The 288,358-nt window shown below is 45.3% G+C and overlaps 2 protein-coding genes and 1 long non-coding RNA gene across 4 annotated transcripts; 2 read left to right on the top strand and 1 right to left on the bottom strand.

The window, feature by feature from the left end:
* The first annotated feature begins 7,646 nt into the window (after window positions 1–7,646).
* Window positions 7,647–10,808, top strand: LOC135913895 (uncharacterized). Its single transcript, XR_010568146.2, has 2 exons — window positions 7,647–8,000; window positions 10,680–10,808. It is a non-coding gene; the product is annotated as an uncharacterized lncRNA (long non-coding RNA).
* A 5,878-nt stretch (window positions 10,809–16,686) lies between these two features.
* Window positions 16,687–17,352, bottom strand: LOC139052954 (uncharacterized). Its single transcript, XM_070530100.1, has one exon. The coding sequence runs from the start codon at window positions 17,350–17,352 to the stop codon at window positions 16,687–16,689; it is 666 nt and encodes a 221-aa protein (XP_070386201.1).
* A 48,478-nt stretch (window positions 17,353–65,830) lies between these two features.
* On the top strand, window positions 65,831–267,457 carry LOC135913909 (protein zer-1 homolog). 2 transcript variants are annotated; one of them, XM_065446596.1, is made up of 20 exons: window positions 65,831–66,124; window positions 86,029–86,299; window positions 107,855–108,128; window positions 126,666–126,929; window positions 127,756–127,926; window positions 130,167–130,287; window positions 139,161–139,363; window positions 147,185–147,247; window positions 152,568–152,622; window positions 155,697–155,750; window positions 156,867–157,028; window positions 161,505–161,595; window positions 163,969–164,039; window positions 184,955–185,002; window positions 213,916–213,983; window positions 217,140–217,337; window positions 237,089–237,186; window positions 239,649–239,775; window positions 260,741–260,804; window positions 267,313–267,457. In XM_065446596.1, exons 2-20 carry the CDS (start codon window positions 86,113–86,115, stop codon window positions 267,322–267,324), a joined length of 2,331 nt encoding a protein of 776 aa, XP_065302668.1. In that variant the 5' UTR covers window positions 65,831–66,124; window positions 86,029–86,112; the 3' UTR covers window positions 267,325–267,457. The 2 variants fall into 2 exon arrangements, with proteins under 2 accessions (XP_065302668.1, XP_065302669.1); XM_065446597.1 differs by lacking the exon at window positions 260,741–260,804.
* Window positions 267,458–288,358: the final 20,901 nt, after the last annotated feature.

The raw sequence follows: 288,358 nt of genomic DNA, 5'->3' as shown, positions 1-288,358 counted from the left end.
CATCATCACCATCATCATCAGCCTGTTTTCTGTCCACTGCAGGACGAAGGCCTCTCCCTGCGATCTCCAATTACCCCTGTGCTGCGCCAACCGATTCCAACTAGCGCCCGCGAATTTCCTAATTTCATCGCTCCACCTAGTGTTTTGTCATCCTCGATTGCGTTTCCCTTCTCTTGGTACCCATTCTGTAACCCTAATGGTCCAACGGTTATCTAACCGGCGCATTACATGACCTGCCCAGCTACATTTTTTCCTCTTGATGTCAATTAGAGTATCGTCTATACCCGTTCGCTCTCTGATCCAAACCGCTCTCTTTCTCTCTTAACGTCATGCCTAGCAATCTTCGTTTCATCGCTCTTTGCGCGGTCCTCAACTTGCTCTCAAGTCTCTGCCCCGTATACACTGGCAAAATGCACTGGGAAATGCACTGGCAAATGCACTGGCACTGCACATTTTGCACTGGCAAAATGCACTGATTGCACACTTTACTTCTCAAAAATAATGGTAAGCTTCCAGTCAGGATAGGATAGGAATAAACTTTATTTGTCAGGAGCTGGCAATGTCTGCCGTATGCGATCCAAGCTATTTTTATTCTTCTGTGAATTTCCTTCTCTGATCAGGGTTTCCTGTGATCAATTGACCTAGGTAAACGTATTACTTCACAGTCTATAGTGGCCGACTGGCGATCCTGATCTCTTGTTCCTTTGCCCGGCTATTTATCATTATCTTAATCTTCTGCATTATAATATTCAACCCCACTCTTACACTGGCTCTGTTAAGGTCTCCAATCATTTGTTGTAACTCGTCTGCATTGTTGTTGAATAAAACAATGTCATCGGCAAACCGAAGGTTGCTGAGATATTTGCCCTCGATCTTTACTCCTAAGCCTTCCCTGTTTAATAGCTTGAATTCTCCTAAGCACGCAGTGAATAGCTTTGGAGAAATTGTGTCTCCCTGTCTGACCCCTTTCCCTATAGGTATCTCCCTGCTTTTCTTGTGTAGAATTAAGCTAGGTGTAGAACCTCTGTAGATATCCTTACGCGAAGGACGAGTCAGTAAGACGAGAAACTATTTACAGATTATATTTACAACAACGGTTGCAGCGCTGACCGGTTAGATTCACAGCACGAGCCCAGTTCGTTCTTCCTCCTCTTTTCTGGAGTGATGGCGCCTACGGGCCTCGTTCAAACAAATACCACACGCATGTAGCAATATTTTCCAAGCTTTTTACGTAAGCTTTCTGTACTCCTTGATTACGTAGTGCCTCTATGATTGCTGGTATCTCTACTGAATCAAATGCCTTTTCGTAATCTATATAAGCCACATAGAGAGGCTTATTGTACTCTGCAGATTTCGCGATAACCTGATTGACGACATGGGTGTGATCCACTGTAAAGTATCTCTTCCTGAAGCCAGCCTGTCCCCTTGGTTGACAAAATCCAGTGTTGCCCTCATTCTATTGGAGATTATTTTGGTAAATATTTTATATAATACTGGGAGCAAGCTAATGGTCCCATAATTTTTCAATTCTTTAACGTCTCCCTTTTTGTGGATTAGTATAATGTCTGCATTCTTCCAGTTTTCTGGGACCCTTGGATTCGATAGAGACTTCGTATAAAGAGCCGCCAGTTTTCCAAGCATTATGTCTCCTCCATCTTTGATTAAATCGACTGTTATTCCACCTTATCCTCCCGCTCTTCATCGTTTCATGTCTTGCAGGGCCCTTCTGACCTCATCGTTAGGTATAGGAGGAGTTTCAGCATCCTGTTCATTACTGTTTCTAAGTGAACTATCGTGACTCCTCTGGGTACTGTATACAGGTCAGCTTAGAATTTTTCCGATTATTTTACTATATCTTCAAGATTGCTGATGATATTATCCTTCTTATCTTTTAGTGCATACATCATGGTTTGTCCTATGCCAGGTTTCTTTTCTACTGATTTCAGGCTGCGTTCATTTTTTACGGCTTGTTCACTCTTTCTCATGTTATAGTTTCGAATATCAGTTATTTTCGCCTTGTTGATCAGTTTTGACAGTTCCGCGAATTGCGTAACGCTGTGCGGCCGCCAGTCCCATAGAACCGCGTAGAGCGCAGGACTCTGCGATTCTAGACGTAGTGCGCTCACTGCGAAAGGTTAGAAAAACACGCACATAAGCACAGCAGTGAAGTGGCTACGTGAGGCGGTTCGACCGATAACTGTAGAAGCGTCATTCAAAACAAGTAATTGTTCTCCACTTCCGGCGGCGTTTTCTCTACTTCCTTTTTAAATAAAAAGATGTTGGTCGATAAATATTCTCATAAACAACGGTTAACTTTTTTATTATTCGCTTTTGCTTGCAGTTTGGTTGTTGCCTTGGCTCTCTCCCTTAGTAGATCGCTTAATTTCTCAACTCCTTGCGATTTTTGTTTCCAGTTGCCAATTTTGCACGAAAAGTGCTATACAGTTAGGAAAAAACAGACGAGGTAACGGGCGACAGTCATCTTGCTTAAGGGTTTAAGGGTTATTGCAGGGTTTCATGATGGACGCTCTTTCACATTATTTTATTTCCGCCCTTATCTAACCCATATCACGTGTATATTGTTCCGGGCATCTGCCAGCGTCGCGGCGAGCCGTAACTCAAGGAAATAATGAAGCAAAGGGATAACTTAAACGCAACTGGCGTTTTCTCCGGCCACAACTCGTTCCATGAGAGTACAGACCAGCTGAGTAACAGCCGCATCCCTCTCCTTGTCCCAGGATCAGCCTAAACAAAGAAGGTTGAACTAACAAAAGCAACAACAAAAGCAACGGCTATGCGCGTGACGGTTGAATAGATGGTGACAACTGAACGCATTTCGAGTTAATCGCGCGGGTGCGGAATCTATGAGACAACTGTCCTTCACATTACAAGAGATGCCGATAACTACCGCCATCTAAAAGGAGTGAAAAAGGCAGCATAATGCTGACCGATGAACAGCTGCTAATCTCAACATTGATCTGGAGGCGCTTTAGGAATGGGTCAGGAGGGGTGGCGTGGGTGGGGAGGGGGGGGGGGTATGCCGCTTGATTTCGGGGGGGGGGGGGGGGCGGGCACCCCCCTGGGTACGTGCCTGGCATAATCATTGATCGGGACATCTGCTAGAGTCCTCATGTGGCCTACCTAAAGAAGCGCCTGACGGATGTTGCTAATGTGTTTAAGTTTCTTGGACGAAAAGTCTGGGGTACGTCAGTACGTGGAATGATGCAACTATACAGTACGCTCTTTCTTGGGTACTTGCGATACAGCTTGCCTGTGCTGACCAACATCTGCAGAAGCAATATCCGTACACTCGAAAGCGTCCAGGCCCAGGCACTTAGAGCGGGTCTTGGATTGCCGCGGTGCTCGTCAACAGCTAAAACAATTGCCATTGCACACGATTCCCCAGCCAAAGCCCATATAGTCATAGAAGCTAGCACTCAGAGCACACGTAAGACACTTTGCCCGAGCCACCACCCATCATCTAGCATCACTGCCAGAGGAGCGACCACGTGCCTCCTTTTGTGAAACAGTCCTGCCCTATCGTGCATACCTTCCATCAGGTTACACAGCTCCAGCGAAAGTTCCGTTTCCCCCATGGTGCTTGGCTCAAGCAAAGATTCTACTAATGGTACCAGGAATACGAACAAAAGCTCTCGTCTCCAGCACTCAAGCAGCTTTCACTGCTCTTGCTGTACGACACATACAACGAGCATCACCATATATTGACACGTGTACTTATCTTTATCGGGCGACCACGTTTCGCCGCTTAACTGTTATCGCACAGCGCGGGACGCGCCTGCATGCATCCGACGTTTCTGGAAAGTTATCGATGCTTCTACCCGGCTGTCTGTTGTCGCTGAACCTTGTGTTATCTGATTTTATCGCGTAACGCGAATGGTGTAGAACTTCGTGGAAGGCACGCGGGTCCGAACGATTAGTCTGGAACATTCGACGAATGCTTTATAAAAGCCGACGCGCTTGACCCGCTGATCAGATTTTCGACGATCGCCGACCGTGTTCGCCGCTATCGTTGTGCTATAAGTGTAGCCTGTTTTGTGGGCACAGGTTCGCCCAATAAAAGTTAGTTTTCTTGTTCACAGTATTGCTACTGTGTTCTTAACGTCACCACCACGTGACATCTGGTGGAGGTGCTTTGCGTTCATGCACCGGACGCCCCCCCAAAGCCGTGACCCAAGCCCTCACTCGGAAGACACCAACGTCGACAAGAACCAGCGAGGTAGCCGCAGGCTGCAAGGACTGCCCCCGGAACACGGACTTTTGCCCGAGACGACTAGAAGGATGGCCACCAAGTCCACCCCAATGGCAGCACCAGCGTCACCCGTCGTGCTGCAGCAGCCTAGGGAGCCTCCGACGTTCCGCGGTTCAACTTTCGAGGACCCGGAAAGCTGGCTTGAGACGTACGAAAGAGTCGCTACCTTTAACAACCGGAACAGCGACGACAAACTGCGATATGTGTTCTTCGCTTTGGAAGACGCGGCCAGGACGTGGTTCGAAAACCGAGAAGCCACCTTAACAACCTGGGAACTTTTCCGAAGCGGCTTCCTGAAGACATTCGCAAGCGTCGTACGCCGAGAACGAGCCCAAGCGCTACTAGAAACCCGGGTGCAGCTACCTAATGAGACGACCGCGATCTACACGGAAGAAATGAGCCGTCTCTTCCGCCACGCCGACCCTGAAATGCCCGAGGAGAAGAAAGTCTGCCTGCTGATGTGTGGTGTGAAGGAGGAACTTTTTGGCGGAATGGTACGAAGCCCACCGAAGACCGTCGACGAGTTTCTTCACGAGGCCACCAGCATCGAGAAGACACTCGAGATGCGAAACCGGCAATTCGACCGCCGCACGACCTCGACAAACTACGTCGGAGTTCAGTCACTGGCCGCCGACGACCTACGCGAGACTATCCGAGCTGTCGTGCGGGAGGAGCTACAAAAGCTGTTCCCATCATCACAGCCTCAAGTGGCTTCGATTGCCGACGCCGTGCATGAGGAACTCCAACAACAACTTGGAGTAGCCCCCGGCGGCGTAGGTCACCGCAAGCGATGACCTACGCCGCCGTCGCACGCCGTCAAGGACCCCCTCCGCGACCACGCCAGGGCCCTGTCACGCCACAGTTTCGTCGTCCGCCGCCGCCGCCGCCAGCACGACCACCCGTCGCCCAGCGCACCTACGCGAAGAAGACGGACATCTGGCGTGCTCCTGACCACCGCCCGCTCTGCTACCACTGCGGAGAAGCGGGTCACGTCTACCGACGATGTCCGTACCGGGAGATGGGACTGCGAGGTTTCGCCGTCAACGCGCCGCGTCCACAGCTTGGCGAGCGCCCACGTGACATCGCCGATTACCTCGCCGCTACTCAGTGGAGCCCTCGACGGCCGTCCCGTTCGCCATCACCAGGCCGCTACCTGTCGCCGCAGCGCCGACCATACACTGGCCCAGCCCGGGGCCGGTCAGCGAGCCCATATCCGGAAAACTAAAAGCAGCAACCGATGGAGGTGCGGTTGCTGTTCGTCGAACTGACGACGACAAAACGATCTCGACGACATAACAACGACACGCCGCCGTCCCGACGAAGTCAGGAAGGCAAGACTACACCGACGAACGACGACTTGACGACGCGACGTTCCAACTTCAGTTCAACACGACGCAGCCGTGATCCGACGCCAAGACCCAACTGCAACGCCAGACAAAGAACCACCGACCTCGACGTACTTCTCGACGGCCACGCAGTCACTGCCTTAGTCGACACAGAGGCCGATTACTCCGTAATGAGTGGACACATCGCCGCCCAGTTGAAGAAGGTTAAGACTGCATGGGAGGGCCCCCAAATTCGGACCGCTGGAGGACACCTGATTACGCCGACAGGGATCTGCACGGCAAGAATTACCGTTCATGACCGGACTTACCCTGCCACCTTCGTTGTCCTCCAACAGTGTTCACGAGACGTCATTCTCGGCATGGACTTCTTGAATCAGTATGGCGCAGTCATCGACCTGAAGTCGAAATCGATAACGCTGTCACAAGATCAAGCGATACCACCGGAGACCTATCGTAGTCAACACGCCTTGAGTGTGCTCGAAGATCAAGTGAGCATCCCGCCGCGTTCCAGCATTATTATTTCCGTCGGCACTGAAACACCCGCTGACGTGGAAGGCGTAATCGAGGGTGACCAACATCTACTGCTCGACCGTGAAATTTGCGTCGCAAGAGGGATCGCTCGACTCCACGCAGGGCAAGTGGAAGTTATGCTAACCAACTTCAGCCAAGAGTTCAAGCACATCAACAAGGGCACGACAATCGCATACATCGAGGAAACTGTGGAAACCAGCAATGCCTTTGTCCTCTCGGATTCAGCCGTATCTACCCCGATGAGCATTATCCCCAAACCAGACTTCAACGTGAATCCAAGTCTTCCTATGAGTAAGCAGCAACAGATCAGAACTCTTCTCCGACGATACAAAGACTGCTTTTCGACGTCATCGAGGATTCGACAAACACCAGTTGCAAAGCATCGCATAATAACCGAAGAGAGCGCTCGACCACTCCGCCAGAGCCCTTACCGAGTTTCGACGCGAGAACGTGAAGCTATTAGGCAACAAGTCGACGAAATGCTGCGCGACGACATCATCCAGCCGTCGAAAAGCCCGTGGGCCTCTCCTGTAGTCCTGGTAAAGAAAAAGGACGGAACCCTACGCTTCTGCGTCGATTATCGTCGACTGAACAAGATCACGAAGAAGGATGTGTACCCCCTTCCACGGATAGACGACGCATTGGACCGGCTCTGCAACGCTAAATACTTCTCTTCGATGGACCTCAAGTCTGGCTACTGGCAAATAGAAGTCGACGAGAGAGATCGCGAAAAGACTGCCTTCATCACGCCAGACGGCCTGTACGAGTTCAAGGTCATGCCATTCGGACTGTGCTCGGCGCCTGCAACGTTTCAGCGCGTCATGGACACGGTGTTAGCCGGACTGAAGTGGCAGACGTGCCTTGTTTACCTGGATGACGTCGTTGTCTTCGCCGGGAATTTCGACGATCACCTTAGACGGCTTGCGACCGTGTTAGAAGCGTCATCAGGGCTCACTCATCAGGGCTCACTCAGGGCTCACTCTGAAGCCGGAAAAGTGCCGTTTCGCTTACGATGAGCTTTTGTTCCTAGGCCACGTGATCAGCAAATCAGGAGTACGCCCCGACCCACAGAAGACAGCTGCCATCGCAAAGTTCCCGCAGCCAACCGACAAGAAGGCAGTGCGCAGATTCCTTGGCATGTGTGCCTACTATAGGCGCTTTGTCAAGGACTTTTCACGCATCGCGGAGCCGCTAACACATCTAACCAAATGTGATGTCGCGTTCAAGTGGGAAACGCCTCAGGCCAAGGCATTTCAAGAACTCAAACGACGCATGCAGTCGCCGCCGGTACTTGCGCACTTCGACGAGGACGCCGATACCGAAATCCACACTGACGCCAGTAGCCTAGGCCTCGGTGCCGTCCTAGTCCAGAGGAAAGAAGGACTTAAAAGGGTGATATCATAGAGAAAGGGATTGAACAAGAGCGGACACTCGGCGAAAATTGGAAACAGGAAACACGTCACGCTGTACTTTTAACATCGACGAATTGGGGTCGCGAGCATCGAGAAAAAAAAGAATGTGAAATGAGATTAACAGAAATTGTTTTATTTTTTTTATTCTTTCCCGGAAAAATTAAAAATATCTGCGTATAAATTAAGTTAAACTTTGCGGCTTACTTTCGTTGCCTAGCGACAGGCGAACTGGCGAATGACGAGCCAAATGTTTACGTCATTCGTCAGACTCACCGCCGAAGCGAGAGCGACCGACCGCGCGTCCGAGCGTTGGCCTGTTTGGTCACCCGTCTGACTGTTTTTCTATTTTGGGATTTAGCCTGGTTTGGTGGCCTCCCGGCGAATTATTGCGTTCATTCGGAACTTCGACAAGGCAGCACTGCACTATTGGACTACGGCAAGGTGAGAAACTTTGTTCGACAGTCTGCGACGCACTTCAAGCAATTAGGCTTACTGCCCGGCAACTAGGTTAGACTTGTGACGCAGTTAACGAAAAACAGCGTGGCCGTCGTGGAGCAGTTAATTTGAATTAAAGAATCGCACTGGAAGATGTTTGCGACGCTTCCTGTAAGCCCCAATATTGTTTTAACTAATTTCGGTAGTTTTTGGGCACGTTAGTCGCACAGGGTGCTGTGACGCAGTTTCGCATGTACTGAATTTTACTGCGAGAAGTTTTGGCGCTTTCTCTGACTGCCAACATTATTGAAACTAATTTCATTACTTTTTGGGCCACCTTTCGAGCACAGTGGGTGCGCCTGGCGCTGTGACTCGGTTAGCGAAAATCAGCTCGGCCGTGGTGCGCGGTTTCGCGCTTTAATGCACTGACAAGTTCATGACGCTGTTCTTTCTCTGACGCTAAACATTGTTGAAAATTATTTTCGACACTTTTATGTTATGAGGCCCGCTCGCCGCGCCTGTTGTGACGCAGCGAAAAGCAGCTCGGTCGTGGTGACAGTTATGCCATCTTCGACTGGTCGTTTCTGAGCGCTCTGGAGCGCTCTCGCGAGCGGCGTTGTCTTCGGCTGGTTGAGAGAGGGACGACGAACGCTCGTCCCGCCGGCGCGTCCGCCGGTTTTCCTGGCAGCGCCGGGAGCTTTCGATAAGCGAAACATCGGACGTTGGTAGTAGTCACGTGGTTTAGCATCTGCCATTGCCTCCTCCTAGAGCGACTCGCACGTTTGGCTTGCGCGCTCGTCCTCTACCTCTGAGCTCGGGGAACGCCGGATCTGCCCGACTCTGCTTCGGGGGATGGAAGCGACCAGCCGAAGATAGCATTAGTTTGGCGCGTACTGAATCTTACTCCGACAAATTTGTCGCAATTTTTATGTCCCCGCAACAATTTAAGCCTTCTTTCGGTACCCACGCTTGTCGAAAACGCGACGAGCAATCGTCAAGAGTGATAACACGGGAGTGCGTTGCTTGCGCCTTTCAGAACGCAGAAGTGATAAGCCAAGGAGCTCAAACGCCAGGAACTAGGGGTGTGCGAATACTGAAATTTTCGAATACGAATCGAATACGAATAAGGCGAAAAACTGTCTTCGAATATCGAATCGAATATCGAATATGTGTGCAGTGTTAAAAAATTGCAAAGCGAGGTAACAATAGCTTTATTATCCTTTTAAATATAATATTGCATTTTACAAGGCTGCTTCAGGTTAAAGAGGTACTCATTATAGATAATGGACCCGGGTAATGCTCTCAGTCAGGTAAAACGCTTGTTGCAGATTGTCGTGATGAAAATTAACTGCTCAATATGGCCAGAAAGTAAACGCTCTCTATGCACTGTCACATTCACACCGGTAGAAAAGACTCTTTCACTAGAAACTGAGGTGGCAGGGATCGCCAAATACTTCCGGGGAGTGCACTTAAAAGCGGGTACCTGAAGCGGCAGATGGACTGCCACCATTCACAAGGATTCATGCCCCATTCCAGAAGAGGCTTTTCGGCGTAGTCTGTAACTTCCCTCTCGGGGGCAGATGCCAAATGTGTCTTCTCCTTGTTCATCACTAGGTCGTCAAAAGCATTCCATACACTCAATACCACCACTAAACACGATGTTGACGCTGGCACGGCAGTGTCCCCACTGAGTTCCATGACAGCTGCCTGAAGCTCTGTTGTCACAAAATCTTTCAGCCAGATCATCTGACCAGATGCCTGATGAACTTTGGCTTTAAAGCGCCGATCAAGAAACATGCCAAGGCTGGCCACTCCATCAAATTCGCACTGCGGACAACGAGTCTTGATACATTTTGCAACAATGTTAGCAAACCCTGAGTTGCCTTTGCGACCTTCAAGGCAATGGTGCATTCAAAAAGTAATTGAAATTATAAAGGTTGGTAAAAAGAAACCGAAGCTGATCATGTCTCAAGGGCCTGAAGCAGATAGACTGAAACAGAGCATACAGATAATGAGCGGATCGTGCGAAGTTCTCAGCTAATAAACATGTTCTTAGGAGAATGCGGAGCAAGCATGCAATTCGTTAATCGCTCAATTATTCACAGTCGGTCCAAATATTCGCCGTTTCCACCGTTATTCGGCCGTCCTCGAATATTCGGGAACTTCCGAATATGCATTTCTCGAATCGAATACGCTTCGAATAAGGAAAATATTTGATTCGTATTCGAAATTTCGAATATTCGCACACCCCTACCAGGAACTAGTAACTCGAAAATTCTGTCCTCTGAACGGCGCCCACGCATTTTGTCTTGAGTGCGAGTAGAAGGAATTCTGCGAGCGTCCAGCATGCTCTGGTTGAGAGCCTCTGTTGTGGCCACCTCTGTGTATTCGTAGCGTACTATCGCGTCGGTTGTAGCCAAGTTCGCGAAACGCGCCGTTGCCCGCGCATTCGTGCCATTAAAGTGCAGGAAATAAGTATTGGGAAGAGGGGAATGTTTGGAATTAGAATGTGTTTGTGGTATGTATGATATTGCTTGGGATGAGTCGGGTATTTTCTACGCCGTGTGTGTAAATACGAACTGCTTTTGTTTGTAATGCCACCCACTCACCACTTTCGCACGCTTCGCCTCTACAGGCATTATTCTTAGATGTTAATACCAAAATAACGCTTGTAATTTTTTTCAGCTCACGTCGTCTGGTGGAGCTTCCTGCGGAAACTACTGCTGCTTACCTGGTGCCACAACGCTGGATGAATGCACAAAAAGCCCGCGACGAGCATTTACAAAGAATAAAATAAACGTTAATTTTTCCACATTTCACAAGGTGTCTTGCGTCGTTATGAAATTGCACGTGGCACATATTCAATGGAGGCTTGTGAAGATCGCGATCAATTTTACTTTATAAAATAATTTGCACATAAATATTTAATAAATAAAAAATAAATATGTAAATAAATATTTGCTGCAAAAGCAAAAAAAAAATAGAACGGAGCCGGCGTGACGCGCACCAGCTAGAATTCAAAACGCGCGCGCACAAAACCGAAACCGGAAGTGTGCTTCAGGTTTTAACATCGACGGCTTGGTGCGCTGCAGTCAATTCGGCCGCTGGGCTCTATGGCAGTGTCCCCTCTTATTGTATTCCTTTCTCTATGGTGATATCGTATGCTAGCCGGTCGCTGTCAAAAGCGGAAAGCAACTATTCTATGACTGAAAAGGAATGCCTCGCCATCATTTGGGCTACAGCTAAATTCCGCCCTTACCTCTATGGCAGGCCATTCAAAGTCGTCAGTGACCATCACGCATTGTGTTGACTAGCTAACTTAAAGGACCCTTCAGGACGGCTGGCGCGGTGGAGCCTCAGACTACAAGAATACGACGTCACGGTAATATACAAGTCCGGAAGAAAACACTCCGACGCCGACTGCTTATCGCGCGCCCCCATCGATCCCCCGCCGCAAGACGACGAGGACGACGACGCCTTCCTTGGGATAATAAGCGCGGAAGACTTCACTAAACAGCAACGAGCCGACCCGGAGCTAAAAGGTCTCGTCGAGTATTTGGAAGGGAACACCGACGTTGTCCCTAGGGCATTTAGGCGCGTGTTGTCTTCATTCACGCTACAGAACAACCTGCTCGTGAAGAAGAACTTCTCGCCAGTCCGCACCAGCTACCTTCTTGTTGTACCGTCAGCGCTGCGTCCAGAAATACTGCACGCCCTACACGACGATCCAACCGCTGGGCACCTCGGATTCTCCCGGACGCTGTCGAGAATACAGGAAAGGTATTACTGGCCACGTCTGACCGCCGACGTCGCCCGTTACGTCAAGACATGCCGAGACTGTCAACGACGCAAGACACCACCGACAAGGCCAGCAGGATTACTACAGCCGATCGAACCCCCTCGCCGACCATTCCAGCAGATTGGGATGGATTTGTTGGGACCGTTTCCGATATCAACATCCGGGAATAAGTGGATTGTCGTGGCGACGGACTATCTCACCCGTTTTGCTGAAACTAAAGCTCTACCAAAAGGCAGCGCAGCCGAAGTGGCGAAATTTTTCGTGGACAACATCCTGCTGCGATATGGTGCCCCAGAAGTCCTCATCACCGACAGAGGAACGGCTTTTACAGCAGAGCTCACCCAAGCCATTCTGCAGTACAGCCAGACAAGCCACAGGAGGACAACTGCCTACCATCCGCAGACGAATGGTCTCACGGAGCGCCTGAACAAGACGCTTGCCGACATGCTAGCGATGTACGTCGACGTCGAACACAAGACGTGGGACGCGGTCCTGCCGTACGTAACCTTTGCGTACAACACGGCGGTGCAAGAAACAACACAGATCACGCCGTTCAAGTTGGTTTACGGCAGGAACCCGACGACGACGCTCGACGCCATGTTGCCGCACGTCACTGACGAAGAGAATCTTGACGTCGCTACCTATCTCCAGCGCGCCGAAGAAGCCCGACAGCTCGCCCGCCTACGGATCAAGACCCAGCAGCGTACCGACAGCCAACACTACAACCTCCGACGACGCTTCGTCGAGTACCAGCCCGGCGACCGTGTTTGGGTATGGACCCCGATACGCCGGCGAGGACTCAGTGAGAAGCTGCTGCGACGCTATTTCGGACCCTACAAGGTCATCCGACGTATTGGCGCACTAGACTATGAGGTCGTGCCAGACGGCATTTCGCACTCACAGCGGCGCCGCGCACGATCTGAAGTGGTCCACGTGGTGCGCCTTAAACCATTTTACGGGCGCTGATGAACTTCCTTAGTTTGTTGTTTTCTTTGCTACGAGTGCTTTTCTTTGTTACTTTCGTTTGTTTGCAGCATCGGGTCGATGCTTTTTAAGAGGGGGGTATTGACACGTGTACTTATCTTTATCGGGCGACCACGTTTCGCCGCTTAACTGTTATCGCACAGCGCGGGACGCGCCTGCATGCATCCGACGTTTCTGGAAAGTTATCGATGCTTCTACCCGGCTGTCTGCTGTCGCTGAACCTTGTGTTATCTGATTTTATCGCGTAACGCGAATGGTGTAGAACTTCGTGGAAGGCACGCGGGTCCGAACGATTAGTCTGGAACATTCGACGAATGCTCTATAAAAGCCGACGCGCTTGACCCGCTGATCAGATTTTCGACGATCGCCGACCGTGTTCGCCGCTATCGTTGTGCTATAAGTGTAGCCTGTTTTGTGGGCACAGGTTCGCCCAATAAAAGTTAGTTTTCTTGTTCACAGTATTGCTACTGTGTTCTTAACGTCACCACCACGTGACAATATATACTGACGCTTAAACCACGGTGAATGGGTCTGAAGGATCGGTGATCTTTCCTGTAAAACCCTCCACCATAAAGATTAGACTATCTCACCAGACTACATCGACTGCCGCGGAGCTTGCGGCTATTCGTTGTGCACTTCATGTAATTTCTGATGAACTACCCAAGAAATGGAGCGTGTTCAGTGACTCCAAGGCTGCTCTTCATTGTTTGGTTTCTGCGTTACACCGAGGACCCCACGAACAACTTGTTCTAGAAATCAGACTGCTGTTTCATCACCTCGGCTATCAAGGACACGACATCACGTTACAGTGGATTCCAAGCCGCTGTGGCATAATGAGCAATGAACATGCCGATGCAGCAGCACGATCTACACATGAGGAGGGCTTGCAAGACTCCATTCCATTCTCAAGAACAGACGCTGCAATGAAAATTCGTGTGCTTGCAAATGAAGCCATCAGAATTTTCGCCTTCCGAAGATCTTTCACCTTCTGTATCGGTATGGACGAGAGCGCGGCTAGCAGTCACTGCGGTGGCGAGGAGACTATCGAACATGTACTTTGCCACTGTCCTCAATACAGCGCGCACCGGCTGTCACTAGCGACCACGTTGGCACGCCTTGACGACATGCCACTTTCAAGACAGTCAATTGGAATGCCGACATGAACTGTCGTCGCAGCGAAAGCCGGTCAAGGCATCGTTGCCCTTTTTACGTGACGGTGGCCTATTAGAAAGACGATATAATGATCCCATTCTGTCCATTTTCATACTTTTTTCACGCTTTTGTTTTTGTCACGCTCTTCTTTCTGTCTTTACTTCCCCTTTCCCTTCCCTTAGTGCAGGGTAGCAAACCGGAGGTTTTAACAGGCTGGTTAACCTCTCTGCCTTTCTCTCATATTTGCATCTCTCTCTTCCTCTGCCAGAGCTGCGATCCAGCGCAGAAAGTTTCTATTCAAACATTGTTTTCGTCACCTTTTTAGCAGCTTACGCCTGCTTTCCCACAGGCTCAGGAGGTGGCTGTCCACCGTCCGTGTAATCTCTTTCGATGTCTGCCCGTGTGCTGCTTTAATGAAAGCGGACCATTCCCCCATCTCCGGTTCGGCATTGGGTAGAAGGTTGTGCAGTCGGAACTTTCTCCAGTTTGTCAGCGTCGTTTCCCCCGCCACCCGGCGTAGTTTCGGAGTCGATAAGGAAATGCTGATGAGGAAGTGATCAGTTCCTAGATTTTCATCTAGGGTTGGTCCAGGTGGCGTCCCTGATGTAGCGTGTGCAAGTGAGGTCCGGGAACGTGTCTGTATACTCACGCTGTTGCCCATCTTGGTGGGCATGGTGTGGATCGTGATCAGGCTCAGCCCTGGATGCAGCGTGTTCGAGAGGCGTTCCTTTGGGTGTATCTTTTGGGCAGCCCCATGCAGTGTTGGGAGCGTTGAAATCTCCCAGCACCACGAGATGGTCCTTGGTACTCGAGATTTTAAGTGCCTCCGCAAGGAGTTCGATAAAATCTTCATTCCTAGCTGTTTTGGGGGGGGACTGTACAAATTTATTATTACAGTTTTTGCCTTGCCTCTTTTTAGAAGGAATAAGTATATTATTTGGTGATTGATATCTGACGATTTTCTATCTGCTCTAGTTTGGCCGCGATAGTCCTGCCCACCAGGGTGGTAACGCGGGGATAAATTGTATTTTGCAGGATGTAATATCATTGCACCTTGACCGCTTTGGGGCCAATTTCCTGCAGGCATACTACATCTGGTCGGATTGGTGTACCGTTTATATAATTTTGGAGTGCGGCTGCACGCTTGTGAAAAGTGCGGCAATTCCATTGCGAAATCTCTAATTGTTCCGCACATTCAATTAAGTTTGAGCCATTATGTACGAGAGCCTCCGTGTCGTTCCGACACGCCTTTGATGCTTCATGGGTGATTGGGGTAGCAAGAGGACGCTTATTAATTGCTCCCTGCAAGTCTCCCACAGCCTCGTTTACATATTGTTTCTGGATTGTTAATTCCTCGCCTATGGGTGATTTTATATCTGACACGAAATTTGTTAAAAGTTAGCGGAGATTTGCAATGCTACTCCTATTTTCTTGGACTTGGTTTTGGATCTGTTTTATAATGTTGTGAGTGTGCATGGGGATGCCAAGCAGTTCCTCATCTCTTCCCTCGCCTATTTCCATTTCCCTTTCTTGGGCGGGATGTATTTGCGTCTCGTGCCCGTTAGGGTTGACCGCCGGGCCAGAGGCCTGCGGCGTTTTAATTGTGTTTTCGAACTTCTTTGCAATGAGGAGATTGCCAATTGAATTCTTTGCGCTCTGCCTCCATTTCGATCTTAAGCTGTTTAATTTCTTGCGTTAGTTTTTTTTTCCATCTATGATTTTTCTGTATTGCTGATTGTCTGTTATTGGAGCACAGGGAGACACCACCCCCGCCAAGCTCACCTGATTGGTCGGTTGGCAGCTGCTCCTTCTGCTCCGATTCCGGTCAGGGGGGTTTCTTCCTGTCGTTTTTTGGCCGAAGTGTTCTTGAGGTTCAGTTTCCAAGGGGTCTCCTCGGATTTGTTGGCTTTGGCGTGGCGTGCCCTCGATGGTGGTCTTGATTGTGATCTTGAGCGGGACTTCCTTTAGCTCATCAATTCCTCCCGTTCCGAGCTGACCCATCGCGGGGGTCTTTGTTGCTTGATTTCGGAGAAGTCTTTTTTTTTTTCGAAATAATCCATTCCGATTTCCATGGAGGCTGCTAGATTCGAGAAGTTCGGGCGGCGATGTACTTTAGCTTCTTCCTGCATGAGCTGTCGCCCGTCGCGTCTTCGTTGTCACAGATGGCGCATTTTGGCGAGCATGCACTCGTACGTGTCCCTGATTGAGTTCTGTTGCGCCACATTTGGAACACACGCATGACATCGGGTGTTGGGCACACATCGGTACGATGACCCGTTGACCGCCATATTTTGCAAACCTGGATTGTGAGTTTGTGTGGGTAGCAGATCGCTTCCGCTCCCATAAATTGCACACACCTTGGAAGCACCTTTCCGGTGAAAGTCACTATCGCTGATTTTGACGAGCCCAGCATGTGGGCTCTTTCAGTGTTCGCACTTTGAGTGCGTGCGGATCCGCAGATTCTCCATTAGTTCCGCCTGAAGTGTTCAGGGTGGTAAGCCGTGAACATATTGGCACGCGCGAGGAAAGCAGAGACGAGGCGTGGGGCTTGGAGTCTCGGTGCCAACTGATCTTTATTCTTTGTGCGCCGGCCCTCTATCGGCGGCCGGCTGGCTACACGGTCGACTGCGGTGGGCTCTGTTCCGCGCTGGCAGCACCGCGGCTTATCCGCGGCAGTTTTGCGTTCACTACAGCACTCCCCCCCCCCCCCCCTAGTGAGAACACGAACGGAACCAACACGACAAAACACTCGTGTGATTAGAGGTTGAGGCGATTTGGCGCATTTCGACGTCTGCCACTGCGCGTGTGGTAGGTGCGAGTATCAGGCGTGGCTGCGTTGTCCGCCCTGGTGGAAACCGCTGCCCTGGGACGAGGCACTTTTGTATGGGTTCCAGGCGACGGGGTGGAGGTGGGTGTCATAGACTGCGTTTCCATGTACGCAGGTTTAAGTCTGCCCAACAAGACAACTTCCCGCCGCCCCCGCATTTCGATAGTGAACGTCTTCCGCCCACGACGGAGAACCTCGAATGGCCCATCGTACGGTGCTTGTAGCGGTCGTCGTACAGCGTCGTTCCGCAGAAAGACGTGACTACATGACTCAAGCTCGTTGCTCACGTGTGTCCTCCTCTCTGTGGGCTGTCGCGGAGGTGTAGCTCGAAGCTTGTTCATGATGTCACGGAGGCGAGATGCGTAGTCGCTGGCGGAAATGCGAGCTTGCTGTTGGCCAGATGCGAAGAAATCCCCGGGCAGACGTAGCGTCGTGCCGTAGACAAGTTCCGCAGCGCTGCAGCCGATATCTGCCTTGCACGCTGTGCGTATGCCCAAGAGCACGACAGGCAATGCTTCCACCCAAGAGTCATGTTCACTTGCCATAAGTGCTGCTTTCAGCTGCCGGTGAAACCTCTCGACCATTCCATTGCTCATCGGGTGGTAGGCCGTAGTCCTGATGCGTGAGGCGCCGATGAGTTTCGTCAGACTGGCGAACAACGCAGGCTCAAATTGGCTTCCTCTGTCCGTTGTAATGGAGGAAGGTGCACCAAAACGACATAGCCAGTGGTTGACAAAAGCGCGAGCAACAGTTTAGGCTGTGATGTCGGGAATCGGGATAGCTTCTGCCAACCGCGTGAAACGGTCGACCAAAGTGAGCAAGTACGTTTGGCCCTGGCAAGGTGTCAATGGTCCGACTATGTCCATATGGATGTGGTCGAATCGAGCATCTGGCCCTGGAAAAGTCTCAAACGGTGTCACCGTGTGACGCTGAGCCTTGGACCGTTGACACCTAAGAAACTCGCGAGTCCACTGTCGGGAATCGCGGTTGATGCCAGGCCATACGAAACGTGCCGTGAGCAGCTTCTGGGTCGCCCGAATTCCTGGGTGTGAAAGCTCATCTAACGAAGCGTATACCTCCCGACGGAGGCAAGCAGGCACGAATGGTCGAGGGCTACTTGTAGATGTATCGCAACAAATGTCTCCTGCTCCGGGTAAAGGAAACCACTGTAGGATGAGTGACGTCGATGTTTTCTGCAAGCGGCGCAGTTCGTCATCGTCGCGTTGAGCGGCCGCAACTTTTGCGAGGTTTATTCCCGTGTGAGTGATGGCATTTACTGGGTTGCGCGACAGAGCATCGGCGACAGCGTTGTCTACTCCTTTTATGTGGCGAATGTCCGTGGTGAATTCCGATATGTAGGACATCTGCCGCAGCTCGCGGGCTGTGCGCATGCCTCCATCAGATTTGAGGGAGCGTAAGGCGTAAGTGAGAGGCTTGTGATCAGTCATTACAAAGAATTCCGTCCCTTCTAAGTAATGACGAAAGTGCCGGATTGCTGCGTAGACGGCCAACAGCTCACGTCCGAAAGTGCTGTAACGCTGCTCGGTGGGTGTCAATTTCCGAGAAAAGAAAGCGATCGGTTGCCATACTCCTTTGTTGAGTTGTTGAAGGACAGCACCCACAGCTGCGTCCGAGGCGTCGACCATGACGCCCTGTGGGACTCCCGGTTGCGGGTAGGCGAGAAGTGTGGCGTCGGCAAGGTGTCTCTTGATCTCTTGAAAAGCCGCTTCGGCGTCGTCCGCCCACAGCAGCTACCTAGCAGCACCTTCGTGTGTCGACAGCAGGAGGTGGAGAGGGTGTAGAACGGCCGCGCACCGAGGTACGAAGCGTCGGTAGTAATTTACAAGGCCAAGGAACTCGCGGAGCTGGCGTTTAGTGGTGGGTCGTGTAAACTTCTCGACAGCTTTAACCTTGTCAGGATGAGGTTGCATGCCAGAGCTTGAAACAACATGGCCAAGAAAAGTCAGCTTCTCGGCACCCAGCTCGCACTTGTCCGTGTCCACCAGGATGCCATGCTCCACCAGGCGCTGAAACACGGATCGCAGGGGCGCCTCATGCTCGTCCGGTGAAGTGCTTGCGATGAGTAGGTCGTCGAGGTATGCATGGCAGAAGTCGACGCCATGCAAAACGCCGTTGATAAAACGCTGGAATGTCTGTCCGGAGTTTCGCAGGCCGAACGGCATGCGTAGGAACTCGAACAGGCCGAAGGGCGTGGTTACCGCCGTCTTCGATACATCCTCTGGAGCCACGGGGACCTGATGGTACGCCCGCACGAGGTCGACCTTGGAGAAAATCGCCGTACCATGTAGGCTGGACGTGACATCATGAATGTGAGGTACCGGATAGCGGTTGGGCACGGTTGCTTGGTTGAGGGCTCGATAGTCGCCACAGGGTCGCCAGTCTCCTGGTGCAGACTTCGGCACCATGTGCAGTGGAGAAGACGCCCACGGACTAGCGGACGGGCGGATTATGCCGACCTCGAGCATGTGGTCGAATTCCTGTCGAGCTGCTTGCAGCTTTTGCGGAGACAGGCGACGTGGGCGTGCGTAAACTGGTGGACCTGTGGTGACAAATACCTACGAAACATGCAAGCAGCTATTTGATGTCTAAAAGAAGTCTTGAACGGCTAATTCAAAAGCCTAGTAGCTGTCTTGATCAAGACATTTTGTAGCCATGGACGTCTAGAAATACTTCAGTAAGCCCTGCTAACGTTACGCTAAAAGTTGGCTAATGGACAGCTTGAGAAGAACAACTGAAGACTTTTATTAGACATTCCCTCAAATTTTTGCAGCAGCTGTTACAGTAACCCGACGTTCGCCCACAATTACAATTTATTTTAAACGAGGCATGGACATCAGAAAAAAAATTTATATTGTCGGATAGAGTGATGCACAGGTAATTTTTCCAGATGTGAACCATGGGAATAGTGTAGTACAGCCTCATTGGTCAATTAGTGCTTTTTAATTAGACCAATTAATTGGATGCCACCTGTCAGTATTTTGGAAATAAAAGATCTGTATTGTATGCTATCATTCCAATGTTCGCCCATTGACCTAAACAAGAACATCTCTGCATGAAACGCGTCATTATTGACAAAACTTCACCCTGCTGGGTCTCCACCAAATTGAAATAGTTTCTAGCAAAGAAAAATGTGAGTGATGGTGCAGTTCAGGCAAGAATTACACTGTTTTCAGCTAGAGGGGGCACAATAGCCTTACAGCAGTATACGAAACAGAACGCTGTGCTGCAATGAGTTAAGAAATAAAGGATAGTACACATCTGGAAAAACACTCTGCGAACCACTCAAACTACCAATATAAATATATTTTTTCTGATGTCCATGCTTCATTTAAAAGTAAATTGTAACTTACTTTGTGGGTGTCTCTTGTAAGGTAACGCCACATGCTTGCACAGCATCATGCAGAAATAATGGCCAGTTCTTCGGCATATCGTCCATTAGTGAATTCCTTGTACATTGCACTTAACCAGAACTGAAAGATAAATCATAATGTGCTGTTATTTTTTTTCATAAACTGTACGATGAGCTTTTCATGCATAAAAGATGACTGCAAGCGAAAATGCAGCAAGACAACTTCACACCACGTCACATACTCATACTTTATTACCTAATAAATGAGAAAAGATGCAGAAAGTAATTAACAAGAATGACAAACAGCAGCAAAGCTGATCATGGATAAATATTGAAGATGATTGCCGCCGCTGCCAGAGCAGGCCAGCCTTCGTAGGAGAGCACTTGCTGCCCACAAAAGCTTGCTGTCACAGGCCACGCTTGATGGTTCTTGTAGACATAGGCAAGCAATACCTGCACAGAAGAGGGGAAAAAAGGCGAGGGAGGAAATGGGAATATTGAAATTGGAAATTGAATTAGCAATATGTGCTAAGTAAGAAGTTTGCCACACATTAAAAATAAATTTAAGCACTGCTTTCTCTTAAATTAGGGGTATCTTAAGGTATGTACGCGATGATGTTTAAAATGACTAGTATATTTCCTGGCATATAGTCATTAAATTGCATAGCAGAGTCAAAGTGAGCCTTTAAATTAATATATGGTGTTTTGTGGCTAAAAAGCCACTTATCAACCTGTCAAACAAGTCTGAGAAGCTTCCTGCAATATATAATCAATTTAAAACAGTAATCCACTCTGCAGGTAAATGATGTACTAGCTTAATTAAAAAGTTAAACAGCATTTTATATTGTTGAACTAAAAGCAAGTTTGGCATTTTGCACTGCCTAGCTGTTGCCTTTCTTTCAAACTTAAACATGACGCAGTACAGAGTAAGCAGGTAGCATGCAAAGGAGGACTGGTGATACAGTAGTGTTCCAAAGCAACACTCCTAGCTAGATCAAACACTTTTGTTGATATATTTTAATGTGACCCTAATTAGCTTAGGGCAATACCTCACACAAATGATGCGTCATACAAAATTGAAAGTATCTCATGATGTGATCAAACGATAACATTGTCCACTGTCTTGGAAGTGTTAACATGCTGTTTGCGCAAGAAAGTGCAAAGTGCTTCGTATAGGTAGCAAATTCATCAGTGCATCTATAGCCTGAGGTAATTCTGAGCATCTATGTTGACCCGCAATTGAGAAGCCACTGCACACAAAAAGGTGTATTCAAGTAATGGTCCATGCTGAATAATTGCCCACCTAGTAAAAAGTCAAATGTGGCAGGCTAATGGGCCAGGGCAAATAAATTGCTAAATTCTGACACCTCAAATTATATTATTGAAACAGGTGACAAAAAACAGCACAGGTAAAATTGTAGTTATGAGAAAATTTTGAAAGCACCTCTGCCAACTGCTGGTACCCTCAGCATCATGCCTGTTCTACACGCACATCTGTTGCAGCACCATCTATATCTCAGACGCAGGCGCCTCCACACATCACTTTGTGATCTGCGCACAATAAGGTTAAAAAACAGTCAGGTACAAGCTACCTGATGTGATTCATTTTGCAAGCACGAGCCAAGTGCTGACGGTGGTTGAGCGAAATTGAAGTTTGTCCTTGTATGGAAGCCTCGGCCCATGTTTTATCAATTCTAGCGGCAAAGCACACCTTTTACAGCACACATAAATCTTAAAGTAGACTGCTTGCTGATGCTGTACAGTAAATTCTTGTAAAGAAACTAAATCACACAGAAAACATTTAGAACACCAAACTAATCAAATACTGGCTTGAATACATTTATGCATTAGGGAAGCAAGGTGTAATGTACACTGTTGTAGCAAATTTTTACTCATGTATGGAATACTTGTATGACACAACATAGTTAATTTGCGAGTTCTTACATAGCACTGACTACCTACAGTTAAATTTTGTAAGGCTTAGGGGGGTAACTAATTAATAGTAGAACTGTGTATGTGCACTAGCACTGAGAAATCGGTTATAATAGTGGGAACCTATAAAGGACCAGTGGAAAAAATGCCCGTTTTGAGACACCAACTAGCTATTTTAACACGAAGCGCTCCCTGGCCTTAACCCATATAAAAAGCACTGGGAGGACCAGAGAGGGTACAGTACATTGGCTTACACTGATCACGATGAGGTCCCGTCATCGAGCTAGCGCCAAGGTACAAGAAGGATGTCCAGCCGTCTATAGAGTGAAAGGAACAAAATATGAGAGCATCATGCCCACCTGCTATGGTCCCTGATGGGACTGGCAGTATTGAAGATAAAAAAAACGCGAATATGCCTTCTTGGCTTTGTCATGCCTTGGAGATGGCAGCTGTGCTGCAGAAGACAAAGTACAGCACTGTACACAGTAGCATGCAAGTGTTCAATCAGTACCTGCAGTTGCACGAAGGGCTTATAGCTCTTCAAATTTAGTTGATGAGTTGGTGACGGAGAGGGTTCTGGGGCAAGGACTGGAGCTCAGCAGTGAAATCTGTTTGCTTTGTTCTCACCTCTCCTTTTATGTCTTTTATTTGAACCTGTGTGAAATATGTCTGCACACTTCAGGGAGTGTATTGGTGACTTCTGACTTTCAGGTGTAATCATTGCAGGTGTTTCATTTTGATAAAAAGTTTACCTCGACTTTTAAACTCTACTGTTCTGAGTAGGTACATTGGATTTATCTTCTCTCCAGAGTCTTCATCATGTGGGGTATTCATTTCACTAAAGTGTTTCTGATCGCAACATCAAAATGTCAACAGGCAACCCACACATTCTAATTCTACAAAATTCTCGTACTGTGCCCTTGTGCCATGTGAAGACGTCTGGCTCCAAGTCAAAGTGTCATTGTTCCATAAAATTTGGGACGCATGGATTTGCGTAGCAAGCGGGCAGTATTTGGGCTCCAGTGTATATTTCCTTTCTCCTTCCTTCCTTGTGTGGCTTGCCTCTTACAGCAGAATAAATTCAGTGCTTGCTACGTAACTGTAACAGATGATGACGTACTACGATTTTTTTGACACTAGGTTTCTGCAGCTGACTGTTCAATGCATGGAGTTTGATTTTTCCTTTCTTCAGCCTGAAGGCTTCCGACTGTTTTTTTCTTTTTTTCTTATCCACCCAGGTGCATTGGTCCCATGTACTAGATGTCACCCTGTTCTCAGTAGTGCCTGTGCCTGGCGAAGATTTGAAGATGCAAGTTGCTGCTTTTTTTCTTTTTTTTGAAAAACTAATTTGTGGATCTAAGAAAGGTTGTCAACTCTTGTTTTTAGACTCACTGTTGATCGAATAAAGCTGTGTAACCTTCACAAGCTATTTTGACGCATCACTTGCCTGAAATAGCCACAGGCTACATGCCCGCTAATATATCAGCAGTCACAGCCAATTATATCCATTGTAATGAAGAAGTAAGCAGTGCTCGAGCACTCTTGTTGCTAGGGTGTGAGTGTTGATTGTGAGCTTTTGATCGCCAAAACTGTTGTTGCTTTACCAACTATTCACCTACCACTTGGCGATAAATCCCCTTTACAAATTGTAGAAGTGCGGAGTCAGTAATTTCAAGGCTGGACGTTGCCCATTGGTGACCATGCCTGACAATGCCACCCATTGCAATACAGCCCAGTCTTCATGTCCAGTGTGCTGCTCCTGTCTGATACTGCCATGTGCAGTGACATCAATGACCATGACAAGGAAGATTGATTGTTATCATTTGAAAGAGGGATACAACACCAATTACACATGTACATATTGAACCTGCGATCTGATGTTGGTGTTGAATCCCAACAATGCTGCAATGAAGGCCTGACTAGATCCTTCATAGGACATTCTCTGGCATTTTGCTAGGAACATTTTCCAAATCATTCTAGCACATCATTAGAATGCTCTCAATGTCCTTGCAAAGTCATCCACCAAACAACCCTATGATTCATCTTGAAATGGCACAAAATAAGGACATTCTCTGGAATTTTGCTAGGAACATTTTCCAAATCATTCTAGCACATCATTAGAATGCCCTCAATGTCCTTGCAAGGTCATCCACCAAACAACCCTATGATTCATCTTGAAATGGCACAAAATAAGATTATACATAACAGTATACGACAGGACAGGCACCCTTCTTATGTTGTTTGACGTCTTCTGTCTTCTTTTGTGACATTTCTTCTAAGTTAAACCTGTACCGACTAGGTCGACAAGAAGTCCCATCCTTAAGATGTTTGTGCATTGTGACCTATTTCTATTAATGACTCTGAAACTGTTGATCATTTACTTTTTTCCTACCACTGAATCTCCTCCCTCTGCAAAATGTTTCTCGTATTTCTGACTACTCGTATAGGTTTAACTATGTTATTTGGTGCATGTCAGGTGATGGCCACAAGTTCATAATAACAGTTCTCAATAAGTTTATTGGCGCGCTGGAAAGTTGCACAGCTTGGCTTGCTGATCATGGTGCAATTTTTTTTTCTGCATGAAGTACAGCCTTTCAAAAAAATTGTGCTGTTATTGAGTAATCTAATGCTTTTTTGTTTTTCTTTCATTCATCATTGTTGGTGTCAAGTTTTCATCACTTTCCATGTAGCCAATCCCCCTCGTACGTGTGAGCCTGAACCACATCAAACGACATTTGCATTGAGTTAGGAACAATCAGATCTCTGACGAAAGGAACATTATGGACATATGTAGCTAAGTGTCCATGTTCTAATGATACATGGCCAGCCAGCCATGTATAATTTATTGTCTCCCAGCTAGCTAAGAAAGTTTATAGTTGTATGCCTCGAAACAGAAGCCAAGCCAATTGACCATTTGCAAGAATGTTGCTGTGCATGCATGAGAAAGGCATTTTTCCAACGAAATAATGTCAACCATATGCTAGCAGAACAAGGTGTTGTTTTCATTCAACAATTTTGCCTTTACCACTGCCAAACTTTGCCCACGCCTCTACTCTGTCAGAGTTTCCCATTGAATGGCATGCATGTACGTCCCCCGGTGACCAGGTGTAGGGCGTTGAGTAATTATGAGGATGTGGAATTTTCGTACTTATTTCTGAAAAGCTTTCGTGCTCGCACGTCCTTCCTGGAGCAACAGGGAGGACTGCACTTAAAGGGAGAAATGCAGTCTGCGAACAAGAGTGCTCGGTTGAAAAACACCCTTGCAGCAGCCGATTAACTCAAGTAGAAAGATACCTATAAAGAAAGGGGTCAGGCAAGGAGACACAATCTCTCCACTGCTATTCACTGCATGCTTGGAAGAAGTATTTAATCTATTGAATGGGAAGGCTTAGGAGTGAGGATCAATGGTGAATATCTCAGCAACCTTTGGTTTGCAGATTACATTGTCCTGTTCAGCAACACTGGGGATGAATTGCAACAAGTGATTGAGGACCTTAACAGAGAAAGTGTTAGAGTGGGTTTTAAGATTAATATGATGAAGACAAACATAATGCTCGATAGCCTGGAAAAGGAACAAAAGTGCAGGATCGCCAGTCAGCCTCTAGAGTCTGTGAAGGAGTACATTTACCTAGGTCAATTGATTGCAGGGAACCTTGATCATGAGAAGGAGCTTTAGGGAAGGATAAAAAAGGGTTGGAGCGCATTTGGCCGACATTGTCAGATCCTGACTGGAAGCTTACCATTATCATTAAAAAGAAAGGTGTGCAATAAATGCAGTCTACCGGTGCTGACATATGGGGCAGAAACTTGGAGATTGACAAAGAAGTTTGAAAACAAGTTAAGGACCGCACAAAGAGCTATGGAATGAAGGATTTCAGGCGTAACATTAAGAGAGCAAACAGGGATAGCCGATATACTAATTGACATTAAGAGGAAGAAATGGAGCTGGGTAAGTCATGTAATATGTAGGTTAGATAACCGGTGAACCATTAGGGTTAAAGAATCGGTGTCAAGAGAAGGGAAGTGAAGTCAAGGACAGGAGAAAACTAGATGGGGTGACGAAATTAGGAAATTCGCGGGCACTAGTTGGAATCGGTTGGTGTAGGACGGGTAATTGGAGATCACAGGGAGAGGCCTCCGTCCTGCAGTAGACATAAAATAGGCTTATGGTGATGATGAGATATTCTGGAGCCAAGATGTGTAGAACTGGTCTATTACATGCATTTGACAAAGTGGCTGAACTATTGTGCTGTTGGTGATACGCTCGTTAGTTGGCTGCAGTTGAGTTAGCTGCAACTGAGATTGTGGTTTGAGCTTCGCAGTATACTCTAGCGCCTTTTCTTCGTTACTGCTAAATGTGAATGGCGATTCAGACGTACGTTTTACTTAGCAGCAGGCCCACATTTAAAATTACCCTTCTGAAGACCAATCTCCAGATTATGACAGGGACAAGCAAAATAATTCAGTGCATGTCTTGTGTTCTTTTGCTTTTCCCTGTTTGAAGTGGTGCTGTTGAAAATGTATGCAATCCTTGTGAAGACACTGCACAATATATGCATTCCTGTGGTGAACATTGTCCCTCGATCGTTCAGTGGTTAATATACGCTAATAAAAAAATCAAAGGGCACTTGGTTATACCTACATGGATGAATGTGAAAGCATTGCGACCACAGCACGCGATGCTTAGACATGCCACAACTCAAGGTCGCGAGTTCGACTACCACCTAAGGTCGAGCGTTTCGCTCTCAACAAAGGTAGTGGGTTTGAGTGCCTTAAGTGTACCTCAATTAACTATGCCTTAACACCAAAGGCCGTGATTTCAACTCCCATCAATGGTCGTGAGTTCGAGTGCCCAATTTAACTGTGCCTTAATTAACTATGCCTTAACACCAAAGGTCATGAGTTCGACTCTCACCGAATGTCTGACTGGTCGTGGGTTCGACTCCCACCAAAGGTCGAGGGTTTGATGAGTTTTGGACAATCGGCGGTCACGCCAACGCCGACAACTACGCCGGGTTTTTCGCCTCATGAGCCAATAATGCTTTCGCATTAATTTGGCAGTGGCACTATTCTACGAAGAATAACTGGATTCATAGAATGAACTAAGCACAAGCGGCGAAATACAGCAAGGCCACCGCGCGTTCCATGCAGACGTCGCAATAACGCTCCAATTTATTACGACGCATATGGGTAATCCAGTTTCTGGTCTGCGTCGAAGCGCATTCCACCTCGTTTCTTATTTTTACTGTATTTTCACCATCGAAGCTGAACATGTATGTTTTATTTGTTGCAGCTTGGTCGCCTCTACGTTCTTAGCGCGTAAAAATGGGTGCTCGCATTTATAGCGTTCTCGATCACCCGCACCCATGGAGGAAGGAAACTAAGGAGAGGCCCTACCCCCTCCGCGCGCTAGGAGAGAAGTGTGGCGGAAATGACGTATAGGTTCTCATTCTTTTTGCTGCTTTTTTATTTTTTTTGCTGCATGGCCACGCCTTTTGGGCCACAATGGCGGCGTTGTTCAGATTTTTTGAGCGCTCACACGTGTTGCTCTGGTAGGTTTCGTGCCGTGGCAAAGGCGCTGGGTGGGTGGGTTTGCGTTAGTCACCGTGTATTGTTGCGCTGTGTTACCTGCACCGAGCTCTGCCGGATGTTGCGCGAGCGCGCGCGCTCCGCGCGCGAAACCACGCGCAGCGCGGCGTGGTTTCGCGAAAGATGTAAACAAGAGAGGAGGGTGGCACAAAAGGCGGAGCATCGCCATGAGCAACACCAACTTCCGGCTTCACTTTTGCTACACAAAGAGTGACGTCAGGGCCTCTCCTTAGTTTCCTTCCTCCGTGCCCGCACCGGTGCGCACTGACCAACCTCGATCACCGGAAGCGCACCCTATTAGCCCCAAGAACGAACACGAGCGGCGCTGCGAGCGCCGCTCGCGTGACGTCAGGGCACGGACTCGCGCCTGTCGTCTGCTACAGTTCGGGCGTTGTCCGGGCGCTTTCTGCGGTGTTTTCGTTTGTTCGCCCTCGTTCTCTCTGCTTGTATACTTATGGTGGTCGTCTCAAATATATTTTTACGACGTCTTCCTTTGCGAACATTTATTCAAAGAGCTAATTTCTTAGACAACAATGCAGCTCTCGAAGGCAACGCTACAGTGCCAGCCGAAGCGACGCAGACCAGCCCATTGCGGGTTTTTCATACGCGGATAGACAATCGCAAGAGCATAGCCTATAGGAATCCAGTTATGGTACCATACCTGCCGCGGTGCAAAAAGTATGTCACAAAGCTGGCTATATATGACTTCTACAGCAGTTACGTTGATTTTATTCCGCTAAAACAGGTTTGCTCACGACGAGTAGTTCATGGTATAATATCGAATTTTTGCATTTCCTCACAGAAACGCTCGGCAGTAGCACGGGGACTTAACTAATACTGGAGCTTAGATTCTACACGCCTCACTTGCTTCTTTAACTGCTTGTCAACATTAGGCGGTTCTTCACGTGTTCATTTTTTTTAAGCGGTGGAAACTTGAAGTAATGTTAATGAAGGCTTACAGCTATTTACAGAGTACAAATAGGAATGTACCAATATATATTCCCTTTTCCGTGCTACACGTTCAACTCACCTCTTTAGAGCGCGTTTGTTAATGATTAATAATGTATGTTATGTTCCTCTTTTTTTTGTCTATGTTACCTAGTGTATATCATTTATTTATTTCAATGCCGCAGTGTGTTTTGCATTGTTATTGTGGAAATATTTCACTGTTCTTTCATATATTGTATAACTGCAATGTTTTATGGCCACTATATAAATGTAATTTATATGGCGCTTGATGTGTTCAGCCATATTGTACCTAAGGGGGTGAGGTTACCTCAAGCCGCGTCTGTGCGACTTTTTTCCCTCATCCACCTCCACTTACCACTCCTCTGTACATGTGTGTGTGTAAATGGAAATTATTAAATCAAATCAAGCTCACTTGAGAAATTTACTGGTGCTTGCTGCTTGAGGAATATACATGACGAATCTGTTTGGCGAACTGACACAGGCTGCTCGGCCCAATTGTTTTAGTTAAGTATGCCTGCTGGACCGCATCGCTGCAGCCAGAAAGAAGTCGAAGCGTCAATGATTAGTAGTATGGGACATATTGAAGATATCTAAATTCCCCCGGTGGAGGGTCAGAAATCAAGTGAAAGTATATGCAAGGCTTGTGGTGCTTTCTTTATGAACGTTTGCGATTGGATTGGAGCAAACTTAATTTGCCTGCAAGGTTCTCTTTTATGTACCGACGAAGCGAATAGTTATCCGTTTGTATAATTGAATAACGCTGGATCGAGACATGGTGAGACAGAAGGTGCTTGAATTTTCCTTTTGTATACAGGAAATCTAAGCTGCGGTGTAGTAGCTCGAGAATACTTTAGCCATTCCAGTTGGCGCTGTAAAAAACATGCTTTATGGTTTTAATTCGAAGTTGTAGTGAACTGATGGGTTTCGCGAACATAGCGTGCCTCGCCATACAGACAGTCGATTGCTACCGTTACGTGATCAGGTGTGTGCCATATTGTCGATAAAGGCTACTGAGGGCCACTATGAAACATTTCATCACTTTCAATAGAGTGGCTCTCGATCTTAACAACGAAACTTTTCTCTCAGGTGATTGCTACTATGGTGTTTGTGAATGAACTATGTAAATACTCTACATGACGCGCCGTCGTGTTAGCAGCCATGAGCAATTCGTTTTTTGGAGGCCTGTTTCAGAGGGGGATGAAAGCAGCAGCAAACTTTTTCATAAGAAATGCGCGCCTATTTTTTTACGCATTAATGAATGGCCATATTTGAATAGAACAACACACCAGAGTAATAGGAATCATGATGAGAGCTTCGCTGCGCAGTGTCTTTCTAACATCTGATAACATGTTTACGCCAATTACCAAATTTTTCTTCCACGTAAAATGCAATGCCTCTCATAGCTAAATACTAAAGGAATGTTAAATGTTTAGCGAAGCATCATACACAACTTCGCGCGTTGAATTTGCAGATATTTTTTTTTAGTCAAAATTTACCGATAGACACGGCGCATATATGCATTGCAATACCTAGTAGACCCCTTTAACGCTACTTAGCTTGCGATATGCAAGCCGCAAAGTTTCTCGACTCACACGCTTTTGAAGAAGAAACTGTGGTTAAGGTATGGCAGCTGAAAGAAGCCGACGTATTCTTCAATACGTACGGCTCGAGCCACCCATAACCCAAGCATACACGAAGGGAACGAGCGCGCGCGGCAGCCGAGCGAGCCGGAGCGAGCGGCGTCCTGGCCGTGACGTCACTCGCGAGAGGGTGCCACTCACGCGGCGTGCACGCCGATGGCCGCGCCACTGGTGGCGGCCTTGCGCAGAACGCACGGGAGAGGAGCGAGCCGCGCGCCGTAGCACGCCGTAGTTTGCGGCGTCGCTGATAGTGCTTCTCCGTCTTATTTGTGTTTTCAGAGCAAAATAGGCAACACCCTTCGCATGTGTGGGATGGCCAAAGCTTCCGAAGAATGTCGAAGAAGAATTGATGCAGGGTGGGGGGCTCAAATACGGCGAAAACGTGCCGGCGATACGGTTCTAATTATTCCCCGCAAAGCCTCATCAGCAGGAGCAACGGTGGCAATGGATCGTCGCTTCGGCGCGAAATTTCTTGTTCTCATCTTTTCCATTGTCGCTTCGGTGTTTTTTTTCTTTTTTATTATTATTTTTTACTCGATTGTAGTTAGACGCGTAAGCGACGAAGTTCGTCTGCAGTGCAACATGCGATTTAAAGGCATTTCGCTAAAGTTCGGAATGCCGTTTGCCGCTTATATTGTTTTCCGCTTCTTTACCGCGTTGGGCTAGCTAGGCAGCACGACTGCATGAGCGCATTGTGTTGTATGTTAAAGCTACAGAAGTTTGCAAGAACTGAAATTGTTAGTTTTATGTGGCCCGTTAAATCCTCGCACCAGCTGTCGCGCACTTCATGTTTTTACATCTATTTTATGCGTGGCTTCGCACGTGTTTAACTGTTGCTAGTTGCTTCATGCATAACCCTTGTCGATTCTTTTGAGCTGCGAGGTTTTCACCCTGCCTCGTTTGTAAAGGGTATAAATCACGCTGTGTCTTATCGGAATGTCACCAAGCAAGTGCTTCTTTAACAGCTTTATTCATTTCGCCCGAGGGCATCTTAGATATTGTGTTTTTTTGGGGGAAATGTGTTTAAAAAATAGGTAGCTCAGGGTGAGAATTGCTAATAGTTGCTGCATATGGTATTTTTTGTTCCATTTTTTTTCGCTGATCCATTTTTCGCTGAATAGTTCGCGTCACGTTTGGTAAGTCATCACACCTTGATGCTGTCTGAGCAGACTTAACACGCCGAGTGATTTGTTTGTTTCACTACGTAGTCGCTTTTTGCAAGTGAATTTTGTACACAACTGAATTATTTCTTATTATGCTTACGCCGCATAGGACTAAACCCGGCCTTGCCGCCAGCGCTAGATCTGATTTGACTGGCGTTGCTCTGCCTTTAAATATATCATGTAGCACCTCTCTCTAGTAACATTTTAAAAAAGTACTGCAAAGTTACTCAGACTATAGCTTTGTACGTTTCCAAGCAGCTCCCTTAGGGAATTTAAAATTGCAAAAACTGCAGCGCGAACGGCAGTTCATCGGCGGTATAGCACTAACACGCGCTTTTATTAACCCGTGCGTTTGGTGGCTTCGTTGACTATAGTGTACGCGTTTCTACCAATACATTCGCAATTATTCTTCTTCAGGCGACTTTCACTACACTTATTCGGCGGCGTCACATGTATTCATCGGCAGAAAAAATCACAACGGCATATGCAGACATCGCACCGTGCGGATTTGTTATCTAAGTCTGTACTAACGACGGGTGCTTATTACTGAGGTACAGAAGCAGGATTACGGCAAGGGTAGAATTTAAAAAAAAACACGGTCGAGACATCGCATTAGTCAACAAAATTTGTCGGCTAGTTTACGTGAGCTCCACTTCATGTAAATGGTCTTCATGGTGTTTGTCTGCGGGACACACCTGGCGCGTATGTGGACCATGTTGCCCCAAACACCGGTAACATCTTGTTCATACCCGCTCCCACAGAGGTCTGCGTCTTCCCTACAGCTGTCACCGCAGAAGAAGCAGTCTGGCGCCCGAACAAAGGACAAATCGCAGCGGCGAACTTCAGTCACCCTTGCTGCAAAGCGTTGTCGTCTGCTAATGCCCCCGCGCGTATTGTTGGAAGCGCCCGCTAGGTGGCTATCAGTGGCGCCTCTATAGGCGGTGCACGCGGCCTATACCCTATTGGCAATGCCTATTGGAGCGGTTTTTCCTGGGTTACCTGGGTTTTCTGTTGCCCCGTCTCGCACCGAGAAAATCGGCGGTGCGTCGGGGTGCAATCCCAGCAAGCACTGCGGGACGCGTGCGTAAAGCCCCCTGGGCTTTACGCGCGCGCGGACTACCGACTGCAGAACCGCGGACGCTCTGGCCCGATAGCTGCGGTTGCAACGGAGTTGATGGAGTTAAGCTAGTGGAGTTGTCGGCAATGAGAAATGACGCGCTGCTAGTTGCCGCAATCGATGAGCTTTCTTCAAGTTCGTCTGACAGCGGAGACGACATGCTGCTCGGCCTCGTCCAAAAACCATGTGGTGAAGAGCGGCCGAAAGTGGACAGGTTCGTTGAACGGGTCGTCAGGATTAATTATAAATTCCATTGGTGTTTGCTTGCAACCAGGTATGTCGGAGCACGCAGTTTGACAAGGTTCGAGCGCTTGCCGCAGATGCTCAGCACCTGCAAACAATAAAATGTGGGCGCGCACGTTTTTCGCGCCAGGGGCAAAGTAGCGCTGCATGCAAGCAACCTGCACGGGGTGCAGTTTTGTCCTCGATGTTGATCCTCCGCAGTGCGCCACCATATGGCGGTGCAAAGCGCACCATGTTGGTTTCGGGGCAACCCCGGGGCAAGGTGATCGAGACCACGACCTACTGGAACTCCAGACCTGCACATATATCCGGCTTCTATGGGAGCAGCGTGCGCCCACTTTCGTTCAACCGACGGCCGTAGGTGGCGCTTTTATAACCTGTTCTTCTGATCGTTGACCATTACATCGGTAATATACAGGCTAGCAATGCAGGCAATCAAATTAAAGCTTCAAGCATGGACAGAGAATAATGGCATTTTGGGAGAGCTTCAGAATGGCTTCAGAATAGGTAGGCGGTTGGATGACAACTTGTTTGTTCTTACTCAGTGTATTGAAATATCAAAAGCAGAAAGCAGACCGTTGTATGTGGCCTTTTTAGACATTACAGGAGCCTACGACAACGTGCATGGACCGCAACATATTGTGGGATATCCTGGAAGGGGAAGGCTTAGGTAACGATTGTATACAGCTTTTGAGAGAGATTTACCTAGAAAATACCGTCTGCGTTGAATGGGAAGGGATGAGGAGCGAGGAGAAAGTTCATATCAACAAGGGACTGAGGCAGGGGTGCCCTTTATCCCCGCTGCTGTTTATGATGTACATGGTGAGGATGGAGAGGGCGCTAGAGGGAAGCAATATCGGGTTTAATCTCTCATACAAACAGGCAGGTACAGTAATAGAGCAGCAACTCCCAGGTTTATTTTATGCGGACGACATTGTGTTGCTCGCACACAAGCAAAGTGATTTGCAACGTCTGGCTAATATCTGTGGACAGGAAGGCAACAATTTAGGTTTGAAGTTTAGTGTTAGAAAATCAGGTGTTATGGTATTGAATTGAAACCATGAACAGACACTGGGGATACAGGGTAAGGAAATACCTCGGGTAACAGAATATAAATACCTTGGTATATGGATAAACGAAGGCAATGGATATATGGAAACACAGGACAAAACCATAACAGTAAAGGGGAAGAGAAATGCAGCCATAATGAAGCACAGAGCGCTATGGGGATACAATAGGTAGAGGTCCTCCGAGGTATGTGGAAAGGTGTAATGGTTCCAGGACTTACTTTTGGAAATGCGGTTGTTTGCTATAAATCAGGGGTACAATCAGGACTCGACGGGAACCAAAGTTCAGTGGGTCGCCTCGCATTGGGCGCTCACGGGAAGACTACAAATGAAGCTGTGCAGGGTGATATGGGCTGGACTAGTTTTGAAGTGAGGGAAGCTCGCAATAAATTTGAGTATGAAGAACGGCTGAGAAATATGGAAGAAAGTAAATGGGCTGGGAGAGTGTTCAGGTATCTGTACAGGAAAAACATTGATTCACAGTGGAGGAAAAGAACTAGGAAGCTTACCAGCAAGTATGCGGCCTGTAGGGTGGACAACACAACAACAAAGGTCAAGCGGAAAGTCAGAGAAGCTGAATTAATCTCATGGGTGGCGGCAATCGAAAAGAAACCTGCCATGAGTAACTACTTAAGAGGAAAAAACGAAATCAGGAAAGAAACCATTTATGATAACTCAAAGGGAAGCTCATTACTTTTCGAAGCGAGATCAGGATGCCTTAGAACACGCACCTATAAAGCGAGATATAAGAAGGAAGAAGAAGCATGTGCTTGCTGTGGTAAAGCTAGGGAAACTACGGAGCATGTTTTATTAGAATGTGAAGACGTCTACCCAGCGGTCGATTTAGGCACCACTAGCCTCCTTGAAGCCCTTGGGTTCAGAGGGAGCAGTGGTAAAGCAAACATGTCCGCAATAGACATTAGTGAGAGGCGACTGGAGGATTGGTGGAAGAAAAGTAGGGAAACGACAAAAGACGGAGACGTACAAAAGCACAGTTCACAATAGGGGATCGGAAAATTTGGGCGTGGTAGTTCATAGTTTTTTTGTCTTTTTTTATTGTTTAACCTAGGTAGAATATTAGGCAGTATAGTAGCAAGAGCTTGGTGGCGCAACCCACCGCCCCGTTCCAAAGGGGACGCTCATAACATCCATCCATCCATCGTCTGCTACGCGGTGGGCGGCTGTGCGGTATTGTAATTAGTACGGGAGCTGTTGTGTTGTGACGAACTGCTCCTCTAGTTGATGATTTTTGCTAACACAGTGGCAGTGATGTCACAAGGCTTTGATCGGTCACTTGGCTCCAAAAGTTGACTGCCCGAACCTAAAAAATGTCGGAGCGTCTAGTCCGCTGCTCTCTAATAGCGTCCTCGATCACGTTGCCCCGGGGTTGCCCCGAAACCAGAATGGTGCGCCTTGCACCGCTGTGGTGGCGCACTGCGGAGGGTCAACATCGAGGACAAAACTGCACCCCTTGCAGGGTGCTTGCATGCAGCGCTACTTTGCCCCTGGCGCGCAAGACGTGCGCGAACACGCGCGCGCGCACATTTTGTTGTTTGCAGGTGCTGAGCATCTGCGGCAAGCGCTCGAACCTTGTCAAACTGCGTGCTCCGACATACCTGGTTGCAAGCAAACACCAATGGATCTTATAATTAATCCTGACGACCCTTTCAACGAACCTGTCCCTGTGCACTTTCGGCCGCTCTTCACCACATTGTTTTTGGAAGAGGTCGATAAGCATGCCGTCTTCGCTGTCAGACGAACTTGAAAAAAGCTCATCGATTGCGGCAATTAGTAGTGCTTCCTTTCTCATTGCCGACATCTCCACTGGCTAACTCCGTCAACTCCGTTGCAACCGCAGCTATCGGGCCAGAGCATCCAGGGTTCTGCAGTCGGCAGTGCGCGCGCGCGTCCCGCAGTGCTTGCTGGGATGGCACCCCGGCGCACCGCCGATTTTCTCGGTGCGAGACGGGGCAATGAAAAACCGCTCCAACAGAGTGCGCTTCCGGTGATCGAGGATGGTCGGTGCGCACCGGTGCGGTTGATCGAGGACATAGCGTTAGATAGCCGCGTTCCTATTGACTTTTTCAAGCAGATTATTATAAATCACATTGTGTATAGAGTTCGCAACGTACACAACAGTTTCATTGTACACATTGTAAAATTCGCGTCTGCATTTTTTAGAAACTAGAAGCTACCGTAACGTTGGACGACAGAACCACGGAGGAAGGAAACTAAGGAGGGGCCCTGACGTCACTCTTTGTGAAGCAAAAGTGAAGCCGGAAGTTGGCGTTGCTCATGGCGATGCTCCGCCTTTTGTGCCACCCTCCTCCCTTGTTGGCAAAGACTGCTGCAACGCGGTGCTCCCTAGACGACCCCACACAGAATCGACTCCTGCAACGCACGGAAGTGACGTCACTAAATGTCAACGTCACATGCACGCGTATTTCCGTTTTTTCGAGGGCGCGCGGTTTGATTATTTGTTCGCACGTGACATTCAGTACGCATCCCGTCAGCCGCGCTTGCGGGTCGTGCTTTTCTGCTGCCGCTGGTGCTGGACCTAAGGCCTGGTTCTGCTGCATTCACGCAAGCCTTTGACATCATCCTTTTATATGCGCGAAAGCTGCTTTGCAGGGTTATTTTATATTTGCTAGCGTTATTTATATCTATTCTAATAAGTATTTTGATGGTATTTTTATTGTGTTAGTCGCGTATTTGCCGATCTTGCTGTCCTTGTTCGCGACCGCTTGCTTTGTTCAACCCTAGTGCGGATTTCCCGGATTCAACGTATATATAGTGCTGACTAGAAGGTAGCCTCCTTTCGTTTGTGAAAAAGCTCAGATTTATTTTCTCGCAGTCTTTTTTTTCTTCTAGGTGTCATTTTAGATTGCACTGCTTGCAACATGACACGTGTTTTGGTTGCCGGTGACTCGATGGTGAAATACGCGGACCAGTATTTCCCATCGCGTCGTAGTTTGTCAGTCAGTGTTGCCGCGCATAGAGGAGTAAGGATTGAGCATTTGCTGTCAATGATTGCTGACAAGCTAGCTGGTTTTGATGTTGTCATTGTGCACGTTGGCACTAACAACACTGTTGACAGTGTCAGCGTGTGCATGGACAAGTATCGCCAGCTTGCTCAGGGGATCATTGAGAGAAATCCCATGGTGCATGTAGCTTTTTCTACCATTCTTCCTCGGGGGCAGAATCAGTACAGCTCATGGGAAGCTCAGTCTTCATGGTTGCATGACATGAATGGTAACTACAAAAAGATTAACAGTGCCCTGATGCAGTACTGCCACGAGTGCGGCTACACATTCCTGGGTGGTCTCGTGGACAACTGGCCCAGTTGCCTGAGCAGAGATGGTGTCCACCCGAGCCGCTTTGGTAACAAGGTGCTGGCAGACTTCCTGTACCAGGGGGCCTGCACCCTGTCCATCCATCTCGAGAGAAGCCGCATCCAGCAGTCCTACAAGGAGACCCAGGCACCTTCTTCATGGACCAGTTGGACTCGGCAGGACAGCATCCCTGCCATCTCCGAGGCTGACTTTCCCCCGCTTGGTTTGCATACTTTAATTTCTTCGCATGCAGCAAGTGGACCTTCCACAGCACCAGCTCCTGTCTGGAAAGCCAGCACTGCTCCCTTGCAGAGGCACGGCACCAACCAGCCTACCAGAACCCTTCAAGGTGCTGGATTTTCACTTGTTGGCGGTGTCCGTGTCCGCTGCAAGGGAAGCAAGGCTTGGTTCACCTGGGACAGCCTGCCTTCCCCCACTTTCCATGGCACAAGTGTACCAAGTAGGGGAAAAGCCGAGGGGAGGTCTGCTGAGCCAATGATCCCTGGTCGAGGTGCAAGCACCACTTGTGTCTGGAAAACTAGGAGAGCCACACAAAAGCATGAGAGTGCTCCTGTTGTGTGCTCACCTGTGGGGGAAGGAGAGGCCAGTGCTCAAGAAGCAGCTGTGCCGGAGGCTGTCCCCCTCTGTGGCGACGGGGAGTGGAAAGTGGTAGTATCGAGGAGGAGGCGGAAGGCTGCAGCACTGCACAAGCAAGAATGGAGCTGTGACCTGGCTGCAGACAGGAAAGGCAAAGTTCTTGCTGTGACAGCTGCCAAGTTCTTGAAGTTCGCTTCACCTTTGAAAGCAGTTGTAAGCCAGAAACAGACATGCATTGACAGTTTAAAGTCTGAGTCTGCTCCTTCTGCTGTCTCTGGTAGCAAGCTTGAAGGACAAGCCAGTGCCCCTCATGACGCCATTTGTGATAGTTTTGGCAAGGTGCAGCATGTGGCTAGCAGGCAGAATAAAGACTGCTTGGTAGTTGCTATGGCTGAGTGCAGACCTGTCATAAATGGTGTTCCAAATGAGGTCATTGTCTGCAAATGCTGTAGGTCGGAAACAATGCAAGATGGAGGGCAGATGACGAGCAATCCTGGCACAGAGGCTGGTGACCTTGACAAAGCTGCGTGCATTGCTCCTACGCGACGTAGGTGTTGTGAGGCTGCTTTGACATCCAGCTGCAGGCCTGCCAGCTCTGATGCCCAGGCTGTTTGTGAAGGAGCTGGTGCTAACACAACCAGAGTTCCTAACACTGTCACTTTATTGCATGGTGGAGGCAGCAAAGTTTATTTAAATGCAGCATTTGATAATTTTATTTCTCTTAGGCAAAGCTTTGATGAATGGTGCAGGGAGGGCAAGCACATAGTCACAATAAGTAGGTCTCATAGAAGTCCATTTGCAACAGAATCTAAAGAGTTTGAGTATATTAGGATTTCATATAGCTGTGTTCATGGTCGTGCTATAAAACCAAGAGGCACAGGAAAGCGACCCAAGCAAGCATACAATGGTACTGGTTGTGAAATGGCAGTTTCAGTAAGCCTGTGCAAATCGCCTACTCTTCACTACAAAATAACGAAGCTGCAAGCTAAGCATAATCACGCCACGAAGTATTATGACTTGTATCCTCAAAGCAGGCTTCTAAACGATGCAGAGAAGGTAGAATTCTTTGATTTTGCCAAATGTAATATTGGCCCAAAGTATTTTAAAAGTTTGGTCGAACAGAAAACGGGCAAGAAATTAACTACAAAAGATGTTAACAATTACAAGCAAAGGTTTTCTATTCCTATTCGCAATGAGCAGGCTCACGGAGAAATGGTCTTGGAAAAAATAGACACCTTGTTAGCAAATAATCCAAACTGGGTCATTCACTATGAAAAGAATCAAAGTAATAACCTGCAATTTGTGCTACTTCAGACAACGCACATGCGTGAGATTTTGGAAAAGTACCCAGAGATTTTATTTATTGATGGAACATATAAAGTAAACATTGAAGGCTATATCTTGTACTCTATATTGGTTGAAGATGGTGGAGGCCGCGGGAGACCTGTGTGTTATGCCTTTTTGCGGAATGAAACGACTGAAATTGTGCAGGCTATGTTTGCCAAGTTTGCAGAGTTTAACCCATTCATTGTATCTGCTTGCAGAGTAGTCATGATAGATAAAGACATGAACGAGCTACGCATTTTGACTAAGATTCTTCCTAATTCTGAAATTTTGTTGTGTACATGGCATGTGCTGCAATGCTTTCAGCAAAAAGTCAATGAGAAAGCTACACTTCAGCGTGATCAGTTACTCCCTCTGTTAAAAAATAATGTTTATTCCTTCACTGTGCAGGACTACTTAGACAGGCTTGCTGAGCTCGAAGCTATGGCGTCTAAAGATTTTATTTCTTATTACATGCAGAACTGGCACTCCTGTAAAGAAATGTGGGTACATGCATATCGGCAGAAACTTCCTACATTGGGTAATAACACGAATAATCGCATTGAGTGTCACAATCAAAAGATTAAAAGTTATCTCACTTCAAGCATGCATTTGGTTCAAGCCATAGAAGCATTAGTAAGTTATATTGAGAAGGATTTCTTATCTCTAAAATTTTCCAAGTTTAAGGAAATGAAGCTGAACTTAAATGTAAATGATGTCAGTGAGCCATTTCAACTAGACTTGGCCCGTAATTGCACTTCTGAGGCCACAAGTAAAGTACTTGAGCAGTATAAACGGTTTAAAGAAGTAGGTTATTTGGTTACTTCCACTGCTAATTCTTATGTAGTGGCTTCAGCAAGTTCTGAGCACAGTGTTTCATTATGCCTGACGCGTTGCATGTGTGCTTTTTATAATCAGTACAGTTTGCCTTGTGCACACATTATAGCAGCTCGCCATTTTGCCCAGCAAGACCTTTTTGACAAAGCATGCATACCGGACAGGTGGTGTTAGGATCATTTCCTGAGTGACAGCTGCATGGTCTCAAGTGCCACACCAGTGGTGACAAGCAGCATTCAGCTGCTGCCATCTGTGAAGCTCGACACTGCTCAAGAAAAGTATTCTTACACCTACAAGAGGCTTTGTGAAATGTCCAAGACTGTGGCTAATGTATTATCTAATTGTGGTGAGAAGGAGCTAATGGAAAAACTTGCATCATGCGAGGCATTCTTCAGAAACTTAACCACCTTTTCTAGTAATCAAATTACAGTTAGCTTACAAGGGACACCAGCTCCATTACCCCAATCGACTGCTACAAGCAGTTGCAGGCATTCGAATAGTACAAAACTTGTTGTACCTTTGGTAAAAGCAAGAAGAGGACGGCCAAAGAAAGTCAAAGCTGTTAAGCGTAAGTTTTTGCCATCGCAAAAGCAAATGGTAAGCCTTGTAATGGTGACAGCAGACATGTTAAATGTCTGCACACGCTACTCTCTTTCAGATGCCGACTTAAATGCCTTAGTACAGGGCACCTCAATATCAGACAGCGTGATTAACGTAGCACAATACTTGATTCATGAAAAGTTTCCTCACTGGGATGGCTTTCAAGATGTGCTACTTGGCCATCGTTTACTATTTACTAAAGTAGAAAGCCTTTTTATTCCAATCTTGCATGTCCGAAATCCCGATCACTGGCTTACGGTAACCAATGTTGAGGCTGATGAAAACACAGTCTTTGTATATGACTCAATTGACCAAGGTACTCCTTCTGATGCCGTCAGGCAAATCTGTCACATGCTAAAATTGCAGTCACCAACGCTGACCATTTGCACTAAAGGGGCACAAAACCAGTGCAACACGCTTGACTGTGGCTTGTTTGCAATTGCAAATATGTATTATTTAGCATCAGATAGGAGACCAGAAAATTTAAACCTTAGTCAGAGTATGCTGCGCAGACATTTGCTGAAATGCATACAAAAAGGCAACATGGAAGATTTTCCACTCACAAGCTCCCCCACTACTCGTGTGCGGCCAAAATATTGTATTTATGAGTTGCATTGTGTATGCAGGCAACCGCTGTATGGCAGAAAAGTACTGGACATTTCTTGTGCATACTGTTCAAAAACCTTTCACAGGGAATGCCTTCGCCTTTTACCAGATAATATGGATAAAAAAAATAATTGTGTGCTCTAACTCATGTTTGGCTAGTGCCAAGGAAAAAATCCACACTTGTAGTACGTAGCATTTTTCTCTTTATACGGCTTTAGCCAAACCTGGCTATAACAAACCAGCATAAAGTGAATTATCCTGTATATTGCACACACAAAACTTCCTGACTGATACTCATGCAAAACACTCACTTGTAACAGAAGCCTTTTTTTTCGTACTTTTTTTTTAAATAGTGCCTAAATGTTAGAATACTTGGAAACATACCAGCAGTGTACTTCAAGCAAGCTCATATCGAGTCTCTATTTTGAGTGACTGGCAAGCTGTTTAAGGCTAAAGATTGCTGTCTACTATGCATGGTTTTGTTTACAAAAATGCAGGTAACTCTGACTTAATTTTTCCACTGAGGACAACAAATTCATATCGGACAAACACAATACAAAAGTTTGTTTCCTTTCGTTATAGGCGCATTTGGATTTAAAGAATTACCTGATATAATGAACCTATTTTTAGTGCATAGGCCAGTTTGTTATTATCGGGTTTCAGTGTATCTACAAGCTACCAGTAAACACTGACACAAACCGGTGATGTGAAACTTTTGTTGTTCCAGAGCCCCGTTAGCAACATGCCTGTATACTTTGATGCTGTTAAGAGGTTTATTTGTTCATTATCAATGCATTAACTTAGATCCATTAGCAGCTGTGCAACTGCTTTATGGTTACCTGCGGCATCAGGATTGCTTAGGCCCAACCACAAGGAACAAGTTTACAACATATTTTTGGCCGGCTATTTGATTTGACGTGGGCACAATTCAGCATCTAGAGCATCAACCCCAGCATCTCATCGTTCTTGACGATGGCAGCTGGCGTCAACAATGTGTTTCTTGTGGTTGAAGCTTTAATGTGGGCAGGTTCACTTTGTATTATTCAATTTGAAAACCTGATCAATCTGCTTCTAAGTAGTAGCAAGTATTTTGGATATTCAACTGTGTTACAAAATTTGCTTGCCATCGGTCTGGTACTGCTTTAGCAACCGAAATCTGTACTGACATTGCCCCATTACCTTCCCGTTGCCGCAAGTCTCTCGGCGGAGCCTGACCGCTACAGAGCGCGTTCTCGGGTGGTGGATAGAGAAAACTCTTGTCAGGAAGCTGCGCTAAGCAGCTTCATGCAAGACAGGCACTTGTGCCCGCGGACCAACAGGATAAGAAATTCCTCAACAGCAGCACTCAGGTTGTCACAGTGACATGTTCATCTGAGAGTGCAAGTTGCAGATTCTTTTTAATCCTTTGTACTTCACCTGCGTTTTTTTCCCTCTTGTACAGGTCCACTGATGTACCAGCTGCATGCATTCACACTACCATCAAGTCATCAGGAGCGTCTGTACCTCTATCTAAATATTACACTATTGTCCAAGGTGGAAAATCAGACTTGTATATTTTGCTGAAATGGTTCTGCCAATAAAAGATTGATTATAGATATTTATTTTCTTGCAAAGCTGGCATTGTGTATGTAACAGGCCAGTGCAGCATATAAGCTATAACTTTTTTTTGCAGATGCATAACACTCACCTGCTATGAAACCAACTTGCACTGCATAGTTAATATGAAACACAGAAGATGATTGTGCACCATCTTGAGTGCCTTCGCATTTATTTAGTAGTATTTTGGATCAGCTATGCAGCACAACATGGCTTCCATGTTGAACAACAAACTAGCCTACACACAAGTTTCTTTTTGCACTAACTACGTTAAGTAAATGCCAATTAATTCCTAGGCGAGTCTTTTTAAATACTGCTCCTTGATCAAGTGCTTGTCACTGTCAAAATTGAGGCAAGGTATAGCTTTGTCTACAATTTTTATTGGTTATGAACACAAATGAACAGAGACAGCATTTAAAAAATTCATGCTAAAGGGCAGCACTCTATAACAACCCAACACTCAAGTCCAGATTACACTGTTTTGCAATAAACTCGAAAAGCACAACACACATTTACTGTTCGATTGTCTTTCACTGTTGCATGGGTGATCAAGTATTGGGCCCCTGCACCTAATCTGAGCATACTTTAAATAGTAACACAATTCAGTCATCCAAATTACATTTATGCGTGCACTATGCGTACATTTTTTTTTCTAGAACATTTTCTGGGTATCCCATAGACATTTCGCTGCAAGACATGTGCATATTACGTGGATGTTCAGTGAACGTCTAGAAAAGGGCATTTTGAATGTTACCTGAAAACAGCCTCAATATTAATTCAAAGTTATTCTTAGTTTGTTTGACTGAAAGAATACAGCACATTTTTATGGTGTACGACAGTGTAGCCCATCTAAATGTTACTTTAATGTAGCAGAGAAATCTGCGCTGATTAAAAGAGCTATGTAAAGGTAACCTGCTTCACTACATGAAATGGGTATGAAAAGGTGACATATCTGAGGGATAAAAATAATTTCAAGTTCACAATTGGTATAACTTGGTGTAGAGCACTCACCTAAATAAACCTTCCCATTCTTTGTTCACATACTGACTTCCACTACACTATAACACTGTTGAGCATGCAATTAATTTTCAATTATATAAGTAGCAAAGTGAAAGCTCATTTGTATTAAACATCTAGAGGAAAAGCTACAAAAAAATGTGGTGTGGAGAAAACACGTAAACATGCACAACTCAAGCATTTCGTGATTAAGCGACTATAAATTTATGGCTTTTTATTATTTCACTGCAGGCTAAGCTAACCAATAAAAACTAAGACTTACACAGCATGCTTTGCCACATTGAAATTCATATCACCCTGTTGTTTGGATACTTCAGGTCACGTGTAGGTGTTCTAGGTACTCTAAGGCTTCCACCATAAAGTGAACCCGTATGGCTTAAAGTGCCTCTTCTCTGCACCAAGAAAGAAATGTAAATAATCATGTGAAAGTTACTACACACTTCTTTCCTTGGCATTTCAGAGTTGGTAGAGCACACTTAACATACACGTAGCGCAAAAATTTATTCGTTGACTGCCCCACTAAACATCCCACCATGCTGCGGTGAAACTATGCACTTGACCCACCCCCTTTCCCCCGTGCCTAACCCCATAGGTCATGTGCAGAGTATCACAGAATTCTGTTTCGAGGATTCTTTGCATGTGCTAATGTTTCTCCAGCCATTGAGCGTAAGCAAATTAAAAAAAGCTAGACTAAAACATAGCACTGCTAACTGTCTAAGTATGCAATAGGTTGTGATGATTGTGACATTTCTATGCATGTGTAATCTTGCACATACTCATTTATCAAAGTGACCTTCCTATAACTTGTACCTCCTCACAAATTTGTGATTTCATGCACACTGTGACACAATCGTACACATTCAACCCACCTCCAAAGTGGGTGATGTATATCCATAGGGCTATAAAGGAGTGTGTGACTGTTGGTGGGATTGAATCCTTCTAGCAAACGGCCCAATGTTCTAGCCATCATCATCATCATCAGCCTGGTTACGCCCACTGCAGGGCAAAGGCCTCTCCCATACTTCTCCAACAACCCTGGTCATGTACTAATTGTGGCCATGTCGTCCCTGCAAACTTCTTAATCTCATCCGCCCACCTAACTTTCTACCGCCCCCTTATACGCTTCCCTTCCCTTGGAATCCAGTCCGTAGCCCTTAGTGACCATCGGTTATCTTCCCTCCTCATAACGTGTCCTGCCCATGCCCATTTCTTTTTCTTGATTTCTACTAAGATGTCATTAACTCGCGTTTGTTCCCTCACCCAATCTGCTCTTTTCTTAACCCTTAACGTTACACCCATTATTCTTCTTTCCATAGCTCGTTGCGTCGTTCTCAATTTGAGTAGCACCCTTTTTGTAAGCCTGCAGGTTTCTGCCCCGTAGGTGAGTAGTGGTAAGACAGCTATTATATACTTTTCTCTTGAGGGATAATGGCAACCTGCTGTTGATGATCTGAGAATGCCTGCCAAACGCACCCCGGCCCATTCTTATTCTTCTGATTATTTCCGTCTCATGATCCGGATCCGCCGTCACTACCTGCCCTAAGTAGCTGTATTCCCTTACGACTTCCAGTGCCTCACTGCCTATTGTAAATTGCTGTTCTCTTCCGAGACTGTTAAACATTAGTTTAGTTTTCTGCAGATTAATTTTGAGACCCACTCTTCTGCTTTGCCTCTCCAGGTCAGTGAGCATGCATTGCAACTGGTCCCCTGAGTTACTAAGCAAGGCAATATCATCAGCGAATCGCAAGTTACTAAGGTATTCCCCATTAACTTTTATCCCCAATGCTTCCCAATCCAGATCTCTGAATACCTCCTGTAAACACACTGTGAATAGCATTGGAGAGATCGTATCTCCCTGCCTGACGCCTTTCTTTATTGGGATTTTGTTGCTTTCTTTATGGAGGACTACGGTGGCTGTGGAGCCGCTATAGATATCTTTCAGTATTTTCACATATGGCTCGCCTACACCCTGATTCCGTAATGCCTCCATGACTGCTGAGGTTTCGACAGAATCAAACGCTTTCTCGTAATCAATGAAAGCTATATATAAGGGTTGGTTATATTCCGCACATTTCTCTATCACCTGAATGATAGTGTGAATATGGTCTATTGTTGAGTACCCTTTACGGAATCCTGCCTGGTCCTTTGGTTGACAGAAGTCTAAGGTGTTCCTGATTCTGTTTGCGATTACCTTAGTAAATACTTTGTAGGCAACGGACAGTAAGCTGATCTGTCTATAATTTTTCAAGTCTTTGGCATCCCCTTTCTTATGGATTAGGATTATGTTAGTGTTCTTCCAAGATTCCGGTACGTTCGAGGTCATGAGGCATTGTGGATATAGGGCAGCCAATCTTTCTAGGACAGTGTTCCCAACATCCTTCAACTAATCTGCTGTTACCTGATCCTCCCCAGCTGCCTTCCCCCTTTGCATAGCTCCTATATAAGGCTTTCTTGACTTCTTCCGGCGTTACCTGTGGGATTTCAAATTCCTCTAGACTATTTTCTCTTCCATTATCGTCGTAGGTGCCAGTGGTACTGTATTAATCTCTATAGAACTCTTCAGCCACTTGAACTATCTCATCCATATTAGTAATGATATTGCCGGCTTTTTCTCTTAACGCATACATCTGATTCTTGCCAATTCCTAGTTTCTTCTTCACTGCTTTTAGGCTTCCTCCATTCTTGAGAGCATGTTCAATTCTATCCATATTTTACTTCCTGTGTTCTAACCGTTAACACATCATTGCACATACACTTCTCTTGTGCCAAAGTCACTCTTTGAAACATCTGGTGCGTGCAAAACGTGCCAGTTTCTCGCATTCTTCCCTCTTGACAGCTGGTACTTTGAGATGATGTGTTAGACTGCACTGCCTTTGGGATCAGGCTACATTTTATGCTAGATCCTTCAAAGCGGTTGAAGTTCACCTACAGTGATATCACATTCAAAGTAATAAACTAACATTGTCCCAGTAAAATCCCATTAGTGGGTCCTTGCAGCTGTTTATATTATGCATTAATGTGTCATGCACATAATATGTCATGCTATCTCTTAATGTGTCAAGCACCTAGATGTGACACCACTGTTTTTTAAGTCCAACCTTTCACCTGTCTGCCACTCATGTATGTCGGCATTATGAGCAGAGAAGAAATCATGCTCACTCGACTGGCACACCCAGCTTAGCCTGCTCAAGCTTAGTGGAGCAAGGTCTTGTTAATTCATCAATGTATTAAAAACTCCATCAAAATGTGTTCACACTAAATCAGGTGTCACACTTTCAGAATGGATGGCAGGGTGCGAAGTGGAAGAATGGTGGTAGAACAGTCACGATACCACTTTGCTGGAGCAAAGTTTCAGTAGAGCTAAAACCGAGTTCAAGCATGCGTAGTGCATCAATTAATGCAGCTTTCACTAGGAAAGACACCCAGGTGAAAATGTTTTTACTTCCAGCTGGATTATGGAACTGGAAATTTCACCCAGCTGGATACTTTTCTAGCTGGGAAGGCAGCTGGAAAAAATCCAGCTGGGTGAAATTTCCGGTTCCATAATCCAGCTGGAATATGTCCCAACTGGAAGGCCTTTCAGCTGGATCAGCTGGATCCAGCTGGCATTTCTTCCAGCTGGATCCAGCTGCAAGAAATGCCAGCTGTAATTCAGCTGGAAGAGGTTCCAGCTAGAATCTCCAGCCCGGACTGTGGGTCTACAGACCCACAGACCGGGCTGGCACACAGCACCGGTCGCCATGGTGTTGAGCCTTGGCGACAACACCATGGTGTTGAGCCATGCTTAGGTGAAATCCCAGGGTGTAAGCTCGCATCAAGCAGGATACAAACTGGCCATGAACTCGCATGGATCTTAGCTTGCTGTCCCAAGTCACAGTTAGTTCCTAATGTGACTAGCCGCAAGACCAACTGGTCCGGTGAAAATACATGCAGCCAAAACAGCACGGTGCTGAAACTTGCAACCATTTATTTGAACACTTGCAGCAAGGATTGCAGAAGCATATCTTGCATCTCCCTCAAGATGTGGAATACACTTGCACTTCTCCTTGTACCCCATCTGAAAAAAATATTTAGACATAGTGAGTGAACTTTAAAACAATCATCACTTTAATCCACTCAGTTCTAGTAAACAGTGACCTTTACCAAAATCACGTGGATTGTATCAACAGCCTTTGGACAGTACCACAGTTTACCTTCATCACAGACCCTTCTACAGTTTATGTGGCGTAAGGCCTCAACCTGAGCTCTCAAGAGGCTCTCAACTTGAGCTGCAGAAGCTATGCAATGATTGTTAAATTGTTTAGTGCCATTGACTGTGGCTTTAGTGCAAATAGAATTCAAATGAGCTCATTTGTATTTTGAACTAGGCGTGTGATGTAACTCAACAGCCTCCCAAGAAGCATTTCTCTGCTGAATAACACAGGAGCTTGAGGGCCAATCTTTTTATGTTATTGTTTTTTTGCACCAATTCAAATACCTGCCATTCGAGGCAACGTGTTTGCGAGCACGCACTTGCAGTGAAAGCACGCCATAAATGTGCTTCTCTTGCGTTGGGCAGATTGACATATACACACTAGTATTTAATAGATGTACGTATGTGCAACATATTGGGCACAAACACTGCACGGCAATATATTCAAGTGGGCTATTGGAGACAAAAGGGGCTTACGCAAACTGGCAAGCACTTCACATATGCTGCGTGATAATTTAAAGTTTTATGCAATTTTTAACAAATCGCCTGTTGAAGATACCGTAATTCTAGTCCTTGAGCTGGATCCTTCAGAGGAGGAGATTACTTGCACGAAAAATCGGAACACATATTGAACTAATTTTAAAAAATTCAATAATGAACTTCCAATAATTTATTACATTACGGCACATATCGCAATCTACGAATTGTAGCCATTGAGATTGCCAGGCGTATCCACTTGGACTTACTTTCCAGAATGACACCAGTTAGAAATATGTGTCATCAAACTCGCCATAAAAGTGCACTGTTGGTCTACATACTTCTTTAACAAAACGCTCTTTTATGGATTGGAGCACAAAATTAACTGGAACGCCCACTTATTCGTCTCACACTTTAGAAAATAATATATCGAAACTGATGTAATTCTGGAAATTCATTTAAGGTGGATCCATCTTGCAAACTCACAGGCTACAATTCGTACATTGTAATATGTGCAGCAAGGTAATAAGTTAACTAGTCAATTTTCGCTAATTACTTGAAGATGTCTTTCGATTTCGCATGCTAATAATGTCCACCTCTTCGAATAATTCCGCTCTGCGACAAGAATTATGATATCTGCCACAGGCCATTTCTACCAAATTCCGCAAAACATAAAAATGATCAACCTGTATACGAACATCACGTACAGCAGGGACCTATGATATCATGCTCAAGTGTGCCAACATACAGGATAAAAATAAACATTAACTTACGCTCAAAACATAAGCAAGTGAAATAATTACCTCCAAATTGTAGAATCAGGGCTGGAGAAAACGGTGCTCTTCGATCTGCACTGGTGAATCACAAGCCGCTTGCCTGTACTTGTAACACCGTCCAGAGAAGGAACTGTCCAAAAATAATTACTTCATGCGCAAGATCATGCAGGTTCCTCACAAAAACTTGATCACACGCACACCCGAGAGACTCTCGTTGTCTCGCAAAATTGCCTCGCCGTGACAGTTTCCGCCATGTGCTGTACGAAACTAGGGCCCCTGCGGCGTCGTCACATTTTTTATATTCGGCCTGCCTTTGTAATGCTGCTGTTTGCTGTGAATAAAAACCCGAGCTTTTCTGAGAAATACTGATATTGCAATAACACGCTATTATATTATTATTAGTGTCAAAAGAGCAGATCAAGACAAGATACGAGACTAAAGCTTCTAAGTATTCAACAAATATGGCGGCGATTGTAGTGGCGTAGTGCAGACAGGAAAAAAGTAGGAGCAGCGGTCATTGCAGCCTGAACTGCTGAAGGTGCCACGTGTTAAGGCTCTTTTTTGTTAGAGAAGGAATCGCTATGCTGTAAACACTAGCCGTTTGCGCAACGGCTCATCATGACCAATCGGGCAAGCTCCTCGCTAGACGACGTCGACAATGTAGCAAGATAACACAGTGTCGACCAAGAGCGCGTCACTTTTGTTTACTACAAGCAAGGTTCAATAAAAGTGGCAGTTTTTCCTGGAGATATTTTTTTTTGGCAACTCGATCACACAGGACACTTTAGATTGCTATCGATCCCGATCGGGATCAAAGGTACGCGGAGTGACGAGCATTTCCATGCAGTTCATGCAATTACGATTGTTGTCATAGCACGAACGAATAAAAATAATTTTTTTTTTTGCTGCTCTAAGAGTAAAAGCTCTTCGTTCTTATACAAACACCACCTAGGGTTAAATATGGGCATGTTGCAGATACAAAAAATGTTTTAATGCAAGTGGGAATTAAGCTCCACTTTCCAGTCGATAGATTCTACTTCCGGCTGGAAAATGCTCCATCCAGTTGTTTCCAGTTGGAAGCGCTGTTTCCAGCTAAAAAATGCTGTATCCAGTTGTTTCCAGCTGAAGCTGGAAAACTTCCAGCTGGCAGTGCTGCTTCTAGCTGAAAAACCAGCTGAGATGGATCCCACTTCAAGCTGGAAAGTGCCATTTCCAGCTGGCTCTGGAAAATTTCTAGCTGGAAGGGCTGATTCCAGTTGGAAACCTGGCTGGAAAGACCATTTCCAGCTAGAAATTCAGAGCCCATTTTCGTGTGGGCATGACAGGGTGCTGAGTGCAAGCAGGACAGAGAAATGAGTTGCTGCATCATGCTGTATGAAATGGTGCCACTGTGGGCAGGAGGAAGTGGCTTGATACAGAAGAAAACGGTTCAACGAAGGATTACTCGTTTGCATGGCGATGGAGCAAAAACAGCGGCCGAGTGCACCCGCGTCTAGGGCAAGCTGCCTCGGTGTTCTCCAGTTACGGATACTAGAACTGAACACGTTGCACCATCTGGGGCGGTATGCCCCATGCTATGAAAGAACTCAGCCATCAGCAAGAGCATGGAGTTTCCTACTAAACTGAGTACAGGGACTTCCCTTGCACCACACATCGGCACACATTTCAGTGCGAACACCCAAAGCGCGTAAATTCGATGTTAGTTTGCAGTGGCGGCGCTGTGGACTCATTGTTTAGGAGCAGCAATAACTATTCGCTACTACATAATAAGTGCAAATTTTCTCGGACGCAGTACCTAATCCCGCACTAGAAATGCTGTTTGCAAAACGCGCTACTTGTCCATCCAGACGAGGAACAGTTATAGCAAGCCGAAAGCAGACGCACTTGTTTAGATACAAATATTGTAAAACTTGTAACCGCATTGTAAAACTCACCGTCAGACTCATCATTGTGGAAAAGCATTAAGAAGCGACTCCCACGCTTCAAATTTAAACAACGCGCATAAGAGACGCGAACTCACGAACACTACGATTCGCTAGGACATAAGAGGATTGGATTGACTTGCAATGCTTGCCCGGATCTCTTTCGTACCTGAACAATGTGGGTGTTACCGCTAGTTTCAGCATTTCATTTGTTTATTATTACGCGCCGGTTCTGCTAGAAGCGGTGTCAAGCGAAAGTTCTGCGACATCGCTACCCGCTTTGCATATCCAATGCTCGGTCAGCTACGTACGATGCACAGCGCCAATGCGTACAATACGTTACGTTCCCTCTAGGTCAGTCATTGTTTACGGCTTCTCAACGCACAAGCCTCCTAAACGCTTTTCCTGTGAGAGGATCACACTCAAGTCTTATGTGAAGCATAAACTCGAACGTACAGGCTCAATTTACAGAAGCATAATAAAACATTCGAAAAAGCGCCGGCTATGGCTGATGACTGCTGCTGCACGCTTCACAGCATGATTACCATTCATTCTCTAAAGAGCACTTATTCATTCATCAAAAGAAACCTGCACAGCATTATCATTGATCTAAAAAATAGCCTGTGAAGCTGCGAGCGCAGTATGAAGTTTCATTGCCTCTCCACACATAATTAAACGCTTTAGTGCATGAAATTCTATCAGACCATGCCCTGTTATTAGAATTTATGAAGCTTCACAGCCCTACACAAGCGTTGAGGCAAAGCCCTCGGCAGACGCAAACACATCGTGGAATCGAACGAGTGACTCCACAGTGCGCTTGTGCTTAAGGTGAATGTAACCATTTGCTGGCCCTCCGCTCAAGATGCCGTCTCAAAGCGTGAAATTCGGTCATATCGTGCGACATAATTACAAACTTGTCGAACTTCACCGCACTGCCCAAGCGTTGAGGTAAAGCCCTCGGCAGACACAAACACATCGTGGAATCGAACGAGTAACTGCACAGTGCGCTTGCGCTTAAGGTGAATGTAACCATTTGCTGGCCCTCCTCTCAAGATGCCGTCTCAAAGCGTGAAATTCGGTCATATCGTGCGACATAATAACAAACTTGTCGAACTTCACCGCACCGCCCAAGCGTTGAGGTAAAGCCCTCGGCAGACGCAAACACATCGTGGAATCGAACGAGTGACTCCACAGTGCGCTTGTGCTTAAAAGGTGAATGTAACCATTTGCTGGCCCTCCGCTCAAGATGCCGTCTCAAAGCGTGAAATTCGGTCATATCGTGCGACATAATTACAAACTTGTCGAACTTCACCGCACTGCCCAAGCGTTGAGGTAAAGCCCTCGGCAGACGCAAACATATCGTGGAATCGAACGAGTAACTCCACAGTGCGCTTGTGCTTAAGGTGAATGTAACCATTTGCTGGCCCTCCGCTCAAGATGCCGTCTCAAAGCGTGAAATTCGGTCATATCGTGCGACATAATTACAAACTTGTCGAACTTCACCGCACTGCAAGCGTTGCGGTAAAACCCGCGGCAGAAGTAGGGCTGCATGAAATGCCATGAAAGCACAGGTGGCGCTTTTGCGCGTGATGTGAAGTGAAAACATTTTGTGCCACTGTGCACAAGTTTGCATCTCAATGTGTCTTTTTCAGGCAGACCAGGTGATGTCGTTACAGCTCCGTCAAGCTTAACAAGACTACACAAGCGTTGCCATAAATCTTGCAGCAGAAGTAGCTAAGGTATTGGTAAACTTAATTAATACATGGGCAACGCTGAGCGCCGACGGTAAATGCAAACATTCATTCTGTCATTGCACGCATGTCTGTGCATAGCTGCTTGAAACGAAGGAAGTGCTGTGCAATGCAATATTAGTTATATCAACATTTATGCACGTCACTGCAAAACGTAAGGATTCTACGGCTTGTATGCTTAGTCAAAATACAAATATAGTGAATCAATAAAAAGTCGTTTTATTCATAAGATGAACGAAAACATTCCATGCCTAATTTTTGCACACAAATCACAGCATGTATAAAAAAACTGAAAATCTCAAGGAACTCCTAGTAGATATGTGCAACTTTCAGATAATAGCATGTATGCCAAGATAGCATCAGCTGTCAAAATTAAGAAGTATCTTTCAACTCCTCACAGTCTGTCATTCCCTTTGTGCAAAGCACTGTGAGCTCTCTCTGCTGCAGCCTTCTTGGCGCAGCGCTCCTATGTCACTTCGTCAGAGCCACTGAGGAGAAAAAAATAAGACAAAACCAATTTTATACCTGAGCTGGCTGCCAGCCATCACTATCATTTAGGGGCCCTCAACGCTTGACATGATGTCAAGCAAGATTCACTTTTCAGCTGTCCCCTGCCTCCAAGCAATCTTTTTGCGCCTTTCTTGCTTATAATATAAGCGGCGAAGTTATGCACACAGTACGTAAGCCACAACATTCAGCAATTATAAGTGACATTATTCTCATGCACTGAAACCTAAGCATTTTATTGTTGCAGCTTTAATATTGAATAGGCATGCTTGGATAGTGAAATTTTCTGATTGAATCGATAGCAATATTCAGGAAAATTACCTCTGAATATCGAATCAAATATTGAATATTCCCAATTTCTAAAATAACGAAATGAAAAATGCGGTAGGGTCTGTTAAGGAAAAACAGACTTGCTGGCCTTTTTGGATGCGTATAGTGCCATTAACAACTAGATGTCAAGTCAACTAGGAAGCTTGTAAATGAGAAGCAAAGGAAAGCACAATCCTATCTGGTGCACAATGACCATGACACAAATAAAAGAAAATGAACAGCATGTCCCAGACACATATAGTAGAGTATAGTAGAGTATACAGCTCAGTGAAGGAGTTAAGGGCAATACTGCAGCCCTGCATATCATTTTGAAGGAATCGAAGCATATGGAGAGATTGACCAAACAATAAATTGCTTTGTCTAATTAGACAGAGCAAATGCAAAGTCTTCCTAAGGCACGACATGCTTACTCAACTATATATAGTATGTAAATGACCTCCTCCATATCTTTGTTTAGAAACTGGATCATCTGCGCAACAATCACAGTTGTCCTGCACTATAACCATTCAACGATTCTTCATTTATATCAGTCTTCCTCCTTGTAGACTGCAAGAAGTGTTGTTGTCTTTTACAGTGTTCGAACAAAACAAATGTACTATTCGACAACTTCAAATAGTGAATTCTCGAATCAAATACGAATTGAATAGCAAAGACTATTTGATTCATATCCGAAATTTTGAATATTTGCACACTCCTATTATGAAATTGCAAGATTGGCTTGTAATCGCAATACATGTGGCAAATTTTCTATTAAAAAAATGTGGGTTAGCCCCCGCATGCGCCTAATTTCACAGCCAATCAACCATCACTTAATTTCCTTGCATTGCTGCTGTTCACTCTGTCTTTTATACATTGCCACATTTGCACTGATAATACTTGCTACTGGACATATAAATTTTATCTGCAGCGTGATGTATAATATCCTATATATTAACAAGGAATAGATGATACTAGAAATTATCAGTTATCATATATAATATACAAGACAGTTAACTGATAGTCTATAAGAGTACCAAAATTGGTGCTAGAGGAAAGGAGGGCAGCAATGTGCAGCAGAGGATTGGGAGGTGTAATTCGAGATAGCATAACTCACTGGCCTAGAATGGAGTCAGCTAATGCAAGGCAAGGATATGACTGAAGCTTTCAATCCTGAAGCAGACATAAATTGGTTAATGAAGTTAATGATGGCCATGTATGCACCTTGAAAAACATGGGAGCTTGAATATAAAAATTAAATGTACCCAGCAGCACAGATTGGATTCAGATTGTACTTAGGCACAGAGGATGGCCTGTCTCTCCTGTCAGATGGTGTCCTGCTTGTCTCCCCTCACAGCCACTAGTTGTGGACGGTGATGGCAACTGATACAACCAATGCATGCAATAATGCAGAACATATATAATTTAGGTATAATTTTTGAAACATGGAAGACTTTTGTCTACCAAAGCAGGTAACAAAAGTGGTACTCATATTTTTGAGTCTGAGAAGAATTAGTGTGCATGTAAATTGTTTTCATATTGGATCCTAGCTGTGCTTCAAACCACAGTGTGCCACATGGCTCTGTTCTGGCCCCCTTGCTGTTCATCATTTGTCCTGCATGGAGGCTTCAAGACATCACAAGCATTTAGTTCTTTATTTATGCTGATGACATGACGATTTGATCAACGTATGGGAATCTTGATATGCAATTTAACAGCTGAAAAATGCTTTTGACATAATCACTGAATATGCAGAGAGTGTTGGTCCCCAACTATATATAAGAAAGTCCTGCTGCATTCATGTTACTAACAATTAAGATAAGGAGAAGTAACGTCAGTCTTCAAAACTGACTTTGAGGTAGGAATCAACCCATCAGTCATTCTAACAATTAATGAGCTACCTCTCCTTAGCCTTGGAATTCATCTTTCTGGTTCAGGCTCGAACTAGCCTAGGCCAGTCTGGAAGTCATCGATCTTGATTTTGGACTTAGTACACGGAATTCAACCAAGTGCTGGTAGAGCTCACTCTGAGGTGACACACCAACTTGCAAGTTTTTTTTTAAATTTCACCATGTATCACCTATCAAGCACAGTTTCGTTGACCGAGTGCTCAGCGGTGAGCTATACTAGATTTCACCATCTGAGAAGTGAGGGCAATAATGGTACTGAATCAAGTCTTATCTCAATCCAAATGCGTAAATTGCATGCCCAGCTTAGCACAATTATGGAACTTGTCATTTTGTGCAAGCATGTAAGACAGCTACGATAACTGATCTCTCTATTAGTTGCAACTTTCTCTTCTCATTTATACAGAGATCCTCCCATGATAATGACATTTTCTGACCTCCTGCTGTATGGCACTGTACTTATATTAGCACTAATACAAGAATAATGTTTAGTAGAAGTAATTATGCAGCTATTTCTTACGTGAGATATCAGGATGCCTAGAGGACACTGTGCAATTTACCCAGGCTATGATTTTCAGGGCAACGTAGGATGGATCGCCGTCATCATCCCATTTACAGCATTAAAAATTATTTTTCTTTTATATGCACACACCTGTTTAATTGACATGAAGGAAAGGCTTATTGCAAGACTGTGAGACACTAATTATGCATGCTCTCAGATCCTGCCCCACTAAATCATCTAGGAAAGTTGGCGATGATTCTAGACAGCATCGAAGAGAAGAAAAATTGAGGCCTGGAAACTACGGGCAGGCTAATGTGTACTTTTGTGCTCTCATTTATTACTATGAGAATATTCGAGGTTCATATGTGATAGCTTTGTGATGAGAAAAGAAAGAAGTTAGGCAAGGATGTCAGCTGCTATGAGATGTGCTTTATTAGAAAGTATAGGCTGCATTAGTACCTGTGTGGGTAAACCAGCATGTTCCCTGAACAAGTGAAGCTATTTTAGCCTACAAAAGCTGTCTTGAGGCTACTTGTTTTGCTTCAATTGTTGGCAAAAGGTATCTTGCTCTCTTAAAACAGTTTTCACAGGAAAGTGCTGCATACTTATAAGATGCACATCATATCTAAGGCAACATGTAAAGCTTTATTTCGATAGCTAGTAAAGCCTTGGCCATCACTAATGTCTATGCTGTGTACTGATGTGGCAGCACCGCGCTTACACATTTAGACATCTTTTGCAGTCAAGCATGCAGGAATGCAGACAACTTTGAAAACCTGTCTCACGTATGATGTTTAAATTGTGTCAGTTTCCATCGTCTCCATGCTGCGTGATCACACGAGAGGTCAACATGGGTCAAAAAATTTATATTTTAGATTCGATAGAATATTTTATATTTTATGCACATAGTATCAATCAGTAGCATGAAAGTGAACATGAATTCTATGCCAAATGAATATTTAGGAGGAAAAAAAATGGGGAAATTCCTCAGTGCGGAGGCACCTATTTCATGCACAAGGCATTCTTGGAAATTCGCAACAATGTGAAATAGAATATATTACAGCTACAAAGAATATATTTTTGTCTGTAAAACATAGACTTAAAGAAGGGCTAGCTAGCTGTGCAAAACAGAAGTGTTTTAGCATAACTGCTTAATTTGCTACAATTTTCAAAAGTTGCTAATCTACGGTTTTTTATCAACTATACCAATCCATGGAGCCTGTTGAAATTTGGTAGACTCTGAGACCTTAACCTATTCAACAACTTTGCACAATATTGTTCTTGTATCACAAATTATCAGTTTTACAATTCACTTCAAATGTCAAGTTTTGACGAAAATGAATGCGATATAAAAATCAAAATAAAGAAAGAACATTGTAAATTAAAAACAAGTTGCATTATTTTGTTTGTAAGGACAATACTACAGGTGGTAGAAATGAAAGCTTCACCAGAACATAGCAGTGTGCTAAGAAAAAGGGACATCGGGGTAAAAAGAACATGCAAAGGCTCTGACTTGCCTAAACTTGACTATGATTGTGACAGAAAGGCAGTTTTGGCCTTATGGTTAATATACCTATACATAAAAGTCCGTTCACTGCAATCATTATTCGCTTTACTGGGAATAAAGAAGCATCAATATAACCTTTACGTGACTCTTATTTAACAGCATATGTGCGCAGCTTAGGGCATAGATAATTTTTAACGAAAGTTTGTATTTCTTTGCGTGCTAGAATTGACTGTTAGTTCTCTGTGAATGTGCACAGGTAACACAATGTACGGCAGGTGAATGCCTCTAAAAATGTCACACTGGTCATTATATAAACGTCGTTATATAACTAAGATGCAGTGGTGGGAGTGGGAATGGTGCTGGTTAAAGCAGTGTTAGCTGGTGCATAGTTCCAGCTGCCAGGTGCCTAAAACTGCCAAAACTACCTTTCTGTAGCAATCATGGTCAAGTTTAGGCAAGTCAGAGCCTTATGCATATTCTTTTTATGCTGATGTCTCTTTTTGTCTGATTATGTCTGATGTTTAATAGTACGAGGACCTGGAATGACTAAAGAATGCCATGAATGTTGCATGGTACATTTAACACTTAAAAATGGATTGCTATAAATAATTAATATTGGCTGTATACAGGCTTAAAATTACTTGCTGTATAGGAGTGTAAAATATATCTGCTGTTAAAATTACAAGCCTATAAGTGATGTTTGTCTTTGCTAAAATGCATGAGGAGATGAGAAGATAAAGCATTTGAACTGGTGTGGTCTTTTACCAAGCACTCTGTGCCTTTCCAGAGCCCTTACGCACAATGGTTTGGAAGCTGGCACTCCATGTGCACTGCAGCATTGCAGCTTAAGCCTTCAACTGGAGGCAATGCTATGATTTAAGACTTTGAAGACACTGTATATATATCCAGCATATCTACACCACTGAGAAAAGTACCTGACAGTTTTGTTATTGAAAAGTAGATTGTTGCCAAGGAAAAGGGCTGTACTGAAAGGTAAGCAGGTGCACATTATATCACACTTCATGTCACAGCCTATACAAGGCTGATAGTATTTGCCAAATAAATAAATTAAAAAATATAATGTAATAATAAATTGTTGTTATGCTGTTTTATGGATAGGCCTATTTTGTAGACATGTTTTATGGCTAGACTACCTGTTCTCCATAAAGACATGGAGAACAGGTGGACCCTCCAAACTTGTTGCATGTTGATGACTGGCTGCTCATCAAAAGGTAAGAATGTGTACATGCCATCCGTTTTTATTCTCCACATTCCAAATTCCAGCCACCTTGCTTGTCTTTCCATTGGGATCAGGCTGCACGAAGTGTAAAATGTAAAAACAGAAAAAGCAAAATCTGATTGCCAAACAAAACATGCGTCCAAGTGTGTATGCTGCTCCCTAGACTTGGTATACCTGATCCCGTTATCTTGTGATGAGGTGTAACACGAGAGTGCAGAAGCACCACCATCCATTCACTTCGTCTTGACTGCCTTACTATTTGGCCAGTTATACCGTCACTCATGTGGATGTAACCCCATGCTCAATGACACACTTATGCTTTCCCATCATTGTAACAAATTAATGAGCGAAATAATTGAAACATTATGTATCAACAAATTACGAGACAAATGTATTAGCCAGGCTTAAATTGTGACCCTTGTGACCAAGAAATGCAATTATCTAGATGTGTGTCCTGAGTGAAATGAATTATTGTTACGTTTTTATTTTTGTACATGTCTACCATTCTCTAACATTGTTTTGTGATCACGTGGCTTTGTGAATCTACTTTTGCAGTTTATTTTTCTCGTTGTGTATACTGTTGCTTCAGGACATATGTATATCTATGTATATATTAGCATTTTCCTTAAACAAATATTTTTCTTGTGTATACAGTGCCAAGTCTTTACTTTCTTCACCTCTCTTCTTTTGTCTGAGTTACATCGTGCTGCCAAGCAAGACATCGCTATAAATCTACACCCCCTTGCCCATCTTTCAGTTATCCTGCACTGTGTGTAATTCATTACTGACCTTTATATATTCCATGTATCTTGCAAATTGCTTCTGAAAATTTTACGCAAGAAAAGCTTTAGGTCCGTGAATGAAACGTGAGCTCCACTTTCAGGGCCTCTATAAGTGATGGATGCTTCTTCCTAATCTGTGAGCCAGAGATGTATCCTAGGCAGCCTCTACAGGGGGCCCAAGTCAAAATTTGCGAAAGAGAAGGGGGACCTCACTGCACACTATGAGCGCTAAAATTCCAGCATTCTCAGGGGAAGCCTGGGCTCTCAGGACTCGTACTCTGCCGGTGCTGCAAGCTCATTTCATTCTAAGCCACGGCGATCAGGCACCATATGCAATTAGGCCATGCACAGATACTTGTGTAATTAGCTTAGGACCACGTTTTTGTGGTTTTTATATGTTTTTATTACTTTCACTGTGCTAAGGCAGTCAATGTGTAGTAATATAGCTTTATGAATGCTTGTGCCTATAATATGGGGAAAATAACTGTTAGTGCTTTGCTTGTAAGGATGCTTGTTTGCAGATTAACAGCCTCACATGCAATAAAAGAAGGTCCCAGTGCTACAAACAATACTCTTGCTTGTGATTTTTAAGCATCAGTGATGAACTCTGAGCATGTATACTTCTATTTCAGTTATAAGTATTGCAGTTGCATTTATGCACACCTAGCACATGCTTGGAAGCTTAAGGAATGAGATGTCGCACTCTTTGCATTGTTACTGTTAAGGTGGCAAATGCTTAGCATGGGTCATTAAACGATTTCCAAGGATCGATCTGTCCAAGATCTGGCAACAATGCTCTTAACATGCATTGTGAATGGCAGTCTGCATGTTGGCCATGTAAATAGCTCAGAGTATTTGACATGCCATATACTACAGTGTGGCAACAGTGTTCAGAATCTGAGTGAATGTTAGCATGAGGCTACTAAGTGGCGCACTTGACTCGGGATGCAGAGGTTGAGGGAGTAGAAGGGAGGTGGGGCGGGGTCGGGGCTTTGCCAGCCACATACAGACATCTTGGGGAAGGGGGGATGTGTCCTTCGTGCCCCCCCCCCCCCCCTCTGTATATGCCACTGGCGTTGCTACAGGAGTTGAGCACTTGGGGCACATTTCTTAGTCAGCTTTAGGTGATCCCTAAGCCCAAGCGATGGATTGTCTAAGGGCTGCTCCAGGACAAAATCTCTGAAGAGATATCTCCTGTGTCCGGGTAAGGTCACAGGCAAGGAGCAGACTTATCGGGGAAGTAAGGCACATATATACGTGTCCCTCCAGAGGCAAGATTCCAGTGCGTGGTGAAGAGCATGGGGATTACAGTTAGGTTAGGTGGAGGAATACAGTTAGGTGTCACAAATGAGGCAGTTGATTGAGCCAATTGGTCTGCCCAAATGGTTGAACTAATTCCATCTGTGCCCTTGTACTCAGTGCACCTCAATACTGAGATGTAAGGAAGTGTAGAGTCTGAATTTATTGACAGATTTGTAGCATTCTTAACTGTAACTTGTTTGAGCTGCTTCACTGCAGTAAGTGACTGAATCTTTTATCGTAAGTGATAGAGAGGGACTTGCACTATTATGATGTGGGGTGCTAGATTGACTAGATGGCATCATGAGAGGCTTTCAATGCAATTCAAGTAGTATGGTGAGTTGGGCGTTTCTGCCTTGTACGTGACGAAAAAACCAATAGCGGGGTGAGATGGGCTCACATAGTTTTGTTATGCTCAGCATGTCACAGATGCTTATTTGTAAGCCTCACAAGATTCCATAGCACCATGTTGTGTAACAAGATTTTATTTTATCTGGAAATATGTCGTTAGAAAGAACCTGATGGGCTCAGTGTATACCGATTGTCATTGATCGTCAACTTGCCCTCCCTAAAGCCGCATTGATACGGCTTATTTAGCTTTCTAGAAAGTGTAGGAGATGATGCGATCTATCATTTTGCATAGACAGCTACAGTAAGTATCACAGACCTGTTGCTAGCTGCCATAGATGGATCCTAATCTTGCTCCATGAGAAGAGGAATTACAATGGCTTTCTTTTTATGCAGAACAAAGATGCCTGAAATGACAGATTTTGTTTTATAATTTAAAGAATCATTAGTGTTTCAGGATGCAAGTGTTTTAATATCTTGTGTATCTACAATTCCATCAAGTGCCAGGGGCAGACTTATTACAGAAATTTAAGGAGGCTTTAAGCTCAGAATGATAATAGCTATAATGTGGAGCATATTTGAAGTTTACTTGTTTTCGTTCAGCAATTTCACATAAAAGAATCTTAATAATATGCATCGCTATAGGAAATAGGTTCAAAATGTGAAGCTCCCACCCTCCCCAGGTGCATTCTTTGCCTGACCTCGTAATGTGTTCCCTTAATTGATAATTGGCCAATGGCAATTGCATGGGTTTGCTTCTGTTTAAGCCTTCCAAACTCAACAAGCAATTCCACGACTGGGTCACCGTACGTACCTTTCATTATACATTATCTTGAATACATATTCAAGGTCTTCGGGACCGGCCCAGTTTACTATTACTCTTTCAAGGATCCGCTCAACTTACTCGAGGATAAGCACGAGGACGCGGCTAATCCCGGGAACGCAAGAAAAGAAAGCTTCTGTTTATAATCGAGCACAATTGAGGCGGCCACATCGGTTTCTCCGCGATCCGCGTCAGTAATATTTGCGCAGCTATGATGACATTAAGACGCACGGCGCTGCAGGAAAAGGGGTGTCAAAACTGGTTCACTGGTTGCTTCGATCTCGAAAACGAATCGTAGTGACCGACTTTTGTGGTAGACAGCTAGCAAAGAACTCGTATGGGCCCGACCCTTTGAGGAAACGTTCGAGTGACAGTGCGAAGACTGCAGTTTCACGCATCTGTCACACTGTATATAAATCCATATTGCGGCGTTCGGAGATTGCTGTAAACACAGCGTGTGGCGACGTAAACGTGGGCATGTACGCTTGCAGCGCTTGTCGTCTGCTGCTCCAGAGAGGAAGCGGGGGAGAAGCGTGCGTGTGCTTGTGGCCCCACCACATTCCTCGGGCTCTCGGGTGACGCACGAGACGCTCAAAAAAATTGCTTTCCATCTCTGCAGGCACCTGATAGATAGCATAATATTTTTCTGCCTTGTAATATTGAACGCTGACTATTATTATAGCGAAACGCATGACAGTATAGTTGAAATAATTTTGCGTTGATGTCTTTAATCAAAATGTGTACACTAATGAACGCATAAGACAATTTTCTTTCATATATTTGCAATTTAAACGCATTGTTTAGTAAGATTTGATATATTTCAATTGTTTTTAGTTTAATTTAATAAAGTGACGTCACTTCCGTGCGTTGCAGGAGTCGATTGTGCGTGGAGTCGTCTGGGGAGCACCGCGTTACACGAGTCGCTGCCTCTCTTGTTTACATCTTTCGCGAAACCACGCCGGGCTGCGCGTGGTTTCGCGCAACATCCGGCAGAGCACGGTGCAGGGGCTCTATTCTGGACACGCATGGCGGCTGTACGGCCGCCATTATCCGCCATGTTTACTCTCTGATTGGCTGTCGAGAGGTCACGTGTTTTAAAATTTGTGCCGGGAAGCGGAAGTATTGCAAAATGCAATTTTGCGTTTTCATCAAGATGACGAAACGTGACGTGGAGCTGCAAATTTTATGGACTAATACATTTTTGTGGTCCTTGGCAGATATATTGTGATGTTAGCGCTTCAAAAAGAATGTGAGCGGTAGCGTGCAGAATATGTGGTGGCGATCCAAGATATGTGCCATGCCAGCTCGCTGATTGGCTGAAGGAATATCTCGTGAGGAGCGTCACAGGAAGGGCTGTTTCGTAATCGTCATTTTGACGATGCGTGACGTTGCGCTGGGCCGCCATTGCTGAGATTTTCCGCCATAATTTTTACTGCGACGAGCCGCGCGAATTATGCTAATGGGCAGCCATATGCAATGGCAGCCGAGAGGAATGCGTATCGCCACATTTTCCCCGTCGTTTGGCGCCACGAAAATCTTTTGTTCATAACGCGTGCTCATAGTATTCGCATCGCTCTCGGGTGGTGTTGGCATTTGTGTTTGGGGCCATCGTTTTTTAAAAGAACGCGTTTATACGAAATAATATTGGTTGAATATAGCAAACTTTCAGCAATGTTGTCCACTTTTCACTGCTGCATCTGCATTGTAATCGAGATTAATGCCTTTTCGCACAATCAGACGTTATGACAACGGCCTCTTTCTAATTTTTAAAAAGAAATGTACGCAAGGCGGCGCCTTGAAGTTTCCTCCCGCGGTGCGAGAAACCAGCGAAATGAACAAGAGATGGCAGCGCCGGCGCTTGCGTCGCTCTAGTGGATATCTCTGGCGCGCGCAACGCTATCGGTGATATTCGGCCGTTTCTTAGCCAGCTGAGTCGGGCTGAGTCACTTGCGTTTCACGAAATAGCGATAACGTGGCCTAGAACGTGCGCGCATCACCACTGGTAGGTCGCGTGTGTTGTCTCAAGAAAGAAAACAAGCGCGTTGGCGCCAACATGCGATGACTCATTCCATTTTCCAGGGACACGCATCCTAGCTATTGAAGCAGACGACGGCTTGTACGCAGCAGACGACGGAAGCGAGAAGCGTTTTCGACGGAATAATCATACGCTTTGAGATAGCTGCTTTATTTTTACTGCGGAGGAAAACTGTTTTGCTTTACCGATAACGCTACATTCAGTGTCTTCATTTCAGTTTCTTAGGCGAAACGTCAAGTTGGCGTCACGTTATGTAAGCAAAACTGGGCCACCAGCGCCATTTTGTTTGCGTCGCGCCTACGTCACGCACCGAAGAAAATGGCGGAATGTCCAGAATAGCGCCCCAGGTAACACAGCGCAACAAGACACGGTGACTAACGCAAATCCGCCCACACAGCGCCTTTGCCACGGCACGAAACCTACCAGAGCAACACGTGTGAGCGCTCAAAATCAAAACAACGCCGCCATTGTGGCCCAAAAGGCGTGGCCATACAACAAAAAAATAAAAAAGCAGCAAAAAAATGAGAACCTACTACGTCATTTCTGCCATACTTTTCTCCTAGCGCGCGGAGGGGGTAGGGCCTCTCCTTAGTTTCCTTCCTCCGTGACAGAACGATTACCACTCATTTGAACTCTTAAAAGTTGTCCGTGAATGCGTCGCGAGTTCAAAAAGTGAATTACGCACACAGCTTCACTGCGTACGTATCTTAGGCACCACCGTTATGCTGCCGCCGTACCACGCAGAAAAGTTAGCTTTACAGTTTGAAAATAGTTCCGTGACACGATTTTTAAGGCCTGCAGAGCTGCACGTTTTAAAGCACTGGGATCGCTTAATTTTTTGCAAGCTTTCTACTGAGCTAGACATCCGACGATATTAAAAACAAGATATGCTCACCTTCCCTTGAAACAGAATCGATCAGCCTATTGCACTTATCGGGCGGAGGACTTACTCGTGAATACTTTTACTATACTTTTACCAGATCATCTTCCTTTCACTACGGCACACAGCAGTAAATCCTAATGTCATCTACGACATTAGGCTGTCTGTAATCAACTAAAAAAAAGCTAGATTATCCTATGAATCTTCTTAAACAATTTTTCCAGTCTCTTAAGGAGGCTAGGAAAGGGAAATTTGCGCCGTCGATCTAGCATTGCAGCAGCCACCTATGCCCGTTGTTTACATTTCTTGCACCACTCATCCTCTTCTAGTTTCACTGTTCAAACGCAAAGCATTCGCAAATATGTCTTCTTTTGTATATTTGTGAATTTATTCATTTACCGCCAATACAAGCGCTTTGTGCCTGTCGAAATGGCAAGACAAGCGCTGAACAGATCGCAGAAGCAGACGACAGCGAACAGGTTATAACCAGCGCCATTTTGCTCGTATGTTCTTTCCCTAGCGGCAAAAGGGGCGAACTAGACCAGCCGTGCTGGAGGAGGGAGATCTGTGCAGCTAGGTCTGGAGTTCAGTAGGTCGTGATCGAGACGCAAGTCCAACTCCGTGACGGTCGTCTGCTACTTGACACGAAAGTTCTTTTTCAGAACGTAAAACCTGATATAACTTTCGACTTCATAGCTGCTGGACACTTGAGGCGACATAAAATTTGGCTTGCAAAGGTTCATAAGCACTGAAATCTGCAAATGCCAGCTTGGCGCTTTCTTTAACGCGGCAGATCATAGCGCGGCTGGCCACACTGGTGTTGTGGTTAGTGGTGGTGGTGGAGCCCTGTGGTGGAGCTAGCCAGCTGCGACTGAAAGCAGTGGAGGATCTCGCGACGCTAGCGAACATCGACAAAGAAGAGACAGTTTCGTGGCTCGTGCTGGGCTGCAGCGCCGAATACCAGCCAGGACCTCGCAGTATTATTCGCATGGCGTCTGGCAGGTGCTGAGCGTCGCTGACGAGGTCCGAGAGGCATCAGCGCAGTCGTCTGGACACCCCCTGCCTCTCATCGAAAGTCGAGATCTGCAGGCATCCTCCGCATTCGCACCAGCTGGGGTATTGCGCTTTGCAGTCGCTTTCTCGCTGTCAAAACTTCGTATATTTTGGCGCTGAGGATCAGAGAAGCTGATGCGTGATCACCGCGCGCCCTTATAACCTGTTTGTCAGAGCGTCTGTTAATGGGTAGTAGGGTTGGGCGAACGGAACAGGGAGCGCATTAGGGATCAGTCTAATACGGCCTTTTTCTAAGTTCGCGTGCTTTCTGCTGCGAGGTTCCAGAGTCCCGGCGTTTGTTGCAGAGGCCGCGTTCGAATCATCCTTAGTGTTCCGGTCATGCACTTAACTAGTGCGCTTGGTTGCTAACGTACGGCTCTCGCTGCAACCCAAAATGATATATGTGAGATTAATTATATCGGCTGGTTGTTGCGCGAATTGGAAAACTGGTGCACTGCGTTTGATTAGACTGCAGTGTGCCAAATATTAACTGGCCGTTTGCATCTAGCCGTCGAGCTCTGTTGTAGTACTTACCAACATGCTAAAGGTGCTATTGGGTTTATTCGGTTGACCTTTACAGCAGAAAAGCTGATTCCCGCCTAGAATTTTTTGAACGTCACTGCAGAGCATTGGCTTCCAACTGAGACCAACTTACACACTGTCGGTCCCGGTTTGAACCAGCTGCAAATCAAGTGCACATTGTCACCTCTGGCAGGCGTCTTATGCCGGTGTCACCCGGTCACTCTCAATAGCGATCGCGTACGTTTAGCATTGAGCCCAATCCAGATCAAATGGTGCTACACGGTCACTTTCGATCGCAATCTTGTACGATCTGGATCACACTCGTCGTGGTTGCTCAGTGGCTATGGTGTTGGGCTGCTGAGCACGAAGTCGCGGGATCGAATCCCGGCCACGGCGGCCGCATTTCGATGGAGGCGAAAGCACCCGTGTGCTTAGATTTAGGTGCATGTTAAAGAACTCCAGGTTGTCAAGGTCAAAATTTCCGGAGGCCTCCACTACGGCGTGCCTCATAATCAGAAAGTGGTTTTGGCACGTAATGCCTCATAATTTTTTTTTTTTTTTTTTTTACGATCTAGATCCAGACACTCGCGATACTTGATCGCGATTGTCTTGATCGTGAACGTAGGCTGATGACCATGTAATTCTGAGAGTTGCAGACGATAATATCCTTACCCACAATGACAAATGAAATATTTTCTTGAAAAGATAAGTGTGTAGGGGAGGTGTGTGTGTTTTAAAACAAAATTATGTACAAATTTGACAAGTGCTTCGAAATTTATGGTTAAAAAGTTAATTGGTCTGATTTGTCTAATTGATAGATTGGGTCATTTTCAAATGTACGTGTCTGTCATAAAAGCAACCTAGGGGAAATAATCTCATCTTTCCTATTCCTAAGACATTTTTTCTTTGCATTTTGTGAAACACCCTGAATATAAAAAGGAGGCCAAGTTGTAGAAAAAGCAGGTTTATATCCTTAAAACATTGATTTATCATCATTTTAGAGTGAGAAGAATTTGGGGGATCACTTGATTGGGCCACAGGTAATACCCAAGCCAGACGGACAGATTTAGTGACACTTCGACCGAGTGCACATTGCCTCACCAAGTGTCACTTCAATGGCATTATGGCGGCGTGGCTAAAGGGCAAAACGAAGTGTTATTAGGGATTGATGACAATGGCGATTTAGAATTGTAGAGCCATTGGTAGAACTTGATATTATTGACATCATTTTGAGTTTTAAAAGCGGTTTAGAAGCCAAAAGCCTAATGAAAGAAAAAAGGGTGCACGGCACGCTGTATCCTAAGTGTCATTGCCTGCCAAGGGTGAATGGGAGACAAAACTAATGAGACACATGGTGATGGCACCGGTGTGCTTGCTGAACATACTTGGAGCAGAAACGCAAGGAGAGAATTCTGCGTCCAGGTGAAATGCCGGGATGGGTGGGAATGGTTTAAACGAAAGGGCAGTTAATTTAGAGGCTTACTGACATCGTCAAGCGTTCGTACGAAGCAAAACCGGCTTCCCTCTAGCAGAGAGCATGGACGCTCCTACGCCGTGACGAAGTGTAACCCACGTGATGCAAGCTGGGTGCAATCGTCATAAGCCAAGGCAAGACATCATCGCATCCAAGCAAAGGCACTTCATTGCAGCCAAGTGAGCTTGGTGAACGCAGTAGCTGGCAAGTGCACTCCGTAGCAAGTGTCACTAGACCTTTCCGTCTTGACAGCCTGCGAGTGACACTAAATGTGAAGTGCACTCGCTCAAAGTGTCACTAAATTTGCTCATCTGACTGGGGTATAAGTCAGCAAGAAGTGACAGGTCACTGCAACATTAATGCTCTTGAACATTACAATGATAAAGCAAAGGAAGCGAATACAACTTAATGCTTGCAGAAAGTAAGGGTGGTTATGTGCTAACACAGAATGGAGATAGCTGTTCACATATGCTAGAGAAGTAGACTGTAACTGCACACTGGTGCCTCTAGTAGTTGTAATTGAACATGGAAAGCACTGTGAAGGTTGTTTGTAAAGGGGAGAATGTTGTAAAGGCTAACTGCAACATATTTTTTAAATTTTATTCATTCAAACATTTTTTTCAGTTTTATAATTTTTTTGTATGAAGAGCATTTAAATAGCACCTAAGCAGATAATGTGTGTACCTGCTGGTTAGTGGATAGACAATAATCCCAGACCATGCCTTCTGAGATATTCATCACTTTCTGGGTGCTGCCTAATCTGAGAGTCGCGCAGAGGAGCCAAGCTGGTTCTTAACATTCTGGGATTTGTGTCATTTCCAGCGAGTGACATGGTGCCATCTGTTGGTATCAAAACTGCCTATTTTTGCAAGCTTTTCATGACAAGAGTTACTCATACTATAAGCTAACATTTTGTACAGAGGCTTCTCCATATCCATCATCATCATCATCAGCCTGGTTACACCCACTGCAGGGCAAAGGCCTCTCCCATACATCTCCAAAAACCCCGGTCATGTACTAATTGTGGCCATGCCGTTCCTGCAAACTTCTTAATCTCATCCGCCCACCTAACTTTCTGCCACCCCCTGCTATGCTTCCCTTCCCTTGGAATCCAGTCCGTAACCCTTAATGACCATCGGTTATCTTCCCTCCTCATTACATGTCCTGCCCATGCCCATTTCTTTTTCTTGATTTCAACTAAGATGTCATTAACTCGCCTTTGTTCCCTCACCCAATCTGCTCTTTTCTTATCCCTTAACGTTACACCTATAATTCTTCTTTCCATGGCTCATTGCGTCGTCCTCAATTTGAGTAGAACCCTTTTCGTAAGCCTCCAGGTTTCTGCCCCGTAGGTAAATACTGGTAAGACACAGCTATCATACACTTTTCTCTTGAGGGATAATGGCAACCTGCTGTTCATGATCTGAGAATGCCTGCCAAACGCACCTCAGCCCATTCTTATTCTTCTGATTATTTCCGTCTCATGATCCAGATCTATGGTCACTAACTGCCCTAAGTAGATGTATTCCCTTACCACTTCCAGTGCCTCGCTACCTATTGTAAATTGCTGTTCTCTTCCAAGACTGTTGAACATTACTTTAGTTTTCTACAGAATAACTTTTAAACCCACTCTTCTGCTTTGCCTCTCCAGGTCAGTGAGCATGCATTGCAATTGGTCCCCTGAGTTACTAAGCAAGGCCATATCGTCAGCGAATCGCAAGTTACTAAGGTATTCTCCATTAACTTTTATCCCCGATTCTTCCTGATCCAGGTCTCTGAATACCTCCTGTACACGCTGTGAATAGCATTGGAGAGATCGTATCTCCCTGCCTTTCTTTATTGGGATTTTGTTGCTTTCTTTATGGAGGACTATGGTGGCTGTGGAGGCGCTATAGATATCTTTCAGTATTTTTACATACGGCTCGTCTACACCCCGATTCTGTAATGCCTCCATGACTGCTGAGGTTTCGACAGAATCAAACGCTTTCTCGTAATCAATGAAAGCTATATATAAGGGTTGGTTATATTCTGCACATTTCTCTATCACCTGATTGATTGTGTGAATATGGTCTATGGTTGAGTAGCTTTACGGAATCCTGCCTGGTCCTTTGCTTGACAGAAGTCTAAGGTATTCCTGATTCTATTTGCGATTCCCTTAGTAAATACTTTGTAGGCAACGGACAGTAAGCTGATCGGTCTATAATTTTTCAAGCCTTTGGCGTCCCCTTTCTTATGGATTAGGATTATGTTAGCGTTCTTCCAAGATTCCGGTACACTCGAGGTCATGAGGCATTGCGTATACAGGGTGGCCAGTTTCTCTAGAACAATCTGCCCACCATCCTTCAACAAATCTGCTGTTACCTGATCCTCCCCAGCTGCCTTCCCCCTTTGTATAGCTCCTAAGGCTTTTTTTACTTCTTCCGGCGTTACTCGTGGGATTTCAAATTCCTCTAGACTATTCTCTCTTTCATTATCGTCGTGGGTGCCACTGGTACTGTATAAATCTCTATAGAACTCCTCAACTCCTCAGCCATTTGAACGATCTCATATGTATTAGTAATGATATTGCCGGCTTTGTCTCTTAACGCATACATCTGATTCTTGCCTATTCCTAGTTTCTCCTTCACTGCTCTTAGGCTTCCTCCGTTCCTGAGAGCATGTTCAATTCTATCCATATTATACTTATGTCAGCTGTCTTACGCTTGTTGATTAACTTGGAAAGTTCTGCCAGTTCTATTCTAGCTGTAGGGTTAGAGGCTTTCATACATTGGCATTTCTTAATCAGATCTTTCGTCTACTGCGATAGCTTACCAGCATCCTGTCTAACGGAGTTACCACAGTCTTGTATTGCACACACCTTAATGATGCCCATAAGATTGTCGTTCATTGCTTCAACACTAAGGTCTTCTTTCAAGTTAAAGCCGAATACCTGTTCTGTAGCTTGATCCGGAATTCCTCTATTTTCCATGTTACCGCTAACTCATTGATCGGCCTCTTATGTACCAGTTTCTTCCGTTCCCTCTGCAAGTCTATGCTAATTCGAGTTCTTACCATCCTATGGTCACTGCAGCGCACCTGGTCGAGCACGTCTACATTTTGTATGATGCCAGGGTTAGCGTAGAGTATGAGGTCTATTTCATTTCTAGTCTCGCTGTTCGAGCTCCTCCACGTCCACTTTCGGCTATCTTGCTTGCGGAAGAAGGTATTCGTTATCTGCATATTATGCTGTTCCACAAGCTCTACTAATAACTCTCCCCTGCTATTCCTAGTGCCTATGCCATATTCCCCCACTGCCTTGTCTGCAGCCTGCTTCTTGCCTACCTTGGTATTGAAGTCGCCATTAGTATAGTGTATTTAGTTTTCACTCTACCCATCGCCGATTCCACGTCTTCATAGAAGCTTTCGACTTCCTGGTCTTCATGACTGGAAGTAGGGGCATAGACTTGTACCACCTTCAATTTGTACCCCTTATTAAGTTTCACAACAAGACCTGCTACCCTCTCGTTATTGCTATAGAATTCCTGTATGTTACCAGCTATTTCCTTATTAATCAGGAATCCGACTCCTAGTTCTCGTCTCTCAGCTAAGCCCCGGTAGCACAGTATGTGCCCGCCTTTTAGCACTGTATATGCTTCTTTTGTCCTCCTAACCTCACTGAGCCCTATTATATCCCATTTACTGCCCTCTAATTCCTCCAATAGCCCTGCTAGACTCGCCTCACTAGATAACGTTCTAGCATTGAACGTTGCCAGGTTCATATTCCTATGGCGGCCTGTCCGGAGCCAGAGATTCTTAGCACCCTCTGCTGCATCGCAGGTCTGACCGCCGCCGTGGTCAGTTGCTTCGCAGCTGCTGGGGACTGAGGGCCGGGGTTTGATTGTTGTGTTCATATAGGAGGTTGTGGCCAAGTACTGCACCAGGGTGGCCAATCCTGCTCTGTTGAGGGAGTGCGTTACCGGTTCTGGTCACTGGGATCAGGCCACACTCCAGGCCTGTTAATGCAGTTTTATCAACACGTGGATTTCTTTTTTTTTTTTTAAATCCGGTGGAAAATTGCTGGCACCGGGATTTGAACCACGGACCTCTTGCACGCGAGGCGGGTGTTCTACCTCTACGCCACCGCTGCACTTGATAGCTTGATAATAAGAGGAATAAAAGAAGACGGGAGAGAAACTGAAGATATTTTGATCAACAAAGGTGAATGATGTGTTTATTGGCATTTTGAAACTTAAAATAACTACAATTGGAAGAATATGTCACCTAGATAAAAAGACTGAAAGTAGAGACCGTGCCATCATATTAAGGGTGGCTGACTTTAGAGATAAATGAAAAAATTGTACGTCATTGTTCTATGCTTAAGGGAACGAATATAAGCGTCAGTGAGGACTATTCCAAAAGAATCGTCGAAATACGAAAATGTCTGTGGGCTTCACAGGAGGAAAGGCCAAAGGGAGCCAAGGTTAAGCTTGTACATGACAAAATCAAAGTCAACAATGTTCTTTATGCATGGAATGAACTCATGAAAGAGTGATACGAGTGTCATGTGCTCTCATATAATGACTCTGCATAAATTTGGGAAAGCGAAAGCTTTAAGATATTGAATGTGAATGTAAGAAGCACGCTAAATAAGGTTGAATATATCAAAGCAATGATTCTAGAACATGAACCGGACATTATAATGATTACTGAGACATGGCTTCATGAAGACATATTAGATAGTGAAGTAACACCTAATTCTTATCTAATGGTTAGGAAAGACCAGTATAGTAGAGGTGGCTGGGTTGTGTTATTGATTCGGGGTAATATCTATTTTACTATACTCCATGTTCCAGTTGACATTGAGGCTGTACGGGTTAAAATAATTTTAAATAGCCACGCCGTCGACATTGGTGGTGTATCATCATCATCATCAGCCTATTTTATGTCAACTGCAGGACGAAGGCCTCCCCCTGCGATCTCCAATTACCCCTGTCCTGCGCCAACCGATTCCAACTAGCACCCGCAAATTTCCTAATTTTGTCACATCATCTAGTCTTCTGCCATCCTCTACTGCGCTTCCTTTTGACCTACATGACCTGCCCAGTGCCATTTTTTTTCTCCTAATGTCTATTAGAATATTGTCTATACCTGTTTGCTCTCTGATCCAAACTGCTCTCTTTCTGTATCTTAACATTATGCTTAGCAATCTTCGTTCTATTGCTCTTCGACAAAGAAGCTTGAGAACAAGTTAAGGACCGCGCAGTCTCCAAGTCTCTGCCCCATATGTCAGCACTGGTAAAATGCACTGATTGTATACCTTCCTTTTCAATGACGACGGTAAGCTCCCAGTCCACTCACAATGTCTGCCGTATGTGATCCAACCCATTCTTGTTCTGTGAATTTCCTTCTCATGGGCAGGGTTCCCTGTGACTACATAGTTGACCAAGGTAAACGTATGCTTCACAGACTCTAGAGGCTGACTTGAAGTCTTGAACTTTTGTTCCATTGCCCAATTATTTATCATTATCTTTGTCTTCTGCATATTAATCTTCAACCCCACTCTTGCACTCCCCTGTTAATGACCTCAATCATTTGTTGTAACTTGTCCGCAGTATTGCTGAACAGGACAACATCATCTGCAAATCCAGGGTTGCTGAGGTATTCGCCGTCGATCCTTACTCCTAAACCTCCCCAGTTTAATAGCTTGAACACTTCCTCCAAGCACGCAGTGAATAACATTGGAGAGATTGTGTTTCCCTGTCTGACCCCTTTCTTTATAAGTATCCTCCAGCTTTTCTTGTGTAGAATTAAGGTAGCTGTGGAACCTCTGTAGATATTTTCCAAGGTATTCACGTAAGCATTCTGTACTCCTTGATTACATAATGCCTCTATGAATGCTGGTATCTCTGCTGAATCAAATGCTTTTTCGTAATCTATGAAAGCCATATAGAGAGGTTTGTTGTACTCTGCAGATTTCTCGATAACCTGATTAATGACATGGATGTGGTCCATTGTAGAGTATCCCTTCCTGAAGCCAGCTTGTTCCCTTGGTTGACTAACTTCCAGTGTTTACCTTATTCTGTTGGAGATTATTTTGGTAAATATTTTGTATAACACTGGGAGTAAGCTAATGGGTCTATAATTTTTCAGTTCTTTAACGTCACCCATTTTGTAGATTAGTATAATGTTTGCATTCTTCCAGTTTTCTGGGACCCTTGCAGTCGATAGACACTTTGTATAGAGAGCTGCCAATTTTCCTAGCAGTATGTCTCCTCCATCTTTAATTAAATCGACTGTTATTCCATCTTCTCCTGCCGCTTTTCCTTGTTTCATGTCTTGCAAGGCCCTTCTAACCTCATTGCTATAGTTATAGAAGGAGTCTCTGCAACCTGTGGCTCCTCTGGGTACTGTACCAGTCAGTATAGAATTCTTCCGCTGCTTTTACTATATCTTCTTGATTGCTGAGGATATTACCCTGCTTATCTTTCAGTGCATACATCTTGGTTTGTCCTATGCCAAGTTTCCTTCTCACTGGTTTCAGACTGTCCATTTTTTACGGCTTCTTCAGTCTTTCTCACGTTGTAATTTCGAATATCACTTATTTTCGCTTTGTTGATCACTTTTGACAGTTCCGCGAATTCTATCTTATCTCTTGAGTTGGACACTTTCATTCTTTGTCGTTTCTTTATTAGGTCCTTTGCTACTTGGGAGAGCTTGTCTACTGTTTGCCTTGGTGCCTTGCCTCCCACTTCAATTGCTGCTTCTGAAGCCAGACTTGTTACGGTTTCATTCATTACCTCTATGTCATCATCATCATCTCTCTGATCTAAGGCTGCATATTTAGTTTATATATAGGCCACCAAATTTACCAGTCCAAGTACTTTTAAGTCTCTGACGCTTTATGGATTGCAATATGCAACATGGTGATAATATACTTTTGGGGGACTTCAACCTACCTGGAATAAACTTGAATGATTACTCTCCTGGAGCAACAGAAATTCCAAGTTGTGAACAACTACTAGAACTTGCTTTTTGCTTTGGTTTAATCCAGGTGGTGAGCGACTATACAAGAATCAGTGCACATACTTTGTCTATCCTCGACCTTGTTTTTGTGTCTAATCAAATGTCTTTTCTAATTGATTGTAAAACGAATGATGGTATCTCAGACCATAATCTAGTAGCGCTCTCTTTGTGCCTTTCTCCTAGCACCATGTGCCTTCCCCTCATAAATGTTGTTTTAAACTATGCTGGCACTGATGATGTTGGGATACTAGAAGATTGTTACAAGACTCCTATGAGAGATTCTCTGAATTTTATCAGCATAACTAGAACCCAGATTATCTCTGGTAGTACTATTTTAATTTGGTCATGTCTTGTATACAACAGTATGTACCTAAACATATTAAGAAAACTAGTAATAGAAATCCCTAGATAACTAGAAAAATAATGCACACAAAAAGACAGCTAAAATGGAAACACAAGAACTGTAAGAATAATCCTAACACTCGGCTTCGATCCACTACTGGATGTCTCAGCAAGGAACACAAGCAACTTGTGAAGGCATCCAAACAAAAGTTATTCGGCATCACAATCCCGAGAGTTCTGAGAGAAGCAACTGACAAATTTTGGAGATATATAAGCTCATCGTCGAATGCTCACTCAGCGGCACATTCAATGAAGTATCCAGCCACTGAGAGTTTTAACAGATACTTTGCTCCTGTGTTCACAGAAGATAAGGATATTATGCTGAGCATTGAGTCTCCATCTGACAGGCTACCTATTATAGACGTCGAAATGTCTGAACAAGGTGTGCTCAACCTCTTGCTAAATTTGAACCTAAAGAAAAGCCCTGGACCCGATGGCATCCCAAATAAGTTTCTGCACTGGTACGCCGAATGGAATTCAAAATATCTCGCATAAATTTTTTGGTCTTCGCTTCATAGTGGTTCTTTCCCCAAGGTTTGGAAGTAAGCTAAAGTGGTTTCCATACTGAAAAGTGGCAGTCCAGACAATTTATCAAATTATTGCCCTGTCTCGATTACGAATACTTGCTCAAAGCTGCTTGAGCATGTTCTAATTAAACATCTTATAAGTTATACAAATGAGCACAATTCATTATCTGAGTGTCAACACTGCTTTCTACAAGGCCTGTCTATTACATCTCAGCTCATTGAATTAGTATACCATCTTTCGGAAACCATTAGCTTTCACGGACAGAGAGATATTATCTTCATAGATTTCTCAAAGGCATTCAATGAAGTGTCTCACTGAAAGTTGAGTTAATCTTTAATAATGCTACCATTACAAATTGGCTCTCATCTTAGTTTTATTCTCTCAAGCAGTATGTTGAGATTAGAGTCATGAAATATCGAGTTTCATCTGCTAAGTCAGGAGTACCCCAAGGTGGTGTTCTGGGCCCCCTTTTATTTCTTTTATTTATTGACAAGCTCCCGAATGATATAGACATTTCAATCAGGTGCTTTGCAGATGACTACATTATGTACAATAAAGTAGAAACAGTAGCTGACCAGAAAAAATTCCATGAAAACTTGCAGAAGATAAAGAAATAGTATGATGATTGGCAAATGAAGCTAAATCCACAAAAAACCGTAGTTATGACAGTCTCTCGAAAGAAAAATCCTTTAAACTACTGTTACTACATCCATAATTATGAAAAAGAGTTGAGCAGCATGAGTACCTCGGCTTGATTTTCCCAAAAAATCTTCGCTGGAATGATCACATAGATTGTTTGTGTTCTAAGGCCAACCAGTCACACTGGTGTCTCAAGCGTAATTTGCCCTTTGTGTTTAGCGTATAAAACACTAATTAGGCCAATAATTGAATATGCAAAGGTTAAGATCCTTCTTCTGCTACAAACATCAAAAATCGAAATAATCTAGCGTTTAGCAGTCAGATTTATATTCATAAATATCGCCAATCGGACTCCCCTTCCCAACTGTGTATACTTGCAGGCATACTTACATTACAGGCTAGGACTAAATCTGAAAGGTTGAAATATCTATATCTTATTATCCATAATGTTCAAATAAAATATGCTGACTAATTTGAATTTTTTCATAGTGAGACCTCTAGGCACTGCCGTTCAATGTTTATTTGTACTCCTGCCATTTGTACTGACTGTTTTAAGTATAGCTTCTTTCCAAGAGCTATTAGTGAATGGAATTCTCTGTCTAAAAAATATGTCTCATCCTCATCAGCTGATTCATTCATAAAGCACGTTGCTGACATACTGATTTGTTACTGCCAATAGTTTTTTTTTTTTTTTGCCTGTATGGTGACTTGGTGTGTTTCTTTGCTAACAATTTGCTTATGTGTTATTTGGTGCTATTAATTTGTCTCTACATTTGTTAGATTTGAATGCAAAATATATGATGGCATCGTTTTTCAGAATGCTAACTATTATACATTTCTATTCCACTTTTGTAATATCACTGTGTTAGGGCTGACAGGATCTGTAAATAAAAAAAATTAACAAAAAATAATAAATAAGTATTTCGAATAAGAGGAGTTTATTGACTACCAAAATGTTTCCCCTAAGATACCTGTGTGGCCTCCCCATCTGTTTTTGGATTCCTAGCTTAGTTCCGACTTCAGTGCCAAGCTGCTGGGGACATTCATGAACAAGCACAATTTTATGAAATTATGCAACCTGCAGAGATGTTTTGATGTGATTTTTTTTTTTGTGTAACTCTAGAGACAGTTTCCACCTCACTGGAAATGCAGCATATGTAGGTGACCTTAAAAGTATGAATTAGAATACTTTCTGACAAGAGCAGGCAATACTAGTGAAAGTGAAGTCCGACCTCAAATCGGGAAAATTGGGAACTCTGTTGGCCATGCCAAACACAATAAATCATAAAACATTGTTCTAAGAGTGCCTAGATAGCACCTTGTGCGAGGACAAAGCATTCAGGCAAGGTTGCTTCCACGTATAAGAGCTGATGAAGTCATACTGCTCTGAAAGCTGCACCACAAGGAAGGTGTTCTTAAACAGGGACAGTTTAATAACTACAGTTGCAATTCTTTATGCCATTTATGCCTGCGAATGCAAGCATTGTAAGGACACAGTAATTTTACCCAAGTTGTGAAGGATCTCAAATCCAGACTTCTCTAGTGTAAGTGTTTCATGCACAAATTATTGTGATAAGAATGTGAACGGGTGTGACGCACAGAGGAGCTTAAACCTTAGAAAAGACATCTGTGAAAATGTTTGAAGGCTTTTTAAGGCTTTAAAGCCTCAGAAATCCATTTGTCATTGATAAAGTTAATTGAATATAACTTATGCGCAGCATAAAGTGACAGGCCACACAGCCGAGATTGTTGAACCAGAGTTTCAAATATGGTTTATTTTTCTGTGCCCTTTAAAAGCTAGAAAAGTAGGTTTGGGCTTCAGACCAGGCCTAGGAGAGTGTTATAAAATAGCATATATTGCTTCTTAGAAACTCGTAATTGCAATAATAAATTTAAAAACAAAAGTTAAAAATTTTTCTTGTGCTTTATTATTTAAACAATTTCTTTAATCTCTGACTGTAGTTATTATTCAAGAATATTGAGGATATTTTTCGAAAATTCTCATAACCAAATTGCTGAAAATTGTCGTATAGCCTGTGTACTTGCATTTTACACATCCTTGTGCATGTGCATGGGAAATTTCGTTCAGATTGAGTTGCATTAAGTACAATAATTTTTTACATACAAGTAGTAAAAGCAGCACAAGATTTCGAAAAAGGTGAAATCAGGTTGAAAGTTGCTAAACGCACTTGCTACTGTTGTAGATGATAAATTTGCATAAAATTTGGCTACGGTGCACACAAGAAACTTAAAAATTTTCCTGCTGCACTCATAGTACCCTCAGAACCCTTGCAAGATTTTTCTTCCAGCAGGACTTTCTTTGCTATACTGCAAGTACAAGATTGAGCTTCTTCTGTTTCTATTGATTCTCCTGTGATCTCTCTGGTTGCTCAGAGGGATCAACTCCCGATTTCGAAGGATGCCCAACTACAGCAGAACCTTCTTGATGCCTTTGTGGCCTTTGTTGAACCACAGTATGGCTATAGAAGTGGCTGTCTCTACAACAGTGCGTGAAGCAAATCTTGTTTTCGGGCAAATCAACAAGATCTTGCTGCTGAGAGACTTGGCCACATTTTGGGGTTTGCCCTGAATACAGCTAAACAACGACTTTCACTTGTCAGCCTGTCATATGTAGGAAGCGTAGCCTTTGTCTGGGTGCTAGAATGAGCTGGTGTAGGCTTAGCCAAAGCTAGTGCTCACTTTTTGTCGTATCACGAAAGCTCACAATCTGGACAGAACTTGTGGCTGTCATCAGTAGAGCAAGAATGGAAAAATGAAGCCTCTACCATGCCTCGACTGGAATAATTTTTCGCACTCTTCTTATTGAAGAAATGGCTTGGTATTTTTACACATGAAACTTTAATGTTCAAGCGTAATTTTTTCAGTCAAAATCTGAAAAAAAAAATTTTTTTATAGAAACATGAGATTTTTTAACCCGCATATCTCAGTTGTTCCAGTGACAGCCCACACAGGCTGAGGTTGTTGAGCCAGAGTTCTTGAGTGATGCCAATTGCAAAAAAATAAAAACAAACTGCTGATAGGGCTGTACAGATGAGATGATAATGCCTACTAGATTGACGTTGCAGTACTATATAAGGCATTTTACTTAATTCTTGCTGTTCGGAGTGAACACTAAAAGTCACTAGGTTCAAGGGAATAGTGAAGAATGCTTTTCCAGCAAGGAAGCACTTGCTTGTTTGTTGCATGGCATGAGTTCAGTTGAAACTTGCAGCTGTAGCACTGACTAGCTATTACTGTTATGATCATGTGACAAATTTTGGTTGCTCAAAATGTAGATTAGTTTCCTTTTGCAGTAACCTTGATTGCATATATTTTGTGTGCGGTTGGAAAACCGTTGCTTACCAGCAGACAAGAGTGGCTACTGTATCAAGTGCACTTTGTTTGCTACAGTAAAACCTTGTTAGTATGTAGCTGCTTAATATGTAATTCTGGTTGAAATATAGTCCTGATGACTAACCCGCCCTGTCGCCATTGAACCTAATGTATTGGCTGACCACTTAACCGTAGTCACTTAACACATGCCAAACAGCTAGTGCATAGTATTTTCTCCATTTTTCAGCATGTACAAGCGTGGCATCAGGGAAATGTTGTGTGCACAGACCATAGATAATGAAATCGCAGCACAGACTGCAGTCGTCACCGATAGTGAAGTCAAAACATGGTAGCCCTGATGTGTTCCCAGCTCCCATAGCTTCTAACGCTTCCACGTCGTCATGGATGACAACGAGGATGATGGCCCTTCCCTATCTGACGTGGCTAGTGTGTTGACCATCATGAGGGCATTCGCAGAGAAGTGGATGGAGAAAGTGGCTCGCGGCCTTGCTGAGTTTCAGGATGCCATCATCACAGCCAGGCCACAATGGCGGCAAGTGAAAATTCCAGATTTTTTGCTGCCTGTACCCAAATAAAAGTTGTCTACCTGTGTGTTTGAGTGAGAATTAACACATTCCTTTGGCTAGTAAGTCTATAGCCGCCCATCTGCCATTGTTGGTTAATTAGTACATTGCTTAGTGCATACCTGATCCACATTACTCGACAACCATATATTAATGAGGTTTTACTGTATGCTATAATTGTTGGCTAACCTTGTCGCTCTGACAGCAGAACAACAAATCTCCATAGTTGTTGCACCAAACATGCCTTGCATGTATTCTACATACATTGTCTGCTTATGTGCACCGCCTACCTGCAAACTTGCCCTTTGCTGATTTGTAGTGTGGAGATGGAAGTGTTTTCTATTGCTTGATCCAAGCAGTTGTTAGCCTAAGTTGCAGCCTTGATTCCTTACTGTCACACTCACATTTCAGTAGGGAAGGAATGTGAAAATATCTTTGTGCGAAGGTTTAAGTGTACTTTAAAGAACCTCCAGGTGTCGGTATTAATCGAAAGCTTTCTGCCATGGCATCCCTCATGGCCCAGGTGTAGATGTGCAAACCTTCCATCAGTTATTAAATCACTTTTGTCTGTACAACAGGAGGTAAGTTTCAGGCTGAATACTTGTTAAGAAAACATTTGTGAGGGCTTGAGGATGAAATGTAAAATATTTCATTTCAGCTGAGTAGCTTCTACATGTGTTGTACTTTCTGAGAGGCAAGAGGTAGCTGCAATAGTAATTACACCTAAACTATTCCACTGTAGTGCAGTGGGTGCAATCCACTGCAAGTAACTGCAAGTTCAAGAGTTCGATGCCCATCTGCAGTGGTCGGATTTCGATGGAAAAGGAATTGCAAAACTTCCTGCGTAGTTCAATTTAAGGGCATGTTGCAGAGTCTTGTGTCAAACTGATCCAGAGCCCTCTGCTACTTTCGTAGCTGGAGCAAAATTTTTTGTTAATTGGGCCTCATCAATTTATTATAATTTGAAATTATAGTTGTAAAATAATCCCACCACTAAGAGCAAAGATCTCTTTGCCGCTTAGGCAAGCTGGCCATAATAGGCAATGAAGCTTGTGTGTTATGCTGGTTCATTTGGTTGGCATGCATCACAAGTCACTCAAGTGCTGTGCTGCTCTTGTGTGAAGTGTTATTGTGCTGCTCAGTCATGGATTATTGTAGATAGTGGGAGGAAATGGAGGAGATGAGTCTGTTCGCTTGCTACAGGTGACCCACACGGAAGAAGTTTTAAACTTGTATGGATATAAGGGCTTTCCAACACATTTTTGGACATGGTAAATAAACCTTCCTAGTTTCTATTTAATGGTATCATAGGTGTCTGAGCCAAATATTCCTGTACACGTGGCAGGGCACCTACAGTTTGATTCAAAATATGGCTTGCTCTTTCCTTCATTTTCATGCTCTCCCTGCCACTTTACTTTATAAAACGTGATGGCCATTGACCGAATTTTCTTAGCTGTCAAGACTAAGCAGTGCTTCTGGAAGAAGCAAAAGCATGAGAAATCTTGTCAATGATAAGGCAGTGACATAGAATAACACTGCGCTGATACCACGGCCTTTAATATAGATTGGTGTGGTGGCAGTTGTGTCGTTTGGTCTTGGAAGCCACGCTGATAGTAGAGCTGGTAGGTGGAGTATGAAAGGCATTGTTCTGCATTAGCTCCTCAGAATCAGAATGAGAGAGCTGCAAGGGTGTAGACAGGGGCAATGTTTATTTGTTGGTAACTGTGGTCATACGAGGTGCACTGAAAAAGTTTTTTTTGGTAGGTTTGTATTAAGGAAGATACCCCTTAATATGATAATGCATTTCACACTTTTCAAGAAAGGAGCTGCAAGCTTGGTTTCCAGTGTTCAAGCTGCCATTTTGTACTAGTGATGGGGCTCACGCTACGATAGTGGCAGTTTGACATGTTTTCCATACGTTCTTTATATACAAGCTTGAAATTTGAGTGGTCAGCAGTGTGTTGCTGCTGCTTCATTACAAGAAGATTATGCGGCATCATGCCTGACCCATCAGTAATTGGCTTGCCTGTTCATGTTATCCACACATGACTCTGAGGGAGTGGTTTTAAATATTTTTGAATGTTAAGAGGAAGTTTTAGCTCAGGCCAAACTCCAATGCTGGTATTAAAATACAAGTAAAATGCAGAAATAATTTTCTTAGATAGCCCTTTGACTGATTTTAATAAAACTTGTTGCATTTGAGAGAGAAAGTCAAATTCTAGTGACTGTTTAAAGGGACACTAAAGGCAAATATTAAGTCAAGCTAAAGTGATAGATTAGTGCTTGAGAATTTCTAAGGCATCAATATTATCGCAAACATTGCCTTAATAATCGAGAAACTGAGGTAAATGCAGGACATGATTAGAGACTTCCGCAGGATATTCAAGCACTTGCTTGATGATGAAAGCACTCCTCAGTGAAATTCTGTCTCTAGTACTCAACCACTCGTTGCAAAAAACATCATTGTACTACAAGACGAGATAAATGCTACTTATCCAGTTCTATTTCGTTTTTAGAAAAAACTAATTGAAATAACCCTTGACGACGACGCAGGCGGTCGAAAGGTTTAGTTTTCGTTCTAATCTGTGCCACCCACACTTTCGCACTTCAGCAGTTTCGTTATCGTGTAGTGCTGTGCTAGTTTTGCTGGCTCATGAAACTCGCAAAACTGAGCATTGCAGAGAATTCAATTTCCATGTTATGTCGTGGGATGCCTGAATGGTCTACGCCACTTGACCAAAAAGCAGCTGCAGCGGCGAATCCACTGCTCTGTCTTGGCTCGGTGCCACCATCTGCCGGCCACCGTTTTACTCGCCAATGGCAGCAAAGAGGGGTGATAGTGTATGCAACATCACCACTCCTCGGTTGGTGGCCGGAGATTTGAATTTCGAAAACGGTATTTGGACCCTTCAGATGCAATTTTCTCGTAAACAAAGTCCTTTCTTGGCACGAAACAAGTGTTGTGAGGTTTCTGGAATGATATTTAAACAGTCCACATCAACTTATTATTTGCCTTGACTGTCCCTTTAAAGCAGAATTTTGATTTATGACTTGAATAATTTTACAAAGGTTTCCGAAAAACAGATAAGTTTGAGAAAACTGGAGCAATGTTTACAAATCCGTAACTCTTCACCAGGCACAGATATTGAAGTTCTGTAAACTGCATCTGTTAGAACATCCAAAGTGGACATATTTGATGTAATAATTTATATGTTCTGTGAACTTGTTACAATGTTTACAAGGCTTTTGCAAAAGTCTTACTGACATATTAGTGGTTTACTCTTGAGCTAAAGCTTCCTCTTAACACAGGGCACTTTGGCCAGGGCATGAAAATTATGTATCTACCCGAAATGTTTAACAATTTAGCTTAAGTGGTAATAGCCTAATATGTCATACCTAATATATTTCTTACATGCATGTGTTGGATAAATGGCTGTTGGCTCTCAACAGGGAGAAATACGATGTGGACTGTCTTGGGCAAGTTAAATTGGGCTGTACAAGAGCAGCGGGCAAAGGAGTTACCGTGTGATAGAGTGCTGGATGTTTGGGGGGGAGTTTCACTCCTGATATGTGGTGGGTATTTCAACACCAATTCAGCATAAGAGTCCTGGTGATACATTCTAATGCACCACTATTGCATTTGCATTAAAGAGGTGCTATACTGTAGCATAGGTGACGTGTGTGGCCGAGAACGCGAACATGTTTTGGAGAAGAGTGTGGGTCAATGTTATGGTTTCTGAAAGGTTGCCTAGGGTGGCTTGATAATGATTCTCATCAAAAACATGTGGATGAGAGATTAGCTTGATGCGTAATGCTGCATGTCCAACTAGTGTGTTTTGGCATTTTTTTCGTAGTTATAAAGGCATCTATCATGTTAAGAATGTAAGCAGACCACCTTCTAATAAATCTATAAAACTGCTTTAATACATATGGTGCATTGCAAAAGTTCCAAGGCCGAAGTGTGTGTGGCTGCACCAGACATAACATTGTATGGCAGTACTGTATCTGGCACTGAACTGGTCTCACAGTATGTAGATATCTAGCTTTCTGTAGGCCACCATACTCATGTCAACCAGTGCCAGCAAGTACTGTTGGTGTCGAGTGTCACTACGAGCACTTTACCCGAAGAAATTTCGAAAACGGATAGTACCGCTTTAAAGGGGCACTGACACACTTTTTGAATGTGGTATGACAACATTCTCGATTTTCAGACAGTGACAATCATGTTGCATGCAGCATGCACATGTAACCTATGCAGTATTGCATAATCAATCACTTGCTCTCTCCTGCAGCATTCAAGTCCCCTGATTTTTTTTTTTTTTTGTCTGATGGGACAGACAGAAAATTGGGCATGTGCTTACACACCCTTCTGAATTTTCTAGGGAACGAAATGACTGTTTTTAATACATCCAGTCCATCCTGCTTTGACACCTTTGTTGCTCTTGGGCACCTTTCGCAGAAACCAGTCTCATAAATTTTAAGAAAGGTGCAGTAGGCACATAATTACTAGTGGCACTGCACTAGCTGAGAGGAACCGATTACTTGTGGGGAAATGGGAAAAGTAAACATTCTGTGTTTATATTGCGGACCTTTCAAAAAGTTTTTCTTAAATAGATTCCTTGAGAGGTGTAGCTCATTTCAGCATGTTGCTCAGTTTTGAAAAAAAGGTGTTCATGACCCCTTTAAACGTGTCTTCAACGGTAGGGGTCTGATTGCTCAACCTTATTTATTGATTTTCGGTGTGATGAAGCTGCAGAACCATTCTGTATGTAATTTTACTGACTAGGCGCTCTTTAATGATGCCCAGTTGTAATAGCCAATGTGCAGTGACGCACATCACGTGACAGGTGTGCCACTTGAAACAGCCACTTGCATATTAATCATGTTGAGATTTAGGTTGAAAATGTCAAATCTTTTTTCAATGCGTTGGCATTGTACTGTTCACTTGATGGCTCTTTGAAATTCAAGGGGTCCGCATATTTTGACAATCTCGGGGGCAGTGTGAAGGTGTGGTTAGGCTGATTCTGATACCAGCATGCAATGTGTCCTCCTCAGCATTTTTCAACCTTGGGCATTTGATCATGCCTTTGATTGTATTGACTGTAGTCATTATGCTGTTTCGTTACTGGTGGTGCATGCATGGCATGGCACAATAGAATACACGAACACAGCATGTTTGTTCAAGGTCAGTCATAAGCGAAAGTACAGAGTAGAAGTGAGTAGACAGACGACAGAAACAAATAGATGGAAGGTAAGCATGTTGGAAGAAAGTATGGAAGATGAGAGAAGGGGGAAGAGGAAGTCATAGAAAGGAGGAATTTAATGCAGTCATTGTGGTGCTGTCATCTATGTTAAGGAGGCGTCAATGCTAATGCGATGAAGTTGCTTAAGTGTAGCATGAGAACTCTCATGCTTTTTTTTTTTTCTTGATTAAAAAAGAAAGTGTGTGTGAATGCCACACTGAGCAAAGCTTAATTTTGCAGGTCGTCCGCATGGTGTTCATGGTGGATGTCCTGTGCCACTGAGGCTGAACTGCTCCTTGACAGCGTCGTTGGCTGAGTGCGAGCATGGAGCCTCGGTTTGCGGGCTTCCCGACTGTCTGGGAGCCATACACTGCTGACCGGTTGGTTGACCTCGCTGGTCGGCAGTGCCTCCAGCAGCTGTCTCAGCTGATGGCTGTTGGGCCAGAGCTCAGGCTTCCAGCTCCATTGTGTGAACGACTGTTGAAGCTGGCCGGAGACGATGATTACCCAGGTCTGTGGTCAGTTATTTGCTGCTCACGTCAGTAGACAACTTTCCTAATTTGCAAGTGCACTTCTCTGCACTGCACACTTGCCCAACTGATGGCGGCACTGGTTGTTAAAGACTGAAATGCTAGCTGCACATGCTGGGGCTAGTCTCTTGCGCATGGTTTCATCACTATAGCCTCATCTACATTTTTCATATCATAATACAAGCAAACTGTTCTGGTACATGCTGTTTGCAAAAATTACTATGCTGCCATTGAAGGAGAAGAAAGGTGGTATACCGAGGAGCCCGATTTTTAATAATCATATCATGAGAAGCCAACAGACGCCAATGACAACTTAGGGGAAATTACTTGTACTTACTAATTGAATAAAAGAAATGATAAATGAATGACAACGAAAGTGAATGAAGAAACAACTTGCAGCAGGTACGCGAAGATGTGGGATCATTTCCCACCTGCAGATCCAAGCATATCTGTTTGCATTTTTGCAGAATGTCTTTATCACATCTGCAGAGAAGAAGAGTAGAAATAAATCCCACGGCGTTGTAATCTGTATTGCGCTGATCCGTAGTGCTGAGCCGAGGTGTGCTACGGGTAGCCTTCTTGGCATGGACAGAAGTTTTTTTGCTGCCGATGGCAGCATATCATTACAAAGCAAAGTATGCACCTAGAACATAATCAGCAGAGCTCTCAGGTCGTGCAAAAAGATCGGCAGGTAAGCGCGTACAAAGAAAGAGACCGCTCAAGGCTGTAAAGGAAACTCGCCGGTGAACAGCTGCAGGTGCCCCGTGCTGACTCAAAACGTTGTCACCGTCAAATCCGTTTTGCTGTCATCTTTGGAATCATAACTCATGTCCTCATCACTGAATTGAAGCGCGGGTGCAGCATAGTTTCAAGCATGACACTCTTCTCATAGAGCTCTTCTCACGACGCAGCCGCGCAGTACGACACCATGGGAGCGACTTTCGATAACTGCACAGTGACACCGGCAGCACCCGCTGCCTGAATTTTACGAGAGAAGCCAAACCGAAACTCTTGAAAGCTGGTTGAAAATGCCAGGTCCACATGTTGGACATGTGGCGGACCTTCAGAAGTACACCACAGTACGGTAGTACACTGGCGGAATGAAACGACTCAGACTACGAACGAAAGTGCACTAGTGAACAGCTGGCATCATTTCTGGTTAATTACCACCACTCAGCACTGTCGCACAGCAAAGCCGGCAATATAATTTAATTCTAGACTTGCTGGGAGTCATTTGATTACAAGATCTTGATGCTAGTGCAGCGTAATCGTGAGCGGGACGCTTTTTTCTCAAGCGCCGCAGAAGGTGACAGCCACGCCTCTTTTCGCTACAACATGCACACATTAGTTTGCAAAAATATCCGTCAAAAATCACAACGTCGCCCAAGCGCAAAAATTTCAACTGATTCTGAAAGTTCAGTGCTTGTACTAACTACTAAATGTCCTTAACTCTTTCTGTATCGTGCCTATTGGGCATCGTTAGCACATTAACTATGGTTTGAAACGCTGGTTTTGAGATTTTCCGCTCCGCTTACGGATACACTGCACTCTAGGAAGGAGAAGAACTATTGTTTTGTTTCTTAAGCAGTTTGCCTTCTCCCCAGGTGGTGATTTTTTAATGCGCTTTGAAGTTTTTGTGCTCGTCAAAGTAGAAAGCAAAAACGGCCATCCGCTATCAGTGATTTGAAATACCGCTTTTGAGAGTTTCTGCGCCGCTCACGAACACTTTGCACCATAGGAGGTGAAGGAAGAGAACTATATTTTTGTTTCCTAAGTAGTTCACTTTTTCTACACAAGGCGTTAATTGTTGAACGCATTCTGAAGTTGGACGTCACACCTGAAGTTGGGCAATCGTCAAAGCAGAAAGCAAAAATGGCCACCTCTGAGAGTGGTGCACGTGCTTCGAAAAATCGCAGATCTCGTGATTCCGCTGTATTTGTGACTGACTGTATCCATGGGTCGAGCAGCAGAGAGTCTGAGCATGCTACCTTTGCGCCGGAGTTTGAGACCGATCATGGCACAAGCCAGCCCGGACGGCCGCAGCCTGGCACGCCGAACTGTAGTGCTTGCACTTAAATTTTTGTAGTGGAATACCTGTTCAATGAAAAATTTTGATTTTTTCAGAAATAATTCCAATAAATGGCAGTACACTTTGTATAGCTCATAATTTTTTTTTACATTTCTCTTTTAGTAGATACAAGCATGTCTTTTACAAACTTTGCTCAATTTTATCCCACAATCTTGATTTTGGCAATTTATATCTTTTTTATTGCATGTATCTTGTTAATAAAAATTTTATGTATGAAAAGTGCATTCATTCTGCCTTTTGCTTAATAATTACATAATATATTGAGTGCAGTAGTTCGTCCTGAAAAAAAAAAAAAATCTGCTGTAACCTGCAAAAAACACCTATTTTCCCCATGGTAGGGAAAGAGTCAAGTGGATATGAAACGGCTCTGACATGTCGAAATCGGTGATCTGAAGCATTGATCACCGATGGTCAATTTGAATAGGCATGGTAATGAAAGATTTAAGATCACGAATGATTAAGATTTTGGATTTTAAGTATTGTGCCATCTAAGCTAATTTTCTCAAGTAATCCGGAGCTACATCAGGGGGTCTATATGATGCGTGCAAAATAAACTGATGGCCCCAGTAGGCGAGCTTTATAATAAACTTAAGTCCTCAATGTCAGTAATGTCACGTAATAAGGTAAATTCAATGTTTTTTTCTAATGAGCACAGCAACACCCTCTCCTCTTAAACCCATATCTTTACAGTATACTTTGTACGCAATGGGGAAAATATTGTTACGTGTAGCTGAAGCCCAATGCTATTAGCCCCGAGAAAGAGGAATGGCGCCCTCTCGCGAGTGACGTCACGGCCAGGACGCGACTCGCTCGGCTGCCGCGCGCGCTCGTTCCCTTCGTGTATGCTTGGGGTATAGGTGGCTCGAGCCGTACGTATTGAAGAATAAGTCGGCTTCTTTCAGCTGCCATACCTTAACCACAGTTTCTTCTTCAAAAGCGTGTGAGTCGAGAAACTTTGCGGCTTGGATATCGCAAGCTAAGTAGCGTTAAAGGGGTCTACTAGTTTTTGCAATGCATATATGCGCCGTGTCTATCGGTAAATTTTGTCTAAAAAAAGAATATCTGCAAATTCAACGCGCGAAGTTGTGTATGATGCTTCGCTAAACACTTAACATTCCTTTAGTATTTAGCTATGAGAGGTATTGCATTTTACGTGGAATAAAAATTTGCTAATTGGCGTCACCATGTTATCCGATGTTAGAAAGACACTACCCAGCGAAGCTGTCATCATGATTCCTATTACTCTGGTGTGTTGTTCTATTCAAATACGGCCATTCATTAATGCGTAAAAAAATAGTTAGGCGCGCATTTCTTATGAAAATGTTTGCTGCTACTTTCATCCCCCTCTGAAACAGGCCTCCAAAAAACGAATTGCTCATGGCTGCTAACACGACGGCGCGTCATGTAGAGTATTTACATAGTTCATTCACAAACACCATAGTAGCAATCACCTGAGAGAAAAGTTTCGTTGTTTAGATCGAGAGCCACTCAATTGAAAGTGATGAAATGTATCATAGTGGCCCTCAGTAGCCTTTATCGACAATATGGCACACCCCTGATCACGTAACGGTAGCAATCGACTGTCCGTATGGCGAGGCACGCTATGTTCGCGAAACCCATCAGTTCACTTCAACTTCGAATTAAAACCATAAAGCATTTTTTACAGCGCCAACTGGAATGGCTAAAGTATTCTCGAGCTACTACTACGCAGCTTTAGATTGCCTACAAAAGGAAAATTCAAGCACCTTTTGTCTCACCATGTCTCGATCCAGCGTTATTTAATTATACAAACTTCGTCGGTACATAAAAGAGAACCTTGCAGGCTAATTTAAGTTTGCTCCAATCCAATCGCAAACATTCATAAAGAAAGCATCACAAGCCTTGCATATACTTTCACTTGATTTCTGACCCTCCACAGGGGGAATTTCGATATCTTCAATATGTCCCATACTACTAGTCATTGACGCTTCGACTGCTTTCTGGCTGCAGCTATGCGGTCCAGCAGGCATACTTCACTAAAAAAATTGGGCCGAGCAGCCTGTGTCAGTTTGCCAAACAGATTCGTCAATTTATCCTCAAGCAACAAGCACCAGTAAATTTCTCAAGTGAGTTTGATTTGATTTGATTTATTAATTTCCATTTACACACACACATGTACAGAGGAGTGGTAAATGGAGGTGGATGAGGGAAAAAAGCCGCACAGACGCGGATTGAGGTAACCTCACCCTCTTAGGCACAATATGGCTGCATGGGGTAACACATCAAGCGCCATATAAATTACATTTATATAGTGGCCATAAAACATTGCAGTTATACAATATATGAAAGCACAGTAAAATATTTCCACGATAACAATGCAAAACACACTGCGGCATTGAAATAAATAAATGATATACACTTGGTAACATAGACAAAAAAAGAGGAACACAACATGCATTATTAATCATTAACAAACGAGCTCTAAAGAGGTGAGTTGAACGTGTAGCACGGAAAAGGGAATATATATTGGTACATTCCTATTTGTACTCTGTAAATAGCTGTAAGCCTTCATTAACTTTACTTCAAATTTCCGCCGCTTAAAAAAAATAAACACGTGAAGAACCGCCTAATGTTGACAAGCAGTTAAAGAAGCAAGTGAGGCGTGTAGAATCTAAGCTCCAGTATTAGTTAAGTCACCGTGCTACTGCCGAGCGTTTCTGTGAGGAAATGCAAAAATTCGATATTATACCATGAACTACTCGTCGTGAGCAAACCTGTTTTAGCGGAATAAAATCAACGTAACTGCTGTAGAAGTCATATATAGCCAGCTTTGTGACATACTTGTTGCACCGCGGCAGGTATGGTATCATAACTGGATTCCTATAGGCTATGCTTTTGCGATTGTCGATCCGCGTATGAAAAACCCGCAATGGGCTGGTCTGCGTCGCTTCGGCTGGCACTGTAGCGTTGCCTTCGAGAGCTGCATTGTTGTCTAAGAAATTAGCTCTTTGAATAAATGTTCACAAAGGAAGACGTCGTAAAATATATTTGAGACGACCACCATAAGTATACAAGCAGAGAGAACGCGGGCGAACAAACGAAAACACCGCAGAAAGCGCCCGGACAACGCCCGAACTGTAGCAGACGACAGGCGCGAGTCCGTGCCCTGACGTCACGCGAGCGGCGCTGCGAGCGCCGCTCGCGGAAGGAAGGCCAAAATGACGCTAACGCTAACGGATAGTTTGGATACCGGGACACACGAGTGTCGAGGGCAATCTGGAGGCAGATAGGATAGCTCGAGGGTACGCAACAAACCGGGCGTCCAAGAACACTGCCGCCATAGAGGACCTAGAACCGGTTGGCCAAACATACGCTGACACGCTAAACTACTTCAGGGGCGCCAGAATGAGATACCCGGCGCCAGACAAACAACTCAACAGAGAAGAAGCCGTAATCTGGCGGCAACTACAAACGGGCACATACCCGAACTTATACATTCTAAACAAAATTTACCCTACCCAATATGAGAACACATGCCCCTGGTGCGGGGACAAGCCCACGCTATATCATATCACGTGGGCCTGCCAAAAAGCAAAAGAAATAACCATAATAGAAAACCCGAGTGCGGAACAGTGGGAGAGGATGCTTTCCAGCGACATCCTGCAAGTCCAGCAAGGGCTAGTAAGGCGTGCTCGCACGGCAGCTACCCTCAGTGGGGCCCTGGACTAGGGGCACCAACCCTGCAAATCAAGATGGAAGAAGCCATCTGAAGAACCGCTAACTCCATATGTAAATAGAGCAAATAAATGTTTTTCACCACCACCACCACCACTAACGGAAGGCCAAAATGACGACTCTATATCTAGCGGGGCCCATGTTGTCTTCCTCCTCCTCAGTGCAGCCACACTGTGGCGGCTGTTCCGTAGCATCACCCCCGGCAGTAGAAGCACCGTCCTCGTGCCTAATCTACACATCCGCGGTTAAAGGTGTGTGGTATGGCTTTAGTCTCGCCACGTGAACCATGTCACTTGCAGCCGACGATGACTCTGAGAGGTCGGCGGGGATGACTTCATACGTGACATCGGTCACTTGTCACACCACACGGTATGGGCCATTGTAGCGCGACAGCAGCTTTTCAGAAAGGCCCACACGTCGAATGGGTGACCAGAGAAGCACCAGAGAACCCGGAGAAAAGTGCACGTCGCGATGGTGGCAATCATAGAGGCGTCTCTGATGCTCCTGTGAAGCCTCGAGACGGGTATGGGCGAGCTGGCGCGCGTGTTGGGCGTGTGCGATCGCGTCGCGGGCGTATTCAGTGGCTGAACGTGTGGCCGAGGGCAGCAAAGTGTCCAAGGGCAACGCGGGTTCTCGGCCATATAGGAGATAGAATGGTGAATAGCCGGCAGTGTTGTGACGCGATGAATTATACGCGGACGTCACATATGGTAAGTGAAGATCCCAGTCGTGGTGTTCGGTTGCGACATACTTCGAAAGCATGTCGGTGATGGTCCAGTTGAGGCACTCCGTGAGGCCGTTGGTCTGTGGGTGGTAGGACATGCTAAACTTGTGCTTCATCAAGCAGGAGCGGAGGATGTCTTCGACGACTGCCGACAGAAAGCTGCGGCCACGGTCAGTGAGTAATTGGCGCGGAGCACCGTGCACTAAAATTATGTCATATAGAGCAGAAAGTCAGCAACGCAGGGTGTCTACCAACCGGGAAAACCGGGAATTCTCAGGGAATTTGAACAGTCTGGAAAAACTCGGGGAATTTGTGCTTCCATCAGGGAAAATTAGCTGTAACTTTATTGAAAGGGAACGAAAGTCGTGTTAATGCTGGCTCCAGTAACAGAGTAATCGCAACGAATCGTCATTGACGCCGTGTCATCGGCACGATGTATTGCCAGAGTAGTTAACGACCGATTTTCTAGACGCCCGATTTTTTGGACATGCCCGATAATTTGCACGGTTTTGCGGCACCACCACGTACTCCATATAGTTAATGTATACTGCCCTGACTGCAGGTCTGAAATGGCATTAATCAAAGCCGCCACCGCCGCTATTTTGATTATCTCGCCGCCTCGAACCGGCACTCTCGCAGGCAGATCCGCTGGCAGCCGTAACCACCACCGCGGCAACGTTAGGCCTAGCTGCTTCTATGTTCGCTATTAAGCTTCTTGCCGTGCGGTGCCGTATTTTTCATTGAAAGAATTCGCCACTATCACCAATGGCACCGACTCCGCCTTTGTAATCCTCGCGATTGGCTTTGAAACTCGCAGAGCACAGCGCGTTGCGTAATGCCAGTCTCCGAAAGTTAGCTTCGCCTCAGTACACTAGTGTTAGGCGGTGAAGCATAACAAGCGTGGGAAGGGGGCAATTGTCACGGGACATAGTATGTATTCCTTAATTACACATGCGTGCACCCCGTCTCCTGTCACAGTACAAGCCCTGATATGCCTAATAAGCGTACTGGCAGGCCTTCAGAGCTTTTTCAGACTTGCCTGTGGTAATCTTAGCCCTTAAAGGCAGTTAAAGACATGCATTAATTTTTTTCAGACTGCCCGGTTTTTTTTTTCGTTTTTTTTTTTTGCGGCCCCTTGGAAATCCGAAAAATCAAATGTTGACTGTACATCTGACCAAGAGGATGCTTCAGATGATCCATGTGGTGAAAGCGTGGTAGAAGGAGGATGAGAACAGAAAGGACCGACGCACTGAGGAATTAACGGGAAAGGAATTACCGGCGCCTTTTTGAAGGAGCTTGAGCTAAAATAACTAAGTGTTGCCTGACGCTGAGACACAGGTGACCCTCATCCAAACCAAAATAAATTGTTTAAGCAGTGAAACCCAACACTGAGATGTTGTGTACGGGCTGAGAGTATGTCAGGACAGTTGAGGTTGACTTTCCAGCTGCTGAGAGAGAACCTTAATAATTAGTTGTGACAAAGTTCAGGACCTCATACAGATGAGCTTGCTATCAGTTGATGGAAATAGCTGATATTAAAAAAATATTCACTTATGTATGCATCTCCTTTTCATTCGTATTTGAAAATGTTCGACTCAATTTGGAATGGGCTTTACCATTTCTTTCTCTGTGCATTTTACTAACACCTTCCTTCTGTTTTCTTTTTAAATAAAATAGATATTACTCCTTACTATTCAAACTGGATTAAGTCATTTTTTTGTTGCAGCATGCTTACTAGAGAGTGACAGCATCGGGCAATGTGATGTCAGCCTGTCTTGACATAAAACAAAGTTCTGGCTCATTCAGGGAATTTCGCAAAGGTGCTCAGGGAAAACCTGGAAAACTCAGGGAATTTGGAAATGTCAACTTGGTAGACACCCTGCAACGTCAGTAGCACAACTTGTCGGAAGGGCTCTGGTGATTGCGTACCGCGTAGCATAATCAGTAGCGACGGCGACCCATTTATTTCCGCAGCCAGAGAGAGGAAACAGTCCAAGCAGGTCTAAGCCAACACGGAAAAAGGGATCATCATACCTTGCTGGTGAAGCAGCGCACTGACACGGACACAGTGAAGACAAACAGGAAAAGACGACACTCACTTCCTGTTTGTCTTCACTGTGTCCGTGTTAGTGCGCTGCTTCACCAGCAAGGTATGATGATCACTCACCAACTAGCCCAACTTTCCACTTTACTGAACGAAAAAAGGGTTCCGGCGGGATTTCGATCGGCTGGAGACATCTAGCTGGAGGTGTGGAGGGCTTCTTCCGGCGCTGACAGGGCTCACAAGCGGCAACGTAGTGCCGCACGGAGCGGGCGAGACCCGGCCAAAAGAATCGACGTCGTACACGGTCGTATGTGCGCGAGACCCCCAAGTGTCCAGCCAAGGGAGCATCGTGAAGTTGTTGGAGGACATTCCAACGCAGGTGCGATGGAATTACCAGTAGAAGGTCAAGGCCATGTAGATCGAGATTGTGGCGGTATAATGTCCCCTCCTTAAGGAGAAACATCCGGAGAGAGGCGTCGCCAGGCGTTGACTCCAGATGGTTGATGAGGGCTTGTAATGAAGGATCGCGGCGTTGCTCGTTGCCGATTTCAAACAACTGGGACACAGAGAAAATGCAAGCGATGGCGTCCGCATCAGTTGGTTCGTCGATGGGGTAGCGGGATAAACAATCGGCATCCTGGTGCAAGCGTCCCGTCTTATATACCACGGAGAAGGTATATTCTTGCAGGCGTAACGCCCAGTGAGCGAGTCGTCCCATGGGGTCCTGAAGCGAGGATAGCCAGCAGAGCGCATGGTGATCAGTGACGACACAGAAGGGGCGTCCATACAAGTATGGACGAAACTTCGCAATGGCCCACACAAGAGCGAGGCACTCGCGCTCTGTGATTGAATAATTGCGCTCGGCGGGTGATAGAAGTCGGCTGGCATAGGCTATAACGCGATCATGTCCATGCTGGCGTTGTGCTAACACTGCTCCTATGCCGTGACCACTGGCATCAGTTCGAACTTCCGTTGAGGCAGATGGGTCAAAGTGGTCCAGAATTGGTGGCGTGGTAAGGAGAGTAGTGAGCTGTGAAAAAGATGTGGCATGGTCAAGTCCCCAAGAAAATGGGGCGTCTTTCTTCAAGAGGTCGGTAAGGGGACGTGCGATGGTCGCAAAATCCTTCACAAAGCGTCGGGAATAAGAGCATAGCCCTACGAAACTACAAACGTCCTTGGTAGACTTCGGAACAGGAAAGTTCGTGACGGCGCGAGTCTTGCCCGGATCAGGTCTCACGCCTCTGGCGTCCATGAGGTGTCCAAGGACGGTGATTTGGCGGCGAGCGAAGTGACATTTTGACGAGTTCTACTGGAGACCGGCGCAGCGGAACACATCAAGAATCGCTGAAAGACGGTCTAGATGAGTGTCAAATGAAGGCGAATAAACGATGACGTCGTCCAGATAGCACTAACAGGTGGACCACTTGAACCCCTGAAGCAAAGAGCCCATCATTCGTTAGAAGGTGGCGGGCACGTTACAGAGACCGAAAGGCATCACCTTGAACTGATAAAGGCCGTCAGGGGTAACAAATGCAGTGTTCTCTCTGTCCATGTCGTCGATGGATATCTGCCAATATCCGGACCGTAAGTCGATAGAAGAAAAATAGGTGGCACCGTACAGGTAGTCTAGAGCGTCGTCAATATGTGGCAAAGGGTACACATCCTTTTTGTGATTTTGTTCAGGTGGCGATAATCTACACAAAAACGCCACGTTCCATCCTTCTTTTTGACAAGTACGACGGGAGAAGCCCAGGGACTACAGGAAGGCTCGATAATGTCCTTTGCAAGCATCTTTTTGACTTCCTGTTGGATAACAGCTCGTTCTGACGCAGAAACACGATATGGACGTCGGTGAATAGGGTTCGCATCGCCAGTGTTTATGCGATGGGTCACGATGGACGTTTGATCTAAGGGTGGATTGTCAAAGTAAAAAATGTCGCGATAGCCTTCAAGAATGCGGCTAAGGGCTTCAGCTTGAGCAGGTGTAAGGTCAGAGGAGACCATCTTCTTAATGTCGACGTCAGTACCGTGCAATGACGTCACGGTATGGGCTGAGCTGTAACAATCTTCCACTGTGAATGGCTCGGCGTCATCATCCTGCAAAGTGCGAATTATAGCCAAGGAGATCCCCTGAGACAGAACTTGCGCGGTTAGCGTGAAATTGACAAGTGGAAGGCAGCTGCGGTTGCCAGTAATTTTCAGCACAGTCTGCGGCACAATAACACCATGTATAAGCATAACGGCCGGAATAGGTGCGGCCACGTAATTGCCGTCAGGTACTGCTGGTGAGGACAACAAGTCTACGTGTGTCATTGAGTGAGGTGGTAGGCGAATAAAATCTATGCAGCTCAGATGGCTTGCAGGTGGGTCCACAGGGTCGGCAACAAGAGGCAAGTCAAGGCGAAGTGAGCCGGCCGAACAGTCAATGAAGGCAGAATGATGGGCAAGAAAATCCAGACCGAGAATGAGTTCGTGAGGGCATTGCTCGATGACGGTGAAGAGAACGACGGTGTGTCTCTCAGCAGTGGTGAGTCGGGCAGAACACATGCCAACAATAGTGACAGTCCCTCCGTCAGTGACTTGTACAACTCGGTTCGGGGCAGGCGTCATAACTTTCTTTAGCCGACGGCGAAGAGCAGCACTCATAATGGACACATGCGCCCCGGTGTCAATCAATGCGCACACAGGAACATTGTCGACGAGAACGTCCAAAAGATTCTTGTTCGTGGGTAAGGTGAAGCGAGGATTTCGTGCCAGTGTCGTCAATGCAGCTTCACCTCCAGAAGCTGCACTGTCTAGTTTTCCGGTCGGAGGTGCGGCGAGTAGGTCGGAGAAGGAGCACGGCGAGACGGGGGCGAGCGCGATTGAAGACGGGAGGGAGAAGGTAAGCGGGAGTAGCGGGGTCGTGTCAAAGGCGTCGCAGGGTCAGATGATGGGGTGGGCATAGAAGGGGCGAAGGAAAAGGACGCGCTAGAGGAGTGAGGGTGGTAATTAGGAGAATAGCGTCTCGGGGAAGTCCAGTGGCTGCGGCAGTGGCGAGTGACATGTCCAATGCGTCGGCAGTTAAAACAGATCGGCTTGTCGTCTACGGTTCGCCATTCGGAGGGGTTGCGCTGTCCATAAAGGTACGGACACAATAGCGTCAAAACGCGCCCGGCACATCGCCGGCGGCGTGCCGCGGAACCTGCCGCGGTACCGGTTTGGTCTGCCGCGCAGAGGATGGGTCGAGGAGCCATTTTCGGCGGCTTGTCACGTGCCGCGAACTAATGAGAGTCGTCCGGGCTTTCTCCTAAGCGCCACCTCTTGGCTACTGCCGAAGTTAACTTCCAGCGGCGGCGGCGGAACCACGATCGACGACCGAGCGCTCCGAGCCAGCCGCGACAAACAGCGCTAGTGCTTCGTCTGCGTGCCTTTTGCGCGCGCCGCCGTCGCAACAGCAGAGAACACACAATGACCAAAACGCTCATCGTCGTCAGAACATCGTCGTCTGCATCTGCCATTGCAGGAATCAACGCGACCAGCGCGCTATCTGCTAACCGAGCAAGGAAAAAGTGCGCGACAACCGCGATATCGCGCCTATGCTCGCGCAGTTCGAGACAAGGCGAGATCAGCGCTGTCACGTGACTCCGCGGCGGCCGCCGCGCGCACCACCAATGTGGCCTCTCTGCCGCACGGCGTTCTTGCCACCGGCGGCGTGCCGCGCGCGTCTTGCCGCTAGTGTGTCCGTACCTTAAGAGTAAGAAGGGCGCGGTGGGGCCGTGCGTGGAGAGGGAGGTTCAGACCATACGGAACGAATGGAGTGCAGGCCGACGTTGGACAACTCTTGACGGACGACGGCCTGGATCAAGGACATTGTCACCGGAGAATGATCAGGTAGCGGGAATGAAGGGGCCGCCGGTTGTGCCGCTTCAACCTCACGACGAATGATGCGGGTCAAGTTGTCACATCGCGACGGCTGGTGGAAGAGGTCCTCACAGGATAACGTAGCAGCTGTGTTAGGAAGTCGCATGATGTGCTGGGATACCCGGCGGCTTTTAGCATGATCGTATCGATGCTGGTGACGTTGGTAAACACCAGTAAATTGAAGGCGTCGTCAGCAATGCCTTTGAGGATGTGATTAACCTTATCGATCTCAGACATGGTCGGGTCAGCCTTGGCACAAAGGGCCATGACGTCGAGAATGTACGACTTGTAGGACTCGGTCGACGTCTGTACACGTGTGGAAAGGGCTTTCTTGGCATTGACTTGGCGACCGAACGGATTGCCAAAAAGGTCGCGGAGCTTCTCTTTGAAGAGATCTCAGCTCGAGATCTCCTCTTCGTGAGTCTGGAACCATGCAAGTGGAGCTCCGTCGAGGTAAAAAAGAATGTTCGCAAGCATAATAGTCCCACCTGTGACTGGTGCTGACACGTTCGTATAAGCGGAGCTAGTCGTCAACATCAGGACTGCCGGCTCCGTTGAAAACACCAGGATCCCGAGGGGGGGAAATGGCGACGTAGGTCGGGGCTGCAGGCGGAGACGGTTCTGTAGATGATGTGCCGCCAGCAGGAGCCGAAGTTGCACTGTCGCCGTTGCGACCGCTGCGAAGTTCCATGACGGGTACGGGGAACGTCCACCTCCACCAAATTAATGTTACGTGTAGCTGAAGCCCAATGCTATATACACTATTTACAGAGACACTAACGGAAGGCCAAAATGGCGACGCTATATTAAGCAGGGCCCACATCGTCTTCCTCCTCCTCAATGCCGCCACACTGTGGCGGCTGTTCCGTAGCAATATCTTATCTATCTGATCGCGTAGCCTTGGTAATGATTGTGATATGTGGATCATGTTGAACTAAAGCAATTTCTAGCGAATCAGTTTCAGTGCTTGTACTATGTGTGTTTATGTTTATCATGCGCAGTTGCTTATTTGGTGCCAAGCATCCCTGTCATGCTTGAGATTTGCTGCGTTGAGTTCTTGTTTGCGGTCCTTTACTGTGTTTTCCTGTTTTCACACATTTACCGCTAGTCTCGTCCCACGTAAAGATTTTGCTGTCATTTAAGCTTATCATGGAGCAAAGTTGCCTTTTTTGCCCTCACCTTTTTTAGCCTTAGCAGTTTCCTTGAGTAGTTTTTGTTTGTTTAGCGTAGCTTGCGAACAATCTTTGTGAATAAATATACAAGATCCTTTCAGTTTCCTTACATTATTGAATATTTCCATTTTTTCATTGAAATCTTGCAGATAAACAATTACAGGTCGTTTACCATGCTGCCTACCGAGTCTATGAATGCGTCCAATCGATGCACAGCTCACGCTCAGTGTATCTTTAGAAATACCAGAAACAACTTTTTCCTTCAGATCAGCTTCTGTTTCATCAAGACTTTCAAGCAATCCGTGTATAATTAGGTTTGACCTTATATTTCTATCTTCTAAGTCCGTGAGTTTCATTGCTTGAAATTTCATGGAATGTTCCAATGTCTTAGGAGCAGTCTGAACCTGCTCATCTTGACTAGCAGGCGATAAAGTTAACATACTTCTTAGCTCGATTGTATTCTGAAGTTCATTAATAAGTTTCACGTTGTTGGTGACCAAAGCTTTAATTTCTGCTAATTATTTAGTGATGGCCCTTTAGCCTTCCAGCTATTCCTCAAACATCTCCTTTTGTGAAGGGCCTGGATTCTCTTCTACGTCGCCACGAAATTACGAGCTTGCACACACACACACACAAAAAAAGCAGGCCGCGGGATCAATTTCGTTGCTCCTGGCAGGGTTGAAAACGAAAGTTTACTGTACTCTTTTATAACTAATTTAGCCAAAGTGAAATTTCTTTGCTCTTGGCGTTTAAGTGAAGGTAGCGACAAGAAGTGAGAGACAGAATAGGATAGAGAAGTGAGTGTCTGACGAGTGTGTTTTTAGGTATCCATCACCCAAACGAGTTTGTACTGAGCACTGACTAAGTGGGAAGCAGAAGTCCTGGTTCTCCAAAGTAGATTATTTGGGAAGTACCATGTATGCTTTCCTCAACAAGTGCTGTGTGAAACAGTGCAAGTGTTAATTGCAGCTAATAACATGCCCACTATCGGTGTCACATTGCTTGCACTTGGGAGGAAACTGCAACTTATTTTCCCTGTCACTCACCAACAGAAATCGTTGAATAAGGTGTCAGCACGATGCCCTATCAAATGCTCAGACTATTATATGTTTACTTGGGCAGACTGTATGTGTAATATAATTTAGGCCTGTTGTTTCAGAATACCGTTTTTTAGCTGATTTTGTTTTCCTGGATCTCAAAATGTTTTCGATTTATTTACTATGGAGAGTTGTTTAACTCCTCTGCACTCTTGTAAAATGCAGCAGTTTGCTCGTGAGAATATTTGGATTTTATTTGAAAACATTGCAGATATGTCGTTTTTTTAATTTCTTGACAATTGAGAACAAAAAAAAAAGTTTGCTTTCAATTATTGTGTAATGCACATGAAAAACTCATCTTCTCAAGCTTTTTTTTTCACTTGTATGTACAGTTGAACCCCGCAATAATGAAATCCTCAGGGACAGCAATTTTTTTCATTTTTGCGAGAATTTCGTTACTGCGAAAATGAGAGAAGGCAGACAAAAAAGGTACTACATAACAGAGGACTTGCATTTTACTGAAAAAATTTGTAATCTCGGTCTGCCGTCCGCGGCCTCGGAGGAGTTTTAACACTCAATACTCACAACTCAGAATATGTTGCATGGCCACGTCTGTCATCATGCATCGCAAGGAATGACCGCACGGTGTCGAGTGCGTTGAGCACAACTCGCAGGCTCGCTTCCTTGGTCGCGGTTTCGTCGCCATCATAGCTGTCATCAATGCCACACACACTGCTATGGCATCATCCGTTCCTCGTGGATGACCAAGTAATCGTCAACAGACAGGAAGTCGTGTAGACCCAAGTCGTCCGGCACAGTTTCGTCCACAAACCGAAGCGCATCCCATGCCATGCTCAGTGTGGAAAAATCACCCGCATCAGCAGACACACTTCCACCTTCTTCTGCTGGTCACTCAGACTCTGACGATGCTGCTGACTTCTGCTGGTTATTAAAGCCTGTGTGTTTGAAGCATTTTCTACAAATACTACAGGACCAACGGCTCGGAAGAACGCAATACGCTCCCCCACACAAAGCTCTCAATAAACTCCAGGCAAGGGACTGGCGCCGCCTGCAAACTAACACATACCCACACTTGTCTCGTCTACACGCAATCTACCCAGACAGTTATACGTCCCGAACATGTCCCTGGTGTAGCAACCACACAGCGACACTCGCGCACATAACACACGAATGCACCGACCGTCCGGGCGACGCAATTTCGCCACGAGTCACAACACACACACTCACTACGTGGTCTTCGGAGGCGAGACTCTCCGAACTGGACCTGGGAAGCCAACTGGCGACCCTCGACCAGGCCCAGGGAGCCGCGATCGCCAGTGGAGCCCTGTCAGAGGGAACCACCCAGGAATAAACCGCGCAACGGTTTCTCCAATAATAAAGTTTCTCCTCCTCCTCTGATCACGCTCGCTTTCGTTGTCATCCATGCTGCAGCAACCATCTCTATGGCTATGAAAAGGTCCACCCTCCGCGTCCTGCGCTTGTACTCGATGTTCAGCAGCATCCTCTGAATAAACCTTTGACAGTAGGCACACTTCAAGCTTCTAGTGACCCCTTAGTCGAGAGGCTGAAGGACCGAGCTGCAGTTCGTTGGGAAAAATACCAGTCGGACGTTCGTAAAAGTGGCATAAACACAGTGGGCAGTGCAGTTGTCCACGAAAAGGCACACGGACCTGCCTGCTCTTTGCATGCTCACGTCGAAGGCTTCCAGCCAGGTGGCGATATATAAAAGATAGTGCGTGTCATCCACGATTTTTGCTTGGCCATGTATTCAACGGGCAGCCTACTGTGTGCCTTAAAACACCGTGGCTTTTTGCTCCTGCCAATGACGAGAAACGGACGCTTATCAGAGCCATCCATGTTCGTGTAGAGAAGAATTGTTATGCGCTTCTTACTCTGCTTGCCGCCGTGACATTTTTGGCCCTTCAAATGTAGCGTCCGTGACGGAAGTATCTCGTAAAACAATGCCGTCTCGGTGGCGTTGTATACGTCGCGTGGTTCGTACTCATCCATGATGGCGTCCTGAGTCGCTCAGATCAAGTTTACTGTGTCTGCCTTGTTAACGCTTGTGCATTCTCCAGAAATCACTTTGGTGGCGATGTTGTGTCGTGCTTTAAAACGACTCAGCCAGCCGGCACTCGCTTTGACGTCATCGTGCCCCTGAAGGCATGCAAAGTCGATGGCTTTCTGCTGCAACATTCTGCCAGACAGCAGTATGCTGTTTGCATGCTTGTCCAGAAACCACTTGTGCACAGTCTGGTCCACGTCTTCAAAAACCGGAGCAGCCACAGTCTTGTGCTCCCCACATGCTCCATTCTCCAGCACCACCAAGATGCTGTCTTTGGATTTTAAAATGGTCAACAGGGAGCTAAATTGACAGCGATATCCATCTTCTTTTTTCCGATTGCAGCTTCCGCAATGATTTGAGATTTCTCTAAGAGCGTTAGAAACTTGCATATCTTAACTAGAGGAGGCATTTCGCAAGGCTTACTGCCACACACAACGGCCAGAGTCGCAGCCGGATGCCGGAAGCAGCATCATGCGTATGGGTTGCCAGCAAAAATAAATTATGCGCCACAACTAGCCTCTAAGTGAGCAACAACAGGTGGCAGCAAGCAAGTTTCTAAAGGGATTAAAAAACATGTTTTAGCACATTTTTGATTAGGATTTCACTTTTTGATGTTACGTTGAGACCATACGAAGAAAACTTGCGACCTGCTACGGCAGAAATTTTCATTGTCGCGGTGCTGCCGGTTGAAGATTGTCGTCGGGATATGAAACACATGTACTCCTATGTACCTCTGCTGGGAACTCCGAAATATTTCGTTGTTGCGAGAATTTCGTTGTTGAGGATTTTTATTATCGTGGGGTTTAACTGTATGACTCAGAGGGCACCAAGTGTCAAAAGAAGAAAAAGGATAGCCTAAATGAGGACCTTTTAGAAGAGAATTTGTGTGGATAACGTAAAAAGGCATAATTTTTTAAACAGGTCAACAAATTGTCAACAAAAAAATTTATTTTATTTACATTTTCTGGGCACTTTTTTTGTGTATGTTTGCAGTTAAAGAGAAGGATGGCATGACCCTCCTTTTCTATAGCAGCTTCTGTCACAAAAATTTTAAAAATAGTAAAAGGGGGGAGGGGGATTCATGGTTGGCAGCAGGTGATGCTAAGCATCTGGTCAAAAAAAGATGATTGAAAGTCATATCTTGTATTAACACTTTCAGGGACACTTTTTCACTTTTGTGTGACACAAAATGTGGCTCGTTGCCTCCCTGGAACTGTTGGGCATTGTAACTGGCTTGGCCACTTGGAGTTTACCAAAAATAGAACTTTTACCCAAAAGTGGTCGACTTGGAATACAATCCTAAATGAACACTGTTGCCTGGTCAAACTGCAGCTGAATGTGCAACCGCTATAGTAAAGCCTTGACAGTTTAGGGATTTGTGGTGTTGAAATGGAAATCACTGAAATGTATATTTTCGCACTTTTCCTTTTTGAGACTTGGATTGCACCACTGTAGAGTAAACTCTAGTGTGTAGCGCGGTAGCTACACTGGTGATTGCTGGCATCACAACTTTGATGAACTACTATGCTTGACGCCCTCCGAGACCGAATTTGGGGCTGGGGATAGCTGGGTGATTCAAATTACAGTTGAACCTTGATATAATAAATGTGCATAAAATTAATTATTGAGTCATCATCATCATCATCAGCCTGGTTACCCCCACTGCAGGGCAAAGGCCTCTCCCATACTTCTCCAACTACCCCGGTCATGTACTAATTGTGGCCATGTTTTCTCTGCAAACTTCTTAATCTCATCCGCCCACCTAACTTTCTGCCACCCCCTGCTACGCTTCCCTTCCCTTGAAATTCAGTCCGTAACCCTTAATGACCATCGGTTATCTTTCCTCCTCATTACATGTCCTGCCCATGCCCATATCTTTTTCTTGATTTCAACTAAGATGTCATTTACCGGCGTTTGTTCCCTCACCGAATCTGCTCTTTTCTTATCCCTTAACGTTACACCCATCATTCTTCTTTCCATAGCTTATTGCGTCGTCCTCAATTTAAGCAGAACCCTTTTCGTAAGCCTCCAGGTTTCTGCCCCGTACGTGAGTACTGGTAAGACACAGCTGTTATACACTTTTCTCTTGAGGGATAGTGCCAACCTGCTCTTCATGAGTTGAGAATGCCTGCCAAATGCATCCCAGCCCATTCTTATTTTGTGATTATTTCCGTCTCATGATCCGGATCTGTCGTCACTACCTGCCCTAAGTAGATGTATTCCCTTACCACTTCCAATGCCTCGCTACCTATCGTAAACTGCTGTTCTCTTCCGAGACTGGTAAACATTACTTTAGTTTTCTGCAGATTAATTTTCAGACCCACCCTTCTGCTTTGCCTCTCCAGGTCAGTGAGCATGCATTGCAGTTGGTCTCCTGAGTTACTAAGCAAGGCAATATCATCAGCGAATCGCAAGTTGCTAAGGTATTCTGCATCAACTTTTATCCCGAATTCTTCCCACTCCAGGTCTCTGAATACCTCCTGTAAACTTGCTGTGAATAGCATTGGAGAGATCGTATCTCCCTGTCTGAAGCCTTTCTTTATTGGGATTTTGTTTCTTTCTTTATGGAGGACTACGGTGGCTGTGGAGCCGCTATAGATATCTCAGTATTTTTACATACGGCTCGTCTACACCCTGATTCCGTAATGCCTCCATGACAGCTGAGGTTTCGACTGAATCAAACGCTTTCTCGTAATCAATGAACGCTATATATAAGGGTTGGTTATATTCCGCACATTTCTCTATCACCTGATTGATGGTGTGAATATGGTCTATTGTTGAGTAGCCTTTACGGAATCCTGCCTGGTCCTTTGCTTGACGGAAGTCTAAGGTGTTCCTGATTCTATTTGCAATTACTTTAGTAAATACTTTGTAGGCAACGGACAGTAAGCTGATCGGTCTATAATTTTTCAAGTCTTTGGCATCCCTTTTTTTATAGATTAGGATTATGCTAGCATTCTTCCAAAATTCCGGTACACTCGAAGTCACGAGGCATTGCGTATACAGGCTGGCCAGTTTTTCTAGAACAATCTGCCCACCATCCTTCAACAAATCTGCTGTTACCTGATCCTGCCCAGCTGCCTTCCCCCTTTGTATAGCTCCCAAGGCTTTCTTTACTTCTTCCGGCGTTACTCGTGGGATTTCAAATTCCTCTAGACTATTCTCACTTCCATTATCGTCGTGGGTGCCACTAGTACTGTATAAATCTCCATAGAACTCTTCAGCTACTTGAACGATTTCATCCATATTAGTAATGATATTGCCGGCTTTGTCTCTTAATGCATACATCTGATTCTTGCCTATTCCTAGTTTGTTCTTCACTGCCCTTAGGCTTCCTCCGTTCCTGAGAGCATGTTCAATTCTATCCATATTATACTTATGTCAGCTGTCTTACGCTTGTTGATTAACTTGGAAAGTTCTGCCAGTTCTATTCTAGCTGTAGGGTTAGAGGCTTTCATACATTGGCGTTTCTTAATCAGATCTTTCGTCTACTGCGATAGCTTACTGGCATCCTATCTAACAAAGTTAACACCGACTTCGACTGCACACTCACTCCTTAATGGTGGCCGTAAGATTGTCATTCATTGTTTCAACACTAAGGTCCTCTTCCTGAGTTAAAGCGGAATACCTGTTCTGTGGCTTGATCCTAAATTCCTCTATTTTCCCTCTTACCGCTAACTCATTGATCGGCTTCTTATGTACCAGTCTCTTCAGTTCCCTCTTCAAGTCTAGGCTAATTCGAGTTCTTACCAATCTATGGTCAGTGCAGCGCACCTTGCCGAGCACGTCCACATCTTGTATGATGCCAGGGTTAGCGCAGAGTATGACGTCTATTTCATTTCTAGTCTCGCCATTTGGGCTCCTCCATGTCCACTTTCGGCTATCCCGCTTGCGGAAGAAGGTATTCATTATACGCATATTATGCTGTTCCGCAAACTCTACTAATAACTCTCCCCGGCTATTCCTAGTGCCTATGCCATATTCCCCCACTGCCTTATCTCCAGCCTGCTTCTTGCGTACCTTGGCATTGAAGTCGCCCATCAGTATAGTGTATTTTGTTTTGACTTTACCCATCGCTGATTCTACGTCTTCATAAAAGCTTTCGACTTCCTGGTCATCATGACTGGATGTAGGGGCGTAGACCTGTACTACCTTCAATTTGTACCTCTTATTATGTGTTTCACAACAAGACCTGCCACCCTCTCGTTAATGCTATAGAATTCCTGTATGTTACCAGCTATATCCTTATTAATCAGGAATCCGACTCCTAGTTCTCGTCTCTCCGCTAAGCCCCGGTAGCACAGTACGTGCCTGCTTTTTAGCACTGTATATGCTTCTTTTGTCCTCCTAGCCTCACTGAGCCCTATTTTATCCCATTTACTCCCCTCTAATTTCTCCAATAACACTGCTGGACTTGCCTCACTAGATTACGTTCTAATGTTAAACGTTGCCAGGTTCAGATTCAAATTAAAAATAAAATTTTTTTCACTGATACTATATATACATGCTTATAAGATATAATGAATACTGGCCATAATGAATGTATTTTCAGTGTTCAGTGTGACTTCTTGCAATGAGGCTCAACCATACTATAATGCACAGCATTGAAATCAGGACAAGGAAAAAGGGACGCAGACACGAGCGAATTTTATTTTCTCTTGTTTGGTTTCCACACTGTGAACTTTGATAATATGACCTCTGAGCTTGGAATAATAACAAACATGCAAAAGCAAAAAAAAAACCCACAAAATTATGCTCGAATTGCAGGCTGCACCTCTGCCTGGTGTTCACTCATTGAGCTACTGGTTATGGCACCTGATCGCACCCGCTTGGAGAGGCTGCGGGTGCCACCGAAACGGCCATTGAGCGATGATGAACTGGCAGCCCTGGCCGTGATGCACCCGGTGCGGGAGCTGGATCTCGGCAAGTGTGCGGGCCTGACTCCGCAAGTGCTTCCGCTGCTGGCGCAAGGCCTTGCAATTTCTACGGGCACGCTGCAGTCCCTCACCATGCCTCCGCACTTACTACAGCAGGATGCTGGGTAGGTGCCCATTAGGCCGATTGGGGCTGCTTCATCGTTGTCCATTTTTTACAGCAATGGTCCTCTTTCATGCATGGCGGTTAGCACTGATAACCACCATTTTATTATTTTTTTCAGGGTGTCTACCAACCGGGAAAACCGGGAAAACCGGGAATTCTCAGGGAATTTTAACAGTCTGGAAAAACTCAGGGAAAACTCAGGGAATTTGTGCTTCTATCAGGGAAAATTAGCTGTAACTTTATTGAAAGGGAACGAAAGTCGTGTTAATGCTGGCTCCAGTAACAGAGGAATCGCAACGAATCGTCATTGACGCCATGTCATCGGCACGATGTATTGCCAAAGTAGTTAAAGACCGATTTTCTAGACGCCCGATTTTTCGGACATGCCCGATAATTTGCACGGTTTTGCGGCACCACCACGTACTCCATATAGTCAATGTATATTGCTTTGACTGCAGGTCTGAAATGGCATTAATCAAAGCCGCCACCGCCGCTATTTTGATTATCTCGCCGCCTCGAACCGGCACTCTCGCGGGCAGATCCGCTGGCAGCCGTAACCACGACCGCGGCAACGTTAGGCCTAGCTGCTTCTATGTTCGCTATTAAGCTTCTTGCCGTGCGGTGCCGTGTTTTTCATTGAAATAATTCGCCGCTATCACCAATGGCACCGACTCCGCCTTTTTAAACCTCGCGATTGGCTTTGAAGCTCGCAGAGCACAGCGTGTTGCGTAATGCCAGTCTCCGAACGTTAGTTTCGCCTCAGTACACTTTTGTTAGGCGGTGAAGCATAACAAGCGTGGGAAGGGGGCAATTGTCACGGGACACAGTATGTATTCCTTAATTACACATGCGTGCACCGCATCTCCTGTCACAGTACAAGACCTGATATGCCTAATAAGCGTACTGGCAGGCCTTCAGAGCTTTTTCAGACGTGCCTGTGGTAATTTTAGCCCTTAAAGGCAGTTAAAGACATGCATTAATTTTTTTCAGACTGCCCGTTTTTTTTTTCTGTTTTTTTTGCGGCCCCTCGGAAGTCCGAAAAATGAAATGCTGACTGTACAACTGACCAAGGGGATGCTTCAGATGATCCATGTGGTGAAAGCGTGGTAGTAGGAGGATGAGAACAGAAAGAACCGACGCACTGAGGAATTAACGGGAAAGGAAGGGTGCCGCCGCCTTTTTGAAGAAGCTTGAGCTAAAAAAAACTAAGTGTTGGCTGACGCTGAGACACAGGTGTCCCTCATCCAAACCAAAATAAATTGTTTAAGCAGTGAAACCCAACACTGACATGTTGTGTACAGGCTGAGAGTATGTCAGGACAGTTGAGGTTGACTTCCCAGCTGCTGAGAGAGAACCTTAGTTGTGACAAATTTCAGGTCCTCATACAGATGAGCTTGCTATCAGTTGATAGAAATAGCTGATATTAAAAAATATTTACTTATGTATGCATCTCCTTTTCATTCGTATTTGAAAATGTTCGACTCAATTTGGAATGAGCTTTACCATTTCTTTCGCTGTGCATTTTACTAACACCTTCCTTCTGTTTTCTTTTTAAATAAAATAGATATTACTCCTTACTATTCAAACTGGATTAAGTCATTTTTTTGTTTCAGCATGCTTACTAGAGAGTGACAGCATCGGGCAATGTGATGTCAGCCTGTCTTGACATAAAACAAAGTTCTGGCTCATTCAGGGAATTTCGCAAAGGTGCTCAGGGAAAACCTGGAAAACTCAGGGAATTTGGAAATGTCAACTTGGTAGACACCCTGATTATTTTTTTCCTCTGCCTTAGGGACATCATCATTACCTTTCAGGAGGGTTCACTATTAACAAGTGTACTTCTTTATCTTTACCGGGCGATCACGTTTCACCACCTAACAAATGCTATCGCACAGCGCAGGATGCGCCTGCATGTATGTATAGGAAGTTTCTGGAATGTTACCGATGGTTCCATCCGCTGTATGTGACCGAACCTTGTGTAACCATTGCATGTATGCGCGACGCGAATAATTTAGAACTTTGTGGAAGACACACAGGTCCCACCGATTACTCTGGAACATTTGACGACTGATGTATAAAAGCTGACGCGCTTGACCCGCTGATCAGATTTTCGCCGATCGCTGACTGTGTTCAGCACTCACGCCATTCTTTGAGTATAGCGTGTTTTTTGAGGGCACAAGTTCGCCCAATAAAATGCTAGTTTCGTCTTTCCCAGTATTGCTGCTTTCCTCACTGTCACTACTATGTGACACTATTATCAAGCCTTGTGCCTCCTGTTTTCGTATAGTAGTAGCTTTGTTGCTCTTCCATGATGCTTGTGGTATGCACATATTTTGCCATAGCTCAACGAAAGCCATGGTACCTCGTATCTGAAGGCGGTGTGGAAGGTGATAAAGAAGAGAGTGATCATCATGACCAATGTCAGTGTGCAGAATTTAGTGTTTCTTTCTGTTTGAGAGAGCACGAAACTGTTTGGTTTAGTTTCATTGAGAGTTCTGGAAACTAGGTGTTACAGCAACATAGGTTGCTGTAGTTTCTGTAAAAATGTAATTATTTTATTCATTGAATTTTTCTTATCTCTTACCATATTTTCCAATATTTCTTGGCTTTGTTGTAGAAACGGGCTTCTGTGCTTATGGCTTACGGGTAGACTGCAGTGAAATTTCACTTTTGCTAAATGGGTAATAAATCAGCAGTAGTATATATATGCTACTGAAGCAATGTGGGCAAAGCTGCAGGGCTAATAACTGGTAAATTTGCTTAACTGATTCACTACCGCCCGCTGCACGTGCGTGCAGGCCATCCGTACCGCGAATTTTTTTCACCAAAAGTGCATGCACATGCCACACGCTCACCTTTCTGTGCGTCATGAGCGCCTAAGCAAAACATTTGCTGGACACTTATCAAAGTACATTCTTAGACATTTGAGAAATATTCGCACTTTACTCTGTGCACTTTTTTAAGTCACAGGCGTTTCATTGTGCGAAAAATCTTGAAGCACTCAGGCATGGGAAGGGCAGCCCCATACTTTTCGCATTCCCAGTTGCTTTCACTTTTTTTCCTTTAGCCTTACACACCTGGCATTGCCTTAAGGCTGCTCATCGCTGTTGCTGTCAAAGAGGATATCCAATATCTCATGCTCAGAGAGAGCACGCCGTTCATTAGACGCCGCCATTCCTTCTGCCGCCAGACGCCATCACAAGAAGAAAAAAAGTTAAGAAAACATAGAAAAGTGCGTTCAAATGACACAGCTCAGTACTGCCATCTACTATAGGTAATATATCCAAGCATCTTCAGATAAGGTGATAAGTGCTGCCGTCGTCTATCAACAGCTTCAGGAAACCGTAAAATCGGCAACCCGGTGATTCGCTGGCTTCAGCAACATTGCCACTGCACGTATACCCGTTGATTCGCCGGCTTTGGCAATGAATGGGTTAATAACGTCGTTTAATCCTTGTAAGGAAGAGACATATAAATACCGGAAAAAAGTGTTTACGGGCATTTTACATCTGACTACAATATACAGTGAGAATAAGCATAATCAGTGAACAGAAAAAAAAAAATTGATGGAAGGTTTTTCAGCAATAGGGGGAAACCCCAGGCAGAAAAGTAGAAGTAAGCTTCACCCCAAGGCACCTATGGCTTCGTTTGGAAATTGTACCGACAGCTCTCGTCATATGTGAACTATTGGTGTACAGTCAGTGTAGAGTGCGGGAACCGCAGCTTCCAGGGTGCTCAAGAGCCAGCCAGCGACATCGGAACAGTAGTTGCTGGACCCAAGCGTGCCCAGCAGCTAGTGTTAGACGTTGCTGGCTGCCTCTGAAGCACCCTGGAGGCCGCCGTTCCTGTGCTCTACACAAGGGTGACACCGACTGCACATTGCATTTGCTTTAGGTTACATGTCTGATGCCACTGCAGGTGGAGATCTTGCTATGGTCTGTCTCCTCCGACCGCATCTTCAAAAGAAAGCGAGTAGCATGGCAAACTTTGTTTTCCTTGTCCTGTGTTTTTTTTCTAAAGCAACAAATGATGCTTGCTGCCTGTCATTCAGTGTTGGTTGAAGACGTTTAGTCAGAAATTCCATACTCAATGCTGAAACTCAGCAACAAATATTTTTTTCTTGTGCAACACTTGTCCATAAAGGTTTATATAGCACCTGAGCAGATGATACCTACACATGGCGGTAAGTGGATCTGACATCCGTCCCAGCACATTGCTTCTGGGATTTTTTAGGACAGTGATGCCTTATCTCGGAGGGCATGCCAAGGAGCCCTGTGTTCCGAGTCGTGCATCACTTTTCGTCGAGGAATAATGACGACATTTTTTCAATTTCTGTATCAAGAATGTCTACGTTTGCAAGTCTTTAGTGAACTGCCCACTCGTATTTCAAACATAAAATTTCATACTGAGACTACTCTATATCTATGCTATTTAAAGGTAGGCTTTTTACATGGGCAAGCATTTTATTTCAGTTGGCTTATTCCCATCGATAGCTGGCTATCGGTGAGAACAAATTTTTATTTTGCCGCTTTATGAGTAACGCATGGATGGATGGATCATCTGGATGCATAGATGTAATGAGTGTCCCCTTTGAAATGTTGTGGTGGTTGCACCGCCGAACTCTTGTTCTTGCTTTGCCTAATGTCCTAACTTTAGTAAAACACACACAAACACACACATGCACACACACATGCGCAAATAATTCCCAGCATCAAACTTTCTGAACCACTATTAGAAACATTGACTTTGTATGTCTCCATTGCTTATGGTCTCCCTACTTCAAGAGCTTCAAGGAAGCCAGAGGAGCCTAAACTGACAGTTGGTTAGATATCTTCACATTCTAATAAAACATGTTCCATCGTTTTCCTAGCTTTACCACAGCAAGCACATGGTTCTTCTTTCTTGGCGCACCTCACTTTATAACTACGCGTTCTAAGGCATCCTGATCTCACTTCGGAAAGTAAGGAGCTTCCCTTTGAGTTATCAATAAATTGTCTTTCCTGATTTTGTATTTTCACTCCTGGGTTAGTTACTTATAGCAGGTTTTTTTCCATTGCCGCCACCCATGAGGTTGTCTCAACCTCTCTGACTTTGCACTTGACATTCTTTGTTGCCATGTTGCTTACTATACCGGTTGCATACTTGCTGGTAAGCTTCCTAATTCTTTTCCTCCACTGTGAGTCAATGTTTTTCCTGTAAAAATGTCTGAACAATTTTGCAGCCCATTTAGTTTCGTCCAAATCCTCAATCGTTTTTCCAAATCAACTTTACTCTGAGCTTCCCTCATTTCAAAACTTGTCCAGCCCATATCACCCTGCACAGCTTCATTTGTAGCCTTCCTGTGTGTGCCCAACGCGAGGCATCTTACTGACCTTTGGTTGCCATCTAGTCCTGATTGTAACCGTGACTTCAAGCAAACAACCACATTTCCAAATGAAAGTCCTGGAACCATTACACCTTTTTACATAGCCTGGAGCACCTTGGATCTATTGTATCCACATGGCGCTCTGTGTTTCATTATGGCCACATTTCTCTCCCTCGTTACTATTATTGTTTTTTCGTGTGTTTCCATATATCCATTGCCTTCGTTTATCCTGTGGGGATGCGCAACTCTCGCGGGTCCCCTGATATCTTGTTTTCCCATATGGCTCCTGTCTTCTGCAATGCGGCGTCGCCGCGCCCGCGGCGATCGGAGTGGTTGAGGCACAGTGCGAGAGATGGCGCGAGTGTTGCGCTGCTAGCGCCACCTCACGGAAGGGTTACTTGGGGGTGCGGGAAAGATAAGGGGCTCTCTTGGGCGGCGGGCTGGCGAACGCGGCGGACGTCCCGCGCGTGCGCCAATCCATGCTTCTGCGAGACCGTCTCGTATGGCCGCCTTCGAGCGCGCCACTGTTCGCGTGACTGTATGTGCGAACGACCAGGTGTTGGGATCCAGCATGGGGTGAACATATTCGCTCGTTATCCGGTCGCGGTGAGTCGGACTTCTAGATTTGTTGCGCGCCCATCGGCATGTTTTGTAGGTAGCAACTCGGCTAGTAGGCATTGATCTTTGAAAGGTGCAATAAATGCCCTTGTGATTGTTTGCACTAGTGTGTTGTTGTTCCTTTGTCCCAAGAGCACGGATGTGAGAACCCCACAATCCATACACCAAGGTATTTGTATTCTTTTACCCAAGGCATTTCCTGGCCCTGTACTGATACTCTCGGTTCACTGTTTTCATTGAATACCATAAAACCAGATTTTTTAATGCTAGATTTCAATCCTAAATTCTCACCATCCTGCCCACAAATATTAGCCACACGTTGCGTATCACTTTCCGTGTTAGCAAGCAACACAATGTCATCCGCATAAAACAAACCTGGAAGCTGTTGCTCTACTACTGTGCCCACCTGTTTGTATGAGAGCTTGTACGTAATATTGACTTCTTCTAGCACCCTTTCCGTCTTCACCATGTACATCATAAACAGCAGCGGTGATAAACGGCACCCCTGTCTCAGTCCCTTGGTGATAACTTTCCTCTCACTGCTCATATCTTCCCATTTAAAGGACCCCTCACCAGGTCTGGCCATTTTGAGCTGACAAGCACAGAGCATAGATTGCGTGATAATGATTGTGTCAACCAATACTGCTGCTTTTCCTGCGGGCAGGAAAGTGTTAAAAAAATCCTTTAACTCTAAAGCCCAGGCTGTAGTTTTCCTACCTGTTTGTACAAGTATTGCCAAGGACAAAAGCTACTCGTCCACACTGCCGTTTCCATTGCTTTGCTCATTGTGAATGAGGCACGTGCGTCTGCTCGTTCAACTGCCTAATGCTGAGTTTGGGCATTGCTGCTTGTTATTTTGTAGTTTACATTTGCCTAGCTGTCATGCTTTGGGAGAGTATTATTGAGTACTCTAATTTACTTTACAGCTAGAAAAACTGTCTTTCTCAAAATGTGCTTTGTTATTAAACTTTTTTTGCCGAGTGCAAGAGATAAACTGTCCGTTTAATATCTGCTTAGTGGAAAGGACACTAAGTGGGAAACGTTGACAAGTTAAAAAAAAAGTGGAATTTTGTGCAGTTTTCCAGAAAAGAAATTGAGTGAAGTATTAGGTTTGTGCACGTCTATCACCAAGTAAGCGCATTTCAAGTGTTAAAGCCATGGATAATAGAGCTTCTGACTAAGGCAAGCATGTGGAGTTTTCAGTAGATAGTCTTTGTGAACTAACTATTGGCTGGTCTAGATTTGCGTAATTGTGGAGGAGGAGAGAGCTTCATATTGGACTCGTTGGCTTGCTGAACTTCATTAATCTGAAACTTATGTGGTAGTGCTTAAGGATGGTGAAGAAAACTTTTTTAAAATCACCTGTGCCATGTGCTACTGCCTCTGCAATAGCCTTCTCAGGGAAATATTTGTTTGTTTTGTGTTTTAAATTGTTTATACATTGCTGCCACTAAACATCAGATCTGATTGGGAGAGCCGGTATGATTTTGTAAGATGCAGTAAGCATTTATGCTTTTACCTGATTGCCTGTTGCTGGGCTGTTCACTGAACTTGAACATCAGTGGCCTCCCATAGTGCTCAGACAGTCATTGGCACTTTCACAATGGCTTCTGTTAAAGGGACACTAAAGAGAAAATTACATCTAACTGTTTTAGTTAATTGCCCCTTTACAATACCAAGAAATCCTCTCTTACTTTGAGAGAAGGCTTGCTAGGCTTCCCCCCCTTCCCCCCTCCCCCCCTCGCTTCCAAGGAAAAAGAACATCTGATAAGTGCCGGTGAAGCCTTGGCAGTTTCCGCACCAGCTTACTGTGACATCATGGATTTCGACGTTTTATCAGGCCTCAGTAATTGTTTATTGGTATAGATGGTCAGCATTGTATTCTACAAGTGCCAAAGACTGAACTTGGCAAGAGATAAGTGCTTTTTCTTTGCAGCAACAGCATGAATACAAGAAAATACTTTGAAATCCATGTCACACTGACCTATTGACACTGGAGTCACATAAAATTTCACAAAAGTAAAGCTTGGCCTTCATTTTCTCTTATGGCGAAATCTCTCTACTGCAAAATTAACAAAAAGTTTTCAAAGATTGCTGTGTCAATCTGAATTTTTGTAGTTCTCTTTAGGCTTTTTTTTTTAATGCTCCTAAGTGTAAAACTGTAATAGATGTGTATGTTTATAAGGGCAGTTCATTAGATGCTGAGCTGTTGTTGTGGGATTTTATGTGTGTTGTGCTAAAGCTAAGCCTCACAACAATTTTTTTTATTTCGTATTGTGTTTTTGCTAAACTTACTCCACACGAGCAAGTTTGCACAAACAATATTGTAACACTGACAAGTGTCGTATTCCATTGCTACGCACATACGAGAATTGTGGTTCATCCATAGTTGTAGCTGTCATTGCCTAGACATTGTCACTATTCAGCTTGAACTGTAGTTTGCAAAAGCACATTTTAGGGATGGAAAATTCTGAAGATGGCTCAGTAGCACCTTTAAAGAAAGGGTGGGGAATATGTCAAGCATTAAGGAGCTTCGCCTCGTGAAACTTGTCCAATGAAAGGTGTTTGAATGAGTGGAGTCACTGGCAATCAATAGTTAACCCCTTCTGTGCCTGTGTGACATTGGACAAAGATAAGATGCTTGCACCATGTCTGCGTTTTAGGAATACATAACCAACTGCATGCTTACCACTACTTCCTCACTTTTGCAATTCACGAAGTACTTCGATAAAAAGGGCTTGACAGTAAATAAATGTTGGATGCGGGTTCAGGAATTGCACGTTGCATGCGTGCCAACTCTCCTGAATTTTCCCATGTGGATGAATTGGGGCTCGTTCTACAATTTTACAAGTGCTGCATCAAGTTATACAAAAAATGTTTTTGAAAAAGTTTGACAATATGTCGCCAGCTTCTCCACAATGTTACACTTGAACCTAGATATATTGAACAGTGCAGTGATCGCAAAATAGTTTGATAAAGTCAAAATTCGATATATGAAATCACGTAAAAAACTTGTGAAAAACTTCTGCAGATCAATCAATGAACCAAGGGCGCAATCATGGATCGCTGTTCGGAGCGCGCATTTGGTTGCACCGTGCACAATTGGCCTAGGCCGTGCTGACTTCGACTGCTGCGAGCGCGCAGTTGATTGCGTTGCGTAGGCCGTGCCTATTTCGTCAGCTGTGCAAAGTAGGTGCGGTCTAGGCCAATCACACACGGCGCAACGGAACGCGCGCACCAAACAGCGATCCCTGATTGCACCCCAATCGTGGTGCAGTAAATACTCACTTGAAGCTTCACACAAAGTATTTATTTATTTGACTGAAAGTACTGCAGCAGTGTAGCCTGCCTCTTATTGATAGCCGCGTGCTTGAACACGGAGTCCTCTACATAGTTTGAACAATCCACAAGCGGTAGGCCAGTGGCGTAGAAGGGCCAAAGCAGCTACAGCCTCAATTGTGGTCAGGAGTGGGGCAAAATCAGCACTTGCATATCAACCTCGGCAGCATCTTCGTTTGGCTACTTCTGCTGCAATCTCCACGTTCATCAGTCGAAGTATTTTGAAACACTCTCAATAATGACGTATTAAGTGGTGTCTGCCAAGGCATCTATGAGTGAGCCCAGTGAGCGCGCGCTGTCGCACGTCTTTGCGGATGCAAACTGCCTGTTCTCGTGAGGTGCAGCAGGCTCAGAGCGCGACACTGAGGAGTCAGTGCGGCAAATGCAATGCGTCGTTGACGTTGTCGAACTAGCCAAGCCACCTCATGTGTATGTTGTTACGTTCAAATGGCACCCTCGGCGTGATCGATGTGTGCAGCTATAGTGTGCAGCAGTCAGGAACGCCCATCGCGCCACCGCTATCTTCGAGGGTGTTGTGGAAAGCTCACCGTTTGTCAACAGAGCGCACGGGATCTATGATGGCGGAGTTCGATATATTCATTTTCCGTTCGACCCCGTTCGAAATAAAAAAGTAAAAATGCATGCGATTTTTCAGGTGATATAGAAAATGTTCGATATACGCAATAATTCTATACTCAATGTTTGATATATTGAGGTTTGGCTGTAATTGTTAAATGCATGAAGGATGACGAGTGGTGAAGTGATACATTTCGGCTATTTATCATTTGGCAGCCAAATGCAGATACTGTAGTCAGTTGCAATTTAACATGCACGCACGCACGTGGCAAATAAATACAAAAATCACACCACTGACACTTCAGCCCAGGGACTGTAGAAAACTGTGTTCTAACACTTCACAGATTGTCAATTAAAAGGATGATGAGAGAGTCGTACAGTTTTGCGATACCACACGAAAAACATGATACATGATCAGAGTGAAAGACACACATCTACAAAAAACTACACTTGAGCAACCTACAAAAAAGGATGACTATAGATTTTTTTGTGAAATTAAAACACACACATATGTGCATGGACACAAAATATAGAGAAGGCTTCACTGTTTATGAAAATTTGATACCATGTCACTATCTCTTAACCCTTTCAGGGTTGATTTTTTTCACCTTATGCGACTGCCCAGGGTCGATTTTTTTTATTGCAGATTCCAGTTCTTCTGAGGGACCTATTTCGAAAAAAATTTACCGTAATTTTTCTAGGGTAACCATAAAGTGAGAAACAAAATTTTTCGTTGGTATATATTTACTCTTTATTCATGAATAACAATAATAAAAAAGGAAATAAACTTATAAGAATTAAAAATTTGATTCAGTGTTATAGTTCAAGGCTTAGAACATGCGCACACGAGAATATTTTGCAAGTCTCAAATATCCTGCTCTTACAGTAATATTTACGTCCATAGCCTAAATGAAGTGCGTAGGTGAGCGCACCCAAGAAACTACTATGTGGTTGTGTGCCCGCCAAAAAGGCAAAACGTGTGACAAACATCCGCTAATCTTCATCTTATTGCCAATCAGAGGCAATTAGATATTGCGAGTCTCCCCCCCCCCCCCCCCCCCCAAAAAGAAAGGAAACGCATGCACGGTGGTGTCCTTCCTATGCTCACCCATGTGAGCACTAAACAAGTGAGAAACAGGCGGCCGCCCTTTGAGCGATTAGTAACGAGATAGCCATCAGTTTTGTGAGTGCAAGAAGCTGAAACCGGCCGTGCGTGTACCCATGCACGAGCTGTAGTATATAGACGCGCCAGAGCAAACTAGCTCTAAAACAAACCATGCGACGAAAACAGAGAGAGGGAGGCGCAAGGAAAAAATTCCCTGTATTCCCACATAGCGGCAGCACATGCCAGGAAAGAAAAAATTAGAAAATTGGCGCGCTTTTTAAATATACAGATGGTGCCGTAAATATACAGCATCGAACATTTTGAACTCATTTGCGGTGCCGTACGTTTACATCATTGACCCTGAAAGCGTTAAGAATGCTATGAAAGCCATCAAAACAGTTAATTGTGCTGATGCATTGCTCCGCGGTTCAAGAAGCCTTTGCATGGTATAACCCCGATCATCCAGTTGGTTTGGTTCTCTGGTCTCCAACCATACTTTTGTAAGTCTTCTGTTGTAGAAGGACACCAGAGGGGTGCTTGCACATTTTTTTCCAAAATGTATCAGTGAGGTTCTACTGTACACGCTATCCACCCTTACCCTCATGATGTTGTGTCCACGGGATTTTAAATAATTTTAAAGGTCACAGGTTGGCAATCATGATGTTGGGCCATTGTGTACAGTGATGAGCAAAAATTTGTCATTGAAAGGAGAAGAAAGAACCTTTCAAACCTTGATGTCTGTATACCTTATTGTTTCAGCCTGCAGTAGTCAGTGCTGGCCATTTAGCTGCCCATCGCTTGACTTTCGTTCAAATGGTGGATAGTGGACTGTTTTCACGTAGAAAGCTATTGTATAGTAACCTTTATTTGCCATCAAAATGACCTGGTACAGGGATTCCAAAACTCTGTTTTGGTAGAGCCAAGGGTCATGCTGGTAGCATTCAGATTGATTCATACATAACCCCCCTCCCCCCCACGTGGTGCAGTGCTGTAGTCAGGCTGTTGCTTTTTGCCACAACTGCATGTGCCTGTGATTAGGTGTTTTGTGAGTTGTAAGGACTGCGACATGCCCAATAATGGGGAACAACACAGTATTTATTGGTCAGAACTAAAGCATTTACGCAACCTGTGCACTTTCCTCGGTGCTCGTTGGTGTTCTCCCTCTGCCCTCCCCTGCGACTGCCAACTGATACATGAGCCACTTCGAATTCATTTCTGAAGATGGCGGTATACAGTTGTTTGCTTGCTAACATGGCCTCGAACATTTTTTAGCCCTTGCCTGTGCAGAATGTGTACAAGCATTGAAGGTGGCTCAAAGTAGCAGCTAATCCAAAGCACCTTTGAGTCATGCATTGACTCTTTTAATTAAAAAGAATATATATGCAGTAAACCCTCGTTATAACAAAATTGCTTTACTCGAAATATCAATTTATTCAAAATTTCTTTTGGTCCCGACCCAAACGCATGCATTTTTAAGCCGCATTACTCAAAGTGCATGAAGAACTTGACCCACTCAGAGTGAAGTGGCGACTTGGAGGCATCGCCACTGCCGAGCGGCGGCAACCCTTTTGTGCATGCAGTGTCACATTAATACCGCCGACGAATTAGTCTCATGCAGGCATAAGACAGGTCTCAAAAGTATCAAAAGTACCAAACCCACGACCAATGACCGACTAGTAACGGCTACCAAACGAGTGCCGAGTGCTCCCAGCTGTTTACTGCGGAGCAAACAAAAGCTGTCAAATTCCATTGTACAGCACACCTGAACTGTTAATCTCGATGGAAATCGCGTCGCTGGTGTCCCCACGTCATAGAATCCACACGAAAATAAAGTTTTTCTGACACTTTGCGATGCCAGAAACCGCGGTCTCTTAGGTGCTAAAAAGTGAGCAAAAGACCGCGGGCAGACTTGCGCCGTAGCATTCCATGGGGTGCGCTCGATGAGCAAAGTTGTACCGCTCTAAAGAGCCCTTCTGGCGCTAAAACAAACATGCTGAAAGGCACAAGGGAAGTGTCCCTCCCATTATAAGTGCTATGTTCGATGCACGGAGCTACGTTAACAAATCGGGAAGATGGCTTTGGGGTAGCCAGTCTAGAAATTGGCTTTCCCCTCGCCATAATCAGCCTGCACTGCAATAAAACACCGCCCCTAGTTTTGTTGCACTTTTGACGGTGCAAATCGGCTGATAACTTACTGAAAACATGAAAAATCCGAGCGTCGCTAGACGTGAGTCGGGCTGTCAGCATGGCAGGTCAACACAAGTTGGTGTTTCCCCAGCGATGTCCTCGAGCCAGTCATGCTCGATTTGCGCCATCTGACTTTAGACAAATGGTCTAAATGCATGGTAGGGTCATTGAATTTTGTTCCTAGACATTTGTCAATGGCATGGATGCAATGGTGTGCGAACACTGACACTTGAACCGTAGAATTAGCACAGTGTTGTTGACAGCGGTGCACCGAAAAGCTCTCGTTTTGCAAGCTTTACAGCTGCACGCCTTGGGAAAAATTACCCAGTGATCATGCAAAACCCTTACTGCAAAACTGTTCGATTTTCATGATCGCGCTGCGTGCCCACAATGAGCAGCTAATCGATTTTTGAGCACAACAAACACAACCTCAGACTCGAGCCACGGCATTTGCGGTGCTTTCCAGCACGATACTCTCGTAGTCTTTTGTGACCTACGCACCTCCCCTTATAAAAGCGGCCACTGCCTTCCCCTCCTCATTTGCTGTCCAGTCTGCAAGCCGTTTGGACGCCAGTCACTCCTCTCATTCTCCTTCATGTCAACTCCTCGCCTCCTCACTGCCAGTTTCGACGTCGCTGCTCCTGCAAAGCTGCCCTGTTCCGACCTGCCCTCCCGAGTACAATCTTCCACCAACGGGTGCCCTTCTGGGTTTCCTGCTTCTTGGTCTCCGCAACTCCGATCGCCTTTCTTCCGCTACACGTGAAGCCGATGCCAAGCCCGCCATTGCAAACATCGCCATCACAAGCGCGCACTGACAAGGAAAGCCAGATGCCCTGATGACATTTTGAAGCTTCTGCCTTTCACAGCGGGCGGACGCGTTCAGTCACTTTGGCGCCGACGGCGCATGCATTTGGATCTGTGCTGCAGGCCATGTGATTGTGTGTTATTTGGAGTGCTTCGTTAGGCATGCCTCACGTGTGCTTTTGTGGTCTACAGTGATAAATGCTTCGTCACTCTCCATGCGAAAGTGGCTAACTTTGGAGCAGAAAGTTCTGCTGATAAAAGAGGTGGAAAAAGGTGGCTGGCAGAAAACTGACATTGCGAAGGAATTTGGCTTACAGCCGTTTGCTTTATCAACTGTATTGAAAAACAAGGAAGCTGTGCTGGATGACTTTAAAAAGAGATTCTTGGCAATGAGAAAGAGAAGTCACTATTTGAAATACCCCGAAGTGGAAGGTGCACTTCTACAGTGGCTGAAGAATACCAGAAGTGCAAGCTCCCCGTACATGGACCTGTACTTACAGTCGAACTCGGTTATACCGAACTTGCAGGAAATAGTCCTGTATATTCTTCTGCTTGGGTGATTTTGCTGCCTGTGATGCACGCACATCTCCACATTGTCTAAAGAGTTGGAGCAGCTAAGGCCACAACCTTCCACATTCGCGCAGAAGCACCGGACTAGTGCGAGTGCACCAGTCACCTTGGATGATGTCGGCAAAAGATAACCGTTGCTTTCGTCATTGTGCCCACTTTCACTTGTGCTAGGTTCAATGTCGGCAATGTAGTCTTTGTTTTCGGGCTCTCCTGTAGTCGCGACACCACCATTCGCACTCACAAACTTGTCGGCCATTGATTCTTCAACGGCTTCTGGAAATTCTGACAGCTCGCTCGAGACCTCGGCAACACCAGCAATGGCTTCATCGCACTCATCAGAATTTTCAGTCACCACTGGGCACGCAGAAGCTGGCACATCTGAATCAATTTCGGATGAACCACTTGCATACAGCCGCCTCAACGTTGCCATGCGTATGTGTCAAGCACCATGGGCACTGGGTCACAAGTTTGTCCGGTTTCTTCCCCTTATTTTTTCCATCAAGATCTTGCTGAGAGTGCTCCTCGGAATCTCGCACGCTGCGTAAACACCAGACTTCTCACCGCATTCGACTCGATTCATGATTTTGAGCTTCACGGTGAAAGGCAAATTTTGCCGCTTCGCACTAGCCATCACAGTAGCACAAGCGGGAGAAGGACCACAAGGCGCAAACACACTGAACCAGAAAAGCAGCGAGTCCACTCGCACTTCCACCATCCGGCACGACGAAGGCACAAGAGCCTCTAATTGGCTGTCTGAGAAAGTGCTGCAGATGGGCCAGGAGATATATTTTTTTTGAAGGGGTGTGTCCACGGCTCGCACGATGCGGCGTGGTCACGGTAGACAGTGCGAGGGGATGGAGCCGTGCCGCCGTGTTTCCCCACCTCTACGAGGGAAAGCCAACTTCTGGGGGCACTTTAGTGTCGCTTGACGTTCAATATATCGGGAGTCGCTGCTATTTTTGTTCGATGTGAGTGTAATTTTTGCTATATATACTCATTGTAACTATACCATGTTCAGAAATGGTTCGATATACTGGATAATTCTATGTAAAAGGGTTCAATATAGTCGGGTTCAACTGTACTGCAAAAGCCAAAGCTCTCACCCTCCATGTGAGCCATAAAGATTTCAAGTGCATCAATATCTGGCTTGATTGGTTCAAGAAACGACATGGCTTGACCTTGAAGTTGATCATTGGCAAAAACACAGCTGCGAATCGTGACACTGTAGACCTATGGTGCCAACATCGCCTCCAAGCTCTACTTGAAAAGTATGAAGACAAAGACATCTACAACCTGGATGAGGCTGCATTTTTCTGCAAGATGCTACGAAATTGCACATTCAATGCCACTGGCAGATCCCCATCTGGAGGAAAACGGAGCAAGGAGCATGCCGCGGTGCTCTTTGGTGCCAATGTAACAAGCGAGGACAAGCTTCCCTTGTTTATACTGGAGAAGGCGAAGATGCCGCGGTGCTTCGGAAATGCAACTTTTCCCAAGGAATCCATCTACAGAAGTAAAAAGCAAGCATCGATGACTGATGCTGTTTTTGAAGACAATGTGCGCCTTCTGGACAGATGGTTCTGCGCAAACAATCAGCAAGTGCTTTTCATAATTGGCAATTATCCGAGCCACGGGAAGATCAACAACCTCAAGGTGATCGCTGTGGAATTTTTGCCTGCAAACACAGCTGCGGTAATGCAACCGATGGAGGAGGGCATCATCAAAACCACCTGGAAGCTGTACCGCAGGGCTCTTTTGAAGCATATGCTCACAGTGTATGACACCAGCAAATGGTACAACATTGATTTGCTTGGTGTGATCCATTTGCTGAACTTTTCATGGAAAGAACGCGCACCATTGAAGGTTGCCAACAGCTTTGCGCAGGCCAGCTTTTCCAGCGCCATTGTCAGTGACCCTGACAATGACCAGCCTGACGATGACCGGATATTTACAAGGCTATTAATAAAATTGCTGACCAAGAGGTAGAAGGCGACTTCGAGACATTCGCATTGGCTGATGCTGCTGCTCCCATGGTCGGTGCGGCGACGGATGCAGAGAGACTAATTGACACTGTTGGTGGCTCTGATGAGGACGAAGAGCCGGCGGATGAAGAGCCACGTGAAGTGTAAACTATGGTGGACACGCGGGAGTACCTACGCCTGCTGCGAAATAAGGTTGAATGCATGGGTGGTGACCACGACCTCGTGCACTGCTTGGCCAAATTAGAGCAGAGGCTGTTCGTGCCCGGTAAGAACTTGAAACAGCTAAAGCTCACTGCCTTTTTTGCACCTGTATAAAGTTTTGCTTCATTGAATGCATTGTATTTTGACTTCCTCGCAGTTGTGGTGCAATTACAGCTCGACTGCTTTAGCTTTTCTCGAGTGGTAGCTTATATCGAATTGCCGCTTATAACGAATTATTTCGCTGTCCCGCTGACTTCGTTATAATGAGGGATTACGGTAGATGCACGCACTGTACATAAATGTGTTTTTTTCATTATTAGTATAAAAACGTCTAATCATTTGATCACAGCCTTTGTTGAGTAGGTGTGAATCTGCATTTCTTATTATTGTTGTTGTTGTTGTTGTTGTTGTTGTTATTGTTGTTGTTGTTGTTGTTATTATTATTATTATTATTATTATTATTTTCATGTGTAGGCTGGAGAGCAGGAACGTCGCTGTTGCTTGGCACATTTTGAAAACTCGTTGCGGCCCCCATAGTTTAACTCTTTCCGTACCATACGAAAAATAGGTGTTTTTTGCAAATTACACCAGATATTTTTTGCTGAAGGAACTACTGTACTCAATATTTCATGTAACACATAAACAAAAAGCAGTATGAATGCACTTTTCACGCATAAAGGCTTTATTAATGAGATTTATGTCATAACAAAGATATAAATTGCTAAAATCAAGATTGTTGAATAAAACTGAACAAAGATTGTAAAGACACGCTTGTATCTACTAAGAAAAAAATGTAACAAAATTATGAGATATTCAAAATAATTACTAATAGGCACTATAACCCAAAAGATCAAAATTTTTTATGCAACAGGTTTTCCACTAGAAAAATTTAAGAGCAAGCACTACAGTTTGGTGTGCCAGGTTGCGGCTGCCGATATTCCGGGCTGGCTTGCAGTGTCGTCGCGCTCAGAGTCAAAGTCCGACGAAAAGACAGCATCCTCAGACTCGCTGTTTCGTGATCCACTGATAAAATCAGCTGCATAGCAGTGGAATCACGAGATCTGCAATCTTTCTAAGCGCGCGTGCCACTCCCCAAGGCGGCCATTTTTGCTTTCTATTTTGACGGTCGCGAAACTTCGGAGTGCATTAAAAAATTAACACATTGCGGGGAAAAGCTAACTGCTTAGAAAACAAAAATATAGTTCTCCTTCATGCCCTATGGCGCAGAGTTTCGGTGAGCGGCGCGTAAGGTCTCAAAAGCAGCGTTTAAAACCATCGATACTGGGTGGCCACTTTTGCCTGATACTTTGGTGATCTTAAAAACTTCGGAGCGCATTCAAAAATCACTGCCTGGGGAGAAAAAGCGAACTGCTTAGAAAACAAAAGAATAGTTCTCCTCCTTCATGTCTGATAGCGGGCGGCACGGAAAGTCTCGAAACCGTGCTTTAAACCATCATTAGCAGGCTAACGATGGAGATGCATTTCGCACTTCGCCTCCATCGAAACGCGTAAACACCCATGTACTTAGATTTAGGTGCATGTTAAAGATCCTCAGGTGGTTGAAATTTCCGGAGTCCTCCACTACGACGTGCCTCATAATCAGAAAGTGGTTTTGGCATGTAAAACCCCATAAATTTTTTGTAGGCTAACGATGCCCAATGGGTGCGGTATTGAAAGAGTTAAGAATTTTGGCCTGTCTGACGTAAAATTTGCCTGTAACCACGGCTAATTGATCGAGCTTACCACCGACCTTTATAAGTTAGATCACTCGTGCCGCTCCTCTGTGTGCAGCTGGACAGGCCTTTCTTGGCTGTGGTCCCAAACATCCTTGGAGCGCCTGTCACTCTCTCGAGCGGGACCACAGCTTTCAGCCAATGCCCACTGGAATCTCTTGCGGTCGCTGCGACAGCTCGACTTGTCTCACTGCAGCATACCACATGGGGAGAACCTCGCTGGGCTGGAAGCTCTCGCTCCAACTCTTGCTTGGCTCAGCTTGGCTGATGTGCCAAAGTTGCACCTCGGGCTCGAGGTTCTGTGTCAACTCAAGGCCCTCAGGTCAGCAAGCAGCCGTATCTGGCATATTCTTGAATACTGCTCTGTTGTAACCGCACCAACTGCAACCGCATTAAATACAGTCGTACCAACTTGTCCAGCTGTCAGCACCTTTGATCTGGAACAACCTTCAGTGGCATCTCCACGGTTGACCCTGTAGTGCCAGATGCAATGTTTGTACTGAATTCTTAGGTTGTCAGCTTAGTTATGTTTTTTCTTAACATTTGTTGGCTGATGTCATTCTCACTGCATGGGGAATTAGCTATTTTTCACATAATTAGTCTTGTAATAGCATAATGCTAATAATGTTAAATCCAGGGTAGCCGAGGTATATGTATGGGTGCCACGCAGTGTGACAAGCTATAAATAGCATAGTGTGCAGGTCACATATCACCTATATTGTGCTATTATTGCCCTCACATTGGCTAGTTGCGAAGATACTGGCACTGCTTGCCATTAGTTTCATCTGAGATTGGCTTTATAAAGCCTAGCCATGATGGCTGCCAACTTGCGTCACAAATTTGTTGTACTAAATAACTTCAGAAGCACACAGTTTCAAGCCTTTAAAACTGCTTTTTTTTTCTTATGAAGAGTTCATTGCTTGCTTGAAATGTAAAAGCATGAACTCACTGAACAATTTTAAAATCTTATTGAAACACGAATACAGGGGCATTTGTCCCTGTTCAAGCTTTCTTGCTTTAGCTGTGACCTTGTGCTTAGCAGTGGAATGTCATAGTTTCTTAGCCACTGTAGTGAAGGGCCTCCGTGGAATCCGATCGAGGGACACTAGGCAGGGCCTCTATACTTGAAGGGCTTTTGTTTTCTGCAGGCACCTGGATCTGTCGCAGAGCACTAATAAACAGGGGCAGGGGTTCTATCCCCAGCCAAATAGTTGGCTCTCCATGCTAGCCGAGTCGCTGCCTGAGCTCACCTCGCTTGACCTCTCGGGCACCAACTTGCCTGGCAAGGAACCGACCTATGATCAACACGAGACCCCTGGGTGAGCATAGTTCACACTATAGACATTGTTGCAACAGCAATTTTACAAACACTCCAGCCACACTCGCTGTATCATGTCTTGGAAATGTGTTTGCACATATTGTATTTATTCAATTAGAACGCGGTCGAGATTATGACGTGAGGGTGCAGTGGTGGACCTAAGAAAGTTAACTTAAGTATACACACTAATATAAGGTGATATAGAGTAGCTGACAGATTATTCAGACTCGGCGAGGATTGCCCGAAATGTTAAATTACTAACACAGCCTAAACATAAAATGGTGACCGTGAAACGGGGAAAGGGAGCTCCAGCATGCTGAATACGGGTTATATAGGAGTTTTGCCCTTATCGTTTCCGTATAATTTTAACAATGTGCTTTTGTCTGAAGTGTCTGAATACAAATATCTTGGGCTATGGATTTCAAACAATCTTAGGTGGAACAAACATATTCACTACGTGACAGCGAATGCTTATAGAAAGTTATTCTTTTTAAGAAGAACATTAACTTTGGCTACCCCTGCTGTAAGAAGATTAGCATACACATCCATTGTCCTCCCAGTCTTAGACTATGCTGCTATAATATGGGACCCCTATACAAAAGGTAATATTCTGAAACTAGAGAATGTCCAAAAGAAAGCTGTACAGTTCATTTATAACAACTTTCGACGTAGCTCAATCACTGAACTACAAGCTCGCGCTAACCTAATCCCGTTATCCGATAGAAACCGCTCATCGCGACTAAAATTTTTATATCAATTAGTTAAGGGGCACTATAAAGTCGACGTTAGCGAATGGATTACATTTTCTTCCGGTTATTCGACACGCCAAAGACATGAACTAACAATAACACCTTTTCGTTCTCATAATGATTCTTTCAAGTATTCATTTTTTCCACGAACAGTCAGAGATTGGAATAATCTCAGCAGCTGTATCGTTCAAGCAGACTCTTTGTCAACTTTCGCATCCCTTCTTGATGGCTGAAACATAATTGATTATATTATAGTGACTGTCTATATGATTCATACGTTGAGTGTTCGTCTATTTCATTTGCACATTTGATAAATGTTTTGCTTAATTTTTCTTTTATTCTTTCTTGATTGTGACCTAAGCATGTACATATATTTCGTTTGCCATTATGTTGTATTTTCTCATGTATTGTAACCCACCCTGCTAAAATCCCGGTGGGGATTGCAGTATCAATAAATAAATAAATAAATAAATAAAGTGTTGCTTCACGACAGCATGAATTTCGCCTTATAGTGTGGTTTGATGGCATTGTGGCACGGGCTGCCGTAAAGTCACACTATAAGGCAAAATTTGCACTGGTGTGAAGCCACAACTAAGGCAAAATTCGTCTTTAAGGCGGGGTTGACTTCGAGGCTAAGGATTTTAGGATAAAACCATGTCTAATGGGGTATAACCCTGTAATGCCCATATAGTTTCACAATAAAAAAAATTTGGACAACTTGTCCACCTTTATTTCTGGCCGTAGAGGGTGCATTAGTAAAAAAATAATAATAATAATAATGAAATATTAGAGTTAAAGCTCAATTAGTATAATGAAAAATAATTAATCATTCATTTGCTGAACTAGCCACTACAGAATCTCCACTCCAATGTATCAAAAACATTACTCTACGCCAGGGGTCTCCAAGCTCTGGCCCACAGCCGGTGGTGATCCTTCCCATAATGGCAGGCCTGCAGGTGGGCCATTATTCTCTTCAGAGCCTCCTCCTGAGAGCAGGGCTCCTCCACAAAATCTTTTGCTATTGCGTTTCTTCCTGGGAGCCAGCTTCACTGCAGTTAGGGATCAGGCCACTTCGTCCAAGCCAGTGCTATCGAATCAGAGCCATGCGACTATCACTTGAAGAGCACTCGACTCTCCGACTGGCATCACAATGGCATCACAACTACGAGCACATATCTAGTGGCCCAAGCTAGTCGACAACTTGTGTCACTGGGTCCGGCTATGAGGTTACATAGGTAGACTCGAAATAGTAGAAAGACTCAAAATGCCTGGTAAAGAATGCTAATTGCATTAAAATGAGAAAATTTGCAGTCCTAAGAAAGATTCAGCCGCACAAGGCAGGGACAATTGGACTTTGCTGGGAAAGGCCTTCGTCCTTCAGTGGGCATAAATTGGCTTATGATGATGATCATAAATATTGAGGACTTATTTGTATGTTGTGCATGTGCAGCCAAATTCTGGAGAGTTGCAACTTATCCCTTGGCTGTTGCAGGACTGGGATGCGGTCGTCAATTGCAGGTCTTCAGTGCCGTGTGGAGCACCCCCTGGACTTCCTTGGGCTCCTGAACACGCCGTGTGATGCTTGCTACCGCTCCAGCATCCCTGCTCTCAGGGTGAGCGCATGCTACTTGAGGACACTTGTACAGAGCACAGTAGCATTCCATGTGTACAATAGGTGTGCAGTGAACATAGAGTATCCTGGTACACAGGGAAGGATAGCAGTGGGCCTAATGTGCATTAGGTGTTTTGACATATTCCAAAATGGTAACTGGCATGACTAGTAGTGGGTGTTCAAAGGTGACGAATTGATAGAAACCAACTCATGTTTTTATTTGTCATTACGACACAAAAATCGGTAGGATTCATTATGCAAAATAGAAGTGAGGCGTGCAGACAGGACACAAGAGTAGGGAAGTGGACAACACAAACGCCGACTATCAACTGAAGAGAGCACTGAGGCGAAAAAAGAAAGAAGACACAAAACTCACCTGCGCATGCTCAAGAATGGTAACACCACGTGTCAATCGGGTACACGTGCCGGTCTACGTGAGAGAAAACTGTTAAGGCACTTAATCTCTTCCTTATGTAAAGTAATCGAAGGCTGACTCATGCACGCACTTTCACCATTATAGATATGCCATGCCTCTACCATAAGACGCGTATCTTCATTCTTATGCCTGTACAATATTGCGCATTCATCTAACTCTGGCGCGCAGTTACAATCTCGGCAATGTAGCGAAAGATTAGAAGGCGATCCGCCGGTTAACGACCTTTTATGTTCCATTAACCTCTGATTGATACACCGTCCCGTTTGCCCTACGTAGAACTGGCCACAGCTAAGGGGAATTTTATAAACCACACCCATACGACAGTCAGTAAAACTGTTGTTCTTATTGTGCTTTACTGGACAAATATCTGTTCGTTTTTTGCCTTTTACCTGCTCCTTTTTATTGTGTACGGCAGCGCATATCTTACCTAGCTTATTGGGAGCAGTGAAAGCAACATTAACATCATATCTACTAGCAACTTTTTTTTTTGCAATAGGGAAGAATTCGATTCCGCTGCTACCTCAGTAAGTGAGCAATTTAAACTTTATGGGGGAGGATTAAAGTTTACCAAGGAATTTCCTCAGCGACGCGTAATTCAGTTTCTTGACATTTCCTTGATCTTCGAACAAAATCATGTTTGTTGGCAGTACTCCCCAAGATCATCGAAGCCGTTGCTAAACTTTCAATCCAAGCATTCTAAATTAGTAAAAAACGGAATTGCCATGTCGTGCCTTAAATCTTCCCTCACCACATCCTGCATGCACAAAATGAGCGCCAGTTTTAATGCACAGGTCCGGCGCCTATTAGAAGCAGGTTATCCTAGTGTAGCGGTGGCCACTGTGGCTGAGTGCCTAAAGAAATCGGTTTTGAGAGGGACGGACATGATTACAGAAAGCAGTAATAGCAAAAGAAGAGTAGTGGCTATTCCATATATTCATTCAGTGTCGCACAGGCTTAAAAAAGTTGCTAGTAGATATGATGTTAATGTTGCTTTCACTGCTCCCAATAAGCTAGGTAAGATATCCGCTGCCGTACAGAATAAAAAGGAGCGGCTAAAAGGCAAAAAACGAACAGATATTTGTCCAGTAAAGCACAATAAGAACAACAGTTTTACTGACTGTCGTATGGGTGTGGTTTATAATATTCCCCTTAGCTGTGGCTAGTTCTACGTAGGGCAAACGGGACGGTGTATCAATCAGAGGCTAATAGAACATAAAAGGTCGTTAACCGGTAGATCGCCTTCTAATCTTTCGCTACATTGCCGAGATTGTAACTGCGCGCCAGAGTTAGATGAATGCGCAATATTGTACAGGCATAAGAATGAAGATACGCGTCTTATGGTAGAGGCATGGCATATCTATAATGGTGAAAGTGCGTGCATGAGTCAGCCTTCGATTACTTTACATAAGGAAGAGATTAAGTGCCTTAACAGTTTTCTCTCACGTAGACCGGCACGTGTACCCGATTGACACGTGGTGTTACCATTCTTGAGCATGCGCAGGTGAGTTTTGTGTCTTCTTTCTTTTTTCGCCTCAGTGCTCTCTTCAGTTGATAGTCGGCGTTTGTGTTGTCCACTTCTCTACTCTTGTGTCCTGTCTGCAAGCCTCACTTCTATTTTGCATAATGAATCCTTACCAACTAGCTCAGCTTTCTGTCGTTCTAAGGTAGGATTCAGTTGTTTGTGTGTGTCTTTGTGCATTTGCATGTGGTACGTGTTCAGCTCGTAATGAGCTGGTTATACTGAGAACATATCAGAATCACAATATCCAGTGACAACAATATAATGCGTGTTGTTAATTTCTACAGTTCAGTTGAGCTTGGCTGCAAATCTCCATTGCAACAAAGCATTTCTGATTCCTTATCACAGATTTGGAAAACAATGAAAATGGTTCATTGAGTACAAATGAGTAGAGCGCAGCCCACTTATAACAATATTCAAGTGCCAAGAAAATCCCATTGTTATAACCAACGATTCTTATAACCGGCTTGCACAAAAAAAAGAAGCAGAGACAAACATCCAAGCATTTTAATTGGCCAGAAAGAAGCAGTCGAACTGGTTCCCCTTATACCCTTGCTGGTTCTAACAACAGTGGAATTTCACAACTATGTCGGCAATGCTGACATTCTTAATTAATATGCTTTTACCATTAATAAATCTGCATCAGTTTAGCTTACTGGTTTTGTATATTCTTGTGTACATTTCTTGTTTGTTTCTCGAACCAAGCACTTTTGTTCTATTACATAATTTTTTTATCCTGTGTTTAGCTCTGTAATATGTGAAATTGTGTAAAGCTGGTAAATGTTGTAATTATAATTTTAGTCTTGTTTTGTGGAGTATGTTGTGTTTATGTTGTGTTGTGCAAATTGATGTATGTTTTGTATTTTCCCAAAAATTGCGTGGCAGCTCTGCACTGCCATGTCTTGTAACCATAAGGGGTATAGTGTTTTTCAAGCTTCTTTCCCGGCCTCGTCTAACCTGTGGGAAATAAAATAAACTTCAAACAATACTCAGATGTAACAAGGATCAGCTGCTTCACTGTGAACTTTTTTGTGTGTTCTATGGTAAAATAAGCTGCTTACTACAGTGTTCCCCTGCTACATTATTGGGTGTAACAATTAAGTCTGGCTACGGAGTGTCTGCACTGAAAAGAAAACAAACACAAAATCCAGGAAAAAAAAATGCAGGCTGCTGCAACCACCTGCGTGCCCGACACCCTCACACTTTCGCCACGCCCATGTCTGTACTGTGTAAAGTGCACACCTTCTACACATTGTGGGCCTTGTGCCCCTCTTCTCCAGTCGTCCTTCCACCCTTCCGATACACAAGTCAACCGTGCCGATGTTGGAGGGGTGGAAAGGAGAGGGGCGTGGCACGCAAGGCTTCTGATGCGTAGTGCAATGTGACGAAGGCTTGCCATGCAGAATGTGTGCAGCACGAAGGTGGGTGTGGTGGCTCGCGTTATCATTTGTTTTTTTTTTGTTTTTTTGCTAAGAATTATTTGTTCTTCCTTTCAGCGCACATGCCTGGTAGCCAAACTAAATTCTTATAACCGATAATGTGGCATGAGAGCATTGCAGTAGGCGGTTTATATCCCTGCAGAACACATACAAAAGTTGACGGTGCATTGGCTGCTCATTGCTATATCTGACATATTGTTAGAACTGGCATTATTATAAGTGGCTCCGATTGTACTACCTTTCCCTCTTGGTGGTTAGGCATCTGAAGAGAAAAGAGTGAAGGAGTACTAGAAGGGAAAAAGTTGAGAGGAAGCTTTACCTAGTGGCCAACTCTGATTTCCCTATCCAAATACATGTGAAATGCAGAAGAGCTCTCATTAGGCAACCACCAGACTGATTTGAACGAAATTTGTAGCAGTTGAGAAAGAAAGCTGAATTCACCCAACTGTAGCAAGCAGAATTTTGATTTAGGGCCTCTGATTTTTTACCAAAATCTCCAATAATCAGCAAGTTTTTATACAGAGAACTGAAGCACAAAGTTTACAAATCCATAACTTGTGCCAGGAATGATATTGCAGTTTCATAAACATCTCGAGCATCTAGAGCGGACAAATGAGATATAAATTTCTTGTAAACTGTAAACTTATGTTTACAGTTTGCATGAAATTGTTGTGATGTTTTTGAGGGTCTTTGCAAAGGTCCTACTTGTAAATTATAGCGGTATATTTCAGAGCAGTGTATAGTACATGAATTTTGTTTTAAAGGTATTGCAACTAATTTCGTGGTACCTGTTTCTTTCTTTAGTGCAATGTAAAGCTTACTGGTTAGTGTCCGCTACTGCAGTGGTAATGTGGAAAACACTGTGAAACACTTTTTTAATCACAATGTTTCAATCTGCACTCATGATCATGTTTATTAATTCATATGCTGGAAGCTTGTTGGAAACACTGATAGGTGAGTGCAATAGCCATTCTATGCTGGCATTAGTGTAAAGTGGTATTATATGCTAGTAGTGCTAATCATGCAGTGCTGGCACCCTTTTTATTACAAAATTATGCAATGGCATTTTGTATCTCACAGGGATACCAAAGAACTTGGGGTACTCACTTGCAAACTTTCACACCTACAAAACCACTGATGTACGTCACCTTGCAATGAGGCACACCACGGCTTGCCATGGTTCTGCCATTCCACTCATTACCGCGAAGGGCAGTGCTGTTTGTTTGCATGAACTTTTTTTAGATCATAATATGCATAGGATAAAGCACAAGTGCCTATATAATATAAAGACTGCGATTTTAAACAGTACATATGGTGCACTTCATAGCAGCCAACTTACGTACAATAACTTGTGGCTATGTGGTTAGCATTACACTCTAGTACTAAGGTTTCACAGTAGAGTAGTGCGGCATACCATTTTTCATGACTTTCTGTGCCAGTAAAAAATTATAATTCCTTGAAATGCGAGCAACATGCTCGGGTTCAGTGTTTATCTTTTAGTGTCCAGTTAAAGGTTAACTGCAACAAAATTTTGGGTTGCAAAAAAATAAAAAAGCCTAGTTTCAGATAGTGTAGATATAGAGCAGCCCCCATGCAAAATTTTATGTTTGAAGTAAGACTGCATGCATCACAAAAGGCTTGCAAAAGTAGAGGTTTTTGATGCCGAAACAGAAAAAACACTGCCATTACCGCTTGCCAGAAGTGACAGCATGACTCGGAACATGCGGTTCCTCGGTATGATCTTCGAGATCAGGCACTTCCTGCCGCGCGATGAAACATTGCAGAGGTGATGTGCTGGGGACTTTTGTTAGATCTGCTAACCACCAGGTGCACATGCCGTCTGCTTAGGTGCTCTTTAAAGGCTGCTAATAAGGAAATTAGGCAGTTACCAGCCCTGCAGCTTTGCCTAGATTGCTTCAGTTGCATATGGTTGATATGGTCGTGAGCCTTGTTGATATGATCTCGTTGCGCACGATTTCCTGGCGCCAACTTTTGCGATCGAGAACGCAAAAAATCACCCAATAAGTTATGCTTCATTACCGGTCCATACATTCCCTGAAAACAGGATCTTTCGACACCTACATTCAGTATATTGTCAAACTGTGATCGTACGATACGTTTCCTGGCTGCTAGATCCCGTGTAAACAAAAAAATGTGTGAAGCTCGCGTGATCGAGAGTAGAAGGCGCCCGCAATGGCAGCATCCCTGCAGTACTTGCCCGCCCATGCCACATGAAAATGTCACCACACACTCTGTTTCCTATTCTGGTACAGTCTACTTCCATTAATTCGACCCTGGTGAAATTGATGACATAGATCGAATTATTCAGTGGGTCGAATTATACAAAATGCAGAAAAAAGTCCAAAGCACGCTGCTAATTCATTTGGCAGTATTTTCCAGATTCAAAGACCCCCCGAATCAAATGCGCACTCATTTTCTATGTGTGATGTAGAAAACTAGCGTAGAAATTACATCAAATGCCCTAAGCAAATTCAAAATCTTATGCGCATACGATGTTTTAGCGAGACAAGTGGACTAGGGTTTAATATGTGTTGCACATAGGTGGCCGGTTTTATAAAGTCAGGTACCCCACAATACATTTATGTTATGTGGTAAAGCATACAAGCGCCACATGGGCATTCTTGGTATTGTGTTCGATTACACCATGTAGGGAATTTTCAGCCCAATATTCCTGCAAAAAAGAAGGGTGCACGTTAAAATTGGGTAAACATCGCCATGAGACGTTGTGAGCTCTGATTTTGCTTGAAAATCTTCTTAGGGCAGGCCAAAAATGTGCGCTTTCCACAGCAGATGTGTTCAGTGCATTGACTGTCCCTTAAGCTCTGCTTGAGGGGACAGTCAGCAAATCTCCTGTTGGGATGTCACATGTCTCCATTCACAGCTATTGCCAACCCATTGCACTAAGCGTCTTCAGCTATCTGTTTTGCAGCACCTGTGGTGCATAGTGAGGTTGAAAGCATACTTCATACCTTTAATAGGTGATAAGTTCCAGGGTGTCTACCAACCGGGAAAACCGGGAAAACCGGGAATTCTCAGGGAATTTGAACAGTCTGGAAAAACTCAGGGAAAACTCAGGGAATTCGTGCTTCTGTCAGGGAAAATTAGCTGTAACTTTATTGAAAGGGAACGAAAGTCGTGTTAATGCTGGCTCCAGTAACAGAGGAATCGCAATGAATCGTCATTGACGCCGTGTCATCGGCACGATGTATTGCCAGAGTAGTTAACGACCGATTTTCCCAGACACTTTTTCGGACATGCCCGATAATTTGCACGGCTTTGCGGCACCACCACGTACTCCATATAGTAAATGTATATTGCCCTGACTGCAGGTCTGAAATGGCATTAATCAAAGCCGCCACCGCCGCCATTTTGATTATCTCGCCGCCCCGAACTGGCGCTATCGCACGCAAATCCGCCGGCAGCCGTGGCCACCACCACGGCAACGTTAGGCCTAGCTGCTTCTACGTTCGCTGTTAAGCTTCTTGCCGTACGGTGCCGTGTTTTTCATTGAAAGAATTCGCCGCTGTCAGCAATGGCACCAACACCACGTTTGTAATCTTCGCCATTGGCTTCGAAGTTCGCAGATCACACACAGCGCGTTTCGTCATGACAGTTTCCGAAAGTTAGCTTCGCCTCATTACAGCAATGTTAGGCGGTGAAGCTTACAAGCGTGGGAAGGGGCAATTGTCACGGGACACATTATGTATTCCTTAAATATACACGCGTGCACCCTCATCTCCTGTCACAGTACGAGCACTGATATGCCTAATAAGTCTACTGGCAGGCCTTAAGAACTTTTGCGGACGTGCCTGTTCCAATTTTAGCCCTCATAGGCAGTTAGAGACATGCATTCATTTTTTTCGGACTGCCCGATTTTCGGATGTTTTTGCGGCCCCTAGGGAGTCCGAAAAATCGGACGTTGACTGTACAACTGACCAAGAGGATGCTTCAAATGATCCATGGGGTGAACGTGTGGCAGAAGGAGGATGAGAACAGGAAGGATCGACGTCCTGAGGAATTAACGGGAAATGAAGCGTCCCACCACCTCTTTGAAGGAGCTTGAGCTCAAAAAACAAAGCGTTGGCTGATGCCGAGATGCAGGTGTCCTTCATTCAAACCAAAATAAGCTATTTAAAGCAGTGAAACCCTACACTGAGATGTTTTGTACGGGCAGAGAGTATGTCATTGTCAGGACAGTTGAGATTGACTTCCCAGCTGCTGAGAGAGAATCTTAGTTGTGACAAAGTTCAGGCCTCATACCGATGAGCTTGCTATCAGTTGATAGAAATAGCTCATATTCAAAAAATATTTGCTTATGTATGCATCTCCTTACACTCGTATTTGAATATGTTCGACCCAATTTGCAATGGGTTTTATCATTTTTTTCACTGTGCATTTTACTAACACCTTCCTTCTGTTTTCTTTTTAAATAAAATAGATATTACTCCTTACTATTCAAACTGGATTAAGTCATTTTTTTTTTTGTTTCAACATGCTTACTAGAGAGTGACAGCATCGGGCAACATGGTGTCAGCCTGTCTTGACATAAAACAAAGTTCTGGCTCATTCAGGGAATTTAGCAAAAGTGCTCAGGGAAAACCTGGAAAACTCAGGGAATTTGGAAATGTCAGCTTGGTAGACACCCTGGATAACCCAAACATGCCGCCATTCCCTGCTGCAGGTGGCATGAAGGAGCATCAGGACTTATTTGGCTCTGGTGCCATTGTGGCTTCGTATTCCGGTGTTGCCCACCAGCTCAGTTTTGTTTCGGTTTTTCATTGCCGTTTTAAAGTGACAATGCACGTCTCGGGTTGCTCGGGCTCCACGAGCTCGATGCGTGTTGGCATCTCGTGCCACAACAATTCTCGCCAAGTAGACAGGTCAAATCTTACCACCAAAATGCTCTGCTTGAAGAATCTACTGACTGAGGCTGAATTCAAGAAGCACGAACATCAGCTTGCCAAAGCCGCAAAAACAGTCAGCATATCTGAATGCTTGGGCCCCACCAGATCGGCACACGTTGGCATTTCATGCCGTAATGATTCATGCAATGCTTCGCATTATGCAGATATCAACTACAGTTGAGTCTGGCAAATTTTTTAGTGATCGGGGATCTTATGTTTACCCTGTTAGTATATCTTTCTTTCATTTTTCTCCATAACATATGAGTGAGGTTCTACTGTACACTAATTTATTACCAATTCAGCCACAGTGAAATTTGGTTGCAGTTGACCTTTAAGTGTTGCAGTGCAGTCTTGGTGTGGCATCTTGGTATAATAATGCAGCGCATACTGACAGAGGCACAAGGAGGGACATTAAAACAGAGAAATGGTGCTTCTGTGCATTGATGTGCCTTGTTCTATCCTCGTTTGTATGTGCTACATTAGTATTCCAAGTGGCCTCTAAGGACAGTATGTACACACCTTTCACGGATGCACATTCTTCAACTGCCCCTGCAGGTGTCCGGGGATGCCACGGAGGAGCAGGTGCTTGTGTCAGCACAGGCATACCAGTCACGGCCCCTCATGCTGCAGAAGGTGCTTAACGACCTCTTCCATGTGTTCCGCTACGAGGCCTGTGACCACCCGCGCCTAGCGCTAGATGTTGTGCTTTCGTCCATGGCTCGGCACCCCAATGACAAGCATATTCAGATTGCTGGAAGGTGGGTATTTGTAGGGATATGTGTGGCTCTGCTGTGCACTCCAATTATCCAACACGAGCCATTTCTAGCATCAAAATAAAGGAGGTCTATAGAGACATACTGCTGTGAACTGGGGCCTTCCAATGGGGGTACATTTAAGTGAAAAATGTGGCAAGTTGGTTCTGCAGAATGCCCCAAGGTGAAGGAAGTTTCATGAAGAGGAAAAATTGCCATCCACCTGACTGCCATCAAGCTATGAAGGAAAGCCATTCGAGTTACTAAGAATGTTTTGCAGTTGAAGAAACATTTTTCTTGGTCTTCAGATTGAACCTGGGACCAGAGATTTTCCAGGTGGTCACTTTCGGAATCAAGTGTATCACAGGGCAAGGCCTGTGATCAACTCGAAGTGCAGAGACACTGAATATTGCAGATCAGTTCTGTGGAAATCCAGAGTAAGTTTCATGAAATGGAAGAATTGCCATGCTCCTGAGTTGTACGAAGATATAAGAAAGAAACCTGTAGAAGTTTCTTTCTAAAGGTATTTTTCATACCTTTGTGCTACATTTGGGTGTACAACAGTTTTTTACTTTCATGAGTGAAACATCAAATAAAGGAAACTAGTATGGGTTTCCTTTGTATCTTTGTGCTAATCTCTGGTGGATGACATATTTTGTTTCTATAAGTGACAAGGTCGAGTGTAACAAAATTTGGTTAAATGGCGTGCCACTACTGTCATCGACGAATAATTCAGACATGCTTGATTATTCAGACAGCTCCGCAGCACCACCACTAGCTCCATAGACTTAATGTATGGGACTACCTATATTTCAGACACCTTACAGTGCATTGTGCTGTAATTCGGACTCCGACTGCATGACCGTATGCTAATTTGGTCACCAAGTCCAGCATAAATAGTAGTATTTTTGTTTTAATACATCTCCAACATTATCGTTGGTCATGTCGCTGGCTCCTCCTTGTAACCAAAACTAGCAAAGCCTAGTCGATCGGTCGTCGCCAATGAGAATTTAGTCCATTGCATTAACTGTACTTTTGTCTATCCGTAGCTACAGCATGACAGTGGTCGAAATAAGGGCCATGATTTTGTTGCGACGCCTTCCGTTTGGTTTTATGCCACCTTGTCTTCCACCGTTCATGATCAGCTGATCCTTTGTATAAAGTGTGGGCAGCGTTGCTTGGACTACTGATGATGTGCAAAAAGTGAGAAAAGGAATACAGTAAAACCTCATTAATTTTACCCTCGTCAATTTGAAAAAACGGATAATTCGGACTCGTCACCTGGTCCCGACAGGCGTATGCATTATTGCGTGCGATCAAACTCTTGTTAATTTGGACGTATTTGGCAGCACATCGGTTAGTTCTGACAACACCCGGAGCTCGGAAAGCACAGAGCGCTGCAAATGTGCGACGCAAAAGAGGAAAAACGGCACTAGCCGAAACGAAGTGGCGGAGTCCCCAGTGCCATAGTTACCAGTGGATATCGTATGGGAATGGCAGCAATGCTGGAACGTTTCATCCTTATTTGTGCCTTTAAAGCTTTTATTCTTGCGTTTACTGCCAGGCATAACACCACGTCGGCCATGTGCCTTCTTAACTGCGTAGTCGTCAACCATCATAGTGTCGGTAGTGACCGCGGTTTAGTCTGCAGTGGTTGCGGCAAACGGTAGTTTCGTTTTGACTCGGTATGCGCATCTGCTGCCTGCTTTCAAAACTGCATAGTCGCCATCCATGATCGTGTAGATAGCAACCATTGTTTCATCTGCATTTGTTGCAGCTGAGAAGACGTTTAATAGCGGCTCCTTATGCAAAGGCACAGCGACTGGGAATGGTGAGGCAGCCCAAAGCACCATCCGAAAAGATGCCAGCAATCAGCAGCGCAAGCCGCGCCGAGCTGCGTGTTCGCGATGCGGCTATACCACGAGACGCGTCTTCTTCACAATCTCCCTCGGACAAAAAGAGCCATCCTGACGACTTAAGAATTGGGAGGCAGAGGGTTGTAGTAGGGCTTGAGACACGAGACGTGGGCAATGTCACGTCCACACTGGCGCAAATCGTCAGTTAGTGACAGTGGCTCAGCGAGAAACTTCAGCGGGGATGTTCGCTCCAAGACTCGCTAAGGCCCTTCGAATTTTGGGACAAGTTTGGAAGAAAGCCCCGGCGTTTGGAAAGGGACAGACAAGAGAGCCTGGAGCATAGGTGGTGTTTGGAAGCGAGTAGGTGCGGTTTTCTTTCTGGCGCTGCTGTTGCTCTGCCGTAAAGGTGCGCATGAGCTCGTGGCATTCTTCGGCTTGTCGGGCAACGTCGGACACAGGTAGACACTCGGAGGCATCAGGATGGTATGGAAGAATCGTGTCGATGGTATGTGTAGGCTCATGGCCATACAGGAGGAAGAAATGTGAAAATCCCGTAGTGGCCTGGATCATGGTGTTGTACGCGAACGTGATGAATGGGAGGATGCAGTCCCAGTTACCATGATCAGATGCCACGTAGATCGAGAGCATGTCACCAAGTGTGCAGTTAAATCGCTCTGTGAGACCATTAGTCTGGGGATGGTATAGTACTGTGCTTGTCCGATGAATAATGTGGCATTCTGAAAGCAAACCTTCGACGACTTCGGAGACGAAGGTGCGACCTCTATCGCTGAGGAGATCTCGAGGTGCGCCGTGTCGAAGGACGAATTGATGTAGGGCGAAAGAGGCTACATCCCACACTGTAGCACTTGGTAAAGCAGCAGTTTCGGCTTAGCATGTCAAATGATCAACAGCAACTACGATCTGCCGATTGCCGTCTGGTGTCAGAGGAAGCGGGCTGTATTGGTCGATGCGGACGTTATCGAAGGGTTTGGCAGGGCACGGGAGTGGCTGCAAGGCACCAAACGGGCGTAAAGGCGGTGATTTGTGGCATTGACAGTCAAGACAGCACCGAACAAGCTTTTGTACAAAATTGTACATGCCACGCCAGTAGTAGCGGGGGCAAATTCATTCGTACGTCTTGAAAACTTCAGCGTGGCCACACTGTGGATCGTTGTGGAAAGAGGCACATATTTGCGACCTTAAGCTGCAGGGAATCACCAGAAGCCACCTATGGCTTTCAGGAGCGTAATTGCGTCGGTGAAGCGGCTGGTCACGAATGGCGAAATGAACTGCATGGTGTCGGAGCGTTCGGGATACAGGGATGGTTGATGATCCAGATAGATAGTCAAAAATAGAAACGATCCACGGGTCACAACTTTGTACGGTGGCAAAGGAGTTCATGTCGGGAATTGACACGGAGTTACTCCGCAGGGCGAATCTGGAGATAAAGATGAACGGGACAGGGCATCTGCATCTGAGCGTGTGTGTTCACTGTGGTATACAACACAAATATTGTACTCCTGGATATGTAGTGCTCAACGGGCTAGGTGGCCAGTGGGATCTCTCATGTTGGCAAGCCAGCAAAGCGTGTGGTGATCTGTGACCAAGTTGAATGGGCGCACCCGTATAGGTATAGTCGGAACTTGCCAAGTGCCTATACTAAAGCCAAGCACTCTTTTTCGATCACGCTGTAATTGGCCTCAGGCTTTGTCAACTTCCGACTCGCATAGGCAACTATGTATTCGGTGTAGCCGAGCTTTTGTTGGGCGAGGAGGCGCCAAGACCGACCCCGCTGGCATCTGTATGCACCTCAGTTGCGGCCGACAGGTCGAAATGATGAAGGATAGGTGGAGAGGTAAGATGACGACGCAGCGTAGCAAATGCGGAGTCACATGCAAGGGACCAGGAGGAGAGGTCGGCGTCACTTCTTAGAAGCTAGGTCGATGGCGTCATGATTGATGCGAAATTTCGAACAAAGCGCCGGAAATATGAACATAGGCCCACAAAGCTTCAAAGTCTTTTGATGGTCTTAGGCTTCGGAAACTCAGCGACTGCTCGAAGTTTTGTAGGATCGGGTAGAACGCCTTGCTTAGACACAACGTGGCCTAAGATGGTGAGCTCTCGCTTGGTGAAGAGGCACTTTTTCAGGTTGAGTTGGAGGCTTGCATTCATTAGACAGGTCAAAACATGTCTGAGGCAGAGCAGGTGAGTCGGAAAATCAGGCGAGAAAACCACGACATTGTTGAGGTAACACAGACACATAGACCACTTGAGGCCATGCAGCATGTTGTCCATGAGTCGTTCAAACGTAGCAGGGGCGTTACAAAGCCCGAAAGGCATCGCATTAAATTCATATAAGCCGTCCAATGAATGCGGTTTTCTGGGGATCGGCCGCAGCCATCAGGACCTGCCAGTACCCTGAACGCAAGTAGAGGGATGAGAAGAGTTCTGCTCCCTGAAGACTGTCGAGGGCATCGTTGATGCATGGCAAAGGATAGACGTCTTTGCGCGTCACCTTATTGAACCGACGGTAGTCGACGCAAAAGTGATTAAACCTGCCCTTCTTGCGAATGAGAACAACAGGAGATGCCAAGGGACTGTGCGAAGGTTGAATAACATCACGGCGCAGCATATCTTCAACCTGGACGGTAGTGACATGACGCTCTTCGGCAGAGACGCGGTATGGTCGTTGACATAACGGCTGATGCGAACTGGTATCAATGTAGTGCTGCACTTTCGATGTGCGGCCCATTTAAGGTTGTGAAATGCTGAATGAACTCCTAAAGTGGTGCAGGAAGATCCAGGTCGGTGCGTTCGCCAGCTGTGAGGGTATCAGCGATGGCATTAGAGAATACATCGCTGGACGTCTCCTCAAGCATCGAAATTGCAGATGGTTGGCCAGAGTCGACATCAAAAGAGTCTTTGGGGACGTCAACCAAAGACGAAGAGTCAAGGTGTTCCATGAAGCCAAGGCATTCACCAACGAGCAATGTAATAGGCACACAGAGGGGATTGTAGAAGTATATGTTGCTGCACCTACCAGCGATGTCAAGCGTTGCAAAGGGTAGTGGTAGAGCTTTATGGGTCATGAAGACGTCGGATGATGTGAAGAGGACCATTGCATCAGTGATGACATAGCAGGATACGGGTACGAGGGCGAAGGAGCCAGGCTGAATATCTGTGTCGTCGCGCACGGCAAGTTTAGAAGGGCGATCAAGATCTTCGTGCAATGGTGCGTCACACAGAGGGGGAAAATTCAACTTTGGTGCATGCGCAGTCGATGATGGCTTTATGACGGGGTAAGAAGTCCCATTTGAGGATGACGTCATGCGAGCAGGTGGGAAGAACAATACACTTGATGATATAAACAATGCCATGAATAAGCACACGTACAGTACAAGCTGCGTGTGGAGTGATGGGCTGCGTGCTTGCCGTATGAAGCGACAGTCCAGAAAGTGGCGTGGTCATCTTGCACAGTGAATGGTACAGTTTAGCGGCTATCACAGAAACGTCTGCACCGGTATCCATAAGAGTGAATGCAGAAACACCTTCTACAGAAATTTCAACCACGTTAGCAGGACAGGCGCAAGGACACGGACAGTTCGAACGGCGCGCAGTTCTTGCCTCTTGAACTGCGACATTCAGTTTTCCTGGTTGGATGGTGCAGGTTGTCGAAGCATTGGGGAGAGTGAGAGTCGCGACGGAAATTCTCGGAGGTCAGCACGTGCAGACAGTTGGGCGAAAGGAGCGACGTATTGGCGGTAGGGCTGACTGCCATACTGGAACGGCCGAGAGGCATCACCGAACGCTTGAGGGCGACGGTGGCAATATCAGGTGACGTGTCCAGGAGTGCGGCAGGAATAACAGATGGGATGATTGTCAGGCATCCTCCAAGGATTAGCTCTCAATGCACTCCAAGATGCATGGTCGCGCTGCGAAGGAAGTCGTGAGGCGTACGCCGCTCCGAGCACTAATCAGTCACGAGATGACAAGAATTGCAGCTTCCGCACTGCTTTTGTGCAAAACATAAACATGATTTGCTGATTCATTCAGTAAATAAAAGCGTGTTGATGTAGCAAACATCTGTTTATTGTTTTCTTGATATCTCTATAATTAGACATTCGGGTAATTTGGACATTTCTTTTTGGTCCCGTGAAATCCGGATTAACAAGGTTTTACTGTAGCATAAAAAGGGATTGCAAGAAATTGTGGCCACCAAATGTCTAGGCTAAAGGCAAGCGTATGTGCTTGCAGCAACATGTTGACAAACTTGAGCTGTATTCTTGGGTGATCCATTTTGAAGATACAGTAAAACCTCGTTAACTCGTATTTAAAACCGTGAAAAATTTCTAGATAAGCGAATTTATGAAAATATAAGCCTCTGGCTGTGCATAGACCACGTAAAGCCTTTCGAAACAGGCGCCAGTAGCCGTTAAATTTTACATGGTGTAGTGTGCGGATCCACAACATAGAAACGCAGAGCATGGTGAATAAGCAAACTGAGGATGCTCTGCATACATCTGAGCATGCATGTTGCAGAGGTAACATGTACTGTCTTGTGCTTATCGTGCTTCGTCAAAGGCCAGAGCGACACTCCGCCCACATTATCAATGAGATCACAGCTGGCCATGAATGGTAAATGACAAGAGTGGCACCGAATAAGATGCAATTCGCTGCAAACTTGTGGTCCTGTCACTTTTCGGCGTCAACCTTTGGGTAGTGACTTTTTCCCCAACATCTTCGCAGTCGACATTTCAAGACATCTGGAGTGATGGTGCTGGAGCACGGCACACCTTTTTTAACCATTTGTGGAATAAAGTCGGTTATTTTGCGGTGGATTTGGTATTTCGGACTCGGTTATTTGGACGTTCTAACAGTCACCGTCATGTCTAAATTATTGGATGTCGCTATCTTCCTTATATCACTGTCGTCTACTTGTTGCAGCCGGCATATGCAAAAACCATCTCCCCTTGCCCCCTCCAACGATGGACATTTTTCTCATCAATGCCGAATTCCCGCTCTGCTTAAACGTTTGGCTGTTATTGTGGCTAGCACAACTTGTCGTTTGAAAGTGGCAGCATAGTGGCATTGCCTGTTTGGTGCCATTACAATAACGCCATGCCACAAGCCGATACGACACAGGTCAAAATGGCGATGTCGCCCTCGTGTGGTTAATTGCGGCTTCAATACTGATGTTTCTAGATGGCACTTGCTATGCACCATATTTATCAATTTCAATTATAAACTGGCACATTTTTTAGTATCCTCAAATCTAAGCTGACCCTAGCGTTTGGTATATGATCATTTGAAAAAAAAAAAACTATTGGCCTAGATTCATCTAAATATGGTATTAGTGTTATGAATACCTGCTTCTGTTTTTGTCTTGACTGTGTGTGTGATAAGGTAGAGCACCGAGTTTATAAAGAGAGGGTACAGTGGACACAGACTTTTGTTGGGATAGTTTGCGTCACACTGGTAAACATTGGGAAAAGCAGAGCAAAGCTGCTCCTGTGTGCCAACAGACAGGTTTTCACTGATTTGAAAATGTTGCACTGAACAGAATCTGGCTGTCACTGCACTGTAAAGCGTAATAATGTCCCTTGACAGGGAGACCCTGACAAACTTCTACATGAAGTGATAATTTGAATGAAGTGACATCATTGTATTGAGGACAAAGTGTGACTGGAAGAGTGTTAAGGGGAGCAGATACATGAGCAAACTGAAAACAAGGTTGAGATCTGGGCCAATTAGTACAAGATTGATAGTGAAAACCAGCAATAAACACAATGCGGACAAGCAAGGCGACGACGGAAGTCAATTGTTAGTTCCAGCCTCGTCCCGTTGTTTCCTTGCTTGTGCACCTTGTTTTTTCTTGCGGCTTTTCGCCTTTTCACCTTCAATCACGAGCATGGTAGCATGCCCACATGTGGAATAGTGTGACATGTTGTCATCTCTCTCTCTTCCTTGGCAGTGCATCACTTTTTTACCTGGTGAAAGGCGAGGAGAGGGCTAACTTTAATGTCAGCATTCGAAGGTAAGTGACTGTCCTCGGTTGTTAAGTTGATGCAGTCATTGCACTTGTTATAGCGAATAGCTGTCTGTGCAAAGGTATCTTGTTTTCTTTTTGAACATCAGACCATTGCTACACGCATAATGCCAGCTGCACGCTGGGGGAAAAAAAAATCAGGTTTGTCTATAGTGTGGAAGAGTAATGTGTTAGCCGTAGCAACATTATGTGCCGTAAGTAGTGCACTGTTGCATGCTGTATTGGCTGGAATAAACATTTGTAGGCATGCACAAGCAGCCTTCTTTCAAAAAGAAAAAAACTTTATTCGAGGATGACTCATGTCCAGTTCATCTTTGTAGAGGTGGTGTTCCAAGGAAGCGAAGTGGGAAGACATGGCTTTCTTTCTTTCTGTCTTTCTTTTTTTATTCCTTTATTCGAGTCAGGTTTACACGAAATATGCCGTAGGGGACTTGTCTAAAGGTTGCAGTTGCCTTACTAGGCCAAGTCATTGGTACAGCTGGGTGTGTTCAGATATGAGCAGTCAGACGGGGGTCCCAACAGTTTTTTTTATTTCAGCAAAATTTTTATGCGAAATAACGAAATCCCTCCACACGTTGGCGCCCAGCTTATTTTTTTCAGTGTGTGCTTTTGTTGCAGCATGAAAATAATGTTGAAACAAGGTGGAAAATCTGGCTTGTGTAGTTGCACTATGTTCCGAAATTGAAAGAGTATAAAAAATTTTAAAAAAAAAAATATTCTCTGCTTTCATACCTTTTATACCTACTTTAAACAGCTCTGCTAATGAAAATTTAATAATCTCTGCAAGTCGGCAGCATGAACAAAAAATGGCAGACTTGGCTATTGAACTAGAGGCTATAAAATGAGCTTTTTGGGACAATTTCTTGTGTATCTTGTTATTGTGAGTTTCTTTTGATGTTATTTCTATGCATGCTTTGCTACATGCTAAGCACGCTGCAATGTGTATTTAGTCTCTCTTACATACTGGTATGTTTAATTTTGGTGTCAGAATTTGAGAAATTCCGAAACATTGAAAATATTACAGTATTTGTGGGCAAATTTCCAATTTTCCAACAACATTTCCAATTTCAATCAAGTTTCCCCAGGATGATCTGCTGTCATTGATTATCTCTCATGTGCAAAAACATGTTGCATCATTTTGTTTTGAGTACAAAAGAAAGCAATGCATGGCTGTGTATAGGCTGTGGTGTTTATTGCCCCGCAGCCTGTCTTCTAAAATTTCACGCCATGCAAGCATCAGTTTTAATGATAACTTTAGTTTGTGCCATGAATTAATAGGCAAACTCAAGTGCTACAGCATGAACACAGGTGCCTTTTATGAGAAATTCAAAGCCGTGACTAGTTCTAATTGTCGCTCATTGGATATGACATTGTCGTGCTGATGTCACTGGTTCAACTCCCTGCCACGGTGGCTATATTCCAATGAAAATGAGCGCAAAGGCAAACTACAGTGAAACCTCGTTAAACTCGAAAAATGTACGTATTAAACGGCAGTACAGTAAAACCTCGTTAAACCATACCCGCTTACACAGTATAGTTTTGTTTTAAAAGTAGTGAAGTCAAATCTCTGACTCAGCAGCCATTGAACATAATGTACCTTGTATCCGCAGAAACCGTACTAGCTTATTGCATACGTATCGGTTTACACGTCGTGTTTCCATTTTTTATCACCAAATCATGGCGGTACGTCGGCCTTGCAGAACAACAAGCCTCAGAGATTGGAGCGGCCTCCAAGCACAAACCTAGAGGGCGCTTGGAACGGTGAAGCCACATCAACATCAACATCATTTCGACGCCGTGCGAGAGTCGGAGCTCTGTGGCCCATGTTGTGGTGTCATGCAAGCTGGGACAATAACTGGTTGCTCAGCATAGAAAAAAAATTGGACATCGTTCATGCTGTCGAACGTGGCACAAAGAAGTCTGTGCTGACACGTGAGAGGTATCTACCATTGTCTACAGTATGTGGCATTTGGAATAAGAAGTTGGTCGGCAATGCTGCTGCGACCACGAAAGTATGTCGGCGACGAGGTTCTATTTTTCGCTATCGTTGCCTCTGTTGTTGCCGAAGTGTCGCTTCACGACAGTAATGAAGACGGCACGGAAAGCGACAGCACGAGCAATTCAGGCCTGACAGTGGCAGATGCTGCGCGTTACGTCAGCCTCATGCGGGTGCTTGCCGAGAAGAGGGGGCTGGCAGAACAGCTGGCTCATAGCTTGAGCAAATTTGAGGCCGCTGTAGTCACTTCTAGCCCGCCGCAGCATCAAACGAAAAGAACATGCTTTTGTCCCGCGAAGTGAATAAATGCTGCATGCTTTCTGCCCTTTCATCGTACTCTCTCGTAATTCCGTTTTTGACAGGTGAGTGGGCGATCTCGTGCGATTTCGGTTAAGCAATACTACCGTTTAGTACATACTTTTTCTGAGCTCCAGCCAACTACTGTTTAACGAGGTTTCACTGTACTGCTTAACCGAAATAGCATGAGATTGTCCACTTAGCTGTCAAAAACTTAACTCAGAGAGGGTGCGATGAAAGGGCAAAAACATGCAGTATTTATTCACTTCGCCCGACAAAAGTCTGTTATTTTCGTTTGATGCCGCCGTGGCCTAGCAGTAATGACAGCGGCCTCAAACTTACTGAAACTGCAAGCTAGCCTTTCAGCCAGCCCCCTGTTCTCGTCAAGCACTCGCATGGCGGATTCTTCATTGGCGTTGCATATTCTCCATATACGGGTGTGGTAGTGATGTAGAAGTCACGGGGCGCTTTTTTCATTGTGTGATGCTGTTCTAGTCGCAAAGATTGCATTCATGAGGCTGATGTAACACGCAGCTTCTGCCCTTGTCAGGCCTGAATTGCCCCGCCCATGCTGTCACTTTCCATGTCGTCATCACTGTCGTTAGGCAACAGAGGCAACGAAGGCGAAAAGTTGAACTTCATAGCCGACATCTTTTCTCGGTCACAGCAGCGCTGCCAAGCAACTTCTCTGCATTTCATATGCTACACACCGTAGCGAACGGTAGATCCCTGTTGCACGCCAGCACCAACTTCTTCGTTGATAGCACAAACAATGTGCAATTTTTCTTCTATGCTGGGAACCCGGTGTTTTTTATCCGAGCTTCGGCATGACACGAGTCCTTGCTTGCACGTCGCCGAAATGATGTTTATGTTGGTGTGGTTTGAAGCACAAATGCAGAGAGCACGTGGAGGCCATTGTTCCGATCTCTGAGGCTTGTTGTCCTGACGTGCCGCCCTATGGGGACGACGCACTGCCGTGATTGCGCGACGAAAAGTGGAAACACGACGTGCTAACCGATACGTTCGCAATAAGTTGGTACGGTTTATGCAGATACAAAATGCATTATGTTCAATGGCCGCTGAGTTGGAAATTGGAATTTACTACTTTTCAAACGAAACTACTGTTTAAGCGGGTACAGTTTAATGAGGCTTTACTGTAGTAGTACAGTCGCCGACCGTTTATTCGGACCTCACGGGGACTGCGAAAATGTCCGAATAAACAGGTGTCCGAAAAAGCAGATTAAGAAGAAAAAAAAAGAAATCCTTTATTTCCATGCGCTTATTCGGGCTCGGCAGTAGGCTTGGAAGAAATCGTGAATGCGCCGTTGCACGCTGTTCCGTTTACGCGCAATCAGATAAGCCTGAATCTCGGAGAGGGTCGTACGGTCACTATTGGCGGCTGAAAGCACAGTCACTGCTTGTACACGCTCCGCATGCGACGGCAGCGTAGCACATGGTGCGTCATCGCCGGCAGTGCAGCAGAAACCTGACGAATGATCTTGCCGTCGTCGAGTTCTGCGCATGTCAATACAGCAGTGTCAGCACCTATGAAACTGTCAAATGAGACGGTGTCCGGAATCGCAATGCAACCACTGCGCAGGTCTCGGCAGAACATTTTCCGCGTCAGTAGGGAGCACATCGGAAAGCGACAAGTCTTAGGCCTCCCGGCAACCGCTTGCCGGCATTCCCTAGCGCAGTCTGCGCGGGCACTGTCGGCGCCATTAGACCTTTGACGCGATGTTTACGTATGCCGCGTTGGCTCACCGAAACTTCGACACAGCACACAAAGCAAACACTACCGTGCCGACACAAGTCGCACAAACGAAAAACGCGGCCTGCTCGCAGCGTCAGCGAAAAAACAAATTAGCTGCTGGATTGTCTTGACATGGCTTAGTAAGCTGAAACCGGAACTGTTGCAGAGCCACTCTATCTAACCACGCCGAAACGATGATGATGAGCGGGGATTTCCAGTAGCGCCACTTCGTGGGGCAGCAAGGAAGCTCCGTTCAAAACAAAAATGGCGTTCAGCAAGTCGAACCATGCACCGGTCAGAGTCAGTGCATGGTGCTCTCGACCGAGTTGGCTCAAGGAGTGTCCGAAAAATCAGATGAGAGGTTGCAAGGTGTCCGAACTTTCGGCAGTTGTTATACATTATGGTCTATGGGGAGAACGGCGGTGCCGCCAGGCTGACCGAATAATCGGGCATGTCCGAATTTTCGGAGTCCGGAAAATCGGTCGGCGACTGTACTTACATTTGGGTAAAAGTAAAGTAGGTGGTGACATAACATAATCCACAGCCTTCTACTGCAGCATTTCTGAAAGCTGCATTGTTGCTTTGAGACAGTGAAAACATTCTATGAAGCAAACAATCAACCACAAGTATTAAAGAAATCAATCGATTCTTTTTCAAAAATCTTGTATTATATTTGCGTCGTGATGCCTGAGCATGATGCAAATAAATGGGTCACTTTTGGGGATACAAACACGTGCATTTGAATAGCATGGGACCTGTCAGCACCTACAAGTGACAGCATATTTGGCATAATTCCAGAAATGTTGTTGCTTGGTAGACACTGATTTGTTCAGTGCTAATCACACGATATCTCTTGGTGATTGTATCCCTGAAAGTGAATGATCTAGAATGATGCTTCATCTCGTAACAGGTGGCTGTGAGCAGCATTTGAACTTGCAAAAAATAACTGCATGCAGGTATTTTGTGAACTTGTAAAATTGGCCATGCTTGTAAACTAGGCCCATGTTTCTTAGCAATGAGGAGGCCAGTAAAAATACTCCTCAGTGCAATTTTTTTCTGTCTGTGGTGGGCACTGGGCCCTTTTACTTTCAAAGGCTCACACCAAACATGCTCCTATGGGGCAGTTCTTGAGGCTCTCTAAATGACTGTGGACAGTCGTGGAGTAAGTTGCTTTACAGAACAGGCTGAAAAAAATTCGCTGCTGAAGTGAAGCGTAATATCATAATTTTGTGGTGTGAAAAATGGGCACTTTATGTCAACAGGAAGATCATCAAGTGTTTGCTGGATGCCATGGGCTACCATCGAAGTGATACAACGGTGAGTATTGGCTGTGTCATTGTTGTCTTGGTGTCAGGCACTTGGTGGCACTTGGTGCTTGCCATGCTGCAAGACTTTGACTGTCCAATAGCTAAATGCCTCTGAATTCACAAGTGTTTGTGATAAAATAATGTATGTGTTGGATGAGACCAGTTGGAAAGTCTGTATCATGCGGTTTCTGAATTAAAAGATGCTAAAATAATGTAACTCTTACTCAATTGAAGTGTTTGTATGACTTTTTTGTTTTAACACTTTACCTCCTTTGGTATTTAACCACCTTGCAGACAGGCTTGTGATCTAAAACTTCTGCACTATTAATTATACATAAAAGTGGTCACTCCATTAATCTTTCAAAGGTAAAATATTTTTCGCAAAGGCCGTGCCCCCATTCTCAATTTTTTTTAAATTGCAGTTTCCAATAGTAGGAAACAGTTGAAAACTTATGGAACACGAAAAATTTATTGAAGCAATATTTTGTCTCAAAAATGTTTTACTTGTACTAACAGCATACACATAAATACACTATACAGTAAAAGATGGAGAACAAATGTCTAGCAAGATTTATGATTACCAATTTGTTGTCCCGAAAACACACGTCATCAGAAGAAAAAATGCCTGAGCAGTTGTCGTGAGAAGAGGCACCGCACGTGGCTATACCGAAATCACAACTGCACACACCCCAATGTTCGGACATAGGCGAACATCAATTGAGAGGGAAACTGCTACTGAATGAAAAGAAAAAGAAAACATCTCTGAACTCCGGCTGTGCAGGGCAAAACCTAAGCTGGAGGAAACATGATAGCATCTCCTCCACGCAGGCCTTGGAGGTAGCAGACGATGCACACGCATGACCACATGAGCGAGCGCAAAGAGGTAAACAAGTCAAGTTGTGTGCCCCACTGATCGAAAATGCAATTTCAAGTGACTTTGGGTCACTCCATAGACATGGCAGCACCTCTCAACGACGTGTGGTGTCGAATACGTGCATAATATCAAACATAAGATTGGTGCCGCACATGTACGTTAAAAACCATGCGGGACAGATCAATGGCATCATACATGTACACCAAAAAACTCTCAAAGGGTTAAGGGTGGGGAATGCGTCTTGTATTAAAGAATAATTCCTCACGAATGCTTTCTCTCGAAAACATTTCCAATGTGCCTAGTATGAGTGGAGTTGTCTGCAATCAAATTCATTTTTTCAGTCTTTCCCCTCTTTTTATTGTTCCTACTGAGCCCGAAGCTGTGCCCACTTGGAGTGACACCTGCACTGCTTTACACTGTCCTTGCGTTGAGCTTTTGTATCGGCACGGCCTTCGAAATTGGTTGGGTCTCAGCAGGACATAATGTTGGTGCAGTAGTATGGTCCTCTGTCACCAGATGGTGCCACTGCCTTATCAGTGGAGAGATTTCTCTGTTGCATATAGTTGGGATGTCTATAGAAATTGAGCTGATGGCCATCAAGCTTATACATGCGTCGAAATACTATGTGCACATGCAAAGTGGTAATGATTTCAGTTAGTGTAGGCACGCTGCTCTGTGTGCAGCAATAATTTTTGCCTCGAATGTTCATGGTAGCATTGTCTAGTGATGAAGCAGGTTTGCTTTGCCACGTTAAAGAAGTTTGGTAGGGCCCCCTTAATGGCCCCTCACCAGGCCCCATAGCAATTATTGGTTATACGCTGCAAGTTGTTATGTGTCCTCTAGGGAGCGTTCTGCCGCAAACATTTTTCAAGTCGGCTCATTAATAGCCGAGGAGGAGGAGGAAATAACTTTATTGTGCACCCTGCGAGTTGGTGGGGAGGGCCAAAGGGCCCGTCTAGGTGACTTGACTCTAGTTCTTGACTCCTGGCGGCATTTTCGGCCCTCTGGATGGCCCATAGTTGATCCTTGAGGGCGGGGCTGAGCAGCGCGGCTTCCCAGCACGTGTGAAGGCTGCTGCTAGAGGCCGCGTTTTCTTTATTGTTATGTATCCCTCTGCATTCCCATAATATATGCTCCAGAGTGGCTCTGGATTTACATGTTTTGCATTTGTCCGTTGTATACACATCTGGATATATGATGCTGAGATAAAAATATTTCAGTGCCGCAAACCCATGATTTCAGCAGGCGGGCTCCACTGCATAGTGAGACTCCCTCTTCACTCCTCGTCTAGCCGTTTCCACTTGCCCACTCCACTTGGCCTATCTAGCCGTTTTGCAAGCGAAATTCCTTCCCTGCGTTCTCCCATGCCGGACCTTGAGGATCACGTGACGCACACATCATGGGCCCCGCCTTCACTATTTTTTCTCTTCGCGTTTTTTTTTTTTTTTTCGTTGATGCGCACTTTCGCTGGCGGCGTTGTGTGCAAACTGTTATCAGTTCACGCAGTGCACGATTTTGCGTGCTGTGCACAAGGATGCATGACTAGCAGCATAATTCAGTGCTACACAAATACTGAAGCAGAACAAGCGGATCGCAGAGCATGGTCACGCGCTGGAACACAGTAGCAAATGGCATAGTTTCGGTACCTGTGCACATGACCGCACGACCGTGGGAACAAGCAGACAAAGTGGAAGTACATCTCTCTTGCTTCGGTGTGAAGTAACGCAAAAAATGAACAGACATTTCGTTTGTGTGTTTTATTATTTCTCTAAACTTCAATTTGTCAATTCAAGCAACAGATCACACGAATAACAGATGGTGCCTTGAATCATTCTCGAAGTCACGTGTCACCACGAGCGGCGTCACACTGTGGACTCAAGTACGTGGGCGCAGGGACACGAGTACGTCATCCCCCAGCTTGGAGCACGGTGGCCGCTCGGAGAAGGAAAAATGACGTTCGGTTTGAAATTTCAGATCTTTCCGCAGCGCGTAGTGATGTAATACTTTGCAGACACAATCGTTATCACGCAATGTATGCTTTGTCTTTCTCAGCTGAAAATGGCCAGATCTGTTGAGGGGCCCTTTGAAATTGATCGTTTGCTGGTTTCAGTGTGGATAGGAAGAACGTAGTTGCTACTGGTGCCACATTTGAATAATAAGTGGATATGCTGACCTGAATTGGTCTTTTCACTCTGCTCTTGCTGACATAGATGCTGCGAAATGGCTGCCTGACCATGATTCACTTCAAAATACCCCAGGATGTGGTGAGTACTGACATCTTGTGACAAACAATGTATGTATTATTGCACATGCCAAACAGGAGGAGTTAGATAACCCGGTGCATGTAACTATTGTTGATAAATTTTGCTGGTGTGAGCTCTGCTCAAGAGTGCTAATCATGAAGTAGAAGCAAGAAAGGAGGAGGTTGGCTCAAAGAGATAACTGATTACGCTGAAGCTACTGCTCTTGTAGTGTGAAGTGCTAGTGATCTGTATGTATGTTTGAGTGAAGCAGTGATAAATGTAATGTAATGTGGTGGGGTATGGTCTCATTGTGGTGTAGTTATCAAGAAACCAAATTATTGGATTGACAAAGTAAATGAAAAATTTCATTTTCCCTGCTTTATTTCAGTGAGTTTTCTTTTGTGAGAAAATTTAATTTGCAAGTTCAAAGACAAGATCTGTTACAGTAATCCTCAGGTAGTAAAAATTTCCGGAGTCTCACACTACAGCGTGCCTCACGTATTGTGGTTTTGGCACGTTAAACACCAGAATGAATTTTTTTAAAATATATGTTACTACGAAGTGAATATTTGCTCACTGAGCAGCTCATAGTGTTACTTTAGTAGCAAATGTGTCAAATATGCAGCACTGGCAACTTGCAGTGGTACATGCTGGATGTGTATGTATGAATTAACCAGCGGCTTGGCTGGCCCGCAGCTGACAAGCCAATGTGCTGATCCCATGTGAACACACTGATCTTATGGTTCCATATTAACGACAGTGTCAAGCCTTTGTTTGTAATTTAGCATTGCTCACCTGCCAAGTATCAGCTTGGAAAGCTGCTGTCAGGCTATGAAAATCGATAGAAGACCCTTGCAGGTTTATTGGATGCACCACGCTTGTGTTTCTTTTGCATAGACCCGATCACAACTTTTTTCTGGCCTATATCAGCGTATACTGTTTCAACAGATGTCGGATATCTAACGAAGGCTGTTGGATGCTGGATGCGAGCTTCTTCTGTATAATTAGTACCGGTATTTCTGCACGTTCTGGAGCACTCTTGTTCCTGGGTTTTCTGTGTGATCACTCATGGATCGAAATGTGCCAGGAGGTTCATTTTGTGAGTCTGTGCTCTTCCCTTTTCTTGGTGTTTTGCAGCTGTTTGACTATGAGCGGTTGGTGGACATGCTCCTGTTCATAGTGTCCCAGTATGACCAGGATGAGTTTGTTCAGCGCATTGGCATCTACCTGCTCAACTCACTGGCCTGCCAGGTTGACGGTTGCCAGAAGCGCCTTGTCGGCGACAAGGGAGCCATTGCGGTACTTCTTTTTTTTTTCTTTTTTTTTTTCCTCGCCAAATGTGTCAGCCATAGTGAAACAGGAATGTGAGCATCTCAGGGACAAGTGGTAAAAGTAAAGCCTTGGTATGGTACATCGGAATGTCGTTTTATTCTGCTTCAATTAACGGAAGTCGACTGTACTGGGCTGAAACTGGTGGACCGTGCTCTCTACAGCTGAGACCTTGCTTCATATGATTTCACATTGTTTTGTCAGGTAGCGTAAAGAACAGGCTGAAAAGAAAGTGGCTTTCTGATGAGGAGGACCTTTTAAGGGCTTGGGATGAGTGCAGCCAGCTCCTTGAGGAAACATTGGACTGATTTGATGACTGGTTTTAAAGGATGCAGAATTGAATTGACTGGAGCAGAAAGTATTTCGAGAGAATGTTGAAAAAAAAGTTATATAGCAAACATTTTATAGTGACTTTATTTATAATTATTTAGTTTTTGTCATACTCAGCATAGAGGTTCAATTGGATTTGGTAGTTATGATGGAGTTGCTGTAATGGCATTCTACTGTGCAAAGATTGTTTCATTGTATGTACATTGTAGGCCTTTTTATAATGTAAGCTGCCTGAGACTTGGAGCATCTGTACTGTAAGGTGGTGCCACACAGTAAGGGTGTATTCTCTGCTGTAACTTTACTGTGTGATGTGTCCTTTACTATGTGGCACTGCCACAAAATGAAGGTGTATGTACACTGGCAATTGACAGAGGTCACACAGCCAACAGCAACTGGCAACCAAGGAATAACTCACAACTAGTGAGGTTCACACTGGAAAGTGCAACCTGCGAGTCACCACTCCGAAGTGTCATTCAAGGTGAAAAATTCTCACGATTGGTTCTGTTCATGCACTTGCATTACTTTCACACTGACTATAAGTTCCTACCTTCATGGTTATGAACAGCATTAAAAAGCAAAAGACGGGACACCAACGGAGACATTTGTGCTTGCATCTTGTTAACCTCGTGCAGGCCAAAACTTGTCATCCAGACTGACAACCACATCTGAGTTCCACTGCTGTTGCACACACGCTTGCGTCTTGCTGCTCTTCATTTCTGTAATCCTCTGCATTTGTTTATTGTATTCTTTTAGCAGTCTTGTTACGACCATGTTGAAATGGCAGTGTCATATCTGGCAGTGCAATTCGTAGCAAAGAAAATGTGGCAGTGCCATTGTTCATAGAAAGCAGCTTAAAAACCAAAAAGTGTGTTTTGATGACCTGCTCTCGAATTCCATTACTGATTTTTTCAGCAGCAAGAAGCTGACCCAATATGTAACCTCCATCATTTGCCAGTGTGAGTGCACCTTTATGAAAAACATTATTTCTCGAAGCCAACGCACATGCGAAATATGCAGCACAAGTAAATGGTGCTTGTTTGTACTTAGGAACATCATAATAAAATGCCTGGGGGTTGTTGCAGCTCTGCCAGCATGCTCACCAGAGCAAACAATGGTTGTCTTGCTGACCACCCGACCCAACTCACCACCCATCACCAGGTGCTCAAAGGATGGATCACATAGATTGTTTTCTGCACACAATTTGCATTGCATAGGCCAAAGTGCAACAGGTAGTGTGATGGGCACCAGACACAAGCACTGCCTGTATTGTTTCCACTGGCTACAGCTAAACAGAGAGGGCACCTAGACTAGAGGTGTAAAAGTAATGTGTACACCTGTGAGCATATGGACCACTGGCTCACTGAAAAAAACTAAATTTATTTGTAACCAAGATGCGCAGACTAAAATAGACATATGCACAGGAAAGTTCGCCATGCCAAGTTTGGACAGTAGTCCTTGATTTCAAGTTGTATGTATGGACCATGGAAAAAATTGGTTTTGGAATACTTTTGCTCCCGCTTGCACATTGTCCAAAACAATGCCATACTAGGTATTGTACAGGGTGTCCCAGTTAACATTAACCAAGCTGTTAAAAACATAAGAAACATACTATTATGGGAACTGGGTTCTTCGGTAATGAGCTCTCTGCCACCAGGAAGATTGTGTACTAATTACTTGGCTAATAGAGAAGATTGTTGTGTGGCAGTTGGCAGCCTTGCGCATGAATATGTGCTCTCTCCATATTCATGTGCATGGCAACTTTTCTCGCACATTGAAGAAAAACCTTAGTGTTTAAACTGTGTGAGTCATCTGACATGTGCAGAAGCAGCTTGAAACATAAATAAGCTAGAATGGACCCTTTTGGATTTACTCCCGAAATCTGAAAATCTGAAAATGACAGGACTGCTGTGAGGGAGTGTTTTTTGTTAATATGGGAAATAGGCCTGAAAATTTCCCTAATTTGTTACTCTTGAGCCAGAAAAAAAAATTTAATTCGACTGACACTTTATTTCTGTGACAGTCATCCATCTTAAGATTAAACTCTACTAAATTGAATATAGGAACAATAATTTTTTTTTATTATGTGGCTTGTAGGTTTTCATTGTAAATAGGCATTTTTAAACAACGTACAAGTTGGAATTTGTTAGTAGGTATGTGTGGTCCAAGCACTGCTTTGTCATATTGTCAAGTGATAGTGATGGGCGCTGGTTGATAGGCACTCAGATGACAAACATGGAGACGATCTGTTTATTGAGTGGGCTTGTGCCTTCAAAACTTAGATACTTTGGTGTATTCATGTCATGAAAGGCAGACATGCAAACGCGAACACAAGCAGGAATGGACAAGACTATACAAATGTCAACTATAAACTGTAAAGTGGCGGAAAAAAAGGATGACATAAAACTTGTCTGCATAAGTTCGAGGGAAGGCAGCACCAGCCTTTCAATCGTGGACGTATGTGGGCACTCGTGAAAGAACACTGTTTACAAGGTTTAGGCATGGCAATTCCTCCCTTTTTAACACGAAAGTGTTTTATGCCGGGATTTACCATCAACATCCTCTAATGGATGTAACATTGTCGAAAATATGTAAAATACGCTCTCTTGGCAGGGATGGCGCTGCACTGCCATCTAGGAGCGATGAAGTGAAGTACTGCATCGTGACACTAACAAGCACTGACACTGAGCACTTCCGTAGTCTCAGCGCAGCGGAGGCTCCAAGCGGTGTAGCCTGGTGTAAGTAGTGTAGGCCTTCTGCTGAGTTGATGACGCAGTTTCTGCACATGGTTCGTCTTTTGCTTCCGATTAGCTTGTGACGCCTCGTCGCCTACAGAGTGCAGCTTACACATGCATCAGCAATGCTTACACGCCGCCTACTGCTTCGCTTGCGATGGCACCAACTAAGAAAACTGCTGCGCTAAGCAGTGCAGAAGGGCAACAATGTCGACGTATGAATTTCGCTTTGGTCTGGCGAGAGACACGTCAGCGTGAAGCAGAATGTCTGAGCACATCGCAGCTCAACTGGCTACCCAAGAGACTATGGAGCTGGACCGAAATGCTCGTAGCTTCGCTGAAGCGACTCGGCAGCAGGACGTCGCGCACCAAGCAAACCTGCAACATGGTCGCCAATCCGCAAATTGGGTGCTTTTCGTTGCAGCGGACACTGAATTCACGAACAAAACAAGCAACAGCTCCTGTGAAGACACGTTTCACTTTCGTGTTCTACCAATTTTCTAGGATAATCTAGGACCGAGTTAAAAACGTACTGTTCAGACATAAGAACGAAGAAGTATGCTTTTTGGTTGAGGTACACTTCTTCATTTTAATATCTTAACGGAACTATACAGTCGGTAAATTTAGAAGTAACTCGCAATTGTGACAATGTAACCTGAAGTTTGACGATGTTCCACCATTTAGCAAACATTTGTGCTCAATTAGTGTATAGTGAGTTGTCAACCCCAGGTTGATGATGACGAAGTTGTGCCACTGCATTCTATCCGCCCTAGACAGGTGACCCGAGAGAGAGATCCGGGCATCTCAATAGCAGCGCAGCAGCTAGTGGGTGCTTCCATAAGAATGACGACTCATTAAAAGATGTGGGACACAGCTCGCCTCACGCCTTCCCACAAATCTCTTGATTGATATAATGCTCTATGTTTTTGTTCCTTCTTGTGTCCGCGTCTGCACGCCTGCCTTTGAATAACATGAATGCCTACCAACTTGCTGAACTTTCAGTCATTCATTGATGGCTAAGATAGCAGTGAACATGTTTAGTGGTTTTCAAACCACATTACATAGCCACGATGCTATACTTTATTTGTAGGGGCATCATCATACTTTGAAATGTCCCATCAAGTCTGAGAGCCTACTACAGCAATTGATTAACTCTGATAGGATGGGATTACCTTTCTTTGTGTGGCTTTAACGTACGAGATGCACGAACATGCTGGTATCGAGATCGCATTTTGTATAACGGCATACATGTGGTAACACACAACAGGTTTAATTTGACCAAACATATGCGGCAATATTTCTGTGTGAATTGCAGCGAGCTCAATTCCTCGCAGCTAAAAATCAAGCTACTGCATCTAATAATGGGTAATCTTGCTACTTACAGATAATGCTTCAATTAATTGACGGTCGACTGAGGACGCACACGTCCGATGAGGTCATGGAGACTGCGTGGAGCACCATGTGGAATGTTACTGGTACTGTTATATTCTTGTGGTCTTTTTCTGACTTCGCGGCCATTTCACGTGTCACTAGGAGGTGTCTCAACCATTCTTGAAAATTATCCACTTGGGAGCAGGTATGAAACATAGGAGGCAAATATGTCTATTAACTTGGAAAAGAACCAGTGCTAAAAAAATCATGAGCATTTTCTCTTAGTGAACATGGATTGCCAGCGAAGCTGTGCAGTACACGACAAAGAGGTGACAAAGAATTTTGGACGAAGGTACGAACACATTTATTGCCGGGATCGGTGGTCATCATGATGAAAGGTGCGCGGATACATTTACATCCCGAGGCAGCAACTCCAATGTTTCTTGGATATCTATGGGAACATTTATCCCCTGTCCCCGTATGCTGTATTGACCACAGCCAGGCGTTAGTCATCGAATGTTCGTGAACAGTATTCGAGGGAATGCCTCCACCTCCTTCAAACGTGGTAGTAGTCCCATTGGCTTGGGTAGATACTTGATGCCATTTGTCACCCTGACCTGCGGCACCTTCCCGCGTAAGACTGTTTCTCGACAGGTCTTACACAGCCGCATCTCGTCGGGGTCGCTTACCTCCGGGAAGATGCCTCGCAGCACACACATGCCTTGTGCACGTCTCTCGACAGACCGAACCGTGTTGAGCGTCGATAGGTTCAAGTCAAACCACAGTCGATTGCACACTGAGCAGGAATGTCCAAATTCCAACAAGAGGAACTGACATGAAACGACCCGGTTGAAGCGTGAGCTCGGCGTCGCTCATACTCGGCCTCCCGCACTGCAGGGTCTTGGTGTAATCGTCGATGCTTCGCAGGGATCCTGGCTCTCTCTCAACTGGCATATTCTGGGTCTTCACATAGTTGCCACCTCTTGGCTTCGGCCTCTTTGGCCAAGTAGGTCGGATCGGCCCATCGTTGTCGTTGTTTCTCCCACATCGCAGCAAGTCTAGCTTCATGATGCGCAGCCTCTTCTTTGGCAGTACGAACTTTCCTAGGCCACCTAATGGTGTTAACTGACAGAGCGCCGCCGAGCACATGCTTTCATATCCTTTTCAAGGTCAAGTGCATGCGCAGATCTTGGCGCAGCGGCGAAACTGGCTGCTCACAGTGTCTCCGTCAGTAAGCGGCGGTAGAGTTTTGTGATACACAATCCATTTTGCGCCAAGCAAGAACAGCTTCGCTGTTAAAAATAGGACTAAACTAAAACACACTGGCTTGTGTCTGTTTGTTTAGCCCAGTTTTTTAGCGCTGTTTGCTTTCCAAGTCATGTACCAACTAGCTCACCAACTAGCATTAGTGCCTATCAAGTTAGACTACGGAAGATGAAGGTTGAGTGTTTGATCCCGTGGGGTCTCACCCATGCTCTTAGGACAAAGGAATGACAACACAGTACTGCAAACAATTGCAAGGGCGTTTATTGCACCTTTCATAGACTGATGCCTGCTAGCTGAGTTGCTATCTACTGGGCGCGCGAGAAATCTAGGAAGTCCGACTCACCGCGACCGGATAGCGAGCGAATATTTTCGCCCCATGTTGGACACTAACGCCTGGTCGTTCGCAAATACGGTCATGCGAATGGTGGCACCTTCGAATGATTGTGTTTGTCCATATATTGTAGGCCTCACGAGATGGTCTCGCAGAAGCCTGGATCAGCGCCTGCGCGAAACGTCAGCGTTGCTTGCTGATCAAGCGCCAAAGAGGAAGAGCCTACTCCCTGTCGCGCCCGATCAACTCCACCGTTAGGTGGCGCTAGCAGCGCCACACTCGCGTCATCTCTCGTAATGCGCTGCAACCAGAGTGGCTGCCGTCGGCACTAAGCTACGCGGAGAAGCCTGATTACAGGAGACAGGAGATATGTGGGGAAAACAACATCAGGGGATGCGTGAGAGTAGCTCATCCCCACAATCCTTAATTGGCAAGCTTCATGGTGCAGCAGAGACTAAATAAATTAGTCATATGTGTTGTGCTGTTTTGAACTCTTAGATGGCTCTTGGATGGTGCAAGTTTAAATGGTTTGTAGTTTGGTTTGTAAAAGCTGCCTATGCAAAGTGTTCTTTTGTGATAAGCCCTTCAGTATTGAGATGCAAGCTGCTGCTGACAGGAATTTTGGGCTTTGAAGATTTTTATGCTGTAGGGGATGCAGAATTCTGAGGATAGAAAGATTTAAATTTGGTTAGATAAATCCTGATTTCATGGTCAGGCACACTGCCAAGGAAAGTCTATTGCTTTGATAGGATCATCTTTTCATTGAGTTGTCCTTTTGCTTTCACATACCTCTGTAAATCTTAAAGATTGAAGAGTTTAGTTGTGCATCTGTGAGCTGGTGTGTAGAAAGCTCAGTTATGTCTACCATACTTGTTTGCAGATGAAACACCAATCAACTGTGAGAGGTTCCTGGATGGTGGGGGAATGACATTGTTTCTTGAGTGTTTGAGGGTAAGTTGAGTGCACTGACGGCTGCATTTTGTCCCCAGCAAGGACGGAGCCTTTAAACTCAGAAAAAGGAATGGGACATTGCTGTGATTTTTCACGGAGACGGCTAGCAAGACAGTAAAGGGGCAGCAATTTTAGTCTTGCTCCTTGTGTTCATGATTTCACAAGTTGTTGCCCACATGATACTTCAAGAGCTCACAATTTCAATACACCCAGATCAGAAGAGCTAAATGTACATGTTTACTGCTCATTTATTCATACTTTTCATTATGTGAATTAGTTACTGAAAGTTATGAATCTTCAACAAGAGTGCCCCCCCCCCCTCACATCCCCGCTTTTTTTTTTTTTTCTGGGCATCACCATAATTCCTGTTTAGTATGTGCTAGCATTTACTTGAACATACTAGGAGGGGATAATCGCGTGTTGAGCACCAGCAAGCAACAAATCAAAAGAGCACATTTTTGGATGTCCCGACAAATCAACTACGCATCTGGGACCTTATCTAAGGCTAGCTGAAGACCATCCTGAAATTACAAAATTTATTATTAACGAAAAGATCAATGTCTTGCGAAACCCCCTCCCCCATTTTCTTTTTGTATGTGCAAGCCACTCGTGTTTGGAACTTCGAGAGGAGGAAATTTTACTGCACAATAAAGAGCACGTATCCACGGAATTCGACACCTCAAGACAAAAAAAATGCATTATTTAGCAGCTAAAAATGTACTTGATGTGCTTATATTGAAAAGTAAAGGGTTGGTTGGTTTTGAAAGTTTTCAGTTTTTACAGTTGTAAAATAATGAAGCTGTTCAATTTTAGCATGAGTGAGTTATTGCCTAAATAAAAAGCAGGGCCACCTGAATTTTGAGTTGAGTGCAGAATTGCTCATGTACCATACTGGCATTTTGAGGTATCCAACACACAAGGTATTCAAAATTCATCCTGATGCCTTTGCCGTAGTGTTATGACCTTTGGGGTATGTACATGTATGCAACCTAGCTTTGGAGTGACTAAAGTGCCCCAAGGAGAGCCCCTGTATTCTAGAATGCTCCTTCATTTGACACTCTATAGATGCTTTGCAGCACCATGTCATGGGCACGACCATGTTGTATCACATGGGAGGGTCAGTGTGAGTGGCCTTGTGTTTGAAAGGTTCTTGTAGATGGCAGCAATTCACAGAGCAGCACAAGCAGGAGTGAGTTTACTTTTACGCAGGAAGTAAAACAAGTAGACAACTGTAGTCTCTAAAATGGTGCCGCTGGCAGCTCAAGACTTGTTAGCTTCTTCACGAAAAAGAAAATCTGAATTCAACAAACAGCTGAGTAGTTCCAATGATGAAGTATGCTGCTCTTCAATTGAATGAAAACACCGAGATTCTTGATGCAATCAGCTCGTATTCTGGGAGTGGCGCTTCTGGTGACATATGTCACAAGGCAGTGGTGCGAATTCGACGTAAAAAAGCCCCTGCATGCCCTCCTTGTATCCAATTTTCGGCATCTCTAGATAAGATGTTTGATGTGGAGGACACAGGTGACCCACTGGAATATTTCAATCTGTACTCTGCAAGCAAACAGGATTTTATGTTCTCTTTTCATACCTGTCGCACAGTATATGTTACAGTTCTGCTTGGCTTCAGTTTTGCAATAATGGTTGAGATCTTGATGAAATAAACAGTTAAAACTTTGCCAGGAATGTTTTTTTGTAAGAGATACCACCATAAAAAATTTGGCCTTTTTTGGCCAGAATTTGGGATAATAGTGTGGTATGGAAGGGGTTAATGCATTCTCTGTACTTTCCTGTTCAGCTGTTTTCTGCGCTGCTGATGGGAATTGTTCTTGTGACTGACCTGGCCAAGCACATACTCCTGCACCATTTGCACTTATCATTGTTGCAGCTAAACAAAAATGCTGTGAAGTTTTGTCAATAACTGTCATTATTGATATATGATTTGGAAGACTTGCACTCCCAGAATGCTTTCAGGTGTCACTTTTACAGCTATACAGTGTATCAGTGAAACTACGCACATATCGGCAAGCAGACACTACCGCGTAATTTGTTGACAACTAAAGCACTGTTGAACGAGGTTTGCATAGTAACAGGGGCGTAGCCAGGGGGGGGGCTTATGGGGCTTCAGCCCCCCCCGAAATTTTTTCGTGCTGTCCATGCACCGCCGACCAAAGTGACCCCCGGCGCCGGAAATCACTCTGGATTTTGTCTAGAATGTCTTTTTGACGCTCGAAAAGACATTTAACCGCGAAGATTGCAAACTCGGGCTGAATTTCGTGGCAACGCCCATACACCGGGAGTCACATAACGCCAAGCAGTCCCATCCGAGCACAAAGTTTCAAAGGCGCTTTGATGGTGAGCGGGCTCGCCGCGGCATCTCACTGAGGCCACGGAATCTATGGAGCGCATGGATATCAATTGCGAAACTTTATGGGTATAAATCCCATAAGCTCTTGATGTGAAACGTGCATTGACATTTGCAAAGTGGTGCTTGAAATTTTCACTTGCGGAGCTTTGTGGGTTTAATGTTGTCATAAACATTTGACGCCAAAGGTCCATTGACTTTTCTAAAGTCTTACATCGGAACATACAACGAGACAAGCCAAATCAACACACTAGCAGACGAGTTGACAAAGCACGCAGCGAGGTCCAATGAGACGATGTGTTAGGGTGGTTCATTTGTGCCGTCATGTCACATCAAAAAATATCAACACTTTTTTAACCTACGCCAGAACATCCATGTCAAGACACTAAAGCCAGCCAAAGTAACTACGTTCTGATTTATTTTTTGTACTTTGACTTTTTTTTGCCGAGGACACATTGAGCCTCTTCTTCTTTTTTTTTTTTTTGTTCTCGCTACTCTACCCGCGGGCTGCCAGAGCGAGCCAGAGCGCATATGTTTTTTCTCGTATGGCCCCGACCACCACGCGGTGCACTTCGGTGTGCGTTCGGTTTGCTCTGGCCGAGTGGATTTTCACCTGACAGAGTTTTGGAAGCTTTCTGGCTAGCAGACGAGAAAAAAAAATGGTGGCTCGCCGCCATCAATTTGGGGAGTCGAAGAATTGCACCGCATTCCTTGAGCGGAACCTTTCCGGAAAGTCTTGTTTCGTCGGTGTAGGATACTGAGCAGTTTGCGGTGGCTAATCGGTGGGCCAATCGTCTCATGTTTTCTTCGATATTAATTCCGTAGCCCCATTAGGTGCCCGATGTAGGCATTCGATTCTGGCCAACATACTTTCCTATGCGTTTTTTTTTTTCATTTCGGTGCCTCCGCCCCACAGAAAAAAAATACATTGTTGCGGCGCAGCGAATTGTCGCATGGTGAAAGTTCGATTTTGATACTTCTTTTGCGGAAAGTAATGGGCGATGGGACGCTTCAGTTGCCGGATACGTTTATTGTATTATTGCGAAAGCAATTATATGGACACTCCAGGCGCATTCCTGCTGTCGCCGTCGCCCTCATGTTTCGTATAAAGTCCAAGGGTGATAAAATCGTGACCACGCGCTGCACGCTGTATGTGCGAGTGAAAGCGTAGGAGGGGAGGTGGAATGGGTGAGCCGACGATGATGGCTCAGTCTTGTGTGCGCAAAGGAGAAAAGCGGGGAGCAAGCGCGCCGCCTACCGTCGCGCGCAATACATCGGGGGGAGTCGATGGAGTGGGGGCGGAATCTAGGATTTTGTGAATCTATGATTGTGCAACGTGTTTATTTGCCTTGTTTCATGCATTACATACAGTTACTTTTTCTTACATACGTAGACTCATTGGAGACTTAGATGTATACTTAAATATCTTGTTGCGAGGTTTTGTGTATACATGCAGTGAACATTGTTTATCAAGCCGTATTGATTTTTGATTATCAAGATTGATTATCAAGCATTGATTATTATCATTGATTATCAAGCATATCAAACATGTTTATTTGCCTTGTTTCATGCATTACATACAGTTACTTTTTCTTACATACGTAGACTCATTGGAGACTTACATGTATACTTAAATATCTTGTTGCGAGGTTTTGTGTATACATGCAGTGAACATTGACTATCAAGCCGTATTTTCGCATTTGTATATCCCATTGTATCTTTGCATTTCTAATGTACGAGGGCGAGTCAAATGAACGTGCGCCTACCCTAACCGCGCAATAATGGTTCGGTTCATTATCTGCGAGGCATGCGCGTAGGAGAACGACATGTCTCATTTACAAAAGTGACACGCAGGTGTGAAGGTAAATATTCTTTAATGCTCTCATACACTGGGTTGAATATGGTTGCGTCACATAATGGACACTTCAAAAGTTGAACAACTTGGTGTCGCGAAGTTTTTGACAGCTGAAGGTGTTTCCAAAACAGGAATTAATCGCCGTATGGCTGCCGTTTACGCTGAACACGGCATTTCATTGACCACTGTGAAGCGTTGGAGCAAACGGTTCAAAGGACGTTGTAAAGACATTCCAAGACCGGGCCAAAACAATCGTGCAATCACCCCCCACACAATTTCAAAGGTTCATGAGCTGATGAAACAAGAACGGAGAATAAGCATCGATGAACTGGCAGACCGTCTGAACATCCGTCACGGTTCGGTTCACACCATAATTCATGAGCTTTTCGGTTATCGGCTCTTTGGTGCGCAATGGATCCCCAAGATTTTTATCCATCGCGAGAAGACGGAGAAGTTTCGCGCTGCCTTGACTCATCTGATCGGGTATCACAATGAGGATGACGACTTCTTGTTTGCAATTGTGATCGGGGACGAACCTTGGTGCCACTACTACGAGCCTGAAACACGACGGCAAAGCTTACAGTGGAAACATTCGAATTTCCCACGCCCAAAAGAACGCAAAGGCCATCATTTCCGCTGGAAAGGTGTTGTTGACTTTTCTTTTGGTCGTCAGGGTCCACTACTGATAGAATTTGCTAAATCTTGAGAGGCTATCAATTTTTTCCGATATTGTGAAACGCCAGAACGGCAGTGTGTCGCAATCAAGAACGAACAACGTGGAAAATTGACGAATGGGGTCATCTTGTTCCACGACAATGCCTGTCCCCACGTCGCTTATGTGGCTAATACAAAACTGGCAAAATTCAAGTGGGAAACGCTGCAGCATCCGTCATACAGCTCAGACCTGTCACCTTGCGACTTCTACATTTTGGGGCAACCGAAAAAACAGCTCAAGGGAACCAGATACAGACTTTTTGAAGCAGCAACCCAAGGAGTTTTATAAGACGGGTATCACGCGACTCGTTAGTCAATGGGACAAATGTCTAAATGCTCATGGAGACTACTTTTAAATAAAGTACCCCATTGTTGGCTCACATTCATTTGACTTGTCCTCGTATATCTTGCAGAATTCCTGCTTTTTCTACGTGCCCTCTGTTGCGACTATGATTTCGGTGCAATTACTCACGATACACGACCGGTGACAGCTGTTTCTGCGTAATACATTAAAACAAATTACAGCGTCATTGAGATTTTTCACTGACCATTGCATATATACAAGAATGTAAGCACGGTCATTAAATGACAAAGTTTCATTAACATATTTGTCCTCAACTTGTTCAGTTCATTGCCTTTTAATTTTTCATATCAGTGGCATGCACTGCTTTCCTGGTTTCGAACTGATATAGTTCTAAAGTTCGTGTGATATTTTCTTTACTTAAATAGACAAAAATATGGAAGCATTGATATCAGTTATTTCGGGCAAAATTTTTGGCACATACGAGTATATTCTTTTATGAAGAAATACATATTTTATTGTTTTGACTGTGCGTAGCGTTCAAGAATTCGTTTGCAGCAACTTTGGCAATGACAATGCAGTTAATATTCATGGATTTGATCGCTTGACAAATTATTTAAGAGGAAGCTTTAGCTCGGGCCCAATCCGACGCGGCCTATTCAAATACTTGTAAAACGCAGAAACGCTTTTCTTAGATAATCCTGCTAATCGCTTTTATTGAAATTTGTTGCATTTGAGAGAGAAAGTTAAATCCTAGTTCTGTTGGAAACACAACTTCGATTTAGGGCCTGAATTTTGCATAAAATATTTTGAAAAATTCGAAAGTTTGAAAAAATAGAAGCACGACGTTTACAAATTAATAGCTACGCATGAAGAACAGACATTGTGGTTCTGTAAACGGCATCTACTATAATAGTCAAAGCGGACAAGTTTGCTATGTCAATTTGTATCTTACGTGAATTGGTTACGTTGTGTACAAGGGTCTGCACAAACCGTATTTCCACTATACTAATTTTTTTTTAGATTCATGTGTAACATATCCATTTTGTCCGCTGTAGATGTACTATTAGATGCAATTCACAGAATTGTGATATCATTTTTCATTGTTGAGTCACGGAGTTTTAAACTTGATAGTTTCGTTTACTGAAAATTTTCGATTTGGCCAACTTTTAATAAATAATTGACCACCTAAATGAAAAATTCGAAACCAGTAGTCACTAGAATTAAACTTTTTCTTTTAAATGCAACAAACCTCCTCAAATTTGGTGAAGTGGTTGGAGGGAAAAACGAATTTCCTTTTACATGTATTTAAATAGGAGCACCCGAGCTAAAGCTTCCTCGAACAAAATTGCTGGCTACGCCACTGGCTCAATGTATATATATATATATATATATGTATATATATATATATATATATATATATATATATATATATATATATATATATACTGGGGCAGTGGCGTAGCCCCCCCCCGAACAAAATTTCTGGCTACGCCACTGCATAGTAATTAACTGACCTGAAGGGGCACATTTCAGGGTATCATTATTTTGCTCTGTCTTGCAATGTGTAAAACATTTAGCTGTACATTTGAATGTCTTAACTGGTGTAGGCAGCTGGGCTGATTCTTGGATATACAGTAGACTTCCTATTCTGATTAATTAGATTTTCCAGTTAATTTGATCCCAAACAAAGGCCCAGGCATTTCTATGAGTCCAAACATTTGTAATTTCAATCCTAAAATTGACTGAATAATTCAAACTTGACCAGTCAGCATGCACAGGCCTGACCTCTACCTGACCCCAATACCAACCCCTTTAGTGGTAGTGTTTATCTCGACGAAATTAGGGACGGTGAATGCGTTGAATGCATGTCATCTCCCATCGAAAACACTTTTTCCGGCCTTTGCTAGGAAGATTTTCAAGCAGTAATAGTAGCTCACAATGTCCGATTGCGTTATTTGCCTGATTCTAATGTGCACTTCTTTTGCACAAATTGGACGCAAATTACCTGCGTAGTGCAATATGATAAGGAACCAAAACCACTTTCACGGCGATTGTATGCTTTACTGCATAACACTGGTATATTGTGGCGAAGCTGGGCGCCATGGTGCAACACACATTAGACTTGCCCATTGTTCTTGCTTAAAAAATCAGGTGCACATTAGATGTTTACTTAGTTTAGAAGCTATAATGTTATCTCTATGTTAGTTTTCTCCTCTGGTGCATAGACAGCGGGCGCATGCTTGATTCTGAGGTATGTTAGAATCGGGCAAGTACTGCCCGATTCTCCAGCAGTATTCGGCAATCAGCAGTGTGTTGTTGCATTTTTTTCTGCATCTTGTTTAATTTTACTCGCCTGATAATTCAATCAATTTCGTTAGTCCCTTCAGGGTCGAATTAATGGAAGTCTACTGTATCATGCAAGGTCGCAAGTATATTTGCACTTGGTGCTGAAGGCAAGCTAGAACAGGAAGTCAGGTTGCACAATGTACTGGCCTTGCCGGTGCTGCCTATCCTTGGGACATTTCTACAGCAGGGGAGGTGTCTATTTCCATAGGTATTTGTTCTTCTCTACATAATTGTTATGATAGTATTACGTGCACAATTGTAATGAATATCCGTGTTAAACTTGCAGAGAGTGATGCAGAATAGTTCTCTGGCTGCTAGCTCATTGTGTGGTAACAAACAAAATATCCTATTGCAAGCGATGATTCATATGATGTGGTCAGTCTTCTTTTCTGGTTGACAACCCACACTGCTTGATTAGCTTTCTCACTTGTACATTCAATGCTTCAAGAACAAGCAGTTCTTGTGCAGAAGAGGGCCGTGTACTTCGTCTACAAACAAGCTTCGCCACCATAAATGCCCATCTGTTTCTAAACTCGCATGGCCCCGCAGGGGCGTCTGCGTCAGCAGGCGTTTGGTGCGTTGCGACACCACGGACCCGAGCACATGAGGGTTGGACCCTCCCGCGTGTAGCCGTGCGCGGCTTAGCCGTGTCCGGGGAAAAGGGGATCCTGGAGGTTGAGCTGATGCCGGGTGCTCGGACCTTTAAGGCCCCCCTGCGGAGGCAACACACCTCTTTGGCCTCTGCTTCACGTAGACGGCACCCCCGGACTGACCCACCCGGGGGAAATCGGTAGTTGCCTTTTCCTGTCTCTCTCTTCCTCTAGTCTTCGTCTTTCCCTCACTTTTCATCTTTCCTGTCTTCTCCTAGCTTCCGCTTACTTCCGATTTTTCCAGGCAGCAAGGGTTAACCTTGTGTGAATAGCCAGCCTAGGTTATATCATATTTGGTTATAGTGGTAATGTACAGCTGGCGTTTGCAGGCCGTGTTTCACAGGTCCTGCAACGTCCCCTTGTAGGACTCCATCGTGGGTGGCTGGCGTTACTGCCGAAATTACAATCTCTTATGGCTTCTTCTTTTCCCCCCTTACCTGATCGCTCCCTCAAGAGGGGGCGCACCGATGATGTCTTCGAATTTTTCGCCCGTCAAAAAGAAACTTTTCCTCGTTTCCATGTAGTGCACTCCGAAACACCAGACAAACCCGCGCGAGCAATGTCACCATTCCTAGTGTCCAAGTCTCTTACCCAAGTTTTTGGTACAGGTTATAAAGCATCCAGGATGGCAAGCGGCGATCTCCTCTTGGAACTCCGCAACCAGAAACGATATGAAAAGCTACCCAATCTAGTTTCATTTGGTGACGCCAAAGTAACCGTAACTCCTCATCGTACCATGAATGCCACCCGTGGCGTAGTCTCTGATGATGATCTCTTGGAGCTGACTGAGGCTGAGCTCTTGAAGGGCTTCAGTGAGCAGAATGTCATAAATGTTAAGCGAATTAAGATGAGGCGTGATAATAAGGAAATACAGACCAAACATCTGATACTTACTTTGGGCACAAGTGTTCTGCCCGAGTCCATCGAGGCCGGGTATATCAAGCTCCGAGTTCGCCCGTATGTTCCTAATCCCCTGCGTTGTTTTAAATGCCAGCGTTTCGGTCACAGCTCACAGAGATGCCGAGGCCGCCAAACCTGCGCGAAATGCAGTGCTCATGAGCACACCTCTGAATCTTGTGAAAACTCTCCCCATTGTGTAAACTGTGAAGGCGAGCACGCCGCGTACTCGCGGTCGTGCCCGTCTTGGAAAAAAGAAAAAGAAATTTTCACGATCAAAGTGAAAGAAAATATATCATTCAAGGAGGCACGTAGGCGGGTCGCATACTTGCCTAAAAACACTTTTGCCGAAGTGGCGCGTCAGGGGGCAGTGCCACAACGGTCTCTGGAGGCTGACCGTCCCACACCCAGTGAGGCGGCAGTGAGGCCATCCGCCCCCCCAGCGGCTGCAGCTCGCGCTGCTACGCCAACACAGCAGACGGGGCCATCGACCCCGAAGGTGGGCGCAGCCGAGGCTACCCCCATCTCCCCGGCCCCATCCAGCGCTGGCAACAGCCGGCGCAGCCAGATCCCTCAGGGAGCCCCATCGACCTCCGGGCTGGTGGGCGCAGGGATCTTGCCTTCCGAGGCAGGACCCTCACAGAAAACTCGCTCGCAAGAGCATGTGTCCGGCGCCTCACAAGAGGCAATGGACACTATACCTGTCCTCACGGCGCGCCAAGCGCCTAAGGAGCGGCGAGGCTCCCTCGAACGCTCCAGAAAGGGCAAAACCCCGATTACAGGGCCTCGAAAGAGCTCTGTAATCTAGGCATAACATCTGTTTCCTTACACACAGCACCTATTCACTTCCAATATGGATACACAAATAATTCAATGGAACATCAGAGGTCTTCTTAGAAACCTAGATGACATGCAGGAACTCATCCAAAAACACAATCCAAAAGTGCTGTGTTTACAGGAAAAATCCAAACATACAAACTTTCTCCAACAGTACATAACTTATCGCAAAGATCGCGATGATGCTGTCGCATCATCGGGCGGTGTCGCCATTGTTATCCATAAGAGCATTGCGTGTCAACGTTTACAGCTACAAACGCCTCTCAAAGCAGTGGCGGTTCGAGCTGTTCTCCTAAACAAACTCATCACCATTAGCTCTCTTTACATACCCCCACATTACAAATTAACGAAACATGAATTTCAATCCTATGTAGATCAATTGCCAAAACCTTATGTTGTTCTTGGCGATTTCAATGCACATAGCACCTTGTGGGGAGACTCTCACATCGATGCGCGAGGTCGTCTCGTTGAACAGTTCCTTTTCTCTTCTGGAGCGTGCCTTCTAAATAAGAACCCACATATTACTCTCTTGCAAACAGATCCTTTTCATCAATAGATCTTAGTATAGTTTCCGCGTCTATACTGCCTGAACTCAAATGGGAAGTTACGAGCAATCCTTACGGGAGCGATCACTTCCCCGTACTGCTAAGAACATCTAAAGAAAATGAATTTCCCCCACAAGTTCCTAGGTGGAAGATAGATACAGCCGACTGGGAGAAATTTCGAAATCTATCTAGAATCTCATGGGCTGATGTGTCTTCTCTAGAAATTGATGCCGCTATGGAGTATCTTACAGCGTTCATAATAGATGCCGCATCTAAATGCATATCTGAAGGAAGTGGTTTGGCATGCAGACGGCGCGTCCCATGGTGGAACGACGAATGTAGGATTGCTCGTAAGAAACAGAACAAAGCGTGGGGGTTGCTACGCGCTTCCTCCACTGCAGAGAATCTTATCAACTTTAAGAAAGTAAAATCTCAAGGCAGGAGAACCCGTAGGCAGGCCAGAAGAGAAAGTTAGCAGAACTTTTTATCAAGTATTAACTCGTTTACAGATGAGGCGAAAGTCTGGAACCGCGTAAATAGAATTGGAGGGCGGCAAACATATTCACTCCCTCTAGTAAATACACAGGGCGATACACTGAAAGATCAGGCCGACTCACTGGGGGAACACTTTCAGAGTGTATCAAGCTCAAATCATTATTCACAATCCTTCCTAAAATATAAACAAATAGAAGAATGCAAGCCACTCATGAATAAATGCTGACAGAATGAACCGTACAATTGCCCTTTTAGTGCTGCCGAGTTGAAAGCTGCCTTGAGCGCATGCAAGACCTCTGCACCGGGATCCGATAGAATCATGTATGAAATGCTCAAAAACTTACACAATGTCACGCAAGTAACGCTACTTACACTCTTCAACACTATCTGGGATGCAGGGTACCTTCCAACGGCATGGAAAGAAGCCATTATGGCCCCTGTTTTGAAACAAGGGAAAGACCCTTCTTCAGTGGCAAGTTACCGCCTGATAGCCCTCACAAGCTGCATGTGTAAGGTATTTGAAAAAATGATAAATCGGCGACTCATCCATTTCCTTGAACAAAACGAAATGCTTGATCCCTTTCAGTGTGGCTTCCGAGAAGGGCGCTGCACAACCGACTATCTTGTACGTATTGAAGGACATATTCGTGACGCGTTTGTACACAAACAGTTCTTCTTATCGATATTCCTCGATATGGAGAAGGCGTACGATACGACCTGGCGCTACGGAATCTTGAGAGATTTGTCAGAAATGGGCATTCATGGTAATATGCTAAACGTAATAAAAAGATACTTGTCCAATCGTACCTTCCGGGTGAAAGTAGGCAATGTGCTGTCACGTCCTTTTGCACAAGAAACCGGTGTACCCCAGGGTGGCGTGCTCAGTTGCACACTCTTTATTGTTAAGATGACAACACTTCGTGCTTCCTTACCACCGGCCATTTTGTATTCCGTCTACGTGGACGACATTCAAATAGGTTTCAAATCCTGTAACCTCGCAGTGTGCGAGAGACAGGTACAGCATGGTTTGAACAAGGTGTCAGGGTGGGCAGAGAAAAATGGATTCAAAATCAATCCTCATAAGAGTTCTTGTGTTTTGTTTACAAGGAAGAGAGGCCTGGTTCCGGATCCCTGCTTAGAAGTGTGTGGACAACAGATACCTGTAAACAAAGAACACAAATTTCTAGGTGTCATACTTGACTACAGACTCACTTTCGTCCCCCACATTAAACATCTTAAAGAAAAATGTCTGAAAACAATGAACATAATGAAACTTCTATCCCAGACTACGTGGGGTAGTGACAGGAAGTGTCTAATGAATATCTATAAGAGCCTCATTCGATCCCGACTAGACTATGGTGCCGTGATCTATCATTCTGCCGCCCCGAGCGCGCTAAAGATGCTAGACCCTGTTCACCATCTGGGTATCCGTTTAGCCACAGGAGCTTTCAGAACGAGTCCCGTACAAAGTTTATATGCAGAATCGAATGAGTGGTCACTTCATATCCAGAGAACATACATCAGCCAAACATATTTTCTGAAAGTCCACTCAAATCCACAACATGCCTGTTTTAATACCATTAATGACATGACATATGCTACACTCTTTCACAATCGTCCCTCCGTAAGGCAGCCTTTCTCGCTGCGTGTGAGGGAGCTTAGTGATCAAATGCATGTCCCACTCCTCGAGCTCCCCCTAATGCATCCAGCCAAGCTGCCTCCTCCTTGGGAGTGGCAGCTTATACAATGCGATATATCCTTCATGCAAGTTACAAAACACGCTTCAGACATTGAAATCCAAATGCATTTTCGTGAACTCCAGCACAAACACTCCTGCACGGAGTTCTACACAGACGGATCAAAGTCACACGACGGGGTGTCCTATGCAGCCGTCGGTCCATCCTTCTCAGAATACGACGTACTGCATCCGGAAACTAGCATCTTTACGGCTGAGGCCTACGCAGTATTGTCGACCGTGAAGCATATTAGGAAATCAAAACTCACAAAATCAGTCATATATACGGACTCCCTAAGTGTTGTGAGGGCTTTGATATCGTTTTGTAAGCACAAAAATCCTGTTATAATCGAACTCTATTCCGTCTTATGTAAAGCATATGTATCTAACCAGCATGTGATTATATGCTGGGTGCCAGGTCATAGGGCCATCGAAGGTAATGTTCTTGCGGACCAGATGGCCACGTCAGTTGCATGGCATTCTGCTAATTCCACCGCTGCAGTTCCTGTCACAGATCTGAAGCCCTTCTTACGGAGGAAACTACGCAACCACTGGCAACGCCTATGGGACGCGGAAACAAATAATAAGCTCCACATGCTAAAGCCACAGTTAGGATTCTGGCCTTCCGTAACAAAATCACGCCGAACAGATGTCCTATTCTGTCGGCTCAGAATAGGACACACATTTGGCACGCATAACTATTTACTCACTGAAAATGATCCTCCAACCTGCGGTAGATGCGGGGAGAGGCTGACCGTCCTCCACGTCCTCCTGGAGTGTCGGGAAGTCGAATATGAAAGAAAGAAACATTTTCCCTTAGCATACCGACAGCACATCCCCCTTCATCCTGTTATGTTACTCGGCCCAGAACCTTTATTTGACACCAACGCAGTCTTAAGTTTTCTGAAAGATGTTGTCTTGCATGTTTTTAGCCCCACATGTTCGTAGCGGGTCCTCTCTTCAGAGGATGGCGCTGCGATAGCTTTTTCGTATCGCACATGCCTCTGGGCCCTTGTGTTTCAAGGGCTCTGGCGAGGCAGCAGTGCTCCAAGTAATTTTAACATCCTATATTTTTCTACTTTCCATCATTCTTCTACGATGGATTTTAATTTTCATAGTATTCGCCATTTGTCATCGCCATAATTTTATAACAAGTTAATTTTACGCACTTTACAGCGAATATTTTTAGGCCACTTTACAGCCAAGTCACATCTTCCATAATACATCGTCAACATTACCACTTGTCATGGCGCTCTTTGGCCAAACCTGGCCCTTGCGCCACAAAAAACCACACATCATCATCATCAAACTCGCATGGTGCACATTCTTTTTTTTTTTTTCCAGCTTTCGACACTCTAATAAACACACCACAAATGCTCTCAGCCAGCAGAATAAATGCCGTGCAAGGCTGCTGCTCGCCATGCATTTTGCTCTCGCACAAGGCCAATCATTGACACAGGCACAAGCAGACTTGCAGTGCCATCTGGTTTCAGTTGCATGAACTGCTCACCGCAAAGCATTATCTATACGTCAACTGGTGGGATACAAAAATGCTCGTGCTTAGCATTCACTGTACATTAAAGGGCCCCTGACCAGGTCTGGCCATTTTTAGCTGACAAGTGCAGAGCATACATTGTGCGATAACGATCGTGTCTGCAAAGTATTACATCGCTATGCGCCGCGGAAAGTTTTAAAATTTCAAACCGAACACCGTTTTTCCTTCTCCTCGCGGCCAACGCGCTCCAAGCCAAACAGTGACGTACAGTAAAACCTTGTTGATTCAAAGTCATTGGGACTGCAAAAAATTTTCGAATTAAGCTGGTTTTCAAATTAACCGAACACGCACACACACACAAAAAAAAAAGAATGAAACCCAGGCAAAAAATTTTGCTGCAGGAATGCGCTACCTTTATTTGGCGATCTTTGGATTACTTAAAGTAATCAGAGATGCTGTTTTGCCGCGTCCTGTAGTTTTAGGCTCCAAGGGTCATGTTTTCCAGTCAGCCAAATACGTGCAGCATTTGAGAATTCTTACCGTGGCACTCAACAAAACTGTGGATAATGTTCAGCGATCCGATAACTTCCCCAGGAGCTGGTGCTCAGGAGGGCTTGTTACCGTCGTCACCGTCATCGCACATGTTCGCATCAGCGATAGCTTCACTCCCCAAGTCTGAGTAGAACGTTTGTTGATAATTTTCAAAGTTCAGATACTTGGCGAAGCCGACTGCACCGGATTTGCTATCCTCTGCGCAGAGTGCTTTGATGTGGTCACCATACTCGGCTCCTTCTTCATCAAGTGCTCGTGAATAGTCAGCATCAGCATCGACGGTGCTTTCCTTCGAGAATCCAGCGTGTTCAAAACACCGCATGATCAAAGTGGGTTCCATTTGCTTCCATGCATACACACTAAGACATATGGCCCCGAGGAGACGGATGGAGTACTCCTTGCCGTTGTCATAGCAAAGGAGCATGCACTTGAGCAGGGGGTGGCGGTAAATCTTCCTCGTGTGGCGAATGACGCCTTGGTCCATTGGCTGCGAGATTGGCTTGATGTTCGGAGGAAGAGGTACCATCCTAATAGCTTTCAGGTGTGGGATGTCACCATGCACTGGGCAATCAAACAACGAAGAGTACATTCCTGCCTGTGGTCACGAACTTGTTGTCAAGCTGCCAAACGTAATTTTCAAATATTGCGCCTGTGACCCAGGCTGTCCTGTTTTGCCGGTAGATAAGCTCATCCCTTGACAGCAGCCGTGCATTTTTGAAGCAGCGAGGCTTCTCACTCTTTCCAACTACGACTAGCGGCAGCTTGTGTTTACCGTACATATTCATGCTGAACAGAATGGTAATTATTTCCTTGCCCTGCTTTCAACCCTTGACCGTGGTGTCCTTTGCTGCGAACGTTTTTGTGGGCAGCATCTTGCAAAAAAGGGCTGCCACATGGTCTGCATGCGCCATACTCGCTAAGCAACGCAGCCAACGTGTGTTTCTTCCAGTCATTGACGACGCTCTCGTTTGCGCTGCCGCTCTTGCCACAGATGGCTACGAAGGTCAAATTATTTCGCTCTTTAAAACGGCTGAACCATCCATTGCTACACTTGAACTCTTCCTGCCCAAGTTGTAAAGCCAAGTCGTTGGCCTTCTCCTGCAGTATCATTCCACTGACGGGAAGGTGGGCTGCGTTTGTTTTCTGCAGCCAGCAAAGTAAAGCTGATTCCACATCTTGGTACGTGGAAGCCCGTACTCGCAACCGCTTCGAAGAATATGTCTTGCTGTAGGCCTCCAGTACCTTCAACTTGTTCTTCAATATTGTGGACAACATCAAAAGGGGCACGCTGGGCCTTTCAGCCAACTCGGTCTTGGAACACGTGTTCTTACCCGCTTCTTGGATCAAGCAGAACTTCTGCTGCAGCGTTAAAGTCTTATACTTTGGCATCTTCGCTCACGGGCACTTCTGCACAGTTCAGGAAAAGAAAAAAAGAAAATGCCACGCTAGCCGCAACACCCCTAACCACCGCACACAAAGAAACGGCACAGACCAGCGTTGCGCGTACACACGTTGCCGCAGGCGCGGAGAGAGAATGGGTGAATGGCAGGCAGTGGCAGCGGCACAGAACACGCACTCACGCTGTGACTGCTGTGACTGTGAGGAGTGCGCAGAGTGGGGGACGAGAGCATGTGACAAAAACCGGTATGCCCGCCGCGTTACCGTGAGGCATGTCTTCTCCTCTGCAGGCGGGTGTTTTGGCAGTGTGTGGGGCGTACCGTGGACTGATTTTTGTGCTAGCAGTACTGCGGGTCATGTGCTTCGTCTATAAATAATCACGATTGCTATGTGGCGTCACCTCGCGGCTCCAAATGGCCATCGTTTCGTCGGGTTTGTGGTGAAATGGGAATCAGGAATTGCCGCGTAGCACCCCAAATCTTCGAATTAACTGGGTTGGCCTAGGCTGCCCGTTTGAATTATCCGGTCAAATTTACATTGAAAACTATGGGACCACACAAAACCTTTGAATTATCCGGGATTTCAAATTAACCGAGTTCGAATTAACGAGGTTTTACTGTAGTCGTGTCCACAGTGTGACGTCGCTCATGGTGACACGTGACTTCGAGAATTATTCAAGAGAAAATCTGTTATCTGTGTGATCTGTTGCTTGAATTGAAGTTTAGAGAAATAATAAAACACACAAACAGAATGTCTGCATGTTTTTTCTTTTACTTCACACCGAAGCAAGAGAGATGCACTTCCGTTTTGTCTGCTTGTTCCCACGGTCGTGCGGTCACGTGCGCAGGTACCAAAACTATGCCATTTTCTACCGTGTTCCAGCGCGTGATCATGCTCTGCGATCCGCTTGTTCTGCCTCAATATTCGTGTAGCACTGAATTATACCGCTAGTCATGTTTCCTTGTGCACAGCGTGCAAAATCGTGTGCCGCGCTAACAAGACAACAGCTCGCGTGCGACGCTGTCAGTGGAAGCACCTAGCGCCGGAAAAAAAAAAGGCAAGGAGCAAAAAAAAATATGAAGGCAGGGCCTGTGACGTATGCATCACGCGATCCTCGAGGTCCGGTATGGGAGAACGCAGGGAAGGAATTTCGCTTGCGTAGCTAGACGGGATGAGGGGAGAGAGTGTCTTGCTTGGCAGTGGAGCCCGCCTGCTGAAATCATGGGTTCGCGGCACTGAAATATATCGCTCTCGGCTGTAAATTAGGCGATTTGAAAAATTTTAGCGGCAGAATGCTCCCTAAAGGACACATAACAACTTCCAGTGTATAACCAAATTTTGCTATAGGGCCTGATAGGGGCCCTTTAACGAATGCCATGCAGTCAGAATTAATTTGGAGCCCTCCGCCAGGGTATCATTGTAGCTCACAGTTCAATTTTTGGGCATTAGATTGAAATCTCCATCTTCTCCAGTTCTTTTGTCTTTAAAGGGACACTAAAGTGAAAAGCGATTTCTTCTGCATCAGTAAATCACCGTTCTACAACACCAAAAACACCACTCTTACAACGATAAGATGTTTGGTAAGCCAGAAAAAGCGCAAGAACGAAATGCGGGTGGCGACGCCTACTTGAGTTCCTGCACCTGGGGGCTGTGACGTCTCGGATTTTGATGGCGTCTTCTAGGGTCTACTAATTATATATAGCGGTACTGATTGACTACATTGTGTTGTAAAGGAACTAAATATTAAACATGCCAAGTTTTGGGAACCTTTATTCAGCCAACGCGGCCCAAATGCGAAAACAAACTTTGGAATCCCTGACGTCACGCTGACGTACCGGCGCTGGCGTTTCGGCACGAAATTCAAATACTGATACTTCGATCTTCATTTTCTCATCTAATATTCAAACTATTTTCTTGAAATGACTGCCTGCAGGTTTCTCAAACAATGCTTTATTAGTCTAAACTGATTTATTGTTTCCCTTTAGTGTCCCTTTAATGTACGATGCATTAGGTTATGTATATGGAAAAGTTAATGTTCTCAATTTTTCTTTTTGTTATGCCAGAGCTCTATAGAGTACAGAGTATGCGTATACCGAATAGTAGATTTCGAATCAAATAAAAAAAATATTTGAAAGAAAGACAGATATCTAAACAAATATTTAATATCAAAGTTTTTCACAAAATATAATGCTTACAAACCTTGGGCAATAAAATATGGTGCTGCAGACTCTCACGAGTCTCCTAGAGTGGTGGAAGTGCTGCGCCAATTCTGCCAAACTGCGCCGTGAAGGAAATCCTGCTTCATGCTGCACCAAATTGTCGTTTATCACAGGTGTTGCACTAGGCCTGCACCAATATGCACCTCCTCCGAATTTGGAATATTTGTATGCATGAGAAGGCACTGCACATCAAGTAACCATCCTTCTCAACTCACCCTTGCATGCTTTTCCTCACAGCTAGAGCATCTTATCGCACTTGGACATTAGTATATGGAACCCCATAGCAATGCTAACACTGATAATGACCATGTAAGTTAGCCTAGAGTGTCCATATAATTTCTATTGCAGTAATAATTATATATAATTCGGGTGACTATCACGGTGTAGATATTTTCACTGTAGTAGGTTTTTGAACTTGTCCAATACAAATGGATTTAGAAAATATGAAGCGTATGCTCTCTGTTGCACCACACAGCCATGCTTTATAAGACTTCAGAGACATAGCATCATCATCATCATCATCCTATTTTATGTCCGCTGCAGGACAAAGGCCTCTCCCTGCGAGCTCCAATTATGCCTGTCCTGCGCCAACCGATTCCAACTAGCACCCGCAAATTTCCTAATTTCGTCACACCACCTAGTCATCTGCCGTCCTCTACTGCGCTTCCCTTCTCTTGGTACCTATTGTGTCACACTAATGGTCCAATGGTTATCTAATCTGCTCATGACATGACCTGCCCAGTGCCATGTCTTTCTCCTAATTTCAATTCGAATATGGTCTATACCCGCTTGCCCTCTGATCCAAACAGCTCATTTTCTGTCCCTTAACGTTATGCCTAGCATTCTTCGTTCCATCGCTCTTTGCGCGGTCCTTAACTTGTTCTCAAGCTTCTTTGTCAGTCCCCAAGTCTCTTCCCCATATGTCAGCACTGGTAAAATGCACTGATTGAATACTTTCCTTTTCAATGGTAACGGTAAGCTTCCAGTCAGGAGCTCACGATGTCTGCCATATGTGATCCAAGCCATTTTTATTCTTGTGTGAATTTTTCTCATTGTCAGGGTTCCCTGTGATTAGTTGACCTAGGTAAACGTACTCCTTCACAGACTCTAGAGGCTGACTTGCGATCCTGAACTCTTGTTCCCTTGCCTGGTTATTCATCATTATCTTTGTCTTCTGCATATTAATCTTCAACCACACTCTTACACTCTCCCTTTTATGGTCCTCAATCATTTGTTGTAACTCGTCTGCAGTATTGCTGAATACAACAATGTCATCAGCAAACCGTCGATCCTTACTCCTAAACCTTCCCAGTTTAATAGCTTCAATATTTCTTCCAAGCACACAGGGAATAGCATTGGAGAGATTGTGTCTCCTTGTCTTAACCCTTTCTTTATAGGCATCTTCCTACTTTCCTTGTGTAGAATTAAGGTGGCTGTGAAATCTCTCTAGATATGTTCCAGGGTATTTAAGTAAGCGGTTTGTTCTCCCTGATTACGTAATGCCTCTATGACTGCTGGTATCTCTACTGAATCAAATGCTTTTTCGTAATCTATGGAAGCCATATAGAGAGGCTTATTGTACTCTACGGATTTCTCCATAACCTGATTAATGACATGGATGTGATCCATTGTAGAGTATCCCTTCCTGAAGCCAGCAGGTTTCTCAGCAGCCTTAGTTGCTGCTGAGAAACCGATCTGCATGGTTATCTATGATCTGCATGGCTATCAGCTGCTAATCGGCCCGATCTTTACATATTCTTTTATGCTTTGCAAAACATGTGCTACTTTTGCTGCCATTCCCTTTGTCTGCGTTGTGTTATCATTTCTATCGGTCCTGTCGACCCGGACGAACCTTGTACCGACAGAGGCAGACCCGGCCTACGCGGCACTGTTCTGCGGATTGCAGAATATGGGCACTGTGTGTGCGATCCCCACATCGGGTTGACATCTGGAAATGCTCACAGTGACAAAGTCTGCTACCGCTCAGCTGGGGTGGCTCGTCTGTAGTGTGCTTGGTGCTTCTTTTGCAGCAAAAACATAGTGAAATGCTCACTTGGGTGGCATCAAGCATGAGGGGGCTCCACAGAGCATGTGACATGTGTCACTGCACTGGTTTCTGCACCGAATGTATGGAATACTTGAAAAATCGAATAGCAGATATTTATTTGCTAGTAGACTTATTCCAACGTTCACTATTCGATTTGATTTGGTGATATTTTAGTATTTGCACGCCCCTAACATTTTTTAAATTATTTTAAAAGTGGTCTTGAAGGCATGGCTTTGCTGCTAAAAATCAGCTTAAGCTTCACGCAGGCCACCTGTTACTGATGACTGCCACTTAAATGGTGGTGAATGCAGCTTGCAGTCACAGTAACACCTTAACAGTGTGCTGTTTTTCCTGTTATTTTCTTCTTTTGTCCTAAGCTGGTGTGTGCTAGGACAATGAGTCGGCACATGTGGGTAAATTTTTTTATGGCAATGTCCACACATTTATGTTTCTTGTTTCAGATTTTCACGGACAAACCTGAACTGCTGCGCAACATGATGGGACTGCTGGTGAGTGATATTGACCACAGTACTCAAGTCCATAAGTGGCTTGCTGTGATGCCCGAAATATGGTGGCATTTTACAGTGGTGTGAGCGCTCTCACATACTATAACCTACATACCATGTACAATTTGACATCAGGAAGAAGTGAAATTTGGTGACAAACACTTTTGGTATTCCTCAGGTAGACAGGCAGTGAGTGCTGTCAGTCTGTAACTGACTTAACTAAGCACATTGCTGACCTAGTCATTTCACCACTTGGGCTCCCTTCTTTTTTTTTTCCCTGCTCCTTTTGTGCACATCTCAACCCTGTCCCCATTTCATCTCCTTGTGTCAGTATGCCAGCCTCGTACTTAAGGGGCAATGCTATCCTGAAGGGGGAACGTTTGAACCAGCGTGCCACTTCTGTTGAACTTTGGAGGAATACACTTCCAGCCATTAGAACATATTTGAAATCTCATTGATTTAGTGCAATCCGCCGTGGTTGCTTACTGTCTATGCTGCTGGGCTGCTAAGCAAGAGGCTGCGAGATTGAATCCCGGCCATGGCGGCCACATTTCGATGGAGGTGAAATGCAGAAACACTCGTGTAGTTAGATTTAGGTGCACGTTAAAGAACCCCAGGTGGTCCAAATTTCCAGAGTTCCCCACTATGATTGTGGTTTTGGCACATAAAACCCCACAATTTAATTTTAATTTTGTGCTAATAAAAAAAATTTATGGTCATCACATTGTGTAGCTACGTGTGTCTGCTTAAGGAAAACTATTGTTTTAAAAATAATTAAGATATATGTATTCATTTTTTTAATAGATAATTTATGTGCGGTTTATAGCCTCCTTGAACCCAGTGTCCAATCTCGTGAACATTGGCTTTCATTGCTTCTGAAATTATACCAGAGACAATAAACTACACCAGAAAGGATTAGCTAAAATATTCTGGTATAATATAAATCTAGATGCAGGAGGCACAATATGTCAAGCATTGAATCATTTTTTTTTTTCCGACTGCTTTTTGAGAAAAGTGATCTTTTCTGCAAGACGTGTACAGCTGCATCATCACTGAATGCGAAAAAAATTGTGCAGGTACATTGTAAATGGCACCATATGATGCAGCAGCCCACGATGATAAGTGAAAGCAATAAACTGTCATGTGAAATGAATAGTTTATCTGAGTTTTAGCTAACAAACAATTTAAAAAAATTATGGGGTTTTACGTGCCAAAACCACCTTCTGATTATGAGGCACGCCGTAGTGGGGGACTCCGGAAGTTTCGACCACCTGGGGTTCTTTAACGTGCACCTGAATCTAAGTACACGGGTGTTTTCGCATTTCGCCCCCTTCGAAATGCGGCTGCCGTGGCCGGGATTCAATCCCGCGACCTCGTGCTCAGCAGCCTAACACCATAGTCACTGAGCAACCAAGGCGGGTAACAAACAATTCATTTAACAAACTGGAGAAATTGACTCAGTCCACATACATGGAAGTGCTGCTATGAGCATGTGCCCATGCCATATGATCAAACACATAGTTTTTCATTTTTCTAAGACAGTGGTGTATAATCAGAGCTGATTTTAAAAGGTTTTGTTAGATCTGATGAGTATAGTACAAGATAAGGGCAGCCACTTGCCAATTTTAGTTTTTTGATAAACATTTCATCTCTGGAATGTCTTAATTTTTTATTATTATTTTTTGTCGGTGTATGTAAGAAATTTTTACCTGTTTGAAGTGTACTGGAGAAGAATGCGCAGCAGGCATTGCTTCGAGAAAGACGACGACAACGTGTGGTTGGAAGCCTTGTGTTTATGTTGCCGAAGCTCTGTGTCCTCTCGCTACATGCTCTGCTATCTGAGCGTCCTATCAATCGAACTATAACGCATCTTAACATTTGGTGGACGTGCTGGGCCCTTCCCAAACCTGGAACTCCGCAGCCGGACGCTCCCTCCCGTTTCTGCTATGCCTCAGGACGCTGCGCAGCCTGAGCCTCCCATGGCACCGCCTGTCGTCTGCTCCGGTGCTCTACGCCAACGAGATCCTCCGGTCTTCAGCGGCAACGACGACCATGACATGGAGGATTGGCTCTCGTCATACGATCGCGTGAGTGCGCATAACAAGTGGGATGGCAAAGCTAAACTGACTAACGTCATCTTCTATCTTTCTGGAGCCGCGAATCTCTGGTTCCGGAATCATGAATCCAACCTTTCCACCTGGACAGCATTTACCCATTGTTTCAAAGAAGTCTTCGGTCGCCCTGCTGTACGCAAGCTTCGCGCAGAACAACGCTTGCGTGGTCGCGCTCAGCAAAAGGGTGAAAACTTCACCAGCTACATTGAAGACTTAGTTGACCTTTGCCGGCGCATTAATCCCGCCATGCCCGACTCCGAAAAGATCAAAAATGTCATGAAGGGCATAGAGGATGACGCCTTTCAAATGCTCTTGGTGAAAAATCCTCAAACAATCGACGAGGTCATTACACTGTGCCGGAGCTACGATGAGCTCCGCAAACAGCGCCTTACCACGCGCCGAGCTGTCGCGCCGGACGACGCGGTTTCGGCTTTAACTGACAGTTCTGGTACTGCTTCCGCCCACTCTTCGTTCCTCAACCAAATCAAGCAATTTGTTCGCGAAGAAGTCGCGTGCCAACTGTCACTGCTGCCTGCTACCAAGTCGTCTGAGTCCTCTTTGTCCCCAGAACTGCGACGCGTCATCCATGAACAAGTCAGCGACGCACTACCTCTCGCTAACCAGCCACCTTCAGCGACAGTCCCGCTCACTTACACTGCCGTCGTTGCCAGGCCAAGACCTCAGCCTGAAGTTGCGCATTACATGTCCACAAGCGGCTTCTACGCCTCGCCTTCTGCAGCTGCGAACTACGTGCCCAGAAGCGGCTTCTGCGCGCCTCCGCAGCCCCTACGCCCAAAACTGTGCTCCGCTACCTAGACCCCCTGTTGATAATCCGTGGCGTACCCAAGACAATCGGCCAATCTGCTTCGCGTGTGGCTTTGCTGGACACGTGGCACGGTTCTGCCGCCAGCGAGGTTGGTATCCTCCCTATACTGCGAGACTTCAAGGGAATGCTCCTGACTCCGAGTCCCGCTATTCACCACCAGTTCCGCACTTCGCTCCTTCATCTCCTGTTCCCCAAAACTTCAACACTCGACGATCTCCATCTCCCCGTTGACGTTCCCTGTCCCCCATCGTCCGCCGCCCTCCGGCTGTGGAGGAAAACTAAAAGGCGCAGTTCCGGAGGCAAGAACTGCGACCTCTTCGAACTGCTCAAGCCCTCGTTTATTCCCAACGAACGTCATTGAAGTTTTTGCCGAAGGTATCGCCGTTCACGCGCTTGTCGACACGGGTGCTGCAGTGTCGATGATTGCCGACCAGCTTCGCCGTACGCTCCGAAAAGTCGTCATGCCGTTTTCTGCCATTTCGCTGCGCACAGCAAGCGCTGATCCTATTGAGCCCTTAGGAACATGTACCGTCCGTGTCGCCATACAAGACAGTTTATACCACATTGAATTTGTTGTTCTCCCCCGCTGCTCTCACGCCATCATTCTAGGATGGGACTTCCTCTCATCTCATCACGCTATTATTGATTGTGCCCGTGCAGAACTTGCGCTGACTCCATTCTGCGGCAGTCTTTCTGAAGATTTGCCTCCGCCTTCTCCTCAAGTGTTCGTTGCCACCGCCACTGATATCCCTCCTTTCTCTTCCGCCCTTGTACCCGTTTCCTGTGCTGCTTTCTACGATTGCACAGCTCTTTTCACGCCATCTCAACTTGCTGCACGCCGTCATCCCTTCTTGCTTCCCTTTGCCATCCTCCCCTTTCGCCAGGGCTCCAGCGCACTTTACGTTTCGAATCCGTTTTCGTGTCCATCAAGCTTACATCATGGCGAGTGCCTCAGTTTTGCTGATGAATTCGACACGAGCTCTGTCTATGATGTGCCTGATGACTCGACTCCTCTTCACGTTGACGCCATGACTCTTCCTGTCTCTGCGCCTCTGCCTGCATGTGACCAAGAGTTTGCTCCGTCTATTGACCCCAACCTCACTCCGAGTCAGCGCACGCAGCTCGTCAACCTTCTTAACCGATTTCGATCTTCTTTCGACCTCCAGAAACAATGTTTAGGCCGTACCTCCACAGTCGTTCATCACATTGACACCGGCAGCCACGCGCCGCTACGCCAACGTCCATACCGTGTGTTCGCGACGGAGCGCCGTGTCATCGACGAGCACGTAGGAGACATGCTCCGACGCGGCGTGATACAGCCATCACACAGTCCTTGGGTTTCTCCGGTAGTGCTGGTCAAAAAGAAAGATGGGACAATTCGTTTTTGTGTGGACTATCGACGACTCAACAAGATAACCCGGAAAGATGTATATCCTCTTCCCCGTATCGACGACGCACTGGACTGCCTCCAAGGCGCTGAATTCTTTTCGTCCTTAGACTTACGATTCCAGTTATTGGCAGGTCCCGGTAGCTGATGCAGACCGTCCGAAAACGGCATTTGTTACGCCTGACGGCTTATATGAATTTACCATGATGCCCTTTGGCCTCTGCAATGTGCCTGCAACTTTTGAAAGAATTATGGATAACATACTCCGGGGCCTCAAATGGCAGACATGCCTTTGTTATCTCGATGACATTGTCATCTTTTCCCCGGACTTTTCTTCTCACCTGTTCCGACTCAAATGCGTGCTCACTTGCCTTGCCGATGCTGGACTCCAGCTCAACTTGAAGAAGTGTCACTTCGCCGCCCGGCGGCTCGTCATCCTTGGCCACCTTGTTTCGAAAGATGGTGTGCTCCCAGATCCAACCAAACTCCAAGCCGTTGCCGAATTTCCAAGACCAAAGACCACAAAAGAACTCCGCAGCTTCATCGGATTATGCTCCTATTTTCGTCGTTTCATCTGCAACTTCGCCACCATAATAGCGCCTTTGACGTAGCTTCTCGCGGGTAACCACGACCTCGTGGCTTGGCCGCCAGCTTGCGATGCCGCATTCACGATGCTGCGACGTCTTCTAACCTCACCCCCCATACTCCGACATTTTGACCCATGCGCACCGACAGAAATACACACGGATGCCAGTGGCGTCGGCATTGGCGCTGTTCTTGCACAACGAAAGACTGGATTCGATGAATACGTTGTTGCCTTCGCTAGCCGAGCACTCACGAAAGCGGAAGCAAACTATTCCGTTACAGAAAAAGAATGCCTGGCTATCATTGGGGCCATAAATAAGTTCCGTCCTTACCTCTACGGTTGCCCGTTCGACGTCATCACGGACCACCATGCACTCTGCTGGCTGTCGTCCTTGAAAGATCCTTCAGGTCGCCTCGCCCGATAGGCGCTTCGCCTCCAAGAGTATGATATTCGAGTGCTGTACCGCTCAGGCCATAAACACTCGGACACGGATGCCTTGTCTCGCTCTCCAGTGTCAGGCCAGCCCAATTATCAGAAAGTACGAATATGCGAGTCCTCCCTCACCGCCACGGATATGCTTTCGGAGCAGCAGAAGGATCCATGGATTGTTGCGATGCTGGCTTTCCTGTCAGACCCATCAGCGCCTTCTACTGGACGTGCGTTGCGTCGCCAAGCACACCACTTCGCTGTTCGTGACGGGCTCCTATACCGCCATAACTACCTCTCGGACGGGCGCAAATGGTTACTCGTGGTTCCTCAGCATCTACGTTCGGACGTATGTGCAGCGTTTCACGATGACCCGCAATGCGCACATGCAGGAGTACTAAAAACGTACGCGCGCCTACGAATTCGTTATTACTGGCGCGGGATGTACCGATTCGTCCGCCAATATGTCCGTTCCTGCCTCGCATGCCAAACGCCGCAAGAACACCCCTCATGCCTTAGCTGCTCCACTGCAACCCTTGCCTTGCCCAGGACGGGCCTTTGACCGGGTCGGAGTTGATCTTTATGGGCCCCTTCCTGGTACTCCAGATGGCAACCGCTGGGTGATAGTGGCGATAGACCATCTCACGCGTTACGCGGAAACTTCGCCTCTGCCCAATGCATCTGCGCGGGATGTTGCCGGGTTCCTTCTGCGTAACATCATACTTCGCCATGGAGCCCCCAGAGAGTTGCTGAGCGACAGAGGCCGCGTCTTTCTGTCTGATGTTATAGAAGCCCTGCTCAAGGAATGCAACGTAATTCACCGTACTACTACTGCATACCACCCGCAAACTAATGGCATGACTGAGCGCTTTAACCGCACTCTTGGCGATATGTTAGCCAAGTACGTTGCATCTGACCAAACTAATTGGGATCGAATTCTACCCTTCGTGACGTACGCTTATAATACCGCCACACAGACCACTACAGGATTTTCCCCGTTCTTTCTTCTTTACGGACACGAGCCTTCCTGTACAATGGACACCATCCTTCCCTATCGCCCTGACACAACGGAGGCTACTACCCTGTCCGAAGCTGCTGCACACGCGGAAGAGTGCCGAAAGCTCGCCCGCACATTTACTTCGGCCGATCAGCAGCGACAGAAGCACCTTCGGGATATTCCCTCCTCTCTGGCACCCTATGCCCCTGACTTGCTAGTCTGGCTTTGGGTTCCCGCTACCAGCCCTGGACTTTCACCAAAGCTTGTTTCCAAGTACCAGGGACCCTACCGTGTCGTCAGTCAAACGTCTCCTGTGAACTACTTGGTAGAACCCCTTGAGCCACCTTCCGATAAGCGCCGCCGAGGGCACGAAATCGTGCACATTCAGTGGCTCTAGCCGTACTTTGATCCACCTGTGCTATCTTGCTCGTAGGTCGCCGAGACGGCTCCTCTTTTCCGGGGAGGCAATTGTACTGGAGAAGAACGCGCAGCAGGCATTGCTTTGAGAAAGACGACGACAACGTGTTGTTGGAAGCCTTGTGTCTGTGTTGCCGAAGCTCTGTGTCCTCTCGCTACGTGCTCTGCTATCTGAGCGTCCAATCAATCGAACTATAACGCATCTTAACAGAAGCAATTTACAAATTCAAGAAGTAAGTAGTCTTGTTCCTCACAATATTTCAGTGTAAAAACCATCTTGAAAGCATGTTTTTTTCAACACAGTTTGAAAAAGATAGTTTTCCTGGTTGTTGGGGGTTTGGCGAAGAAATTGAAAAAAAAAATCAATTCAAAAATTTCATAATGTGCTACTTTATTTCCGTGTCAATGGCGATCAATCAAAGCCCATGCTACATAGGTTGGGCCCTCCTCTGCAACCAGACACTGCTTATCGGCTATTGCTTCAAGCTTTCTCCTTTTCCTTTCAGCTTTGAAGCTGTCAAGAGCTTGTATCTGTACTTGTAAGATACTTGCCTCAAGGTCACTTGCTCAAGGTGCTTGCTTGTCTGCGCTCCATATTCTAGCTGCAGCCACTGGAAAACTTTTTTGATGCCATGTGTGCCCTCCTAGAACTCGAGCACAGCCAAGGCTGCTGTAGTCTCCACTGGGACGCAAGCTTTTTGGGCACCTCTTCCTCGTTAACTCTTTGAGGTTCAAATTTTTCAAGAAATGTGTCCTCTCTAGGTCACATTATTTAATTGTAGATTGAAATTCTTCAGTGACTTATTTTGAGAAAAAGCAAGCAATTAATTTTTGAAGTAACATTAAAGCAACAAACATTTTTATGTAAGCAGTGTTATACATGATTTATTTCTCAAATTTATAGATTAACTAGCAGGAAGAATTTTTTAAAGATGTATGATAAAATTCACACAAGCTACTTTTATATTTCAATATCATATTTTTGCACCTATAACCTACACCAAATATTTAAAAATTTAACAGTAAAGTCTGAGTATGGGTTATCTGTGAATTCTGCCTTGAGGTATGGCTTCATAGCAGTGTGTGCCACACTGCTGTGAAGCCACACGTTAAGGCAAAATTATTCGCTATCTAAAGTTCCATTAGTTAGTTTCTTTCTAATCGAACTCAGTATGTCACAACCAATAACTCTTCATCTGCATTGTCAAAAGTTAAATCCGGAGTGCCACAAGGCTCCGTCTTTGGGCCTCTTCTCTTCTTGATTTATATTAATGATTTCCCTAACTGTGTAAAGTCATCATCAATTAATCTGTTCACAGACGATTGCGTAATATATACCGAAAGATCACTAACCCTGATGATTCAGATAAACTACAAGGAGATCTTCACAATGTATCACTATGGTCTAAAAAATGGCTCATGAAACTTAACGCTAACAAGTGTAAATCGATGCACATATCACATAAAACAACCAGTAGCAATCAGTGTCGATATGTACTGAATGACACTTCATTAGCATCTGTTAACGCTCACAAATATCTTGGCCTTCACATAACTAATGATCTTTCATGGAATTTGCATACTAATTATATTACTGCTAATGCTAATCGTATGTTAGGATATCTTCGTCGTAACTTTTCTGCCGTTCCTACTTCGGTAAAATTGACACTCTACAAAACCCTAGTTCGCTCAAAACTTGAATACGCATCTGCCATTTGGGATAACAATCAAGCATCACTAACCGTAAAGCTTGAAGCAATTCAAAATCGAGCAGCTCGCTTTATTTTATCTAACTATTCCCGCCATTCCAGTGTTGCATGTATGAAAACAACCCTGAATCTGCCAAATCTTTCATTATGCCGCAAATGTGCTCGTCTTTGCCTATTTCACAAGGTTTATCACTCAAACCAGGTGCTCAAGAATCAACTTATCACCCCACCTTCCTACACTTCATCCCGTTCTGACCACAGATATAAAGTTGCTGTCCCAACCTCCCGAACACACAAGTATCATGATTCTTTTTTACCCCGCACAAGTGTCGACTGGAACCACCTTCCTACTTCCATCATTCAGATCACAGTTGTAACGTCATTCAAAACAGCAGTCTACCACGCTATCGCTTAACGTTGCCTACATACCATTGTCTGCATATTACATTGCTTGTTATGTACCGCTCCTTTCTGTAGTGCCTTAGGGCCTTGAAAGTATGTATAATAAATAAATAAATAGATAAATAAATCTGCCAGGGAACCTCAGGCTCTCACACCCCTCGCATGTTAAAGCTCCCGTTTCCCCTCTTTCATGGCCGCCCATTCTGATCCTGCTATCGACTTGCCATTTTGCATTTTGACCATGTTAGTGCAGTAAAGGCTCGTTAATTCACAACTCGTTAATTCGAAATTTCAGATAATTCGAAGTAGCCGCCGCAGTCCGTCCAGCTATGCATTGAAAGCAGTATGTAACACATCCTGCTAATTCACACTGAAATCCGCAGCGCCACCAATAATTCGAACTCCGCACCATCATGGATGGGGAGAGTTGCCACACGGGCCGCGCATATTTGCTCTTTCCATCTACAGCCCTTTGTTTAGGCCTGACTGGAAAGAGGCAAGATTGCACCTGGCAAGGCATGGCCAACGCCTCTGTTGTAGGTCGCTTCTTACCCGTGAGGCTCCGTATAAAGCTCAAAGGCAATAAAATCTTTGCCCTGCGCCATATGATGTATGTGCGAGCGAAAGCGTGCGAGAGGCCGGCGAACGCAGCTCAATCTCGCATGCGTGAGTGACGAAGGCGGGGCGAGGCGGATGCGTGCCCTTTCTTGTTACGTGTGAGGCACGGTGATGAGGCAGAGGGAGGGAGGGACATCCTTCTCTGGCGGCTGCTACTTACAGCGTGGCCATGCGGGCGCTGTATCGTGAAAGCGATCTGCAACCTGGGCAAAGTGTGTGCCCTCGTGGGCATAGGCATGGGCCTCATCTTCAAAGTGATCTGCGATGTTTGCACAGTGTGCATAGTGCCAGTAGCTTCATATGCGATGTGCTTTCTACATTTCGTTGGCATTGAAGCGAGAGCTGTACAAAGGTCAATTCACTCGCTGCTACTGCCATGATTCCTCACTCCAGCGTTTTTGAGCAAGTTATTACGGTCATCGAGCGAGATTTGTTCATGTTTACGTGTGCGTGCGTGACACTGTACTTGTTAATTTAGTTAGTAAGCGAACGCTTACAAGTTTGTAAGGCCCATAAAGCTACCATCCTTACTTCATATAGCTATTTACTAATTTGCTATCGCAATCGATGCTTCGCTTTTCGGACGAAACTGCGTCATTTTTTTTTCTCCGCAGTAGTCGTCGCGACAAATGCGTGGATGGAGCAAGAGCCATTTCGATGTCGGGAACATCGGACCACATTGGCCACGTCCGGTTACGCAGGCTGCTCCAGCGCTGCAAAGTATAGATGTTGTCGTTTACGTCGACGTAGTGTGTGTGTGCGCGTCCCGACGCCACGTCGGACTATATAAGCGCCTTAACCAAGCGATTTTTTTTCTCTGCCTTTCATTAGTTCAAATTTTGTATAATTCGAGTTTCTGTAGCATCTCCACGGAATTCGAATTAACAAGCTTTTACTGTAATAAGCAAATAGTGCACACAGCACCGGTAAGCCAGAACCCGGATCATGATGAGCTCGCCAAAGAGGTAGGGAACAAAGCCGCTGGCCAAAGATACGACGTGGATGAATTGTACATCTGTGAATGTAGACGGTGTTTAAAAACATTTTACTGTTGTATGCAGTTATTTCCTTGAGTTATATGTGCATTTTTTTTTTCTTTTGAGATTATGTACTTTAGGGTGCCGAGGTGGGTTATACGCTTAACAATATGATGGGTTTGATACAATGAGGGCCAGTATTTTATAACCTCCCATTTTATTTTCCATTTTTCTCCTATGTTGCACCAAGGGTGCTGTTCCAGCAAAGAGAGCATTGCGCTGACCTCCGAGCCATGTCTCTACCAATGACCAAGGGCCTTAAAATAGGAAAATGAGGTGGTTCATTAGAGAATAATGTTCCAGGAACGTTCAATCATAGTGAAAGTGAGGCATATGCCATGTGAGCAGCCACAAGTTAACTCAGTGGTGTGCACCCGTCAGAAATTTTGTGAGTGAGAAACTTGCAGTAAGCACTTGTTTCATCGCTAGATGAGATTCTCAGTTCTCGTGCATCTCACAAAAAGAGACGCAGGCACAGCAGTGTCACCAGTTTGTGAGTGACCACCTGTAAACAAAATTGCACACCTACAGCAGGGCTAGTGGGCAAACATTTTGCAGTAATGCTTTCAGTGATAAGGGAACGAAACAGAAATTGGTTTTGTTGACACCCATAACTTGAAATGACATGTGCGAGAATGCTGAATATAAAGTCTGCAAGCATAGGTGTGTGCATGTGGCAGTAAACTAGACAAAATCGGAATACTCCTGACTACCAAGGTGGTAGCCATCACAGAGGGTAGCGAAAGGTCAGTTCTAGTGGAAGCCGAGGGTGAGCAGCATAATCAGGAATTTTTTTTAGAAGTCACAAAAGGTTAAGCACCTCCGGATTGACACTAGGCAGTGATTTGTTTCGAAAAGGTTTTTTTTAAGCGTTTTATCGCCGCCGTACATATAACTTCGGGATCACTTGGGACTTGTTTCCATACATTATGGTTGTGACCTCAAAGGGCTAGAGTAGTGAATTATTTGTTTGTATTATGCGTCTGCATGTTGGAACATCATGCAAAGAACTCTAGCTTAATAATCCAGTTGTAAAGAAGCACAAACTCTTCTGCAATGTGTATGCTGAAGGCGTAACGATGAGGTATTAGCACTGACGACTTGCCATCATCAACTAATGCTCAGTGTTGATTGCAATTTGGGCATTTGCGGATTGAAGTTCACCAATTCTAGTTTGTTTGGTTTGCCGCCGAAACTAAGCTTGCCACGGCAGAAAATACGGTGTTTTTTTCTTGTACTTCTTCTGCGTGTTATGCTGCACCTTTGACAGGAAGGAGGTCTCTTATGGCTAAAAAGCACAAAGAAGTAGCATTCGAATGGCTGCATCCATTTCACATTAATTAGTTTCTGTGCTTAAATTATTGCTTCAGTTTTGTTAAATGTTTATTAATAATACCTTAAGGACCCCATGAGGGACATTACATGAGGGGTGGGCATAGTTGCAGTGAAAATTAGAACAATAAGCACAGTAGTACATACTACCAGGGGTGTAGCAGGGGGGGGGGTGCTTATGGGGCTCCAGCCCCCCCCCCCCTTAAATTTTTTCGTGCTGTCCATGCACCGTCGACCAAACAACCCCCGGCGCCGGAAATCATTCTGGATTTTGTCTTGAATATCTTTTTCACGCTTGAAAAGACATTTCACCGCGAACATTGTGAACTCAGGTTGGATTTAGCGGCAATGCCCATGCACCGGTAGTCACATAACGCCAAGCAGCCCCATCCGAGCACACATTTTCAAAGGCGTTTTCATGGCGAACAGGCTCGCCGCGGAATCGCACGGAGGCCGCGGAATCTACGGAGCGCAGGGATTTAAATTCCGAAACATTATGGGCATAAAGTTCTCATGAACTTTTGATGCGAAACGTACATTGACATTTCCAAAGTTGTGCTCCAGATATTCAAGTGCGGAAGTTTGTAGGTTTAATGTTGTTATAACATTTGACGCCGAAGGCGCATTGACTTTTCTAAAGGCTTAGATTGGAACCTACAATGAGACAAGCCAAATCAACACAATATCAGACAAGTTGACAAAACATGCAGTGAGATCCGATGAGATGAAGCGTTGTGGTGGTTCATTTGTGCCATCATGTCACATAAAAAAGCACCAACATCTTTTTTCACTTATGCCAAAGCATCCATGTCAAGACACTAAAGCCAGCCAGGGTAACTACGTTCTTATTTATTTTTCCTAGGTTGACTTTATTTGTGACGCCACATTGAGCCTCTTAAATTTTTTTTATTCTCGCCACCCTACCTGCGGGCTGCCAGAGCCAGCCAGAGCACATGCGTTTCTCTGGTGTTGCCCCGACCACCGCTCGGCGCACCTCAGTGCACGTTTGGTTTTCTCTGGCCTTGTGGCTAGCAGACGAGAAAAAGAAACAGTGGTTGCTCAACGGCATCACTGTGGGGACTTGATGGATTGCACCGCTTTCGCTTGAGCGCAACCTCTCCGGAAAGTCTTGTCTCGCCGGTGTAGGATACCGAGCACTATGCGTATGGTTCTCGGTGGACCAAGCGTCTCACGTTTTTTTTTATATATATTCATTCACTAGCCACATTAGGTGCCCAAAGTAGGCATTCCATTGTGGCCAACATGCTTTTCCTTGCATTTGTTCATTTCGGTGCCCTCGCCCCACAAAAGGAAAAAAAAATACATTGTTGCGGCGCAGCGAATTTGACAGTTTGTGACTTCTTTTGCGGAAAGTAATCAGCGACGACACGCTTCAGTTGCTGGATACTATTATATCATTGCGATAGCAATTATATGAACGCTCCAGGTGCATTCTTGCTATCGTCGTCGCCCTCATCTTTCGTATGAAGTCTAAGGCCGATAACATCGTGACCGCGCGCCGCATGCTGTGCGTGCGAGTGAAAGAGTACGGGGCCGGGTGTAATGGCTGAGCCGATGATGGTGGCTCAGTCTTGTGTGTGCAAAGGAGAAAAGCTTTGAGGAAGCGCGCCGCTTTCCGTCACGCGCGATACATCGGGGGAGCGGAGGGGAGGTGGGGCGGGATCTAGGATTCTGTGAATCTGATTGGGCGACATGTTTATTTGCCTTGTTTGACGCATTATATACAGTGACTTTTTCTTAGATACGTAGATTTATTGGAGACTTGTAACTATATTTAAATAACTTGTTGCAAGGTTTTGTGTATACGTGCAGTGAACTTTCTTTCCATTGACACTTCTTTTGCCCTTTATCGAGGATTTGTATATTTCATTGTATCTTCGAATTGCTAATGAATGAGGGCGAGTCAAATGAAAGTAAGCCTACCCACCTCGCGCAATAATGGTTCGGTTCATTATCTGCGAGGCACGCGCGTAGCACACAGGCACCTCTCATTTACAAAAGTGACACGCAGGTGTGAGGGTAAGTGTTCTTTAATGCTCAAAGTAGCGCCATTCGCTTCCCTCTTCCTCCGCTCGGCGCGGCCTCGATGGTGGCGCCACCGGTGGTGGGCCTGCCGTAGCAGACGACGGCTAACACGCTACGGGAGGAAATCCGCAGAAAAGTTCGTTCGAGCCCTGCGGAGCAGTTTTTTCAATCGAGATCTTTCTTCAACAGTCGGTAACGGGCCTTTAGAATTTCGTGTTGGAATTGCGGAAGAAATAGAGAAGAGGACCATTATTCAAGGCGTATTTAAGGCGTAAAGCGCGCGACGTTGAGAGTTCGTGTTGCTGAAACACGACGCAGACACGCGGTGTACTCAAGCACGCGCGTAATTACCAGTTTCAGGTGTTGACAGCGTGAAATTATGTGTACGTGGTTTCGTAGCTTCATTCACGTACCTGCAGGACACTTTTGTTCGGTCGGCGCGTGAAAGATTCCGGCTGTGTGCGGTCAGCAATGCCTGGCAACAGGGCCGTTTTTTTCATTGCGGGGTGCTTTGGTAATCGTGACAATATATTGTTTTTTTTTACAAGTACTGCTCCATGACGGCACATGTAATGGCTAACGGAGGCCTCTGAAGAGCACGTAACATTACACTAATGCAGGTGTCGCAGGGAGTGTTCGGATACAAAATTGGCTGACCGCGATCTTATACCCCCTTGGCATGCACAGGCTTCGGCGAGCCCCATCCAGCCCTGGTTCTAGCTTTGGTGTTCCCGTTGCCGCTTTAGTGCCCTGGAGGCGCCGTCAATAATACGAAATAATGACAAGTTGTTACAACTAGTAAATAAAATTTATTGAAGAAATACAATCGCGCCGAGGCGCCAACTTCTAAAGCAGCGCTAGTGCGCGAGTATTATGAAACGCCAACGAGGAACTTACCGGCCCACGTACGACTCTACGATCAAAGTGCACGTTAAACATCCCCAGGCGAGCTAGATAAAGTTATCCGGAGCCATCCACTACGACCTCCATCCTAGCTTTAGTCGCTTCGGAACTTTAAAAACGTTAATCACCACAAACCAAATCAATACATGCGGGCGTACATTCGAAGCTAAAAGACTGCATCGTAAGTCATAGTAAGCCTTGCAAAAGCGTCGAGAATGTGTTAACTTCTGGTGGAGCTCAAAACACACCCTGAATAAAGTAGCTTTTATGTCACAGGCAAGCTGCAGAAGCGTGCATTTCACCGCAAGACGAAACTACATGAAACAAAGAGAGCACACTCGAAAAACAAAAGTCAAACAACGCGCTAAAAACCTCGCAGGGCATGAACACACACTTTTTCGAAGCGGAAGGCGTGAACTAGGCTCAAAATAAGAGGTTGTGAGTAGCCGTGCCCCTTGCTTCACTAAGCCGTGCGTTCTTTGCCACTTCCTCGAAGTCAGCCCGCCCGATCCTGCGAATCCACACTTCTTTTTGCGTTGCGCCCGCCGGACGGCAAAGCAAAAAGCTTTTTGACCTCACTGTGTCTGTTGCGGCAACCGAAGGCGCAGCAGCATGGCATCGCAATTAAGTTCTCGGCCCTGCACATTCTATTACGCTAACGTGCTTCGTCAGTCCGCCTGCCGTACTTTCGTCGCGTAGGCCCAACAATGGAGGTCGGCACACGCTGGAAAGAAAAAAATATAGAAAAGCGCGGCGCCTGCTTTGCGCTGGAAAGAAAAAATATACCAAAGGGCAGCGCCCGCTTCCACGTGACACAGATTGGCCAATAGGGGAGCGGAGGAGGCTGGGGCGACAGGAGGCGTGGAGGAGGACGCGCCAGGGTGAGCGGGGTGGCGGAAAGATCTAAGAATGGCGCTACTTTTGAAAAATTGAGGGGCTTTACATGAGCGTCGGCCACAGTCGCTCCGAAAGAGAGACAAAGAAAAAAAAAAGCGACACGGAAAGCGGCGCACTGGTGCCCGTCCCGCGTCTCCCTCTCTCGCGATAGCAGCATTCTCTATGATAGCAGGCTGACGCCACGGAAGCAGCGTGCAATCAACGGTTCAACCCAGTTCGAAGATGGCGCCGACAAAGCGCAAAGCTTGGTCGCTTGACACGAAGATGGATATTTTGCAGGACTCTCGATGCGGCTTCAAGGTGAGGGCCTTTGTGAAAGAGTATGAACTCGCCCTGTTAACGATATCAACCATCTTGAAAACCGAGAGCACCGCGATTGTGAAGGCAGGAGCTATCAGCGGCCATGCCGATCAGCGGAAAAGACCCTTTGTACGCCGATGTTGAAGAGGCGCTTTACCAGTGGTTCATCACCAATTGCTTCAAAAAGGTGGGCTTTGTGCATAAGGACGAACTTCCCCAACCCACTGAGACCAACACGGGGAAAGCCGCTGACATAACCGAGCTCTGGGAGCTCATTCCTACTGGTGACAGGTGGTGCGTCGAAGGAGGAGTTTTTGACTGCAGACAGTGCTGCCTCGTTCTGCGATCAGGTCACCGACGAGGCGATCGCTGAAGATGTGCTGTCTCGACAGACAGCAAAGTTGTGCGACGGTGGCGACGGCAGCAGTGACAGTGACGAGATTGACAGTGGCTCCTTGGCCCCGACCACGATGTCCACGCAAAGTGCACTGTCGTCGATCGACTCCTTAATTGAGTTTATGCATGCTAAAGGATTGCCGCCAGTGTTCGTGCAGCAGCTGGAATGCATGCACATCGCGGTTGTGAAGCTGAAGCTGCCGCAAAAGCAAGTGCTGATTTCGGACTATTTCGGCGTGCCTAACACTTGGCACGATCATTGGCGCTAGAAATAAACTTTGTTTTTCACGGCCTACTTTCTACGTCATCTATTCTTTAGAGCAAGTAGCGATTTCGAGTTCGGAGCTGCAAAGGTACGTTCCTTTTTTTTTTTAATAAGTGCAGTCCAGATATAGCGATCATTGCTTATAACGATCATATTTTTCGTCTTTCTCGATATCGTTATAAGTGGACTGCACTGTAGCGGTGGCGAATTCGTTCGTACGTCTTGAAGACTCCGGCGTGGCCACACTGTGGATCGTTGTGGAAAGCAGCACATATTTGAGACCTTAAGCTGCGGGGAACCACCAGAAGCCACCGACGACCTTTAGGAGTGTAATTGCGTCGGTGCAGCAGCTGGTCACGAATGGCAAAATGAACTGCTTGGCGTCGGAGGGTTCGGGACCCAGGGATGGTCGATGATCCAGAAAGATAGTCGAAAAGAGAAGCGATCCACGGGTCACGACGTTGTGCGGTGGCAAAGGAGTCCATGTCGAGAGATGACGCGGAATGTGCGGAAGTTGTTCTGCAGGCTGAGTCTGGAGGTAAAGGTGAACGAGACAAGGCGTCTGCGTCGGAGTGTGTGCGTCCGCTGCAGTATACGACGTGAATATCGTACAACGGGCTAGACGGCCAGTGGGATCTTTCAAGTTGGCGAGCCAACAAAGCGCATGGTGATCTGTGACCAAGTCGAATGGGCTCCCGTACAGATATGGTCGGAACTTGCCAAGTGCCCATACTAAAGCCAAGCACTCTTTTTCGGTCACACTGTAATTGGCCTCGGGCTTTGTCAGCGTGCGACTCGCATAGGAGACTACGTATTCGGAATAGCCCGGCTTTCGTTGGGCGAGGACGGCACCGAGACCGACCCCGCTGGCATCTGTATGTACTTCAGTTGTAGCTGACGGGTCGAAATGGCGAAGAATAGGTGTGGAGATGAGAAGACGACGCAGCGTAGCAAAGGTGGAGTCACATGCAGGGGACCAGCAGGAGAGGGCAGCGTCACTGCGTAGAAGCTGAGTCAATGGCGCCATGATCGATGCGAAATTTCGAACAAAGTGCCGGAAATATGAGGATAGGCCCATGAAGCTTCGAAGTTCTTTGATGGTCTGAGGCTTCGGAAGCTCAGCGACTGCTCGAAGTTTTGCAGGATCGGGTAGAACGCTGAGCTTGGACACAACTTGGCCTAAAATGGTAAGCTCTCACGCGGCAAAGCGGCACTTCTTGAGGTTGAGTTGAAGGCCAGCGTTCGTTAGACAGGTCAAAACTTGTCTGAGGCGGAGCAGGTGAGTAGGAAAATCAGGCGAGAAAACCACATCGTCGAGGTAACACAGACATATAGGCCACTTGAGGCCACGCAGCGTGTTGTCCATGAGTCGTTCAAAGCCCGAAAGGCATCACCTTAAATTCATATAAGCCGTCAGGCGTAATGAATGCGGTTTTCTGGCGATCAGCCGCAACCATCGGGACCTGCCAGTACCCTGAACGAAAGTCAAGGGACGAGAAAAATTCTGCTCCCTGAAGACTGTCGAGGGCGTCGTCGATGCACGGCAAAGGATAGACGTCTTTGCGCGTTACCTTATTTAACCGACCGTAGTCGACGCAAAAACGAATAGACCCGTCCTTGCAGATGAGAACGACAGGAGATGCCCACGGACTGTGCGAAGGTTGAATAACATCACGACGCAGCATATCTTCGACTTGGGTGGTAATGACACGACGCTCTTCGGCAGAGACGCGGTACGATCGTTGACGTAACGGCTGATGTGAACCGGTGTCAATGTAGTGCTGCACTTCCGACGTGCGGCCCAGGCGAGGTTGTGAGGCGTCGAATGAACTTCTAAATTTGTGCAGGAGATCAAGAAGGTCGGCGCGTTCGGCAGGTGTGAGGGTATCGGCGATGGCATTCGAGAACGCATCCCTGGACGTTTTCTCAAGCGTGGACATCGAAGACGGTTGGCCGGAGTCGACATCAAAAGAGTCTCCGGGGACGTCAACCAAAGACGAAGAGTCGAGGAGTTCCACGAACCCAAGGCATTCACCCACGAGCAACGTAATAGGCACACAGAGGGGATTGTAAAATTATATACATGTTGCTGCAGCCGCCAGCCATGTCTAGTGTCGCGAAGGGTAGGGGGAGAGATTTACGGGTCATGAAGACATCGGAGGGTGTGAAGAGGACCATTGCATCAGTGATGGCATTGCAAGAGACGGGTACGAGGGCGAAGGAGGCAGGTGGAATATCTGTGTCCTCGCGCACGGTAAGTTTAGATGGGCGGTCGCAATCTTACTGGATAAGAAGTCCCATCCGAGGATGACGTCATGCGAGCAGGTGGGAAGAATACACTCGACGATGTAAAGAATGCCGCAAATAAGCACACGTACGGTACAGGCTGCGTGCGGAGTGACGTGCTGCGCGCTTGCCGTATGAAGCGACAGTCCAGAAAGCAGCGTGGTCACCTTGCGCAGCGAATGGCACAGTGTGACGGCTATCACAGAAATGGCTGCGCCGGTATCCACAAGAGTGAATGCAGGAACACCTTCTGCACAAATTTCGACCACGTTAGCAGGAGAGGCGCGAGGTTTTAGACAGTTCGAATGGGGCGCAGTTCTTGCCTCTTGAATTGCAACGTTCAGTTTTCCTGGTCAGGTGGTGTGGGTCGCCGACGCATTGGGGAGAGCGAGCGTCGGCGAGGGGATGGCGAGCGACGTGAAGGAAATTCTGGCATGTCAGCACGAGTGTACGGTTGGCAAGAAGGAGCGGCGTATTGGCGAAATGGCTGGCTGCCGTACTGGAAGAGCCGCGAGGCGTCGCCGAACACTTGAGGGTGACGGCGGCAATATCGGGCGACGTGTCCGGGAGTGCAGCAAGAATAACAGATAGGTCGATTATCAGGTGTCCTCCAAGGATTAGTTCGCGGTGCAGTCCAAGATGCAGCATGGGCGTCTGGTGGCAGCGGTTGGGACTGGGTCGCGAAAGACGCCTGTGGAGGCCTGCGTACTGCCTGAGCATACGTAAGAGGCGCGGCCACAGGCAGGACTGGCTGCACATAGGTGATAGGCGTGGCAACAGGCTGCACTGCCAGCGCAGAGTTGAGATTCGCGGCTGATGGTGTGCGGAAGGGACAACTTGGGCGACCTCTTCGGAAATGAGGGTGCGGAGCGTGTTTGGAAGACGGGAGGTGGGCTCCTGAGTGAAGGGGACTAAAGAAAGTTGGCGGGCAACTTCCTCACGCACAAAGTCCTTGACCCGCTGAAGGAATGAGGATGGGTCATACATGTTGTCAAGGCTCACCAACAAGTTGTCACTTCCCAGAGGACGCCGAGTCGAAGCGCGTTGCTTCCTTAACTCACCGTAACTTTGGTATAGGCTGACAACTTCAGACACAGTGCGCGGATTCCTGGCTAGGAGCATCTGGAATGCGCCGTCATCGATGCCTTTCAGTATATGGCGAATTCGCTCAGCTTCGGGCATTGCGGCGTTGATTCGTTTACAAAGGTCCACGACGTCTTCTATGTAGCTTGTGAACGTTTCTGCCGTCTGCTGTGCTTGGGCGCGCAAGCATTGTTCGGCATGCAGTTTGCGAACAGCGGGCGGGCCAAAACTTCCGTAAAGGTTGTCTTGAAGACTGACCATGTGGGTACGTCACTTTCGTGGTTGTGAAACCACAGTTGGGTAACACCAGCCAGATAAAAGATGACGTGGGTTAACTTGGCTGGATCATCCCACTTGTTGTGTGCGCTCACCCGTTCATATGACGCAAACCAGTCTTCTACGTCTTCGTCGTCTGCACCGCTGAAAATCTTGGGGTCCCGTTGTCGTGGAACGCCGGTGCAGGTGACGGACTGTGGCGTCGGTGCCATTTGGGATGAGCTGTCAGTCATGGTGGGCGGTAGCATTCTTGATCTCAGCTCCAGGGTTTCAAGCGACGGGGTTTGGGTCTCAGCACCTCTACCAATTGAGAAAAGGTTTATTGGCGGCGCCTAATGCGTAGGCACAGCGACCGGGAATGGCGAGGCAGCCCGAAGCACTGTCCAAGCGGACACCAGCAATCAACAGCGCGAGCCGAAACGAGCCGTGCGTTGGCGATGAGGCTGTGCCGCGAGGTGCGTCTTCTTCTTCACACTGTTATCATTTTGTGAACGCTGTCCCCACTTTCTTTTGTTCGGCCTACATTCGAGGTAAGATTTTTAAAAAAATTTTCTGGCTTTGAACATTCGGGGTCGGCTTAGAATCGGAGCTGGCCTAGATTTGAGTAAATACGGTACATACAGCGATCATTCACACTCTCTGAAGAGCCCTGGGCATGCGAAGAAACTACTTCTTTGCTACTAATGCTTCATTTGTGCATTTAGAAAATGTTTCATGAGGTGGAAAAAGAAACAAAGGAAGAAACTTGCTAGCTTTAAAAATACTAGAATGTGAACACCTTTCTATATTAATTGTGATAATGGCTGTTTATTATTAGAAAGCTATTCGAAAATTATTCTATATTCAATTCGATTTGCTTCTGGCACTATTCGATTCATTTTCAATTCAGTCTCAAAAATCACTATTCGCACACCTCTACTCGTAAGTGCCACTCAGTAGCATATACTCGGTTACCCAAGTTGACGAGAGGTTCACTGAAGAGCGACACAAACCTGGTGCATTCATGGCCCAGCTGCAGACACCGGACAACCTGGTATGTGACAGTGGGCGAGCGAAGGACACTGATTGAAAAGCGGCACATAACCAGTGAATTTGTGGTGCAGCCTGATAAAGTGTCTGGTTGCTGTCCTTGAGGAAACCTTGTGACACGCGTTTGATTGCACGTTCAACTGCACGTTAGAACGGCACATTCCCGAGGCACCTACGTAGTTATCCAAGTTGCCATCAAAGATATTCATTGCAAAACGGCACACACACCTAGTGGCACATACCCAGTGACCCAAGGTAGCATAAATGAGGTCTATTGAAGACCAGCACAGACCAAGTAGCATATACCCAGTGCTCCAAGTTGCCATCAAAAGCGTTTCATTGAACAGCGGTACCACCCAGTCCTGCTTCTACAATGACCCATGTCGGCATGATTGTTGAAGAGTGACCCATATGTACAAGTTGCCATATAGTACTCAGTGACCCAAGCTGGTCCAACAGTTGGTTTTGAACTCCCTTTCCTCAGCACAGCAGCCAGATGCACTACCCATTCTACCACAGGCTAACCAGTGACCCAGGTACTATGCGGGAAAACAGTTAGATACAAATATACGTAGATAGATACTTGGTACCCGAAAAGCACGTGGAGTACCTTACGAATGCTAATGCATTAAAAACCCGAGCCCTTTGTAGGCCATGCTTGTTCAGTTAAAGACCTGGCAGAGCTCTGCTGCCCATCAGCTCAGCTTTACACTCGGCTGTCTTGCTGAGTACACATAAAACAACTTGGGTCACTGGATATCTGCCACTGGCTGTGTGTCCGAATAGACAATTCAGGCCACTGTGAATGTCCAACTGGGTATGTGCCACAATAACACAAGTAGTATAGAAACCCTAAATATAATGATGCAATTAGCATTCTTTGAAAATTCCAACCAGTTTTCAGTATGTCTGTGTGTCCGTCTATATTTAAACCCTTTCACTTCAACTTGGGTCGCTGGGTTCAAAACCAACCGTCAACCAATGTGGGTCATGGGGCTTGTGACATTCTTCAATGAACCTCTCTCATGTCAACTTGGGCCACTGGCTTAGTTTAGGGCCACACCTAAAAGACCTTCTTTGATGACAACTTGAGTCAAAGGGTATGTGCCACTGAATACACGCCACTCTTCAAAGAACCTGATGCGAACTTGTTGAACATCTCCGACGACAACATAATCAGTACACAGCTAAGACAGCATGTGACTGCACTGAAAGAACCTCAGCCTTTCAATCTTACAGCAAACTGTAGAACGTTAACATAGAGTTCAAGAGATCACCCACCTGAATGTTGTTGTCCCTCCAAGTAGTCATCTCACGACGTTCCTATAGTCCTTTTTTATACATACTGTGCATGACTGGAATTGCCTTCCCAGACATATAACTACAAACACCGACCCTGCTGGCTTCAAATCAGCATTGAAGATATTGCTTGTAATGGCGATAAATCATAGCAATGTCTATATGTAGTATGCAGTGGTGTAGCCAGAAATTTCGTTCGGGGGAGGGGGGCTCACGTTGCAGCTTGGCTTCCTCCTTAAGAGAAAGCTTTAGCTCGAGTGCTCCTATCTATGTAAATACATGTAGAAGGTGAATTCATTTTTCTCAGCAACCACTGCACCAAATTTGACGAGGTTTGTTGCCCTTAAAAGAAAAACTTAAGCTCTACTGACTTCTGGTTATGAATTTATCATTTAGTTGTCAATTTTTATTAAAAATTGGCAGAAATCGCAAATTTCTGGAAAACGAAACTATCATGTTCAAACCGCTGTAACTCAACAATGAAAAACAATATCAATTCTGTGAATCGCATCTAACAGCACATCTACAGTGGACAAAATCGATATGTTACTAATGAATCTAAAAAAATTTAGTATTATCGACATACGGCGTTTGCAGAACCCTTGTACACCACGCAACCAATTCACATAAGGTACAAATTGACATATCAAATTTGTCGACTTCGATTCTTGTAGTAGATGCCATGTGATGAACCGCGATATCCGTTCTTGATGCAGAGCTATAAGTTTTTAAATGTCGTGCTTCTATTTTTTTCGCACTTTCAAATTTTTCAAAATATGAAAAAAAACATTCAGACCCTAAATCGAAATTACGTTTCCAATAGATACTAGAATTTAACTTTCTCTCTCAACTGCAACAAATTTCATTAAAAGCGATCCAGGGGTTATTTCAGAAAAGCATTTCTACATTTGACATGTATTTGAATAGGCCGCGTCAAAGTTTGGCCTGAGCTAAGCTTCCTCTTAAACGATTTGTCGAGGGATCAAATACGTTATTAATAACTGCATTGCCGTTGCCAAAGATGCTGCAAACGAATTCTTGAACGCTACGCACTGTCTAAACAAGTAATATATGTATTTTTTAAGAAAAACATATACTCGTATGTGCCAAACATTGTGCCCAAAATAACTGATATCAATGCTTCCATGTCTTTGTCTATTTAATAAGTAAAGAATGTATCACACGATCTTTAGAACTATATCAGTTCGGAACCAGCAAACCAGTGCATGCCACTGATATGAAAAATGTAAAGGCCATGAAATTAACAAGTTGAGGACAAATATGTTAATGAAACTTTGTCATTCAAAACCTTGTTTACATTTTTTACATATGCAACGGCCAGTGAAAAATCACAATGACGCTGTCATTTATTCCAATGTATTATGCAGGAGCAGCTGTCACTGGTCGTGCATCGGGAGTAATTGCACCGAATTTACTGTCCCAATAGAGAGCACGTATATACAGCCGTTCTGCAAAATATACTAGGGCGAGTCGAATGAAAATGAGCCAATGCGAATATATGACAAATGGGGTACTTTATTTAGCAGCAGTCTCCATAAGCATTTAGACATTTGTCCCATTGACTAACAAGCCTGGTGATTCCAGTCTCATAAAACTGCTTGGGTTGCTGCTTCAAAAAATCTGCAACTGACTCTTTCACGTCATCGTCCGACACAAATCTGTTTCCCTTGAGCTGTTTTTTTCATTTGTCCCAAAATGTGGAAGTCGCAAGGCGATAGGTCTCAGCTGTATGGCGGATGTTGCGGAGTTTCCCACTTGAGCTTTACCCGTTTTGTAATAACCACATCAGCCACGTGGGGACGGGTATTGTCGTGGAACAATTAAAAATTAAATTATGGGGTTTTACGTGCCAAAACCACTTTCTGATTATGAGGCACGCCTTAGTGGAAGACTCTGGAAATTTCGGCCACCTGGGGTTCTTTAACATGCACCTAAATCTAAGTACATGGGCGTTCTCGCATTTCGCTCGCGTCAAAACGCGGCCGCCGTGGCCGGGATTCGATTCCGCAACCTCGTGCTCAGCAGCCCAACACCATAGTCAATTTTCCACATCGTTTGTTCTTGATTGCAAAACGCAGCCAATCAGGCGTTTCACATCATCGGAAACGATTGATAGTGTCTCTGGCTTTAGCAAATTTTATCAGTAATGGCCCCTGACGAACGAAAAAAAAAAGTCAACACCTTTCCGGCGGAAATGACGGCCTTTGCTTTCTTGGGGGGTGGTGAATTCGAATGTTTTCATTGTAAGCTTTGCCGTCGTGTTTCAGTCTCGTAGTAGTGGCACCATGGTTTGTCCCCGGTGACAATTGTAGACAAAAAGTCGTCACCCTCATTGTGATACCAGATCAGATGAGTCAAGGCAGCGCAGAACCTTCTTCTGGTGGTGGTTCAAAATCTTAGGCATCCATTGCGCACACAAGAGCCGATAACCGAGATTTTCATGAATTATGGTGTGAACCTAACCGTGACTGATGTTCACAAGCTCTGCCAGTTCATCTATCCTTATCCTCCGTTCTTGTCTCATCAGCTCATGAACCTGCGCAATTTGGTTGGGGGTGAATGCACGATAATTTTGGCCCGGTCTTGGATGGTCTTTGCAACTTTCACGTCCTTTTTTCAACCGTTTGCTCCAACGCTTCACAGTGGCCAACGAAATGCAATGTTCAATGTACACGGCAGCCATACGGCGACTAATTTCTTTTTAGGGAAACACCGTCAGCTGTCAAAAACCTCATGGCACTACGCTGCTCAACTTCTGAAGCGTCCATTACGTCACGCAACCACGTTCGACCCAGTGTGGTCTTTACGCTCATGAAGCAACTAGCGCCATCTTGTGACGCGCTGCGCCTACTCGGCTATTATTCTCCGGTGCGCGGGTCGGGCAGGACGCGCTGCGCGGTAATGGCGGCAGATACGAACTTACGGAGGTAAACATCGCCTCGTCTCGACATCGTTCGTTTCAGGGAACTAAGCAACGCAAATGTTACGATTATTCGGCGCGGAAAACGCCGAAATTTTGATTGTTATATCCGATATGCGGTGAATTACCTATCGTTATAAATGTTTTTTTTTCCCCATAGACCTAATGCATAAAATGACACTCTCATGTCGACCCATCGTTATAACCGATATATCGTTATATGTGGTATCGTTATAAGTGGACTGCACTGTACTACTGGCGCGGCATGTACAATTTTGTACACAAGTTTGTTCGGTGCTGTCTTGACTGTCAACGCCGCAAATCGCCGCCTTTACGCCCGTCTGGTGCCTTGCAGCCGCTCCTGTGCCCTGCCACGCCCTTCAATCGCGTTGGCATCGACCTATACGGCCCGCTTCCTATGACGCCAGACGGCAGTCGGTGGATCGTAGTTGCTGTTGACCATCTGACACGCTACACCGAAACTGCCGCTTTACAGCGCGGGATGTAGCCTCTTTCATCCTACATTGCTTCGTGCTTCGACACGGCGCACCTCGAGAACTCCTCAGCGATTGAGGTCGTGCCTTCCTCGCCGAAGTCGTCGAAAATTTGCTTTCGAAATGCCACATTATTCATCGGACAAGCACGACATACCATCCACAGACTAACGGGCTCACAGAGCAATTTAACCGCACACTTAGTGATATGCTCTCTATGTACGTGGCATGTGATCATGGTAACTGGGACCGCATCCTTCCATTCATCACGTTCGCGTACAACACCGCGATCCAGGCCACTACGGGATTTTCACCTTTCTTCCTCCTGTATGGCCGCGAGCCTACACATACCATTGACACACTCCTTCCATACCGTTCTGACGCCTCCGAGTGTCTACCTGTGTCCGACGTCGCCTGACAAGCCGCAGAATGCCGCCAGCTAGCGTGCTCCTTTACGGCAGAGCAACAGCAGCGCCAGAAAGAAAACCGCATCGACACGCTTCCAAACACCACCTACACTCCAGGTGTTCTTGTGTGGTTGTCGGTCCCTTTCCAAATGCCAGGGCTTTCCTCGAAACTCGTCCCAAGATTCGAAGGGCCTTACCGAGTCTTGGAGCAAACATTCCCGGTGAATTTTCTGATTGAGCCCCTGTCACCACCTGAAGACTTGCGCCGGCATAGGCGTGACATTGTCCACATCTCGCGTCTCAAGCCCTACCACGACCCTCTGCCTCCCGATTCTTAAGGCGCCAGGATGGCTCTTTTTGTCCGGGGGGAGAGTGTGAAGAAGAAGACGCGCCTCGCGGCACAGCCGCATCACCAACGCGCGGCTCGTTTCGGCTCGCGCTGTTGATTGCTGGCGTCCGCTTGGACAGTGCTTCGGGCTGCCTCGCCGTTCCCGGTCGCTGTGCCTTCACATTAGGCGCCGCCAATAAACCTGTTCTCAACAGCATTTATTTAGTATGAACATGCCGAGCTCATTCTACGTTGTCACCACTGTTAGCCTCGCCCCTATAGCCCACACCACACATACGCTTGTGGATGTGCGCAAGCTCGCGTCCGCACGCCCATGCATGCGCAGACAGTATGGCATCGCACGCGTCGAAGCACGGCACAATCTCGGTGAACATCTCTCCGTAATTGCTCCCTTCCTTATCACTGTCATCTCCTTGTTGCGGCACGCTCAAAAGTGTCTCCTGTTGCTCCTTCCAAGGGAGAGAGAGATAAACAACTCTATTTGCCACTGCAGGGTTGGAAAATAGGGTAGGTAGGCCTAGTGTGGCGCCCAGGTGGGGGCGACGTCTTGGGCCCACGAGACGAGTGCCAGTTGTGCTTTCTTGTCTGCTCTTGTCAGCAGCTGGTTCCAACCCTCCTCGGAGGGAGCTGGCAGTAATGACTGTGGGGGAGGGTTACCCTCACATCCCTTCCAACGAAGGACGTTTTTCTCATCGATGCTGAAGTCCCGCCTGGCCTACTATGCCTCTGCAGTTAGCACAACTTTTCAGTTGAAAGCGGCACTATAGTCTGCCATTACGATGACGCCATACCGCATGCCGATACCACCAATACTGCCGATACCATAGAACCAGCTCCGATACGACACAGGTCAAAGCGACAACATTGCTCATGTAATACAGTTGGCTACTGGCCCAGGTAGTAGCGGCTGTGATACTGTTTCTAGATGGCGCTAGCTATGGACCATATTTATCATTTTCAGTTACAAAGTGGCGCATTTTTTAAAAACCTCGAATCTAAGCCGACCCTAGAGTTTTGTGTATGATTATTTGGAAAAAACTATTGGCCTAGATTCAAACAGATACTGTACAGGGTGTTTCAGTGAACACTTTCAAAAATTCTTAAAGGTTGCCTGTAGCAGATAGCACAATTCTAATTCATGAGATGTTCTACTCGAAGCGGCAGACACTATTTGCAAAAAAAAAATTAAATGCATAATCAACTAATTAACAAATATTCACTAATTAGCTTTTAAACTGATTACCTTATGGTCTATATTGCAATTCAAAAATTCTAGCCATGGAGTTCAGAAGGGAGATACACTTGGAACCAATTATTAGGATGACACTAGTTTCGAGATAGAAATTCCCGAACTTTGCGGAGAAATGCATTGGTGTTCCAGTTACTTTTCTGCTTCAATGCATAAAACAACATTTTGTTTAGAAAGTTGACCTTTAGAAATATTCGAAAAGTATTCGAAAAATATTCGTATTTGCCAATAGTGACTACTTGATTCAAAGACCAAATCAAGTAGGACACTATTCGATTCGTTAGTCAAAAGTTCTGAATATTTGCACACCCCTACATACGAGGGAACAAGGGAACAATTTGAGGGAACTGAGCAAGCTAGTCTCAGTATTCCCAAGCACCGGTGTGCCACGTTTCTTGTCTCGGAGACCGTGCATGGACTTCTGGGCAGCACCACTAGACGGCGCAGCGTGTCCAGAAAGGAGCACAAGGGAGGAGCTTGGTTGCTGCATGATGTTTTTCTAAGCGTTCGCCATGTTCTGGTGTGCCATACATTTCAGAGACCAACCGCAGGCTTCGCGGTGGCGGTGCTAGATGGTGCCAAGTGTTCTTAGGGAAGCGCGAAGAGGAATCTAGCTGCAGTTACAGGCCTCATCCATAACTTGTTTTGACTGTGGCAGTGCATTTTGCAGTTATGTCGATTCATTGCTGGCCACATTACTGTTGACAGTCATTGTGAGATGGGTACTGCCAAATTTCTTGGTCCAAAGTTGACTCTTAGCTGTTGAAAGTGGGCAGTGTGACATTTGAAGATTTTTGTGGCTAAGCATGTGTCAGGGAGTTGAATGGCTTTGTCTTGCTGTGCAGGGCAACGTGGCTGAAGTGCGGGAGCTCAGGCCACGGCTCATGCATGATGAGTACCTGCTTGTGTTCAGGTAGGTGAGCTCTTGCAGGAACCCTGGAATATAGCTTGATTTTGTGACACATGTGCATGACGGGCATGTGCCTAATGTGTTGCAAAAGAACACTACAAATTCAGTAATGCATTCAGTGTTTCGGGTCTCAGATTTAGTACACTCTGTGCCAGTATGAAAGGGAATTGCCTGATCTTTGTCCAAATTGAAACTCTTGCTAATGTGCTAGTTAAAACATTGCTCACAGCTATTTGCTGTACTGGATGCTTCACTTAAGTTCAACCAAGCTTGAAAAAAAAAAAAGCAGTACATCTTAGGCAAATGATACTCAAGTAACTCAGTACTATGGACAAAATGCTATCAGTATCACTTGCCTAAAGGCCACTTCACATGCTGTGATCAGGACGAAAAAAGAATGGTGCAGTCGCACTTGTTGCTCATGCTGCACTCTCTAAACACTTTCAAGATATGTACACTATTACTGCTATAGTCCTTACTGCACAACACTTGTTGCAGTCTACAGGAGTGAAGAATTCTGCTGCAGGAGAACCGTGGTTGTTGTGTACACAACCCGATTCTTTAGCAAATGCCTTGAGATCATTGCTGCACATTAGTTTCCAGTCATGAACTAACCATGCACCTCACCTTAAACGGCTTGTAAATTTGTTGTCTTTATTTTGACAGAGCAATTTTTTGGTCAACCTCACCAATATGTCATTCCTTTCAAACAGTGTGTGTTACTGTTATATTGCACTTACTCCATCAACAAGCACTAAACTCTGCTACGTGCCTTTGGCGATGGGCTGTTCCTTTGTTTCATTACTACAATAATTTTCATGGTGCACCAAATACAATTACTTCTCCTTTATTACTGCTCAACAAGCTTCTCAGTTGAAATGACGTTCAATAGTTAACGGTATTAGTGGTATAAAATAAGATAAATGAGCCTTTTGTTGTAAACGTAATCCCCACACAACCTTTATATTCCCCTTTGTGTGGAAATTCCAAATATTAAATTCCAAATATTCAATATTCGATTCAATACTTGAAGCTAGTTATTTTAGAATATTCATATTCTATCAATAAAAAAATTCCACCAGTATTCGGGCACTCCTATTTGTGCTCCATCAAAAAAAATGGCTGGGCTAAGCATGTGCGTTCAGTGCTGTTCACACGTTGTGGGGATGCGCGACTCTCACACGTCCCCTGAAATTTCTTTTCCGGCACGGTGCGTCTCCTGTAATTCGGCTTTGCCGCGTGGCCTGGCGCCTGCGGCGGTCGGAGTGGTTGAGGCGCAGTATGAGAGAGGGCGCGAGTGTTGCGCTGCTAACGCCGCTGACAGGCGGGGTTACTTGGGCGCCGAAAGACAAGGCACTTCTTCTTTGGTTTGGGACAGCAAGCAGTGCGGACATGCCATGCCGCGCGTGCGCCGATTCATGCTTCTGCGAGACCGTCTCGCATGGCCGCCTTCGAACGCGCCACTGTTCGCGTGACCGTACGCGCGAACGACCAGGCGTTGTGATCCAGCATGAGGCGAACATATTTGCTCGTTATCCGGTCGCGGTGAGTCGGACTTCTAGATTTGTTGCGCGCCCATCGGCATGTTTTGTAGGTAGCAACTCGGCTAGTAGGCATTGATCTTTGAAAGGTGCAATAAATGCCCTTGTGATTGTTTGCACTAGTGTGTTGTTGTTCCTTTGTCCCAAGAGCACGGATGTGAGAACCCCACAATCCATACACCAAGGTATTTGTATTCTTTTACCCAAGGCATTTCCTGGCCCTGTACTGATACTCTCGGTTCACTGTTTTCATTGAATACCATAAAACCAGATTTTTTAATGCTAGATTTCAATCCTAAATTCTCACCATCCTGCCCACAAATATTAGCCACACGTTGCGTATCACTTTCCGTGTTAGCAAGCAACACAATGTCATCCGCATAAAACAAACCTGGAAGCTGTTGCTCTACTACTGTGCCCACCTGTTTGTATGAGAGCTTGTACGTAATATTGACTTCTTCTAGCACCCTTTCCGTCTTCACCATGTACATCATAAACAGCAGCGGTGATAAACGGCACCCCTGTCTCAGTCCCTTGGTGATAACTTTCCTCTCACTGCTCATATCTTCCCATTTAAAGGACCCCTCACCAGGTCTGGCCATTTTGAGCTGACAAGCACAGAGCATAGATTGCGTGATAATGATTGTGTCAACCAATACTGCTGCTTTTCCTGCGGGCAGGAAAGTGTTAAAAAAATCCTTTAACTCTAAAGCCCAGGCTGTAGTTTTCCTACCTGTTTGTACAAGTATTGCCAAGGACAAAAGCTACTCGTCCACACTGCCGTTTCCATTGCTTTGCTCATTGTGAATGAGGCACGTGCGTCTGCTCGTTCAACTGCCTAATGCTGAGTTTGGGCATTGCTGCTTGTTATTTTGTAGTTTACATTTGCCTAGCTGTCATGCTTTGGGAGAGTATTATTGAGTACTCTAATTTACTTTACAGCTAGAAAAACTGTCTTTCTCAAAATGTGCTTTGTTATTAAACTTTTTTTGCCGAGTGCAAGAGATAAACTGTCCGTTTAATATCTGCTTAGTGGAAAGGACACTAAGTGGGAAACGTTGACAAGTTAAAAAAAAAGTGGAATTTTGTGCAGTTTTCCAGAAAAGAAATTGAGTGAAGTATTAGGTTTGTGCACGTCTATCACCAAGTAAGCGCATTTCAAGTGTTAAAGCCATGGATAATAGAGCTTCTGACTAAGGCAAGCATGTGGAGTTTTCAGTAGATAGTCTTTGTGAACTAACTATTGGCTGGTCTAGATTTGCGTAATTGTGGAGGAGGAGAGAGCTTCATATTGGACTCGTTGGCTTGCTGAACTTCATTAATCTGAAACTTATGTGGTAGTGCTTAAGGATGGTGAAGAAAACTTTTTTAAAATCACCTGTGCCATGTGCTACTGCCTCTGCAATAGCCTTCTATTGCCCAATGTCCAATGCAAACAATGTCCTTGTGATTGTTTGCACTACTGTGTTGTCGTTCCTTTGTCCCAAGAGCACAGGTGTGAGAACCCCACAACGTGCACATGGAAAACCTGATTAATACTGTTCCGTTTGTTTGTAGCATGCTCATTATTCCTCTGGTTGATGGACCATCCAACTGATGCAGTCACTGTTGGTTGCAGTGAACTGCTGGACAGTGAAAGTGATGGCATCGAGGTGAGCTACAATGCAGCCGGCATCCTGGCACACATCCTATCAGATGGGGCTGAGAGCTGGGACCAGGCTGCCATCCAGGCTGTCTCACGTGGCCAAGTGCTGGTGCGCATGCGGCGGGCCATTGACCGCTGGGCACTGGTCACCAAGCGCAACATCAACTACCGGTCAGTTTTTCTTAGGATTTCTGTACGGCGCTGGCAGCTAATCATGAATAGGTAAATGAAAGAGAAGAAACGACAACTTTGCCGCTGGTAGGAGGTGAGCCCACAACCTCCACATGGCACGTGCGATGCTCTACCAATTGAGCTACAGTTGCAGCTCTCTCCCTGGCCACTTTGTTAGGTAATTGTGCGTGGGCATACTAAATCTAGCCCTGGGAATGCTAGTCAGTGCCATCCGTGGGTGATGATGGTGCGGTTGCAGAAAATTGCCACTGTAACCCAATTGGTAGAGCATTACATGTGTCATGGTGTGGATTCTGCTCTCACGGGCGGCAAGTTGTCTTTTCTTCTACTTTTATTTCCCTTTTCATATTATTATTGCAATAGCAATCATATGGACACTTCAAGCGCATTTATTCTATCGCCGTCGCCATGAGGTTTAGTATAAATTCCAAGGGTGATAATCATCGCCACGTGCCGTACGCTGTATGTGCGAGGGGAGCTGACAATTGGTGCTCAATCTCGTTCGCACGAAAGAGGCAAAAGCAGAGAGGAAGCGTGCAGCCTTCCGTCACGTGTGAGACACCCAACATTGTGAGGTACCGGGGCAGGGGAGGGCGGGGGAGGTGGCGTTCTGCTCTGGCTACAACTGTGCATGTGGCAGCTGTGCGCGGTCGTGCAGCCGTATCTTGAGAGCAATCTGCATTGTGAGCAGAGTCTAGGTGCATCGATGGCTCGTAGCTTTGTGTGTGCTGTGTGTTCTCGGTGCTCACTTTGCGTTGAAGTGATAGACAGCACGAAGGTCACTTCGCTTGCTGCTGTTGTCACATTTCTTTGCGCCAGCGTTTTGACTGCCAGTTTTTGCAGTGATCGAGTGAGATGTGTTTATGTTTGCTTGTGCACACGGGACACCATGCTTGTTAATTTACTTAGTATACCCATGTTTGCAAGTTTATACGGCCAATAAAGCTACTTTCCTTACTTTCTATAGCTGTCCACTAATTTGCTATCGCAATCGATGCTTCGCCTTTCGGGTGAAACTGTGACTTTTTCTATGCAGTCATTCAATCACTTCATTTTCCTTGAGGTATGTCACCATCTCAGAGAAAAAATTTTAAAGTTTAGGGACAAACCTGCCATTACACTTTTATCTTCTAAAGCCTATGTAGTTCTAACCTTTCAGGTAATTGAATTATGAAAACTATAAGAACATTTTTTATATTGCTTAAAAAGTGCTGAAATGAGTTGTGTCAACCATCATAACTATGAAATGGTAGGTGCAAAACAAATGCCACTTGGCAAGTATGTAATGGAGATAATAAACTGTGCAACCAACCACCATGATAGCCATATCTTGAAGTGAAAGTGCATTATCATCAAAAGACTGAAAAATATAAATTGTGGCAGATTTTTTTTCCAGAACAATTGCCCATAGTACAAAAAGTCACCCCTCAGTTTTTGGTTATTCTGCCACACTGAACAGCTCAACGTATAAAGAAACAGCATGCACAATTTCATGCAAAAATATTTACAGTTGAACCCCATTATAAGAGGCATGGATATAACAGACAATCAGGTATAATGGACACTATTTGCCCACATGGTTGGCCGCCCTATCTCTCCCGTTAATTGGACCTCTTTTGTAGCAGGCACTGGATTATAGAAGACAATTCGTAGTAATGGACAAGTTGTCCATGAATTTTGGTCAATAACCTCACTTGTAATAGACATTCTAACCTTACTTGCGGTGCCGTCCGCCACTGACTGCGGTTATGTCCATTGTGGAAGCAAAAGGAAGTGACACACGTGTGCGTAGTGGATCATTCAGAAAAAAAAAAAAAGCAACAATTAAAGGCCACTGCAATGGGAATGCTTCACAGAGAAGCACTTCAAGCTTACCGCTAAGGGTACGAGCACAACCACGCGTGCAGGCACTTCAGCGAGCTAAGAATCAGCAGAAAGTGGTGCAATAGCCAAGTCAGAACCAGAAGAAGCCGGTTGTTGTTATGGACGATGACAGTCCAAGCTACAAATCTCAAAGACTATGCTTTTATAAATAGTCTATTTTACCCTTCATTTTCACTATTTATACATCCCTATACATTTTTTTTTACTTAGTTTTGTTATAATGTCTTAGTTTTGCTTAGGCTTTGCTGGGCAAGCCGCAGGTGACTCTATCAACCCTGTCCACAATATATAGCCAAATCGCCATTGCCATTGCCCTTCTGTTCCAATTTTTTTTCTTTCTCCATGTGCTGTTGTCTTTATTCACTGTCATTGCGTGGCTGCGTGGCAGGATCCTCATTAAGCAGCTTAACGAGGATCCTGCACGACAAGGGGAAGCTACGGGATGTCTTCGAAAGTTTGCGACTCGGGCCCCAGAGGAAGCATCTGCGACAAGGCGACCACGAAGAGCTAGAGAAGTGTCTCGTGTTATGGCTTAGGAGAGCCCGGAGCCAGAAGATTCCCATCAACAGACCACTAATCCGTGCCAAGGCAGAAGAGTTTGTCCTTCAACTCGGGGTAACAGACTTCTTGTGCAGTGAGGGCTAGCTGACAAGGTTTAAAGACAGAAACGGCCTCGTTTTTTGCACCATTGCAGGAGAAGCCGCAGCAGCTGATGCGACATCGTTTCGCAAATGGCGCGCAGGGCGGCTTCCGGAGATTATGCGTCAATTCAAGAACGATGACATCTACAACTTAGACGAAACCGCGCTTTTTTTAAGCTCCTGACAACGAAATCGATGGCTTTCAAAGGCGAGAAATGCCCAGGTGGCAAACTGAGCAAAGAAAGACTGACTCTTCTTGTAGGAGTGAACATGTCGGGCAGCGACAAGTTGAAGCTGCCCGTGATTGAGAAATCGAAAAAACCTCGCTGTTTTAGGGCATAACTAATATGCCCGTGACTTACGAGTCAAACTCAAAAGCTTGGATGACGCAAGCCCTCTTCAACAAATGGCTGCACACGGAGGATGCGCGGTTTTCGGGGCATAAGAAAAAAGTACTTTTCCTTGTTGATAACTGCCCTGGACATGGGACTGTAACAGGACTGAAGTCGAGTCAATTGGAGTTTCTCCCGGCCAACATTACGGCACTGTTGCAGCCCATGGATCAGGGAGTTATTCAAGCCCTGAAAGCCCGCTTCCGCTAGGGTCTCCTGCAGACGATGCTGGTGCGTATGAACCAGACTAAGGAGTACAAGGTGGACATCCTTGGCGCCATTCATCTTATTGCTGATGTCTGGAGGCAGCTGACTGCTAATACTATAGCAAATTGCTTTAGGCACGCGGGATTTTTTTCGAGTGACCAGGCATCTGACTAGCAGGATTTGCCTGAATGTGACGGTGAAGATGCCCTTGAGAGGCAGGAGGTAGTAGAGCAGTGTGCTTTAAAGGAAATCCATCTGGACTTTGATGAGTACGTGCACATCGATGGCGATGTGACTTGCCCTGAAAACACGGTGGAGAGCATTGTTGCTGAGGTGTGTGATAAAGAAGAAAGTGAGCCAGAAGAGGAATCCGAAGAGGTAGCTACCGTGCAGCCTACCACACTTCAAGGAGCGGAATCAGCTGTGCAGTATCTCAAAATTTTTTTTCTGAAGGAACCAGGATCCGAAATGTTTGTCCAAAGCTTAAGTGCCATGGAAAAAACAATCCTAAAGATGCAGTCCAAGGACTCAAACAAAGCAAAATTGGTGCATTTTTTAGTGCACAGTGACTAATCGTTGCCAAATAAACTTTGTGAGTGCTGTACCAAAACCTTTTGCAGTTTTCTTCTTTTCTGAAAAACTTATCAGGTACATTCACCTTCTAGTGCTTAGAGTTCCATAAAATGGTATTAAGAGTGCACGCACATAAATCTGCACTTTTGCACATCTCTCTCAGTAAACGGAACTCCTGTTAAATGGAACAAATTTTTTCGGTCCCTTGGAGTTCCATTTATTGAGTCTACTGTACAGAAGGAGGTACCAAGGTTTATTCACCGTGAATGGGACCTGCATGGGACCTCTGATGCCTTGAGTGTTGTGCTGCCGTCGCCACCTGATGGCAGGAATACTGGGGTGCACAAGGAAGTAGCCTCCTCTTCTTTGGCTGCGGGAACACAGGCATGCGCAGACGAACCGCATGCCCTTGACGAGGCGCTCTGCGGGATCGTTCTGCGGTTGCCTTCTCATTTGCTCGTATGCGCCTCCGTTTGCAAGACTTCGCCTGTGAATGACTTGTCCTGCATGGGGGGAACGTATTCGCCCTATATCCTGTCATGGTGAGCCAGACTTCCTTGATACGTCAGTGCCCATCGGCATGTTCCATTTTTTTGTAACTCATCTAGCTAGCATTTGCGCATAAAAGGTGCGAAAAATTCCTTCTGGTTTGTTTCCACTGCTGTGTTGCCGTTCTTTAGTCCGAGGAGCTTGATTGAGCAAATGGCCCAAATGGCGCCCAACTTAGAGCCTGAACCCATGGCCCTGAGATTAAGTCTCTCATGCTCTACCGGCTGAGATGGCCACTTGTCCCAAGAGCGCAATAAGATACCACGTGGGCATGCATTATGCTCACTCTAGTTCCGTGTGCAGAATTTCTTTAGTTTAAGGCCCAAACAATGAAACGTTCCTTTCCTTCGAGCGCTTCCTAACCTTACGTGAGGCCTCCTTACACCGAAAGACCGATGGAGGAAGCAAGCGTACTCTGAAAGCTCCCTTCACCTTTCCTCGTGTAAGGAGCGGTTGCCGCATGCCTGGATTCGAGATTGTCTCTTAAAATCTTTACGCGAACACCATTATTCTATTAAAAAATGTTGTATCGTTGCACAATCTTTAAATTGAACAGCTAATATAAAGAAGCGTGGACGCATTCTTCTAGTTTTGTTTACTAAAGTTTAAAAAAGTAGCGCATTACAGTACAAAACTTGATGAGCTCCATCAACGCTGGCACACCGGCGTCGCGCGACGCCTAGCAACGCTTTCATGCCGCATGCGTGACCGAAACGAGTATGCCTGGCAAGATGTACCGTGCTCGCGCTTTTCCACAGGTGGGCGACAGCGCGCATGCGCAAGCAAACGTCACGTGGTTAAGCAGTGAGGTGAAGCGCTCGTTCTGGGTCAGGAGTGACGTAAGGACGCATGAAGGTAGCTTTGGAGCTACCTTATGCTGAGGAAGCACCAAGGAAGCCTTCACCGAGGGCCCCTCAGTAAGGAAGCTTTCAGAGTGACATAAGGTAGCCTTACCGCAATGAAGGTTTCCTTACTGAAGTAAGGAAGATTTCATTGTTTGGCCTTAAATATTATTACACACAGGGTTCCAAGAGGGGATGTGCCCATCAGAATAACATTTTTGTTTCTTGGCACAGACTGTGGAAATTGGATGCATAGACTACAAGTCATTCTAAAAAGAAATCTGAATTTTCTCTAAGTTACCTCCATTGGTTGTTTTATAATGTTTTTAACAAGTTCCCTGCTTGTGGAAAGCTTGGCACCGTGTTGAAACATGCTAGAGGGCTGGTACCAGTTGGTACGGGGACAAGGTTGGGGCAACCTTAAACAGTGTCTGCTTGGAGCTCAAACCAGATGGACCATCGTGGAAAGATGAGATGATGTAAAACAAATAACAGCAGTTTAATACAGCATTGTAGGTGAGCAGTGCACTCCAAGAGAAAAAATGTGCAGAAATGTTTGGCGTACGTGCTCCTGCATGCAAGTGCAGAGAAGATTGTACGTGGTGTCTCGCTGTCCTTCTTACACCCTACACCATTAGGACAACCTCATTGTCTCTTGCTCCCTGGCAGAGGGCCTTGTCAGCACACTGGTCAGCCTGCACAAAGGAATACAGAGAGAAACCACTCCCTGGCGTAGAGGTGGTGGATGAAGGACACAGGAGAGTAGGATTTGCACTGGTGCATAATCCCTTCACACACACCCGACGGGCAAGTCTTTTCATGTCCACGACCATTACGATTAGACTTGACGTGTCTCAGGCGCTTGGTATCTGTACCATTCATCGCCGCACACAATGAACCATAACAAGGCCGAAACTAATTTGTTTTCTCAAATGTCATGTTCACATAAAAACAATTAGATTTTGTTCTAACAAACCCTTTGATGGAGTCAGATTTTCTTTTTCCCAAGAAATGCATTGCTAGCCAGGTTCATATATTTTTATTGCAGTTTTGAATTCTTCAAACTGACTTATTTCAAGAAAAGTAATTTTTAGAGGAAAATAAAATGCCAAAGAATTTTTTAATTTGTGCAGTATAATATATAATTTATTCCTCAAATAAATGGATAAACTAGCATATTTAATAATTTACTTACAATAGCAATATTCACACAACTTTCTGTTATTTAAGTAGGTTTGATACAACTAGTGCCAATTTTTTGTAATGTTGCATTTAATTTTCCATTCTTGCAATGTGTCAAGTCAAAAGTCAAGACTGTGGCAAGCGGTCTCTGAGCCACGTCCAAGCCAATGATAGACAAGAATGGAAGACTAAGTGGATCATTAAAGAATATAAATGCAAACGCACGGCATTAGCAAAAGGGACACACACCATGTGAGCACCCAAAAGCAGACTCAATGATTGCACACCCATCAGAAAAGTGAAGCAAGAGAGAAACTTGCAGTACTGAATGGTTCATTCGCTAGACAAGATACAATTTTTCCGCCTTTAAACAAAGCGATCGCACATCTTGGGAGAACCATGCAGCAGGTGACTATCGCGTGGTAACACTTTAAAAGATTAGAAACAAGATATACTAAGCAAGATTTTGCGACACCCATGACTTTTAACGACAGTGCTGTATCTAAAGCATGCAAGTGCGGCCATGAGCACATGGCAGTAAACTACTCCATGGCCACAACAGTGGCTGCCACCATAGCATGAAACAATAAATTAGCTCTGGCAGAAGTTGAAGGACGGCAGCACAAAAATAAGTATTTAGGATTCACGGGAGGTTGCAGCACTTGGGAGCAAGCCTAGGCAGCACTTCATTTGAAAAAGGCACATCTTTTCAAATGCCCGGTCGCCACCGTACATGTATGGGGGGGGGGGTTAATAATTTTGTGTTCAATGTTATATCTGTGTGACAGTGTTGCACTGCATAGTACCATGCAGTAACTGTGAAAGAATTTTCGATGGGGGCGAAATGCGAAAACATCAGTGTACTTAGATTTAGGTGTACGTTAAAGAACCGCAGGTGGTCGAAATTTCCGGAGTCCTCCACTACGGCGTGTCTCATAATCAGAAAGTAGTTTTGCCACATAAAACCCCATAATTTAATTGTGAAAGAATAAGAATATGCAAATCTAAACAAACACTTTAGAACTATCTTGATGTGCAGCACATCTAAGGATTAGAACAAAACAAGCAGGATCAAAATTGGTCCTGCGAAAATTGTGTTATGCTTTCCAGAAGTGAGATGGCTGACACAAAATACATTTTTGAGAAAATGAGCCGCAATGGTCTGGAAGCAGTTGACCCATACTAAAATGTGCCACGACTACAATATTCGTACCTAGTGACCTTATCAGCAGGCAACCGTCTGTGCCTTGGGTTTTTTATTTGGCACTGTTTAGAAGCCTTTCTGGTTCACAGCAGGTGCTTTTCACATATGCAAAACATGTCACCAGGCAGCTTAAACAGTGTGATATTCGTTTGGTGAAGCTTCACGATCATAACTGGCAACCGCATACTGTTGAAGCATTGAATTTTGTTGGCAAAAGACTGCACAGATGCCACAAAATGGTTGCTGTGCTATAGCTCATCGGCCGTACGAGTTGTGCCTGGTACTATGCTAGGTTACTAGTAGGGTGCTAGATATGAGGGCCGTTTTTTTTTTTTTCAACCTCCGATCGCTCCGTGCAGGCGTTACGCGGGCAGCAGAAAGCGGACATGCGCTGTAGGCAACTGCGCAGCTCTCGCACTACACACTCCGCCATTGTTGACATTCAGGCGTCAGTTGGCATTGTGCTACAGCCATGTAAACCTGGCTGCCGTTACTGTTGCTCCCGCCAAGTGTGAATTGCGAAGTGTTATTTGTTTTCTACAGGCTGAAGGCCATGGTGCTGCAGAAATCCATCGGAGAATGAGTCGAGTGTATGGGGAAAACTTCATGAGTGATGGTGTTGTGCATGAATGGTGTCGAAATTTTAAAGATGGACGTAATGATGTGCATGATGAAGGGGGCCAAGGACACAAATCTGTCGTTTCAGATGACCTGGTTCAACGAGTTGACAGAATGGTTAAAGAAAACCGCAGATTCACCATTACTGCTTTATCTACGGAATTTCCAGAAGTTTCAAGGTCTGTTTTGTACTCTATTGTTACTGAACGGTTACGCCACAAAAAACTTTGTGCACGTTGGGTCCCAAAAATGTTGACGGACGGCCACAAAACTCGACGAATGGCGTCAACTTTGGAGTTCCTTGAGCGTTATCAGGATGAAGGAGACAACCTTATGAAATCAATCGTGACTGGGAATGAAACCTGGATTCAATACGACACACCGGAAACGAAACGACAATCACAACAATGGATGTATTCAAATTCACCAAACAAACCAAAGAAATTCAAAAAAACCTTCAACAACAGAAAGACCATGGCTACTGTGTTTTAGGATCAACAAGGTGTGTTGCTTGTGGAGTTTATGGAGCCCGGAACCACAATCACTGCAGCTGTTTATTGTGAAACTTTACGACGTTTGCGTAGAGCCATTCAGAACAAACGAAGAGGAAAGCTGACCGCTGGAGTTGTTTTGATCCATGACAATGCCCATCCACACACTGCTGGAGCAACTCAACGGCTTCTCGAACAATTTGGATGGGACATTTTCGATCATCCGCCATACAGTCCAGACTTAGCACCCTGTGACTTTCATCTTTTTCCTGGACTGAAGACGTGGCTTGGTGGGAAGCGCTTTCAAACCAATGGCGACCTTCAAACCAACGTCAAGGACTACTTGAATTCATTGGCGCCAACTTTTTTTGAAGAGGGTATTGCAAAGCTTGTCAACAGATATGACAAATGCCTCAATCTCTTCGGTGATTATGTCGAAAAGTAACCGTAACTGTACTAATCTTTTGGTAATAAAATTATTTTTTTAGATAAACTTGTCGTTTATTTATAGCCTATCGGAGGTTGAAAAAAAAACGGCCCTCGTACTATGATGAGCTGCTGGCACTGTTCCAGATAATTTGAGTTTCCAGGAGCAGCGAGCGTGCTGTCTCTTTTAACAGTGACATCAGGCACGTCTGGTCTAGTTTCCACAAACCTGTGGATGCGTAGAAAGGTGTGGGAACAAGTGGCAGCGCCTCGTCTTCAGTATCCTAAGTAAAATGGCGCTTGTGCGACATCTGCATTGTCTAATAGATAGTAGATGGCTCAATGAGAGGGCAGTGGTTTGCTTCGCTGTCGCATTAAGCATAGACCGCTTATAACGTAAGTCACCGAAGTTGCAATTCTTTGCACTATAAGCGGTATTACAATATAACAAAAACATTTTTCAAGGTTGTGCACATGCAAAACATATAGGCCAAGCAGCCGCGTGTGTCCAGGAATCTAAGCATACGACCAAGAGTGCCCTCACCTTCGTTGGCATGGCGGTTCCTCCCCTTTCTAACTACTGTACAGCCACTTCGGAGCATTTTGTGGACTCTGCACGAAACTACAACTCTGGCCCTCCAGCTCCTGATGAGGCGGCAGTCATTAGGCCTAGCTGGCAGATGCATTGAGCGGAATGTTGTCGCAGGGCACTCGCCTTTGATGTATGTTTGTACCAGTAGACGAATACACCTTGATTTGGCCCGAGGTCATGTGCACAGGCTGCACTGATGGCCGTGCACAGGAAACAGGGTTTGCAGTTGATCAGCGAGCAACTACCGCAAATGTGTATAGCAAAAGTTTGAATCTGCACGTACTAGTAGAAATGATGAAAGCTTGCATGTGGGCAATGTTCCGAACTGATGAACTTCCTGAAACACAGTTTGAACCGACACCATTGTGGATCCAAGGTCGCACGAGCAGTATGTGCACTTTACAAAGATGCGTATTGCAACAGGCAAATGTGAAGGGCACCCGCAGCCACGACCAGTGTTTCCGCTGTGCTGGAATTTCAGCAAATTGATTTTACTATCAAAATTCGTTTTTCTGTCCTGCCCGATAATTCAGACATTTTTGCGACCCTGTTTGTGTCCGAAAAAGTAAGTTGGTAACTGTATTTACTTTCTGCACACAAGCTGAAGAGCCAAAATGCAGCAGTGCGCACATGTTCAGTGCAGACTGTGCGCTGCTGAGGAAAGGCCGGAACAAAAGGCTTCTCTGTCGCCTTGGCTACCCCCACGTGCCCACTGAATCAAAATGCTGCTGCTACATTTTTTTCTTCGTTCCTTGTTCATTTGCTTGCTCTGTGTCTCCTCCTCCTCCTCTGCATTGCTCTCCTCACTCTCCCCCTCAGCCAGGACAGCTCATTGAGAAGCATGCGAGTTGCCTTGCTTGTCTGCAGGATTTTCTGGCAACTGCATTATAACTGGTATTTCATCTAGTGCGGCTGCACTATAGGCAGTATGCATATACATACATGGAGTTCTATGGGAAGAAAAATGGGAGTCAGAAAAGACTGCATTATGTACATCCAGTCCTGCACTGTAATTGGTTACGTTATATAACCCCTCATGTAAAACCCCCTTTGATGTATTGCAAATAAAATAAATAAATAAATAATTGGTTTGAGCTCTATTACTGACTTGGTTGTTTGGACTAGTGCAATTCGATCGGTCCATCTGATTCTTGTGATAACTGCCTCCTCTTTCTCATCATAGGAGGCAAATAGGCTTCCACTTTGCTTTTTGTACGCATGTCAAGTTTCGAACATACTTCAAACAGGTGTTCATTCACCGCTTATGATCACAGTATGATCAACAAAATAACGTAGGTAGCAATGCAGTTTCTGAAGCATGCAAGCACTCTGCCACCAGAAGCGCTGTACCAGTTGTGGTAGCAACAGCCAATCGTCAGGTGTCTCTGAGCATGCTAGTGTGCCGAGCCAAAAGTAGGGCTGCATACATCGCAAACTTCATCAGACTGTAGAGTTTCCTACTAGAGAAGGAAGTTGGGCTAGTTGGTGTGTATTCCAGACTTGAGACATTGTTAACTAGCGCTAAAAAGATTCGGGGTGAGAACGAGAAAGACACAGGACACAACGTTAGTGCTAATGTTGTGTCCCAGAGTTCAACTAGTGTTGTGTCCTGTGTGCTTTGTGTTCTTGTCCCGTGTCTGTTTAGCGACAGTTAACAATGTCTCAAGTCTTAGAGTTTCCTACAAAATGAAGGAAACTTCATGCATTAGATTCACCTTTGACTTGGCTCTTGGCAGACTCTGCTGGTAGTGCTATGTTATGGGTGCATTCTAATATGATGTCTCGTTCTGTCAGCAAACACTGTTGTGGAATTCTGCCTCCAATTCCTCAAAAGTCTGAGCTGTAGCAGGATGTTTACTGGCAAAGTGTTAGAAATCCATTTAGAGAGAGTGGTTGTGAAAAGAAAGAGGCTCTTATTTTCTGCAACCCTTTAGGGATCACAGCTCAGCACCTTGGGGAAGGGTAGGGGAACATAAACAGGAAAGAAGAGTGAGAAGGTTGTCATGGTCACAGGACTTGTGGCTCACAGTGGCAGGCAGGCTGGGCATTTACAGCTTAGACACCAGCCCTGTATCATCCAGGAACCTTAAGATATGCATGAAGGCAGAGCTGTGGCACTGGCCGGGGAACAGCAGTTGTGACGCCGAGACTGCAGGGAAACCCACGCATAGAAACGATGTGAAGAGAAAAGCCCTCTCCTTGCAGTAGGTGGGGCAGAAGCAAAGTACGTCCAAATGAAGTTGTGACTTAGTCCTTTTAACAGGTCTATAGTAGTAGCTTCTTAATTGCAAGGTTCATGAGGGAGGCACTTAGCCAGGGGGGTGAATCTCCGCATGGCTGCCATTGGCTGTTTTCGAGCAGACTCTCTTATGACGCTAGCGCCAAGGTCCCCTCAGTTACGGCCCTAAACGCTGGGCGACGCAGAAGCAAAATGGCGGCGCACACGTTTGTTTACATTGTCATGGCAACAGGAACAGCAGCCGCGCGGCGCCTCCTCTCTCAAACGTTTTTTTTATTTTTGTTTTTATTATGCCGACGTGCTCCGCTCACATCTCCCTTTCCCTTATTGATTACAAAAACGGCGCCGAATAAAACAACACACGAAGAAGGGAAACACGAGTGTTGTTTATCATGTGTTGTTTTATTCGGCGCCGTTTTTGTAATCATGCTTAACCAACTAGCCCACCAGCACATGCTCAGTTACTTTCCCTTATGCCGCGCGCGCCGCTTAGTGTGTTTTTTTTTTTTTTTACCTGTACGCGGCGCGTTTTTTTAACGCGCGCGTGCTACGGTGCACCACGCGCCAGCTCGCAAGCAATGCGCGCGCTACGCAGCGCATTGGCATTATTGCTTGCAAGCTGGTGCGTGGCGCGCCGTTGGCTATGCGTTGGCACACACGCAGTCTTGCCCATACTTATATTGTACCAGCATGGGCCGGGACATAAAAAAATTCCACTTCCAACACAACAGATCTTTGGTCTCGCTTTATTGACTTCGTTTCCGAAAACAGATTTTTCTTATAACGTGGTGTGATACACGCTCAAAAAATGAACAAAAGTGAATGGTGCGTGACAAATACAAAAGTACTAAGCACAAAAGTTCACAGACGCTGAAATAACAAAAGAAAGCGCTAGAAAACGCGAAGGCCGTTTTATGTACCCAAACATAAAACAATATTTGTATAACGCCCTCAAGACCGAAATATAGACGAGCGTCTGATATATGCATTAAGATATTGCACAAAACTGGGCGACATGTATGACATAGGCATGACAACTATAAAAAGGGACAACTCATTGGTAATGGAAAAAACAATGACACGCAAAAAACCTAAAAAATAGAATAATATGCTAACATTGATTGAGAGCCATACCAAAAAAAAAATTGCATACTTATAAATCTGCATGAAAGTATATGAAATGCGTGACATGTTCAGTACTGCTGAACAAATTGAAAAAGACATGGGAGGACAAAAATAACATTGTACTAAAGACTGAAATACACATTATCACATTATTTTGCACTTAGCCACAACTTGAGTAACGGTGGCAAAGGGGAACAGAAGGTAGTCGGCTTTTGCAGCAGCACATAGAAAACATTCGCAGAAAGGCTTGTTACTCAATCAAAGACCAGGTAAAATAAGCCAGCAACACGACTTTTCTTTCGACCCGAATGCAATGCTTAGCAATAAAAATACGTCACTTAAGGCACTAAGTCGTACCTACTGGGCACTCCTTTGTATAATAAACACGAACTGAAAAAATCTGCATGTAGGACACTTGCAATGCTCATGCTTTCCAGAAGAAACAAAAAGCGTATCATGCCTACACATGAAGCTAAGCTAAGGTCTGCCACCAACCAGATCTCGCGGATTATAAAGCAAGTTACAAGAAGCCGCAAGGGCATGCAAGAAGAGGACACGCTTCGCCTCGTCCAGGCTCTGGTGATCAGCAGAATAACGTATAGCATGCCGTATCACTATCACTCGCTAAACAAACGCGACCAAGAACAAGTCGATGCCATCATCAGAGGCGCGTACAAAACGGCCCTGGGTCTCCCTGTCACCACCTCAAACGAGAAGTTAGCTGGCTTCGGGATCCACAACACCTTCGCTGAGCTGTCGGACGCGGTTATGGCTTCGCAAAAGGCCAGACTACAGAACACGTCGGCGGGCAGAGCCATCCTCCACCGGACCGGAACGGCAACGGAGCTCCGTGCACGCCCTCGATGGGCAACGATCACTCTATCTGAGGTCAGAGGCAAGATCAAGGCGAACCCGATACCGAAGCACATGAGTCATGAACTCCATGAAGGACGACGCAAAGCTCGCGTCGAGAGACAGCGCCGACAATTCAAGGGTGACCCGTACGTAACGTACGTGGACGTGGCGGCGTACCCTGTAGGGGGCCTCTTCGCGGTAGCCGCCGTGAACGGGAGAGACAACTCCTTGACCCTAGCGGCCTCCGTAAGGGCAGAGACCCCAGCTGCGGCTGAGACCATAGCCGTGGCGCTGGTTATAAAACAAGAAGACAGGATAGGCAGGGAAGTCCATGTCGTTACCGACTCGCAACAGGCCTGCCGTAACTTTACGAACGGACGAACACCGCTGCTGGCGGCTCAGATTCTAGGCCCGAGGCTGCAAGAATACCATCAAATCACGTGGACGCCGGGTCACGCGGGTCTGGAGGGGAACGAAAGGGCGAACGCCCTAGCTCGAGCGCTAATCACCCGAGCAGGGCAAGACCAATCGTCTCATCAATCCCCACCCTTTACCTTCATGCCCCTGCCATCCAATTACTGCGACCGACTCGCGATCCAGCGACTCAACCGCAGGATTTATCCTCCGCCTCACAAAAAGCTCAGCACTGAAGATGCCGTAGTTCTCCGACTTATACAGACCAACACATTTCCAAACCTACACAGATACAGTAAAATGTTCCCACATACATATCGCGCCATCTGCCCCTGGTGCGGCGACACACGCCCTACACTCTTTCACATCTCGTGGGGGTGCGAGGGCAAACCTCAACACTTAAAGACTCCTAGCACGTCATTTGAGCGGTGGGAGGTACAGCTGACCGGCGATACCCTGACGGGACAAGAAGCTCTCGTCCAGCAAGTACGTCGAGCAGCCATGGCCAGTGGAGTCCTGGAATGAGGACACCACCCACTCGACCTCAAGAGCAACCACCTCGATGGTCCAAATAAATGTTTTTTTTCTCTCTCGCTCTCTCAGCTGTTAGTACGTTTGTAGAACTTGACACTCAGAAAAACCACTGAGGGCTGTATGGAAAGCTGGGCAAGTTACTGAAGTTGCAGAATGAGACATATGGCACAGAAAAACACAAATCATAGACCAGGTGACAATGAGGAAGAGCATCTCTTTGTCAGCTTTCTCTACTGGGGAAGAGGCAAGTGTAGCACAATCAAAGCGCAACGACGTCCGGAGCCTCAGGGAGCACACACATGGACAGGGCTGTATTCGTGTATACATGCGCCTTCTGATGTCCTTGGTTCTTTAGGCACCCGGAACAACCTTGCAGGGCTTGTTCTTGAGGTATCTGTGCACCACTGCACGATGCACGAGCGGTACGAGTCGTGAAGCGGGCGAAACATCGCGAAGCACAAGCACACAGCTACCGAGGACAACAAAAGTGACGAAGCTACCCACGCCGGTCAACGCACAGCAGCGCACGCTTCGCGATAAGAGCAGATAACGAAACATGAAACGTCATGCAGCGGGCTGAGCTGGCGCCAGGCGGCGGGGCCGCACGGCGTGCGCGCTTAGACAGTCGAAGGCGAGAGAGTTGCGAGGGAGGGCGATTGGAGAGGAGTTGGGGGAAAGGGCTCGGCCACCTGGTGGTGGTGGTAGAAACATTTATTGCCAATGATATGAACCGGGGAGTTTTCCCCCACTGACTTAGCCAGCTCTGTCGCTGCACCACTCTTTTAGTTCTCCTTTTCCAATGTCAAATGGGTGAATAAAAATAAGAATGAACAAGTGGTCTGGGTCACCATCTTCCGTTTTGATAAAATTCACTTTTAAAAACCTGAAAGGACAATTCTGAACCCCGTTTTATGAAAAAAAAATGTTTGCTTGCTTTAAAAAAGTTATAAATAGGGGACATTTGGCTACCGCAACCCCGTTTCAGTTAATTTCTCTATTTCTTAAAGTTCAGCATACATAGCAAAAAATTGCCATAGTTTTACAACACAATATTGTTAGTGAGTAAGGATGAGAACCTGCCTTTGCATTTATTGCACTTTTTTATAGAAGCAAGGTTTAAGAAAGATACAGCAAAACTGCTACAAAGCACAAACCACCTCTAATTTAGGAATTTGTTTCTCCATATACATTGAAATGGGAGGAAAATGAAGCTCTCTAGCTATGCACTTACGTGTTAGTGCTTCTTTTTTTTTTTACTGGTTTTCATGGTCCAGCAATTATGCTTTAAAAGTTCAGTCAAATGTAGCAGTTTACCAAAAGCTTTAACATTCAGAAATGCTTCTGAACAAAGACCATTTTTAATATTTTTGCAAGTTACTAGTTAAAAGCCAACGATGTGGCCTACCAACCTGTCTAAAAATACACTGTATTACATATTTTATTTACTAACAACTCGCATGGCGACAAATGTGACCAATTTATCGTAGTCAGTGCATCATGGATTTTGCGCTGCAAGTCTGATGCAGATTGTCCAAAAATATTTTTGCCCGTCATGTGCAGCAAGTAGTTAACGAAAAAAAAAAATTCCCTTTTTTTATTTGCCGTGACCACGCATTTGCCATTAATTATCACTTTGGTGCACCAGAATTGTGCTACTTTTGGAATAGGCCTGATAGCATAATCTCCTGTTGTAGTTGTAGTCAAACAGCGCGCCCCAACAATATTACATTCCAACGGCAAAAGCACGCTCTCTGGCCACTTATTATTTTGATAGCTGAAGGTGTTTTTGGCACGATCTCTTCTCGACTTGACTGCTGTGTGGCATGCACATTTGGTATCAATGAATAAATGGAGGATAGTGCCTCTGAAAGCCACGAAGGAGAGAGGAGGTGAGAAGAGACAAAGAGTACAGTGCAATACTATTGGGCTCCTTTTATCACTGAGACATTAGTTGGCCGCGCTAAATGCATTGCAAGGTAGCAGAGTCGGTGCTGCTATCTTACAGCTACCACTCTACTAGCTACACACCATAAACAGAGTCCTGGTGCAAACGAAGTGTTGGACGCGAAAAAGTTCACGTATTTATTTGATTTTTGCACACAAATGTCGAAAGTGATTCGGCTGTATGTTGGTCAACAGTGCAGATACCGATCACTGTGCTAATCCTAAAAGCCCATACCTCCCAGCAGCGTGGGATCGCGATGCGCATTGTGCAGGTCGAGGTGGTGTTTCCGCATTTTTATTTCTGACAAAGTATAAACTGACACAGTGCAAAATTCAATCAGCCTGTATATATATGGAAAGTGCTCTGTGAAGACATCAGCATGCCTTTACCACGAATCTCGTGTGAACACGCACCCGGTGTGTCCTACAATACGCTGATAGCCACTTGTCACGTCTCAATTATGAGTCAACATGCCACTAGATTCGTAAGTGACTTTCAGCTTGCAAGTGTCTAGTGTCATTCAGACCCTCCCGTGAGCAGGAATGAAACATGCCCAGTATGGACACCATGGGCCTGTGAATCATGCGGCAATGAGTTTTGAGCACCACTGCTGTGGTGGTCTTAATTGGGAAGACTACTGAAGTGCGGATATGATATACGGTGGTTTTGTTAAATTTAAACTCTGATGGAAAAATCTACTAAAGCTTGGAAGGGGCCAGATTAATTTTGGCCACTCACGGTACCCTAAAATGCTGATGACAGAACCTCTGGGTTTTGCGGAATCCATTTTGGGAACGCCTACTTTGAACCATAAGGACTAGCTTAAAGGCACTATGAATTTAAATGGCTCTAAATCACTGCAGACTGGTAATGTTTTTATTCAAGACTGTTTTCATTCTTTTGTCAGGAGCAGGTTAATTGCTAGGGAAAGTGAAGGCCTCATTTTTCTTTGTTGAATTTTATGACCGAACCATAATGACTGGATGTGTGATGTCACCGATTTTGATGTATTTTCTCATATTTGAGCAGTGTCAAAGCAGTAAAATTTATCAAAATTTGCTAGGTTGAATTTTTAGTTCCTTTACAATCCAATGTAGTCCTTCTTTACTGGTGGCATCCACTACTATCGCCTTCTGTTTTTATCTTTAACTGGCTTAACAAGCATCCTCTCATGGTAAGAGTGGCTGTTTTGATATTGCAGATGTGTGGTGTACTATGTACTAATGCAACTTTTCTTAATACTCCTTCCTCTATAGTCGCCATTTAAATTACACCACAGGCTCTTAGAGACCAACTGCAACAAAATTTTGTTGTGGCTAAATTGGTTATGAATGTGTAGTATATATTACTGAAGCAGTCTAGGCATCTGCTGTGCTGGTGATTGTCTAACTTCTTATTAGAAACCTTTAAAGAGCACCTAAGCGAATGATGCATGCACCTGGTTGTTAGCGGTTACGACATCGGCATGTCGCCTCCACGAATTTTCAGCATGCCACAGGTATTACCTAATCTTGTATGTCATGCTGCGGAGCTGCGCATTCCAAGTCATGCATCACTTCCAACAAGTGACAACCACGGCATTTGTTTTTCAGTTTCTGTATCAAACTTTGCCGCCACTCATATTTCAAATGTCAAATTTTGCATGGAGGGTGCTTTGCATCAGCACTATCTGAAACTAGGCTTTTTTACACGGCCCAAAATTTTGTTATGGGTGGCTTTAAAGAGAGTGTGAAGGCTTCAAAGAGCTAGACATGCATGGGGAATGTGTGTGTTCTATCAGAATTGCACGCAAGATAGATGACATGCCACATTCATCTGCCATCACACGTACATTATATCGCATGAGTTAATCCTTTCCTGAACAACATACCAGGTTCATAACACAATATGTCTAAGATTCGTCTGTGTGCATTTCACACCATCATAATGGAGCTGCAGAAGCTCTGGCATTCTTTCAGTGATAGCACACCTGCCCATCCTCTCGAATTATTCGCAATTTGAATTGTTCGTTTCAACACTTTATGAAGATTGTGCCAAGTTTTACAAAAAATAAATTCTGTTCTCATGGAAGATCGCTCATCAGTCTCCAAACTCTCTGCTGGAAGTTTTTTTTATGGTGAAAAGACGCCAGAGGGATACTTGCTTTGAGGAAGTTCCTGAAGGAGGCGAAATCGGCAACAAAAAACTTTTTAGTCAAGACACTGCGATTTAAAAACAATGTTTTTCTAGTCAGTCTCTGCAATTTTAAGTTTACTGCTGCTTATATGCTGCTTCTAAAGGTAAAATACTGTTAATGAAGTGCATATGCATCCCTCAAAAAGTGTGCAGTCAGAGTAAGCTTTAAAAAAAAAGAACTCTGTGCAACTACCCCCTCTCTCATTTGGATGTCGTGTCCAGAGATTTTGCGAATTTGGCACGTATGGATAAGTGACAAGTTGACAACTACTACAAGCATTCAGAGCACGCATTAAGAATATAGTGCTCATTTTGCTTCTCCAAACTTGAAGTTTCAAGCACTACAACTTACAGCCAGTAGGGATGATAATCTATTTTTCCGTCTTGGCCCTGCTAAGTGAACAGAAGACACTGTGTTCAAGTGCTTGAGTGAGCTGGGGATGCAGCATACTTCTAAGAATACAAAAATGCAGGTTAAGGGATGTGAAAAATGTTCTGGTGCTTAAAAGGCTGCGGTGCCTGTGTAATAGCAATGAAGTGCTGTGCTGAAAGGGGATGAATTGTGCTGTCAGACTGGAGGCACTGCTGTCACTGCCTTTGCATGAAGCACTCTTTGATGATAGCGACACATTCCTCGAAAGTTATTAATCTCAAACAGTATGCTACAAGGGGTAACTGTACTTTGTTGGACTTACAGTAAAAAAAAAAAAAAAATAGAAGTAAGAAGTTGGCTGAAAACCATTTCTGGCTTTTTGTAGTGCCATCAACATATATCTATCCAACCTGCTTTTGAGTAAGCTATGGTGTCTACTAATATGTTCGTTGCCCTTGTTTCTGTGCAGTTCGTTCGAGCCAATCCTACGACTACTGCAGTGTGAACACACCCCAGAGGCCCAACACTGGGCTGTCTGGGCCCTGGCCAATCTTACTCAAGTCTACCGTGAGTGTTGCACAAAGTGCAGTTCATTTGAAGTGGTCACTCGAGCTGTTCTGACTGTCAAAACATAACACACATCTTTTTTTAAGTGCAAATAGCATTCTTGGCGTTGTCAGAGCAGTTTTATTTCACAAAGCGTGCATAACCTAGTATAGTGCAGTCCACTTATATAAAGAAGAAGAAAAAATCTGATCGTTATAACCAGTTATCGCTATATCTGGACTGCCGTAAAAAAAGGGAAAAAAAAGCTGCTGAACATGCCATCGTAGCCCCGAAACCAAATTTGCCACTTCGGATAAAAAATTGAAGTTGTTGAATGAAAGTTGTGAAAAATGAAACATTTATTTATACCTCTAAACAGCGTGTCAAGCGTTAGATGCGCTGAAGTAGTCAGAAATCTACACTTGCTTTCGCGGAAGTTTCAGGCTCGCAACCACGGTGTGCATCGCGTCCTGCTGCTGCTAGAACACTGGCGTCATAATTCAGCGTACATGAAATCAATGAGCAGCTCTATCGACAACAGTGCACTTTGCATGAACACTGGGGTCCGTTTTACTGTCAATCTCGTCGCCTCCATCGCACAATGCCACTGGATTGCCCCGTCGGAGAATTTTTTCGCAGAATGAAGGAGCACTATCTCCACAAAAACTCCTCCATCGAAGCACCACCTATTTTATCGCCCGTAGCAATGTGCTCCCAGAGTTCGGCAGTGTCAGCAGCTGCCACCGTGTTGGCATGTGTTGGTTTCGCACATGGGGGTTTCGCCCAAGCGCACAAAGCCCGCCGTTTCTGTTCATAGGAATGGCCACTGGTTCTAGCCTTCATGATCATGGCGCTCACGGTTTTCAGAATCGTCGATATCATCGACTGCGTGAGCTGGTACTTGAGTCTTGCAAAATTCGCAGCTTCGTCTCAAGTGACAAAGCTTTTTGCATTGTCGGGGCACCTACCGCTGCTTCTGCGGCGCATTTCCACGCTCGCTGAGGAAGAGAGGAAGATTGTAGAAAGGGAGCGCAGGCGCGGTTTGCTTCTGGCTTTTTTTTTCTTTTCCCTCTGGACGCCTGCCGGCGACGTGGGCACGAAGCAGCTGGCGCCATCTTGTGGCACACTGCGCTAACTTGTGATGCTCTCTGGGCTTTTGCAATTGGCATGCTGGTGGGACGCGCTGCATAGTAATGGCAGCAGATAAGAACTTGTGTAGGCAAACTTTTCGCCTCGTCTCGGTTAAGAGGAACTTAGCAAAGGAAATTTCACGATTATTCTGCGTGGAAAACACCACCCAAAAGGCAGCATTTCGATTGTTATATCCGATATGCAGTGAATAAGATATCATTACATATGGGTATTTTTCTCATAGCCCTAATGCATATGTTGATACTCTGATGTCGACTCATCGTTATAACCGATATATCATTATGTGTGGTACCATTATAAGTGGACTACTACACTGCATAGCAGTGTAGTACGACGCATGTATCAAACTCCTGTTCACCACCACTTTCGATGTATTGGACACTGCACTGCACTGAACCTCTGCAAGTGTGCCTCGCTTGATGGGGACGCAGTCGCTTCTCACGCAGTCAAAAATATTTAATACTGATGAATTCGAAATGGCACTGTTTTGGCACATGCATTAAACAAGACATTGAATCTGAAGGGCAGTACATGCCATGGAGGAAAAACGAGCAGGGTGTGTGTCTAAGTTTTGCTTATTAGCTTCTGGCTTTTCAGCGCAAGAACTACACAAGGAGTAAAGGGGGACCACACGTCACAGCACTTTTGTTGTGTAATCTCCTTTAGTCCTTGTGTAGCTTTTGCGCTGAAAAGTTAATAACGAAACAAAAATATTGCGCACTACATACGCAAGGACCATTGTGGCAGCGGCTAATAAGACTCTTCGCTGTGCGATTTACGGGCTCAGAGTTTGTGCTGAAGACATTTCATTTGTGCTCACAGGGTTACACATGAGTGGGAGTGGATTCGGATGTTCTGCAAACCAAAAGTCACCTTCTAATTTAACAGCGTCTGTGTGGTGCTAGCAGCCACTGATGCTACGGCTGGAGGGGAAGGGGCAAGAACGAAAAACTGCGTGGTGTTGTGTGACTGAGTGGCATGCAAGAAAAAATGGGTGTACTTATTAGGGCTGACGAGAAGCAAGAACGACTCATTGAAACAGGAAGATGGTTCTGAAACAGAAACCCAACACAGTGGTCTGCCTGGTTGGCTTGTTATGACGTATGATGATCAACCGTTTAAACATTGAGTTCTAACGGACATGAGGCTGGGCATATTCATGTGTGATTTGCCGTACGACTGCCCTGGTGTGTTTGCAAAGGCATAGCATTGGTCTGTAGAAATTTTATGAAAGATGCGCTGCACTGAGCAACATAGATGCATTAAACTGAATAGTGAAGCAAAACATTGCATTTTGCAAGTTCTGTAGCTGCATGTCATTTGCTTTGCAGCTGGCAAGTACTGCCCCCTGGTGCGGGAAGAGGGTGGCCTCGAGATGCTTGAACGACTGATGCGGAACCCTAGGCCATACCCACGTATCCACGAGCTCGCCAAGCTCATCATTGATCAGTGTGTCAAGTGAGTGTCACATCACTTGTAAAGCTCATTAGAGCAAGGAACCATGGAGTTGAAATTTTAGTGAACTTGCTGCATTCATTTAGGAGTCCATTTGGAGATGTGGTCAGCCCTGCATTTCTGGTGCATCAGGCTCCCATGCACGCTGCTAAGAAATTTATTGACTGAATTTGTTACAAATGCATAGTACATGTCATTGAAGCATCTATAATGAAGGCACTGTAATATTGTAGCTCTGAAAGTGTGTAAAAGGCCCTAAACCAGTCCTTGAGCTTGCGAGTAAACACATTCCATTTGTAGAGCACGGAGCTGTGAACATCTTGGCCAAGTTCTGTAGTGTGTGTGGTATGTGTAGCTTACACAAGGCACAGAAAGACAGCTCACCCTCATTTTGAAGAGAGAGCTCCTCGCCATTTTTGGAACGAACTGCCAGCTGGCTGCCAACTGACAGGCAGGCAGCAGCCTTCTTTAAGGAGGCTTGTGTGACATGCTGTTTACAGGGACGTAACCGGATGCAACAGCTGTCTCTTCTATGTATTGAGGGAAGAGCATGTTTTTGTGCAGTCATTTTCATTGGGGATTACTGCCCCTCCCATGACTGGCTGGCCTCTGCAGGCCCTCATGGCAATGTGAAGGCATTTTGAGAGCCCTGAGTTGTGGCAGTATTGTTTTTTCTGCATGGTGGGTCAGCATGTCCAACCATAATATTTGCATTGATCAGTTGCTGTGGAGCTTCTGGGCAGCCCTTGAACATTCCTACACCTCCTGGCTTCCCCCAAAGCACAACAGGTTACATATACACATGCGTGCATGTGTACACACATTTGTTCACTCATTCACTCACCCAAGATTCAACCTGTGCGATCATGGTGCTTTCTTCACAATTCGTCCCTTCAGCACAGCAATCATAGATGGGTGAGTTGCCCTCTGTAGTCTGCCATATAACTAAAATTCTTAAACTTTTCTTCTATTGAGTATTAAGGCTAATGTTGCAATGGCAGTGTTGTAGCAGGTTGCCACAGAAGGCTAAAATAATTTACACAATTTTAAAGGGAGCATTCTTTGTTGAGATATTTGTTCACGAAAATGTGCCTTTTCCCCCTCTTAATTCCAAAACTGGGTGCACTAAGAGCGGTGTAAGTACTGAGTGCTGTCTTTATGCAAAGTAGCTCACTTTGATGGCCTGCTGAGGCCTGCATTGCTTCATCATGCTCTGGTACAACAGCAGTCAGTTGCGGCAGATGAGCTTTGAGATAAGAGGAGCACACTTTGGAGCAAAGAGGGGCACCCATTTGCATAAAGGCACCAAACAAGGTCAGAGGCATCACATGGGTAGCACTTCAGTATCAGAACTTATTACTAGAAGTTCGGTCACATTATAAGTACAGTGAAACCTTGTCAAACCGTAGTTGGCCGGAGCTCGGAAAAGTATGTGCTAAGCGGTAGTGCTGCTTAACCGAAATAGCATGAGATCTGCCAGTTACCTGTCAAAAAAAGGAACTCAGAGGGTGTGATCACAGGGCGAAAACATGCAGTATTTATTCACTTCTCTCGACAAAAGTTTGTTATTTTCGTTTGATGCTGCGGCGGCTCAGCAGTGACGACAGCGGTCTCAAACTTACTGCAGCTACGAGCCAGCTTTTCAGCCAGTCCCCTCATCTCGGCAAACACTCGCATAGCAGATTCCTCGTTGGCGTCGCATATTCTCCATGCGCGGGTGTAGTAGTGCTGCAGAAGTCACGGGGCACTTTTTTCATTGCAGGGTGCTGTTCTTGTTGCGACAATTGCATTCATGAGGCTGACGTAATGCGCAGCTTCTGCCACTGTCGGGCCTGAATCACCCATGCTGTTGCTTTCCATGTTGTTCTCATCACTGTCATTAGGCAACACTTCAACAACAGAGGCAACAATGGCGAAAAGTCGAACCTCTTAGCCGAAATCTTTTCAGTCACAGCAATGCTGCCGAGCAACTTCTTCGCATTCCAAATGCCACACACCGTAGTCAACGGTAGATCCTTGTTGCGTACCAACAGTGACTTCTTTATCACGTTTGATAGCATGAATGATGTCCAGTTTTACTTCTATGCTGAGCACTCAGTGTTTTTTATCCGAGCTTTAGCATGACGCCAGTCGTAGCTTGCATGACCCCACAATGCTCTGGGACGGCACCGAAATTATATTGATCTTGATGTGGCATCATGCACAAACGCACAGGGCGCTTGGAGGCCCTTGTTCTAATCTCTGAGGCTTCTTGTTCTGCCGGGCCACCTGGTGGTCTTGATGCACCGCTGTGATTGCACGAACAAAAGTGGAAACACTACGTGTTATACCCCTGCCACATGGGCACAGAAAATGACATTAACTTGCTAATGCCTTAAACTTTAATGCCATTCACAGGGTGCCACACGAACATGCTTAGTGGCATTAAAGCTTAATGCCATTTGCAATGTAGTGCGTTCTCCTAACTCTCTTGGCCATCAAATGCGTACTCTCCTTCCCAACGTTTCCACATTCTGGTGAGACTAAACAAATTCTTAGTGAAGAACAATTAATATATATTCTTCGCTTTCCTTTAAGAGCTCTATTTTTTTTTCGCGGCATATAGTGCGTTCTTACAATTATTACAACTCACTTGGCCATCGAAGGCGTACTGTTGTTTCCAATGTCCCCGCCATGGCCGTGGTGACCACATTCTGATGATATTAAACAAACTTGTATATAAAAACAAGTGATATATTCTTCACTTTTTTTAAAAGGAGCTGTTTATTTCTTTTCAAATTTCTTGTTTATTTTTCAAATTTCTCTACGGCGTTTGGCCCGAAGAAGCATGTATGCTGCAACAAACTGGAACACGTGGTCATAGTCTTCAGAACCGCTGCTTGAAAGCTCTGATGCTGTGAGCACCATTTTTCAAGTTTTAATGCCTTGGCTACGCTATGGATTGGCCATTCAGCTAGCTTCGGCTTCAAAAAGTTTACGGATGGGTGCAACAATGACATTCCTGAAATAAACTACATAAAATACGCCTATTAATGTTTCTCACGCCATTTCTTAAGCATTTGCTCTCTAAATAACTGTTTTTATTGTATTATGATTGGCAAGCAAAGTTAACCGTTTCACTGCAGCTATCGCCATCACGACGTTTAATGTCATTAAGAGTGCACGTATAGCAGCGACCGAAATATAACGGCATTAAGAAACTTAAGGTCTTACACGTTTCATGGCATTAACCTCGCCCGTGTGGCACGGGTATTAACCGATATGTACGCAGTAAGCTGGTGTGGTTGATGCGAATACAAAACGCATTATGTTCAATGGCCGCTGAGTCGGGGATTTGACTTTATTACATTTAAAATGACACTGCTGTTTAGGCGTGTACGGTTTAATGAGGTTTTACCTTTATTTAGTATACAAAAGGAGGTCCCATACTCAAACACTGTATCACAACCTCCTGTTATGATCTCAAAGCAACAGTAGCATATAATAAGGTAGCACACAAGCAACAAGAAATGAATGTTAACAGAACAAGATACAGAATTGATTACAAATAATAACAAAGTTTAGCATATCTTATGGTAGCAAGAAAAAAAAATCAACAGTTCATTTACAAGAACAAAAAAAGAAGAAAAAAGTGAACAAAAATAAAGGCTGCAGTAAACCTTGTTATACCCCTGACACACGGGCAAAATTAAAGTCCTTTCCAGTAAACCCCTTTTGCTACTCTGAAGGACTCTTTGCAGAAAGGAGTTGCGCTGATGACACACGGCACCGCACTGAACTTCTTTAGGTAGTTCCTCAGATGAACGCCGCAAGAAAAATAGCGCTGGCTGTTAAAGCCACAAGAGAGAAAACATTCTTAAAAAGCTGCGTATTTAATTACACTTAGCTACTGTAGAACCTAAAAATATATTTTTTCATTGTTTATGGCTAATAATGCTTATAGCCGTTTATTTTATTCGTGTTTTTGCGTTGTTAGCAGCCATTTAACTTGGTCCAGCAACTATGTGCAGCTGGTGTTTTGGTGTTCGTGCTGTTTATTCTGGTGATGCCCACGTTTCTGTCGTCCTTTTTCACGTCTTTGTCATCCCTTCCTTTGTGCGCGCAGGCGTAACGCGTTTTATTCAATATGTTATTCCAACAACTGTGGTTTCTTCTGGGTAATTTCTGCGGGCGCTGATTGTGCAGTCTCCATCTTGCGACGTGAACACACCACATGCGCGCAGTAAACGACGACGACACTGCCGGAATTCAACATGGCGGTACTAGCGACGTTATGATAGCGTTTGAGAGTATAGCTAGAGGAAATCTTCACTATTCGACAAATTGTATTACCGCTAACAATTAAAACGTTTTCGCAAGGTAAAAAAATACCTATGGGTACCGTAGTTGTGTGGCAGGTTTCCTTCTACTGACGAGTTGTGCACGCTGTGTGCGAGAGTAACTCCTTTTCCGCTCGAAAAGTAGTTGCGCGATCTCCTTTCCTGAAAAGAACTTTGCCGTAAAGGAGATACTCCTTTGTCGTGTGTCACTGCACTTGAACGCCTTTCCGGTAGATGTTCCCTTACCTAAAGGACTTTAGAGTGCCCGTGTGTCAGGGGTATTAGTCTGTCAATAATAAATGCATTTTCAGTTCCCTTTTAAATTGGTGTAAAGATCTTACCTTTTTCATTATGAGTGGAAGAGAGTTTTATATTGTCATGTAGTAGTGACAGTGAAGAAGGCAGAAAAACTGTCAGTGACAAAACTAGTATTTTATTGGTAGAACGTGTGCCCTCAAAAAGAGGCTACACTCAAAGAACAATGATAGTGGTGAACACAGTCTGTGATCGTCGAAAATCTGATCCACCGGTCAGGTGCATCGGTTTTTATACATGAGTGAGTCATCAAAGGGTTCTGAGTACAGTCGCCGACCATTTATTTGGACCTCACAAGGACTGCGGGAATGTCTGAATAAACAGGTGTCCAAAAAAAGCAGATTAAGAAAAAAAAAAGAAATCCTTTATTCCACGCACTTATTCGGGCTCGGCAATAGGCTAGAAGAAATCATGAATGCGCCATTGCACGCCGTTCCGTTTACGCGCAATCAGATAAGCCTGAATCTCGGAGAGGGTCGTACGGTCACTATAGGCGGCTGAAAGCACAGTCACTGCTTGTACATGCTCCACATGCAACGGCAGCGTAGCACATGGTGCGTCATCTTCCAACTCGGAGTCATCGTCCAGTGGTGATGGACGAATGATCTCACCGTCGTCGAGTTCTGCGCAGGTCAGTACAGCAGTGTCGGCACCTGTGAAACTGTCAAATGAGACGGTGTCCAGAATCGCAATGCAACCCCTGCGCAGGTCTCGGCAGAGCATTTTCGGCGTCAGTAGGGAGCTCATTGGAAGGCGACAAGTCTTAGGCCTCCCGGCACCCGCTTGCCGGCATTCCCCAGTGCAGTCTGCGCGGGCACTGTCGGTGCCATTAGACACGTGACGCAATATTTCCCTATGCCATGTGTGATCACCACAACGTCGACACAGCACGCAAAGCAAACACCACCGCGCCAACACTAGTCGGACAAACGAAAAACGTGGCTTACTTGCAGCGTCGTGCAAGAAGAAAGAAACAAATCAGCTGCTGGATTGTCTTGACATGGCTTACTAAGCTGAGACTGGAATTGCTGTAGCTACGAACCAGGCAGAAACGATGTTGATGAGCGGGGATTTGCAGTAGCGCCACTTCGTGGGGCAGCAAGGAGGCTCCGTTCAAAACAAAAATGGCGTTCATCAAGCCGAACCATGCACCGGTCAGAGTCGGTGCATGGTGCTCTCGATCGAGTTGGCTCAAGGAGTGTCAGAAAAATCAGATGAGAGGTTGCAAAGTGTCCGAACTTTCGGCAGTTGTTATACATTATGGTCTATGGGGCGAATGGCAGTGCCGCGAAGCAGACTGAATAATCGAGCATGTCCTAATTTTTGGAGTCCGAAAAATGAGTTGGCGACAGTAATCACTGGTGCCCTCGTGTTTTCCAGAAAGTTCTACACAATTCATGTCGCATATGAAATCAGATTACACAAGCTTTACTGACAACAGAACCATCAATAAAATTCGAGAAACTTCGGATACATGCGGGCGCATCAGGTGCTGAGCGATAACATTTGTTAGACGGTAAAAAGCGGTCACCCGAAAAAGACAAGTACACGTGTCAATGCCCTCCTCTCAGAAAGCATTGTCCTGATGCTAAAAACATGACAGCAGAGTGAAAAACAAAAGCACACTTATCAAACAAACATAACAACAAAGGATCAAAGTCCAACATAACACAGTCTAAAAAAAAAGAAGAAAGTACGAATGTCAGCTATGCAAAGTCACAAAGTTCGTGAGTGCTGGTAGAACGGCTGAAGTTGCACAACATAAACTATTTCAGATTGGAGCGGTGCCGCTGTGATAGCAAAATGCCGTCTGGCACGACCTCATAGTTGAGTGCGCCAATGCATCGGATGACCTTGTATGGTCCGAAATAGCAGCGTAAAAGCTTCTCACTAAATCCTCATCAGCGTATCGGGGTCCAAACCCAAACACGGTCGCCAGGCTCATATACCACACATCGTCATTGAACGTGCCGGCTATCAGTCCTCTGCTGATCTTGATGCGCAGGCGGGCGAGCTGTTGGGCTTCAGTGGCGTGCTGGAGATAGGTGGTGACGTCAAGATTCTCTTCGCCGGTGACATGCGGCAGCACAGCATCGAAAGACGTCGTAGGGTTCCTGCCGTAAACCAGCTTGAACAGTGTGATCTGTGTTGCTTCCTGCACATCCATGTTGTAAGCGAAGGTTACGTACGGCATGACAGCATCCCAGGTCTTGTATTTGACGTCAACGTACATTGCTAGCATGTCAGCCAGGGTCTTCTCCAGGCATTCCATAAGACCATTCGTCTGTGGGTGGTGGTAGGCAGTTGTCCTCCTGTGGCTTCTCTGGCTGTGCTACAGAATGGCATGGGTGAGCTCTGCTCTAAAGGGCATTCCTCTGTTGTTGATGAGGACTTCTGGGGTGCCATGTCGCAGCAGGATGTTTTCAACGAAGAATTTCATCACTTCAGCTGTGCTACCTTTCAGTAGAGCTTTCGTTTCAGCGAAGTTGGTGAAGTGCACTTATTTCCAGATGTTCCTCACGGTCCACTTATTTCCAGATGTTGACGTCGGAAAGGGTCCTAACAAATCCATCCTCATCTGCTGAAATGGTTGGCAAGGAGGCTCGATCATAGGTTGGTGCACTCACTTATGTGTGCACTCACTTGCACTCATTTCAAAGGCGTGAGTGCAAGTGCAAGTGAGTGCCAGTGAGCGTGAGCAGAGGTGAGTGCGAGTGTGACTGAGTACTGTGAGTATGAGTGGAAATGAGTGTGAACGTGGTGAGTGCTTGTGAGTGTGAATATGAGTGAGTGCCTGTGAGTGCGAGTGCAGGGGAGTGTAAAGGTGAGTGAGTGCAGATGAGTGTGAACGTGAGTGAGTGCTTGTAAGTGAGTGGAAATAAGTGTGAACGTGGTGTTTGTGAGTGAGTGGAGGTGAGCGTGAATGTGAGTTATTGAGTGCGTGTAAGTGTGAATGTGAGTGAGTGCTTGTGAGTTGAGGTGACTCTGAATATGAGTGTGAATGACGGTATGAATGTGAGTAAATGCTTGTGAGTGTTAGTAGACTGAGTACGAAGTTGAGTGAGTGAGCGTGTGTAGACGTGAGTATTAACGTGGGTGAGTATATCACAGCTAGCACAACAATTGAAGATGTTTAAGGTTCCCTTTAAGAGTGGATCGCGATAGCGTAAACGTGCTACGTTCGCATCGGAAATCATGAGAGGTGGTTGTTGGCGGGACCTTATCAAAGAGGAAGTGGATGCAGCATCGAAGGCACGTGCATGTGCCGTGTCCGAACTTCTTGATATGAAACCACATTTAAGAGCTAGCGCACCATCGACCGACAGTGGCTGAATGGGTTAACATGCTGGTGTCGCAACCCATAGTTCCTGGGGTTGAATCCCCGGCCTGTGATATTATTTTCAGGTTATCGTCTATTTATTTATTGCCTTTATCGGAAATTTTCGTTCATGACCAACAGACACTGACAACGCCGACACCAGATTTTCTGTGGCGCTGCGAGAAACAAAAACAAATAGCTGTTTTCACCACTCAGGCTGACGAGCACGCCACTGGAACTCGACCAAGTACTTTTCCGGTGATCGTAGGCGAAGCAAGAGAGGGGGCTGGCTGTGGGGGGGAGGTATTTTAAAATTTTGCCTTTACGGTGTATACATTACACATGATTCAGCGAACTTCTCAGATAATAATTTCTGGTAGTTTTACTTTCTAAAACTACAATATGATTAAGAGGCACGCTGCAGTGGCAGACTCTGGATTAACTTTGAACACCTGGGGTTCTGGCATTTCACCCCGATCAAAATGTGGCCGCGGCGGCCGGGGATCGAACCCGTGTCCTCAAGCCCAGCAGGGCTACTTTTAAAATATAATGGCACTTGGCAGAACCACATGAATAGTCTCAAACGATAGCACAAACACAAAAACCAACGGATTCTATTATGCTCAGTGTAACTTGCCTACTGGTGCAAATTATAGGATTACAGGTATTCTGGGCTGTTCACCTAGTTTTTAAAATTCCCTCCAAAACTGTTTTGTTAGCAAAGCGAAATAAAATCTGCAAAATGTTCCAATTAAATAGTTTCTTCAGGACTGAAAAAACTAAGCATAGAGACATGACATATCTCCTCATCCCAAATGCCTTGTGAGCTTCCTCTCGTCATTTGACACTCGCCCTCCCAGTTTCGGCGCTTGCTCGGGAGGTGTAGAGTAGTTTCCATAGAGTTATGCGAATTGAGACATTAAATAATAAGTTCTGCTGATTGCGCATGTGTTTTTATCCCATTTTATATTGTGTAATACTTGAGAATCAATGAGAGCGCTGTTAACCTGCCTGAAGCAAGTGATTTTAGTGCATTTCAGCAGAATATCTGCATTTTTTCGTTTTTTTTTTTCTTTTGCCGCGTTGTGTTGCCTGTCTACTGCTAGTTGGAAGTGTTTTGAAGCCCGGTAACTTTCTCCAGCCCTGCGAAACTTGCACGTACCACGTAGTTTATACAGTTTTCTCGTGTTCTCGGCATTTATTGTGTGAATGGCTCTTCTGCTGAATCCTCGTTGTTAGACGGGCCAAGGGTGGAAAAATATTTCCTTTCCTGCAGTGAAAAGAGCGCGGATTGAATGTGCTCAAGCAGGTGAACAGAAGTCGCATGGGGTTTATTTTAGGAATACTGCCGATCTCACAAGAGATCGTTGCAGGGAGGGCATACATATAAATACAAAAGAAGCACAGTCAAGTAATTTATGCAATGGAAAACTCTAAATCACTAGCAGAATTAATACATGAAATTATTAGTAGCAGTACACTTGGTATGAGTAAAAAGTAGACATCACGAAAAATGCAATGACAGGATGCGCGATGATGCGATCAGGTTATTCAACCAAAATCCCGATACAGGTTTTAAAAAAACATGTTCACAGAAACTGTCCAGCATGTACATTCATTTACACCATAGCTAATGTTACGCTTCGCTTGTGTGGCAACTGTTAGCACGAGCGCAAGGCGCAGAGACATTCAAAATCAGGCATGGGAAGACCTTTGCAGACGGCACCAAAGGGCCGGGAAGCGTAAGGCTCCTCAGCTTTAGGGAGGCGCCGACAAGTCGCCAAGACACGACTGTTAGACGTCATGCAAGCTGTGTGTGTGCGTGCATGGGTGTACCAGTGGTGCCTACTCTTCCTTCGGACGCTCCCCCCTTCTCCCCGTCTGTCGATGTGACAAGCCGGCGCTGGGTGCTTGCAGGGTGCGTGCATGAGACGGTTATGCCCATTTATGGTCCGATCGTGTGCCTGCATTCCTGATTAGACCAAACCATGCTAGGGTGACCTAGAATACTGGAAGGGTGAAGCTTTTCTGGAGAATTGCCACGCTGCTTTGCCACACCCGCTAGCACCTGCAAGCTTTCTCCGCTGTGGAAGCTGCGCCAAAGCGGCGGGCGTCTGCTATGCGCTTGATATTTGTTTGGTATTAGCCAACATTGCGATAATTAAGCTCCTGTAATATACTACGTAACTGCAAGATAATAATGCGGTGACTCGCCACACAGAGAACGCGTTTGTATGCTTTAAGTACAGGAATTTAATATACAGTCGAAGTCGGCGATATCGAACTTGCAAAAAAACGCCTATCAGTTCAATATAGAGCATAATTCGATATAAGCCTGCTAAATAATTTGATGTCATAAAAGCACATACCATTTATAAAATGACTTTATTTATGAAACTAGCTTAGTTTCGCATAAAATAGTTCTGCATTTTCTTCTCCTTGGCCGATTTCGCTGCCTGCGATGCACGCACTTCCCCACATTGTCTAAGGAGTCAGAGCAGCTGAGGCCACAACCTTTCACATTCCCGCAGAAGCACCGGACTAGTGTGAGCGCGCCAGTCACTTCGGAGGATGTGGGCAAAGGACCGTCATTGCTTTCCTCATTGTGTCCACTTTCACTTGTGCTCGGTACGATATCGGCAATGTAGTCTTCGTTTTCGGGCTCTCCCGTGGTCTTGACACCATCATTTGCACTCACAAACTCGTCCACCGTTGATTCGTCAACAACTTCCGGAAATTCTGACAGCTCGCTCCAAACTTTGGTAACACTGGCAACGGTTGTGTCACATTCATCAGCATTTACAGTCATCACCGAGCACGCGGAAGTTGGCACGGCGGAAGCAATTTCGGATCAACCACTCGTACACGGCCGTGCGTACATGTCGGGCACCAAGGGCACTGGGTCACGAGTTTGACCGCTTTAGCCCTAATCTCCCTCTTATTCTTCATAATCGTGCTGAGAGTGCTCCTCCGAATTTTTCACGCTGCAGGGACATCCGACTTCTCGTCGCGTTTGACCCTTATGATTTCGAGCTTCACGACGAACGGCGAATTCTGCCGCTTCATCCCGGCAACACTGCGGGAGAATGCCCACAAGGCGCACAGACAATGAACCAGAAAAGCAGCGAGACAACTCGAACTTCCGCCATCTTGCGCGACGAGGGCACAAGAGCAGAGCTATGATTAGCTGTCTGAGCAAGCGCTGCGGGCGGGGCAGGATCATGCTTTGCAGGGGGGGTGTCGGCTGCTCATCCGAGGCAGCACTGTCATGGTAGGGAGGGTTGGATGGGGCCGCGCCGCCAAGTTTCCCCGCCACTGTCATTGCCCCACATTGCACGTGGCATCGTGGCAGAAGTACTAAATCTTAATTGAATTATGGCGTTTTTTATTCCGCCCCCGTCGAAATGCGGCTGCTGCGGTCGCGATCAAATCCGCGACCTTGAGATGTAACATTGCCGCAAAGCTACCGCGGCGGGCACTGAAGTGTTGATTTGCCATGCCGATGCTTCCGTGGTCTCGCCTAGGCCCTGCAGTGTACTTTAATTAGTGCGGCTCTTTTTCTGCACGTCCTGCGCAAGTTGTCCGCTTGACATACCATATACACTCGTGTAAGGGCCGCACTTTTTTTCCGCGATTTTGATGGGGTGCGGCCCTTCCACGGAAGTGTGTAATTTTTGTGCAATTTTCGATCCATGCATGGAAAAACCTGTTTAATAGTGCCATATATATACCTAACAATGGAATATCTGGTGTCTAGATGTAGACGTCCTCGCTAGATGTGTTCATCGGTAACGCTGCTCGGGCTCGGCTCGTCGCCGCTGCGCAGGTCATCTGCACGTTCATGTATGCAATCATTCTCAGTGCCGTCCATGGCATTGGAAATCCTGGTGACCTTAAAACTCTTTACAATAATGTCTGTGGACACCACACACCACGCATTTAAAATCCAAGAGCAGACCAGCTGAAGTGACACCCTCCTTAGTCGTCTTGTCGGCGTTTTCTCGTGGTGGCCCGCTGCCACCTATTCAGAGTACTGGCGTCTGAATTATGCCTTAAAGGACCTATTAATAGACACATCCAGTGGATCCAGACACATCCATGTTCTCTCCACCTTGCAGGTTTCCGCAGAACTACTACGTCAAACTCTTGCATTGCTTCGTGTTGTCGACAAATTCGACTTCGCCCTGCCCTCTGCTAGCCGCCTGGTTAGCTCAGATGGTAGAGCGGCTGCCCCGGAAGGGCGGTGGTCCCGGGTTCAAGTCCCGGACCAGGACGAATTTTTCTTCAACTATGAGGCTTTTCTTTCCAGGAACCCGTATGGGTTTCCTTTGTAGCAATTGCTACGAACGGGTGGATGTCTCATTTTCCCTTTATTCATTACTTCTCTCCACCTTGCGGGTTTCCGCAGAACTACTACGTCATCCAGTGGTTGCAGCATGCTTGTTAAACCGCTGAGGATGACCACCAGATGCGTACAAGCTTCTGCACAGCGGCACAAAGGATCAATGGTGCCGGCGAGAAATCCGACACGATCTCCCAGATAGCGCCACACGCCCTAAGCTCACAGATAGCGCTCAGTGACGAAGCACAGGACAGCTCTTGCCATCTGGTGGCTCCCACCAAATGCGCCATATGCGAGACGCGATGACGCTGCCATTTGCTGGCGAGCTTTTTGTTGTTTTTTTTCGAAGTTTGGACTGCAAGGTTAAGGGGAGCGGCCCTTACACGAGCGCGGCCTTTAGTCGAGTGTATATGGTATTTGCATGGTGTTTATTTTTCAGAAGTAGCAGCGACGTACCATACCTTGAACTTAAATTTATCCCGTTTCCACGCAGCGGCTGTCGTGTCTGTAGTAGTAGCGTTTTGTTGCCTTCTCATGTCATCTTTTCTCCATCCCCCTTCCGTCTTGTTGAATGGGAACTGCGAGCGAAAAGTGGCAAGGCTGTTATTCACTCGTTTAGCGACTGCGTCTGTCCTACCCTATCTCTGCTTCCTCTCCCCCCTCCTCTCTACTATTCTATGTAGCTAGCCTCGGGACCTGCACATTAGTTAAAAGGTAAGCTCTACAGTTTCTGCAATGCTTTTGCGAGGGGTCACGGATAATTACAGCTGTCAAGAAGCTAAAATGACGACACCTGGAGAGCTCCAGAGGGTATGTAAACATTTGACGTGATGCAAAGTACAAGCGAGTTTCTCACGTCGCCGCCTTTGCCACGCTACTGTCATGTATACACACGCTCTGAACCACCGCTTGACGCGGTGTGCCAGAGGAAGAGGGAAAGAAATCTCTGCTTTCGAAGGGTTTCCTTACATTAAGTACACTGGCTCCATGTACGGAAGCCTACTCCATGTAGGAGCATATTAAATGTCTGAGTTCACATCAGGGCACATCAGCCTCTCTGAATGAAATGTCTCTGCTTTTTATCCCCTCGTCTTCCTTAGGTGTCATAGACTAGGGAATCTGATGACTGTATCGTGGCCAATCACAAACATTGAATCGTTCAGAATATCCCGCCCACGATTTCATGCCGTTCCATCGAACTCCATCTCTGATGGTATGAAATATGTGACCATATAGCAGCCTGGAAATCCAAGGTCTGCGCTGTTCTCAGGTAGCCGTCGACCTGGGCCCCTTTCATCCATTAGTTCAGCTCGTCATTTTCAGGTAGAGGGTCTTTTCTTGACCCGTCAACGATCGGCGTCAAAGCTGCATTGATTTCTGGATAGGCGGCTGATGAATGGGGTGGGTCCCCTCTGGTAAATGTCTTAGAAACGTTCTTCTTGGAGAGTCGGCACGTGGGAAAGGTGGTTGGTTTGAAGCTGCCGACACCTAAATGTTATTGGCTGTGTCCAGCATGGTGGCAGCTCCCATCTGCAGAAGATTGTCGCCGCTGGACTGGCTTGACCAACTGTGTTTACAAACCTACTGTCCCCTCTCGTTGCTCTCTGAAATCAAAACTTGAACTGGTCGCTATGAACAAGGCTCTAAACAATTAACCACTGCACGCTGAAGAAAATGAGGTTTCATTTCATAACTGGGTCGTTACCTACTTGTTACAACAGAAAAGACAAACTTCAAAATTTTTGTGTCAGTGCTTCATTAATGCTATACGATACGAGTGTCATTCAATAAACATTTCCCCTGACCTACTTTACATAGGTGTGCATAAAAGATATTTCACACAGTGCTAGATGTGCATCTCTGTAGGTCATAAAAAAGATGTTCAGTTCTTTCCTAATAGATATTGTCGCGCAGTAGTGACGGTGAAGAAAGCAAAACAGTGAATGGTGAAACTAGCGGTTTGTTAGGCCGACTTGTGCCCACAAAAGCATGTTACACTCAAAGGACAGCAATAGCGGCGAACACGATGGGCGGTCATCGAAATCTGAACGGGTCAAGCGCGTCGGCTTTTATACATCAGTCATCAAAGGTTCCAGAGTAATAGCTGTTGTCCGCATGTCTTCCAGAATGTTCTACACCATTCATGTTGCGCATACATAAAATCAGATTACACAAGGTTCGGTGACAACTGACAGCGGATGGAACCATCGATAACATTCCAGAAACTTCTGATACATGCAGGCACGTCTTGCGCTGTCCGATAACATTTGTTAGGCGGTGAATCATAGTCACTCGATAAAGATAAACACATCTCAATTCCCCCTCTTAAAAAGCATCGACCCGATGCTTCAAACAAAGGAAAGTAATAAACAAGAACCTGTAGCAAAGAAACAACAAAATACGGAAGTTCAACAGTGTGCGTAAAAGGGTTTGTGGACCACTTCAGATAGTATGCGGCGCTGCTGTGAATGCGAAGTGCCATCTGGCACGACCTCATAGTCCAGTGCTCCAATACGTCGGAGGATCTTGTAGGGTCCGCAATAGCGTCGCAATAGTTTCTCACGTGAGTCCTCTTCAGTGTTCGGGGTCCGAACCCAAACACAGTCGCCAGGCTGATACTCGACATAGCGTCGTCGAAGGTTGTAGCGTCGGCTGTCGGTTCTCTGCTGGTTCTTGATCCTCAGGCGGGTGATCTGTCAGGCTTCCTCGGTGCACTGGGGAGAGGTGGCAATGTCAAGATTCTCTTCGTTGCAGATGTGCAGCAGCATGGCTTCGAGAGTAGTCATCAGGTTCCTGCCGTAAACCACCGTGAATGGTGCGATTTGTGTTGTTTCTTGCACCGCCGTGTTGTAAGCGAATGTTACGTACGGGAGGACGGCATCCCAGTTCTTTTGCTCGACGTCGACGTACATTGCTAGCGTGTCGGTGAGGGTCTTATTCAGGCGCTCCGTGTGACCATTTGTCTGCGGGTGGTAGGCAGCTGTCCTCCTGTGGCTTGTCTGGCTGTATTGCAGAATGGCTTGGGTCAGCTCTGCTGTAAAAGCTGCTCCTCTGTCAGCGATGAGAACTTCTGGGGCATCATGTCACAGCAGGATGTTCTCGATGAAAAAGTTGCCACTTCGGCTGCGCTACCTTTCGGCAGAGCTTTAGTTTCAGCGAAGCGGGTGAGGTAATCTGTTTCCATGACGATCCACTTGTTTCTGGATGTTGACATCAGAAACAGTCCCAACAAATCCATCCCGATCTGCTGAAAATGTCGACAGAGAGTCCATGGTAGAGTGTATAAGCACGCCTGAATGAGGACGTAGAAAGAAACAGATACATGGACACAGCGCAAAGAGGCATGATCGTCTGTAGTAATCCCGCTGGCCTTGTCAGTGGTGTCTTGCGTCGCTGACAGTCTCGGCATGTCTTGACGTAATGGGCAAAGTAGGCGGTCAGGCGCGGCCAGGAATACTTTTCTTGTATCCTCGATAGTGTCCGGGAGAATCCGAGGTGCCCAGCAATCGGATCGTCATGTAAGGCGTGCAGTACTTCTGGATGCAGCGCTGATGGAACAATAAGAAGGTAGTTGGCGCAGACTGGTGAGAAGTTCTTCTTCGTGAGTATGTTGTTCCGAAGTGTGAAAGAAGACAATCCACTCCTAAATGACTTAGGGACAATGTCGCTATTCCCTTCTAAATACTCGACGAGGCCTTTTAGCTCCGGGTCTGCTCGTTGCTGTTCAACAGTCTTCCATGCTTATTATTCCAAGGAAGGCGTTGTCGTCCTTGCTATCTTGTGACGTGCTGGAACGTTGCAGGCGCCAAGCAGTCCGTATGGCATGACTTTTAACCTGTAGAGGCCATCTGGCGTGATGAAGGTGGTCTTTTCGCGATCTCTCTCATCGACTTCTATTTGCCAGTAGCCAGACTTCAAATCCACAGACGAGAAATATTTATCGTTGAAGAGCCGATCCAATGCGTCGTTGATCCGTGGTAGGGGTTATACATCCTTCTTAGTGGTCTTGTTCAGTTGATGATAATCGACGCAAAAACTTGGGCTTCCGTCAGTTTTCTTCATTAAGACAACAGGAGATGCCCACGAGCTTTTAGACGGCTGGATGATGTCGTCACGCAACATTTCGTCGACTTGTTTTATAGTTAACGTTCTCACATCGAAACTCGGTAAGGGCTCTGACGGAGTGCTTGAGCACACTCTTTGGTTATTATGCAGTGCTTTGCGATTGGTGTTTGTCGAATCCTCGATAACGTCGAAAAGCAGTCTTTGTATCGTCGAAGCAGACTTCTAAGCTGTTGCTGCTTAATCATGGGGAGACTTGGATTATTGTCAAAGTCTGGTTCGGGAGCTACGGTCGTCGGAGTAGATGCGGCAGAATGCGAGAGGGCAAATGCATTGCTGGTTTCCAGAATTTCCTCGATATATGCGATCGTCGTGCCCGTGTTGATGTGCGGAAACAGTCCCAACAGCTTCTGGCTGAAGTTTGTCGGCAACACTTTCGTTTTTCCTCCATGCAGTCGAGCGATTCCTCTTGCGACACAAATTTCACGGTCGAGTAGTAGATGTTGGTCCTCGATGACGCCTTCTACATCTGCAGGTGTTTTGGTGCTGATGGAAATAATAATGCTGGAGCGCGGCGGGATGCTCGCTTGATCTTCAAGCACACTCAAGGCGTGACGACTACAAGAGCTGTCCGACGGTATAGCTTGATCTTCCGACAGCGTTATTGACTTCGAGCTCAGGTCAATGATTGCACCGTGTTGGTTCAGGAAGTCCGTGCTGAATGTCGTCTCGTGAACACTGTTGGAGGATAACGAAGGTGGCAGGGTAAATCTGATCATGAACGGTAATTCTTGCAGTGCAGATTCCAGTCGGCGTTATTAGGTGTCCTCCAGCGATTCGAATTCGAGGGCTTTCCCATGCAGTCTTAACCTTCTTCAACTGGGTGGCGATGGGTCCACTTATGACGAAGTAGTCGGCTGCTGTGTCCGCTAAGGCGGTGACTGTGTGACCGTTGAGGAGCACGTCGAGATCGGTGGTTCTTTGTCTTGCGTTGCAGTTAGATCTTGGCGTCAGATCAGGGCTGCGTCATGTTGAACTTAAGCTGGAACGTCATCACTTGCGGCTGAGTCTGCCGCGTCAGCCGCTTCGGAAACTCCTCCCGCACGATCCCTCTGATAGTCTAGCGCAGGTTGTCAGTGGCCAGTGATTGCACTCCGGCATAGTTCGTCGAGTTCGTGCGGCGGTTTAATTGTCTGTTCCGCATTTCAGTGTTTTCTCGATTTTGGTTGCCTCACGAAGAAACTCTTTGACGGTCTTTGGTGGGCTTTGTATCATTCCGCCGAAAAGTTGTTCCTTCACATCACGCATGAGCAGGCGGACTGTCTTCTCCTCGGACATTTCTGGGTCGGCGTGGCGGAATAGACGGCTCATTTCTTCCATAAATATGGCAACGTTCTCGTTTGGTAGTGGTACTTGGGCTTTCAATAGAACTTCGGCCCTTTCTTTCCGGACGATGTTCGTGAAGGTCCACAGGAAGTTATTTGAGCTCCCACGTTGTAAGGGTCGACTCTCGGTTCTCGAACCACGTGGCGCAGGTTGTCCTCGGAGCTTCAGTCGTTAAAGAACGAGACACTTCCAAAAGTCTCCAGCTAGGTTTCTGTATCCTCCGATGAAGTTCCACAGAAGGTAGGTGGCTCCCGAGGTTGTTGAAGCACGATGGGGGACGCTGGTGCTGCCATTGTGCTCATTGACTTAGTAACAATCTTCCTGGTCATCTCAGATAAACGTCCGTGCTCCGGGGGCAGTCCTTGCAGCCTGCAGCTAGCTTGCTAGTCTTTGGCAACGGTGGTGTCATCTTTGGGGTTCAGGCTTGGATCACGGCTTTGCAGGGGCGTTCGGCACATGAATGCACTAGCACCTCCACCAGATTTCAGTTGGTAGTGACTGTAAAGAAAGCTAAATGGGGAATGGTGAAATTTGCGTTTTATTGGGTGAACGTGTGCCCACAAAAGCAAGTTACTCTCAAAGGACAGCAATAGCGGTGAACACAATCGGCGGTCATCGAAATCTGATCAGCGCGTCGGCGTTTTTAGAACAGTCATTGAAGGTTCCAGAGTAATTGCTGTTGTCCGCGTGTCTTCCAGAATGTTCTACACCATTCACGTCGCGCATGCATGAAATCAGATTACACAAGGTTCGGTGACAACTGACAGCGGATGGAACCATCGATAACATTTGAGAAATCTGTTATCGCACAGCGCATCCTGCACTGTGCGATAACGTTTGTTAGGCGGTGAAACGTAGTCACTCAATGAAGATAAACATGTGTCAATATTTTAGTTTTACTGGTCTAAAGACTGAGGAGGGTGGGAGCATGGAGCCAATGGGGCATTACGTTATAAATTTTCCCTTTCTCGAATGCAACACACTTTAACAAAATTTTCAAGAAATGACGACGGTGTATGGGACAAATTCTACATTGTATGATGTCAATAAGTACTGGTATCAGCAGTTCAAACCTGCAGTTCAATTCCCGGTTAACCTCATTGAGTCATTGAAGGGGATACTGTAACAAAAATGGAGGCTGCAATATTAGAACATTGTTGCGTAGCAGTTGAATAACCAGCTGAAAAAAATTAAGGTCAGTGTAGGCTCTGCATAATATATTATTCAGAAACATCTGCTCATGTGAAAAGGGTCAGTGCATTGGTTTCCTAGCTTGCTGTGTGTTTTCACAATGAGAACCGAGTGACTGTAGCCGTCGACGTTTGACCACGTGCCTTTAAAACCGAGGTTGCATTTTACAAGATGGATATCAGAGGATGAAACATGACTTCCATATTATGACCCAGAAACCAAATTCGCAAGAGAGCACTACGACTCATCATCATCCTAAAAGACATGCGTGGAAACCTCAGCAAGGTGATGCTGACAGTTTTGATCAGCAAGGAGTGATGATGAGAGATGTCCTGCCGAAAAGTGCCACTATAATGGGGACCTATTATGTTAACTTGTTGAAGAAATTATGGGAAACCATCAAAATTGGTGGAAAGCGTTGGTTCGGGCCAGTTGGTAATCCATACCCAATACTGTTTTAGTGCAAAATTTTACAAAAACCAGTCTCGTTCTTGTCCCTTTGTGCTTTTTGTGAAATTTTGCACTAAAACTGCATTAAGCATCAAAATCGGCAGGTGTGGCACACTGTCAAACGGCGCCTTGTTCTTGCAAAATGATTCTCCAGTTCACAACCCGCATGTTGCACAGATGGAAGGTAGTTCCTGTAAATATGAAATTCTTCGCTGCACCTCATAATCTCAGAACCTTGCGCCCGCAGATTCCACTTCTCTCTGCAAAGTTATATTTGAAGAACAGATAGTTTACTGTTGATGAAATGTGCATCGTTGAAGTCAAGTAATGGCTTCAAGGCCAACGTGAGGACTTAAAGAGTAGTGTCTGTAGCTGCGTAAAGCACTGGCAGAAGTATGTGGCACTCAGTGATAGCTAAACAGAAGTAAATATGCTAACTTTCGTGCTCCTTAGCCCAGAGGAAGTGGCTCAGAGGAAATATTTATTGAACACCCCTTGTAAGTAAAAATACAGTTTTCGTGAATGATAAACTATCAGTTTTTGACCATTTTTGTTCTGCATCTTGTCAAAACCAACTCTTTAAAGTAAAATGTAGCAACTAATTTTAAGCTGTGTTGCTACCCTTACAAACAGCATGCAGTCAGCATTACCGTGGTTAACACAACAGCAACTTGCGGAAATATTTGCTAAATATAACAATGCGAATAAAGTAATATGGTTGTTCTGGCTTAGCTTATGATGTTGATTTTGTTAAACAGTAACCTGAAGATACACAAAAAGTACAGCAGCACGGTATTAGTTTTTTTGTATCTAACAAATCTATGGATTTTCTTAATGGTCTAAGAATTGATTATGTTAAACATGATTTTGGATTATATAAGTTAGAATATACAAATCCAAACGTACAGCTAGAGCAAACAGTTGAAATATTTGAGGATTTTAAAGCACAAAAATACTGGCATAGCCTAAAGCTGTTTTAAAACCATTAGGATAAGCGGTAGCATAAATATATGCTGGTAAGGAAGTTATTATAAAAGGAAGTATTTTATGTTTATGGATGTTCTTAGGTGTCTTAAAAGGAAACTAACAAAAATCTTCATTTCCTGTTTGAAGAGTTATTGAATACGCAGTGTGGTTCCGACAGATACTGTGTCACAGAAGAACTTTTCTATTGTTGTGCAGGTAGAGTTACGCGGTCATTTTACTCCTTAAGCTTACCTGGTATATTAAGTTATAAATGTAAGCAATTCTGGAAAGTGTCATCTTGATCGAGATGTCACTACTACATCTTCATCGGACATTGTGCTGTGAGACAAGAACAGTGTTTTAATTTCGGAACACTGTGTCATGCACCTACTAAATGAGGCTTTTTGTTTAGTTTTTACTAGCGAACCTGATACCGAACTTCCTTCTCCTTCTCCCATCAATCACTATCATGCCCGAAATAACGTTTGACGCTGTTTGTTTTGCCAAAGTCGTCAATTCATTAACGCATCTTCCAGTAGTGGTATAGACAACATCAATGTGAAAGTATTGGCGAATTCTAAAAATGTAACCAGTGTCATCCTGTCGCATATATTTCAGTGGGGTCTATCAAGTGGAGTGGTGCTTCAAGACTGGAAAGTGGGCATGGGTTAACCTCATCCAGGTACCACATCTTCATCCAAAAATTATCGTCCCATGTCTCTTTCACGTGTCTGCTCAAAAGTAATGGAACATGTTGTCTGTTCCTATATTTGTAGTTAAATTTCTAACATTTTTTTTTGCGAAAATCAACAAGGTTTCCGGTGCTTCCTCTGATACTCAACTTGCGCTGTTAACAATATTAGCTTTTCTTTATTTATAAATACTACAATCCCTGGTCTGGATTTTATTAGGGTGGGAAATGAGTGATACATGATCTGATACAATAATATTTGCGGACATGAGCTTTAATGAGCTTTAAAGCGACCACGTTATGAAAACGTACAGGTACATTTCCATCGAGGGCCATGCCTTTAATACTGCTTTAAGCATACTGTTTGATGCTTCCTCATAAACAGCCATTTCTAAACTATCATACCTCAACCTTGAGCCTTCTGTTTTTGGGTGGATTTATAGTTTTCGAACTGCCAGAAATTTTCTGATACTAATCAACCTTCTCCCTTAGTCCTGTTATTTCAAGCATGCCTGAGGGCATGGTCCTTGGCCCTTTGCCAAGGATTTGCCAGGTAACATTTCTTCAAGCATGAGACTCTTGGCAGGTGACTGCTACCTATTGTTCAATAAGCAACACATCTTATGTTCACTCCCTTCAATTTGGCCTTCATCAAATTAAAACTTGGTGTAATAAATGGCTAATGTTTTGAAACACAAATATCACCATTTTCCTTTCATTACTGGCAATGCTGCTGAACGTCAAGATGTGTTACTTATAACAAGGAAATTTCATCTGCAAATACATACGAATACCTAGCATTATTTGTCATCACATATAACATGAGTTCTTCACATGATGCACATGGTTTACGAAGCTAACCACTTTCTTAATTGTATGCAGTGTAACATTTAATCTATCACTCGCTTCCATCAGAGTGCTTACCAGGCATTAAGAGGAAACCTTAGTTTGGGGGCTCCTATTTAAATACATAGGGAACGGAAGCATCCGTTTTCTTTACAGCCACTCAGCCGATTTTGATGAGGCTTCTTGAATTTAAAAGAAAAAGTTAAAAACTAGTTACTGTAGAAAAAGGAATTTTTATTTAGGCTCTCTATAGTTTCCCAAAAATTGCTGAGAATTGCAAGATTTCAAAAAGCTAATGTATCAATTTTACAACTCAGCGATGAAAAATTGTTTCATAATTCTGTCGATTGCACCTCATAATACATCTAAAGCAAACAAAACTGATGTAATATTAAGTGCTTTTAAATATACCACTAATTTGTTAGTAGGACTACTGCTAAAGCCTCATACATTGTAACAATTTCACGTAAACCATAAATTTATATTTCAAAGTTGTCCACTTTAGATGCACTAATAGACGCAGTTTGCGGAACTGGGATATCATTTTTTGTGCATAGTTACAGATTTGTAAACTTCTTTCTATTTTTTTTTCTTTCTGGGGACATACCGATTTTCGACATTAAAAATATATTGAGGTCCTAAATCAAATTTTCCTTCTTACAGTCACTGGAATTTAGCTTTCTCTTTCAGATACAATACATTTTATTCAAATCGGTCCAGAGGCTGTCTCATAAAAGCGTTTATGCATAACATAACAATAGTTATGTTTACCTATTACCTAGTTATGTAAATCCAGGGAAAACACAGGGAAGGTGGGAGATGGAAATTCAAGACGATGAGCAAAACGAGAAGAAAGTGAACGCAGGAGCCAACATTTCGACAAGTGGACTTGTTGAAAAGTTGGCTCCTGCTTTCACCTTGTTCTCGTTTTGCTCATCGTCTAGGTATGTAAAAGAATTTATGCATTTTACATGTATTTATATAATGAAAGCAGAGTTGGCCCCGAGCTGAAGCTTCCTCTTAATGAGATCTAAATTTGAATATGCTTCTGCTGTTTGGGACCTTTACTATTGTAACCTTGACAAAATTTCAGAATCGCCCCAAAATTATGCAGCTTGATTTGTTTTTTCAGATTACCTATGTAGATCGATAGTCACAAACTCTCATGCTAATCTCAAGCCTTTCATCATGCCACAGATTAGCTGTCTTTGCCTGTCCTTCAAGTTGTATCATGCGCCACCTGAAACTCTCGCCATCAAGCCAGCCCATTGTCATTCAGATCACATGAACCACGAAAATGCTCTGTACCTGCTGCCGATTTACTCCTCTGTGCACCTTTAATTTTTCATCAAGACATCACAAGATTAGACTAGCCTTTCCCCTGACATTGTGTTCCACTCTAGTATCAGCGACTTCAAAGAAGTGATCAAACAACTGAACAGCTTTTAATATTTCTGTAATAGTCAGCTCCTATTGTGAAACCCATTCACTGGAACCTTTGAGTTACAGTAGGTAAATAAATTTGTAAGGGAGATGAAACTGGTCCTCGGCAGTGGCAACCTCCACATTTTTTTTAAGCAAAGCTTTCTTTGCTTCCTCCTCCCACTTTGTAGCTACAGAGAAGGGAAGAAAAAGTCTGTAAGAGAAGCTGCCAAATGGGGAGGAAGGAATGAAGTTAACAAAATAGATACAAAGCATGCATTGAGTCTGGAAGAAGCGGAGGCCTGGAATAAGCATTGGATAGAACATGAATGACATTATTATGCTGCAAAATGTTCAGAACATGAGCATTTGCTGGCTTATAGACACACAGTGGAACAACAACGCTTGGTGGCCATGGGCGGCTAGGACCTTAGCAAACATTACACCCACAAGCAGGAACTGCAACACTGACACATGGCAGCCATCGGCAGTGAGGAATGTTGCACACTTTTTAAAAATGAGGAGCACGAGGGATCAAGATGTTAAATGTTTCTTGTTGTGTCTCATATTTCTCAACGCGCATACTACTTCCGAACATTGTGCCATGTTAACCCTGCCATTACTGAGACAGACTCAAGAAAATACGAAGCACTAGTTTTTTTGGTGCATTGCCTGGAGTCATAATACGATGGCTACACAACCATGTCAAGTGGCTTAGTTGGAGCCACATTGCCAATTACAAACACTGACATTAACTTTTGGTATAGTATGTAGTAGCAAACTCAAAGATGTGCAGTGTGCATTGCTATGACACACTGTGCTTGCCCAGTATGTAAGCAACGCATGCAGTGCTAATGCACGCAAGGGAAGTGGGGCTTATGGGAAAATCGTCGTGCTCACCAAAGCAGGTGGCACTGGCTTCGTATCTATCGAGTTGTCACCCTGCACTGTTTGGCCCATTTGTTCCCAACTGATGCTTGTATGTGCTTTAGATTTGTATTGTGATGCTTTGACAGTAAAGTATTAGCGAAATCTATGGGCTGTTTTCTTGATGTGTTCATCATTGTTCTGTTGCTTTAGGCTGAACAAGAGAGGCTTTACAGGCTGAACATGGCCTCCAAGATTTGACATGTGCAGCAAGCCATGCGTGTGGATCCCAGTTTCAGAAGCCATAGACTATGAATGTTTGCTTGTATTTTGTATTTTGTGTAAATCATGCCACTAATGTAGATTTTATGATAAATATTGCAAAAAAGCACAGTATTTTCGGTTACACTATGGTTGGATACAGACATATACAGCATTAGGTGGGATTGACATTTGGTGTGCATTTGGCTTACTCCTACTTTGTGAAATTTTACATCCAGGCAGTGTCACAGCGGGTTGCATTAGCATTCTACTCAGTTGCACTATTTTAAAAGACTTGTTTATGCCGTGATTTGCAGTCTACAAAAACATTAGTGTTTGCTTCTCCTACTAACCTAATGCAAGTGTTTTGTGCTGTAATAAAACTAAATTATTAATTATGCATAATGTAAATAAACTGTCTTATGAGCTGTGGAAGCAATGTGCAGTGCAATACAGTGGACATGTGCATTGCCTCTACATTGAAACATTTGCATCATTGTGTTACATTTGTACGATTGTGCTATATTTGCATAAACATTGCACTGCATTTGTGTCACTTTACACAAATATTTGCACCATTAACATCACGTTTCCATAATATTTCCTTTAAGCTTTCCATAAACATCAAAGAAAGCTATCGCCAATTCCCATAAATGTGTGTGATCTTACGTTTCTTTTTCTTGACAAGAAATTTTTTAAAACGAAGCATGGGTTCAGTGTTCCACCAAGAAAAGGAGCAACATATGTTTTCTTCATGAGCATTAAAGATGTCATCTGGACATGACTCGCCAGTGTTACATGGAATTATCCTGGTACTGTTGCGTGGCAGAGAGGGTGTCAGCACGGCCCGTGACATTTTGTTACACTGTGGTAATCGCACTACACTCTGCATGTGGCAATATGGCAGTGCTGTTCATGGTGTTTGGAGCGTTTCTATATTCACACTGAGATTCTTAACGCTGCCACATGGCAAGGGAAGAGTTCACTGCTGCTGTCATCTCAGTTGTTTCCTCAGGCCTGCATGCCTTGTGCAAGTATGGCTTTATGTGCAAAAGATCTCTGTAATTGAGTGATAAGAGCTGACACTAAAGGTAATGCAAGCAGTGGATTTCTTTGTATGTATATAAATGTTAGCCAGAGTTCCTGGCATTTTCTCAAAGTTCTAAAGAAAGCTGTTGTGCATAACCACTAGTTCTAATTCTCTGAGTTTAGGCATTGCTTGTGAGCATTAGTAAGTGTACAAGGAATGCTGCAGACCAGGCAGAGCAAGAAGAGGGTAACAGGTTAATTTTTAATTTTTTTTTCACATATTTTGTTGCCTACCGCAGTAGCCCAAGGGCTGTGGTGTTTTGCCACTGAGCTAGAGGTCATGGGTTCCAGTCCTGTACTCGGTGGTCGCATTCTGATAAGCGTGGAATGCAAATTTGCTTGGGTGCATGTTAAGGAACAGAAGGTGGTCAAAATTAACCCGGAGCCCTCCACTATGACATTGCTTATAATCCACTGTGTAGTTCCAGGTCGTTAAACCCCACAATTTATTCTTTATTGTACATCTTGCAGGGAGATCCACGGCCACTTGTGACAATATATTGTGCTTGAAGTTTGAGTAATTATGTTGCAAGCAGTGTTTTCTCTGCTGCATATAAGGATAATGACTGGTTCTGCTGCAACATTGTTTGTGGAAGACCATAAACATTTAGTTAAGGCTAATACTGTTTCGAGTTCTGGTCCATTCTCTGTTTTGGCCGAAGCAGGGCTTGAAGTACACTGACACTGAGCCCAGGACAAAGAATGCACTCAGTCAGAGCACTAAAAATATGCCAGATTTTTGTTGTTGTTATTCAGTAGTATGATTGCAAAAAAGAAAATATATAACAAAATGATTGTATGGAATTTCCTAAATTGACCCTGTTAATAGTTATTGAATGTGCCGATGTAGTCTCATTTAGTGCAGTCGCACTCTTTATATCTGGATAGAGAACTTTTTTTTTTTTTTGCAACGAGTTGATACAGAGAAGACATCAAGAACCCTTTTTTTGTGTGTGTGTGTGGGCCTAAGTATTCAATGCAAATATATTCTCAGTCACAATACTTGAGGAAAAAGGGACAACACAATTGCGAAACTAAGGAGATGTCCTTATGTATCGCGGGATCAAATCTCGGCCACGGGGGCCGCATTTCGATGGGGGTGTGAAATGCGAAAACACCCGTGTGCTTAGATTTAGGTGCACGTTAAAGAACACCAGGTGGTCGAAATTTACGGCGTCCTCCACTATGGTGTGCCTCATAATCAGAAAGTGGTTTTGGCACGTAAAACCTTATAATTAAAAAAAATATGTATCCTTATGTATTGTATAAAAAAAAATTCTTACTCTTTAAATCCCTTCAGTCGCCATCAGTCTTGTGTACATATTTTTTAGTTATAAATACTCTGTGGTTGCTCCTTTATTGTCTGGAATGCAATGGCATACCCAGCCACACATTTTAACAGGAAAAATACGGAGGGAGCAATGTTAAAGTAAGGAAATGAACACAAAATTGATGAATATTTTTGTGGAACAAAAAAAGCCCTAAAAGTTGTAAGAATTTTTGAAGTGTCCCCTGACATGTGCTTTATTTGAGGTAGTATCTCACCTCCACTTACTTCGTCATAAAAGATTTTCGAGTCCTGATTATTTTGGTTAAATGACTCAACAGAAAATTTATATGTGAATTAACACAAACTGTAACATTGAACAAAAGCAGCACGATTTGGTACACTTGTATCATCACTTTTATTATAGTCTGCAATTATCAATGCATGTGTTGTTACGGGAAATGCCAACTGGAGATCCAATTACTTAGCAAAATCCCTAGATGTGGCCAGAAGGTACAAAAAAAAAAAAAAGAGTGAGGGCTAAATAGGAAATAATTTTAAAGTCAGTTCACTTCTGAGGTAGCTGCCTCTATTTCCAATCACTGTGGTCAGTTTTTTATCTACATTCCCTACATATGTTCTCCACCTTTGTGGCAGCAGACCTGTAGCCCTAATTTTGTCTTGCGATTTCTTCGCAGTGGTGTTGCTACAAGCTGCTACAATAATGCACCTTCTTGTCATTTACAGCAACCAGACTGAGCATGGCGATTCAATGTTCCTGGAAGAAGAGACCGCGTGACAGAGAGCCCCTGTGTTGGGTCGCCAAAAAGATTTGCAATAAACGCTGCTGCAGCGAGTTGCAGCGTCTTCGCACCATATGTGTTCTCTTCAATGGCACCATTGTTTTTCTTTGGAGACAAGGGCCCCATGTATGCTTCACGTGGAAATTGTGAGTGCTGTTCTGCCTTCTCATGTGCACTGCTGGAATAGGCGGTAATTACTCATAAGAAATCGCAGTATTCAAGTGGTCACGATTAACTAATTACTCCCTTACCTCATGGTGTTCACACAGACTGTCCCAGCTAGCTATTGTGCATCGCGCTTTTTCTTAAAAAAAAGGACGGGTCATTCTGCATGAAGATGACATGCATATTGTTCCGAGTAGGGCAGCTGTCATTTGTTGATGCCATTCAATTTATTAATTGCAATTAACTAATTTTATCATTACTGCTCTGAATGGTGTGTTTTCAGCCAGGTACTTTTTGCCCAATTATTGTTTCCCGCTGATAAAGTCCTTGAAAAATGAAAAATATGTGAATAACCATCTGCCCACATCAAAAAGCAGCAGCACCCTCAAACACTCTCCACAGGAGTTAGCGAGCGCACTTTTTCCACGACGTATCAACCACCAGTTATCGCACTCTTATCAGCACCAAGGTTGTGGGTGCAGCGCATCACATAATTCGCTAGCTATAATAAAAAAATAATTTAAGATTCCGTAATTAGAAAATTACCTAATTGGAATTATTAATTTGAATGGCATCAGCAAAAATACTAACGGCTACTCAACTCGACGGTGAGGAATATGCACTGCATAATCTTCACGTAGAAGAGGAGGAAATAACTTCTGAGGAACCCCTTCCCACCCACTCTTGGTTTAGTGGTCGGCAGGGGTCGCGGGCCGCACCCACGTTGGGACGGGAAGCCCGTGAGCCTCCGCCCTTTTCGTGAGCCCTCTGGACGGCCCGGAGCTGGGTCTGGTGGTCGTCGCTTCGCAGGGCGTCCACCCGGTCTTCATCTTTAGTGAACACGGCGCCGCTTAATGCGGAGCATTGCCAGAGCATGTGCGCTAGCGAGCAGTACGATTCGCCGCAATCCGGACATTGCGGCTCTACGTCCGGTGAATAACGGCTCAGTCTGCCTCTCGAGGGGAAGGAACGACCCTGTTTGCAGCATTCTGAATATCGATGACTGTGGTCTAGTGAGTTTAGCGTGGGGGAGCGGGAAGGTCCTCCTCGACAGCTGGGAGTGCGCTGTTATTTCGTTGAAGGTGAGCAGCGGGTCTCGGTGCTCCCCTCCCTCCCCGCCACTTCGCTCGCCGCGGTGCGCGAGTCCTCGCGCGCGTCCGTGTGCCAGCTCGTCGGCGTTGGGAAAGTCGGGGTTCACGTCGGCCCCCTTGTGGGCTCGAAACCATTTGACGATGTGCTGACCCGCGGCTCCCTCGCTGCCGAGGACGGCCGCCGCTTCCCGGGATATCGAGCCCGAGGCGAATGCTCTGGCCGACGATCGCGAATCTGTGTACACGTATGGACGTTCGGGGTCCCTCATTGCCATGGCTATTGCCACCTGTTCGGCCGCCTCGGACCATGGCTATTGACCGATGCTGCGTTGATGATCGTACCGTCCCAGCGTATCGAGACGGCCGCGTACCCGTCGCTGCGCCCGTACTGGGCCGCGTCTACAAATGCTGCCAGTCCCGGGCAGTTGGCGGTCGATTTCAGCAGTGCTCGGGCCCTCGCCTTTCGGCGCCCCTCGTAGAATGGCGGGTGGACGTTTCTCGGAAGCGGTTCTACCTTGAATGTGCCCCTGACCGCCGCGCTGAGCGCGACCTTGCGTGCGTTGCACTCTGCCTCGGCATTTATCCCTGCTTCTAGGATGCGTCTGCCGGCCCTGGTGGTCGACAGCCGCACGACCTGTGCCTTGGTCTGCGCTTTGATTATTTCTGCTATCGAATTGTGGACCCCTAACCGATCGAGCCGCTCCGTGCTTGTAGTGATCGAAAGACCTAGCACCCTCTTAATGCTCTTGTGCATCAGTGTCTCCATCTTGGCCGCGTCTCTCTTGGTCCATTTTACCGCCGAGGCTACGTAATTTACGTGAGTCATGAGGAAGGCGTGGTAAAGTCTGATGAGATTTGTAGTGTTTTCACGGGGTGAAAACCGCAGCCGAAGGAAGAGGCGTGAACAGAACCAAACGTGGTTTATTCCATGACGGCTCGTAGTGGAATGCGGTGCGGTGGCCGCATGACTGGGCTAATAGCAAGCTGTCGCTATAGTCGCGCCGCCACTATCGCTCAAGCGGCGATGATAACACAACAAGATTGCTCTCGCTGAGCCCTCCCCTGCGGTTCGTCACCCTGAGGATCAGCCGGAGCATGTTCTCCGTTTTGGACGTGGGTCTCATGACCGTTTGCGTGTTACCGCTTTTAGTCTCAATTAGCAGCCCCAGGAATCTTATAGTGTCCACTCTGGGGATCGGTTGGCCGGCACTCGTGTGCAATTTGATCGGTATTTGATCGTTCGGAGTCAAATTCCTCATGCCTTGTTTCGAGGGCCTGTACAGCAACAGTTCCGATTTGCTGGGTGACAGACGGAGTCCCGTTTCCGATCAGGTACTCTTCCGTTGTGTAGAATGGCCCGTCTTTTTTTAAAGAATGCGATGCATGATAGCTGGGACAACCTGTGTATGATACGCCTAAAACTTCTACATAGTGAAATCGAAAAGAATTAAATTCCTCCATGTTCTCACGGAATATATGTCCTGTCTAGCAATGAAACACTGAGTGACTTTAGCACTGCAAATACGTCTTTGGTTCCTTGAAAATGTGTATGGTGGCAGCTCGTCATGCAATATGCAAAAAGTTTGTAAATAAGCAGGTTATTTTCAAAATTTATGCACTTAAGATAAGAGCGCGAAGGAGATCGGGGTGCTTATTCTCTATTAGCCTAATGTGATATGATAATTTAATTCATTCGATCGGGTGGTCCTGTGAAGCGCGAATTGCTGTATCGTAAATATGATACACAACATGTAGTTATGGGCTGCTTTATGCATAAAAGTAGACATTTGTTTTTGTGCAAAAGACGAAATTTGGTGGCGAATATAACGCGTGTACGGGTTTTACTCTCTTGTAGCACCATTAGTGCTGTAAAATGGTAAAGACAACTAGAATTCCAGCAGTGTGTACATGGCAGAACGCATGGGGCCTGTCCTGTTCCAAGAGCTAGAATAAGGAAGGGTACAGTAATTATTTGCAACAATTCTAATTAAGCAGAAACCTAGAAGTTTTGCCAGACATGACACTTAACATTCCCCTCCTCCCATTTTCACCGAATTAGAGCTTGGTGTCTTCTACAGCTATCTTAGGGCTCCTGGAAAAATTTCAAATAACAGCATTATGAGAGTCTGAAATGCTTGAAAAAAAAGTTATTAACTTGCATAGATTAAACATTTATCATTTGTCACTAGCAACATACCTCCTATTTCAACAAAATAAAAAAAAAATGTGCCAAGTATGTTTCACCGAAAAGACTGGGAAAACTAACTATACCCAACTTGTATGATGCACGAAAATTGCAAAAAGACGAGTATTCAGTAATTATTTTCAATAACCTACATCTTTCAAACTTTTGGTACATGTAACCCGTAGAGTGGACCCTATTTCTTCTAAATATGATATCTCTGCCGTTTTTGGTACACCCAGGGAAGCGGGGAAACTCTGGAAGAGTTAGCACCTCTAAACGAGCCAAAAACGAGGGTTTAGCAATTTGAATTTAGCGCCTAATCAACCAACGCACTTCACAATGTGCCTCCATACATTTTTTCAACATATTAACTTTGTTAGCGATCTAGTTCTTTTTTCAGAAACTAGCACGTAACGATTTTCAGTAGTAGTAGTTCCTAGTAGCAGCAACAGCAGCGTGACAAATAACTCTTGGAAGAAGAGGAATGTTTTCTTTTGCCTTGGTGTCAAACTCCTGAAGACTACGCATAGCCAAAATTAACATAAAACCAAGGTTTATTAATAATTCAGTCTAGATTGTGAAGCTATCAGTCGAGAATGACGTCAACAACTTATAATGAAGCTTGTACTAGCTGGAGCTGTGCGAAATGCACTCTCTTTAAGCAATGTGTCGAGTTTTTTGAAGGGCTTTCATATTTTCTGCTATTGAAATGCATGATTTTTTGCATGACTCAAGGTATACCTATAACCGACTGGTGTGTCATATATATATATATATATATATATATATATATATATATATATATATATATATATATATATTGGCACGCACTAGTTACGCTAGAAGTCGAGGAAGAAGAAGTGTGCGTGGTAGCGGCTGCAAACACGAACTGTAAACGGCCGTTCGCTTAGAACTGACTGACTGGCTTTTCCTCTCGTGACAATATAATCAGCCTGGTTACACCCACTGCAGGGCAAATGCCTCTCCCATACTTTTCCAACTACCCCTGTGATGTGCTAATTGTGGCCATGTTGTCCCTGCAAACTTCTTAATCTCATCTGTCCACCTAACTTTCTGCCGCCCCCTGCTACGCCTCCCTTCCCTTGGAATCCAGTCCGTAATCCGTAATGACCATCGGTTATCTTCCCTCCTCAATACATGTCCTGCCCATGCCCATTTCTTTTTCTTAATTTCAACTAAGATGTTATTAACTCGCGTTTATTCCCTCACCCAATCTGCTCTTTTCTTATCCCTTAACGTTACACCCATCATTCTTTCCATAGCTCGTTGCGTCGTCCTCGATTTAAGTAGAGCCCTTTTCGTAAGCCTCCAGCCTTCTGCCCCGTACGTAAGTACTGGTAAGACACAGCTCTTATACACTTTTCTCGAGCCCTCACTGCGTCTATCTGAAGAAGTTAGCTGCCATTGCACAGGTCTTCAAATTTCTCTGCGGGAAAAACTGGGGTACACCAGTCCATTCTATGATGCAGCTGCACACGGTACTGTTTCTCGGACTCCTACGTTACAGTCTACCAGTGTTGTCAAATGCATGCAAGACGAACTTTCGCGCTTTGGAGAGCATACAAGGTCAAGCCCTACGCACGTGTTTAGGGCTGCCTCGGTGCGCCTCAACAGCAGCAACAATTGTCATCGCGGGAGACCATATGATCCAGACACACGTAGCCGTCGACTCTCTCAGAGTGCACATTCGCCATCTGTCAAGGATCCCCGACCATCATTTGGCCTCCCTACCAGCCGAGAGACCTCAAGCGACCTTTTCAAGAGTGATTAACCCTCATCAAGAGTGCATACCGTCATCTTTTACACCAGTGGTGAAGCCTTCATCTCCGCTGTGGTTCCTGCGACAGCCTCAAGTGAATTTTACTATTCTTGGAATTACAAAAAAGTCCAATCACCCATCGCCGGCTTTAAAGCAACTTACGCTCCTATTACTACACCAGACGTATCATGACTACATACATATATATACCGACGGGTCGACCTCACCTACCAGCTCAACTGCCGCATTCATCGTTCCAGCTAAGCAGGTTACAGTTAGATACAAATTATCACACACGACTACATCTACGTCGGCAGAACTTGCAGCTCTCCATGCCGCTATGGCGTATGTCACCGAAGAGCCAACAGAGAAATAGATTGTATTTTGTGATTCTGAGGCAGCTCTTCACAGTATCAAGTCTGCATTACACCACAGAACTTACGAGCAGATGATATCTGACATCAGGGAAGTGCACCATCATGCTCTGGAAAGAGGGCACATCATATTTCAGTGGATTGTTGCTCACTGTGGCATCGTCGGCAATAACCTAGCTGACAAGGCTGCCCGATCTTCCCACGAAGATACCCAGACGCGTCCAACACCTTTGGCGAAGTCAGACGCTGCCAGGGAACTTCGCCTACTTGCACGCAAAAAGTCACAAGATCTCTGGATTTCAAGTGCCTTCAATTGCCGATTACGTAAACTGGACCCCACGCTACGGCTACAGCTGCCATCTAGCCTTTCCCGCGGCGAAACAACCTTGCTGTGCCGTTTGTGGCTGGCAGTGGCGTTCACGAACGCATACTCCTATCGTTTGAGAATGGCCGAGAGCCCGATGTGCGACTCCTGTGGGTACGAGGAAACCATCGAGCACCTATTGTGTAGCTGCCCTCGCTACGATGTACAACGCCTCTCTTTGTGGGTGACTTTGCACCGACTGGATTCAAGACCGTTCACTGAGTCAAAGATACTCGGACCGTGGCCACACCTGTCACTGGTACGAAAAGCGATTCGTGCACTAGTGCAATACTTGAAGTGCATCTGCTTAAGAGACCGTTTATAGTGTGCCTGCCACACGCATTCAGTGTTTACTCTCTCTCTTTTTCCTCTTTTTGTTCCCCTTTCCCCCACCCCCAGTGTACGGTAGCAAACCGGGTGCTCTTCTGGTTGACCTCCCTGCCTTTCCTGTCCTTGCTTTCTCCTCTCTCTCTCTCTCTCTCTCTCTCTCTCTCGAGGGATAATGACATCCTGCTGTTCAAGATCTGAGAATCCCGCCAAACGCATATATATATATATATATATATATATATATATATATATATATATATATATATATATATATATATATATATATATGTATGTGGTATGGGGCAATTGTGGCTCATAAAATAGAAACAGCTTTTCTTTTAAGAAATTTAGTCGTCATCTCGGCCCTGCGAAAGAATGTAGCGAAGCTGTTGAAAAACACCTCTACAACTGCTGAGGGTGATATGCAATGCTTTGTTGCTAAATTCCTCTCCCGGTACATTCTTCAGCGACAGGAGAATGTGGACGTGCGGGCTTCCTTGGTGCTGGAATTCCACGGCAATATGACCAGCGGCAGCACGTCGACGCTGGTCATAATGCCGTTTCTTTTCCCTTTCCCGCTCCTCGTAGTCGCACTGCTCCTCGAAAGTCCTCACTATGTGTTGCCTACCAATAGCGGTGCTTCAACAACGATGGAATCAGTTGCTGGGCTGTTTCTTTTATATATGAAAGGCTAGTGACGTCACTCCCAACGTCGCAAGCTGCCGTCGCCGCGGCAGCTTGCCCAACAGTAATCTTTACCTGGAAACGTACACGGGAAGTGCTATGTGCTTTTCATTGTTAGCAGGAGCGGCTTATCAATTATTTGGTTTTGTGCTTGTTCTTTTGTGAAACGTATGCTGTGCTCTATGGTGTATGGGTGATACCAAAGGATGTATGCGCCTTTTGCTTCGATCGCTGAAGTTTCTTTTTTTTCCGTGAGCACGACGCCGCAAAAATCCCGACCTCCTAGAGGCTAACAGCTTCGCTGTAGAAAGCAAGGTTAGCCGGGCCACGGAGCAGTATTATTCAGGCGAAACAGCGCTTGCTCGGACGTCCCAATAAAGTCACGGCGTCAGATGGGCGGATGGATGTTATGAGCATCCCCTTTGGAACGGGGCGGTGGGTTGCGCCACCACGCTCTTGCTATTATACTGCCTGATGTCCTACCTAAGTTAAACAAGAAAACAAAACACCCACAACCAAATTTTCTGATCCCCTATTGCGCACTTTGCTTTTGTACGTCTCCGTTTTTGGTAGTTTCCGTACTTTTATTCCACCAATCCTCCAACCGCCTTTTACTAATCCTTATTGCGGACATGTTTACTTTTCCACCGCTCTCGCTGAACCCAAGGGCTTCAAGGAGGCCAGTGGTGCCTAAATCGACCGCATGGGCAGACGTCTTCACATTCTCATAAAACATGCTCCATAGTTTCCCTAGCTTTACCGCACCAAGGACATACTTCTTCTTCCTTCTTATATCTTGCTTTATAGGTGCGTCTTCTAAGGCATCCCGATCTCGCTTCGAAAAGTAATGAGCTTCCTTTTGAGTTATAAACTGTTTCTTTCCTGATTTCGTTTTTTCCTCTTAAGAGGAAGCTTTAGCTCGGGCCCAACTCCGACGCGGCCTATTCAAATACATGTAAAACGCAAAATCGTTTTTCTGAGATAACCCCTGGACCGATTTTAATGAAGTTTGTTGCATTTGAGAGAGAAAGTTAAATTCTAGTGACTGTTGGTAGCGGAATTTTGATTTAGGTCCTGGATCTTGTTAAAGGAATTTTCAAAAATTCGGAAGTTCGCAAAAAATAGAAGAACGAAGTTTACAAATTCATAACTCTGCATCAAAAACGGATATCGCGGTTCTGTAAACGGCATCCATTAGACCATCGAAAGCGGGCAAAATTCATATGTCATTTTATATCTTACATGAATTTGTTACGTTGTTTACAAAGGTTCTGCAAAAGCTGTATTTCCATAATACTAAATTTTTTTAGATTCATCTATAGCATATCAATTTTGTCCGCTTCAGATCTACTATTAGAGGCAATTCAAAGAATTGTAGTATCGTTTTTCGTTTTAGAGTTACAGAGTTGTACACTTGATAGTTTCTTTTTTTGAAAATTTGCGATATTTGTCAATTTTTAATAAAAAATTAAGGACCTAAATCAAAAATTCAAAACCAACAGTCACTAGATTTTAAGTTTTTCTTTTAAATGCAACAAACCTCGTCAAATTTGGTGCAATGGTTGCCGAGAAAAACGAATTCTCCTTTTACATGTATTAAGATAGGAGCACCCGAGCTAAAGCTTCCTCTTAAGTAGTTACTCATGGCTGCTTTCTTTTCTATTGCCGCCACCCATGAGATTATTTCAGCCTCTCTGACTTTCCGCTTGACGTTCTTTGTTGCTGTGTTGCCCACCCGACAGGCCACATACTTGCTGGTAAGCTTCCTAGTTCTTTTCCTCCACTGTGAATCAATGTTTTTCCTGTGCAGATACCTGAACACTCTCCCAGCCCATTTACTTTCTTCCACATTCCTGTCGTTCTTCATACTCAATTTTACTGTGAGCTTCCCTCACTTCAAAACTAGTTCAGCTCATGTCACCCTGCACAATTTCATTTGTAGTCTTCCCGTGAGCGCCCGATGCGAGGCGTCCCACTGACCTTTGGTTGCCGTCGAGTTCTGCTTGCACCCCTGATTTAAACAAACAGCCGCATTTCTAAAAGTAAGTCCTGGAACCATTACACCTTTCCACATACCTCGGAGCACCTCGTACCTATTGTATCCCCATAGCGCTCTGTGCTTCATTATGGCTGCATTTCTCTTTCCCTTCACTGTTAATGTTTTTTCCCGTGTTTCCATATATCTATTACCTTCGTTTATCCATATACCAAGGTATTTATATTCTGTTACCCGAGGTATTTCCTTACACTGTATCCCCAGTGTCTGTTCACGGTTTCAATTCAATACCATAACACCTGATTTTCTAACACTAAACTTCAAACCTAAATTGTTGCCTTCCTGTACACAGATATTAGTCATACATTGCAAATGCCTTTGCTTCTCAGCGAGCAACAAAATGTCGTCCGCATAAAATAAACCTGGAAGCTGCTGCTCGACTACTGTACGCGCCTGTTTGTATGAGTGATATTAAACCCGATATTGCTTCCTTCTAGCGCACTCCATATTCACCGTGTACATCATAAACAGCAATGGGGATAAAGGGCACCCCTGCCTCAGTACCTTGTTGATATCAACTTTCTCCTCGCTCCTCATCCCTTCCCATTCAACGCAAACGGTATTTTCTAGTCAATCTCTCTCAAAAGCTGTAGACAACCGTCACCTAAACCTTCCCCTTCCAGAATATTCCACAAAATGTTGCGGTCTACGTTGTCATAGGCTCCTGTGATGTCTAAAAAGGCCACATATAACGGTCTGCTTTCTACTTTTGATATTTCAGTACTATAAGTAAGAACAAATAAGTTATCATCTAAACACCTATACTGAAGCCATTTTGAAATTCTCCCAAAATACCATTATTCTCTGCCCATGCTTGTAGCTTCAATTTGATTGCCTGCATTGCTAGCCTGTATATTACCGATGTAATGGTTAACGGTCTATACGAGTGAATTCTATGTTTCTCCCCCTTACCTTTATAAATTAAATTCATTCTACTTTGTCGCCAACTGTCTGGTATTCGTCTATCTTTTAAAGTTTCTTCCACTGCTTTCACCAGAGCGTCCTTACTTTTTGGCCCTAGTTCATTAACCAGCCTAACGGTAACCTCGTCTAACCCTGTGGCTGTGCGCTTAGGAATTTTCTCTTCGGCTTTCTTGCAGTGGAAATTTGTCAGCACCAGCTCCTTTTCCACCTAGGTCTCTTTCATGCTCTCTTTTTTTTTCGAATATAACCTCGTCATTGCCTTAGAAAGATTCGGCTGTTATTTTTCGGATGTAATTTGATGCCACTTCTCCTTCCAGTCTGTTTTCATCTTCGTCTAGAATATGTTGTTGTATTGTTGTTGACTTCCTGCCTAATAATTTTATGTGGTTCCAAAATATTCTAGGTGCGGCGTTCCTTTCCTCACGTAATTTGGCAACCAACGTTCACTTTCACCTTTTAATTTTGCTTGCACCAGTATTTGAACCATAGACGTTTTCTCCCAGTATATTTCCCATTTACTGGCTACTTCATCCTGCTGCAACTGCGCCTTCTTTGCCTGCCTGTGCCCTCGAGATGCTTTCTGTCGTTCGGCGATCGCTTCTCGCATCTCCCTGTTCCACCAGCTTTTCGGTTTCATTTTTTCTTTTCCAATGAACATGTTTCTCTTTCCGTATTTCTGTTGTTAGTACACTTAGAAGCTCACTATATTCCCACTCTTTATTTGGCCATTTGCCAAGTTCTTCCTCAACTCTAGTGACTGTATTTGCTATTTGTTCAGCGTTCAAATTTGGACTGGCCATTTTGCTCTCCTTGCTCTCTTTCCCAACTATATATCCCATTTTCAAAACGATGCGCTTATGGTCACTCCCTATGCCGCTATACCCTTCCTCATCAATGACCATTTCTCTCAAATTATCATTAATTTCTTCTGTCATCAGACAGTGATGAATGGTTGATTGCCGATTTCCCACTTCCCACGTGATCTGCCCTTCGCACATAGGCCCTGTATTCACGATAACGAGGTTATGCTGCTCACAAAGATCTAGCATTGACTTCCCGTTGTTGTTGGTATAGCCATCTAGGTCCCGTATGTGAGCATTCATGTAACCTAATAGGATAATTTCGGCATCATTCTCGAAACCCTTAATATCAGCACTTATGCATTCCACTAACCCTTGATTCTTCTCTGTGCAGTTACTTCCGGTCCTCAAATACGTTACGCCCAGTCAATTTGTTTCCACTCAATTAACCTGATAACCAATGATGCTCTTGACATTTTGAATTTACTCTTCGATTTGGCTCCCTGATGGATGAGCATTCCGAATCCCCTTCCTTTCTTTCCCACTTAGTTCTGTTGCACCCTTCGCAAACATAATTCTCAATCACTGGCGGCTCTTCCGAGTCTCTAATGTGCTTTTCTGTAACCGCATACAGCCCTATTTGTTCTCTATTTAACTGCTGCTCAATCTCTGCCCACTTTTCTTCTGCCGCCCTGAATGTTTATGTAGCCTATTGCATGGCGAGCTCTTTTTCTTGCTTTCCTCCTTTTTCTGTTATCGACGGAGATGCTCTTCTGAGGTTCCCCTAGGGGACCTTCTTCATTACTACCTACTCTGACCTCCTGAGCGCCCGCGGGCCCCCTAAAAAAGCAACAGCGCGACCAGCAAGTCGCCAGCCCACTTCTCGTGCAAGCCTGTAATTCAAGTGGATCCCGTCTCGTTGAAAACCACCACACCTTCTGACTTCCCTCTTTACTTCGACAACCTGGAAGCCTTTCTCTCGGATCATTTTCCATATCGCTTCATTAGCGGTCACTGCGGCTCTTTGTACGTGACTGTCACGTACAGGCACCTCCGGCACCGTGCTCACCACGATCTGCACTTGAGGAGACAGCTCGCACAAGTCCACCCCCTTCGCCAATCGCTGGGCTAGTCCTGCCCCTTTCCTGTTTAGGACGTCATTTAGCCCCCCTGCTACTATGACAAGGTTGCGCAAGAGTCCACCTAGTGGAGGATCGACTCTCCACTTCGGCCGTCGTTAACTGGCTGGAGCTGTACGAGCGAGGAGACTCAACTCGCTGAGGCGCCTGTCTCCTTCTCGCACGTACAGCTCCAGCCAATCAGCGGCGGTCGAAATGGACAGTCGACAGAATATCTCTCCAGATCTGTGCATTATTTACAAATTTAGGGGGGGAGTACAGTACAGCACAGTCTCGTCAATGTAGCTTCGAGATGACGTGCTGGTGTAGTGCGAGCAAGGTCGTGGTAATAGTGGACGAAGTTTTCTTCGCACTCGCTGAGGGTGATAAACAGCTGGAGATGGGGAGACGACATCACGACGACGTGTTCGTCGGCGTGACGGACGGACAATGCAAACCCAGTTTCGTGCTTTTCACTGTTGTCCCAGTAAAAGAGAAATATAAGGAGCCCCACTGCGGTGGCTCAGCGGCCGTGACATCCATGTTGCTGAGTGCGAGATTGCGGGTTCGATTACCGCGGCGGCCGAGTTTTGACCAGACCGAAATGATAAAACAATGGCCTGCTATGCTTTGGGTGCTGCTGGCTGATGGAGCCCAGATGGCAAAAAATGAATCCGAAACCGTCAAAATGGCCGTCCTTTACTATTAGTCATAACCCACTCTGCAGAAGAGAGAAACAACTTTATTTGACCAAGGGGTTCGGGCACGTAGGTCAAGGGTCCCCGCACGACCCCACTGCACTACACATACGTTTGTAAGTTCATGGAGTTCCATGACGTGGGCGGCTCGGTCAGTGGCGATCTTCTGCCTGGCCGGGTCCATGGAGCGCAGCAAGGTCTCCAATTCCTCTCAGGTAGTCAGTAGCTCCGGGCCCCGCGGGGCAGGCTCCGCCGGGCATTCAAGGAGAATGTGGGTAGGCGCAGCATGGGGGTGAGTGCATTGAGCACACGAAGGGGTGTATGCTCCCGGGCGGATGCGGGAGAGGAAATAGGGGGAGGGAAGGGTGTGGGTCTGGAGGCGGCGCCATAATATTTGGTGATAATTGTCAAGAAATTGGTTGGGGTGGGGGGTATAGCTGGCGTTTGGCGAGATACGCCTGGTTCAGCTCGCTGAACGAGTGCATGCACTCCCGGGAAGAGTTCGACTCCGATTCCGCCGCCGCCCGGTTGATGAGACCTCGGGCGTGGTCATTGGCGGCTTCATTGCCGGGGTTCCGAAAATGGTGTGCAAAACGGGACACACAACACCGACGTCAAGTCGTAAGTCGGCGCCACGTGTGTCTTACGTTCTTGTCCCATTCGTGCGTGCTGTTTTCGTTCTGTCTGCGCTCCAGTTTGAATTAAATGATTGAGTTGCTAGGTTTAACGCCTCGAATCACCACAACGGTTTATGAGGTGTTGCGTTAGGCGGCTTATCAATGAGGCGGGTTACAAATAAAATAACTCATATTTGAGAAGAGAAATGACGAGCGTCTGGCTGCAGCAGTCTGCTTCTACGTCTCGATCTAGATTGTATCTCAGACACGTCGGTGCCATGTCCTCGGAGTGTCTCTAGTGCTCGCCTTTGCATGTGCCACGTGACTCGTTCCACGCAGTCTCTATAGAAGAGGAGGCGCACTTCGTCGTTGTCGGGGGGCTGATGCATAGGCCCCAAGTAGCACACAAAGTCTTCAAAACATCGTATTAAGGGATTCAACGTCTGAAACAGATTTTTGACCAAACTCGACGCATTAAAAATTTCGCAAGCAGGATAGCTTAAAAATGAGGGGTGAATACGATTCGAAAGCGTTTTCTTAAGACTGGCCGTATCTGTTCAGTTAGCGTGCTGGGTTTTCGACGGCGCCGTTCTTGGCGGGAGAATTCTTCAGTTATCAAGCGGCACTCGTCGTGTCAATTGCTGCTGTATTCGCCCTGCATTAGCATGAATTCGGCTATGAAAAAGAAGCCTTTGTGGTGTTGACCTCATGTCAGAAGAGACGAACGATTGCAGATGAACTTGACACCGCAACAGGCCTCGAAAAAATGGTGCGCGAGTGCAGTAACATTGAAGCCGCTCTTTGTGACGCGGGCAACGGCTCTACTACAGAGGCTAGCCTCTATAGCTCTACATCGACTTCGTAGGAGCGTTGCCACTCAGTAGACCGTGCTGCTGTTAGCGCTGATTCTAGCAGCGCATCCGCTATTTCAATGGGGCTCTTGCATTGCCCAGGGGGCGCTGCGAAAAAGGTGCTAAAAAGCGCCCTCTGTCCTAAAATGGGTCGTACCAAGCTCGGTCGTCTGCTTCGGAAAGCACGTTTACAATATGGACCCGCCGCTTTCGGTTGTGTTGTATCACGGCCTGCAGCGAATATCCGGTGCCGAAGATTTTTTCAGGGGTGGCACGCTGCGTAAAGGTAAGAAATTATGTAGTGCCGAATACCTGTATGCCGTTCAAGAATTAAGCGGCGAAGTTTTAGCGCGGTGTCAATCGCAAGTGAAGCGAGTCGCGTACGAAGTAGAACTTCAGGTTAGGTTTGCACGCTGCTAGATTCAGGCGCACAAACGCGAGGAAATGCTTGATATAAATGAATCCACAGCAGCGATAAGCAGACATCGTGTGTACGGAACTGCTCGAGCACACGGTCGTACGCGCCACGAAGGCAGCGGTCTTTCGACATGCCGCGAAACGGCGGGCCTCCTGCAATCTTTGTTGACTCGTAGCTCGCACTTTGTAGCTACAATCTTTGTAGCTCGCACGTACGTGCGAATCGCGCTGCAGCGCGAGCTCGTGCGCTGCTGGCTTGACGTAGCTTTTAATGAAAGCGCTCGAACATCGATCTGCTGTAATCAATACTACCTTGCTGCGCTGCCTCAACATGCTGACTTGAGGTCAGTATGAGCACATTTAACTCTCTAACCTGTGCTGCTCGTAGTGGGGTAGTGAATTGTCACCGAATCAGCCCGGCCATTTGTGGTCATTTGCACACACCTGGTCACTTAACCACTTCGCATCGGTCGAATTGTTAATTGTCGCTGTGGCCGGGTCTCGAATCGTGAATTACCAGCCATGCCTGCTGCTATGTCGGTGTGCTGTGGGGACTGTAGGTGCAATAAGACCGAAATTTAGAACGCAGATAATCAAGCAAGCTTCAAGACAGGCGAAGCAGTCAGCATGGCGCGAAGTTTCGCTTACTCAGCGCGACGAACTGCAGCTATGCAGCGCGCCCGACGCTCCACTTCGTGAGGCCTTGAAGGAAAACGGTAGAATCTGATGTTGGGATTCAGGCCTTCTTGTTTATGGCAGCCCACGACGCAGAAGTAATGACGGTGACGCCTTCTCGAGGCTGGGCTAGGTCTCTCCGGATCGGCGTCACCGATTCCGTCTGCTCCCAGCATTACGTCCCACGGCACACGGAGAGCCTGTTTTCGTTAAACTATAGGCTGCGGCGACCTCGCAGCGTGGTCGGCATGGTCTGTGAGGAGTGACGAGCCTTTTCGCACTCGCAACAGGGCAGAAAAAAGTGCGAATCGACGCAAAACTTGGCCTAGAAACGTGCTTCGCCATAGCCAGGGCTCAATACGACCCAAGCTGGTACGACCCAGATGTCGTTTCCCGCGCCGCCACCAGGCGCCGCCACTATACCTCAAACTCCAGCGCAAGACGCCCATAGCTTTGGCTTTTTCATAAACTGTATCATCATCAGTGGCGTAGCAACAGGGGGGGGGGGCGGGGGGCCGTGGGCCCCGGGTGCAAGGGGCCAGTGAATTGGGGGGGGGGTGTCATATACGTCTGAAGACACCCCTCTTTCCGCCGGCTACGCCAAGGGAGGGGGGTGACAGAAGACCTATGGGCCCCGGGTGCCAGACGGCCTAGCTACGCCACTGATCATCATTCAATTGTTTGTGACGATTTCTTTCAGTCCCCTGCAGTATTTTTTTTTTGTCATGAATTCCGCTGCAAATGTGAAACGACCGATATGTCATTTTCATCGTTTTGCAAATTCCTTCATACCACGCACTATTGTCGAATGGAACCACTTGCCATCATGCGTAGCTACTGAAGGATACGCAGCAAAATTCAAAGAGCTGCTGCACACTGAGCGCAATACACGACCTAATTACTTTTTACACGTTTTGTTTTCAGTTTCTTACACAATGAGATAGATAAACGAAAAGAAAGGGGGCTAACCGAGGTGCTCGATCTTTATTAGTCACATCATGAGAAGCCAACAAACACTGACACCAAGGACAACATAGGGGAAATTACTTGTGTTTAATAAATGGAATAAAGAAATGATAAATTAATGGAAATTAAAGTGGATGAAAAAACAACTTGCCGCAGGTGGGAACCGAACCCACAACCTTCACATTTCGCGTCCGATGCTCTACCATCCACTTTCTTGGGTATTTATGCGCACTAGTAAACCCTGGGAGTGTTAGCCAGCGCCACCACTCACAGAACTTGGCGGCGGACGTAGAACGTCCTTGTTGCCGCAGGCGTCACGAGAACGTGACGCCGCGTCACGTTCTCGTGAGAGCGAAATATAGTTGAGCGAAATATAGTTGGCGAGAGAGCAAAATAACGAACGAACGTCTTCCTTGCACATCAACAGTGACCCGCCGTGTTGCTTAGTGGCTATGGTGTTCCTGTATTACGCATAAATAAAGGTATCGAGTTAAAAGAGCGAACGTCACTTTCGATAGGTACATAGGTACAGCCATTACTAGGAGTTGATATTCATGGGACTCAGCGATATGGGCTTGGTACGCTTGGGCGCATAGCTTGGTGTAATCGCGTCTGCTGAGACGCACCGATCGTCTGGCCACAGTAATGCGGCACTGACTGCGTCCGAAACGAAAGGGGGAAATGAAAGGCCTGAGAAATGCACAATGGAAACTCCCAGCTCGATCGCTGCCCTTGTTTGAGACAGAGTGGCATATCGAGCAAGCGCACGAAAGAACAACGGAAGGGCGGGTCGATAAACACAGTCGATAAACAGCAGAAACGCACAACGCGCACGACGCGCGTACCAAGCGCTCACACCGCGGCGCTTCAACCACTATCAACACGATCCAACCTTGTGCAAGGTGGCGATACGATACCGTCGTCACATCGGTCACATGACCAAGCGTGGGGCCAAGGCTGCCGTGGCTGCCGTGTGAAACCGGGCTGGGCAAAGTTCCACGATTGTGCTCGTTTGGGTAGTTCTGCGTTTCTCACCGTTTTTGGTTGCGCTGTCCTTTGTCAAGCAAGTATTGTGCTTTGTTGTCTTACTTGGAACTGCATGTGCAGTTATTTGTTTGTATGATATTAATCTGGAGAGCAGCTGAATTTTTCATTCGAGAGCGCCGAGTGGAGGACACTAATTTGCTCTTCAAGATCATTGTCATGTCGCTATGGCTATGTGAGGTGCCTTTTCAGTGACGTTGTAATCAAGGCGTTAATAGCAGTATTAAGATGGAAGTTAGAGACGAAATGTTGCTTTTGGGTGCCTGGCATCGGGATCGGCCGTCATGCGTGAAACTAGCAAATTTTGCAGGATGCGAAGAAAGGCGGGAATTGCCGTGTCTGCGGACATAGCCTATATCCCACCAGACAGCCGTCATCGTGGTATTTCAGTCTCCCGTTAAGCAAGAACGTTGCAGACAAGATAACTGACAAGCGGGCTCTTTTTGAATGTTCATTACGAGTACGGTAGCGCAAGAGATGAGATGAAGTGCCCGTCTTATAGACCCTTTTGTTGTTGACAAATATATGGACCCCGGACGGCTTCCGGTATTGCTCACTGACGTAGCCCGCTAAATGTAGCGTGAAAGAAAGACATTGGTAGTGATATCGAGTAGCAGGAGTATGTTGAAATCTAAGCCCGCAGATTTTCAACAATTTTTCTCCCTACATAACAACTATTGTACAAGTCAAGGTTGCCGTAAGTTATACGAAAAATTTTATGTATTAGTTTTGAGGCGTAAGGTACACGTGTTTATCTCAAAACTTGAAGACGGACTTTCGCGCACAGTGAAACAACTTAGAAAGGTGATTGTTTTCAGGCGCAGTAAACTTATAAGGCCCGTCGCCGGAAGTTTTTTGGGGCTGCGCACTCTCGCTGCTCTTATCGCGCGAGCGAAACCGTCTATATTTCCTTGCCTTGGCGTACAGCGCACTCGTAGAATATTGCGTGAACCACGCCGTGCTGTTGTCGTTTGCGAATGAGCTTCTTCGATTGTGTTTTGGCCCCTTTCATACCACGTGACTGCTCTTAAGACCATTTCGTGGTCTTAAGACCATGAAATTTCGGCATGTTCCCGTTGTTGGGTTTTCATCACAGGATTGATTTTTGATTATATGTGTCGTTATTCCTTTCTGTCTTCTTTTCCAGCTTCTAGATTATTGGTAACATTGCTTGAAGGCAGATACCATGCGATTCAATCTCGCATTTTCATTCTGCTTCTTGCAGTTGCTGTGATATCGATTTCTAAATAACTCTAGTCTGTTCGTCTGATAATATGTGCTCTTTACTGTGCAAAATATGAAACTTTAGCACACATCGCGTTCTTGCGGTTCGTCGTTGTATCTGTACTTAAAAATTTCGTTTACGCATGTTCTAGTCATTGTTGACCAATTTCTCGTCCATTAAAAATTGTCTGGTAGTTCTACAGGGTGTCTACCAACCGGGAAAGCCGGGAATTCTCAGGCATTTTTAGTAGTCTGGAAAAACTTAGGGAAAACTCAGGGAATTTGTGCCTCTATCAGGAAAAAAATTGCTGTAAATTTATTGAAAGGACCGAAAATTGCGGTAATGCTGGCTGGAGTTACAGACAGGAATCGTAATGAATTCTCTTCAACGCCCTGTCGTCGGCTGGAGGAGCTGCAAGTGTACAGTCAACGACCGACTTTCCGGATGCCCGATAATGTGGACGGCTTCGCGGCACCACCACATACCCCATAGAGTCAATGTATCAGAACGTCTGAAATTTCGGACGCAAGGACCCTTCGCCGTCCGATTTTCTGGACTTTTTGCCGTGACCGCAGGTCCCAAACGGCTATAATCAAAGCCACCACCGCCCCCGCAATCTTTATTACCTTGCCGCCTCGAACCGGCGCTCACGCACGTAGTTCCGCTGGCAGCCGTAGCCACCACCGCAGCAACGGTAGGCCTAGCTCATTCGACGTTTGCTGTTAAGCTTCTTGCCGATCTATGCTATGTTTTTCATTGAAAGAATTAGTCGCTGTCAGCAATGGCACCGACTCCGCCTTTGTGGTCCTGGCTGTTGGCTTCAAGCACGGAAAGCACGATGCGTTGCATAATGCCGGCTCCTGAAAGTCAGCTTCGCCTTCATACAAAAATGTTACTTGGTGAAGCATACGCAAAAGTATTGCGGCGAAGCGAAACAAGCGTGGGAAGGGGCAATTGTCACGAGACACAGTATGTATTCCTTAATTATACACGCGTGCACCCGCCATCTCCTGTCACAGTACCAGCCTAATACGTGTACCGACAGGCCTTCAGAGCGTTTTAGAATGTGCCTGTGGCGGTTTGAGCTCTTAAGGGCAGTAAGAGACATGCATTTATTTTTTCGAACTGGCCCATTTTCTTGGACGATCTGGCGGCCTCTAGAGTGTTCGAAAAATCAGATGTGGACTGTGCAACTGACCAAGAAGATGCTTCAAATGGTCCGTGGGCCGAATGAGTGGTGGAAAGAGTACAAGAACAGAAAGGACCTATGCATTGAGGAATGAACGGGAAAGGAAGCGTGCTGCTGCCGTTTTGAAGGAGCTTGAGCTCAAGAAACAAAGTGTTGGCTAACGCCGAGATGCAGGTGTCTCTCATCCAAACCAAAATAAACTCTTTAAAGCAGTGAAACACAACAGTGAGGCGTCGCGCGCGGACTGAGAGTATGTCAAGACAGCTGAGGTTGACTTATGAGCTGCTGAGAATGAATCTCAATTGTGACAACTTTCGGGCCTCATACCACTGAGCTTGCTATCAATTGATAGAAATAGCTCATATTCGAAAATATTTGCTTCTGTATGCATCTCCTTTTTATTCCTACTTGAGAATTTCCGACTCGATTAGCAATTTTTTCGAAGACATTTTATTTGCTGTGCATTTTACTAACCCCTCCCTTCTATTCTCTTTATGAAAAACATACACACTGCTCCTTAGTATTCAAATTGGATTAAGTCGTCTTTTTAATTTTTTTCATATGCTTACTAGAAACTGACAGCATCGGGCGATATGGTTTCAGCCCATCTTGACATAAAGCATATTTCTGCATCACTCAGGGAATTTTGCAAAGGCACTCGGGGAAATCCTGGAAAACTCGGGGATTTGGAAATGCCAACTTGGTAGACACCCTTTTTTAGTCATTCTTGATGTGCTTTTAATTCGATTTACTTTACATTTCTCATATTTTGCTCAAACCTTGCATAAATATTATTTTTGCAATAAAGTGTTGCTTTGTGATATGCTCATTTCATGCGCTCTTGGCACAAAAGCCCTTGCCTGGCCGATTGTCAAGACGTGCCCATTTCTTAGGGGGATGTAATTCCCATTTTGGTTGAGTTTCGGGGTTGTTGGGAGTATAGACTGAATATATTTACAATACATATACAGGCAAGGTCACTGTGGTCAAGATGGCTGACCAGCAACATCACTCAGCAGACAGCGTCTCGCGATATTCTTCCTCTCTCTCTTCTGTCATCCTTCCGTAACAGGACTCCCGGGTGGTGAAGCGCCGTCTCGGCGCATGGTAGGCGAAGAACTGCGAGCGAAGTATGGCTTCAGCCGCGAAGCGTGCATGATGTCAACAGGCTGCGGACTTGAGGATGGATGAAACTGTAACGGCGCGATCTAGTAATTGACGTCGTTAATTTGACGTAGGACTTCATAAGGCCCTGTGTAGCGAGAGAGGAGCTTCTGAGAGAGGCCGACCCGATGACATGGTCACCAAAGCAGCACCCAAGCACCGGGGATGAACTGAACATCGCGATGGCACCGGTCGTAACGATCTTTTTGCAGATGCTGCGAGGCTAATAAGCGAGAACGGGCGACTTGGCGCGCCATGTGAGCGCGATTGATG

Source organism: Dermacentor albipictus, unplaced genomic scaffold, assembly GCF_038994185.2.
Source record: "Dermacentor albipictus isolate Rhodes 1998 colony unplaced genomic scaffold, USDA_Dalb.pri_finalv2 scaffold_46, whole genome shotgun sequence".
In the NCBI taxonomy this organism is placed as follows: domain Eukaryota; kingdom Metazoa; phylum Arthropoda; class Arachnida; order Ixodida; family Ixodidae; genus Dermacentor; species Dermacentor albipictus.
Note: the sequence above shows the minus strand (reverse complement) of the source record. Positions and strands in the feature narration are given on the sequence as shown.

What these genes read in the sequence shown, in the direction of transcription:
- LOC139052954 (XM_070530100.1), bottom strand. Translation starts at nt 17,352, where the DNA reads ATGAGCAATGGAATGGTCGAGAGGTTTCACCGGCAGCTGAAAGCAGCA.
- LOC135913909 (XM_065446596.1), top strand. Translation starts at nt 86,113, where the DNA reads ATGGAGCCTCGGTTTGCGGGCTTCCCGACTGTCTGGGAGCCATACACT. An exon ending in ACCATCGAAGTGATACAACG is followed by an intron (nt 152,623 to 155,696) that starts GTGAGTATTGGC and finishes TTGCTGACATAG; the next exon opens with ATGCTGCGAAATGGCTGCCT. An exon ending in GCAACATGATGGGACTGCTG is followed by an intron (nt 185,003 to 213,915) that starts GTGAGTGATATT and finishes CTTGCTGTGCAG; the next exon opens with GGCAACGTGGCTGAAGTGCG.